This window comes from Mesoplodon densirostris, chromosome 3, assembly GCF_025265405.1.
Source record: "Mesoplodon densirostris isolate mMesDen1 chromosome 3, mMesDen1 primary haplotype, whole genome shotgun sequence".
NCBI lineage: Eukaryota > Metazoa > Chordata > Mammalia > Artiodactyla > Ziphiidae > Mesoplodon > Mesoplodon densirostris.
The window spans coordinates 120,742,338-121,028,265 of NC_082663.1; the positions used below are offsets into that span (position 1 = coordinate 120,742,338).

At 43.4% G+C, this 285,928-nt stretch overlaps 11 protein-coding genes and 1 pseudogene across 30 annotated transcripts; 9 read left to right on the plus strand and 3 right to left on the minus strand.

Annotated features, from left to right (window-relative positions):
- Positions 1–15,444: 15,444 nt before the first annotated feature.
- Positions 15,445–16,307, minus strand: LOC132485488 (mitochondrial ornithine transporter 2-like; annotated as a pseudogene).
- Positions 16,308–21,261: 4,954 nt separating this feature from the next.
- Positions 21,262–23,528, minus strand: LOC132486399 (transcription initiation factor TFIID subunit 7-like). The gene has a single exon (XM_060093492.1). It carries the CDS (start codon positions 22,826–22,828, stop codon positions 21,779–21,781), a length of 1,050 nt encoding a protein of 349 aa, XP_059949475.1. The 5' UTR covers positions 22,829–23,528; the 3' UTR covers positions 21,262–21,778.
- Positions 23,529–37,527: 13,999 nt separating this feature from the next.
- Positions 37,528–39,963, plus strand: LOC132486854 (protocadherin gamma-A1-like). Its single transcript, XM_060094428.1, is given in 1 exon segment — positions 37,528–39,963. A coding segment is annotated over 1 exon segment (2,436 nt).
- A 9,878-nt stretch (positions 39,964–49,841) lies between these two features.
- On the plus strand, positions 49,842–235,448 carry LOC132486400 (protocadherin gamma-C3). Of its 20 annotated transcripts, XM_060093502.1 has the most exons (5): positions 62,439–62,525; positions 67,999–70,447; positions 222,253–222,311; positions 229,915–230,003; positions 234,960–235,448. In XM_060093502.1, exons 2-5 carry the CDS (start codon positions 68,027–68,029, stop codon positions 235,184–235,186), a joined length of 2,796 nt encoding a protein of 931 aa, XP_059949485.1. In that variant the 5' UTR covers positions 62,439–62,525; positions 67,999–68,026; the 3' UTR covers positions 235,187–235,448. The 20 variants fall into 20 exon arrangements, with proteins under 20 accessions (XP_059949483.1, XP_059949492.1, XP_059949479.1 ...); XM_060093500.1 differs by lacking the exons at positions 62,439–62,525; positions 67,999–70,447 and adding an exon at positions 49,842–52,479; XM_060093496.1 differs by lacking the exon at positions 67,999–70,447 and having other exon boundaries at positions 59,914–62,525.
- Positions 55,348–57,792, plus strand: LOC132485489 (protocadherin gamma-B1-like). Its single transcript, XM_060092025.1, is given in 3 exon segments — positions 55,348–56,727; positions 56,729–57,622; positions 57,625–57,792. Coding segments are annotated over 3 exon segments (2,421 nt in total). The 5' UTR covers positions 55,348–55,368.
- LOC132485490 (protocadherin gamma-B3-like) lies at positions 78,407–81,223 on the plus strand. Its single transcript, XM_060092027.1, is given in 3 exon segments — positions 78,407–80,371; positions 80,373–80,730; positions 80,977–81,223. Coding segments are annotated over 3 exon segments (2,463 nt in total). The 3' UTR covers positions 81,117–81,223.
- LOC132486404 (protocadherin gamma-A6-like) lies at positions 81,973–89,338 on the plus strand. Its single transcript, XM_060093514.1, has 2 exons — positions 81,973–84,613; positions 89,302–89,338. The coding sequence occupies exons 1-2, from the start codon at positions 82,199–82,201 to the stop codon at positions 89,302–89,304; spliced, it is 2,418 nt and encodes an 805-aa protein (XP_059949497.1). The 5' UTR covers positions 81,973–82,198; the 3' UTR covers positions 89,305–89,338.
- Positions 89,440–92,061, plus strand: LOC132485835 (protocadherin gamma-A7-like). The gene has a single exon (XM_060092437.1). The coding sequence runs from the start codon at positions 89,563–89,565 to the stop codon at positions 92,059–92,061; it is 2,499 nt and encodes an 832-aa protein (XP_059948420.1). The 5' UTR covers positions 89,440–89,562.
- LOC132486402 (protocadherin gamma-A11-like) lies at positions 126,767–129,364 on the plus strand. The gene has a single exon (XM_060093513.1). It carries the CDS (start codon positions 126,767–126,769, stop codon positions 129,311–129,313), a length of 2,547 nt encoding a protein of 848 aa, XP_059949496.1. The 3' UTR covers positions 129,314–129,364.
- On the plus strand, positions 132,486–134,822 carry LOC132485841 (protocadherin gamma-B5-like). Its single transcript, XM_060092442.1, is given in 4 exon segments — positions 132,486–132,810; positions 132,813–133,142; positions 133,145–133,441; positions 133,444–134,822. Coding segments are annotated over 4 exon segments (2,331 nt in total).
- Positions 212,745–215,451, plus strand: PCDHGC4 (protocadherin gamma subfamily C, 4). Its single transcript, XM_060092443.1, is given in 2 exon segments — positions 212,745–215,410; positions 215,412–215,451. Coding segments are annotated over 2 exon segments (2,613 nt in total). The 5' UTR covers positions 212,745–212,837.
- A 3,475-nt stretch (positions 235,449–238,923) lies between the features above and the next one.
- Positions 238,924–256,523, minus strand: LOC132486405 (protein diaphanous homolog 1-like). Its single transcript, XM_060093515.1, has 10 exons — positions 256,429–256,523; positions 252,200–252,294; positions 251,773–251,874; positions 251,313–251,552; positions 251,051–251,180; positions 250,194–250,319; positions 249,374–249,537; positions 249,105–249,240; positions 247,103–247,189; positions 238,924–240,846 (listed from the first exon to the last, which is right to left on the minus strand). The coding sequence occupies exons 2-10, from the start codon at positions 252,269–252,271 to the stop codon at positions 240,689–240,691; spliced, it is 1,215 nt and encodes a 404-aa protein (XP_059949498.1). The 5' UTR covers positions 252,272–252,294; positions 256,429–256,523; the 3' UTR covers positions 238,924–240,688.
- Positions 256,524–285,928: the final 29,405 nt, after the last annotated feature.

Consider the following 285,928-nt stretch of genomic DNA (forward strand, 5'->3'; position numbering starts at 1 on the left):
AGTATACTCTCCATTCTGGGGGAGATAACTTTCACAGAAAGAGTTGCAAAGCCTGACCAATACATACCAGCAGGATACGGGGAAAATGTGAGAGTGGATTTTGAGGGTATTGGACCAGGGTACAGAATAGAAGCCTAGATTTGGTAGAATTAAATAACATGGAGAACTTTCCCATGACTTGGGATTTAAGCTTCTGGCAAGGATACCTGGACCAGATCCTAATACTTTGGCCAGAAAGGTCAAAGGCTTTTTGAAGATTAGACACAATTAATGGCTAATAAATGTAGTAGAGATATGAACTATCCTTGGACCTAGTATGGAGGAGAATATCAGAAGGCTCGGAGAGGTGGGAATGTTAGAATGGGTTTACTGTATAACCCCTGAGAACCCAACAATTATGTTCCCTAAGATGGCCCAGAAGTGAGGCTTCTAGTGAGGAAAATACTGACATTTTTGTAAAGCTCAGTGGGTAGCTATCCCCTATAGACCAGGGTTTGTGGTATTGATGCTGGCAAGGAACTGAGCTCTCTGGCATGAATGAGGATAATGAGATTTCAGAACAACAGAGACCAAATGGCTTCACATAATTAGTGGCAAAGTAGATTTAACTACTGCAGCAGCAGCGAGACCATCATGGCAACCAAGGTGTTTTTACACATAGGGATTGTGGCTATGCCTAATAAACCATGGTGTTCCTGGGAGTGAGAAAGATAGACAGCCAAATAAAATGTTGCTTGACTTGTTTAATAAAGATATTTGAGAGCTGGTATACAGCTACTGCAATGGACAATTGCAGTCCCTCACCCTGTTTTTAGATGTGTCAGATCACATACCAGAGCCTGTTAGAAGGGGAGGATGACCCTCTTTAAGGAAGGGCAATGCCACTGCAGCTAAAGACTCTAAGTGTTCCTTCTATCCTTTCCTAAAGAGATCTGCAGCTGTTTGCCTGGGTAACTGCACTTGGGAAAGTGGATTATCCAGACTTCTCAAGGAAGGTGAAATATAGTTCCTGAGCAGACTCTGATAAGAGGTGACCTAAAACACCATAATGGTCCTTCAGTTATAATACAGGCTTATAGAGATGAAGAGATGAATGGAATTTAGGCCCAGATCCATCTCAAAGTGGGTCCAAAGTATCCACAGACCTACCATGTGATTATTTCCTAGGTCCCTCAGTGTATAATTGGGATAGATATACTCATCAGCTGGAAGAAGCCTGTGCAGAAAAGAATTAATGTAGCAGGCTTAATACTCTACCCTTACAAGGCCCTGCTTGCAAGGTTGGCCCTTGGCTGTTATCTGGGAACTTGGATTTGGGGAGCATTTCCACTGTCCCTTACCACTGGCTTTCTTGGCATTCTGAACTCACAGATCCTAATCGCCTATATCTGACTCTAAGGGAAAATCTGATACTGTCTTCTAAGCACCATTTCAGTTATAGCATGAGCTGTGCTAAACTGAAAGCAGCCACAGGCTCAATAAAGGGAACACAGATGCTGTGCCTGTTGCAGATTTAGGAAACCCCCTTGTGGGGCCCTAAAAAGAGAAAACATGGATGCTGGCTGGACCATCTGGACCACTTACAGATGCCCACAAGAAAGGCTTATTTTCTGATGGGGCCATCTGTAATTGAGGTGCTGACTGGCTCTATATTTTTCTTTCTTTTTTTTTTTTTTTTGCGGTATGCGGGCCTCTCACTGTTGTGGCCTCTCCCACTGCGGAGCACAGGCTCCGGACGCGCAGGCTCCTGGGCCCAGCCGCTCTGCGGCATGTGGGATCTTCCCAGACCGGGGCACGAACCTGTGTCCCCTGCATCGGCAGGCGGACTCTCAACCACTGCGCCACCAGGGAAGCCCTGGCTCTATATTTCTGGTAGAGATATACAGAGACTGGTTGCATTTCTAACTTGTGAGTACTGTGGAAAGCTGCAAGTTGGGGGAAGGCACATCACAGCAACTACGACCCCCTCCACCCATTCCTGACAGATCAGGCTCTGGACCCCCAATGGGGTATGTTCCACTGCTATTGACTTGTGTTCAGATTTCTAGATTGGTTGCAATTTGCATCAATGAACTGATAGTGTGACTCTATTTCCCTCACCTTTTACCTAGTACACACATCTTATTAAGGCAATTTGACTGTTAAATGCAACTATCCCCAGAAAGAGACTGATCTGTGTAAATCCATTTCGAAAACCTTTGAAAATTCAGCATATCATTATGATAAATTCCTTAACATGATATGACTTTATGGTAAAAATTATATAAAAAATTGTTTCTGTGAAAATGCTTTTGTCTTGCATACGACCCTTTCAGACAAAAGATCTGGGTAAGAGTAGAGGATGACTAAAAAAATATAAAGTTATAATTGCTGAATGGGACACATTGATTTTTTAACAATGAAGAAAACAGCCCGGGGAGGCACAGAGAGTGGGGAGGACATTAACGATGTTTGTTTTTCAGAACTCTTCCTGGAAGCTTCCCTCTCTTCTTGAAGGAAAACTCCCCGTGCTGCTTTTCCAAGCTGCTATGAGCATTCTGGATTCAAATGGACTGCTGAGCCCACAATCACACCTGACAGTGCTGACTATGAGGCAGCAGAGAATGGCTCCAGCTCTTGCACTTTCCATGCAGAACACTTCCAGATGCTGTCCACACCTGAGAGGTGGATAAAGTGATGTCATGCACAAGCAAAACTGTTTGGAACCGACTGCCTCGGGAAGCCCCTTTGAAACCAAAAACTGAACTGAATTATTTGGACTGAACTGAGAATCCTGGAGTAGGAGGCCCCATGGTTAGAGGCCATCTTGAAGTCTCTGTTAACCAGTACTGCCTAACTAATGTATGTCCTGCTTGGGGTGCCCTAACAATGTAAACTCTCTGTTTCTAGAGGTACTACATGTGCCCTCTGGGACTGTATTTCTTCCATGTGTACCCTGCTATCATGACACTGCCTCAGCCCTACAAGGCATTTGTGTCAGCTTCAACTTCCTAGCCAGAGTTGTGCTGTGCCTGACTTGATGCCTTGGGTCAGGTGAAAAGGTTACAACAAAAACTTAAGCAGGAAGATACCTGGCTTTCTAAAGTAGGCCTTTACGGTTAGTGGGATTTGTTTAACTGGCCAAATCTAGGACCCATGGAGGGCATAACTGAGGCCAATATTGTATGTTGGTCTCACCCTGCTACATGGGGTCCTACTGATGATAATCTTGTTGTAAAGACACCTTGGCCAAGGGCCAAGGGGATGGGCTGTGCAGGAAAGAGTTACCATAGCAGGCCTGAGACTCCTATCCTTAGAAAGGCCTGCTTGCAAGGTTGGCCCTTTGTTGGCATCTGGGACTTGGATTTGGAGACTGTCCCCAACATTTCATAACTGATAAAGGTCATTTACTGTGCCTAAACTGTATACACAAACAATGTAGTTTATGCTAGGCAGGGAATGCCCATGTGTCCAGCACCCAATAAAACCGCTGGATTTCAGGTAAGCTTCGCTGGTAGACAACACTTCATACGTGTTGTTTCAATCTGATGCTAGAAGAATGAAGCACATTCTGTGTGAATCCAAGGGAAGAGGACTCTTAGAAATTTCTATCTACTTTCCTCCAGATTTTGTCCAATGCACCTTTTCCCTTTGCTGATTTTTCTTTGTATCCTTTTACTGTATCATTTTACATACTCACAGTCATGAGTCTGACTATATGCTGAGTCTCATGAGTCTTTCTAGCAAATCACCAAACCTGGGGATGGTCTTAGAAACTTTCAATGTCAAACCCTTTCATTTGTTCCCTGACTGGTAGGGTAAGAAACATTATAGTGGAAAACCTGAAATTTCCCTTTCCCTAGCCAAGATAGTAAATAAGTAACACTGCATCCTAATTTCAGAGATTAGCACTACATTCTAAAAGTTAAAGTATGCAGAGGTGATAGTCTCCTCATATCCTCATTTAATTCACCTGTTCACCCCCTGCAAAAACTGGATGGATCATAGTGATGACAATGGACTGCAATTTGCTTAATCAACTGGCAGCTCCAATTACAGCTGCCATACCAGTGGTTATCTTTACTGGAGTAGATTAGTATAACCTTTAGCACTTGGTAGGTGGCTATTTTTCTGGTGAATGCGTTCATCTTAAACTCCACCAGTGAATAAAATCAAAAGCAGTTCATCTTCTCATAACAGGGCAGCAAAATATATTCACTGTCTTGCCCCAGAGCTATGTTAACTCTTTCCCTTACTTTTGTAACATACTCCACAAAGACCTCAACATTGAACATTCTACAGAACATAATGTTAGACTACCATATTGATGACATCATGCTAATTGGGCCTAATGAGCAGTAACTGAAAAGGACCCTAGATGGCCTAGCAGGACACATGCATGTCAAAGAGTAAAAGATTAGCCCCATGAAGATTCAGGGGCCTGCCCCATCAGTGATGATTCTAGGGGTCTGGGGCATGCCAGGAAATCCCCCCCCCAAGGTAAAACACAAGTTATCTCTTGCATCTCTTACCACTAAAAGAGAGGCACTGTCTTTGGGGACCTCTCTGGATTTTAGAGGCAGCATATACCATATTTGGAACTCAAAATGCTGCCAGGTTTGAGCAGGGCCTGGAGTAAGAAAAAGATACGTGGCAGGTTGAAACTATAATACTAGCCAATCTGATGTGATCTAGTCAATCTGATGTTGCTAAAAATGCCAGTAGTGGCTAAGGATGCTGTGTGGAGTTTCCAGCAAGCCACAGTAGGATGATTATAGTGCAAATCTTATAGTGCAGATCCATGCCTTCTATAGCAGATAATTTCTGTGTCCTTGTAAGTAGACACTGTCAGGCTCCTGAGCCCTAGTAGAGACTGAGTGGCTGACTATGGGACATCAAATGATCATCATGTCATAAGAGCTGCTTAACGTGGGCTTGGTATCATCGGAGCCACTAAACCATAAAGATTTTTTCTTTTTGTTTTTTTTTAAGAACTGATTTTATTTGGGTAACTGACTAAAGGAGTCTCATTTGTAACCAAGATGGAATTCACAGTATGTTGTTACATTCACACTTAAAAAATGTATCTCTATGTACAGGAATTTGCAAATTGATATAAACATACATTGCTTCCAAGTACATTTCTCCCCTTCTTCCTGGAGGAAAAAGAATAGAGCCATCCAGCAAGTCAACTCCTTCAAAATAACTTTAACACAAAGGACGTAAGTATCTCTAAATCAAAAAAGTGGTTCATCTGACCTGCAGATGTCACGGGAGAAAACATCATGGAATGACAGCAATGACAACAGCTTGACTTCAGATGGAACCGGACTATTGAAAATGGAGTTTCCAGGAAAAATAGGCACTGATTTCTAGAAGGAAATTCACTCCTTACTGAAGCTATTTATTGAGCCAATATGGCTGGTTAACATTCTCACTAGTGTAAAGTATCCCAGTGCAGAACTCGCGGACGACGCCGGTTGAAACCAAACGCACAGTCGGGTCACAACTGGCGCTGCCTGGGTTCCACTGAGAGCCGCTGTCCCCACTCGCCAGATGTGGAGGACCACCCCAATTTCATCTCAGGGGCCCGGTCCATTTCTTCCCATACTGCAACTGTCTAGCATTATACAAGGTACCCTGCTGCTTACCCACTTAAACTACTTTTCAAGTTAATTAGAAAAACCTTTAAAAAACAAAGGAAGAAAGAAAGGCGCTGTGAGTAGTACCAAAAATTCAAGGAAGAAATAATTCCAATCTTATACAAACACTACCATAGAATAGAAAAAAAGGGAGAACACGCCCTTAAAATATTTTGCATAACCCTGATATCAAGAAAGGAAAATTAAAAGCCAATATCACTCACTGACATAAAGTAAAAGAGAAAAAATCATACAATAATTTTTAGAGACACAGAAAAAGGATTGGATAAAATTCTGTTTATAATGGGGGGAAAAACTCCTTAAATTAGAAATAAAACTTCCTTAATCTTTAAATGATATGAAAACATGTACAGCAAAACACATTAATTGTGAAATGTTCACAGCTTTCCTCTGAGATCAGAAACAAGACACAAATGCCCACTATTACATTTATTTGATATTGTACTGGAACTTTTGGCCAGCATGATAAGGCAAAGAAATACAAGTTATGTAGACTGCAGAGTAAAAAGCAAAGTTGTTATTATTTGTAGATGATATTAAGGAGTACAAAGAAAATCCAAAAGTACCTACAGATAAAATATTATAATTAATGAGTTTAGTAAAGTTGCCGAATTTGAAAAATCAATATAAAATCAATTTATTTTATAAACCAGTAAACAGAAATTGACATTTTAAATAAAGATAGAATTTATAATAATAATAAAAATCAAGTAGCTAGGAATAAGTCTAACTAATAAAGTATAAGGCCTCTACGGAGAAACCATATGCCTTTGTGAAGAGACACTAAGATGACTCATATAAATGGAGAAATATATATATGATGTTCCTGAATTGGAAGATTCAATGTTTTAAAGTTATCAATTCTCTTCTCCCCCAGGACAACATTACTTTAAACATTACAACATTACTTTAAAATTCATATGAAAGAATAAAATAAGAGCTAGGAAACTTCTTAAGAAAAAAAGTAGGATTAAAAATTTGCCTGATTTATTATTGACTTGTTATAAAGCTATATTAATCAAGATAGTCTGCTATTGGTGCACAGGCAGAAAATTTGGCAAATGTAATAGATTAGGGAGCTCAAAAATAGACTTATATATATATGGAATGTTTGAACATTACAGAGATGGCAATTCAGAATGTCTTAGTCTGCTCAGGCTCCTCTAACAAAATACCATAGACTGGTGGCTTAAACAACAGATATTTATTTCGCATAGTTCTGGAGGCTAGGAAGTCAAAGACCAAGGTGCCAGCAGTTGGTTTCTGTTTGGTTTTTTTTTAACATCTTTATTGGAGTATAATTGCTTTACAATGGTGTGTTAGTTTCTGCTTTATAACAAAGTGAATCAGCTATACATATACATATATCCCCATATCTCTTCCCTCTTGCGTCTCCCTCCCTCCCACCCTCCTTATCTCACCCCTCTAGGTGGACACAAAGCACTGAGCTGATCTCCCTGTGCTATGTGGCTGCTTCCCACTAGCTATCTATTTTACATTTGGTAGTGTATATATGTGTATCCCACTCTCTCACTTCGTCCCAGCTTACCCTTCCCCCTCCCTGTGTCCTCAAATCCATTCTCTATGTAGCAGTTGGTTTCTTAATGATGGCCTTCTTCCTGGCTTATAGGCTGCAGCCTCCTCACCATGTATGTATATATACACCATGTATGTATACATACACCATGTATGTATACATGGCGGAAAGAAGCTCTGATATTTCTGATATTTCTTCCTCTTCTTATAAAGACACTAATCCCATCATGGGCTCCACCCTCATGACTTTATCTAAACCTAATTAGTGCCCAAAGGCCCCTCCTCCTAACACCATCACAGTGGGGGCTAGGGCTTCAATATATGAACTAGGGTAGGGGGTAGGGCACAAACATTCAGTCCATAATACAGATCAATGAGAAAAGATGAAATGTTCAATTAAAAATGGTTATCCATACAGAAAAGGATTAAATTGGGTCTTAATTTAAAAATCAACTTCAAATGGTTCTAAGACTCATATGTCAAAAACAAAAACAAAACCCAAAACAGCGTTCAAGCTCTTAGTGGAAAATACAGGTAAATGGATTTTAGACCTTGGGGTAGAAATAATTTCTTTAAAAAGACACTGACCAGCGCTTCCCTGGTGGTGCAGCGGTTGAGAATCTGTCTGCTAATGCAGGGGACACGGGTTTGAGCCCTGGTCTGGGAGGATCCCACATGCCGCAGAGCAACTAGGCCCGTGAGCCACAACTACTGAGCCTGCGCGTCTGGAGCCTGTGCTCCACAACAAGAGAGGCCGCGATAGTGAGAGGCCCGTGCACCTCGATGAAGAGTGGCCCCCACTTGCCACAACTAGAGAAAGCCCTCGCACAGAAACGAAGACCCAACACAGCAAAAATAAATTAATTAATTAATAAACTTCTACCCCCAACATCTTACCAAAAAAAAAAAAGACACTGACCATAGAATAAAAGAGTAATACATTTGTAATAAAATCAAGACACTTCATTCATCAAGAGACATCTTAAAGATGGGAAAAGGTACAAACCAGGAGAGGATACTCACATATATACTCTGACAAAGAATTAATATCAAGGATATATAAAGAACTCCTACAAACCAATATAAATAAAAATAACAATAGAAAAATGGTAAAAGACATGAACAAACATTTCACAGAAGAAACATATAACCAATAGATGCACAAAGAGATGTTCTTTTGCTGTAATTAGAAAAATATAGATCAAAACCAAGATAAGGTAGATTTTTTTGTTTGACAAAAATTTAAAAGCCTGACAATGCCAAGTGTTGGAAAGCATGTGGATACAGGAGATTCTGGCCTATATATTGCAAGTGCGTGTAAAAATCAGTACAACTACTTTGCAAAATAGTTGAATATTAACTATTAAATATAACGATTACTCCTAGATAAATACTTGCGAGTTCCAAAATTTCTATTCCTAGTTATATACCCAAAAGAAATTCTTGCACATTTGCATCAGGAGGTATATGTAAGAATGTTTATATTGACAGTGGGCAACAGGAGCAAAAATCAGGAAACAATCCATATGCCTATCAACTGAATGAATAAGCTACGGCATACTCACAAAATGGAATGTTTTACAGTAGTCTAAATAAATGAATTACAGGAACACAAGATTATTGGATTTTAAAAATAAATATTAGAGAAAAAAAGTACCAAAGTATCACATACAGCATTTTACCCTTACTATAAAATTTAAAACAAGTAGAAAAATATATATGTAGGAGTAACATATAATACAAAAAAAAAATTCAAAGGAGCAAAGAATGATGCACATAGAATTCAGGATGATAATTACCTTCATTTGCTGGGGGCCAGGGACTGGTAGGAGGAACCACTTGTACGATTAGATGTATATTACTACCAAGGTCCTGGCATTTGTGGGGAGGTACTGTGTTCACAAATTCTTATTACTATTTCGATAGATAACTACATATATAGATATACAGCTAAATGATATTGGATAGGTAAGTAAATACACAATGCAGGTCAGGTATGGACTAATGATGACAGTTTATCATAATCCAATTCTGTGAACTTGAGGTCCAACAGTATAAAAATAAAACAAAACAGCACATGTGAGAGAATATAAAGCACACAGAATCACCAATGAAGTATTCTTGCCAAAAATGTTTAAGCTCAACCAAGCCTTTAGACCTTCTCTCAAGGAGTGAAAGTCCTGAAACCCAGGAGACTTCCTGCCTAGTTCTTCGGAGTAACAGACCAGAATCAACCTGGAGGAAAAACTCCTGGATATAGTGCAAAGCTCTTATCGACGTGGTTCAGCTTTGACTCCAGACGGCAAAGAGAAGTGGAGAGGCAAGCATAAAAATAGAAGCAGAGAATTAAAAATAAAAAGCAGTGTGTCCTAAAATCCTTAATGCATTACAAAAGACAGTAATGGCGCCGCGGCAGCCTCCGGACTCAGAACCGAAGACTTACCCTGCTGCACGGCCTCTTCATGAGCAAGTGGGCACCTGAGTCCAAGTAGATTCCCACGTCTGGTGCTAAGGAGACAGAGAAGGCTTTTTGTGGACAAAACCTCCAACAACCTAGATCGGGAACTCAGAGCACGGGTTGAAGGTTCTGCCATTCATCTAAAGGCAGAAAGGAGTCTTTGCTCCGAATGGACAAAAGAACCATTTGTAAATCAATGAGCAAAGAAATTAAGTGGAGGGATGCCCCGATGAAAGTCTGCTGGTTATTGAGGAGGACCCAGTGAAACTACTTTAGGCTGGAGTAGAAATTCTCACTATACAGACAATTATCTGGCTTCCCTGTAACAGAAATAATACTCCTTCTGAGTACAATTGTTCCCCCCACAGAATGTGTAGAATTGTTAACAGACATCAATTTTCTACAAAAGTACTTACCCACCTGTGAAATTTTTTGTCTCAAGGTGCAGACTAAAGCCAGTAATACCAAATTTTCTGAAGTGGTTTTGAAAAAGCCATTATATCTGTGGCAATGAACAGAGCATCAGAACAGATGATACTCCACCAACCTTCAAGAGATAGGGACACAGGAAGATCCTAGTCCTCCTTTTAAACATCGTTTACACCATTCAAAAGGAGCCTGTATTTAAAAGTGCTGGCATTAGGAGGGCGCTGAAAACATGGTGGACCATGGAGCTCAAAGGGTGGACCACAGACTTAGATGATAGTTCCAACACTGAAATAATTTACTTTCTAAAAAGGCTCTCAGAGATTCCTGGGCCATTCCACGTGAATTTGGAGAGATCAGAGAGACCAGAAAGTCATAGACTTTGAAAACAGGAATTTCAAAGCTCAAAGGGTGCTTACGTTGGAAACGCAGGCTCCAAACAGAGGGTACTTTATGGCTTGAGCAAAAAATCTCCTGTGACTGTTTTATGCACGCAACAACTTCCTGATAATAATTATCACCCCTTCTTAGAGATATGGGCCAGAAGAAAAGAACCTACTTTTCTTCCAAGTTCAACAACTTGGGGACATTTTCTTGTTTAATTCAAGAAAATGATCAGGTTTGATACTCCACTGCCAGATATGGTCCTTCTGAGATATTACATATACTTAACTGCTGTAGCTTGGTATTGGTATCCCATGAAAGCTGGAACAGAGAATGAATTTCTAGCTACAGTATCACTATAGCATTGCAAGATGCATACCATCTGGGCCTGACAGTAGACCAAAGGGTATTATAAGATTTTTGAAAGTTGAGGGATACCAGGGAGTTCCCTGGCAGTCCAGTGGTTAGGACTTGGTGCTTTCACTGCCATGGCCTGGGTTCAATCTCTGGTCGGGAACTAAGATCCTGCAAGTTTTGCACCATGTCCAAAAAAATAAATAAAAATAAAAATAAAAAAATTGAGGGATAGCGGAGAAAACTCTAATTTTAAAAGATACATGCAAGTTCATAGTAGCACTATTTATAATAGCCAAGACATGGAAGCAACCTAAATGTCCATCAACAGATGAATGGATAAGAAGATGTAGCGCACACACACACACACACACACACACACACACACACACACTGGAATATTATGCAGCCATAAAAAAGAATGAAATAATGCCTTTTGCAGCAACATGGATGGACTCAGAGTTTATCATATTAAGTGAAGTAAGTCAGACAGAAAAAGACAAATATATGATATCACTTATTTGTGGAATGTAAAAAGATGATACAAATGAACTTATTTACAAAACAGAAATAGACTCAAAGACTTATGGCTACCAAAGGGGAATGGGGGAGGGAGGGATAACTTAAGAGTTTGGGATTAACATATACACACTACTATATATAAAATTGGTAAACAACAAGGACCTACTGTTTAGCACAGGTAACTATACTCAATATCTTGTAATTACCTATAATGGAAAAGAACCTGAAAAAGTATATATACATACACACACACACACACACACACACATATGTATAACTGAATCACTTTGCTGTACACTGGAAACTAACACAATATTGTAAATTAACTATAGTTCAATAAAAAATAATTTTTAAAAAGTTGAGGGATAAATTATACTATGTGGAAGTAAAGTTTAAAATAAGGCTAGGGGCTTCCCTGCTGGCGCAGTGGTTGAGAGTCCGCCTGCCAATGCAGGGGACGCGGGTTCGTGCCCCGGTCTGGGAAGATCCCACATGCCGCGGAGCGGCTGGGCCCGTGAGCCATGGCCGCTGAGCCTGAGCGTCCAGAGCCTGTGCTCCGCAGAGGGAGATGCCAAAATGGTGACAGGCCCGCATACCACTGAAAATAAATAAATAAATAAATAAAAATAAAAGAAGGCTAGGCATCAAAAATATGGATTTGACCAACATAAATTTTAGAAATAAATACCATCTCACCACAAATTAAATAAATAAATAAATAGTAACCTGTGAGGTGATGGACATTAACTAACCTTATTGTAATAATCATTTCATAATAAACACATATATAAAATCATAACATTGTACACCTTAAACATGCACAATATTATTTGTCAGTTATATCTCAATAAAGCTGGGGAAGAAAAAAGAAAGAAACACCATGAAACTAATTTAAAGACTACAAAGAAACCACGATATAAAAACAAAAACACAGTTAAGGAAAAGATTTTACACACACACATCACTGATTTTACATACACACACACACATATACACACATAATTTGGATTCTATTTTTTTGTTCTAAATTGTATTCTAGAATATTGCTCTTGTGACTGAAAACAAACATCTAGACCATCAGATCCCTGAGAACAGAAACCAGACCATTAATATCTGAATACCCAGAGCTCAATATAGTATACTGTAAATGGTGTGAATTCAATAAATATTTTTATTTAGGTAAATAATTTTAATGATAGACCACTCAAATTTCTTTAAACACAATATTTCAAGTTACTATATTTTTGTCTGAGTACAGATCTGAAGTGGTACAAATTGTATCTAAATATTGAACCATGAATTAAGCAAAAAGAGTGGAAAACAATTCTTCTGACTTAGGTTTCAATTCCTTACTCCCACTCTTGCTTGCCTCAAATGATTCCTATTGAAGATATTTAGGTAAACCTTTAATGGACAACATGTGAAAAGGTCCGTTGACTATAGGGCTAATTGAGATGAGCTCATGGGTACTGAGCAGGGGGCCTTCAGACTTTGAAAGGTTCACTTCCTGCAGAAGCCATTCCTGTTCTCTTTTCTGCTTTAATCCAGACCTGCTTGAATGAAGCCCCACTAAGTAGCTACTGACCACTTAACGTACGTAATATATAACTTAAATGTATAAATAACTTAGAAGTAAAGTAGAAAAAATGGTTTTCTTTTAAAGAAAAAGCAAATGGAAGACCAGCCATCGCTCTGGAGCACACCAGGGATGACACTGAGCATCCCCTCCCCAAATGTCTGCCCCAACCCCCATTTGTCAACATCCATCACCCTGACCCTCTTGCCTCTGGCAATATGGCTAGACTTACCTCAGAGGTTTCACATATAGAAAAAAGCTGAAGGAAACTGGTGACTCCATACCAGGTGTACATCCCGCCAGCAGTGATCGACACACATGCTATGGACGATCATTAACACTGGGAGCCTGCCTGTTTTCAGCTTTTCAGGCTGCTTAAGAACACTTACTGAGAGAGACTCTGCTGGTCTTGGATCATCATGGAATGATGAGGCTTACTTTAGTAAGAATGACCCTCTTACATTATAGGGCCAAAGAACAGATGCACAAGTGTGTAGGGATCAGATGAACTGTTTTTTTGGTTTTGGTTTTTGTCAGTGCCTATATACATACATATGGTATAGTTTAATAAAGTTGCTTTTCTTATGTTTCATTGCTTTGTAAAGTCACATCATATATACAGTCATCAATAAAACTCACAGATGGCCAGTACAAAATTTACAAGTTTCCAACACTGTAAAAAAATGACAAGGAGTTATCAGCCCTCAGGTAAACTTCAGGATGGGTCAGCCCTAACATTAATCACTGTGGACTGCAAGCACTAAGTTCTGTCTAGTTCTGTTTGAGAGGAGAGGACTTCATCCACTGGTAACGTCACCTGATCACCATCAGGGAACAAAAAGTTCTCATGGCTTTGGCACTCTCTGTTCCCTGGAAGGGTTTCTGACTGGTGGAGGCAGAGAGGACAGTGAACGATCCAGAGGGGATCAACAACCCCTAAATGGGCCAATAGTACATCCTGGAATCCTACCCAGGCCAGGACCCTGAGACTGGAAGCTAAGAACTGTTGTCAACTACATGGGTCTTCATCCAAGCACAGAAGCACAGCCCCATCCCTCACCCCTTCCTCAGTCTAAAGTAGAGCAGAGGGGAAGCTCTTTGGGAGAGGAGAGGAAGGAAATTTGGTACAAAGGCCAGGCTACTTCCCAGAGGCCTAATGCTCTAGGCCACACCTAACTAAGAGTGTGGAATATGATCCCACTTTGAAGATGAATAGCACTATTTTAAGAGTAGAACATCTTGGGAAAATCCAGGATGCCTACTCTGAAACTTTAACTCGAGACTGTGGAAGACACATCAGTATGCAGGTATATTCTCCTCTTAAAAATCTAGATGAGAGAGACCACCCTGGTGGTCCAGTGACTAAGGCTCCACGCTCCCAGTGCAGGGAGCCCAGGTTGGATCCCTGGCCAGGGAACTAGATCCCGCATGCCACGACTATAAAACAGATTCTGCATGCTGCAACTAAAGATCCTGCATGCCGCAACTAAGACCCGGTGCAGCCAAATAAATAAATAAATATTTTTTTTAAATCTAGATGAGAAAAAATATGAAATCTTGCCATTTGCGACAACATGGAGGGACCTTGAGGGTATTATGCTAAGTGAAATAAGTCAGACAGAGAAAGATAAATACTATAGGATTTCACTCATATCTGGAATATGAAAAACTATAATAAACAAACAAAACCCCTAATAAATGAACAAACCAAAACCAAATAAAACAAACATGTCATTACAGAGAACAGAGTAGTGGTTATCAGAGGGGGTAGGTAAAGGAGGGAGACAAAGTGGATAAAGGGGATCAACTGTATGGTGACAGATGAAAAATAAATTTTTGGTGGTGAGCACATTGTAGGGTATACAGACATAGAAATATAATGCCATAAATCAAGATTACCTCAATAAAAAATAAAATAAATCATTGTAGATGAAAAAAATGTAGATGGATATTTTCGTTTTCAAGCACCAAGAACTTTTAAAAAACTTTAATTGGCTAATATAGTGCACATGTTAAGCAGACTTTTAAGGAGACCTTACATCTTGAGTGGGTTAAGTAATCATTTATAACCATCTTGAAACATGTTTAACTCTGTTTCTCTGGTGACATGAGGTTAAACATGGAAACCAAACTGTGTTTCACTCACAACATATAAGCAAACAAACTGCATGTACATGGGTAGATTTATGCAAAAGCCCGCTGATACAACTATATTTAGCTTTTCAGATTAGGTACGTATATGGCCACCCACTCGCCCTGTATTATCTCACCAAACACAAGAGCAGCAACTTTTCCATTTCAATACAAGTATGGGCAGAAATTATATGATGTAAAATAGAGGTTCTTCCATAAAGCTTAAGATTTAGCATATAAGCAGGGAAGACAAAAGCAAAGTTCCCATGAAGTCAAAGATAATACCACACTGGTCCAGTGCTCCATGAAACTCTGAGTTAAATTATAGTCCTCAAAGGCATGTACTTGGATCCAGATTCACCAAGACACTTCAGCATGCTTCAAACTGGCTCATCATCATCTTCCTGCTGTATTCATAAGTCAAAAATAGTGCTGCATTGGCAGGGAACGCTCGAATCAAAGTAGCTTGCAGACCAGAATATAAAGCCGCTGCTCCTTCGTTTTTCACAACACTTAAAAGAGTTCTGATAAATCCTGCCTGTTTTCCAGACATGGAAAGAACCTGAATTCTGGATTTGATACAATCCACTGGGTATATGACAAGCCAAAGGCAAATTCCAGAAATGCCACCGCTTAACATCAAGGGGACAGGGCCTAGTTCATCTTTTGATCCATCCGAGGCAAAAAACGATCGGCTCAGTTCATAGCCACCGAAGAAGAAGAAATAGCCTGGTACTACTTGAAATAGAGTGCTCGTGAGTCCGTGGTAGAAGCCCAAGGGGCCATCCTTTCTAAGGATACTCTTCACGACGGACCAAACTGTATTTTGGCTTTTTGCTATCCTCCCTGACATCTCCAGTTCGTGCATGGTCTGCAGCCGGCACTTCACGAGCTCAGTGGGGCACAGGGCCAGCGCGGCAAACGCAGAGGCGGCGGAACCAGCGGCCGCAGTCTGCAGATCATTCAGCTTCGCCTGCTTGTCCAATCCAACCACTTTCCTCACGAACTGTTGGCAGAAGCCGTAGCACATGAAGAGGACTGAGTTCTCGGCGACGTAGGCCATCAGCGCGGGGCCGGTCCCTTTGTAGAAGCCCCGCAAGCCCACCTGGGAGTACGTCTTCAGGCCACAGTCGGCGAGGCCCTTGTACAGGCCAGGGAACGTCTGCATCTTCACTTTCATTGTGTCGAAGGGCTGCCCGGTCAGGACGCATGCTGTGCCCCCAAGGGCCCCCGCGGTGAGGTCGATGGCTGCTTGGATGGCAGGACTGGATTTCATGTTCGCCCACTCTTCTGCAGGTCTCCGAGGAAGGGAACTCTCTGGAGCTTAGGAGGGGGTCCCGTGTCCAGCCGCCTGCTCTTGGCGCTCTCTCCGGGGCGGGAGAAGCCGCTTAACGCCAGACTAGGCCGCGGGCCGCCCTCCCCACGGACTGAAATAACCCCCGGCCCGCGGGCCCGCGCGCGCCTCTCCTGGCGCCCTGCGGCCGCCGCGTCTGGGCCCTAAACCCGCCAGCCGCCCGCCCGCTCGATCCGCGCCGCCCGGCAGTCCCAGCGCCCGCGGGCCCCGGGGCAGACTAGAGAAACACTTCTAATGAATCTCAATACAGCAGTAGAAAGCTGTCCGATAAATTCCTGCGATTACGGCCAGAAACTCTAGGCGCTGCTGCGGCGGAGTCAGACCTGCCTTCCTGTTCGGCCAGAGACCCCCACCTCCCGGCAAAACAAAATGGGAGGTGCTTGATCGCGCCTGGGGTCAAAGGGTCAAAGGGACAATCTACAGAGACCAAGGTTTAAAATAGGGAAAACGAACAAACACTTTGGGGGGTTTACCTGACAATCGGTGGCTCCTTCGGATCAGAAAACCCTTAATCGTCTCCGGAGAAGAATGGCGGCTCCACAAAGGTGCCGGCCGCCGCGCCTCTCCAGGTGTAGCTCTTTGCTCGCCAGGGGAGGCCTGAGGCGGGCACATCCCCTATTTCGTGGTAACATCGCCGAGGATCCTGGCCTGAAGCCCTGCGAGCTGGTGGGACGCAGGGCCCTCGTTATTTCTAGAGGTAAGTCAAGGCCTTGTACAATCGCATTGGAGAACATTTATATACAGCTAAAAAACTTGACATAAAAGACCTGTGTGGTTCCAGCGCTCTGTGCGTGCTAAGCCTCGGGGTTCTTGCTGAGGAGCCATGCAGCTTTATGCAGCAGAAGTTCTGGATATAACTGACTACAGGCCTAGTAGGCAAGATGCAGTTTGAGGCATCAGTGAGGGTACCGCTGTCAGGACACACTTATCCTCCCATATGTTTATAATCCCAGCGTTGGAACGAATTCTCTTAAAGTTTACATTTTAAGCCCTAGGCGGTATTTTACTTTGGGGGTAAAAACAAAATGGTGGAGGGGGCAGAAAGTATGCTAAAATGATTCTTTGATTTAGAAAGCTTTCCTTGTCTGATTCTTTGGATATCAGTTAATATTTAAAAGTGAGGCACCTAAAAGCAGATTGTGCATGGATACTGTTTGTCAACGGGTAGACTTCATTGTAGTAAACAGTGACTTGGCCTTTTCTTTGGAGAGTGCCCAAATGTATCTGGATTTCCTTTCTCTGGTACCGTATGGTTTCTTCAGAGAATAATCTTCCAGTCTTGAGTGTGTGTGTGTCTGTGTGTGTTTGCGGGGGAGGGGGGCCGCGGGTGGTGTTTACCTTGGGTACTGATTTAATGACACCAAGTGGGGGAAGAGGGTTGACAGCCTGCAGTCAGAAAACAGACTTTCACACAATTCCCTTGTTCAATGCTATGGACCCCCAGCCTCCATCTGTGCCTTCTTTGGTTCAATTTACCCAGAAAATAAACTTTCTGTCTGTGGGATGGGTAAGGAAAAGTCATCTGGCTTGAGTGAGATAGGGCTCCTGGACATCCAACAGCTCTGAGCACAGATTTTATCTTTTTTTTTTTTTTGTCTGTGCCACATGGCATGCAGGATCTTAGTGCCCAGACCAGGGGTGGAATCTGTGCCCCCTGCAGTGGAAGCCCAGAGTCCTAACCACTGGACTGCCAGGGAAGTCCCTGAACACAGACATTAACGAATCCTGTTTCTAGCCTCACACCTTCCCTCTTCCTTGGAAACTGCCTGCAAAAACTGAGCCTCAGTGTCTACTTCAAGTGTGTGTGTTTCTCCTTGGTATACCTCCTTGCAGACATTTAGCATGTAACTTTCTGTGATCTCTGAATTAATTTATCGTTTCTTCATCTGCTTTGGCCTTCTGAAAACACTGACATCTCTCACCCACTGTTATCTCATCTCCTATTTTCCTTGTCCTTGGGGATTACTATGTTATATTAGCAGGCTATTTGACAGAGAAGATTCATGAGAACAATGTGCCATTTTAAACTAGAAAAAAAATTTTTTTTAATTTAAAATTTTAAAATTTCGTATCACATTTGATGTTTTTTCAAAATAAATTTTATTTATATATTTATTTTTGGCTGCATGGGGTCTTTGTTGCTGCGCTCGGGCTTTCTCTAGTTGCGGCAAGCGGGGGCTACTCTTCGTTGCAGTGCACGGGCTTCTCATTGCGCTGGCTTCTGTTGTTGCAGAGCATGGGCTCTAGATGCACGGGCTTCAGTAGTTGTGGCACGCAGGCTCAGTAGTTGTGGCTCACAGGCTCTAGAGAACAGGCTCAGTAGTTGTGGCACATGGGCTTAGTTGCTCCACAGCATGTGGGATCTTCCCGGACCAGGGCTCAAACCTGTGTCCCCTGCACTGGCAAGTGCATTAACCACTGCACCACCAGGGAAGTCCCTCACATTTGAGGGTTTTTAAAAAATGTTTTGGTTTTTTAAAACTGTCAATTAATTACCTATGGTTCATTGTTTATTTTTTAAAAGCACATACCGAGTTTTTACAAACACAAGAGATGCAGGATACTACAATAAATCATCAACTGCTTTTGCATTAAATTCATATATGTGTATGTTTTGGAGAAACCAAGTTAGTAATCAGTGCCAGGGATCATGAGGGCATTAATAGGGAAATGGTCTGTCATTTCATTGAATTATCAGACATAGTTGTGCAATAATACACAGATCTCAAGTTCCATGAAATATATTTAAACAGCTGGACTTGGAGCACATGTACTCCCACGCATACATGAAAAATAATGGCAAAGGAACTTCCAAATTTTCAGTGAAGACCACCACCCTTAGCAAGATGCACACCCACATCACATGTTCCCTAGCACTCAGATTGAGTAGCCAGATAGGATTACCAGAGAAAGTAAGGTTTGAGCTGAGGGCTGAGTAACAAAAAGCTAGCCATGAGAATATCTGGAGACTGTTCCAGGAAAAGGGAAATGTAAGTGTAATGTAAGTAAAGCTCTGTAGTGTGAAAGAGCTGGGCATTTGAAATACAGAAAGGCGGCCAATATACCTGCTGTGTGGTGAGCAGTCTTCCTAGTCTGTGTTTTCACACAATTCTTACCAGGTAATAAAAGTTTAAGCAGAGGTTCAAGACAGTCCTTCAGAGACATGATTGGTCACAATTTGTCCAAATTTTTTGTCTCAAACATTTGATCTACAAATTCAAAATGTCAGGCTTTATGACATTTAGATGTGAACATAAAGATCCCATTTACCTAATCTATAGAAATAATGCAAAACAGAGACCCCACTGACATGCTTATTGCAGCATTCTGTGTAACAGCAAATTTAAAATGGAACAACCTAAGTGACCGGCAATAGGGGAGTGAATAAAATTAAGAACTTGTAAAATTTCTGCATTGCTTAAAGTTTTCAGTGAGTTTTTGCTTATAATTTTTTTTTTTTTTTTTTTTTTTGCGGTACGCGGGCCTCTCACTGTTGTGGCCTCTCCCATTGCGGAGCACAGGCTCCGGACGCGCAGGCTCAGCGGCCATGGCTCACGGGCCCAGCCGCTCCGTGGCATGTGGGATCCTCCCAGACCGGGGCACGAACCCGCGTCCCCTGCATCGGCAGGTGGACTGTCAACCACCGCGCCACCAGGGAAGCCCTCTTATAATATTTTAAAATACTAATTTAAAAAATTCAACTTGCATTCATGAACTCAGAAATATTGAAAACCGTAGCCCACTATATATCACACTCATCAAGCAAGGGAGCTGTGAGAAAAGTGAGTCTTTTTTGGTAACTCTGGATTTACATGAAGGGAAATGGATCCCAATCTTCTTAAGTTTTTCTCTTTTGAAGTTTACATAACAGATAATTACTCTTCATTATGAAGATTTTAATATTTATGCAAAACTAAGCTGTGAATGAATCAAAAAAAGCTACAGTAGTAAACTGACTCAGTCTGCTTATGCTGCAGATGTATTTGAAGCAAACTTTGTTTCTGCTGTAATTTATAAACTTAGAATGATTCTTTAATTTGAAATCAGTCAACCCCATTTAAAGCAGCTGTTTCTTTATACACTTTTCTACCATTTCAATCAGTCTTTAATTCAAATTTTTAATCCCTGTATGTTCAGACCCTAGTAAATAGGCAATAATAGTTTGCTTTTATTCTAGGAATTGTTCTAAGTCTTTATATGTATCAACTCAATAGCCAACAACTCAAGGGCCCTGAGGTAGGTAATATTATCACCTCCATTTTAGAGATGAGGAAACTGAAGCCAACAGATTAATTTACTTGCCCAAGATCAATCTCAACTAGGTCACTGAACTAGGATACAAACCCAGGCACCACATCTCCTGACCTTGTGATTTTAATCTCTTTACTCTTCGTTTACAGTGACTAACAAGGCAAAGTACCTAATCTCAGTGAATTTACAGCTTAGGGGGGACATGAGCAACAGGTAACTTAGACTTTGGTATGATAGATGCATAAGAGTATTTATCCCAATAGACTATTATAGAGAAAGAGTAGTAATTAAACTCCTTGAAAAAAATGTAAATAAGCTCAGGATTAAAAATAGTGAGAGAATGTGGTGAGATCAGGCTGAAAAAAAAAGAATTTAGGATAGTTTAGGAAGGTTCTGTATCTCCTGACCTCCAAATGGAGCAGGTGGATTGGAAACATAATGCAAAGATGACATTTCCCCACTTCTTTGCCTCTGCTGTTCCTCTTTTTCTTAAATTCTAACATAGCTGCTTCTTTTCCTACAAAGCAGAATCCAATTGGTCAGTCATTAAACCCCATAAAGAAACCACTTCAGAAGAGGATCTGATACCCACTACCCCTAAAAGAGCAAGACACATCATAAGGTGAAAATTACTTGCTTTTATTTATTGCTAAAACAACTTTATGAAATGATTTGCAATGCAAAATGTGGAAAACTGCTTTGAATAACTGGGAAAATAGCTACAGCATGGGAAAACATATGTAAACAAACTTCACTGCCACCAAACTAGAATCTACTAATTTATCTCAGATGGCATCACAGAGTAGCAATGGCAGCTTCTGGTAAACGGAGAAACAGCAGCAAAGTCCTGCAGTGAAGCTGTGATTAATTACCAAACTCAACTGTTCACTCCACTAATCCTACAACTTCCCTACATTTATCTGTCTATACATTCCTACTTACTACAGGACAAACACCCACCAAAGTGGTTCCAAAAAACAAATGAGACAGAAATTCACAATTATAAAACAAATCCAAGAGAAGGCAGTGGAGGAAACTGGGAACTACTGCAAAGTTTTACTATCTAGTCCAGGTGATGAAAACAAAGTTTTTCTTTCAAGGCTGACCACTGTCAGGAATGAAATTAAGTATCAAAACTCTCCTCACTTCTCTAGGAGTGATTCTAGCTCTTCTTGCAAAGAGCTGAGCTGCTCCTTTTCTCGGTCTTCCTTTTGTTTCAGTTCATCCAGCACAGCCTGAAATCTGCTCTTGAGAGCCAGGTTTTCCACTTTCATGATGAGATCCTCCTGTCGCTTTGCCCTGTCCTGGGTCTCTTGGAGCTTGCCTTTCATGTTATCAATCTGTTTCTGAATTCCCATAACCAGCTGATTAGTTTCCTCGTTTTCTTGGTGGTGTTCATCTGACTCATTTAGCTTGTGCTGTAGCTGCCTTTCCAGATCTTCCTCAGTGTCAATGATGTTTATATCTTCTTCATCTTGATGCTGTGTCTCATCTTCATCTTCACTGCTGCTGCTGAGGTCATTGAATATCTCCCGAAGCTCATCATGTTCTAATGGGTCATGGCCCTGCCTGTGGCCAGACATTCCTGGGGAAGAGATATCAAGGCCTTGACTTTCTGCTTCTTTTGTTTCATCTTCAGCAATTATTTCCCAACGGGTACTGACAGCTTCAGCATCTGTGCTCAGCAACCGCTTTACTTCTTTTTCCACATCTGGAGACTCAATATATTTCTTCTTTGCTGTCTTACGGAACCTTCTCTTTCTGACATTTTTTAGAGGCAGAGTAATTCCATGGTTCCATATAAACTTTTTCTCTTTGTCCTTATCCTTTTTCTTGCTTGCTTTGGGATCAGCAGTGGCAACTGGTTCCTCAACAGGAGGATAGAGATCACCATCAGCTGTACAGACAAGCATCTGAGAGATATCAGCTGTCTTGTAAAAGGTTTTTTTATCAATGGTTTTCAAACTTTCCATAACACATGGCAGATCTACCAATTTTGACGCCAATGGAACCTGGTCCACTCTGACAATTCCATGACGCCCATCAGGGTGTAACTCAATTGTCAGTCTGTCCTTCAGGTTGACATGACCAGACTGTATCGCCCGCCTCACAGTAGAGGCATACTCCGGAGGTAGGCGTAAGATAAACTGGCTCTCTAGTTCGTGAGGAGCATCATCTTTGCTCTTACTCATCTTTATTTCTTTGTGACTCTTATAAATTGACGTCTTTAATTACAAAGAGTTCTAGGTAGAACAGCAACTAAGCGTCTATTCGGAATTAAGTCCCAAGTCTTTCTAAATATGCTGTGACAATACCAGTCGTTAATGACGCATTGCCTTACTCAGGTCCATTTAAATCTGTTAGCTGCAATGCCAAGTTCCAACCTCTAGATAGAGGTTGTCCTGCCGCTGCAGGACAACGCAGGGAAAGCAAATGGCGGCTCCTACGGAATGATTTTCGGCACAGGAAGTAAGGCTCAGCAGATACTCCCAATCCACGAACTCTCCCGGAACAAAGATACGCAAAAAGCGGGGCGTAGTGAGCTCTCTTCGCCTCGGGTACTTACAATCCAGTGACGGTTATAAGTCCAGTCTCTCCGGACAGGCGCGAGCGAGAAACGAAGCCACTCAGAGAAAGGCGGCCGGGAGCCGAGAGTCTCCTTCCGAATTCCTTTGTTCTTCCCGGCACTTGGCAAAGCGATCCGCTGATTATCGGTGAAACGGCTGAGGACGGGCAACGCGAAATCTCGCCAAGAACCGCAGCTCCGAACGCCGGATTCTGCAACTCCGCAGCTCAGGCGGCCTCCGTCCGTTACAGCAGACCTAGCCGAGAAAAAACAGCTGCGTCACCACGCGAGACCGGCAGCTGCTGTGAGTCACAACACGCCTCGGGCGGAAGTGCGAGCTGCCCCAGCGCGCGCAGGCACAACGTGCGATTACGCTATCCGGCGTCTTGTCGTCTCGCGAGAACTTGGCCTTAAAGGGATGAAGACTGTTTCGCAAAGAGCTGTTGGTTTAAAAGTATTTAGAGGAAACGGTTCTAAGAAAGACATGGATTCTCCCGCGCGCCTCCGCTACCCCCTCCGCTAAGCCAGGGCTTTTACCGGATCTCTGTGGGGCCGGATACCTCGTAGGCTTCCGGGTGATTGCCGGAGATAGGGAGTCCGTGCGGAAATGGTGTTTGTTTCTGGAAACATCTCGGCATCTCCACAGGCTATATTCAATCTGGAGCCGATAAAGAATGTATAAGTAACCATTACCGTGGATTTTAAAGTACCCAAATCAGTGGAGTGAGGAAGTGCAGACCACTATAATGCTAAGTCTGTGTTTGTTGATTATGAAGATGGCCGTAGGGGGCCCATGACTCGGTCTGTTTCTGTTTTGAAGACCCCCTGAGGAAACAAGGGTGATTCCTCTTTTTAAATTTAATTTAATTTTATTTATTTTTTATACAGCAGGTTCTTATTAGTCATCCATTTTATACATATTAGTGTATACATGTCAATCCCAATTTCCCAGTTCATCCCCGCCCACCCACCCCCCGCCCCTTCCCCCCCTTGGTGTCCATACGTTTGTTCTCTGCATCTGTGTCTCAATTTCTGCCCTGCAAACGGGTTCATCTGTACCATTTTTCTAGGTTCCACATATATGCGTTAATGTACGATATTTGTTTTACTCTTTCTGACTTCATTCTGTGTGAGTCTCTAGATCCATCCACGTCTTACAGATGACCCAGTTTCGTTCCTTTTTATGGCTGAGTAGTGATTCCTCTTTTTAATGTGTTTGACGTAGATATAAATGTAAACAGAAGGGAGTGTTCTTCTGGAGGCCCATGTTCATTTAGGACAGTTGGCTGAAAGACAAGTAGTCTGATTAAAGTAGAATATAATTGAAGTATTACTTCTTTCTACTCATTTGCCAGTAATTTTTAAATTAGTTTGGAATTTTAAAAAATCCACCACTACTGTTTGGATAACTTTTCTGCTTGCCTCTTCTTTAGGTGGTCAAGTATTCTTCAACATGTACTTATAGTACTTCAGTCTAACTGAGTAACAGTTCCCACTTATTCCTATTCATTTCCATTTATTAACAGGATCAATTTGGTAGACTATCAAGGTCATTAAAATTTCAATTTCTATTCTCTAAAATATCAACACCTGCATCTAAGTTTTAGAGAATTCACTTAAAATGTGATTAACATTTAAAAAATTCACTTTATATCTTTATTTACTTATTGTCTCCCTCACCTAAGATTGGAAGCTCCATGATAACCAGGAGTCTAATATCATTTTCATCCGGTCCCAGTGCCTAGTATCAAAACGTGGGAGATAAAAAATATTTGCTAATTGAATGAAACAATTGATCCACCCAGGAAGAAAATAAATACAATCTAAATCCTATAGTGCTTTGTCAGAGAAAATACATTCTATGTCGCCTTAAAATGAGATAGAGCCATTTTATATATACATTTCCTCTCCAGTCACGGACCGTGCCAATTGTTATGAGGCCAGAAGTTTGCAAATAGAGTGTGTGAATGTGACCTCTTTGATTTCGTAGACTGTGCTACTGTGTGTCATGGAGTGGAACTTAAATGGTGTGGCACCCGTTTGGTTTTTTATGTTAAGTTTGAAGGAAAATTATGCTCTTCTACATAACTGTACTTTAGTTCTTTGTTCTGTAATGTGTTCAAGAACGTTAGCTGATGTATATATAATTTCCAGGATGATCTATTTCCTCTTTTTGAAGAAATTTTTCCAATGTGCTTGTCCCTTAATTGTACCTGATTTTACTTACTTAATAGATATGAGTGTAGCATGCTAGCCTTTGCATAATGCTTTATTTAACCCTATAAATTGTGAGGCCATGCTTATACATGAAAATAATCCAAATATTGCTTTGCATTTTAATTTCCTATGAGTTTTATGATGCTCAAATATCTTTGTCACAGAAAATAACTTGAGATAAATTCTAGGCAATTCAGATTTGCCAAAATTATGGTGTATTTTGGTTATTAAACCTTGAAATGGATGGTTGTCAGGGATAATTAAAAGGATCAACTGAAGTTTCCCCTAAAGTATCTACCTCCTTCAATCCTGAAACATATTTTCTGTTTTTGAGTTTAATACATTTTCTGAATGCTATTTTTTGAGGGGTAGTTACATTGATCTTAAACCTAAGGGCACTGCCACATCACCATTACCTTAATGTCTATTGATAAATCCAGTTGTTGTTGTTGTTGTTGTTGTTGTTTTGACTGGGGAACTGAATTTTATTTATTTATTTATTTTTGGCTGCATTGGATCTCTGTTGCTGCGCACGGGCCTTCTCTAGTTGGAGAGAGCAGGGGCTTCTCTTCGTTGCATTGCGTGGGCTTCTCATTGTGGTGGCTTCTCTTGTTGCAGAGCACGGGCTCTAGGTGCGCGGGCTTCAGTAAATGCAGCACGCAGGCTCAGTAGTTGTGGCTCACGGGCTTAGATCCGTCACGGCATGAGGGATCTTCCCAGACCAGGGCTCAAACCAGTGTCCCCTGCATTGGCAGGCAGATTCTTAACCACTACACTGCCAGACAAGTCCCGGGGAACTGAATTTTTAATTCTGTTTAATTTTTTTAACACCTTTATTGGAGTATAATTACTTTACAATGGTGTGTTAGTTTCTGCTTTATAACAAAGTGAATCAGCTATACATATACATATATCCCCATATCTCCTCCCTCTTGCTTCTCCCTCCCACACTCCCTATCCCACCCCTCTAGGTGGTCACAAAACACTGAGCTGATCTCCCTGTGCTATGCGTCTGCTTCCCACTAGCTATCTGTTTTACATTTGGTAGTGTATATATGTCCATGCCACTCTCTTACTTCATCCCAGCTTACCCTTGCCCCTCCCTGTGTCCTCAAGTCCATTCTCTACTTTATTCCTGTCCTGCCCCCAGGTTCTTCAGAACCTTCTTTTTTTTTTTTTTTTTTTAGATTCCATATATATGTGTTAGCATACAGTGTTTATTTTTCTCTTTCTGACTTACTTCACTCTGTATGACAGACTCTAGGTCCATCCAACTCACTACAAATAACTCAATTTCGTTTCTTTTTATGGTTGAGTAATATTCCATTGTATATATGTGCCACATCTTCTTTATCTGTTCATCTGTCGATGGACACTTAGGTTGCTTCCATGTCCTGGCTATTATGAATAGAGCTGCAATGAACATTGTGGTACATGACTCTTTGAATTATGGTTTTCTCAGGGTATATGCCCAGTAGTGAGATTGCTGGGTTGTATGGTATTTCTATTTTTACCTTTTTAAGGAACCTCCACACTGTTCTCCATAGTGGCTGTATCAATTTACATTCCCACCAGCAGTGCAAGAGGGTTCCCTTTTCTCCACACCCTCTCCAGCATTTATTGTTTGTAGATTTTTTGATGATGGCCATTCTGACTGGTGTGAGGTGACACCTCATTGTAGTTTTGATTTGCATTTCTCTAATGATTAGTGATGTTGAGCATCCTTTCATGTGTTTGTTGGCAATCTGTATATCTTCTTTGGAGAAATGTCTGTTTAGGTCTTCTGCCCATTTTTGGATTGGGTTGTTTGTTTTTTTGATATTGAGCTGTATGAGCTGCTTGTAAATTTTGGAGATTAATCCTTTGTCAGTTGCTTCATTTGCAAATATTTTCTCCCATTCTGAGGGTTGTCTTTTCATCTTGTTTATGGTTTCCTTTGTTGTGCAAAAGCTTTTAAGTTTCATTAGGTCCCATTTGTTTATTTTTGTTTTTATTTCCATTTCTCTAGGAGGTGGGTCAAAAAGGATCTTGCTGTGATTTATGTCATAGAGTGTTCTGCCTATGTTTTCCTCTAAGAGTTTGATAGTGTCTGGCCTTACATTTAGGTCTTTAACCCATTTTGAGTTTATTTTTGTGTATGGTGTTAGGGAGTGTTCTAATTTCATTCTTTTACATGCGGCTGTTCAGTTTTCCCGGCACCACTTATTGAAGAGGCTGTCTTTTCTCCATTGTATATTCTTGCCTCCTTTATAAAAAATAAGGTGACCATATGTGCGTGGGTTTATCTCTGGGCTTTCTATGCTGTTCCATTGATCTATATTTCTGTTTTTGTGCCAGTACCATACTGTCTTGATAACTGTAGCTTTGTAGTATAGTCTGGAGTCTGGGAGCCTGATTCCTCCAGCTCCATTTTTCTTTCTCAAGATTGCTTTGGCTATTCGGGGTCTTTTGTGTTTCCATACAAATTGTGAAATGTTTTGTTCTAGTTCTGTGAAATCTACCATTGGTAGCTTGATAGGGATTGCACTGAATCTGTAGATTGCTTTGGGTAGTATAGTCATTTTCACAATGTTGATTCTTCCTATCCAAGAACCTGGTATCTCTCTCCATCTGTTTGTATCATCTTTAATTTCTTTCATCAGTGTCTTATAGTTTTCTGCATATAGGTCTTTTGTCTCCTTAGGTAGGTTTATTCCTAGGTATTTTATTCTTTTTGTTGCAGTGGTAAATGGGAGTGTTTCCTTAATTTCTCTTTCAGATTTTTCATCTCTAGTTTATAGGAATGCAAGAGATTTCTGTGCATTAATTTTGTATCCTGCTACTTTACCAAGTTCATTGATTAGCTCTAGTAGTTTTCTAGTAGCATCTTTAGGATTCTCTATGCATAGTATCATGCAGTCTGCAAACAGTGACAGCTCTACTTCTTCTTTTCCGATTTGGATTCCTTTTATTTCTTCTTTTTCTCTGATTGCTGTGGCTAAAGCTTCCAAAACTATGTTGAATGATAGTGGTGAGGGTGGACAACCTTGTCTTGTTCCTGATCGTAGTGGAAATTGTTTCAGTTTTTCACCATTGGGAATAATTTTGGCTGTGGGTTTGTCATATATGGCCTTTATCATGTTGAGGTAAGTTCCCTCTATACCCACTTTCTGGAGGGTTTTTATCATAAATGTGTGTTGAATTTTGTCAAATGTTGTTTTTTTAATGAAATCCACTTGACATGTAGAAACACTCTGACTTGATAAAAGAATTACACTCCTGTGGTTTTTCCATAGAATATCTGTGATACTGGTGAACCAAAGATTTGAGGGGGAGCAATAAATTCCCCAGTGTGGTAATAAGCCTCAAAGGGCTTCCTACTTATGATAAAGGAGTATCACAAGTGGGCTAATGCTGTATGATTGAAATTTCCCTTTAATAAACTTTCAAGTTTCTTATACTGTGGAGGTTAAAAAAAATGTTAGTGATGGGAGAAGGCTTGTTTATATTTTGGAGATTGAAAATTATAAGAGTGAGGAAATAGCAGATAGCCCCCAAAATACACTTATATACTGTTCCAGCAGTATATAATCAGTAAAAAGCAGGTTAACTAAATTGTAGCAGTCTCTTGTATCAAATAGGATGCTTTCGATAGAAAAAAAGACCAACCTAATTTACAGTGGTTTAGACAATAAGAAAATGTGTTATCTCGAAAACCAGGTAGTCTAGAGCAGCTCTGTCCAATAGAAATATAATGTGAGCCACGGGTGAAAGTCACATATGTATATTAAATTATCTAGTAGCCACATTAAAATGCCAAAAGGAAACACGTGAAATTAATTTCAATGACATTTTATTAAACCTAATTACCAAAATATTGCTCAACATATAATCATAGTATAAAATATTAACAATATTTTACATTCTCATTTTGTACTGAATCTTCAAAATCAAGTGTTTATTTTACACTTACAGCACATCTCAGTTTGGACTAGCCACATTTCAAGTGCCCAGTGGCCACATGTGGCAGGTGATTACTCTATCGGACAGTGCAGTTCTAGAAGTATGGCTGCCTCTAGGCAGGATCGAATTATGGTCTGGCACAAATTGTTTAACTCTTGCTAATTTTGGATAATGAACATTTATTTATACTTTATTATTCTTTCAGCTTTACCCTCACCTCCTTGTAAATTTCCAAAGTCTGTCGTCATAAGAAACCTGCCAGCAGTAACTGGGGAACTTCCTTCCTTGTCCATGGTAAGTTCAGAGAGTGGCTCTTCCCAACCAAAATCTGTCTTTCAATTTGATTGGACCAACTTAGACTATATACCTATCCCGGGCTCAGTAATAGTCACCAGCGGAATACCCTAAGCCTGTGATTTTCAAAATGGTGGAGAGAAGGAGACATTTGGTGATGTCTGGAGACATTTTGATTGTTGCACCTGTGGGATCTCCTGGCCTCTCATGGGTGCTGCTAAATATCCTATAATGCACAGAACATCTCCCTCCAAGAAAGTTATCTGACTCAAAATAGTACCAGGGTTGAAAAACCTTGCCCTAAGCTTATTTTTTAATTATTAATTGTTTTAAGCCACAGTTCTAACTAAACACTGGCAAGCGGAATGAGATCACCAATATTGGTTTAGACCTATCAGTACCTACTACAGCTATGAATAGGTTCATCTGTCCCTTAGGTACACAGAGGGTGGGCCTCTAAACTAAAAATGAAGTGTTAGAAAAGAGGAAAGAGCATGGGCAACTGTCATAATTTATTTGGGCTGCTGTGTCAAAATATCATAAACTGAGTGCCTTATAAGCACCTGAAATTTATTTCCCAGATCTGAAAGCTGAGAAGTCTGAGATAAAAACACTGGCAGCTTTGGTGTCTGGTGAGGGCAGGCTTCCTGGTTCATAGGTGGCAGTCTTTTTTGCTGTAACCTCACTTGGTGGAAGGGGTGGAGGAGTTCTCTGCAGCCTATTTTACAGGGGCACTAATGCCATTCATGTGCACTCCAACCTCATGACCTAATCACCTCTTTAAAGCCCTGCCTCTAAATACCATCACATTGATTAGGTTTCAGCATGTGAAATTTGGGGCGGGGTGGGACACAAATATTCAGTCTATAGAGGTAACCAGTGGTATCTATGAAAGAGCTGATTATTGGGAAGATTATAGTAGTATATATGTAATTCAAAAAAAGATACAAATGCCTGATAAGCACATGAGAAGATGCTTAACATTACTAATCATTAGGGAAATTCAAATAAAAACAACAGTGCGGGGCTTCCCTGGTGGCGCAGTGGTTGAGAGTCCGCCTGCCGATGCAGGGGACGCGGGTTCGTGCCCCGGTCCAGGAGGATCCCACATGCCGTGGAGCGGCTGGGCCCGCGTTGGCTGGGCCCACGTTGTTGAGCCTGCGTATATGGAGCCTGTGCTCAGCAACGGGAGAGGCCACAACAGTGAGAGGCCCGCGTATCACAAAAAAAAAACAACAGTGAGATACCACGTCACGCCCATTAGGATGACTGCTATTAAAAAAACAGGAGGGGCTTCCCTGGTGGCGCAGTGGTTGGGAGTCCACCTGCTGATGCAGGGGACACAGGTTCGTGCCCCGGTCTGGGAGGATCCCAAGTGCCACGGAGTGGATGGGCCCGTGAGCTATGGCCACTGAGCCTGCGCGTCTGGAGCCTGTGCTCCGCAACGGGAGAGGCCACAACAGTGAGAGGCCCGCGTACCCCCCCCCAAAAAAAAACAGGAAATAATAAATATTGGCAAAGATGTGGAATAATGAAATCCTGTGCACTGTTGGTGGGAATATAAAATGGTATAGCCACTGTGGAAAACAGTCAGTGGTTCCTCAAAAAATTAAAATTTGAATTACTATATGATCCATCAATTCCAATTCTTTGTGTATACCCTAAAGAATTGAAAGCAGGATCTCTAAGAGAAGTTTATACACCCTTGTTCATACCAGCATTATTCATAATAGCTAAAAGTTAGATTCACCCCAGGTGTCCATCAACCAATGAATGCATAAGCAAACTATGGTATGTGTACATACAATGGAATATTATTCAGCTTTGAAAAGGAAGGAAATTCTTTTTTTTAATTGAAGTATAATTGACTTACAACACTATATTAGTTCCAGGTGCATGGCACAGTCATTCGATATTTCTGTACATTACAAAATAATCACCCCCACTGTAAGTCTAGTTGCCATTTGTCACCATACAAAGTTACTACAATTTTATTGACTATATTGTATTCCCCATGCTGTACATTTCATCCCTGTGACTCATTTATTTTGTAACTGGAAGTTTGTATCTCTTAATATTCCTCACCTATTTTACTCATCCCCTCACCCCTCTCCCTTCTGACAGCCACCTGTTTGTTCTTTGTATCTGTGAATCTGTTTCTGTTTTGTTATGTTTATTTGTTTTGCTTTTTCAGATTCCACATGTAAGTGAAATCATATGGTATTTGTCTTTTTCTGTTTGATTTACTTCACTTAACGTTATACCCTCTAGGTCCATCCATGTTGTAGCAAATGGCAAGATTTTGTTCTTTTTTATGGCTTTGTATATGTACCACATCTTATTTATCCATTCATTTATTGATGGACACTTAGGTTGCTTCCATATCTTGGCTATTGTAAATGGTGCTGCAGTGAACATAGGGGTGATTACATCTTTCTGAATTAGTGTTTTCGTTTTTCCAGAAACATACCCAGAAGTGGAATTGCTGGATCATGTGGTAGTTCTATTTTTAATTTTTTGAGGAACTTCCATACTCTTTTAAAAAGGAAGGAAAATCTGACATATGCTGCAACATGGATGAACCTTGAGGATATTATGCTATGTAAAACAAGCCAGTCACACACACACACAAAAGACAAATAGCATATGATTCCACTTATATGAAGTATTTAGAGTAGTCAAAATCATAGAGAGAGCAAGTAGAATGGTGTTTGCCAGGGGCTGGAGAGAAGGGAGAATGAGGAGTTACCATTTAATGGATATAGGTTTCAGTTTTATAAGATAAAAAGAGTTCTGGAGATGGATGATTGTGATGGTTGCATGACATTATGAATGTATTTAATACTACTGAACTGTACACTTAAAATGGTTAAGTTGGTAAATTTTTGTGTAAAATTGTAGTTAAGTAATGCTATTATTGATACTTGAAAATTTTTGTCAGTATTTTCTACCTTTTATAGTGCAAGTTTCTTTTTTTTGTTTGTTTTGTTTTGCGGTACGTGGGCCTCTCACTGCTGTGGCCTCTCCCATTGCAGAGCACAGGCTCTGGATGCGCAGGCTCTGGATGCGCAGGCTCAGCGGCCATGGCTCACTGGCCCAGCCGCTCCATGGCATGTGGGATCTTCCCGGACCGGGGCACGAACCCGTGTCCCCTGCATCGGCAGGCGGACTCTCAACCACTGCGCCACCAGGGAAGCCCCACAAGTTTCTTTTATATTGTAGAGTATACAGTGAGAATTTCCTTTTCTAATGTAAAATTCTTTTTACAGTGGGTAATTTCTTGGGTAAAAAAATGTTTAAGAAAAAGAAGCTTCAAGTGTTCTTCAAAAGGAAATGTCAAGAGGGAAATTGTGTAAGAATTTTTATTTTAAGCTGATGTGGATTTTAATAAATTAAAACGTTTGATTTAAATTCTGTGAAAAGACCATTTTATTAGTATTTTGTCAAAAAGAAATAGTGACTTGTAGCCTTTATACTGAACCAACTGGTATTGTAAAAACAAGTCCCGGAAATAAAGCAAATACAGTCTCCTGTGAGGACTTTCAGAAATAACATGTGGTAGCTATCCTACTGGACCTCTGGGTGCCGCTGTTGGCCAATCCGTGGCTTAGAGTGAAACAAAGGAACCCAATGGCGGTTCTGACGCAGCGATGTATGCACACTTTTGAGAAACACACCAGGAGCGGACTCTTAACGCCATCTCTCCCGCAATCTGCTCCAAATATCTGGGTTAGGAAGGTCTGAGAGAGCTGCTGCCTCTTCTTTCCAGCTTACCTTGGTAATCCGAGGAGCAACTGTAGCGAGGTGCATTCGGTCCTACGAAGCAGCATCGTGAAGAGAGAGAAGTCTCCCCACAGGGAAGACGCGGGAGTGCGGGAAGCGCTCTTTCCTTTTCTGATGTCTTTGTTCAGCCTAGTGAACTGCACAGCAGTTATGCTGAGAGATTCCGGAAGAGGTAGCCAAGGATTTAAAAGTGGGGAATCTCGCCAAAGATCTACATGTTGGTGACAAGAACCATTGGGTGAGTGCTGAGAAGCCTCTCTTTACCGCCAGCAAAGAGAGCAGGAAGGAACAAATGACAGGATAGATCTAGCCAATAGGCCAAAGGAAGTCCCTAGGCCCCTTGAATCTGAAACCTTCACTGGAAATCCTATAAATGTTTTTTATATAAAGTATTTATCCTGGATATAAATAACATATGGCTTTGAGCACAGCCATTTTGTTTTGAAAATTCTGGAAAACATCTTAATAGGAGCAAAGTTTACTCCTAAACTGCAGTAGATATGAATGCTGCAAGTAATTCTGTACAAGTTTATCAAATTAATTTCAGTTAACCATCTCCCTTACTGCCAAAAGTAAAAGAGAACACTAGGGCAGTAAATGCTCTGGTTATTTATTGGAGAAATCTGGACCAGAGTAGCAGAGCTGCCACCACTTAGTGGTGGGGAGGAGGCTCAGGGCAAGATGCAGGTCTTGGATGCCAAAGCCAGTCCTCCCATACTGAGCTACAAAGTATACAGCAGGGTCTGCCTGCCAGAGAACCTCCTTGTCTGCATTCTTCAGGTGATCCCTACTGACCTAGATGACACCCTTAAGGTAGAGTTCTACACGGTCTCACAGGGCATACACAGTATATTCAATAACTACAGCACCATCTTTGACTTTGAAGAGTGACTGTTGTATCACAGCTTAGAAGAGAAGACTGGAGACAGTTAAGGGCACTTTTCACAATCCTGGTTGAAATGCAGGTTGAGAACTATGATGCAGTGCAGGTGACTTTCAGCTGAGTGTTTAGTCCTATTAGAGATAAGAACTGTGGTTGCTCTAATCAAAACAACAGGACTCAGAGATTTCTTGAAGAGAAAAGTGAAAGATATTGTAGAGAGTAATAAACACATAGCTAAACAATTCACAACAAAGAATTACTCTGTAATTCTTTGTAAGCTACTGACAGAAAGGATTATAGACTGGGAGCAGATTCGGAATCATGAGGTAACAAAGACAAGCTGTCCCTTTCCTCCAGTGTAAGCATTAGCCTGCATATAACCCACATCAACAAAAATGCTCTAATTTTCCAACAGGTCTACTGTATGGTCCCGGAGATTGGGAACACTCACCCAGAGCCTCCATTGCACACTTTAGTGCTTCCAACTGAAACTTGGTGCCCTAAGTGCCTCCGATTTTTCCTGACCAGTGACCTGGGTGCTGTTGTCTGACGTGTCAGTGAGTGCAGAGCACAGTGGTGTTCACTGCAGCCTACCTTTGAGCTGACTCTGTAGCCTGTGACCAGTGCTCTGTGTCAGCCTGAGCCTGCCTGTAATGGTGTACCACCACTGCAAAAACTCACAGAAGATGTGCTATGCTGGGAGTTGCACCTGGAAGTCACATGCCTCTTCAATGGGGCATCACACACTGCAGCTCAACTACCTGGTCGCCAAGGTGGACGCTGACTGGGGCACAACACCTGACTGTCCTCTCAGGTGTCCTAATCTGACTCTTCAACCTGAGGATGCACAAGAACAAGATGCTCACTGGGGCACTGCAGATGACAGAGACATTGTTCTCTGGGGCTTGCTGGTCACCATGCTCAATGACGACATTCGTCGTGCTGCAGCTAGTCTTTGCAAGAGTTGTAGACCTCAGCGACCACTCAGCACCTACTGCCAGAGCTACAGCTTTACCTGGTCATGGCCTTTTTGCCTTGATCTCCATGTTCTTCTTCCTAGCAGTGACTCTGGCCATAGCCTGGTGCCTGCAGTGCTCCTCCAGCCCTGCTTTCAGCCTGGTCCAAGCCTGGACTTGGAGTTGCTCCCACTTCAGCAAGAGAGATTTGCCCTATTCCTACAGTCAATATGTGACTTCAGATATTGCAAAGTCTTAATTTCTTCAAGTTAACTCAGAAACATCTTCAACTAGATAGTTTCTGTAGTACCAGCAGTGAAGCCTTAACTATTACATTGGATTCAAATGTATTCGTGTGAGTTTTAACACTTTTATTTCATACATATCATCCTGCTGTAAGCAATCCTGCTTATTTTTTGTTGTCTTTAGGGGTGTGGGAGAGCTCTACAAGTTTGCTTGCTAGTTTCTATGTATATTTTGATTTGTTTCATTAGCCCAGAAAATTCCTTTGGGCAAAACTTTGTGCCTAGTAATGTATGTTCTGAAAAATTATGTTTCTGGCTAAAGAGTTCTTTCCTTGAAATATTGAAGGAGGCTCACTGCATCTTTAAGTTTCTGCTCTTGGGCTCCATTATATTTGTCTTTGAGAAGATGGGAAACTGTAGATTTGGTTGTGTAAGAACATAGAGTCTCTCTCCAAGAACTATTCTGGCCTTTGTTTCCTTTCATCATTTTCCAGAGCCTTCTCAGTCGTGCTATCCATGGGTTGGCTGCCAATATCTGGCCCAATTTGTTCCTAAAAATGTCAGCCTCTGGAATGCAGAGATCATTCTTCCCTAACTTCTGTGTAAGGATAAATAAATCACACTACGCCCAAGACACTTTAGTTAGTAACCTTTTACTAATTTGCAATGAGCAAAAGAAGGAAGACAATATAGTTTTAAAATTTTGCTGATTTAGAAAACCAACTTCTTTTGGAGAAAATATTAAGTGTGGATGTAGGAGAATACATACTATCCTAATATAGACTATCTAAAAATAAAGATGTGGCCTTTTTATTTTCAATTTTGAAAAATTTCACTACCTCTTGTGTCTCTTAACTTTAGTCTAAATTAGATATTCATGTGACATTTTTCCAATGCAATTCCAAGAGCCCAGTGGTTTTTTTGTTTGTTTGTTTGTTCATTTTGGCCACGTGGCGTGGCACGCGGGATCTTAGTTCCCCTATCAAGGATCAAACCCCTGCCCCCTGCAGTGGGAGCATGGAGTCTTAACCACTGGACGGCCAGGGAAGTCCAAGCCCAGTGTTATTTTAATATATCAAAATATATTACTTTCAGCTGAGTTGAAGGTCTTTTAAAAGCCCATATTAAAGGTCTTTTTAAGTCCACATAATACATAGATGCTTCAGTAAAAGAGGAAAAATAAGGCTGGAATAAAATATGTCCTTCAAAATTCCAAGGTTTCTGCTAAATATTCAGAGTGTAATGGATAGGAAATGAGATAGTCCAATTTTTTAAAGTCTTGCTTACACTCTAAAAGTTTATTTTTCCTTTTAGTTTTTTTCATCCTCCAGTCAAAGGGCATTTGCTCTTCTATATGGCCTGTGAAATTATCAAGTGGTCAAGATGTACTACAGAAGAACTGGAGGGATGATTTGTCCCCTTTGTGATACTTCCTAACTAGCAAACGGAAAGCAGATAGCTTGGGAATACTACTGGAATATCCAGGATAGCTTGGATTCTACTGTATGTTACAATTAAGCAATATGTAGATGTAATTAATTAAATGAACATAGCAATTTCTCCTTTTCATAGTTATAATGTATAATGCTTAACTATTTCCTTGACAATAACTAAGACTTGAGGAAAAGTTGATCAGGTTAATGAGAAGAGAAAGTTCAAGTATTATCTAGGAGTGCAGTAACTGGTTAGGACTCTGGGTGCCGCTGTTCACCAGTCTGGGAGATAAAGGCAGCGCGCGCGCGCGCGCACACACACACACACACACACACACACACACCACACACACACACACACACACAACACAACACACCGAGGGGAAAAAAAACTTCTTAGAACCTCCATCACTGCCAGATTGAAAACAGACTCGCTGAGGCTGCCCAGATCCTACTTCAGGACCCCTTTCTGCTCTGAATTCTCCTGAAAATTCGGTTAATTTAGACTCAGAAGAGCAGAGAAACAATACTGTTGGTGCCAGACTGGGAGAAAACTACGAAGCAAGAGAGCAATGACGATTCGAGTGAAGGTGCTCGGCTGCCGCAGGCTGGTCTAGCTGTTCCTTTTTCTGGGGATGTTGTTGGAAGCCCAGGCTGGGAAGATCCTCTACTCGGTGCCAGAAGAGACAGACAAAGGTTTCTTTGTGGGCAACATTGCCAAAGACCTGGGACTACAACCCCAGGAGCTGGCGGAGCGGGGAGTCCGCATCATCTCCAGAGGTAGGACTCAGCTCTTTGCTCTGAACCCGCGAAGCGGCAGCTTGGTCACCGCAGGCAGGATAGACCGGGAGGAGCTCTGCGCTCAGAGCATGCAGTGTCTGGTGAGTTTTAACGTCTTGGTAGAGGATAAAATGAAGCTTTTCCCTGTTGAAGTGGAAATAATTGATATTAATGACAACACTCCCCAATTCCAGTTAGAGGAAGTAGAATTCAAAATGAATGAAATAACCACTCCAGGTACCAGGATCCCTCTACCTTCTGGGCAAGACCTTGATGTGGGTATGAATTCCCTCCAGATGTACCAGCTCAGCTCCAACCCTCATTTCTTCCTGGATGTGCAACAGGGATCTGATGGGTCCCAACAGCCAGAGATGGTGCTGCAGAGTCCCCTAGATAGGGAAGAAGACACTGTCCACTGCCTCCTCCTCACCGCTTTTGATGGGGGCAACCCAGTCCGTTCAGGAACCCTCCGAATTCGAGTTCAGGTGGTGGATGCAAATGACAACCCTCCAGCGTTTACTCAAGCACGGTACCACACGAGTGTCCCTGAGAACGTGCCGCTGGGCACTCGGCTGCTCACGGTAAAAGCCACGGACCCAGATGAGGGAGCCAATGGGGAAGTAACATATTTGTTTCATACTATAGACCACAAAGTGGCACAAGTATTTCACTTGGATTCTTACACAGGAGAAATATCAAATAAAGAACCTCTGGATTTCGAAGAATACACAGTTTATCCAATGGAAGTTCAAGCTCAGGATGGTTCAAGCCTCGTGGCCAGAGCTAAGGTGCTGGTCAAAGTTCTGGACATAAATGATAATGCCCCAGAGGTGACCATCACCTCTGTCACCACTGCAGTCCCAGAAGACTTTCCTCCTGGGGCCATAATTGCTCTTATCAGTGTGCACGACCAGGACTCCGGAGACAATGGTCACACTACGTGTTCCATTTCTGGAAATCTACCCTTTAAATTAGAAAAGTTAGATGATAATTATTACCGTTTAGTGACAGAAAGAACAATGGATAGAGAACTTACCTCCCAGTACAACATCACAGTAACAGCAGCAGATCACGGAACTCTGACTCTATCTACCGAAACACACATTTCACTGCAAGTGACAGATATCAATGACAACTCCCCTGTCTTCCTCCAGGACTCCTACTCCACCTACATTCCAGAAAACAACCCCAGAGGTGCCTCCATTTTCTCCGTGACTGCCCACGATGCTGACAGCAATGAGAATGCACGAGTCACTTATTCCCTGATGGAGGACACCATCCAGGGGGTACCTCTATCCTCCTTTGTCTCTATCAACTCAGACACTGGAGTCCTGTATGCATTGCGATCCTTCGACTATGAGCAGCTCCGTGACCTGCAATTGAGAGTGATGGCTCGTGACAGCAGGGACCCGCCACTCAGCAGCAACGTGTCACTGAGCATATTCGTGCTGGACCAGAATGACAACACACCTGAGATTCTGTACCCCGCCCTCCCCACTGAAGGTTCCACCGGTTTGGAGCTGGCACCCCGCTCCGCAGAGTCCGGCTACCTGGTGACCAAGGTGGTGGCTGTGGACAGAGACTCAGGCCAGAACGCCTGGCTGTCCTACCACCTGCTCAAGGCCAGCGAGCCGGGACTCTTCGCGGTGGGGCTGCACACGGGCGAGGTGCGCACAGCGCGGGCCCTGCTGGACAGAGACGCGTTCAAGCAGAGCCTGGTGGTGGCGGTCCAGGACCACGGCCAGCCCCCTCTCTCTGCCACAGTTACTCTCACAGTGGCGATGGCTGACAGCATCCCAGACGTCCTGGCCGACTTGGGCAGCATGGAACCCTCCATCAACCTGGACAACTCCAGCCTCACGCTGTACCTGGTGGTGGCGGTGGCCGCGGTGTCCTGCGTCTTCCTCGCCTTTGTCATTGCGCTGCTGGCGCTCAAACTGTGGCGCTGGCATAGGACGCGTGTGCTCCAGCCTTCAGGAGGAGGATTGGCAGGCGTGCCCGTCTCTCACTTTGTGGGCGTGGACGGGGTGCGGGCTTTCCTGCAGACCTATTCCCACGAGGTCTCGCTCACCGCAGATTCGCAGATGAGTCACGTGACCTTCCCGCAGCCCACCTACGCTGACACACTCATCAGCCAGGAGAGCCGTGAGAAAAAGGATTTTCTATCAGCACCCCAGTCTTTACTTGAAGACAGAAAGCAAACATTTTCTCAGGTAAACTTTGTGTAGTAAATTTATCTAGGTAAAAATAATTCCTGAGTTTACTTACTGGCTTTCATTCTTTACTACTAATAGTTCTCTATTTCCCATATATCATTGTAGCTTTCTATTTACAAATCCTAGGAAATCATTAAATGTTTATATCCAAGTATTTTTATCATTGTTCTTTCATTGAAAAGGAGATTGTAATTAATCATAATGTAGGTGGTTGGGATAAAGAGTTGTGGAAAGAGCACTGCATTAGAAACAAGGAGATTTGGCTTCTAAAGTTTTCTTGCTTGCTTCTGGCCAAATAATTGTATTTTTCTGGCTTTACCATTCTCTTATCTAGCAAGGATTGGGTTTGACTAGAAAAGGTCCACCAATATTAATGTGACTAATACTGTTTTAAAATATCCTTAAGTTATAAATATCTCCTAATTTATCCTTAAATTTAATGTAGATGTCATCTATCGGGGTGCTGTTTTATTTGGGGACATTAGAAAAGGTAAAGATTGTCTAAAGTAGTATTTTTAAGTTGTGTTAATATAAAATTATGGAAATCTAGGTAAGCTGCAAATTTAAACTTTCTTAGCCCTTTGTTTAGTCATTTATTCTGATGTGTTTTATGCAAGCTCAAGAATACATCAACTGTTTAAGTAACTTATGAATTAAGTAATAAGATGAATGACAGAAAATTTTCTGTGCAACTTGAGAAATAGTTTGAAGCCTCGTGATTTGTATATTATGCCTGTAATGTAAACAACTAACAGAAATCAAGTATATATTACATTTTAATGTGTGTAAGCTCTTCACAAGAAATGCATCGTAGGGGAGTAAATCGATGCTTTGATATGCTTACTCTGCTCCAATAAATTAAAGATACACGTATAAAATAAAAAAGAAGAAAGCAGAAGCATAATCAGGCACAAATAAAAGATACATAGCTAAATGGACTGAAGATGGGACAGAAAGTGGTGAGCCAGGTTCAAAACTAAAGTGGGAATTCTAGTCTTGTACTTAGATGAGATTGTTCAAGCAGTGTAATAGAGACAAAAGGGCTTCGGGCTAAACAAGGGACCTGAGCCAGGCTTACTGCTTGAATCCAAAATAAGCAGTTAGGCCCCTTGGCTAGTTAAAAAGGGGGAAAATCACATAAAAACATTACCTAACAGTTCCCATGGTCGTAACTTGTTGCAAGCTAAAGACCAAGGGAGTGAGGTGGACACACATGCTGGCTTCAGAAAATGAACACTAAGTCTCTCAGACCTGAGCTGTGATATTCAGAATACCACTGCTGCATACCATTAAAGTGCCATTAAAATACCTAGTTATGGCCTGGGACCTGGAGAATTCTGGAACTTACTTTTGCTAATGAGAATTTCCTGCCAACAAACTATTATTTTTTAGGTAATCTTTATTTTCTCTGATGGCTTTAAAAAAATTCTCTCATTCTTGCTGTATGTCTAAATATGGATTTTTATTTTTATTTTCGGTTTGGTACCAAGAGTATACTCTCAATACCATAAGTTGTTACAATTTAAAGTTTTCTCAACTCTTATAATTTAAAACTTTGCTTCTGTGTATATATAAATGACCTTTTAACCTATTGAAACACCAAGATTGCCAAGTTGGTTGATTTTTTAAATCCATCTATTCTGCTGACAAGATACATGCTTAAAATAAAAATATACTGAAATACTGAAGATAAAGATGTCGATAAATATGCACACACACCCTACACACAAGAAAGCAATCATGTCAATTTAATATAACACCAAAGTAGTGTTTAAGGCAACAACATTAGTGGTGATTTTTTTAATGAACTGATCATACTTATAAAAGGAACAGACAACCAAAAGGATATAAAAATCATGAGCTCCTATCACCAAACAATATAGCTTTGAAAATAATACAGATTATTTTCAAATATGAAATTTGAAAGAGATTTTAACACAGTTCCATAAAAAATAATACATCACACAGGCAAAATATTACTAAGCACACAGCATATTTGAATAACAATCTATAAGCTTGATCTGACAGATTTGTTGGGTATTTGTGTACACAACAAATATAGAATAGCCATTTTTTACATGAACATATGGAAAATCTACAACAATTTACTACATAGTCATCACAAAAAAGGTAGTACAAATAATATACATGCCTTATGTAGTTAAATCACAAAGTGGCTGGTGAGGAAAATAGGGAGGGATTAGTAAAAGGGTACAAACCTTCAGCTGTAAGAGGAATAAGGCCTTAGGACCTAATGTATAGCATGAGACTACAGTTGACAACACTGTGTTGTATAACAGAAATTTGCTAAGAGTAGAACCTCATGCTCTCACACACACACAAAAAGGTAAATATGTGAGGCAACGGATGTGTTAATTAGCTCAGTAGAGGAATCCTTTCACAATATATACATATATCAAATCATCGTGTTGTACACTTTAAATATCTTACAATTTTATTTGTCAATTATACCTCAATAAACCTGGAAAAATCACAAAGCAAATATTTTAAAATAGTAAAAGGAAACAGAAAAGTTTGGACATTTAAATCTACAACCCTGAATTACTCTTGGATTTAAAAAATCACAATGAAATAAAAACTACAAAAATTAAAATATTACTTATTAAAAATTGTGGAATGCAGAGAAAAGAATATTTAGGGGTAAATCTGTAGACAACTATAAGAATTTCAAAAAGCAAATGATTTAAAACAAGTGAATTTAGCTTGCCACTCAAGAAACAAAACAAGAAAGATATATTAGCATAAATTTAAATAAAATAATAGGAAAAGTAACAAAAAGTATAAATTATTGAAATGCAAACAAGGAAGAATTATGATGATGAAGCAATAGAAGCCGACACCAGTGGAGAGAAAATGAAACTTCTGTCAAGTCCAGTGCTGGGACTAGTATCGGCTAGTCAGATGGCATGACTAAAATTCGTTTTAGAGATCTTAAAAGAAAACCCCAAATTCTGATTATAGACAAAGACCTGGAAAAGAGAAAGGGAAGGAAAAGCAAGTAAGACTAGGAAAAAATAAAACAGCTTAATACGAAGCAAGAAGCATGAGTAGGAAATAATATACAGAGTAAAACCAGATGTTGTCAAAGACAAAGAAACAGAAATCTTTAGAGAACTACAACAAGGGACGTCGAGCAGTTATTTAATGAGACTCAAAAGTATCAAAACAATGTTGAAGAAAAAGTTTTAAAAAACAAACTAGAGGCTCTACTAGAAAACATGGTGAGTTAATATCAATTGTTTCCAATAAATATTTCATCAGGGTTCTCAGAGGAATGGGTTAAAAATGAAAAAAGTTCAATGGGGAAGAAGCCAAAAGGCAAAAAGACTGAAATGAGACCATAACTGTGCAATCTCACTCAAGAATGTTGATTCAAAATCCTATCTACTATATATGTAATATTTATAGCTTATGACTAAATGGGGTTTATTACTTAGGGATGCAAGAATATTTCAATATAAGAAAATCTAATAACATAAAACTTCATATTAGGGGATTGAAGATAAAAAGCCATATGTTCATTTCAATAGAGGCATAATAAAGGTCTTGAGAACATTCAACACATGATTAAAATCTTTTAGCAAACTGGAAATTTAAGGAAACATCCTTAACCTGATAAAGAGTATCTATCAAAAACTTATAGAACTACCCAAAGCAATCTACAGATTCAGTGCGATCCCTATCAAAACCCAATGCCTTTTTTTTACAAATAGAAAAAAATCCATCCTAAAATTCATATGGAGTGTCAGGGGACCTCAAGTAGCCCTAACAATCTTGAAAAGAACAAGGAACAAACCACCTTCAGTTTCCTTAATGTTCATTCTGCCTCTCACCTCCAAGAATTTGTACTAAGGTTCTAGAACACTACTCCAGCCTCTTTCTTGATCCAGTCATACCCTTTAGGATCCAGCTTCAATCTTGTCCTGGAAAAGTCTTTCCTGACCCCCAAATCTAGGCTGGATACCCTTCCTATGTATTCTTCCATTGCTCAGGGTTTCCAACCATCATAGCAGTTACCATACTCTATTAAAATATTGTTTACTTTACTATGTCCTCCCTTATCCTGTAAGCTTCCTGAGAACAGGGACTGTGTTCATCAGGTGCACCATTTCTGTCTCCAGCATCAATCAGGCAAAGTGTCAGGCCTTAATTGGGTAGTCACCCAATTAAATGTCTGAAAATTCAATAATTTAAATACAGTTTTGGGGGAAAAAAATACAGGTTTTGAAGTTCAATACTAAGCCATTAAGCACAGAAATTTTAAATATATAACATTAGAATATAATGTAGCTAATGTTTTTAGATTAATCTTATTGTCTCTGAATATAAAATAAGAGGTTGAAGATGTTTGGCCTAAGGGCAGAGGCTGCCTTGATTAATGCCTCCAGCGTTCAATGATACTTTCCTTGCAACTACTATCAAGGTCACATTCATTCACACCATTCTTATTCATTGTGAAAAAAAAGACTCCTGACTTGAAAGAGCTACTTCTAAGGTATCTTAGAACTGTAAGATTCTTCACAACAACTTGAAAGTCACAGGGGCAACAAATAATAACTTGGTTTACCTGAAAGAGTGCAGAAATTACTTAGGCCTCTGGGCGTCGCTGTTGACCACCTAAGAAGTAAGCCTGTGAGACATCCACTCCAACATTACGGCTCTCATTAACAGAAAGGGCTGGGCGTTTGGCCCGCAAGCTTCGGGACGGCAAAAAAATTAAGTCCAGTAGCCCACTACTTCTCTCCACAGTTACTTGGGTCCCGTGAATGCTGGTCACCTCAGACCCCGAGGAATAAAGATTGGAATCCCGCCCTGGATGCTGGAAGTTGCCTGGGAGAAAAGACTGCAGCTCAAGAAATGGCGGCTCTGCTAAAGTTGCCAAACCGCGGAAGGCTTGTCCTGCTGTGCCTTCTTTTGGCGACCCTGTGGGAGGCTGGAGCTGGGCAGATGCGCTATTCTGTGCCAGAAGAGATCGAAAAGGGCTCATTCGTGGGCAACATCGCTAAGGACTTGGGGCTGGAGCCTCAGGAGTTGGCGGAGCGCGGAGTCCGCATCGTCTCCAGAGGTAGGACGCAGCTCTTTGCTCTGAACCCGCGAAGCGGCAGCTTGGTCACCGCAGGCAGAATAGACCGGGAGGAGCTCTGCGCTCAGAGCGCGCGGTGTCTGCTGAGTTTCAACATACTCCGGGAAGATAAATTGAGTATTTATTCAGTAGAGGTGGAAATAACAGATATTAACGATAATGCCCCTCGCTTTGTAGTAGAGGAACTGGAGCTAAAAATCAGTGAAACGACTACGCCTGGATTCCGGATCCCTCTGAAGAGCTCGCATGATGCAGACGTCGGAGAGAACACCCTCCAAAGGTACGAACTTAATTCAAATGACCACTTCTCCCTGGACGTGCGAAGCGGAAAAGATGGGAATAAGTATCCGGAGCTGGTGCTGGAACGCGCCCTTGACCGTGAGGAAGAGGCCGTTCACCATCTCGTTCTTGTGGCTTTGGACGGGGGCGACCCTGTCAGATCTGGCACCTCCCGCATCCGCGTGATGGTCCTGGATGGGAACGACAACGCGCCTGTTTTTACACAGCGCGAGTACCATGTAAAAGTTCCAGAGAATACGCCCATAGGCACCCGGATACTCACAGTGACCGCCACTGATGCAGATGAGGGATACAACGCTCAAGTGGCATATTTTCTGGAGAAAAATCCTGAAGAAACCTCAGAGGTATTTGAGCTTAAGTCATCATCTGGAGAAATAACGATCATAAAAAGCCTAGATTATGAGGATGCCAAATTCCATGAAATTGATATTGAAGCTCAGGATGGTCCAGGCCTTCTGACCAGAACGAAGGTCATTGTCACTGTTCTCGACGTGAATGACAATCCCCCAGAATTTTACATGACGTCTGCTACCAGTTCGGTTCCTGAAGACTCTCCTCCAGGAACCATAATTGCACTTTTCAATGTACATGACAGAGACTCTGGGCAGAATGCATTTATCACATGTTCACTCCCAGAGAACCTTCCTTTCAAATTAGAAAGGTCAGTGGACAATTACCACCGACTGGTTACAACCAGAGTCCTTGACAGGGAACAGTTTTCCTTATACAACATCACTGTGATCGCTAAAGATGGAGGGAACCCATCTCTGTCCACAGATGCTCACATTTTGCTGCAGGTGGCAGACATCAATGACAACCCTCCCACCTTTCCCCACGCATCCTACTCTGCCTACATTCCAGAAAACAACCCCAGAGGTGCCTCCATCTTTTCCATGACGGCCCATGACCCCGACAGTGATGACAACGCCCATGTAACCTATAACTTGGCTGAGGACATCATTCAGGGGGCACCTCTGTCCTCCTACATCTCCATCAACTCTGACACTGGCATCCTCTACGCGCTGCGTTCCTTTGACTATGAGCAATTCCATGAACTGCAGTTGTGGGTGACAGCGCATGACAGTGGGAACCCACCGCTCAGCAGCAACGTGTCACTGAGCATATTTGTGCTGGACCAGAACGACAACGTGCCGGAAATTCTGTACCCCACCCTCCCTACCGACGCTTCCACGGGTGTAGAGCTGGCACCCCGCTCTGCAGAGCCCGGCTACCTGGTGACCAAGGTGGTGGCCGTGGACAGAGACTCGGGCCAGAACGCCTGGCTGTCCTACCACCTGCTCAAGGCCAGCGAGCCGGGACTCTTCGCGGTGGGGCTGCACACGGGCGAGGTGTGCACAGCGCGGGCCCTGCTGGACAGAGACGCGCTCAAGCAGAGCCTGGTGGTGGCGGTCCAGGACCACGGCCAGCCCCCTCTTTCGGCCACGGTCACGCTCACCGTGGCAGTGGCGGACAGCATCCCCGAGGCCCTGGCTGACTTGGGCAGCATCAGGACCTCTGCCAACCCTGACGACTCAGGTCTCACACTCTACCTGGTGGTGGCGGTGGCCGCGGTGTCCTGCATCTTCCTTGCCTTTGTCATTGTGCTGCTGGCACTCAGGCTGAGGCGGTGGCACATGTCACGCCTGCTTCAGGCTTCAGGAGGCAGGTTAGCGGGTGTGCCCGTCTCTCACTTTGTGGGCGTGGATGGGGTGCGGGCTTTCCTGCAGGCCTATTCCCACGAGGCCTGGCTCACCGCGGACTCGCGGGGGAGTCACGTGATCTTCCCTCAGCCCAACTACGCGGACACGCTCATCAGCCAGGAGAGCTGTGAGAAAAAGGATTTTCTTTCAGAACCTCAACTTATACCTGAAGACAAAGAAGAAACTTTTTCTCAGGTAAATTCTCTTCACAATATACCTGTGAGCTACTTTGCTAAAAGAAATAAATTTACCTAATTACTTAGCTGTCTCCACAGTTTACCATACCTTTTCTATTTCCCATATTTCTTTGCGGATATATTCAATTTTTAGGAAATTAGTCCTGGTGAATTATTTCTTTCTAGTTCTAAGTGTTCACACAATGTAAACAGGAAGAGGAGCTAGAATCATTGGGTCATGAGTATAAATCAGGAGTTAGGAAGTGAAGGTGATATTTAGGTTATCAAAAGAGCACTGCCTGAGGAACTGGCATGTCTGGCTTCTCATACTTCTTTCTCATCCCTGAGGAAACCATCTCATGCACCTGGATTAACAATTCTTTCTTTCTTAGAAATATAAATGTTGACTTTTATGTTTTCCCAGATGACTCCCTCCTTTAAATTTTAAGGCTTTTATGTTTATTTATACTTGTTTATGAATAATGAAATACTTTAGTTAGTTGTTTTCTTCTCACTCAGTCTTAATATTTTTCCTTCAGTTTGGCAGTGAGATGCTTCATTTTTCTTGATTTGCATGATCTTCCTTATTAAAAGATGCAAATTTAGAAATATATATGCTTCACCGTGTTTCAGGAGGGTATGTCATGGAATCTCTGTTTAGTTAAAAATCTCATTAGCCTCTAAAGTAGCTCTGTGTTCCTTTAAGAAGTGATTGAGTTATCATTTGCTCTATAATACATGGTTTGTATAACAGTGAAGATGTTTCTGTTCCGTGTTACTTTTTTAAAAAAATAAATTTATTTATTTATTTTTGGCTACGTTGGGTCTTCGTTGCTGCACGTGGGCTTTCTCTAGTTGCAGCAAGCAGGGGCTACTCTTCATTGTGGTGCGTGGGCTTCTCATTGTGGTGGCTTTACTTGTTGCAGAGCATGGGCTCTAGGTGCACGGGCTTCAGTAGTTGTGGCTCGTGGGCTCTAGAGCTCAGGCTCAGTAGTTGTGGCACACGGGCTTAGTTGCTCTGTGGCATGTGGAATCTTTCCAGACCAGGGCTCAAACCGTGTCCCCTGCATTGGCAGGCGTATTCTTAACCACTGTGCCGGCGGGGATGTCCCCCCACCGTTACTTTTATTTTTTCTCATATGTGCAAACCACATTGCCTTTTTATCTTTAAAAATAATATATATCCTCAAGGGATTCAGAGACCATATCAAATTATTGCCCCTAAAGGTTCTCCTTTTACATTTCTCTTCTCAAAATTTCCTACTCACAGCAGCTGTTAAAAATGTTTCCAATTCCTCAACCAACATAAGTCCCCCTTACAACCAAGTTTTCCTTCCCCATTCCTCTTCCCATGTTGGCTTTTAGTATGTTAGTTATATATTTAATAACAGAGAATGAAAAATATACTAATATTATATATAAATGGGATCATCTTTTATTTGGAAATAATCATGTACTAACTAAGTCATGTATATAATGGTATTGTCATTCTTTAAGGTGCTGTGATTCTTTATTGTTTAAGGGCATTGGAGGGAGAATTGATCTGAAACAATGCATTCCATTGTCTTACTACTGTTACATAATATTCTTTGAGATAAAGTTGGAACTCACTGTGGAATAACATGTCATAACATTTTGCACGTAAATAAAGTATGAACTGAGGAAAATTGAATACAAAGTTCCTTTTAGTGCTTATAGTAACTCTTCCTGAAAATAAATGCCTTATACATAGGTATATAATGCATCATGATTGAAGTGACAAATGAATTCCTATTTCTGTGCTTGGAGAGGAAAACAAATACAGGAAAATGGTTTCTGGCATATAAAACAATACTTTATCTCTACTAGCTTCAGTTTTTCTGTCCTTAAAAACATCTTCATACTCTAGATTTAGGCAAAGTGGACTACTTTCAGTACCCTGAAGTTCTGTGGTTTCTCTCTCACATCTAGGCATTCCCATGCTCTCCTCTCTCACATCCAGGCCTTATCCCTGATCCACTCCTCTCATGTTTCTTGAGGAAGCCTTTGCTAACCTCCAAGGCCAGGTTGGAGGCCCTCCCATTGCCCTTGGCTTCTCCCATTATGGTAATTATCTCAATGCACTGTAATTCCTTGTTTGCTTTTATATCCTTATAACTCTGTGAAGGAAGTGGCTGTGTTCATATTGTTCACCTTAAATCCCCAGGTTTTGTCGTACACTTAATTATATGTGTGTTTAATGAATGGGTTAAATGGAAAATATTGAAACCAAGATGTCAGGCTATCAAGGACAAATTTCAAGAGGCATGCCCTATAAATATGGCTGATATTTCTGTGAGGTTCTTAAACTTTGTCTGAACATTTCAAAACAGTAACTTCAGCATGTTTGAAGCAATATTAGTGATCTTAAGATTAGCTCATGGTTTCCCAAGGAAGATAACTTGAAGTCACATCCTTTAACATATAGCGATTCCGTTATGTGAAATAAAAACTGATCCCATTACCTCTGATAAAAAGAATTTCAGGTGCTGAGAAACAGAAACTCTGGCTTGGGTTTGTCTAAGAGGGTGCAGTAAACGGTTATGCCTCTGAGCGTCGCTGTTCACCACTCAAGGAGGAAAACGCCACTGAAGAGCTAATCCATTTCCTTGTTTCCGAAGAGCAAAGAACCAGCAAATCACACTTACAAGATCCGAGGCTGCTCCAAAGCTCACCCTTTCAGTCAGCCAGCTCCGTAACCTATTAATTAGGCCCACGAAAGGGTTAGTTCCTTGAGAAAATAAGACTGAAGTCCGTCGTGAGAAATTGGTACCCAATTCAGAGAAAATAATTCACCAAAAAGGAAATGACCAATTACCTGAGATTCAGAAATGGCGGAGGACTGGCCCTGCTGTACGCGCTTCTGGGGACGCTGTGCAAGACCGGATGCGGGCAGATCCGCTATTCGGTGCCAGAGGAGCTGGAGAAAGGCTCCTTCGTGGGCAACATCGCCAAGGACCTGGGGCTGGAGCCCCAGGAGCTGGCGGAGCGCGGAGTCCGCATCGTCTCCAGAGGTAGGACGCAGCTCTTTGCTCTGAACCCGCGAAGCGGCAGCTTGGTCACTGCGGGCAGGATAGACCGGGAGGAGCTCTGCGCTCAGAGCGCGCGGTGTCTGGTGAGTTTTAACATCCTGGTTGAAGACAAACTGAAAATTTTTGAAGTAGAAATAGAAATTAAAGACCTTAATGACAATGCTCCTGATTTTCTAACAGAGGAATTGGAAATAAAAATTAGTGAACTAACGGTTCCTGGAACTCGATTTCCACTTAAGACTGCATTTGACCCAGATGTGGGCATGAACTCTCTGCTGAACTATCAGCTCAGCCCCAATGACTACTTCTCCCTGTCTGTGAAGAATGTCTCTGATGGGGCCAAGTACCCAGAGCTGGTGCTGCAGCAGGCTCTTGACCGTGAGGAAAAGAAAGTTCACCAGCTTGTCCTAATTGCTTCTGATGGTGGCGACCCTGTTCATTCTAGCAACTTGTGCATCCAAGTGATAGTGCTGGATGCAAATGACAATCCACCAGTATTTACTCAGCCTGAGTATCGAGTAAGTGTTCAGGAGAACTTGCCGGTAGGCACCTGGCTGCTCACGGTGAATGCCACTGACCCTGATGAGGGATTTAATGCTCAAGTATCCTATGTACTAGATAAAGTGCCTGGGAGAATCGCTCAGATTTTTTATCTCAACTCAGTGACTGGGGATTTATCAATATCACAAAGCCTAGATTATGAGGATGCTACTTTCTATGAAATTAAAATTGAAGCACAAGATGGACTAGGTCTCCTTTCAAGAGCTAAGATTCTGGTCACAGTTCTGGATGTGAATGACAATGCCCCGGAAATTACGATTACTTCTCTCACAGGATCAGTCCCAGAAGAGGCTACTGCTGGAAGGGAAATTGCCCTTATCAACGTGCATGATCGGGATTCTGGGCAAAATGGGCAAGTCACAGTTTTTGTTCTGGGAAATATGCCATTTAATTTAGAAAAATCAATAAACCGATATTACCGCTTAGTGACAGCCAGATGCCTGGACCGTGAACAGGTGTCCGAATATAACATCACTCTGAGAGCTACAGATTGGGGAAGTCCGCCGCTGTCCACAGACACACACATCACCCTGCATGTGGCGGACATCAATGACAACCCACCTGCTTTCACTCATGCTTCCTATTCTGCCTACATTCCTGAAAACAACCCCAGGGGAGCCTCCATCTTCTCTGTGACCGCCCAGGACCCTGACAGCATGGAGAACGCCCACATCACCTATGCACTGACTGAGGATGCCTTCCAGGGGGCACCTCTCTCCACCTACATCTCCATAAACTCAGACACTGGAGTCCTGTATGCCTTGCGCTCCTTCGACTATGAGCAGGTTAGACACCTGGAACTATTGGTGACAGCCAGTGACAGCGGGGACCCTCCACTCAGCAGCAACGTGTCTCTAAGCATACTCGTGCTGGACCAGAATGACAATGCACCTGAAATCCTATACCCCACCCTCCCCACCGATGGTTCCACAGGTGTAGAGCTGGCACCCTGCTCTGCAGAGCCCGGCTACCTGGTGACCAAGGTGGTGGCCGTGGACAGAGACTCGGGCCAGAACGCCTGGCTGTCCTACCGCCTCCTCAAGGCCAGTGAGCCAGGACTCTTCGCGGTGGGGCTGCACACGGGTGAGGTGCGCACAGCGCGGGCCCTGCTGGATAGAGATGCGCTCAAGCAGAGCCTGGTGGTGGCGGTCCAGGACCACGGCCATCCCCCTCTCTCCGCCACAGTCACTCTCACAGTGGCCGTGGCTGACAGCATCCCAGACGTCCTGGCCGAATTGGGAAGCCTCAAGCCCTCAGCAGACCCTGATGACTCAGGCCTCACACTGTACCTGGTGGTGGCACTGGCCGCGGTGTCCTGCATCTTCCTGGCCTTTATCGTCGTGCTGCTGGCACTCAGACTGCAGTGCTGGCACAGATCACATGTGCTGCAAGCTTCGGGAGGTGTACCAGCGGGCGTACCCGCCTCTCACTTTGTGGGCGTGGACGGGGTGCGGGCTTTCCTGCAGACCTATTCCCACGAGGTCTCGCTCACCGCGGACTCCCGGAGGAGTCACTTGATCTTCCCACAGCCCAACTACGCAGACACGCTCATCAGCCAGGAGAGCTGTGAGAAAAGTGAACCTCTCCTGATAGCTCAAGATTTACTTGAAATGAAAGGAGATCCCAAGCAACTTCAGGTGAGCTTATTTCTTTTTGAACATTATAAAGAACAGTTAATGCCAGTGTGGTTATTATAAAGCTTTAACACACATTTATTTGAAAATAAAGCAATGTGGTCGTCATCGATCCTTTTGTTTAAATATATGTTCCTCTCTTCTTCTGGGATTGTGATGGGGATGCACTTCCTGATCTGGTATGGCTGAGTGGGCCTAGTAAATAGTTCTGACCAATACATTGTAAATGGACGTATGTGAATCTCTTCCCAAACGAAGTTCTAGTTGCCATTGTAAGAATTACCAGATTTCTAACTTACTCTTTGAAATTGTGACTGTGCCATCTATCTGGGTCCTTGAATAACTACAGTGACAGAAGAGCCCTATGGTTGACTCAACATTGATCTGTATACCTGTGATAAGTAGACTTTTTTCATTTTAAATCACTGTGATGAAGTTTGTCACTCCAACCTACCTAATCTATCCTGGTAAACAGGCATATATATATATATATAATATATATAATCACATATATATATGGTACTTTAGGCTATAATAATATGATGCTTAACTCCTTCCAAGACAGACCAAACTCATTTCATCCTGATGACATAAAACTGATCGGGTAAAAAACATAGACATAGGTAAAATTCTTTTACCTGGCATGTAGTCCCTACTTTGTATACTTAAAGTGTGTGTGTGTGTGTGTGTGTGTGTGTGTGTGTGTGTATCCATATGGATTTCAGCCTTTTCTCTGAAGGTGGGAAGCTCAATTGCCTAAACTGTTATGAGCCTTAGAGTGGCAGGTCTTGTCCTTTGGGAAGGATTTTAAAATGTAAGGGGATATGTCTTAACCTCTATGAGAGGTTTCCAGACTATCCACTTCAACAATGGAATAGGAGTCCAACAACTTTCTTGGGCTAGAAATTGTTGGCCCATTTTGAACTTTATGAAATTATTTTCACCCATAAAATCACACCAGAGAGTCATCCAAAATTAGGCCAAAATAGATTTCATTAGGTCTCAAAGAAAGGAATACAGCTCTCCTTCAGTGTGTTAGGAAAAGGTACAGTCAAAAGTGTGAGACAAAAGGGCCTGAACAAAATAACTGAAAGCAGAAAAGTGTATATTCTCACTCAAGCCTGCAAATGCATCACAGAAAAAAGGCACATTACCTTTGGAATATTTTTTAGGAAAAATGTTTACAATATTAATATACCTTTCCTTGTAGTGAGAAAAAAAATTAAATGGCTAGGGTCAGGGGAACTTTATATGTTCAAAGAGAATTTTCTAAGAATTTCATATAAAACATAGCCTAGGTGGCTCAGTCATTAAGAATCCACCTGCCAATGCACGGGACACGGGTTCGAGCCCTGGTCTGGGAAGATTCCACATGCCGCGGAGCAACTAAGCCTGGTGCCACAACTACTGAGCCTGCACTCTAGAGCCCGTGCTCCACAATGAGAAGCCGACGCACCGCGGCGAAGAGTAGCCACACTCTCGGCAACTAGAGAAAGCCCGCGCACAGCAATGAAGACCCAATGCATCCAAAAATAAATAAATAAAATAAATAAAATTTTTAAAAAAGCATAGCCTACATATACCCTGGGAAAATGCACAGAGTACAAAGGCATCTACTTGTATGGATTATAAGAAGTCTCAGACATCCCATTTTAACTAAAAAGGATTTTTAAAGGATAGGCAAGATTTCATTACAATAAAAAGGGAGGAGGGTTTATAATAAAAGGAACAGAAAGTATAAAGGCATGAAGTAGGGAAAACAAGGGAAACGATGTCTTCAGAAAACAGATAATAATCTGTCTTGACTGGAATGTAAGAGGGGTATGGATTAGCACTGCAAAATAACAGAATAAATTGTTGAGTTTGTATTTAATTTGGTAGTGCATTTGAAATAAAGGTGTTTGTTTTAGTTACCCAAGACTGGTTCAACGATTACAGGTAAGTTTCAAAATGGAGTGTCTAAGGACTCTCAATTCCTCTCCAAGATTTACCAGTGGTCAAATCAAACTCATTACACTTATTAATGGTATAAACTTACTGGAGCTGAGAATTGGCATTAAGGGGTATTTGTGTATACAGTCATATAGTAAAGAATCACTGATTTCAAAGAAATAAATAAGCTTACACAGGATTCAGTTTTATAAAAACGTGTGTGCTCAAATACTAGATTGGTCTCTTTAACAAAATATCAGGCTCCTCTGTACTTAATGGGAAGATTATCTATGTTTTAAAATGATGAGCAATATATTAAAATAAGTCTAGGGCTTTGACTCACTCCTTTTTTTGCAAAGATTAGACCTTTTTATCCACTACCAGTAACCTAATTGGTTACATCCGTACTAGTCATGCCAATGTTTATAAATACAGTGGAATCACTGAAGATATTTCTGCCCCCAAAACTGAAAAAAAAGCTGTATATGCCTTATGAAAGATATTTAATGAAGAAAGAAGAATAAAATGATGGCAACACTTAAAAATTATGAAAAGCTAGAAAATATCAGATTTAAAGGGAAAATTTGAATAGTTTGTTCTTTCCAACAAATAAAAAGACAAGATATATAGGTTCAAGAGCTTACAGTTTGAGGAATAAATAGTTGGGCAATATACAGTTTTTTCAGACAACCTCCGGGTGCTACTGTTGACCAAAGGGAACATAAGGGTTCTCAGTTCTGCAGGAGTGAAGGGCAGAGTGTTTTCCTGTTTGTCCTGTGCACATCGGAACACAGACGCACCTCCTGTGCAACCTCAAGCGCCTAACAAATAAGTCCTACCCTCAAATCACAAAAGTCCAGGGAGCTGTCATTGATTTTTTTAAACATCCCAGAGACATCTTGAAGAGCATCTTCCCAGAGAGTTCAAGAAATGCTTAGGAGCTCCAGAAAAGCTGAAACAATGAGAGGTCAGGTACTGCTTCTCTTCCTGCTGTCTTTGTTGTGGAGGGCAATCTCCCAGGAGATCCAGTACTCAATTTCAGAGGAGCTGGCCAAGGGCTCGAGGGTGCGGAACCTGGCCAAGGATCTGAGGCTCAGTGTCCAGGAGCTGCCAGCTCGAAAACTGCGGATTAGTGCAGAGGAGTTTTTCAGTGTGAGTGCAGAGAATGGGGATTTGCTAGTGAGCGGTAGGATATATCGAAAGAAGATTTGCGGGAGGAAATCTGAGTGTGCACTAGAATTTGAAATGGTCGCTGAAAACCCAATGACTATTTTCCATGTGAGTGTTGCAATTCAAGATATTAACGACAATGCACCAAGTGTCATTGCAAACAGCATTGACTTGGAAATCTGCGAGTCAGCCTTACCAGGGGTAAAATTCCCTCTGGATTCTGCACAAGATGCAGATGTAGAAAGTAACTCACTGAAGATATATTCCATCAGCCACAATGAGCACTTCTCTCTGTCAACAAAGGAAAGTCCCGATGGAAGTAAATACCCAGAATTACTGATGGAAAAATCTCTGGACAGAGAACAGCAGAGCTCCCACCACTTAATCCTGACTGCCATGGATGGTGGGGACCCTCCTCTAAGCGGCACTACCCAGATCTGGATACAGGTCACCGATGCCAACGATAATGCTCCTGTGTTCAGCCAGGACACTTACAGGGTTAGCCTCCAAGAAAATGTGCCCCGGGGAACCTCCGTGCTGTGAGTGATGGCTACTGACCAGGACGAGGGCATTAATGCAGAAATCACCCATGTCTTCCTCAGTGCCCCAACAAGTACCAGCCTCCTCTTCCTTCTCTATCCAAATTCTGGTGACATCACAACCAATGGTACATTAGACTTTGAAGAGACAAGTAGGTATTTGTTGGGTGTAGAAGCTAAGGATGGAGGGGTACACAAAGCCCACTGTAATGTTCAGATTGGAATTGTTGATGAGAATGACAATGCTCCAGAGGTGACATTAATGTCCTTCTCTAGCCAGATTCCCGAGGGCTCAGACCTTGGAACCGTAATAGCCCTCATTAAAGTGCGAGACCAGGATTCTGGGCAAAATGGTATGGTGACATGCTATATTCAGGAAGGAGTTTCCTTCAAATTAGAATCCACCTCCAAGAATTATTACAAGCTAGTGATTGACAGTGCCCTAGACCGAGAGCAGAGGGCAGAGTACAATGTCACCATCACAGCCACCGACAAGGGCAAGACTCCCCTCTCCTCCAGTACAAGCATCACCCTACACATCCGCGATGTCAACGACAACGCTCCACTTTTCCACCAGGCCTCCTACGTGGTCCACGTGCCAGAAAACAACCCCCCCCCCCGGCGACTTCATCGCCCAAGTTAGCGCTTCGGATCCAGACTTGCAGCCCAACGGCCATGTCTCCTACTCCATCCTGGCCAGCGACCTGGAGCCGCGCGCACTGTCGTCCTACGTGTCCGTGAGCACGCAGAGCGGCGTGGTGTTCGCGCAGCGCGCCTTCGACCACGAGCAGCTGCGCGCCTTCGAGCTGATGCTGCAGGCCCGCGACCACGGCTCGCCCGCGCTCAGCGCCAACGTGAGCCTGCGCGTGCTGGTGGGCGACCGCAACGACAACGTGCCCAGGGTGCTGTACCCGGCGCTGGGGCCCGACGGCTCGGCGCTCTTCGACACGGTGCCGCGCGCCGCGCAGCCCGGCTACCTGGTCACCAAGGTGGTGGCGGTGGACGCCGACTCTGGACACAACGCCTGGCTGTCCTACCACGTGCTGCAGGCCAGCGAGCCCGGACTTTTCAGCGTGGGGCTGCGCACGGGCGAGGTGCGCACGGCGCGGGCCCTGGGCGACAGGGACGCGGCCCGCCAGCGCCTGCTGGTTGTTGTGCGCGATGGGGGACAGCCGCCCCTCTCGGCCACCGCCACGCTGCTCCTGGTTTTCGCGGACAGCCTGCAGGAGGCGCTGCCGGACCTCAGTGACCACTCTGAGCCCACTGACCCCCAAGCTGAGCTGCAGTTTTACTTGGTGGTGGCCTTGGCCTTGATCTTGGTGCTCTTCCTCCTGGCAGTGATTCTGGCGGTCGCCCTACACCTTCGACGCTCCTCCAGCCCCGCTGCCTGGAGCTGCTTTAAGCCTAGTCTGAGTTCCAAGTCTGGACGGAGGGTTCCCCCCAACTACAGTGAGGGAATATTGCTCTAGTCCTACAAACTGTGTGTTGCCTCGCATTCAATTGTGCGATTTAAATTGTGAAATTTAATTTTCACAAAGTGACTCCGGAAACAGCTACCCCTCCAGATCTCCTAGGTGAAGATCCTTCTATAGGTATATGTGCCAGTAATGAAGACCCCCAAATCTCTTATGATTCCTCTTTTTCTCATCACGTGAGTTTTTGCAGACTTACTTAAATTTTATTATTGTATTTTATTCTCGATAGTGCATCATTATTTTTGGTCCTTGTTCATTGTTCTAGTGGTGGTAGTGGGAGAGGAAGTATATTGAATGGGTGGAGATTAGTCCCTTGATTGCTCAGTAGTCTTGGCAGTTACCTAATTACTACTCAATTTGCACTCTTGGCATTTCTATATGGTCAACAAATCCTGCTAAAGATAGCTTTTTCTTGGATGTCACCACCCTTAGTAATAGCACTGCCCTTAATTAGCTGATGTGTAATACTCCTTTTTTTCAAGATTGTAAATGTATTGACAGTTCTTTCTGCCTAAGTTAATGTTCATCTTCATCAAATACATTCTAGTTGTTTATCTTTTTTTCTGTGATGTGTATTTTAATATAGCCTTCCAATAATTCTCTTAGCACTTTTGTGCCTTATCACATGCAGCAAAGACTGCCAGGTTTTACATTTGAATCACTAACTTTGGGTCTTTTTTCCTACTTCAACATCTGTCAAGAATAATTTTCTTGACTATTCTTAAATAATTTATTTTTATACCCTTTCTACTTTGTCACTAGTATAGTAAGGAATGTATCAAAAATTTTTTGTATGCAGAGCCTTTTCTGTATTACTTTTTTTAGTATAGGTTTCTGAGAAGTGAGTCAATTTTTTCCAAAATATTTTATTTTACCTCCCAATCCCCAGCAATTTGTGAGTCTTTTGAGGATTGTGAAAAATACCTTTAATTTATTCTCCAAAGTCTGAGAATTTTAAAACTCTGAATAGTTAATGGACTTCTGTGTCTGGTCAAAATTTATGAGTAATTTCTAGAAACTAATTATTATGTGAGTAATAATCTAAAGAACTGAGTACTTGCTGCTTTATTTCAAGTTTTCTCAGATTAGTAAATTACTCTAAGTATTCATGAATAAGAAAACTATGAAACATGCAATGATTATATACAATTACTAAAATATTTCCTTTTACTAGTTATTTCTAAAATCAAAACTAAACTTATAAATAAAAGTAAGATAATACCTTCTGGATGTGTCCTAATGTGGAAAAGATCACTGAAACACCATTTCCTCTTCACAGTGCTTTAGTTTAACTTTTCTGTCTTCTTACCTTTGTTATTTCTTTTTTTTTTTTTTTTTTTTTTTTTTTGCGGTACGCGGGCCTCTCACTTTTGTGGCCTCTCCCATTGTGGAGCACAGGGTCTGGACGCACAGGCTCAGCAGCCATGGCTCACGGGCCCAGCCGCTCCGCGGCATGTGGGATCTTCCAGGACCGGGGCACGAACCCGTGTCCCCTACATCGGCAGGCGGACTCTCAACCCCTGCGCCACCAGGGGAGCCCTATTATTTCCTTTTAAGATCAGTTATTTACCCATTTTAGGTTTTGCAGCTGCATTAATGACTCATTCGTTAAGCATTGAAAAACTATTTCAGTGTATACTCTAGGAAACGTGCTGTTCTAGAGTGAGGACTCACTGTGAACATGATCGTCACAGATATAACCTGTGGCCTAGAATCTTTTTATATAAAATTAATGAGCAAATGTCCTTCCCAAACCTATTATCATATTTTCCAAGCCCACTTGCACAGGGGTAAGACTAACTCTTCGAACAGTAGATATTTTCTTACAAGGTAATTGAAAATTTGCCCCAGATTCTAAAGGGTCAACCCATGTGAGAATACTTGTTTCTGCATAGGTTGGGACTGGAGCCCAGACCTGTCTTTTCATCCATTTATTCTTTCAGTCTTCAAGTATAACCTTGTTCCTGGGAGGGATAAATATGTCCCTTATGCAATACACAGTAGTGAAATTGGGCTATGAGAATAAATAATGTAAAAACTTAAAAAGAGGTAGAAAAATTCTTACCAAAAAAAAATTGTCTCTGAAAAAATAAATTATTTTGTAAGTCTTATTGTACAGGAATCTTTGGATCACTTCTGGATTGTCATTGCAAATTGAACAGCAGGTGTTTGACTTTTATCATTTTGGGGGAAATAGAATAGGGAAAAGAAATGGTGTACACAAGTGATACTTTATTTACCAAGAATAGACTGCAGTAACAGGTTAGGACTCTGAGTGTCGCTGTTCACCAATCGGGAGAAGAAAAGAACCAGGAAATTAATACAAACCACAAGATTTCTGCATTACAAAGCACTAGCTATGGGGCTTTAGAAAGCTTCGAACTGGATCCCTGAGAGCGCCAACATCCAACGGTGAAAGCACATTATCTTGGACCCTGAAGATCCTTGGGATCCTCAGGCCTCCACCAAGGGAACACCCAAGAGCAAGCTATTCCGCCGCGGGGCTGTAATGGCGGCTTCGCCTTATTGCCCAGACTGCAGCCGGTTGATCGGGATCTGCGTTCTCTTGGGGGCCCTGTGGGAAATCCGGGCCGAACATATCCTCTACTCGGTGCCTGAGGAGCTGGAGAACGGCTCCTTCGTGGGCAACGTCGCCAAGGACCTGGGGCTGGAGCCCCGGGAGCTGGCGGAGCGAGGAGTCCGCATCGTCTCCAGAGGTAGGACGCAGCTTTTTGCTTTGAACCCGCGAAGCGGCAGCTTGGTCACTGCGGGCAGGATAGACCGGGAGGAGCTCTGTGACAGATCTCCAAAGTGTGTAGTAAACCTGGAGATTCTCCTAGAGGACAAAGTGAAGATTTTTGGAGTAGAAGTGGAAATAATCGATGTTAATGATAACGCACCCAACTTTGGGGCAGAGCAAAGGGAAATAAAAGTAGCTGAAAATGAAAATCCTGGGACAAGATTTCCTCTTCCTGAAGCTTTTGATCCGGATATAGGGATAAACTCTCTGCAGGGTTACCAGCTCAGTTCGAATGGTCACTTCTCCCTGGATGTGCAAAGCGGAGCTGATGGGATTAAGTACCCTGAACTCGTGCTGGAGCGCGCCCTGGACCGCGAGGAGGAGGCGGTTCACCATCTCGTTCTCACCGCCTTCGACGGAGGCGACCGGGTTCACTCTGGCACTGCCAGGATTCATGTAACACTTGTGGATACCAACGACAATGCCCCAGTATTCACTCAGCCCGAGTATCATGTGAATGTGCAGGAGAATGTGCCGGTGGGCTCCAGGCTACTCACAGTAAAAGCCACTGATACAGATGAAGGAGCCAATGGAGAAGTCACATATTCTTTCCGGAAAGTAAGAGATAAAATATCCCAGCTATTCCAGTTGAATTCTCTGACTGGGGACATAACAACATTGGGGGATCTGGATTATGAGGACTCTGGGTTCTATGATATAGATGTAGAAGCCCATGATGGGCCTGGTCTCCGAGGCAGAAGTAAGATACTGGTGACAATTCTGGATGTAAATGACAATGCTCCAGAAGTCACAGTTACATCTCTCACCAGCTCTATTCAAGAAACTTCTTCCCCAGGCACAGTAATTGCACTTTTCAATGTGCATGACAGTGATTCAGGAGAGAATGGCCTTGTCACATGTTCTATTCCAGATAATCTGCCATTCACACTTGAAAAGACCATTGGAAATTATTATCGGTTGTTGACACACAGGACTCTGGATAGGGAAGAAGTCTCAGAATATAACATCACCGTAACGGCCACTGACCACGGAACTCCACCATTGTCTACAGAAACACACATCTCACTGAACGTGGCAGACGTCAATGACAACCCACCTGCCTTCCCTCAAGCTTCCTACTTGGCCTACATTCCAGAAAACAATCCTAGGGGAGCTTCTATCATCTCTGTGACCGCCCAGGACCCTGACAGTAATGAGAACTCAATGGTCACTTACTCTCTGGCTGAGGACAAGCTGCAGGGGGCGCCTCTCTCCTCCTACGTCTCTATCAACTCTGACACAGGTGTATTGTATGCTCTGCGCTCCTTTGACTATGAACAGGTTAGAGACCTGCAGCTACTTGTGACAGCCAGCGACAGCGGGGACCCTCCACTCAGCAGTAACGTGTCTCTGAGCATATTCGTGCTGGACCAGAACGACAACACACCTGAGATTCTGTACCCCGCCCTCCCCACCGACGGTTCCACCGGTGTGGAGCTGGCACCCCGCTCTGCAGAGCCCGGCTACCTGGTGACCAAGGTGGTGGCTGTGGACAGAGACTCGGGCCAGAATGCCTGGCTGTCCTACCGCCTCCTCAAGGCCAGTGAGCCAGGTCTCTTCGCGGTGGGCCTGCACACGGGCGAGGTGCGCACAGCGCGGGCCCTGCTGGACAGAGACTCGCTCAAGCAGAGCCTGGTGGTGGCAGTCCAGGACCACGGCCAGCCCCCTCTCTCTGCCACCGTCACACTCACGGTGGCCGTGGCTGACAGCATCCCAGACGTCCTGACTGACCTAGGCAGCCTGAAGCCCTCAGCGGACCCTAATGACTCGGGTCTCACGCTGTACCTAGTGGTGGCGGTGGCCGTGGTCTCCTGTGTCTTCCTCGCCTTTGTCATTGTGCTGCTGGCGCTCAGGCTGAGGCGCTGGCATATGTCGCGCCTGCTCCAGGCTTCAGGCAGCAGGTTGGCCAGCGTGCCCGCCTCCCACTTTGTGGGCGTGGACGGGGTGCGGGCTTTCCTGCAGACGTATTCGCACGAGGTCTCGCTCACCGCGGACTCGCGGGGGAGTCACGTGATCTTCCCGCAGCCCAACTACGCGGACACGCTCATCAGCCAGGAGACCTGTGAGAAAAGCGAGTCTCTCCTGATATCTCAAGATTTACTTGAAAGAAAAGGAGAACCCAGTCTTCAACAGGTGAGTCAGATCTTGCCACACTGAAACGTAGGCAGAGAGCTGCATAAATGTCTCCAATTACATATAAAAGACACTTCTTTTTTAGTATTCTTTAAAGTGCTTTAAAGTGGAAGGGCAGATGATCCTTCAATAATGATCAATACAGTTACTACAGCTAGTAGTTATTGATTACTTATCCTTTGTAATCTTCATTCAGTTATAGTTTCAGCAGCAATTTCTTAATTTTATACTTCTAACCCTCTCACGTCTTTATTTTTTATTATTTTTTAACATATTTATTGTAGTATAATTGCTTTATAATGGTGTGTTAGTTTCTGCTTTATAACAAAGTGGATCAGCTATACATATACATATATCCCCATATCTCCTCCCCCTTGCGTCTCCCTCCTGCCCTCCCTATCCCACCTCTTGGTGGTCACTAAGCACTGAGCTGATCCCCCTGTGCTATTTGGCTGCTTCCCACTAGCTATCTATTTTATATTTGGTAGTGTATATAAGTCCATGCCACTCTCTCACTTCGTCCCAGCTTACCCTTCCTCCTCCCCATGTCCTCAAGTCCATTCTCTACGTCTGCATCTTTATTCCTGTCCTGCCCCTAGGTTCTTCATAACCTTTTTTTATTTTTTGAGTCCATATATATGTGGTAGGATACAGTATTTATTTTTCTCTTTCTGACTTACTTCACTGTGTATGACAGACTCTAGGTCCATCCACCTCACTACAAATAACTCAATTTCGTTTCTTTTTATGGCTGAGTAATATTCCATTGTATATATGTGCCACATCTTCTTTATCCATTCATCTGTCAATGGACACTTAGGTTGCTTCCATGTCCTGGCTATTGTAAATAGTGCTGCAATGAACATTGTCGTACATGACTCTTTTTGAATTATGGTTTTCTCAGGGTATATGCCCAGTAGTGGGATTGCTGGGTCATATGGTAGTTCTATTTGTAGTTTTTTAAGGAACCTCCATATTGCTCTCCATAGTGGCTGTATCAATTTACATTCCCACCAGCAGTGCAAGAGGGTTCCCTTTTCTCCACACCCTCTCCAGCATTTATTGTTTGTAGATTTTTTGATGATGGCCATTCTGACTGATGTGAGGTGATACCTCATTGTAGTTTTGATTTGCATTTCTCTAATGATATGTGATGTTGAGCATCCTTTCATGTGTTTGTCGGCAATCTGTATATCTTCTTTGGAGAAATGTCTGTTTAGGTTTTCTGCCCATTTTTGGATTGGGTTGTTTGATTTTTTGATACTGAGCTGCATGAGCTGCTTGTATATTTTGGAGATTAATCCTTTGTCAGTTGCTTTGTTTGCAAACATTTTCTCCCATTCTGAGCGTTGTCTTTTCGTCTTGTTTATGGTTTCCTTTGCTGTGCAAAAGCTTTTAAGATTCATTAGGTCCTATTTGTTTATTTTTGTGTTTATTTCCATTTCTCTAGGAGGTGGGTCAAAAAGGATCTTGCTGTGATTTATGTCAGCGTTTTCTGCCTATGTATCTCAGCTGTTTATTTTTGTGTTTATTTCCATTTCTCTAGGAGGTGGGTCAAAAAGAATCTTGCTGTGCTTGATGTCATAGAGTTTTCTGCCTATGTTTTCCTCTAGAGTTTTATAGTGTCTGGCCTTACATTTAGGTCTTTAATCCATTTTGAGCTTATTTTTGTGTATGGTGTTAGGGAGTGTTCTAATTTCATTCTTTTACATGTGGCTATCCAGTTTTCCCAGCACCACTTATTGAAGAGGCTCTTTTCTCCATTGTATATTCTTGCCTCCTTTATCAAAACTAAGGTGACCAGGGCTTCCCTGGTGGCACAGTGGTTAAGAATCTGCCTGCCAATGCAGAAGACATGGGTTTGAGCCCTGGTCCGGGAAGATCCCACATGTCGCGGAGCAACTAAGCCTGTGCGCCACATCTACTGAGCCTGCGCTCTAGATCCCATGAGCCACAATTACTGAGCCCGTGTGCCACAACTACTGAATCCCACGCACCTAGAGCCCATGCTCCGCAACAAGAGAAGCCACCGCAGTAAGAAGCCCATGCACCACAACGAAGAGTAGCCCCCGTTCATCACAACTAGAGGAAGCCCGCACGTAGCAACGAAGACCCAACGCAGCCAAAAATAAAAAATAAATAAATTAAAAAAAAATAAGGTGACCATATGTGCGTGGGTTTATCTCTGGGCTTTCTGTCCTGTTCCATTGATCTATATTTCTGTTTTTGTGCCAGTACTGTACTGTCTTGATTACTGTAGCTTTGTAGTGTAGTCCAGGAGCCTGATTCCTCCAGCTCTGTTTTTCTTTCTCAAGATTGCTTTGGCTATTCAGGGTCTTTTGTGTTTCCATACAAATTGTGAAGTTTTTTGTTCTAGTTCTCTGAAAAATGCCATTGGTAGTTTGATAGGGGTTGCACTGAATCTGTAGATTGTTTGGGTAGTAAAGTCATTTTCACAATGTTGATTCTTCCAATCCAAAAACGTGGTATATCTCTCCATCTATTTGTATCATCTTTAATTTCTTTCATCAGTGTCTTATACTTTTCTGCATACAGTCTTTGGTCTCCTTAGGTAGGTTTATTCCTAGGTATTTTATTCTTTTTGTTGCAGTGGTAAATGGGAGTGTTTCCTTAATTTCTCTTTCAGATTTTTCATCATTAGTGTATAGGAATGCGAGAGATTTCTGTGCATTAATTTTGTATCCTGCTACTTTACCAAATTCATTGATTAGCTCTAATAGTTTTCTGGTAGCATCTTTTAGTATTCTCTATGCATAATATCATGTCATGTGCAAACAGTGACAGCTTTACTTCTTCTTTTCCGATTTGGATTCCTTTTATTTCTTTTTCTTCTCTGATTGCTGCCTCTCACATCTTTAAAACCATTTTCCTTTAGGCATTACTGAAAGGATAGATTAGAACTGTGAAATAATTCACAATTATTAAGGAGGCAATTGTGTATATTTATTTTAAAGCATTCTCCCTTATGAAGCTGTTGTTGTATCTGGATTGAGTATTTTAAAATTTCCTCTTTTTATACCCTAATGTACTTTGCTTGAAATTTACTTTTGTTTCCTTTGGGATAGGTATTTTCCATTATGATTAAACAATGGCAATTTATAAATATTGGGGAATATACTTAACATTTAGATATAACTTTAACAGGGATAGTTTCTCAACTGGATTGGTACATTTCATATACTGTGTTGTTTCAGTTTGTGAGATGCACCAACTGACTATGTGTGATTCCTTTGGTGCACTTCTGTGATTACCAAAAATATTGCCCATTTAATTTCACTCATATTTAATAGCTTGCAGGAGTGATTTTAATAATTTCTAAATTACCTATTATGGTATCACTATGAGACCCTTTTTGATTTCTGAGGAAAACATAACTTTAAAAAATCTTTCCTTTTTCATCTTGGGAGCCTCTTATACAGGTTGGGTGACTTAGATTCTAAACTGATATGATTTATGTTATTTAGTAAGAAGGTCTCAGCCCTGGTCCCAAAAGTTGCTCATAGGTATCTCTTTCACCGTTGGGCTCTGGGATGATCTGACTTGGGGAAAATATTCATGAATGTCTAGGACTGCAAAAATTAGTGAACTTTGGATACCTGGAAATTGTAGCAATAGTTTGTGGACTATGCCTCAATTCAGCTTAAGAAGGAGAGTTTGAGTTTCTAAATACCTTTGTCTTCATGGGAAATTGTGGTGCAATACATAGAGTAAAACAGGAATGTGGTATGATACAACTAGCTGGCATGAGGAGAGGAAAGAGAAAATAATAAATGAATATTGAGAAATCGTATCTGAGGATAGATCATTTAAAATGCTGAAGCTTTAAAATATAATTTGGAAATATCAATTGTCTTGAAACTGTGACAGACATATTTGCATGCTGGCATTAAGAATACCCAGAATCAGGGCTTCCCTGGTGGCGCAGTGGTTGAGAGTCCGCCTGCCAATGCAGGGGACACGGGTTCGTGCCCCGGTCTGGGAAGATCCCACATGCCACGGAGCGGCTGGGCCCGTGAGCCATGGCCGCTGAGCCTGCACGTCCGGAGCCTGTGCTGCACAATGGGAGAGGCCACAACAGTGAGAGGCCCGTGTACCACACCAAAAAAAAAGAGGCACTACCCTGTTTGCTAGGTCAACTTTCCTGAAAAAGTGACACAAAAGATGAATGAACATCAACCAGCTTATAGCGGGAGGTCAACATAGAAGGGACATTACAGGCAGGGGAAAGAGCATATGTGAAGCGCTCGGGGGGTCTTAAAAAAAAAAAGAATACCCAGAATCAGAGTGATATATATTTTTTAAATTCCTAGGAGGGCAGTAGATAATTTATAACTAATATCACATGGAAAATACATTTTTGTTTGAGGGGACGCTGGGTTTCTTTTAGAAAGTAATATTTTTGGTTAAATAAATTGTTGCTCAATTATATGATGGGCTACTACATAGCTATAAGAAATAAAAAATGGGAAACCTTTTTATGTACTGTTAGAATATGTTATCTTCAAGATATAATGAGTGATATATACACTACTATGTATAAAATAGGTAACTAATGAGAACCTACTGTACAGCACAGGGAACTCTACTCAATGCTTGGTGGTGACCTAAATGAGAAGAAAATCCAAAAAAGAGGGGATATATGTATATGTATAGCTGATTCACTTTGCTGTACAGCAGAAACTAACACAACATTGTAAAGCAACTATACTCCAATAAAAATTAATTTAATAAAATAAAATGCACCAAAGTCTTATAGCTCAGATTTCAAGGAAACTCAATAGAAGTTTCCACAAATTTGATAACAATCAAAAAAATTACATTTTATTACTAACAAATGGTTGAGAATTTGAAAGAAACCTCTGCGAACTGTCAAAAAATAAAAAGCAAATTTCCATCAATTAAAAAAAGATATAATGAGTGAAAAAAGCAAGATGCAGAACACTGTATATTGTATACTTCCTTTTGTGTCTGAAACCGGGGGAGAATATTTTTAGAAATCTGCTGAACTATACAAAACATACTAATGGAATGATACGCAAAAAACATAGCACTCATTTCTCCTGGGAGAAATATGTTGTTGAAAGCAGAGAGGGAGAGCCTATAAAATATGCCATATGTACCTTTTGAATTTCGAACTGTATGAATGTATACCTATTTAAAAACAAATAAATACTCCTTGTAAATCACCCCCCAAAAAAAGAGAAAAAAAAAATAGTTCCTTGCAAAACATTTACAAGACATTAGTGCAGTTTCTAGGGAAAACCTCTGGGCGTCGCTGTAGGTCAAAAGAAGGAAGAGAAGATAATCAGAGACGCATTTGGGAACCTCTGAAAGGGTAACTTCCTGCTCAAACAAACCACACAGGGGAGGCCAGTACAGGTTTGGATAGAGGAAACGAAAGCACGAAAAGTGACCCTATCCCGGATTTTGCTTATTCCTCCTCCCGACCAAGGAGCAGAGCAGCAGTGGAGGGAGACAGGATGAGGCCGAGCGCAGAGAGGAGCGGCCGAGCGCGGTGGCGGCAGGTACTGTTGCCCTTCCTGCTGTCTTTGTTCCGCGGGGCTCTCCCAGACCAAATTCGCTACTCAATTCCCGAGGAGCTGGCCAAGAACTCGGTGGTAGGAAACCTCGCCAAGAATCTGGGGCTCAGTGTCCGGGACTTGCCGGCCCGGAAGTTGCGGGTTACCGCGGAGAAGGAATATTTTATTGTAAACCCTGAGAGCGGGGACTTACTTGTGAGTGATAGAATAGACCGAGAGCAGATTTGTGGGAAGAAGCCTCTGTGCATTCTGGATTTCGATACTGTCGCTGAAAACCCACTAAATATTTTCCATGTATCAGTAATAGTACAGGATATAAATGACAACACTCCGCTATTCAAACAGAGTAAGATTGACTTAAAAATTGGAGAATCCACTAAGCCAGGTAAAGCATTTCCACTAGACCCGGCGCTGGATTTGGATGCTGGTCCTAATTCACTGCAAAGATACAACCTTAATGAAAATGAGCACTTTGATCTCACAGAGAAACAGACTCCAGATGGACGTAAATATCCTGAGTTGATTCTGAAACATCCTCTGGACAGAGAAGAGCAGAATTTTCATCATCTGGTCCTGACAGCTGTAGACGGTGGGGACCCACCCCAAAGTGGCACCACCCAGATCCAAATCCAAGTCACAGATGCCAACGATAATCCCCCAGTGTTCAGCCAGGACGTGTACAGGGTCAGCCTGCAAGAGGGCGTGCCCCCTGGCTTCTTAGTGCTTCAACTGACAGCCACCGACCAGGACGAGGGCGTCAACGCAGAGATCATCTACTCCTTCCATAATGTGGATGAACAAGTGGAACAATTTTTTAACTTAGACAGAAGAACAGGAGAAATCACGACAAAGGATGATTTTGATTTTGAAATCGCTAGTAGTTACACTCTCACTATAGAAGCGAAAGATCCTGGAGATCTAGCAGCCCATTGCAGTGTCCAAGTCGAAATTCTCGATGAGAATGATTGTGCACCGGAAGTGATTGTGACTTCAATATTTACTCCCCTACCAGAGGATTCACCACCAGGAACAGTGATCGCCTTGATAAAAACAAGAGATAGAGACTCGGGAGAAAATGGAGAAGTTTACTGCCAAATCTTGGGAAAGGCCGAGTTTATATTGAAATCTTACTCGAAGAACTATTACAAGCTAGTGACAGACAGGACCCTGGACCGGGAGGAGATCCCAGAATACAACGTCACTATAATGGCCACCGACAGAGGCAAGCAGCCCCTCTCCTCTAGTATAAGCATCACTCTGCGCCTCACAGATGTCAACGACAACGCTCCAGTTTTCCACCAGGCCTCCTACGTGGTCCACGTGCCAGAAAACAACCCCCCCGGCGCCTCCATCGCCCAAGTTAGCGCTTCAGATCCAGACTTGGGGCCCAACAGCCACGTCTCCTACTCCATCCTGGCCAGCGACCTGGAGCCGCGCGCACTGTCGTCCTACGTGTCCGTGAGCGCGCAGAGCGGCGTGGTGTTCGCGCAGCGCGCCTTCGACCACGAGCAGCTGCGCGCCTTCGAGCTGACGCTGCAGGCCCGCGACCACGGCTCGCCCGCGCTCAGCGCCAACGTGAGCCTGCGCGTGCTGGTGGGCGACCGCAACGACAACGCGCCCAGGGTGCTGTACCCGGCGCTGGGGCCCGACGGCTCGGCGCTCTTCGACACGGTGCCGCGCGGCGCGCAGCCCGGCCACCTAGTCACCAAGGTGGTGGCGGTGGACGCCGACTCTGGACACAACGCCTGGCTGTCCTACCACGTGCTGCAGGCCAGCGAGCCCGGACTTTTCAGCGTGGGGCTGCGCACGGGCGAGGTGCGCACGGCGCGGGCCCTGGGCGACAGGGACGCGGCCCGCCAGCGCCTGCTGGTTGTTGTGCGCGATGGGGGACAGCCGCCCCTCTCGGCCACCGCCACGCTGCTCCTGGTTTTCGCGGACAGCCTGCAGGAGGCGCTGCCGGACCTCAGTGACCACTCTGAGCCCACTGACCCCCAAGCTGAGCTGCAGTTTTACTTGGTGGTGGCCTTGGCCTTGATCTCGGTGCTCTTCCTCCTGGCAGTGATTCTGGCGGTCGCCCTACACCTTCGACGCTCCTCCAGCCCCGCTGCCTGGGGCTGCTTTCAGCCTGGTGTCTGTGTCAAGTCTGGACCCGTGGTTCCCCCCAACTACAGTGAGGGAACATTGCCCTATTCCTACAATCTGTGTGTTGCCTCACAATCAGCTAAGGCAGAATTTAATTTTCTCAGCGTCACTCCAGAAATGGCTCCCCCTCAGGATCTCCTCTGCGAAGATGCCTCTTGGGTGCCAAGTAGTAATCATGGAGATGCTGGGGTCCCATTTGCCTCAGGTACTATTTTAAAGGTGAGCTTTAATTTAATTCACTTTTTTACCTTGCGGTTTCAATGTTTATTAACAAATCACCTAACCGGAGTAGAAGTCTTCAATTCATATTTTATTGTTTTGTGGGTAGAATTTAGGTGGTTTTCTGCCTTAAATATCATAATCATATTTAAACAAATCTTTGACATAGGTTTTCTATCGACAGGTGAGATTTATTTATCATAGTTACAAGCTTTTACTTCATAAGATACTTCTTTTTCTTCCTCATCTTTACATTCCTTCTCTCTGAAAGTTTATTACTGTTGAGACCTTAAGCTATTCCTTTTTCCTTCAGGGTCTTTATATTAGTTTTATTCATTTTAGTTGTACTTCCTCTTAGAATTATAGTACTTAAGAGTAAAGAGAGCTCCCCATCTCACTAGCTTGGGAAACTGGGAACCAAAGAAAGGAAGAATTTTACTCAATGTCATGGCCTGTCAACAGCAGAGCATGGGTAGGACTGACATGAACACCAGCACTCTTCGTATCTTTACAAGCTAAGTGTCTTGGGATCCCAGATCTATTTTAAAAGGTTGTGAAAAGTTTGAGGTATGCAGTGTCTACTATTAAGAGTGTGTTTAATAAATGGGAGAAATCTTTCTCTCTCAGGCACAATAACAAATTGCTCTTGTGAAAAATTGTACATTGAGAAAAATTTTGCAACCTATTCTCACATTGTTTCCTTAAAACTTTATTTTTTGAATTTTCTAGGTATAGATGTAAAACATCTTTATTTTCTTTGTTTTCCTATAAAGGTGTCATTAAGTAAAAATTGCTTCTCTCAATGGACTCTCTGAAATGTCCACTTTTTTTTTTTAGTCTTGAGGCATTTCTTTTTCTGCTATCATATAAAGGTGATAACATTAAATATCTGTCTTAACATAGAAAGGCCACTCACTGCCTGCTCAATGATAAGTATCTGGACTTGTTTTTCTGTAAGAGTGATGAACTAAAGCCCTTTCTGCCATAGTCACTCTACTGATTTTCCCCAGGTGTCTGTAACTGTAAAACATCTAACTCCAATTTAGACATGGTAATAGGAAAATATAAATAATGCATAGTTAATCCGACTCAAACTCTCGGTCTGATATAGTGTAGCTGCCATGTTCTTAGTGTGAAAATCTTTTTGTTGTTGTTGTTGTTATCTTGTGAGGTCTTCAAGAAAGTTTCAAGAAAATCTTGAAACTTTCTTGAAGACCTCACAAGTAACAAAAAGCAAAAAAAAAAAGTCCCTTTATTTCTTCTGCATATGACAGCTAATGCAATTTGCATAATTCAGTAGGCCTTTTTTCAAAGGTCTACTGAGAGCTAGAATTGTTTTCTTGGCATTCTTATATACAAATGGGCATGTTTTCATAAATATATTCTAATTAAAAAGTACAATCTTAAAACCTGCAAAAGAATACTGATGTCCTAATTAAATGGACTCAATATAGGTAAGAGGTAAATAAAAGGCATAGGCTCAATGGCACAGTAAGTAAAACTTCTAAAGAAGTAAAAAATAATCTAATAATTATATTAATCTCAGAATTAATCTTGTGGAAGTCTTTTGCTATTTTAGAATTAAATCTTATTTAAATATAAGGAGTGTCACGTGGTAATATATTAAGGATACAGAAAATTATTAGAAATAAAATATAATTAAACATATTTGAAATCAAAACAGAATTGGTGTAGTAACTGGTTAGGACTCTGAGCGTCGCTGTTCACTAAAGTGGGAAAGAAGCTGCCGCTGATGCGATCAGACTCTGTTCCTTCCTCACTAAGCACGCGCAGACCAGACAAGCTCCTGGGAAAAGCCCCCCACCCGCGCCCCTCTCCCATTTCCGCAAGGGAATGTGTTCCCCTTGGCTTTAGAGAAGTAAGGAAACAGCAGATTGGAACCAGGACTAAGAGAAAACTGGTCGGAGACAGGCAATGGCGGGTCCACTGAGGGGTTGGGGCTTCAGAGAGCTGTTCCTGCTCTCCATGCTGCTGGGGACGCTGTGCGGAGCCGGGGCCGGGCAGATCCGCTACTCGGTGCCAGAGGAGCTGGATAAAGGCTCCTTCGTGGGCAACATCGCCAAGGACCTGGGGCTGGAGCCCCGGGAGCTGACGGAGCGGGGCGTCCGCATCGTCTCCAGAGGTAGGACGCAGCTCTTTGCTCTGAATCCGCGAAGCGGCAGCTTGGTCACCGCAGTCAGGATAGACCGGGAGGAGCTCTGCGCTCAGAGCGCGCGGTGTCTGGTGAGTTTTAACTTGGTTGAGAGTAAAATGAAAATGTATGGGGTAGAAGTAGAAATAATCGATATTAATGATAACTTCCCGCGTTTCCGGGATGAGGAAGTAAAAGTAAAAGTTAATGAAAATGCGGCTGTGGGAACGCGGTTAGTACTTCCCTTTGCTCGAGATGCCGATGTGGGTGTGAACTCCCTCCAGAGTTACCAGCTCAGCTCCAATATGCACTTCTCTTTGGCCGAGAAAAGCGACACAGATGGACAGAAATATCCAGAACTGGTACTGGAACTGCCGTTGGACCGAGAGAAAGTAGCTGTTCACGACCTCCTACTCACAGCTTTAGATGGCGGAGACCCCGTACTCTCTGGTACCACGCACATCCGCGTGATGGTTCTCGATGCAAACGATAACGTGCCCCTGTTCACTCAATCCGAGTACAGAGTGAGTGTTCCAGAGAACATAGCTCTCGGCACTCGGCTGCTCACACTAACCGCCACGGATCCAGATGAGGGAATAAATGGGAAATTGACCTACTCTTTTCGCAATGAAGAAGACAAAATTTCAGAGACTTTCCAACTTGATTCCAACTTGGGTGAAATCTCAACTCTGCAATCACTGGATTACGAAGAATCCAGATTCTATCACATGGAAGTGGTAGCTCAGGATGGAGGTGCTCTTCTTGCCAGCGCTAAGGTACTAATCACAGTTCAGGACGTGAATGACAATGTGCCTGAAGTGATCCTCACCTCTCTCGCCAGTTCCATCTCTGAAGACTGTCTTCCCGGAACGATAATTGCTCTGTTTAGCGTACATGATAGTGATTCTGGAGAGAATGGTGAGATTGCATGTTCTATTCCCAGGAACTTGCCTTTTAAATTGGAAAAGTCAGTTGATAATTACTATCACTTACTGACAACAAGAACCCTGGACAGAGAAGAGATCTCAGATTACAACATCACAGTAACTATCACTGACTGTGGAAATCCACCACTGTCTACAGAAAACCACATCTCCCTGAGAGTGACAGACATCAATGACAACCCTCCCGTTTTCCCTCACACCTCATACTACACCTACATCCCAGAAAACAACCCCAGAGGCATCTCGATCTTCTCTGTGAACGCCATTGACCCTGACAGCGGCAACAATGCCCAGGTCACTTACTCTCTGGCTGAGAATAAATTTCAGGGAACGCCTCTATCATCCTGCGTCTCCATCAACTCTGACACTGGAGTCCTGTATGCACTGTGCTCTTTCGACTATGAGCAGGTTAGAGAACTGCAGCTGTGGGTGACAGCCAGTGACAGTGGGGACCCTCCACTCAGCAGCAACGTGTCACTGAGCCTGTTCATCCTGGACCAGAACGACAACACACCTGAGATTCTGTACCCCGCCCTCCCCACCGACGGTTCCACCGGTGTGGAGCTGGCACCCCGCTCTGCAGAGCCTGGCTACCTGGTGACCAAGGTGGTGGCTGTGGACAGAGACTCGGGCCAGAACGCCTGGCTGTCCTACCGCCTGCTCAAGGCCAGCGATCCAGGACTCTTCACGGTGGGGCTGCACACGGGCGAGGTGTGCACAGCGCGGGCCCTGCTGGACAGAGACGCGCTCAAGCAGAGCCTGGTGGTGGCAGTCCAGGACCACGGGCGGCCCCCTCTCTCGGCCACCGTCACGCTCACGGTGGCTGTGGCTGATAGCATCCCAGATGTGCTGGCGGACTTGGGCAGCCTCAAACCCTCCGCCGATCCGGAGGACTCGAGCCTCACGCTGTACCTAGTGGTGGCGGTGGCCGTGGTCTCCTGCGTCTTCCTCGCATTTGTCATCGCGCTGCTGGCGCTCAGACTGCGGCGCTGGCACAGGTCGCGCGTGCTGCAGGCTTCCGTCAGCGGGTTGGCTGGCGCGCCCGCCTCTCACTTTGTGGGCGTGGACGGGGTGCGGGCTTTCCTGCAGGCCTATTCCCACGAGGCCTGGCTCACCGCAGACTCGCGGGGGAGTCACGTGATCTTCCCGCAGCCCAACTACGCGGACACGCTCATCAGCCAGGAGAGCTGTGAGAAAAGCGAGCCTCTCCTGATATCTGAGAAGATAAACGCAAAGGAAACAGAGCTAGGAGTTGTTCAGGTGAGTTTTCTTTTTTCTGTAGCTATGCTTGGAGCATTTTCTTCATTTGTTTCCATGATTTTTCTGCCTCATTCAAAATCGGTTAAGTACGTAAATAGTGAATCATTATTTGCTTTATTTACAGATTAACTTGATTTGATAATTGATGCTTTCTCCGTTTGTTTTCAAATTATATTTTGATTTTAATGTCTTTTTTCTATAATGTGTGGATATTTTAGAAACTATAGCTGATATCCATAGGCTTAAGTGAAACAAGTATTTTAAAAGAAAGTGGTTATACATAATCACTTTATCCAAAGGCTTTCTTATACCAGAACTGTTTGTTAATAGAAGAGTTGTTTGATTAGAACATCCAAATTGTTAGATGTAATGTTCTCTTTTGAATATTTGCCTAAACACCAATAGCACATATGTTTTGGAAAAAGTATTGTGCAGTATTGGTATTTTAGTACCTGCTGTTTTTGTAAGGGTACTAATTTGCATAAATCAGTGGAAGAATATAGAAAACTTCTGCGTGATCAATATGAGAAAGCAGATTAAATTTATAGTGATGATATTGTCTGTGGCATTCTGAAATCTGGAAAGTTTAGGTTAACCCACGTAATAATTGGACATGTGTAATTGTTTAGAGAAGAAATCAAAGGATCCTTTGAATTATGCTTTAGAATAAATTCTGTGATGCAGTTTAAAATCTCCAAATAATTAGATACCAGTTCATTAAATACATACATACCATACACCTGGCATCTTCTGGTTACACATAACCCCTCCACTTTTCAGAATCAATATCGACCTGAATGTTTGCATTTCTGCAAGTGCAGCTACAATTCTGCTTTATTAGAAGAGTTTAAGATTTGTATTTGGAAAATCAATTCAACTGATAAAATAAAGTAAGGCAGGACAAGAAAAATTAAGGATAAAATTCTCTGTGTTTGTTTGGGCCTCCTCCCTCCCTAATGTGCAGTGTACATTTGTATTACACATTAACCAGAGCTCCTCAGAGATGAGAATGCCTGCTTGACTGTATTTTTTCTTTCAATATTTTTTCTTTCTCCTGATGCTAGCACTGTAACTTCTTAAAAGAATAGTGTTCTTTCCCAGCTCTGTAGAGGGTCACGACGACTTTCTGCTCACTTTGTACGTACTTACCTGGACTATGTATTCTTGGTGAACTTTACACAGAATATCAGTATATCATTTTGATAAACGATCCTTTGTCTCAAAAATGTATATGACTGTGCCTTCAACTTCTAACAGGCAGAGCAGTTCTCAGAGCTTTCTGAGAAGCTGCTTCCTGGGTTATAATCCTCAGTTCAGCTCGAATAAAATTCCCTTTTTTTCTTCTTGATAGTTAATTAAATTTTCACTGACACAACTTTAAAATGGTTTGGAAATTTAAAAAACTATTTCTCAGGGATGTGCTCATCTTAAACTATGAGATTTTTCTTATGAAATACTGGTCTGTGTGTCTCAAATTTCACGAATATGTCTTGTGTAATGAACTATGTATGCTATTCATTTTGCATATGATTTGCTGAAGATGATTTTCAGGTCCTTCTTTTAAAAAGATTTTTCAATCTTTAAAATTTTGTATTTTCAACAACTTGAACATCAGCTGCAAAGTATGAATAAATGGGGAAAATGGCAATAAAATATTATTAATGGAATAGTAGGTTACATTACTCAACCACATGAAAGGGTTACCATACATTTGGGAACCTAGGACCACTTGATTTTTATTTTTTAAACATTTATTTGAAGAGAATCTAATTATATTTATATATGGGCAATTCTGATCTCAGGGTACAATGTGCGGACTCACTGAATAGTGAAATCATCCAAAGAGTGACAAGAGAATCTGTATGATAAATACTGAATACTGACATCATTCACTCCTACATGAAAACTCACTTTTCCATTATTTTTTAAAGAAAAGATTCCTGTATAGATTTGGGTATGTGTCCTGGGTTAACTTTTTCATGCAATGGGAAAAAATACCTTTTATATCTCTATAAACTTCAATAGACTTTACATAATAAAATGCTTGATCTACACACCATGAGTGTATATACTATATATAGTATACTCTTAAATATTTGAATCTTTAGCTTCATATGTGTTCTGAAAAGATAACTTTCCTGTACTAATTGAAGTGTTCACACAGTGTTAAAAAAAAAGGCACTTGCTCAGTCATATTTTGGAGCAGTCTTGAGTCAGTAGTGTTTTTTATGTTTGTATAGAGAAGCCAATGAGTTTCTGTCTAGAATCCTGGATAAATGTGCTTTCCCACTATAAAATGAGTTCTACATTGTTATACACCTTTCAAGTTTTAGACTGACAATATATTATGTAGTTTTAAAAATACAATTTCTGAATGAAGATTTCTAGTTTGGAAATGGAATTAAAACTCTAAGACACCTATCAGAAACATGGAAACAAGTGCTTATTGCTAAGGGAAGAGTGTCAATAAAAAAGAGTTGAGATGATCAGATAGTAACCCAGAGACCAAGGAAAAGTGGACAACATAGATTACTTTCTTTGGAATATATCATTATAAGGACTCATACTTCACCCGCAAAATCCAAGTAACTCACCATTGCTAAGCTACTTGAGAAGAAACAGTACAATTAAAGACAATGGTAATGTAGTGTGGACAAATAAAATCAGTGGAATAGTTTTAAATCATAGTCATTTAATTAAAAAGACACGGGAAAGTGTCTATTTTTAATTAAATGACTACGATTTAAGGAAAAGAGTGTTTCTTGCTTCTTTACCATACTTCTATTTCATAAGGACAACCAATCTCCTTGCTATCTATCAGTTATTTTGGGGAGAAGATTATAAAGACAGAAGAAAGCAATGCATAGGATAAAACTAAAAGCTGTGAGATTTATAACTTTTATAAGTTGGAAGAAAAGGAAATAGAGTGAAATAACAATACATATCAAGCTGATATTTCAAGAATTTTCATATTACACTTTCTGCCACAACCAACACTTTCATTTGTATCACTTCTACATATTACTTTATTTGGTCTTCAATTTTACTAAGGTATGCAGGGAAGATATTATTATGGCCACTGTATGAAAATGGAAACTAAAAGCATGACGATGCCATTAAACATCTTCAGCAAGATAACTCCGGCTTTGAGGAATAAAAATCACCTGATTTGTATGGCTAAAGTTCAAGAGCAAAGAAATGACAGCGAGAACGAAGATACAGTACATTTTAAAAATGTTAAAATCCTTATAACATGGGACGAATGAGTATCTGTATGAGGACACAGTAGACTTGTCTTCTAGCCGGCTCTATATTTGGAACTGATTTAGTAATCACTAGTGCAGTTCTGCAGCCGAGGCGCGGGGTGCAGCTGTTGGCTAGTACTGAACAAAGTATCCAGCTCCTCCTGATGCAAAGGAATCGCCTGCGGACCGCGGAATCGCGCGAACTGTGCACTCTCTGAGGTTTTCTGCAGCAGAAATATCTATCCGAGAATCTGCTTGCCAAGACGTGTCCAAGGAATAACTCCTGCTCAGAAATTTTGGGGATCATTTAGCGATCGCAGCTCTTTGGGATCAGAAAGGCAAAGGCGCAGAGAGCGGGATGGGAAACCGCTTGGGGTCGAAGCGCCAGGCTGGGTGGAGTCGAATTTTGTTTCTCTTCCTGCTGTCTTTGTTCCGCCGGGCGCTTTCGGAGCAAGTCCGCTACACTATTCCAGAGGAGCTGGCCAGGGGCTCGCAGGTGGGGAACCTCGCCAAGGATCTGGGGCTTGGCGTGCGAGATTTGCGTACACGGAACCTGCGGGTTAGTGCAGAGAAGAAATTCTTCACAGTGAGCACCGAGAACGGAGACTTACTTGTGAGCGACCGTATAGACCGAGAGCAGATTTGTGGCAAGAAGTCGATGTGTGTTCTGGAATTCGAAATGGTCGCTGAAAAGCCTTTGAACTTTTTTCATATAACCGTGGAGATTCAAGATGTCAACGACAACCCACCGACCTTTAGCCGAAGTGTCACTGAGCTGGAAATCAGTGAACTGGCCCTAACTGGAGCCACCTTTGCCCTGGAATCTGCACAAAATTCACATGTAGGTGTCAATTCCCTGCAGCAATACTACCTCAACCCTGACCCTCACTTCTCTTTGATCCAGAAGGAGAACCCAGACGGCAGTAGGTACCCAGAACTGGTAGTGCAGGCTCCCCTGGACAGAGAACAGCAGTCCTTCCACCACCTGGTCCTCACGGCTGTGGATGGGGGTGAGCCAGCCAGAAGCTGCACTACGCAGATCAGGGTAGTTGTGGCAGATGCAAATGATAAGCCCCCAGTGTTCACCCAGGACATGTACAGGGTCAGTGTTCAAGAGAACCTACCCCTGGGTTCCTCTGTGCTAAGAGTGATGGCCACTGACTTGGATGAGGGCATCAATGCTGAGATCACCTACGCTTTTATCAATATTGGTAAGGCAGTGAGACAACTGTTCAAGCTGGACAGTAAAACAGGGGAACTCACCACTGGTGGAGGACTGGACTTTGAAGACAGAGGGAGCTACACAATTGGGGTGGAAGCAAAGGATGGTGGATGTCACACTGTGCATTGCAAACTACAAATAGATATTTTGGATGAAAATGACAATGCTCCCGAGATAACCCTGGATGCTGAATCTAAATATATACAAGAAGATGCTGAGCTGGGGGCTGTGGTTGCCTTGATCAAAACACATGATCTAGATTCTGGATTTAATGGGGAAATCTTATGCCAACTAAAAGGAAATTTCCCATTTAAAATAGTTCAAGATACAAAAAACACATACAAGCTGGTGACAGATAGAGCCTTAGACCGAGAGAAGACTCTGGAATACAATGTCACTATCACAGCTACTGACAAGGGCAAGCCGCCCCTGTCCTCTAAAAGGAGTGTCACCTTAAAAGTCGCTGATGTCAACGACAACGCTCCAGTTTTCCACCAGGCCTCTTACGTGGTCCACGTGGCAGAAAACAACCCGCCCGGCGCCTCCATCACCCAAGTTAGCGCTTCAGATCCAGACTTGGGGCCCAACAGCCACGTCTCCTATTCCATCCTGGCCAGCGACCTGGAGCCGCACGCGCTGTCGTCCTACGTGTCAGTGAGCGCGCAGAGCGGCGTGGTGTTCGCGCAGCGCGCCTTCGACTACGAGCAGCTGCGCGCCTTCGAGCTGACGCTGCAGGCCCGCGACCACGGCTCGCCCGGACTCAGCGCCAGTGTGAGCGTGCGCGTGCTGGTGGGCGACCGCAACGACAACGCGCCCAGGGTGCTGTACCCGGCGCTGGGGCCCGACGGCTCGGCGCTCTTCGACACGGTGCCCCGCGCCACGCAGCCCGGCTACCTGGTCACCAAGGTGGTGGCGGTAGACGCTGACTCTGGACACAACGCCTGGCTGTCCTACCACGTGCTGCAGGCCAGCGAGCCCGGACTTTTCAGCGTGGGGCTGCGCACGGGCGAGGTGCGCATGGCGCGGGCCCTGGGCGACAGGGACGCGGCCCGCCAGCGCCTGCTGGTTGCTGTGCGCGATGGGGGACAGCCGCCCCTCTCCGGCCACCGCCACGCTGCTTCTGGTTTTCGCGGACAGCCTTCAGGAGGCGCTGCTGGACCTCAGTGACCACTCTGAGCCCACTGACCCCCAAGCTGAGCCGCAGTTTTACCTGGTGGTGGCCTTGGCCTTGATCTCGGTGCTCTTCCTCCTGGCAGTGATTCTGGCGGTTGCCCTGAGTTTGCGACGCTCCTCCAGCCCCGCCACCTGGAGTTGCTTTCAGACTAGTTTTTGCTCCAGAACTGGACCCGAAGTTCTCCCCAACTATGGGGAAGGGACTTTACCATATTCCTACAAACTGTGTGCTGCCACACATTCCTCAAAGACTGAGTTTAAATTTCTCAATATAGGGGCCTCCCTGGTGGCGCAAGTGGTTGAGAGTCCGCCTGCCGATGCAGGGGATACGGGTTCGTGCCCCGGTCTGGGAGGATCCCATATGCCGCGGAGCGGCTGGGCCCGTGAGCCATGGCCGCTGAGCCTGCGCGTCCGGAGCCTGCGCGTCCGGAGCCTGTGCTCCGCAACGGGGGAGGCCACAACAGTGAGAGGCCCGCATACCGCAAAAAAAAAAAAAAAAAAAAAAAAAAATTCTCAATATAAAGCCTGAAATACTCCACCACGAGATCTTCTGTATAATGAAGCCTCTTGGCTTGAAAGTACCAGTAATGACAATCCCCAAATTGCTTGTAATTCAGTCAATTTGCAACAGGTGAATTACTTCAAAACCTTTTCCTCCCATAAGTATAATTAGGTTTCGATTCACTATTTTAGAGGTCAAAAAGTATACAGGCTAAGTATGCCCTGTTTTTTGTGGTGTTTGGGTTTTTTTTTGTGTTTTATTGATTTTTCTGGACAGAGAATGGGGATGTGGAGGCTGTTAGAAATTCTTTGTTCACTAATCTGTGTTGCAGTTGTTATTTCATGGAATGTGGCTTAGTGATGATCTTGAAATTTCTGTTAATTCTAAAACAATATGCCCTGAAACATTTTTAATATGCTAGTACCACACATTCTCATTGTAGGACATGTTATTTATATATAATCTAGACAATTAAGTGGTTTACATGGTTTCAGTGTAGTCAATCCTAAACTATGTTTTATATATAATATAAATATAAGAATACTTTTTCACTGTAGCCTATATATTTTCACTTCCTTTGCATGTTCTTGAGGGTATACACAAATATTGGCTAAATTAGGGCAGTTCTTAATCTATATGTTGATAAAAATAGTTAATGACGTCTAAAAATGGCAACTCTTGTGACCTAGTGGTGGATTGGTCCCAAACATGTTTGTGGTTGTTGGTACCCTTACTGAAAATGAGAGAAATATAAATGATGGTGGAGTGTGGATTTCAAGATTTATAGAAAAGTGTAAACGTATTTGTGTTCTCCAATGCCATAAGAAATGTCACAGAAATAAGTGTCATTCCAGGGAACATATAAAACATTTCAAAAATACGCTATTTTATTCTTCCAAATGCTTTTCATTCTTGGGGAGAGAAATATTGAGTGTCATCTATGCAGATTTAGCAGAAATAAGATCCTGTGTATAATGGTTTCCACAGAACCGTGCAGTATTAAGTTAGGACTCTAAGCGTCGCTGTTCACCAACCCGGGTAAGGAAAGCCCTGAGAACTCGAGTTATATCCTCAAAGCACAAAGCACATCTTACACCAAAGCTTTGCAGCTGCGCAGACATTCTGTCCTAAAACGCTTCGCATCTGATCGCGGCTTGTTTATGGACCTTGACCTCCAATTCTGAGAAGCCCAAAATTGATGCGAACCTGTTCACCCTACTCGTAATCCCAGGGAAGTCCAGAACGAGCCAGTAATGGCGGCTCTGCAAAAGCGGCGGCACTACAGCGTGTTGGTCCTGCTTTTCATGCTCCTGGGGACGCTGTGGGAGGCCGGGGCCGGGCAGATCCATTACTCCATTCCTGAGGAGCTGGACAAAGTCTCCTTCGTGGGCAACATTGCTAAGGATCTCGGGCTGGAGCCCCGGGAGCTGGCGGAGCGCGGAGTGCGCATCGTCCCCAAAGGTAGGACGCAGCTTTTCGCTCTGAACCCGCGAAGCGGCAGTTTGGTCACCGCGGGCAGGATAGACCGGGAGGAGCTCTGCGCTCAGAGCGAACCGTGTCTGGTGAGTTTTAACATCCTTGTTGAGGATAAATTGAATCTTTATCCCGTGGAAGTGGAAATAGTGGACATTAATGACAATGCACCCCGATTCTTAAGGGAAGAATTGGAAGTGAAAATTATCGAAAACGCAGCCTTATCCTCTCGGTTTCCGCTAATGGAGGTCTATGACCCGGATGTGGGAGTGAACTCTCTCCAGGGCTTCAAGCTCAGCGGGAATAGTCACTTCTCAGTGGACGTGCCAAGCGAAGCCAATGGGCCCAAATACCCGGAGCTTGTGCTGGAGCGCGCCCTGGACCGGGAGAGAGAGGCCATTCACCGCCTGGTCCTTACTGCCATGGATGGCGGTGACCCTGTCCGCTCAGGTGTGGCTCGAATTCTGGTTACTGTCCTAGATGCAAATGACAACGCTCCAGTGTTTACTCAGTCTGTGTACCGTGTGAGTGTTCCCGAAAATCTTCCAGTAGGTACGCCAGTGGTGTCGGTAAATGCCAGGGACCAGGATGAAGGAGCCCACGCGGAAGTAACGTATTCTTTCGTGAGGATAACAGAAAAGATCTCAAAGACTTTCTGCTTGAATGTTTTGACTGGAGAAATATCAACTTCTGCAAATCTAGACTATGAAGACTCCAGCTTTTATGAGCTGGATGTTGAAGCCCGGGATCGGCCAGGTCTACAAGACAGAGCCAAAGTCTTAATATCTATCTTGGATGTGAATGACAATGTACCAGAAGTGGTAGTTACATCTGGAAGCACGTCAGTTGCTGAAAGTACACCGCCAGGCACAGTGATTGTTCTTTTTCAAGTATATGATCGAGACTCTGGCCTGAATGGCCTAGTAACATGTTCTATCTCAAGAAGTCTGCCCTTTGAACTGGAAAAATCAGTAGACAATTATTATCGATTAGTGACCAATACGGTTCTAGATCGAGAACAGGTGTCTTTGTACAACATCACTGTGACAGCGACAGACAAAGGAATGCCATCTCTGTCTACAGAAATGCTCATCTCCCTAAATGTGGCAGACATCAATGACAACCCGCCTGCTTTTCCCCACACCTCCTACTCTGTCTACCTTCCTGAGAACAACCCCAGAGGTGCCTCCATCTTCTCAGTGACTGCACACGACCCTGACAGCCATGAGAATGCCCAGGTCACCTACTCCCTAGCTGAAGACACCATCCAGGGGGGACCTCTATCCTCCTATATCTCCATCAGCTCTGACACTGGAGTACTATATGCATTGCGCTCTTTCGACTGTGAACAGTTCCATGACCTGCAACTGAGAGTGATTGCAAGTGACAGTGGGGACCCACCGCTCAGCAGCAACGTGTCTCTGAGCATATTCGTGCTGGACCAGAATGACAACACACCTGAGATTCTGTACCCTGCCTTCCCCACCGACGGTTCTACTGGTGTGGAGCTGGCACCCCGCTCCGCAGAGCCCGGATACCTGGTGACCAAGGTGGTGGCTGTGGACAGAGACTCGGGCCAGAACGCCTGGCTATCCTACCGCCTGCTCAAGGCCAGTGAGTCAGGGCTCTTCGCGGTGGGGCTGCACACGGGGGAGGTGCGCACAGCGCGGGCCCTGCTGGACAGAGACGCGCTCAAGCAGACCCTGGTGGTGGCAGTCCAGGATCATGGCCAGCCCCCTCTCTCCGCCACAGTCACTCTCACAGTGGCTGTGGCTGACAGCCTCCCAGACGTCCTGGCCGACTTGGGCAGCCTGGAGGTCCCGCACGACTCTGACGCTTCAGGCCTGACATTGTACCTGGTGGTGGCGGTGGCTGCGGTCTCCTGCGTCTTTCTTGCCTTTGTCATTGTGCTGCTGGCGCTCAGACTGCGGCGCTGGCAGAGATCGCATGTGCTGCAAGCTTCGGGAGGTGTACCAGCGGGCTTACCCGCCTCTCACTTTGTGGGCGTGGACGGGGTGCAGGCTTTCCTGCAGACCTATTCCCACGAGATCTCGCTCACAGCGGACTCGCGGAGTCACGTGATCTTCCCGCAGCCCAACTACGCGGACACGCTCATCAGCCAGGAGAGCTGTGAGAAAAGCGAGCCTCTTTTGATTCAGGAAGATTTTTGTAAAGAGCAAGACTCCCTTGTTCAGGTGAGGTTATTGCTTTTATTGTTCTTATTCGAACAGGAAAAATTAAAATTCTCTTTGATCAGTGCTTAGTTTTCTTAGTCTTTTGCAGTGAATCATATAGTTTTGAGAAGGTTTTTCTTTTATATCAGTAGAGGTCTATTAAATCTTAGTTTTCTCGAATTTCACCAAAATAAATCGTAATAATGTATGCCCTGAATTTCCTTTACTCCTCTCCTCTTGGCAAGCTCTTTGTGCCTTGGGTTGCTTACATCTCACTTCTTAGTTGTTTTCTTTCTTTTTTTTTTTTCCTATTATGTGGCATATCTGAGATTCTTTACTTTTATACTGTGGAAAAAACTGAATCACAGCCTCTATTTAAAATGATCAAGATCTGGGCTTCCCTGGTGGAGCAGTGGTTGAGAGTCCGCCTGCTGATGCAGGGGACATGGGTTCGTGCCCCGGTCCGGGAAGATCCCCCATGCCGCGGAGTGGCTGGGCCCATGAGCCATGGCCACTGAGCCTGCACGTCCGGAGCCTGTGCTCCGCAATGGGAGAGGCCACAACAGTGAGAGGCCCGCGTACCGCTAAAAAAAAAAAAAAAAAAAAAATCAAGATCTTTTTTCTCCCAGTGTTAACTAATAGCAAGTGCTTTCTAAAGTGATGGAATTTATGAAATATTTTCCCTCTTTACTACTTAGGAATCAAAAATTATTTTTATAAAAGATAAGAGTAATTGATGTATGTACCAGGAAGCATGAATAATATTAGAAGATGTTAGAAGACATGAATAATATTCCTGGAACTATCTGTTATTCTTTTCAGGACAGTCACAATATCTATAGTCTTCAAGTTAAAGTTTAAGTTAAAAAGACTTGTCTTATCTACCTCACACAAACTCTGGGAAAATAAAATGATTTTATTAAAAATTTTTTCGAAGTATAAAGTAGCATAGTGAGCAAGTATTTGTTTATATCATCATTATTATAATTTTGGATTGTTAACAAATAAATATAAGCACCTGATGCTGTATGCCTACTACAGTGTTTTTTTCCATCTGTGTGTTTGATAGTATTTAAAAATGAAAGTGAATTTTTAAATGTGGTAATTAGTGTCCACTTACAAGATACAGCTCTAAAAATAGAGGACTAGTGAATGGCAGAATGAAGGATTAATAGTATTCAAATAAGAATTTAAATAATTTAGCATATTTAACCCAGATAAAATAAAGCTTTTGTTATGTAGGAACCCTATTCAAATATTTAAGGAAAGAAGGGTTGTCTTTTTTTTTTTTTTTTTGCGGTACATGGGCCTCTCACTGTTGTGCCCTCTCCCGTTGCGGAGCACAGGCTCCGGACGCGCAGGCTCAGCGGCCATGGCTCACGGGCCCAGCCACTCCGCGGCATGTGGGATCCTCCCGGACCGGGCACGAACCTGTGTTCCCTGCATCGGCAGGCGGACTCCCAACTACTGCGCCACCAGGGAAGCCCAAGGGTTGTCATTTAAAAGAATGATTAATCTAAATCATCATGGCCCAAAGGTGTGAATGAAACTATGGCTTGGTGAGTAGAAAACAGCAAAGTTTTCAGTTAAGTTGTTCTAACAAAATGGATTTCCTAGGAGGTAGGAGATTCTATTATTGGTGCCTTTCCAAAGGACGTTGATTGTCCTGGGAATAATGGCATACAGGAGATAATATTGATATAATTTGGTGAGTTGTTGAACTTCATGATAGCCAAGATATTTTCCAATCCTGAGCTTAGGATTCTAATATTTGATAACACAATGGATTTGCCACTTGTGCATCTAAATTTGGTATGCACATGTAAAGTAGACAATTCAGAATATATCTTGAAAATGAGTGAGAACTTCCTTTGTAATCTGAAATTGGCAGTGTTTGTAAAGAAAGATAATACTGAGTTGATATCTTTAAGTTAGCTGCTAAAGGATAATTAATGCATGTTTTTCTAAATTGATATTTACTTTCAGCAATTATTGTAGAATTATTTATTTCAAGATTCCAAGTGTATATGACTAACCAAGAGATTCCAGTCATACACATTTCAAACATAATTTGTTTGGACATTTGTGATATAATTCTTTAATGGTTTAATCAGAATTTAATAGAATCCAGGTTTTAAAGGACTTGAATCTTGGATATTGGTCGTGGGAGTCAGATGGTCTTTTATACAAATATTAAGATTTGTTTCATACACTGTGAGAGTGTAAATGTTATTTTAGTATATTACCAATTCTGGATGTTTTAAACTAATCTTGTACCTCCATTGTTAAAAACAAAACTCACTAACCGTTTCATGGTTGGTAGACTGGTTTATTTTATTTCCTTATCTGCTGAGTAACTGGGATACTAGGTAGTTTACTTTATTCTCTTATCTGAATTACCCGTGAACATTTCATTTAAACAAATACAATATTTCACTGACAGAAAAACTGTTAGATTTTACTCTCACAATAGTCATTCATTCATGTGGACTGAACAAGTGTTAAATCCTGGCAATCATGGACTTTGCTAAGTTGTGACTGAGGCTCTTTGACTTACATACTATAGATCATTACTAAAAAGATAGGCAATCTGAGATTTTGAGCATATAGTGATTTGGAAGCACCAGGAAAAAAATCTACCAAATTATTGGGCTATTTTATCACTTGTGAAAACCACCCATTCTGATCAAGTGTTTGGAATGGACGTCAAAGAGGAAGAAGTAGAATCTCAGAGAGAATCATTGGAAGAATCCTACATCTTTGCCTGGGAATGAAAACCTAAACAGAACTCCAAACAGGGTTCTTTAGGAAGAAAAAAAGTCCCATAAAGAAATGAGAGAAGGTAAATAACTCACTGTCTGGGAAGATGAATAGACTTTTCGTAGAATGTTTTTATGTAAGTAAACAAATGAAGGTCAAGATTCTTCCCAATAACCCAATCAATAGTAACATACTCCCTTTAAAAATACAGTATTATTTCAATTTTATACAGTAGTTTTATGTTATATTTAAACACATCTTGGTGGTTGAGTAGAAATTTTTAATATTTAATTTTATGTTGTAGTGTAACTTTAAAAACTTGATTGTGTCCTTATCTAGATCTTATTTATTTAGCTCCCAAGAAGGTACCCAGAGTATTGTTAATCGAGACTTTTTAAAAACAGAATAAGAGACAAATGTGAGATGACGCTCTGAATTTTGAAGTATCAAGAAGAAAAAAAATTAGGACATTGGGAGCCATAATATATGGACATGAAAGTTTTGTTTGAAAATATCTGCAAGTACTCATGATCTTTAATGACCATATACTTCGCTTACATCAACAAGAAATTCAAGATTGCTACTAAACTAATAGTTTTAAACTCCTGGTTATGTAATTAATCTACAATACTAATATTGGTTCCTTTGAACAACAAAAAAGTTCTTTTATCTACTTGGTGAAAGCAAATATGATATGAATTATTTTGATAGATTGAAATGGCATTTCATTCAAAGTATTTCCTGTATTTTGACATAAGGCCATCAGAGAGCAGAAATAGATTACTTAGTTAGGAACTTCTCACCAACTGAGCTAAGCTTTTACAGTATCACTTCTAGTTCTCCCTTCTGGTGCTACTAGCTACTCCCCAGGGCTTAAAATAATTTAAAAAGCAAGGTGATTTCTTGCCAGGTCTTCATTTCAGAACGGGTCACTCTCTTCTGCAACTATGTGGAAGGAATTTGTTTTATTTCTGCCAGCTGAGAGTAACCTCAGATCCATCAACAATTGAGTTTTACTTCATTAACATCAGTGGAGCAGTGAGTACCTCTAAGGATCCTCTCAGGACAGTCCTGCATGTATCCTCAAAGGCTGTTTAGAGACCCATCTTTTCTCAAGTATAGGGTAGGGTGATTATTTAAATTGCATAATGAAAAGAAACAGTGAAGCCAACACTCATTTCCTTATGAATCCACAGCCAGTAGAATCTGCAAATTTCTGCCTTCTGTCAAAATGAGTTGTTTCTATAGCTGATTGTAGCTGCTTGGCTTCTCACCTCATCTCTAATGGCACTTTTTGAGCATAAAGCATCGGCCAAGGCCAACAATGATTCCCTTTCTTCTTCTTAGGAGACTGGGAATGAGGATATTTGTATTCCTACATTGGTTCTACCATTATATAGTCAAGGATAAAGCAATTCCCTCTCATTTTTAAAATCATTAAAGTGAAGGTATTGGACTAAACAATCTCTAAGATTCCATTCAATGAAAAATGTTATTAAATTATCTCTCTATATGTTAAAGAAAAAATGGACTCTCTGCCTTCCATGGTGGTGTCTAGATCATAGTATATGTTCAATATTATTGAATTAACTTAAATGTATATGCTGATATAAACATTTTCTACATAACATCTTCCTTATGTATACACACCTTTAAAAAATAAATCATACTTGTTTTATCTGCAATGACTGATTTTTATCTATGTGCAATAAGGTGTGAGGCAATGTCTAAGAATCATTTCAAAATTGCAATGCAGAGCAGAGAATTAAAAAAATATCTGGGATTAATAAACATTCATCCATGAACATTGTTGCATTAATTCACAGTTTCTTAAAATTTAATTTTAAATGATATCAGAGTTGTATGAATTGAAGAAATATAAATGGGAGAATTTTGAAGGATAAAACAACTTTCTCAAAAATCAATTATTTTGCTTCAATATGGTGCAGTAACTTAGTAAGGACTCTGAGCGCCGCTGTTCACCAGCCAGGGGAAAAATGGTTCAAAAGATCCGCCAGAACCACTGAGCTTTTACAGCACAAAGAAACGCCAGACTGAGACAAATTCTCTTCCAAGCTGCACTAAACTCAGGCCTCTATACCACTGGATTCTGGGCTCCTTTTCCGAATACACAGGGCTCCACGCAGACATACTGGCATCCAGAAACACAACAGGAGATAGGCCAGTGTCTAAAGATCAGCAGGAGAAGAATGGCGGCTCGGGAGAAGGGCGGGGACTACAGAGGATTCATCCTGCTCTCCATCCTCCTGGGGACCCAGAGGGAAGTTTCGGCAGGACATATTCTCTACTCCATTCCGGAGGAGACAGACACAGGGTCTTTTGTGGGTAATATCTCCAAGGACCTGGGGTTGGAGCCCTGGGAGCTGGCGGAGCGGGGAGTCCGCATCGTCTCCAGAGGTAGGACGCAGCTCTTTGCTCTGAATCCGCGAAGCGGCAGCTTGGTCACCGCAGGCAGGATAGACCGGGAGGAGCTCTGCGCGCAGAGCGTGCGGTGTCTGGTGAACTTTAACATCTTGATGGAAGATAAAATGAATCTTTACCCTATAGAAGTGGAAATAATGGATGTTAATGACAACACTCCTAAATTCCTGACGGAAGAAATGAATGTGAAAATAATGGAGAATACAGCTCCTGGGGTGCGATTTCCGTTAAATGAGGCTAGGGATCCGGATGTGGGCACGAACTCTCTCCAGAGCTACCATCTCAACCCCAATCGCCACTTCTCCCTGGTTGTGCAAACTGGAGAGGATGGAACTAAATATCCGGAATTAGTGCTGGAGAGGGTGCTGGACCGGGAGGAAGTGACAGCTCACCACCTCCTCCTCACAGCCTCTGACGGCGGTGATCCACCCCAATCCGGAACCGCCCGCGTCCAAGTAACAGTGGTGGATGTGAATGATCATGCGCCAGTCTTCTCTTTGCCCCAGTACCAAGTAACTGTCCCTGAGAACGTGCCAGTGGGCACAAGACTACTCACGGTAAATGCTATCGACCTGGATGAGGGAGTCAATGGGGAAGTGACATACTCTTTTAGGAAAATAACTCCAAAAATTCTACAGATATTCCACCTGAACTCCCACACAGGAGAATTATCAACTTTAGATGGCCTAGATTATGAAGAATCTGGCTACTATGAAATGGAAGTTCAAGCTCAGGATGGTCCTGGTAGCATGACAAGGGCTAAAGTACTGATCACAATTTTAGATGTGAATGACAATGCCCCGGAAATGACTGTAACATCTGTAAGCAGCTCAGTCCCTGAAAACACTCCTCCTGGAACAGTAATTGCTCTTTTCTACCTTCAAGACAGAGATTCTGGGAAAAATGGCCAGGTGACCTGCACTGTTTCAGAAAATCTGCCTTTTAAATTAGAAAGATCAATAGATAATTATTATAGATTGGTGACAGCAAAAAACCTAGACCGGGAAACATTCTCTGTATATAACATCACACTGAAAGCCACAGATGGTGGAAGCCCGCCCTTGTCCACAGAAACTCACATCTCCATGAATGTGGCAGACACCAACGACAACCCACCTGCCTTCCCCCACTCCTCCTACTCCGTCTTTGTGCCTGAGAACAACCCCAGAGGCACCTCCATCTTCTCTGTGACTGCACGTGACCCTGACAGCCACGAGAACGCCCGTGTCACATACTCCGTATCTGAAGATACTCTCCAGGGGCCATCTGTATCCTCCTATGTTTCCATCAACTCCAATACTGGTGTCCTGTATACATTGCGCTCCTTCGACTATGAGCAGTTTCATGACCTGCAATTGAGAGTGACTGCAAGTGACAGCGGGGACCCGCCGCTCAGCAGCAACGTGTCTCTGAGCATATTCGTGCTGGACCAGAACGACAACACACCTGAGATTCTGTACCCTGCCCTTCCCACTGACGGTTCCACGGGTGTGGAGCTGGCACCCCGCTCCGCAGAGCTCGGCTACCTGGTGACCAAGGTGGTGGCTGTGGACAGAGACTCGGGCCAGAATGCCTGGCTGTCCTACCGCCTGCTCAAGGCCAGCGATCCAGGACTCTTCGCGGTGGGGCTGCACACGGGCGAGGTGCGCACAGCACGGGCCCTGCTGGACAGAGACGCGCTCAAGCAGAGCCTGGTGGTGGCGGTCCAGGACCACGGCCAGCCCCCTCTCTCTGCCACTGTCACACTCACGGTGGCTGTGGCTGACAGCATCCCAGATGTGCTGGCCGACCTGGGGAGTCTCGAGCGCTCCGCCGACGCTGGCGACTCCGTCCTCACGCTGTATCTGGTGATGGCCGTGGCCGCGGTGTCCTGCGTCTTTCTTGCCTTTGTCGTCGTTCTACTGGCGCTCAGACTGCGGCGCTGGCACACGTCGCGCCTGCTCCAGGCTTCAGGAGGCGGGTTGGAGGGCGTGCCCGCCTCTCACTTTGTGGGCGTGGACGGGGTGCGGGCTTTCCTGCAGGCCTATTCCCACGAGGTCTCGCTCACCGCGGACTCGCGGAGGAGTCACGTGATCTTCCCGCAGCCCAACTACGCGGACACGCTCGTCAGCCAGGAGAGCTGTGAGAATAAGGATCCCCTGTTAACATCCATAGATTTTCATGAATGTAAGGATAAAGCCCAAAGTATTCAGGTGAGTTCAGTCATTCATTTATATTCTTCGAAGAACTATATTTTGTGTAAATTTCTTTATTGTTTTGCGAAATAAGTGATTTGAAGATGGGTAAAAAAAACCCTTTCAAGTGGTAAAGCAAGATTAATCGTTTCTTTCAGAGGTGATTCTTTAACATGGAACGCTTATTGACATAGGTTTTGGTATCATATTTATAGTAAAAGCATATGGACAAGATTGTGAATAATCACATTTTTATACCTTCTACTTATGTTCCACATGGTGTTCTTAATTCATGTATTTTATAAATGAGAATGAATTGTTAAGTCTTTCTCATTGCATGAGGTTCGTAAGAAAGTACACTTCCGTTTTCTCAGGACTCTCTTTAGATCAGATCTATAAAAGGCTCTTGAAAAAATTTTCAGTCTGAAGACTTTTTCTGTGCCTTGCTTCTGCTTCCATGTAACTCCCCTTGGTGACCTTGAAAACCTCCATGGCTTTTGACCTATTTAAACCATAATTGTCTGTTAAAGTTAGGTCCTGGTAGAAGGTTAGATTGATGCCTAAAGAATGAAATGTGTGTGTGTCAGGCTTCACTGAGATCTTTATCAATGACAGACATGGAGTCTAATACCACACTAAAGGTCATTGTCCAAAACCAATAAAATGTGACATCAAATAAAATGCCATTCCAGTGTTATAAGTGACATTTGTGAAATAGGCCATTGCATGTTTTTACCCCAAATTCTGATGTGCTGAGTTAGTGATGCAGTCATTCAAAGTGTGTATGTGGGCTCTATAAGTGGGAGATTTGGGACGCTGGCTTTATGAAACAACCATCTCATACACTCAAGTCCTAGACCAGTAGTGAAGTTTATTTACTTATTGGGTCTGCTGAAAAATTCAGTTAGAAGTAATCTAGTCTGCAATTAACTACTTCTCTACTTGTTATATAACACTTTAGTATAACTCAATACATCAGTTGATTAGTATCAGGAAGTAGTTGATGACAAGGTAATCTTGTTCTTGTTTACTGGGACCTTTTGAGTATTAGGTGAGAGCACATTTTTTCTAGCATAATGTTGTGTTAGGTGGTGTTTTGCATATAAAGGTCTGTGCAGTCCTGTGGGAGTATATTTCATACATTCTGCAGTGTTCAGATGTACAGTCACTTGGGGGAGAGGATAATGTTACTGACACTCTATGAGGCAGAAATGTGGCTATCAGGTATTTTGAAAAAGAACCCCCCCAACCAAATTTATTACATGATTAAAATATTTTTAAACAAAGGGGAGAAATCATCACTAAATTCAGTGAGCTATTGCAAATAAACTTTCTAGGGACTATTTCCTTCAACTGTCATTACGGGATGTGATAAGTACAGAAGTGGGAACAAGTGCCTCAGTACATAGACCATGCTTAGTGAGTTTGTGTTGCAAAGCAAAATATATTATTCGCCTGGTAGTTTTGGATATTTATGTTGCATTTTGTAACGAGGAAAATAATCGTGCTATGGGAAGGAGAGGGATAGGCTCTTTTCTAAAAGGCTGCATCATTTCTTTAAGTAAGATATTGGAAGTTAAAATCAAGTAATGTTACTATAAAGAAATCACTGAAACTATTTTGGAAGAAGAGAGGTAAGTATAAATTGTGCCCTTTTAAAAGACAATTTCAGCATTACTGTTGCTCTCTGGAAAAATTGAAATGAATTAGTTACCAAAAAGGTAAGGAAAAATAAGGGAAAAGGCAACGAGGAAAAAAAAGATAAAACCTTATCCAATATATTGCTAATTAATAAGTATTCACAATTACTATGCTCTGAGATCGTTTAGGCCAAGTCTGTGTTATAGTTATCATTCTATTACTAGTGCGGATTTGAAAGTCGGGGAATAATTATGTCAGTATATAGATGTTTATATATCAAACCTACCTGATTTACCTAAAAACCTGGCAAGTTGGGATAATGACGTTTCTAATAGTACAAATTAAACGTTATTAAATATACAGACATCTAAAAAAGGTTTTTCAGCTGGGCACAATTAATTATTTTAGCTGTTTAAACTTAAGCAGCGGGGGCTGCAGTTTCCTAGTGCGGACTCCGGGCGCCGCTGTTGGCCAAAGTGGAGAGCTTGGTGCTGGCGACCTCCTCGCGCAGACGCAGCGCACTTTCCCATCTCAGACTCGCTAGCCTTTCCACCGCTTCCTCCTCTGGAGAAGAAGAAACCCTGCCTGACCCCCCACGCCGGAATAAAGCTGTTCGGAGCTCCGGACAACTGCAGCACAGAGATTGTTTGTAATCTGGCGTCTCCAAGCCGGTGAGCAAGCTGAGGGGAGCAAGAGGGATGGGGAGCGGAGCTGGGGAGAGGGGCTGGGCTGAGAGGCGGCCAGTGCTCTTTCCGTTCCTGCTGTCTTTGTTCTGCCTGGCGCTCTCTGAGCAGATCCGCTACAGGATTCCCGAGGAGATGCCAGAGGGCTCGGTGGTGGGGAACCTCGCCAAGGACCTCAGACTCAGTGTCCACGAGTTACCGACTCGAAAACTGCGGGTCAGTTCGGAGAAGCCTTACTTCACTGTGAACTCAGAGAGCGGGGAGTTACTTGTTAGCAGCAGGCTAGACCGGGAGCAGATATGCGGGAAGAAGCCAGCTTGTACTCTAGAATTTGAGGCTGTTGCTGAAAATCCATTGAACTTTTATCACGTGAATGTGGAGATCGAGGATGTTAATGACCACACACCAAAATTCACGCAAAATTCCTTTGAGCTACAAATAAGTGAGTCCACAAAGCCTGGGGCACGATTTATTTTAGGATCTGCCCATGATGCAGATATTGGTACCAACTCACTACAGAATTACCAGCTCAGTCCTGATGATCATTTCTCACTTGTGATTAAAGAGAAATTAGATGGCATTAAATACCCTGAGCTGGTACTGAAGACACCTTTAGACAGGGAAGAGCAGACATCCTACCACTTGACCTTGATGGCCTTGGATTTCGGGGATCCACCCCTAAGCAGTACTGCACAGATACAAGTCCTAGTGACTGATTCCAACGATAACCCTCCAGTATTCAGCCAAGAACTATACAGGGTGGAGCTTCCAGAAAACGTGCTCCCAGGCACTACTGTGCTGCGAGTGATGGCCACCGACCAAGATGAGGGTGTCAATGCCAAGATCACCTTCTCTTTCACTGAAGCAGGCCAGATTACCCAGTTTGACCTGAATTCTAATACTGGGGAAATTACTATTCTAAATGCGTTAGATTTTGAGGAAGTCAAAGAATATTCCATAGTTTTGGAAGCAAAGGATGGTGGAGGAATGATTGCCCACTGTACCGTGGAGATAGAAGTCCTAGACATAAATGACAATGTCCCAGAAGTGATATTCCAGTCTCTACCAGATCTTATTATGGAGGACACCAAGCTGGGAACACACATTGCTTTGCTCAAAATCCGTGATAAGGATTCCGGACACAATGGAGAAGTTATTTGTAAATTAGAAGGCGATGTTCCATTTAAAATACTCAATACTTCAAGAAACACGTATAAATTAGTGACAGATGGAATTCTAGACCGCGAGCAGACCCCTGAGTATAACATCACCATCACAGCCACTGACAGAGGCAAGCCGCCCCTCTCCTCCAGCTCAAGCATCACCCTGCACATCGGTGATGTAAACGACAACATGCCAGTTTTCGAACGGGCTTCCTACGTGGTCCACGTAGCAGAGAACAACCCTCCTGGCACCTCCATCACTCAAGTCCGCGCGCTGGATCCTGACCTGGGACTCAACGGCCACGTCTCCTACTCCATCCTGGCCAGCGACCTGGAGCCGCGCGCGCTGTCGTCCTACGTGTCCGTGAGCACGCAGAGCGGCGTGGTGTTCGCGCAGCGCGCCTTCGACCACGAGCAGCTGCGCGCCTTCGAGCTGACGCTGCAGGCCCGCGACCACGGCTCGCCCGCGCTCAGCGCCAACGTGAGCCTGCGCGTGCTGGTGGGCGACCGCAACGACAACGCGCCCAGGGTGCTGTACCCGGCGCTGGGGCCCGACGGCTCGGCGCTCTTCGACACGGTGCCGCGCGCCGCGCAGCCCGGCTACCTGGTCACCAAGGTGGTGGCGGTGGACGCCGACTCTGGACACAACGCCTGGCTGTCCTACCACGTGCTGCAGGCCAGCGAGCCCGGACTTTTCAGCGTGGGGCTGCGCACGGGCGAGGTGCGCACGGCGCGGGCCCTGGGCGACAGGGACGCGGCCCGCCAGCGCCTGCTGGTTGCTGTGCGCGATGGGGGACAGCCGCCCTTCTCGGCCACCGCCACGCTGCTCCTGGTTTTCGCGGACAGCCTGCAGGAGGCGCTGCCGGACCTCAGTGACCACTCTGAGCCCCCTGACCCCCAAGCTGAGCTGCAGTTTTACCTGGTGGTAGCCTTGGCCTTGATCTCGGTACTCTTCCTCCTGGCAGTGATTCTGGCGGTCGCCCTACACCTTCGACGCTCCTCCAGCCCCGCTGCCTGGGGCTGCTTTCAGCCTGGTGTCTGTGTCAAGTCTGGACCCGTGGTTCCCCCCAACTACAGTGAAGGAACTTTACCTTATTCCTACAATCTGTGCGTTGCCCATACTGGAAAGACAGAGTTTAATTTTCTAAAATGTAATGAGCAGTTGAGTTCAGGACAAGACATACTTTGTGGTGATTCATCTGGGACCTTATTTCCACTTTTTAATTCCAGTGAGTCAACCTCCCATCAGGTGAGTTTTCTGTAAGTATAGCCTGCTTCTTATGGTCTTGACAGTTTTCCATATTCACAAGAAAATACAGGCGTATCTCTGTTTTATTTCATTTTGCTTTATTCGCTTAGCAGTTACTGAGTCTTTGTTTTTTGGTTGCTGTTGTTGTTTTGCACGTTGAAGGTTTGTGGCAAGCCTGGGTCAAGCAACTCTATTGACACCATTTGTCCAACAGCATTTGCTTACTTCATGTCTTTGTGTCACAATTTGTGTCACAATATTTTAAATCTTAAAATATTTCAAACTTTGTCATTATAGTTGTCATGGCGATCTATAATCAGCGATCTTTGATATTACTATTGCAAAAAGATTATGTTTGACTCACTGAAGGCTCCAATGATGGTTAACATTTTTTAGCAACAAAGTATTTTAAATTAAGGCATGTACATTTTTTAAGGTATAATGCTATTGCACACTTAAAACATAAATTTTATATGCACTGGGAAACCAAAAAATTTCTGTGACCCGCTTTATTGTGCTATTCCCTTTATTGTAGTGGTCTGGAACCAAACTCAAAATATTACCAATGTGTGCCTATATACAATTTTTCGATCCAAACATTGTCTTAAGAGTGTAGTAGCCAGTCAAAAAGCTGTCATACCATTCTTCAAGGGAGGTTGAATTCGGAGCAATTATGTGTCTTTTAGTGGTGTCTTACCAGGCTCAGATTTACAAAGCAGTGAAGTTGTGATTTTATCTACAAGGGAAACATTAGGCAATGTTATAGGGTCTCCTGTAAAACTGAGATTTTTCCCTAAATTTTTCTTCCACAGCTTAATATATTGTGATTTTTTTCAGCTTGGACATACTGTAAATGTAAATGTAGGCAGTCATATAAATAAACCTTTAAAGAAAAAATATAAGCTAAAATTAGGTATTTTTCTTAATTGATTTAACTATTATGGTTTCCATACTAATCTGATATTTTGTTTCCTATATTTACTTCTCTTTTGTTTCAAAAACTCCTTGAATAACGTCTCTTAACCTGTATTTTTATGTAGATGGACCTACTGTAATTGTATTCATTGTACTGTGTGTGTGTGTGTGTGTGTGTGTGTGTGTAAAACCATTTTATTTATCAGTAGATTCACTATGTTCACCAGAAGATAAAAGCATGTTCTCCTTACTTGCATCATAGGTTTTTCAGGATTAATCTGTACTGATGCTCATTCTATAGGCTTCCTCTATCAAAGAAAACACAATGTTTTGGCCTCTGTTATTTCTCTCTCACACACTTCTCCTATGTAATTTTTGAAATGTCTGTTTTTTTGCAGACCTAAACTAATATAGCTAGAGGTCTTCTAGTCATTCTACTATCTCTAGGAGAAAAATAGCATTTTGAATTCTTCAAATTTTAGACAAGACTGACAGTCTTATGTGCATACAAGTACATACACAAGATGATAATACATTGTATCGGGCCTTTGCTAGATTTCCCTTAGCAACTGCTTCAGTTAATGGCCACTGTACAAACTGCTGAAGAAAAGAGACATTTATTCTTGCACTGGCACTTTTTGACTCCTTAGTGATAATTTTGTGGTTCTTTTGATCAAAGTGCTAGTTAAGGTAAAATTACCTTTAGATTATATGCATACCTTTAAAAGTTAACTAAGTCGGCTTTAAAATGTAATCATCTCTCATTGGCAGAAGAATAGGATGGAAATTTGCTTTTCATTGTATATTCATTTGTATCTTTCAAGTATTTTCTATTCAAATAGAAAAAATATAAAATTTAAATGTTTAAAACACATATCCCAGTAAAACATCACAATATTAATTTGGAAACATTATTAATGTGTAATTAAAATGCCATTTTAAAAAGAATATTAAAAGGCAACAACTCTACAGGAAGCTTACTATAAATATTAATTGTTTTAAACCAAATAAAACAACTTCTGGGTCAATCATCTCCAATAGGTGTATTTTAGTCTAAAAATGAATTAATTTCCAGTGATAACTGTAGTTCTTATTTGATAATAGATATTGAAGATATTAACAATAAAGCTTAGAGCATAATAAGAAATAAAATTTTATTTTTAAAAGAGTAAATAAAAAGAAGAGTAAATATATTCCAGAAATTTGAGTAATTTAATATGACACTAACCCCAAAGTCTGATCAATAATACTTTGTAAGACTTTAACCCTACTTCATCCCACACTTCTTGGCAATTACTTTTAAAATATGAATTCAGAGATAAGTTATTCCAAACTACAAAAAGCAAGTAGTAATTTTTTCCTAAGTAATCTAGCATGCAATATAACAAATCTAAGTGAGTGCAGTAACTGCCTAGGACTCTAAGCGCCGCTGTTCACCTACTTGGAGATAAATGTAACCAAAAACCATCCGGATACTCTGGGCTCCCACCTCACAAAGACCCGCAGATCTCACAAACCAACTGCAGGACTGCAGCAAAATTCCGCCCCTAACTTTGGGAAACTCCAGCTTTCCATAAGATGATCTGCAAAGCAGCATCAAGGTAAAGAAGACATATATGCCCAGTGAAGATTCTGAGTGGATTCCTTAGTGAAAGAACAATGGCCACTCCAAAGAATTACCGAGGACGCGGCGATCTGGTACTGCTGTGCGCGTTCCTGGGCACGCTGGGGGAGATCGGGAGAGGACAGATCCACTACTCCGTGCCTGAAGAGAGCGACAAAGGATACTTCGTGGGGAACATCTCCAAGGACTTGGGGCTGGAGTCACAAGAGCTGGCGCAGCACGGAGTCCACATCGTCTCCAGAGGTAGGATGCAGCTCTTTGCTTTGAACCCGGGAAGCGGCAGCTTAGTCACCGCGGGCAGGATAGACCGGGAGGAGCTCTGCGCTCAGAGCGCGCGGTGTCTTGTAAATATTAACATCCTGGTTGAGGATGAAGGGAAACTTTGGGGAATAGAAATAGAAATCACTGATATCAACGATAATAATCCGAAATTCCAGGTCGACAATCTGGAAGTAAAAATTAACGAAATTGCTTTGCCCGGAACACGTTATCCACTCCCAGAGGCTGTTGACCACGATGTGGGCTTGAATTCCCTGCAGAGCTATCAGCTCAGCCCCAATCACCACTTCTCCCTGGACGTGCAAACTGGAGACGACGGAACTATAAGCCCAGAGCTGGTGCTGGAGCGCGCCCTGGACCGCGAGGAGGAGGCTGCTCACCATCTGGTCCTCGTCGCCTCCGATGGAGGCGAACCGCGTCGCTCCAGCACAGTGCACATCCGAGTGACAGTGTTGGATACAAACGACAATGCCCCGGTTTTTACTCAACCGATTTACCGAGTGAAAGTCCCAGAGAACGTGCCCCCGGGCACCCGGCTGCTTACTGTAAGCGCTAGCGACCCAGATGAGGGAACCAACGGAGAAGTGGCTTATAAATTCTGGAAAATTAGTGAAAAACAATCTCCGTTATTCCAGCTTAATGAAAATACTGGCGAAATATCAACAGCAAAGAGTTTAGATTATGAAGAATGTGCATTTTATGACATGGAAATACAGGCTGAAGATGTGGGGGCACTTCTGGGACGGACCAAAGTACTCATTTCAGTGGAAGATGTCAATGATAATAGACCCGAAGTGACCATTACATCTTTGTTTAGCCCAGTCTTGGAAAATACTCTTCCTGGGACAGTAATTGCCTTCTTGAATGTGCATGACCGAGACTCTGGGAAGAATGGTCAAGTTGTCTGTTACACACGTGATAACTTACCTTTTCAATTAGAAAAATCAATAGATAATTATTATAGATTGGTGATATGGGAATATTTAGACCGAGAAAAGATCTCTATGTATAATATAACAGTGATGGCCTCAGATCTAGGAACCCCACCTCTATCTACTGAAATTCATATTGCCCTGCACGTGGCAGACACCAACGACAATCCACCCATTTTCCCTCATGCCTCCTACTCAGCCTATATCCCGGAGAACAACCCCAGAGGTGCCTCCATCTTCTCTGTGACGGCCCATGACCCTGACAGTGGCAACAATGCCCAGGTCACTTACTCTCTGACCAAAGACACCATCATGGCGACGCCTCTCTCGTCTTATGTCTCCATCAACTCTGACACTGGCGTCCTATATGCGCTGCGCTCCTTTGACTATGAGCAAATCCAAGACTTGCAGCTAGTGGTGACAGCCAGTGACAGTGGGGACCCTCCACTCAGCAGCAACGTGTCACTGAGCTTGTTCATCCTGGACCAGAACGACAATGTGCCAGAGATCCTGTACCCCATGCTTCCCACCGATGGCTCCACGGGTGTGGAGCTGGCACCCCGCTCTGCAGAGCCTGGCTACCTGGTGACCAAGGTGGTGGCTGTGGACAGAGACTCAGGCCAGAATGCCTGGCTGTCCTACCGCCTGCTCAAGGCCAGCGAGCCGGGACTCTTCTTGGTGGGGCTGCACACGGGCGAGGTGCGCACAGCGAGGGCCCTGCTGGACAGAGATGCGCTCAAGCAGAGCCTGGTGGTGGCGGTCCAGGACCATGGCCAGCCCCCTCTCTCTGCCACCGTCACACTCACTGTGGCAGTGGCCAGCAGCATCCCAGAAGTCCTTGCCGACCTGGGTAGCATCAGGACCCCCACCAACTCTGATGATTCAGACCTCACACTATACTTGGTGGTGGCAGTGGCCGTTGTCTCCTGCACCTTCCTCGCCTTTGTCATTGTGCTGCTGGCTCTCAGACTGTGGCGGTGGCACAAGTCGAGTCTTCTCCAGGCTTCGGGCGTCAGGTTGGCAGGCCTGCCAGCCTCAGGCTTTGTGGGCATGGAGGGAGTACAGGCTTTCCTGAAGACCTATTCCCATGAGGTCTCCCTTACCTCTGATTCACGGGGGAGTCACGTGATCTTTCCCCAGCCCAACTATGCGGACACACTCATCAGCCAGGAGAGCTGTGAGAAAAATGATACCTTGTTAACATCCAGAGATTTTCATGAATGTAGGGATGAAGCTGCTTCTGTTCAGGTGAGTTCAGTTCTTTGTTTACGTTTATTTCTTAGAGGAATTATATCTTTTATACATTTAAGTTGTGTTTTGAAACATGCATTGTGAAGAAAGTTTTAAAATAATTTTTAAGGTGTACCACAAAGTTTTGGGTTTGTGTTAGTGATACCATAAAATTGAGTTCTAATCAACATAATTGTTTTATCTGCTTTCCAAAGGCTTAGACAAGATTGTTTAAATATGAACTCTTGACCTCTTAAAGCCTTCCATATTTTACCACAATTATCACTTATTCACTTAAGAAATAGTTACCCAATCACATATGGTCAGTTCGTTTTATATACAGGAATATGTGTGTGTGTGTGTGTGTGTATACACACATATATATGTATACATATAAGTTAGAACTTACAAAACATTATTGAGGCTTCTAAACCCTTGTATTAGCTTAGTAAAAGTAAAATACATCTCAGAATTTTTAGGATTCTTAGGATTGCAAAGAATCCTAAGAATTCTTTGCTAAAACTAAAACTAAGCGCTTGAAATTTTCTTCACTTTAAACCTCTTTTCTGAGCCCTGCATCTGGATCACTACCGTTCAAAGCTTTAATACTTCTTATATTTCAAAACAAACATATTTTAAAGGGTGGTGGTAGATGAGACTGGTCCCTAACGCACACACCACTGTTTTTGTGTGTCAGTGGTCACCCAGGACTCATACCAATGGAGACATAGAATCTAAAGCCTAAAATGGCCATTGCCCCCTGCCCCCATCAAATTTGCAATAACATGTCATTTTAAATTGTTGAAAATGACTTTTGTAAAATACAGAAGAACACGTTTCATTAGAATTCCAATTAGCTGTTTTGATTGTACAGCCATGTGAAATGTGCTGTGTTCTCATGGTTAGAGTTCCAGAGTGTTGGTTTTAAGAACAGAAGTTACATTTACACAAATTCTAAACAAGCCAATCAAAAATGATTCAATTAAAAATGATTAAAATTCAATTTAAAATGATTCCGTCTGGACTATATGACTTCCGTATCCCTTGTTATAGCATTTAAATAAAATTAACCTCTGATTTGTCATCAGATGAGAGTGGAAATCACAATGAATTATTTGTTAGTAATTAGAAGGACACTTCCCAGGGATTGTGCTATGTTCCCTCCAATTTTGCATATACAATGGGTAGAAGTTAACTTCATATTTTCTGTAGTGTTTGGGTGTACAGTCACTTGAGGAGACAACTATTTTGTTGACACTTTGCAAATTTAAAAAGCGTGTGGAAAGTTGCCCCAATACTCTTGCTCAAAGCATTCACTAATTGCAAATAATTTTTTAAACAAATGGAGTAAAATTATTAGAACAGGTGTCACTACATTCAGTGAATTTATGTAAATACATTTACCATGAGCTCAATTCCTCCAATTCTGAAGCCATTACTTTAGTATAACATAAGTACATAGATAAGGAGCTAATGCATTCTATTAGAATATCCATTTGTGACTTTGTATTGAAGGATAGACTAACATTTCAATACATTTTAAGGATGAATTTATATGTGATACTGGGTATGACATAAGCCAGTTAATTTTGAGATATGAAGTAGGAGGTACAGTAAATAATATCCTGGCTACATCATAGGGACAGTTTTTTTGAATGAATACTTCTTGAGATAGAAGAGTAAAAAGAAATTATTTTGTAAAGAGAGTGTTGAGATTATCAGAAGGAGATGTTTCAGGATTGGTACAAAATTACACAATTTTACAAAATAGTTTTAAACAATATTGATTTCTCTAATATATGTGATATGAAATAGCATTGAGTATGTAGAAATGTTGGAGGTAAACACAGGAATCAGTGAAAGAAGCTTTAAAAATTGTTATATATCATAGCTAATAAACAGAAATGATTCGTGAAATTAGCAGACAAGAAACTCTCTGAGGGCAAGACCTGTGTCTTATTCTTTGTTATATGGCCACTGACAAGGACAGTACTTAGCACAAAGCAAAAGTTCAATGTATGTTTGTAAAATGGTGAAATAAATGGACCAATATATGTAAGTTTGTATACAGGCCCAACATGATATTTCTAATAATTTGGAAACAAGAGAAAAGATACCTTAAGGAAGTCTTGATAATTTAAGGTATTAAATATATTAACCTAAACATATGGCTTATTAAATTAAGCACACGGTTATAATTATTTTAGCTGTTTAAACTTAAGCAGCGGGGGCTGCAGTTTCCTAGTGCGGACTCCGGGCGCCGCTGTTGGCCAAAGTGGAGAGCTTGGTGCTGGCGACCTCCTCGCGCAGACGCAGCGCACTTTCCCATCTCAGACTCGCTAGCCTTTCCACCGCTTCCTCCTCTGGAGAAGAAGAAACCCTGCCTGACCCCCCACGCCGGAATAAAGCTGTTCGGAGCTCCGGACAACTGCAGCACAGAGATTGTTTGTAATCTGGCGTCTCCAAGCCGGTGAGCAAGCTGAGGGGAGCAAGAGGGATGGGGAGCGGAGCTGGGGAGAGGGGCTGGGCTGAGAGGCGGCCAGTGCTCTTTCCGTTCCTGCTGTCTTTGTTCTGCCTGGCGCTCTCTGAGCAGATCCGCTACAGGATTCCCGAGGAGATGCCAGAGGGCTCGGTGGTGGGGAACCTCGCCAAGGACCTCAGACTCGGTGTCCACGAGTTACCGACTCGAAAACTGCGGGTCAGTTCGGAGAAGCCTTACTTCACTGTGAACTCAGAGAGCGGGGAGTTACTTGTTAGCAGCAGGCTAGACCGGGAGCAGATATGCGGGAAGAAGCCAGCTTGTACTCTAGAATTTGAGGCTGTTGCTGAAAATCCATTGAACTTTTATCACGTGAATGTGGAGATCGAGGATATTAATGATCACACACCAAAATTCACGCAAAATTCCTCTGAGCTGCAAATAAGTGAGTCTACACTGCCAGGCACGCGATTTATATTAGAAGTCGCGGAAGATGCAGATATTGGCTTGAACTCTCTGCAGACTTATAAACTCTCTCTTAGCCCTAGTTTCTCGTTGATAAATAAGGAGAAACAAGATGGTAGTAAATACCCGGAACTGGTATTGGAGAAACCCTTAGATCGGGAACAACAGGGCTATCATCGTTTAGTCTTGACAGCCTCAGACCGTGGAGATCCACCCCTAAACGGCACTACTGAGCTCCGGATCCAGGTCACTGATGCCAATGATAACCCCCCGGTATTTAGCCAGGACGTATATCGAGTCAGCCTTGGAGAAAACGTGCCCCCAGGCACCACTGTGTTGCAGGTGTCAGCCACCGACCAGGACGAGGGCGTCAACTCAGAAATCACTTATTCCTTCTATAGGACCGGGCAAGTCTTCGGTCTGAATTCAAAGAATGGGGAAATTACAACTCTAAACACACTGGATTTTGAAGAAATCAAGGAATATTCTATCGTGGTGGAAGGGAGGGATGGCGGAGGACTGGTTGCACAATGTACAGTTGAAATTAACATTCAAGATGAAAATGACAACAGGCCAGATGTTACGTTCCATTCCTTAGTCGAAATGATTCTGGAAAACGCAGTGCCGGGAACGCTAATTGCTTTGATCAAAATACATGACAGAGATTCCGGGGAGAATGGGGAGGTTAATTGCCGATTAGAGGGTGAAGTACCTTTTCAGATAATCGCTTCGTCCAAAAATTCATACAAGCTGGTAACAGACGGGACCCTGGACCGAGAACAGACACCGGAGTACAATGTCACCATCACAGCCACTGACAAGGGCAAGCCGCCCCTCTCCACCAGCACAAGTGTCACCTTGCATATTACTGACGTCAACGACAACGCTCCTGTTTTCCACCAGGCCTCCTACGTGGTCCACGTGGCCGAGAACAACTCGCCTGGAGCCTCCATCGCCCAAGTTAGCGCTTCAGATCCAGACTTGGGGCCCAACGGCCACGTCTCCTACTCCATCCTGGCCAGCGACCTGGAGCCGCGCGCGCTGTCGTCCTACGTGTCCGTGAGCACGCAGAGCGGCGTGGTGTTCGCGCAGCGCGCCTTCGACCACGAGCAGCTGCGCGCCTTCGAGCTGACGCTGCAGGCCCGCGACCACGGCTCGCCCGCGCTCAGCGCCAACGTGAGCCTGCGCGTGCTGGTGGGCGACCGCAACGACAACGCGCCCAGGGTGCTGTACCCGGCGCTGGGACCCGACGGCTCGGCGCTCTTCGACACGGTGCCGCGCGGCGCGCAGCCCGGCCACCTAGTCACCAAGGTGGTGGCGGTGGACGCCGACTCTGGACACAACGCCTGGCTGTCCTACCACGTGCTGCAGGCCAGCGAGCCCGGACTTTTCAGCGTGGGGCTGCGCACGGGCGAGGTGCGCACGGCGCGGGCCCTGGGCGACAGGGACGCGGCCCGCCAGCGCCTGCTGGTTGCTGTGCGCGATGGGGGACAGCCGCCCCTCTCGGCCACCGCCACGCTGCTCCTGGTTTTCGCGGACAGCCTGCAGGAGGCGCTGCCGGACCTCAGTGACCACTCTGAGCCCCCTGACCCCCAAGCTGAGCTGCAGTTTTACCTGGTGGTGGCCTTGGCCTTGATCTCGGTGCTCTTCCTCCTGGCAGTGATTCTGGCGGTCGCCCTACACCTTCGACGCTCCTCCAGCCCCGCTGCCTGGGGCTGCTTTCAGCCTGGTGTCTGTGTCAAGTCTGGACCCGTGGTTCCCCCCAACTACAGTGAAGGAACTTTACCTTATTCCTACAATCTGTGCGTTGCCCATACTGGAAAGACAGAGTTTAATTTTCTAAAATGTAATGAGCAGTTGAGTTCAGGACAAGACATACTTTGTGGTGATTCGTCTGGGACCTTATTTCCACTTTGTAATTCCAGTAAGTCAGCTTCCCATCCTGACACTCTAACGGCGGTGAGTTCCATTTAAGTGTCTACTCCTTTTCATCATCTTCACAATTTTGTTTATTCATATGAAAATATATTATATTTTTAATCTAGTGAGTTGTCTTAGGAATATTATAGCTCCTCAGAAACCTGTATATCCAATCATCATGGGGAATGGTGATTTGGGTAAGCATGTGACGTTAAATAGAGTTATGTTACTCAGTTCGGATTTACAAAGAAGAGAGAGTATGCTCTTTGCTTTGCCGCAAAAGTCTTTTGCCGATTTCTTATCTTTTTTCTAAGCTAATGAAATTTACCCATTGATTTTTCTCATTCTTTATTTAACATATTTTAATGTTTATTATATATAAGTAAACATCAAATTTAAAGTAGGCAATCAATTCATTCTTTAAAGCAAAAAGTGTACTACTAGGTATCTTCTTTCACTGATTTCATTGGTACAGTTTCCATCCCTTTCTTATATTTATTCCTCATGTCTAGTTCCTTAAATCTACCTATTTATGAGTCTTTGAAATCCTTAAAATTTTTAAGAAAAAATACTGTGTGATGTGTGTGTGTGTAGAGAACGACTCAGTGAATTCATCAGAAAGTCGAAGTCATTATCTAAGTTCCTTCAAGTTTTCTTGAATACAAAATTCTCTTCTTTATAGTTAACAGGAGGAGATACTTGGTAAAAGGAAAGGAAATGTTGTTGCCTCCATAACGTGATCTCATTCCCAACCTATATTTTTTGAAGAAGAAAGGGGGGAAGGCCACTGGATTTGTTTTATTACTTGGAGCCCTAAACATTAGTGACTGGAGGTTTTCTCATCCTTCTTCTAACTGTAGGAGCGAAGGAGAATTCTGAATTTTCCATTTTAAAGGCAAAACCTACTAATTTCAAGCACATACAAAGATGCGGTTACATAAGTATCAGTCTTTTTGCTAAGAACTGCTTCAGTAAATAGTTTCTTTACAAATTGCTGAAAGGAATTTCTTATTGTGGTACTTACTTTTTACTTTTTGTGGTAATAATTCATTCTACATCTTGTGTTCTTTCCCCCAAATTATTACATAAGTTTAGATGACCCTTATAATAGGAGGCTTATAATTAGGTTAAAATTGCATAATTTGTTGATGGAAGAATTGAAATGGAAACTTACTTTTCAATGTATGTTCATCTGAATCTTCCAGATGCCATAGGCTGTGCATGCACTGTGAATGCACACGGAAAACTAAATACTAAAAACATTGTGATAGCATAAAAGTTTAACAATCATAGCTATGTAAAATTAAAAAACCCAATCCATTTAAAGTTTAGCAATATTAGGTGATAAAATCTAGTACCATTGCCTAATTAAATTTTTGTAAAGATAATCTCAAGGAGACCTTACTCCAGGAATTTCACTATGAAAATGAATTAGCCTTATAAAATAGCTTCAAGATGAATAATCCATATATTCATTCAATATGATTATGTACTATACATATATAAGCATACATATAAAATTAAGAAAAATATGAATGTATTTCCAAAGAGGATTGCACATTCTAATTACTTCAGAAATTAAATAATGACCTATAGAAAGTATTTGAAACATTATAAAAAAGGAAATTTGAATAATTTACATATCTAGAGAGAGAGAACAAAATCCTAGCAAAAATAAGAGTTAAGTTTGTTTGATACCAAAGTGACATTTAATAGAATTTCATTCCACTTCATTTCCAACTAAAATATCCACAAATGGTAATTGCATTTGAAATATGAGTGAACTACACAATTAGAGAAATCTAAAATCATTATCGTTAGAGAGTAGTGTTTTCTTTTTCAGTCATTTATAACAAATATTGCATATCTCAATACTTGAGTAGGTGGGTGTAGTAACGGCTTAGGACTCTGAGCGCCGCTGTTCACCAACTCTAAGAAAAGCTCAATCAGCGCTCCGTCTGGATATTAGGATCTGCAACTACACAAAGCCGCTCGGATCCCACAAACCGACTCCGGGGCTGCAACATAACTCAGCCTCTTAGCCTGGGGCACTACAGGTTTCTCCTGAGGAAAAAGATCACCATAATCTGCAGGAGGAAAACAGAACCTAAGGAATCAGCGTTCACAGAAATTATTCTGAAAAAAATCTTTAGTGAAGCAACAATGGCCGCTCCAATGAATCGCCTGCACCACAGAAGACTGGTCCTGTTGTGCCTTTTCCTGGGGAGGCTGTGGGAGACCGGGGCTAGCCAGATCCGCTACTCGGTACCTGAAGAGACAGAAGAAGGCTATATCGTGGGGAATATCTCCAAGGACCTGGGGTTGGAGCTCCGGGAGCTGGCGGAGCGGGGAGTCCGCATCGTCTCCAGAGGTAGGACGCAGCTCTTTGCTCTGAACCCGCGAAGCGGCAGCTTGGTCACCGCGGGCAGGATAGACCGGGAGGAGCTTTGCGCTCAGAGCGCGCGGTGTCTGGTGAACTTTAAAGTCTTAGTTGAAGACAGGGTGCAGCTTCACGGAATAGAAATAGAAGTAACTGATATCAACGATAATAATCCGAAATTCCAGGTCGAAAATCTAGAAGTAAAAATTAACGAAATTGCTTTGCCCGGAACGCATTATCCACTCCCAGACGCTGTTGACCCCGATGTGGGCTTGAATTCCCTGCAGAGCTATCAGCTCAGCCCCAATCACCACTTCTCCCTGGACGTGCAAACTGGAGACGACGGGACTATAAGCCCAGAGCTGGTGCTGGAGCGCGCCCTGGACCGCGAGGAGGAGGCTGCTCACCATCTGGTCCTTGTCGCCTCCGATGGAGGCGAACCGCGTCGCTCCAGCACAGTGCGCATCCGAGTGACAGTGTTGGATACAAACGACAATGCCCCGGTTTTTACTCAACCGATTTACCGAGTGAAAGTCCCAGAGAACGTGCCCCCGGGCACCCGGCTGCTTACTGTAAGCGCTAGCGACCCAGATGAGGGAACCAACGGAGAAGTGGCTTATAAATTCTGGAAAATTAATGAAAAACAATCTCCGTTATTCCAGCTTAATGAAAATACTGGCGAAATATCAACAGCAAAGAGTTTAGATTATGAAGAATGTGCATTTTATGACATGGAAATACAGGCTGAAGATGGTGGGGCATTGAAGGATCGGACCAAAGTACTCATTTCAGTGGAAGATGTCAATGACAATAGACCCGAAGTGACCATTACATCTTTATTTAGTCCAGTGAGGGAAGATGCTCCCCAAGGAACAGTAATCGTTCTTTTCAATGCACATGACCGAGACTCTGGGAAGAATGGCCAAGTTGTTTGTTCCATCAAGGAGATTCTACCTTTTCAATTAGAAAATTCAGTAGAAGATTATTATAGATTGTTGACAGTCCGAAATCTTGACCGAGAAAAAACCTCTGAATATAACATCACAGTGACCGCAACAGACAGAGGAACACCATCCCTGTCCACGGAAATTCACATCACCCTACATGTGGTCGACGTCAACGACAATCCACCCTCCTTCTCTCAAACCTCCTATTCAGTCTATCTCCCTGAGAACAACCTTAGAGGCACCTCCATCTTCTCGGTGACAGCCCACGACCCCGACAGCAATGAGAACGCTCGGGTTGTTTACTCCTTAGCCGAAGACACCATCCAAGGGGCACCTCTCTCCTCCTATGTCTCCATCAACTCCAACACTGGTGTCCTATACGCACTGCGCTCCTTCGACTACGAGCAATTTCGCGATCTTCAAATGCAGGTGAGGGCAAGCGACAGCGGGGACCCACCTCTCAGCAGCAACGTGTCACTGAGCTTGTTCGTGCTGGACCAGAATGACAATGTGCCAGAAATCCTGTACCCCATGCTTCCCACCGATGGCTCCACGGGTGTGGAGCTGGCACCCCGCTCTGCAGAGCCCGGCTACCTGGTGACCAAGGTGGTGGCTGTGGACAGAGACTCAGGCCAGAACGCCTGGCTGTCCTACCGCCTGCTCAAGGCCAGCGAGCCAGGTCTCTTCGCGGTGGGGCTGCACACGGGCGAGGTGCGCACAGCGAGGGCCCTGCTGGACAGAGACGCGCTTAAGCAGAGCCTGGTGGTGGCGGTCCAGGACCACGGCCAGCCCCCTCTCTCTGCCACCGTCACACTCACCGTGGCCGTGGCTGACAGCATCCCCGACGTCCTCGCTGAACTAGGCAGCCTTGAGTCTCCCACCAGCCCTGATGACTCAGGCCTCACTCTCTACCTGGTGGTGGCGGTGGCTGCGGTCTCCTGCATCTTCCTCGCCTTTGTCATTGTGCTGCTGGCGCTCAGGCTGAGGCGCTGGCACACGTCGCATCTGCTCCAGGCTTCAGGAGGCGGGTTAGTGGGTGTGCCCACGTCTCACTTTGTGGGCGTGGACGGGGTGCGGGCTTTCCTGCAGGCCTATTCCCACGAGGTCTCGCTCACAGCGGACTCGCGGGGGAGTCACGTGATCTTCCCGCAGCCCAACTACGTGGACACGCTCATCAGCCAGGAGAGCTGTGAGAAAAGCGAGCCTTTATGCGCTTCAGATGATTCCAGGTTTCCTATAGAAGACACCCCTTTGGTTCCAGTGAGTTCAATTTTTCCTTTACTTTAAAAAAAAATTGGTTTCTATTTAAGTGTTTGCACTTTAGGATAAGTTGATATTAACATATTTCTCACCATATGTTTAAATTTTCACTGGGCCTAATTTTTGCTCTAACATCTATAGGACGCATTTATTGGTTACATCGTTGATATAATTTTTGCTTTCTCATAATGATTAACCTAAGGTCAGTGGAAACCTTCCTCTTGGGACTGCTCTCATTATCAGGCATTGGGCATGGCTCTTTGGGTGAGGTTGCTTCAGTGGTTACCACGGTTCACTACTAATTCTTAGGACTGGTTTCCATTCCTGAAATTTGTTACTATTGTTATCTCCAATGGCCCCATTGTGAAATTCTTACTCTAAAAACATTTCTGCAGCCGATGTTATTTTTGTAAGGGTAAATTAATAAGAAATGCATTCTTCTTGTAAAAACAACTGAAAGCCCAGACTCAGTACTTCTTTTCTGTTTCTGTGACAGGACAACACCCCTTAGAGGTGACGTGTTTCCGTTCACATGTTTGTAGAGGTTGTTTGCATTTAAAGATCATTTCGGAGGATAATTCAAACTTCAAATATCATCCATTTCCAAATCCTAGAAAAGGATGCTTTATTCTTTTAATAGTGAAAATTTTTAACATCATTTATTCTCATCCTCAGAGCTGTTGATTTCCTAACACTATAATATCAAATTATTAATAATTTGAAACCTATAGTTTATGCTTGCTGAAGAGGGGTTTCTTAGACTGGACCCTGTGAGAAGACAAAATATAGGAAATAAAAATTATTCTTCAACTGTTTTTTATGGCTCAATCCTCCAACTTTTTTTTTTTTTTTTTTTTTTTTTTTGCGGTACGCGGGCCTCTCACTGTTGTGGCCTCTCCTGTTGCGGAGCACAGGCTCCCGACGCGCAGGCTCAGCAGCCATGGCTCACGGGCCCAGCTGCTCCGCAGCATGTGGGATCTTCCCGGACCGGGGCACGAACCCGCGTCCCCTGCATCGGCAGGCGGACTCTCAACCACTGTGCCACCAGGGAAGCCCCAATCCTCCAACTTTTGAGGCTAGAAATAAATCTGGTTATGGGAGATGATTTAGGAAAATATTCTCAGGAACTGCTATGGAGATTCTAAGAATATCTTACTGGCTTTTAGACATAAGGAAAAGAATAATGTATTATGTAATGTGATTTTAAACACAATGTTATTTCAAGTAATAAATGACACTGTAGGAGACTTTGAAAATCAGCTTTGAAATTGACTCAAAGTTCTATACTGAACATGCTGAATATGAGGGCTAACATGTCTGGAAATCCATTATGACATACAGACATTAAAATTATTTCAAATACTCTATTCCTAAGCTAGTAGGAAAAAAGTAAAACATCCTTCAGGGTCATATTTTTAATCATGCAGTAGGAAAACTGTCACTTAAAGTTTCTGTCTTGGGGAGTAACCTTTAGTACTTAGTATACATAAATATTAAAATATGGTTAATTTGGAAAAAATGTAATAACAGATATTGATGAAGGCTTGTGTGTCATGGTAGGTAACTACTAGTCTCTGCCATAAAAATGTCACTTGCCTTTAAAAACAGAACACAAGGCTCTTTGGATCAATGACTGGGCAGACTGGAAAATGCTGAGTTCCAGTTTTCTTAAATGAGGCAGGACTTTTGCATCGGTAACAGATTATATAATACAATAGGCTTAAGGATAAAATTCTTCCTCATCTTCGTGTCTTGTCTTTAAAGAAGACTTATTAAAATATCTTGGATTTGCTTCAATATAATGAGGGAATGAAATAAAGAGTAAACAAAGATGACCTTGTGTTGATCATCGTTGTAGTTGGGTGATGGGTATATGAAGGTTCAATAATAATACTCCCTACTCTTGTATAAGTTTGAAATTTTACACAATAACTTTTTTGAAAAACGAAGTATGCAGACATCCGCCGTATACTGTTAAAACTGAAATTTGGGGCAACTACATAACTATACATATATATAATTACATATATATAATTACATAACTATATATATGTGTGTGTGTATATATACATACATACATACATACATACATACATACATACATACACACATTCTGGAGAGAAATTGTATTCAAGACGAAAATGTCAGACTGCGGTTCCACATGAGGCCTCTGGGAGCCGCTGTCGGCCAGTGCAGGGCAAGCGCTGACGCTCGGGATTCCTCAGCCTCCAGTCTGGGATTTCCTGCGTAGCCACCAACACAGAGAGAGGGAAACCTGCTCACGCACTCAGGCTCCTGGCCGGGCAGGCTCTGCCCAGCACAAACGGATTCCCAGCTCCGCCTGTCCTGGGCCGAAAGCTCTTCCAGTGACGCCGTGGATTGCATTTTCTTTGGCTTTCCGGAAAGACTGGAACCCAGCGAGAACTAGAACGCGCAATGGGAGGGAGCTGCACGCAGAGACGTCCGGCCGGCCGGCGGCAGGTACTGTTTCCCTTTCTGCTGCCTTTGTTCTACCCCGCGCTCTGCGAGCAGATCCGCTACTCCATTCCCGAGGAGCTGGCCAAGGGCTCTGTGGTAGGGAATCTCGCCAAGGATCTAGGGCTCAGTGTCCTGGATGTGTCGGCTCGAAAGCTGAGAGTTAGCGCGGAGAAGCTGCTTTTCAACGTAGACGCGGAGAGTGGGGACTTACTTGTGAAGGACCGGATAGACCGTGAGCAGATATGTAAAGAGAGAAGAAGATGTGAATTGCAGTTGGAGGCCGTGGTGGAAAATCCTTTAAATATTTTTCATATCATTGTGGTTGTTGAGGATATTAATGACCATGCTCCTCAATTCGATAAAAAGGAAATACATTTAGAAATTTTTGAATCTGTATCTTCAGGTGCACGAATATCCCTTGACCCTGCCACTGACCCTGATATAAACACGAACTCAGTTAAAGATTATCAGATAAGTCCTAACCCTTATTTCTCATTAATGGTTCGAGTTAATTCCGATGGCAGCAAATACCCAGAGTTATCTTTGGAGAAACCCCTAGACCGGGAAGAGCAGCGGTCCCATAGCTTGATATTGACTGCCTTGGATGGAGGGAGCCCGCCACGAAGTGCCACCGCTCAGATAGAAATCTCTGTCAAGGACACCAATGATAACCCCCCGGTGTTCAGCAAAGACGAATATAGAATCAGCATTAGTGAAAATCTACCCCCTGGGTCCTCCGTGTTGCTGGTGACAGCCACTGACCAGGATGAGGGGGCCAATGCTGAAATACACTACTATTTCAGGAGCACTGCTCAGAGTACAAGGCACATGTTCTCACTGGATGAGAAAACAGGCATGATTAAGAATAACCAGTCATTGGATTTTGAGGATATAGAAAGATACACCATGGAAGTGGAAGCAAAGGACGGAGGTGGTCTCTCTACCCAATGTAAAGTAATCATAGATATCCTAGATGAAAACGACAACAGTCCAGAAATAATCATCACTTCTCTCTCTGATGAGATTTTGGAGGGTTCTCTTCCAGGAATGGTTGTTGCCCTCTTCAAAACACGGGACCGGGATTCCGGAGGAAATGGAGAAGTCACCTGTCATATAGGAAGAGATGTTCCTTTCAAGATTTATTCTTCTTCTAATAATTACTACAAGCTGGTGACAGATGGGGCCCTAGACCGAGAGCAGACTCTGGAATACAGCGTCACCATCACAGCCACTGACAGGGGCAAGCCCCCCCTCTCCAGCAGCACTACCATCACTCTGCACATCACGGACATCAACGACAACGCTCCGGTTTTCCACCAAGCCTTCTACGTGGTCCACGTGGCAGAAAACAACCCGCCCGGCGCCTCCATCGCCCAAGTTGGCGCTTCAGATCCAGACTTGGGGCCCAACGGCCACGTCTCCTACTCCATCCTGGCCAGCGACCTGGAGCCGCGCGCGCTGTCGTCCTACGTGTCCGTGAGCGCGCAGAGCGGCGTGGTGTTCGCGCAGCGCGCCTTCGACCACGAGCAGCTGCGCGCCTTCGAGCTGACGCTGCAGGCCCGCGACCACGGCTCGCCCGCGCTCAGCGCCAACGTGAGCCTGCGCGTGCTGGTGGGCGACCGCAACGACAACGCGCCCAGGGTGCTGTACCCGGCGCTGGGGCCCGACGGCTCGGCGCTCTTTGACACGGTGCCGCGCGCCGCGCAGCCCGGCTACCTGGTCACCAAGGTGGTGGCGGTGGACGCCGACTCTGGACACAACGCCTGGCTGTCCTACCACGTGCTGCAGGCCAGCGAGCCCGGACTTTTCAGCGTGGGGCTGCGCACGGGCGAGGTGCGCACGGCGCGGGCCCTGGGCGACAGGGACGCGGCCCGCCAGCGCCTGCTGGTTGCTGTGCGCGATGGGGGACAGCCGCCCCTCTCGGCCACCGCCACGCTGCTCCTGGTTTTCGCGGACAGCCTGCAGGAGGCGCTGCCGGACCTCAGTGACCACTCTGAGCCCCCTGACCCCCAAGCTGAGCTGCAGTTTTACCTGGTGGTGGCCTTGGCCTTGATCTCGGTGCTCTTCCTCCTGGCAGTGATTCTGGCGGTCGCCCTACACCTTCGACGCTCCTCCAGCCCCGCTGCCTGGGGCTGCTTTCAGCCTGGTGTCTGTGTCAAGTCTGGACCCGTGGTTCCCCCCAACTACAGTGAAGGAACTTTACCTTATTCCTACAATCTGTGCGTTGCCCATACTGGAAAGACAGAGTTTAATTTTCTAAGATGTAGTGATCCTTTGCATTCCACTCAAGACATAGTTTGTGGTGATTCTCCTGGGGCCTTAATTCCACTTCAGAGTGGGAATGATTTGACTTCACATCCTGAGACCCTAACACCGGTGAGTTTCATTTTTTTTCTTCTGTAACATTCTACTAGTTTTCATACTTTGGGCATACTATTCACTCTTACATCTAGAATCATATTTAGAAAATACATAGCTAATCACTGTCTTCTCAATGTTCAGTTTTTGCTGAGTACATTTTCAAGACTTTCGTGGTTCATAAATTGCTCTATAATTCAGAAAGAATGTCACTAAACTGGAGATATCTCGTCAAGCTTAGATTAGCAAAATAGAGGCTGTGGTTTTGGCTTCTTACCAAATAAATAAATAAATAAATTTAAATGAATAAATAATAACCTATTCAAATCTGCTGAGATTTAAGTTGAAATTTCCATACCCTATTTATGTCTTTTTAAAAGTTAAATAATATTAGCTACTCATTAAATATCCAAGGAGGTGCTCATTTCAAAGAAACATGTAGTGCAAATGATCTTGTATGTGCATTTGGGTATCTTCAATTATTTTAACAATTTTTAAAACTGTAAGCATTTGAGGGGGCATGGTGAGCGGATCCATGGATTCCTGAAATTGCATGTAAAGTTACAGATGTATGCATTTTTCTTGGTAGAGGGGTCAACACTTTGATTCCATTGCCAGATTTTCTATGGGCCCAAAGTCTTAATACTAACTACCCTAGAGGAATTTTTCTCTTCAAGTTTTGGTCCTTCTGGCTTTCCTTTTACTTTTCTTGGTGCTCTATTTGTACTCTTTCCCAATCCTTTTTTCTCTACATTACAAGATAAGGAATTTTCAAGAAAGCAAATGAAATGCTATTGTGTTCTGTGCTCAATCTCAATCTCTGTCTCTGATTGTCTGATATACAATCTTTGAAGACAAAAGGTAAAATCTTTGAAGAGTTCTATACTTGGGGGCAAAGAGACATAAAGGTTTCTGAAAAACCTGTTCTCTCTGCATGAAAGAAGTCAACCTCCAAACTCCTCATCTTTGAGGAAAGAACTACTACTGGGTTGGTGGGGATATACAACTGAAGATGTGTATGCCACTTTATTTTGGGCTTCCATACAACATGCAAAGAAGAGATTATTTATATAGGCATCAACGCCCTGGTGAAAACAGGTCATTTGACATAAATACATATTTTTCAAAAACCTACATCACGGGCCTCCCTGGTGGCGCAGTGGTTAAGAGTCCGCCTGCCGATGCAGGGGATACGGGTTCGTGCCCCGGTCTGGGAGGATCCCATATGCCGCGGAGCGGCTGGGCCCGTGAGCCATGGCCGCTGGGCCTGCGCATCCGGAGCCTGTGCTCCGCAACGGGAGAGGCCACAACAGTGAGAGGCCCGCATACCGCAAAAAGAAGAAAAAAAAAAAAAAAACCTACATCACTATTTCTAACTCCGTTTTTTTAAATTGTAGCACTTGTATGTATTTCTCTTCCCACTGCAATACAGACACGTTCCTTTTAGTTTGTGATTACCAGCTCAACTCATTTAAATAGATCAAGTTAACTTCTAATAATATAGGCCTGTAATAAAAATATTTTTTTTCAAAAAATTCATTGAAACTCAGTAAAACTATTTTAGAAAAAATTGAAAACTTTTTACACAATCTTAATGCTAAACAAATATAATTAGTTGATCAATCTAAAATTTAAAAATTCTAAGTGAAATTTTAAGGGGTATATCTCATAGTCTCTGTATAAGTGTCTACTAAACACAGTTGGACCATTTAAATCAGAATTTCAAAAAAATTGTAAGAATTTTCTGAATATAGCTAGAAGCTCATAGGAAAGAAAGTAAGCATTACTTACCTTTTAAAGTGGATATATTTCTATTGGGAAAATGAGTGTTGCAAATATATATTTAATCAACTATTATCACTTAATACTTTGAGGTACTTTCATTCCACTTTATTCCACCGAGTAAGAAAACTACAAATAGTAGTTGATTTAAGGATGTCAGTTGAGAAACCAAAGAAGTAATGTAAAATAAAATAAAATATACAACAAAAAATAGAGTAGCGTTTGTTTTCTATTGCATACACAGTGGGTGCAGTAACTCCTGAGGACTCTGAGCGCCGCTGTTCACCCACTAGGAGAGAACCGCAGCTAGCGCTCAATCCGGATTCTCAGGACTCCAACTACACAAAGCTCCACAGTTCCTGCAAACAGGCTCCAGGGATGCAGCGAAACTCACTCCAGAATTTAAGGTGCGCAGGCTGCAGGGACTCTGCAGCCAGAGAAAGAAAAAGGACCCAGCCAAAACACACAGCGTGCCCAGTGAGGACTTAGCGAGAATTCCGTCACCAGACAACAATGGCCGCTCAAAGGAATAGCTCCGACCGCAGCGCGCTGGTCCATCTCTGCCTTTTCCTCTGTATGCCGTGGCAGGCCGAAGCTTGGCAGATCCGCTACTCCGTTCCCGAGGAGTTAGAGAAAGGCTCTTTTGTGGGCAGCATCTCCAAAGACCTGGGGCTGGAGCCCCGGGAGGTGGCGGAGCGCGGAGTCCGCATCGTCTCCAGAGGTAAGACGCAGCTCTTTGCTCTGAACCCGCGAAGCGGCAGCTTGGTCACAGCGGGCAGGATAGACCGGGAGGAGCTCTGCGCTCAGAGCGCGCGGTGTCTGGTGAGTTTTAACATTCTTGTGGAAGATAGGGTGAAACTTTTCGGAGTAGAAATAGAAGTAACTGATATCAACGATAATGCACCAAAATTCCAAGCAGAAAATCTAGATGTAAAAATTAATGAAAACCTCGCTCCAGGAACGCGTTTTCCTCTCCCGGAAGCTGTTGATCCGGATGTGGGCGTGAACTCCCTACAGAGCTACCAGCTCAGCTCCAATAAGCACTTCTCCCTAGCAGTTCAAAGCCGTGTCAATGGCGTTAAGTACCCAGAGCTGGTGCTGGAGCATGCCCTGGATCGCGAGGAAGAGGCAATGCACCATCTGGTCCTAACTGCCGTCGACGGGGGTAACCCTATCCGAACTGGCACTGTCCTCATCAGTGTGACTGTTTTCGATACAAATGACAATGCTCCGGTCTTCAGTTTGTCCGAATACCGAGTGAGTGTTCCCGAGAACTTGCCTGTGGGCACACAGCTGTTGACAGTCACCGCCACTGACAGGGATGAAGGTGCCAATGGAGAAGTGACATATTCATTCCGAAAATTACCTGACACACAACTGTTGAAAATCCAACTAAACAAAAATACGGGGGAAATAAAACTATCAGAAAATCTAGATTATGAAGAAACAGGTTTCTATGAAATAGAAATACAAGCTGAAGATGGAGGGGCATATCTTGCAACTGCTAAAGTGTTGATTACAGTAGAAGATGTAAATGACAACAGTCCAGAGGTGACGATCACATCTCTGTTTAGTCCCCTGATGGAAGATTCACCTCTGGGGACTGTTATAGCTCTTTTAAATGTGCATGATCTGGACTCCGGGCAGAATGGGCAGGTCACCTGTTCTATACTGGGGAATCTACCATTTAAGTTAGAAAAATCCATTGACAGTTATTATAGATTGGTGACACACGATGTCCTTGACAGGGAACAGGTATCTTCTTACAATATCACAGTAAGAGCCACAGATGGAGGAAGTCCACCCCTATCCACGGAAACTCACTTCACCCTGCAAGTGGCAGATATCAATGACAACCCACCCATCTTCTCTCACATCTCCTACTTTACCTATATCCCAGAGAACAACCCCAGAGGTGCCTCTATCTTCTCAATGACTGCACTGGACCCAGACAGTGAAGAAAATGCTCGGGTTATTTACTCCCTGGCTGAAGACACTATCCAAGGGGCACCTCTATCCTCCTACATCTCCATCAATTCTGACACAGGAGTACTGTATGCACTGCGATCCTTCGACTTTGAGCAGTTTCATGACCTGCAGATGCAGGTGACAGCCACTGACAGTGGGGACCCACCGCTCAGCAGCAACGTGTCACTGAACATATTCGTGCTGGACCAGAATGACAATGCGCCCGAAATCCTGTACCCCACTCTCCCCACCGACGGTTCCACTGGCGTGGAGCTGGCACCCCGCTCTGCAGAGCCTGGCTACCTGGTGACCAAGGTGGTGGCTGTGGACAGAGACTCAGGTCAGAATGCCTGGCTGTCCTACCGCCTGCTCAAGGCTAGCGAGCCAGGACTCTTCTCGGTGGGGCTGCACACGGGCGAGGTGTGCACAGCGAGGGCCCTGCTGGACAGAGACGCACTCAAGCAGAGCCTGGTGGTGGCAGTCCAGGACCACGGGCAGCCCCCTCTCTCTGCCACCGTCACGCTCACCATAGCTGTGGCTGATAGCATCCCAGATGTCCTGGCTGATCTGGGCAGCTTGGAGGTCCCGCACGCCTCTGATGCTTCAGGCCTCACGTTGTATCTGGTGGTGGCGGTGGCTGCGGTTTCCTGTGTCTTCCTCGCCTTTGTCATTGTGCTGCTGGCGCTCAAGCTGAGGCGCTGGCACACGTCGCGTGTGCTCCGGGCTTCTGGAGGCGGATTGGCAGGCGTACCAGCCTCTCACTTTGTGGGCGTGGACGGGGTGCGGACTTTCCTGCAGACCTATTCCCACGAGGTCTCGCTCACCTCGGACTCGCGGAAGAGTCACGTGATCTTCCCGCAGCCCAGTTACGCAGACGCGTTCATCAGCCAGGAGAGCTGTGAGAAAAAGGATCCTCAGTCTTTGTTAGATGATTCGAAGTTTCCTATAGAAGATACCCTTTTGGTGCCAGTGAGTTCTATTTTTGTTCCTTTTCTCTCCTTTAAAAATTATGGTTGATTTTACTTTTAGGTTTGCAGCATGTTGGTGGAAACTTAATTTTTTCACTTTTCCCTCCATTTCAATGACATTTGCTTCTTGCTGAAACATTGAAGAGTAGAACTTGATGTTTATTAAGGCTGATTTGTTTTTACTTTCTGGTAACTATTCACCTAATCCCATGAAGGTTTATTGTGATAGGCTGTTATGAGTAGCTTCACGGAGTCTTGTATTTTATAGTTTTGTTGAGCATAATACTGACGGTTCCTAAGAGAGGACTTTCATACAGAAGTGTCTTGTCAATTTGTGTGCTCTCCCAGTGGCTACATGTTGAAATTCTAGCCCCTTAGACAACCCTGCCTCTTGTTTTGAAGGCAGGTCTGGTAAGAATAGGTAAATGTCAGAAACAAGTGCATTAGCCTCACTGGAAATCCTACCCATTTTCAAAAATATTCTATTAACAATTCATAACAATGTGTGCTTAAATTTTTTCAAGTGTAATCATACCTGGTAACACTGCAGCATCCATTTTGCCTGTGAATCCAATTTCATACTGTCATGTGGGAGACATCATTTTTTAAATTATTTAGTTTTGGCTGCGTTGGGTCTTCGTTGCTGCGCGTGGGCTTTCTCTAGTTGTGCTGAGCGGGGGCTACTCTTCGTTGTGGTGTGCGGGCTTTTCATTGCGGTGGCTTCTCTTGTTGCAGAGCATGGGCTCTAGGCGCCCAGGCTTCAGTAATTGTGGCGCTTGGGCTCAGTAGTGTGGCTCACCGGCTCTAGAGCGCAGGCTCAGTAGTTGTGGTGCACTGGGCTTAGTTGCTCCGTGGCATGTGGGATCTTCCCGGACCAGGGATCGAACCATGTTCTCTGCATTGGCAGGCTGTTTCTTAACCACTGCACCACCAAGGAAGTCCCAGAAGACATACCATTTTAATTTTACTTTCCTTGCTCAATAGGGATTCCAGAGAGCCTGTAGAAACAAATATGGGGTTCTGTTCTCTCTGTACTTTTTGTTAAATTTTCCAGTTCTAAGGATGAATATATATATATATATATATGTATATATATATATATTTATATATAATTTGGGGAGATAGAGTGGTACATGTTCCCAAGTACAGGGGCAAACATGGGTGTCAAAGGCATTTCAGTGACTCTTTATATAGAGAAAGAAAGGTCCACCTGAAACTCTGCAAACTCTGAAATTTAAAGTCAAAATAAACTTAAAGTCAAGAAAGAGATGAAATTTCTGTATGAGATCAGAATACAAGCAGATAAGTACATAGAATTATAAACAGATGGTCAGTGGAGTTACTGATGAGCCCATTTAGTTAAGTGAAGATAGTGATGTATTTGGTTTAATCTCTTATAATTTATTACTAATATTCTTCTAAACTAATATGGTAGCATAAAGTCAAATCATGTCCTAATGTGTTTCAAAATATTTATGAGACCATGACTTTTTTCATGTCATTCAACTTTTGTTCAAGGATATGTCTGTGGAAGGAGAGCATAGTTATTATTCTTTAGAGTCATAGTTATTAACTTTTATTTTTTAACTTTTAAATCATTTAAACTGTCATTTAAAATTTCCAACCAAGGGCTTCCCTGGTGGCGCAGTGGTTGAGAGTCCGCCTGCCGATGCAGGGGACACGGGTTCGTGCCCCAGGTCTGGGAAGATCCCACAAACCACGGAGCGGCTAAGCCCGTGAGCCATGGCCGCTGAGCCTGCGCGTCCGGAGCCTGGGCTCCGCAACGGGAGAGGCCACAACAGTGAGAGGCCCGCGTACCGCAAAAACAAAACAAAACAAAAACCACAGGATAAAATTTCCGACCATGAGAGTCAAAATTAGTATGCATCTATTTCAAATAATTCTATTATTTTGAAAAATACAGTTTAAAAAAAACTACTCTTTTAGCATGGTAACTATTGTAAGCAAATATGTTAAAATATAATTATTTGAAAGCAATATAGGACAACTTAGATGATTGTAATGAATATGACAGTGTTTGTATTCTGTTTCCTAAATATGGGGGGATGGATTAATACTTTTCTAGCCAAATATAAGCCTGGATTGAAGACCAAAAAAAAAAAAAGTTTTTTGCTTATCTTTAGTACTTTCTTTTTTGGATAATTACTCTTAAAAGCAGCAACAGTGATTGCCTCTGGATGGAAGAACTGGATAGCCGTAGGCAATGGGATAGGAGACCTACTTTCCACTCTACATTCTTTTGTGCCTTTCAGATTTTGAAAGAAATATTTCTACCTATTCAAAATATATGTAAAATTTTAACATATAAAATATATAATAGTTTTGACCATGTGAAAAAAATGTTTCACGATGAAAACGGAGTCACCGAGGAATAAGATTCAAATATTTTAGCGGCGGTCTTCCTGCGTTTAAAGAAAAAGACTTCCTTAAATAGAGCAGAGAAAAACTAAGCTGCGGTTCCACACGGAGCCTCTGGGCGCCGCTGTCGGCCAGTGCAGGGCAAGCGTAGACGCCCGGGATTCCTCAGCCTCTAGCCAGGGATTTCCAGCGCAGCCACCAACGCAGAGAAGGAAACCCGCTTACGCGCTGGGGCTCCTGGCCGCGCAGACTCTCCCCAGCACACGCGGATTCCCAGCCCCAAACCTGGGGACTCCGCCTGTCCTGGGCCAAATGCTTTACCAGTGCGCCAGTGTACACTTTCTCCAACTATAAATACTGGGACCCAGCGAGAACTAGAGCGCGCAATGGGAGGGAGCTGCACGCAGAGACGTCCGGCCGGCCGGCGGCAGGTACTGTTTCCCTTTCTGCTGCCTTTGTTCTACCCCGCGCTCTGCGAGCAGATCCGCTACTCCATTCCCGAGGAGCTGGCCAAGGGCTCTGTGGTAGGGAATCTCGCCAAGGATCTAGGGCTCAGTGTCCTGGATGTGTCGGCTCGAAAGCTGAGAGTTAGCGCGGAGAAGCTGCTTTTCAACGTAGACGCGGAGAGTGGGGACTTACTTGTGAAGGACCGGATAGACCGTGAGCAGATATGTAAAGAGAGAAGAAGATGTGAATTGCAGTTGGAGGCCGTGGTGGAAAATCCTTTAAATATTTTTCATATCATTGTGGTTGTTGAGGATATTAATGACCATGCTCCTCAGTTCCATAAGGATGAAATAAACTTAGAAATCAGTGAATCTGTCAGTCTAGGGACGGGAACAATTCTTGAGTCTGCAAAAGATCCCGATATTAGTATGAATTCACTGAGCAAATACCAACTAAGTCCTAATGAGTATTTCTCGTTAGTGGTGAAAAACAATCCTGAGGGTGGGAAATATCCAGAATTGGTATTGAAGAAGACCCTGGACCGAGAAACACAGAGCGCTCACCACTTGGTGCTGACAGCCTTAGACGGCGGGGATCCGCCGCGAAGCGGCACCGTTCAGATCCGAATCCTGGTGGTGGATGCCAACGATAATCCCCCTGTGTTCAGCCAAGATGTGTACAAGGTCAGCCTTCGGGAAGATGTGCCCCCAGGTACCTTCGTGCTGAGGGTGAGCGCTACTGATCAAGATGAAGGCGTCAATGCAGAGATCACCTACTCATTCATTGGTGTGGCTGATACAGCCCGGCACGTGTTCTCTCTGGATTCAGCTACAGGAAACATTATAACTCATCAACCCCTGGATTATGAAGATGTGGAAAGATATGCCATGGATGTAGAAGCAAAGGACCGAGGATCCCTCTCTACACAGTGTAAAGTAATTATAGAAGTTTTAGATGAAAATGACAACAGTCCAGAAATAATTATCACTTCTCTCTCTGATCAGATTTTGGAGGATTCCCGGCCAGGAATGGTTGTAGGTCTCTTCAAAACACGGGACCAGGATTCCAAGGAAAATGGAGAAGTCACATGTAATTTAAGTAGAGACGTTCCGTTTAAAATTCATTCTTCTTCTAATAATTACTACAAGTTAGTAACAGATGGGGCCCTGGACAGGGAACAGACTCCGGAATACAACGTCACTATCACAGCCACTGACAGGGGCAAGCCCCCCCTCTCCTCCAGCGCTACCATTACCCTGCGCATCACCGACGTCAATGACAACGCTCCTGTTTTCCACCAGGCCTCCTACGTGGTCCATTTGGCCGAGAACAACCCGCCTGGAGCCTCCATCGCGCAAGTCAGCGCCTCCGACCCCGACCTGGGACTCAACGGCCACGTCTCCTATTCCATCGTGGCCAGCGACCTGGAGCCCCGCGCGCTGTCGTCCTATGTGTCCGTGAGCGCGCAGAGCGGCGTGGTGTTCGCGCAGCGCGCCTTCGACCACGAGCAGCTGCGCGCCTTCGAGCTGACGCTGCAGGCCCGCGACCACGGCTCGCCCGCGCTCAGCGCCAACGTGAGCCTGCGCGTGCTGGTGGGCGACCGCAACGACAACGCGCCCAGGGTGCTGTACCCGGCGCTGGGGCCCGACGGCTCGGCGCTCTTCGAAACGGTGCCGCGCGCTGCGCAGCCCGGCTACCTGGTCACCAAGGTGGTGGCGGTGGACGCCGACTCTGGACACAACGCCTGGCTGTCCTACCACGTGCTGCAGGCCAGCGAGCCCGGACTGTTCAGCGTGGGGCTGCGCACGGGCGAGGTGCGCACGGCGCGGGCCCTGGGCGACAGGGACGCGGCCCGCCAGCGCCTGCTGGTTGCTGTGCGCGATGGGGGACAGCCGCCCCTCTCGGCCACCGCCACGCTGCTCCTGGTTTTCGCGGACAGCCTGCAGGAGGCGCTGCCGGACCTCAGTGACCACTCTGAGCCCCCTGACCCCCAAGCTGAGCTGCAGTTTTACTTGGTGGTGGCCTTGGCCTTGATCTCGGTGCTCTTCCTCCTGGCAGTGATTCTGGCCATTGCCCTGCGCCTTCGATGCTCTTCCAGCCCCAGCGCTGCTGGGGACTGCTTTGGGTCTGTTGTCTGCTCCAAGTCTGGTCCTGAGATTCCTCCCAACTACAGTGAGGGAACATTGCCCTATGCCGATAATTTATGTGTGCCCAGGAATCAGACTAATCCGGAATTTAATTTTCTCACATCTGTTGAACATTGTCCTGCCACACAAGATATTCTCAACAAAGATAGCTCTTCAGTGCTATTGGCTAGTGTTTTAACTCTTAGTGTTGAAGCAGATAAGAACACTTTTAAACAGGTAAGTATTTAAAATAATGCTTTTTATATTCCAATATGCCAACATATTCTAATATAGCACTGTTATTTCGAGATTCTAGATTCCCTCTCTTGATGAAGTTCCTAAAATTTAATTCAAACCTATGGGTATTACTATTAAGACTAAAGTTTACAATGCTGCATTCCTACTATTCAAGTGCATTTTAAGGTAAAATATATAGAGCACTGTCAGGTCAGTTTTTCATGAAATAGAACACCTTTTAATTAAGGATATGGAATACAGTTATATATTTATATTGTGGTATTTTAAATGACAACCCTAATGCCGTCAAATTTTCTCAAACATTTTATCTTTATTTTACTCAATAAACATTGGTAAGAATTATAGTCATAATCCTAACTGTTGATTTTGTTGGAACCGTGCTAGTTACACAACCACAAATGCTGTTCCCTTCAGTCAGTAAAAATCAGGAGGAGCCAAATCTAACCTGCAAGTTTTCAGTTCCAGTAGTATTTGAAATTTTTTTTAATTAGCAAGCCTTTTAAATAATTACTCTTTTCATAAGTGCTCTTGGTATACCTTTAACATCACATTACATAATACTTTATTGTCTGCAATTTTAAGCTTTACAAATATTTGTGATTCTCAATGAGGTAAGTGTGATAACTTCAGGAACAGCAACATTAGTTGAGTTTTTCTTTCTCGTTGCAATAATAAGATTGGGCTCTAGGCGCCGCTGTTCACCAATTAGGGAAACGGGAAGCTGCGAGCTAGAGTCCCTCCCTCCGCTACCTCTACAACACAAAGCAGAGTGAAGTGGATACTCACAGATCGTGATGCTGGAAACTTAAAAGTACTTCTCTTCGCTCTCTAATATATTTTGGATGCACTTGGCCAGTGACTTTGTAGATGCATAAGCTGATTCAGAACAAACAGCTCAAGAAACCGCGGAATATAGGCTCAGCCACTGCCATGGCGAATCGGCAACTGCTCCTGGACCGCAGCGGGCTGGTCCTACTGTATATTTTCCTGGGGACGCTGCGGGAGTCTGAGGCTGGGCAGATCCGATACTCGGTGCTGGAAGAGACAGACAAAGGCTTCTTCGTGGGCAATATTTCCAAGGACCTGGGGCTGGAGCCCAGGGAGCTGGCGGAGCGCGGAGTCCGCATCGTCTCCAGAGGAAAGACTCAGCTTTTCGCTCTGAATCCGCGAAGTGGCAGCTTGATCACTGCTGATAGGATAGACCGGGAGGAGCTCTGTGAGGCGGTTTCCTCCTGTTTTTTAAACCTGGAGATACTTGTGGAAGATACCCTTAAGATTTATGGAGTGGAGGTGGAAATAATGGATATTAATGATAACGCCCCCAGCTTCCGGGAGGAGGAAGTAGAGATAAAAGTCAGTGAGCATGCAACTCCGGGATCGCGATTTCCTCTTCCTAATGCTAGGGATCCAGATGTGGGAATGAACTCCCTCCAGCGCTACCAGCTCAACCCTAATAATTACTTTTCTTTGCAAGTGCGAGGCAGAACGGATGGGGCCAAGAATCCTGAGCTAGTGCTGGAGGGGAGCCTGGACCGGGAAAAAGAGGCTGCTTACCACCTCCTCCTCACAGCCTTAGATGGAGGAGATCCCATCCGCCAGGGCACTGTTTCCATCCTTGTGGCGGTTCTCGATGTAAATGACCATATCCCAAAGTTTACACAGTCTGTATATGGAGTGAGTGTTCCTGAGAACCTCAGCTCTGGAACTCGGGTGCTTATGGTAAACGCAACTGATCCAGATGAGGGAATCAATGGGGAAGTGGTATATTCATTCCTGAATATGGAAAGCAAAGCTTCTGAGATATTCCAGTTGGATTCTCAATCTGGAGAAGTCTTAATACAAGGTTCTCTGGATTTTGAAAAATACAGATTCTATGAGATGGAAATTCAAGGCCAAGATGGTGGAGGTCTTTCCACCACTGCTAAGATGTTGGTCACAGTTGTGGATGTGAATGATAATGCTCCAGAAATAACTATCACATCTTCTACTAATTCAGTGCTGGAAAACTCTCCTCCAGGTACTGTGATTGCTCTTCTAAATGTGCAAGATCAAGACTCCGGAGAAAATGGTCAAGTCTCCTGTTTCATTCCTAACAATATGCCTTTTAAATTAGAAAAGACTTACGGAAATTATTACAAGTTGATAACAAACAGAGCACTGGACAGGGAGCAGGTACAGAGCTATAATATAACGTTGACAGCCACAGATCGGGGAAGTCCACCCTTGTCTACAGAAACTCATATTTCACTGAATGTAGCAGATGACAACGATAACCCGCCCACTTTTGCTCACTCCTCTTACTCTGCCTACATTCCTGAAAACAATCCTAGAGGGGCCTCCTTCTTCTCGGTGACTGCACTCGACAGGGACAGCAAAGAGAATGCCCAGGTCACTTATTCTCTGGCAGAGGATACCCTCCAGGGAGCACCTCTATCCTCCTACATCTCCATAAACTCAGACACCGGCATCCTCTACGCGCTGCGCTCTTTCGACTATGAGCAATTCCATGAACTGCAGCTGTGGGTGACAGCGCATGACAGTGGGAACCCACCGCTCAGCAGCAACGTGTCACTGAGCATATTTGTGCTGGACCAGAATGACAATGCACCAGAGATCCTGTACCCTGCTGTCCCCACAGATGGCTCCATGGGCGTGGAGCTGGCACCCCGCTCTGCAGAGCCCGGCTACCTGGTGACCAAGGTGGTGGCCGTGGACAGAGACTCAGGCCAGAACGCCTGGCTGTCCTACTGCCTGCTCAAGGCCAGCGATCCAGGACTCTTCACGGTGGGGCTGCACACGGGCGAGGTGCGCACAGCGCGGGCCCTGCTGGACAGAGACGCACTCAAGCAGAGCCTGGTGGTGGCGGTCCAGGACCACGGCCAGCCCCCTCTCTCTGCCACCGTCACACTCACTGTGGCCGTGGCCGAGAGCATCCCTGACGTCCTGGCTGATCTAGGCAGCCCCGAGTCTCCCGCCAGCCCCGACGACTCAGGCCTCATGCTGTGCCTGGTGGTGGCGGTGGCTGCGGTCTCCTGTGTCTTCCTCGCCTTTGTCATTGTGCTGCTGGCGCTCAGGCTGAGGCGCTGGCACACGTCGCGCCTGCTCCAGGCTTCAGAAGGCGGGTTAGCGGGTGTGCCCGCCTCTCACTTTGTGGGCGTGGACGGGGTGCGGGCTTTCCTGCAGACCTATTCCCACGAGGCCTGGCTCACCGCGGACTCGCGGGGGAGTCACGTGATCTTCCCGCAGCCCAACTACGCGGACACGCTCATCAGCCAGCAGAGCTGTGAGAAAAGCGAGCCTCTTTTGATAGCTGAAGATTCAGCTACCGGTTTAGGCAAATGTGTTCCTACCAGTAATCAGGTGAGATTTATTTCCTGCTTCCCAATTGTTGATATCTCTGCACAGGTCTTTTAAGTTACTTTTTTCTGAGCCTGTTATAAAAACTGTTTGGGGTGGGGCATATGTTCTTATATATTTAAAACAAAACGTGAGTTTCTGTAATTTACCTTTCATCAATTTTCAGAAAGGTTTTGTGAAAGGCTTTTTTTTTTTGGTCCTGTCAGCTTCTTTTGTTTGTTTCTTTGTTTTAATTCAAAGGTCCAGTTCAGTTATCATGGCTTGCTTTGTTGTAAGTTGAATTTTAGTCATATTTTTCTATCACCAGTGTCTATCAATGTAAACGGGTTATGATTCAAATTAATGATTCATAAACATCAATTCGACTTCATATTGCCTCCACTGATTTATAATTATATTCTACCATTATTTGTTTTACTTCTGATGTTCATATTTGAGCCTGTTGATTCAATAGCATACTTACTGTAGCTCTTTATAATACATATACACACACATTCACACATATACACTTTTACACACGTACACTTCTCTCTGAGCACAAAACAATTCTGTTTTGACTTTTGGTGGCTGGTAATACATTTAGATCCTGTTGATTATTTCAATTTTGTCTCATTTATTTACCCAACCAAAACAAGACCTACTGACTGCCTTTTAGATATTAGGGTCTCTTGGGAGAGGAAATGTAGAGCACACTTTTTCATCTTAAGTTCTAGTCATCTTTTCTACTTCTACAGTGAAGTCATTAGATTGTTCTGAAGAAATCGTTGAATTGTAGAACTGGTGTTCTTTTCTTTTATTCCTTTACTTGTACTTTAGTGTCTGTGTATTGTTGAAGGTTTTTTTTTTAATGTAGTAAATTCTTCTGCAGAAATAGCTTTTAATTTTGATCCAGTCCTTCTCAAAAACTTATTTTCAAATCTGCTAAACATGCTTACATTTTTCAGATTTATTTGTATGGAACAGTTGGTGAATATAAGAGATGGAGTGGATATTTAGAATTCATGAGACTGATTTAGCTGGTATTCCTCTGGATATTTTTCTTTGTTTTCACTATGCTTAGGAGTCTTGGATTCCTTTTTTCATTTCCTTTGTAAACTCATTTTTAAAAATTTTATTGTCGTTGATTTACAATGTTGTATTAATTTCTGCTGCACAGAAAAGTGATTCTGTTATACATATATATATTCTTTTTCATATTTTTTCCTGTTATGGTTTATCACAGGATATTGAATATAGTTCCCTGTGCTATACAGTAGGGCCTTGTTGTTTATCTATCCATCCATATAATAGTTTGCATCTGCTAATCCCAAAGTACCAATCCTTCCCTCCTCCACCCCTTCTTCCCCTTTGCAACCACAAGTCTATTCTCTAAATCTGTGTGTAAACTCATTTTAAAAATTGAAGTATAGTTGATTTACAATGTTGTGTTAGTTTCATGTAAACTCATTTTTTAGATATAAGTATACTCAATTCTTATATTCAGAACCAACTTGTTATTGAAGCCCTGATAGTTACCTAATAATGTGTTATCTGAAGCAATGTTTAGGAAAGTCAAGGGGGAAAAGGAAACTTATCTGGGGTATTGATCTCAGGAATCATCTCCACAGTCAATTCAGCTCAGCACTCTCACACCACTTCTAGATATTTGGTGCAAATTACTTGCATGTTCATGTTCCCTTTCAAGATATCCCTTCTCATTTCAGAGTTGACCTTACTATAGTTAACTAAAAATTGAGTATCTAATGGTTGGACAAAAAGAATTTCAACTGTAGGAAAGGGAAGTCCTGCAACAGATGCCTAAATTTGTCTTGAAATCAATAAAAATATTAGTGTTTTGGGCCTCCCTGGTGGCGCAAGTGGTTGAGAGTCCGCCTGCCGATGCGGGGGATGCGGGTTCGTGGCCTGGTCTGGGAGGATCCCATGTGCCGCGGGGTGGCTGGGCCCGTGGGCCATGGCCGCTGAGCCTGCGCGTCCGGAGCCTGTGCTCCGCAACGGGGGAGGCCACAACAGTGAGAGGCCCGCATACCGCAAAAAAAAAAAAAAAAAAAAAAAAATTAGTGTTTTGAGCATCTAGGGATAGAATTTATGTGTATGGGATTCCAAACTGAGAAAAAAGATTTAAGGCCTTTTACCTGAACTGAAATTAGATGAATAAAAAGAATATGAGGTGTTTGCTGGAAGAAGGAGGTTGTTTCTTTTTTTTTTTTTTACATAGTCTGAACTTGTTAGGAGTTGGCAACCAAGATCTTAGAGAATAAAAAGGAAATGTTGGTTTTGACACTTGAGATTAAGAAGGTTATTTTGATTAGAGGTAGTGATAAAGTTCTGTTGAGAGGCAACATATGGTACAGTTAAATAAAAGGATAAAAATAAAACCCTCACATTTCATGTCATTAAATTCCTATAGTAACCTACTAGGGTATGCTTTTATATTCTCTTTATGATGAAAGTGTAAAACACTTCATAATCCTTTTCATAAATCTCTTTTATAAGTAACAAGAAGACTTTATGGTATTGGCTATCCTTATCCTGAGTAAAACCTATACAGCTCTGATCTCTCCTCCAGTTTCCTCTGATGAAAGGAGGAGGAAAATCATACACATATCAGATTGAAGATAATACTGGGCGTCATTTCATAGCTGTCAAAATTTCCCCATACCACATGGTGGGGCTCTTTTTCCACGTGGTCTTTGTTCTAAATCTGGAGAGGAGACTTTGCCTTGTTCTTCCAATATGTGCCTTGCCTCTAATGAGAAAATGACAAACTTTTCTCATTACTAGGTTAATGGCTCTTCTATAGGATCCCGTCTCTAAGGAACCCTCTTTGGTAGTAAACACTGGAAAACAGACCTATCCAAAACTCCTAAACTGCCTCATTCCCTATACATCAGAGTTCAACATATCTGTTGGAATACCAAATCCCATTATTTACAAGGCTTCTGACTGCAGTTTTCTAAATAGACTCCAAGGGCCGCTGTTGGCCAATGCGCTGCAAGAGCTAGCGTCCAGTATCTACCCCAGTGATTTCTTGTGTAGTCACAGAAGCAAGTCGGAAAGGAGAGTAGCCCGGACTTAGGCTCTCTACTTGGCAAATCTGATTCCAGAATACAGATTGGGATGTGTTCAAACTGGGAGCACTGAGTTTTCTATGTAGTCGATGCAGGTATTTTAAACGAAATTTATAAATCATGTTTTCTTAACGTTGGAGCCTGCAGCAATGCACAGAAGGATGGGAAATAAGGGGAAGCAGAGGAGCGGTACCCAGCGGCGGCAAGTAATCTTCCCTTTCTTGCTGCCTTTGTTATGCGGGGCACTCTCCGAACAGATCCGCTATTCTATCCCAGAAGAAATGGACAGAGGCTCCGTGGTGTGGAATCTCGCTGAGGAGCTGGGGCTGCATGTATGGGATTTATTGACCGGCAACCTCAGAGTTAGTGCAGAGAAACAATACTTTACTGTAAACATGGAGAATGGGAAAGTACTTGTGAGTGACAGAATAGATAGGGAGTCACCCTGCCCCCAAAACCCTCTGTGCGTCGTGCCTTTAGAAATTGTACAGAGAATCCTCTAAATGTTTCTCACGTAAACGTGATGATAGAAGATATAAATGACAATCCACCTCATTTTCCCCAAAATAGCATTGTTTTACAAATCAATGAACTTGCAATTCCAGGAACTCGGTTTGGCCTGGAATCAACTATAGATGCAGATATAGGGCTTAACTCTCTGCAGAGTTACCAACTCAGCTATAGTGAGCATTTCTCTGTGATGGTTGAGGGTAAGACTGAAGGCAAGAATTCCCCAGAATCAGTGTTGGAGAAGCCTCTGGACCAGGAACAACAGAGCTCTCACCTCCTGGTCCTGACAGCAGTGGACGGGGGTGATCCGGTCTAAACCGGCAAACTCAAATCAGGATCAAGGTCACTGATGCCAACGATAACCCCCCAGTGTTCAGTCAGGATGTGTACAAAATTAGCCTGCGTGAGAACTCGCCCCCAGGAACCTTTGTGCTAAAGGTGAAGGCCACTGACCAGGATGAAGGCATCCTTGCTGAGATCACGTACTCCTTCAAAACACTATGAGATATTGGAAATATGTTTGTGCTAGATCATCAAAGAGGAGAAATTAAATCCAAAGACCCTATAGACTTTGAAATCAGTAGCAGTTATACTATAAGCATAGAGGCCAGGACGGTGGAAGCATAGTCACTGAGTGTAAAATTATACTGAAAATTTTAGATGAGAACGACAGTGGCCCAGAGGTGGTTTTCACATCGGTGTCTAGTTCCATAACCAAGGTTGCAGAACCGGGAACTGTGATCGCTTTGTTCGAAACACATGATAAAGATTCGGGAGAAAACGGGGAGGTCACATGTCTCATAAAAGAGAGAGCTCCTTTTAGAATTGAATCTTCCGCCAATAATTACTACAAGCTTGTGGCAGATGGGGCCCTGGACCGGGAGCAGACCCCAGAGTACACTGTCACCATCGCAGACACCGACAGGGGCAAGCAGCTACTCTCCTCCAGCACAAGTGTCACTCTACACATCAGCGACGTTAATGACAACACTCCGGTTTTCCACCAGGCCTCCTACGTGATCCACGTGGCTGAGAACAACCTGCCTGGAGCCTCCATCGCGCAAGTCAGCACCTCCGACCCCGACCTGGGACTCAACGGCCACGTCTCCTACTCCATCCTGGCCAGCGACCTGGAGCCGCGCGCGCTGTCGTCCTACGTGTCCGTGAGCGCGCAGTGCGGCGTGGTGTTCGCGCAGCGCGCCTTCGACCACGAGCAGCTGCGCGCCTTCGAGCTGACGCTGCAGGCCCGCGACCACGGCTCGCCCGCGCTCAGGGCCAATGTGAGCGTGCGCGTGCTGGTGGGCGACCGCAACGACAACGCGCCCAGGGTGCTGTACCCGGCGCTGGGACCCGACGGCTCGGCGCTCTTCGACACGGTGCCGCGCGCCGCGCAGCCCGGCTACCTGGTCACCAAGGTGGTGGCGGTGGACGCCGACCCTGGACACAACGCCTGGCTGTCCCACCACGTGCTGCAGGCCAGCGAGCCCGGACTGTTCAGCGTGGGGCTGCGCACGGGCGAGGTGCGCACGGCGCGGGCCCTGGGCGACAGGGACGCGGCCCGCCAGCACCTGCTGGTTGTTGTGCGCGATGGGGGACAGCCGCCCCTCTCGGCCACCGCCACGCTGCTCCTAGTTTTCGCGGACAGCCTGCAGGAGGCGCTGCCGGACCTCAGTGACCACTCTGAGCCCCCTGACCCCCAAGCTGAGCTGCAGTTTTACTTGGTGGTGGCCTTGGCCTTGATCTCGGTGCTCTTCCTCCTGGCAGTGATTCTGGCCATTGCTCTGCGCCTGCCACGCTCCTCTAACCTGGCCACCTGGTGCTGCTTTCAGCCTGATCTCTGTTCTAAGACTGGTCCAGGGGTTTCTCCCAACTACAACAAGGGAACCTTGCCTTATTCCTACAATCTGTTAGGTTGCCGATTCTCAGAAAACAAGGTTCAGTTTTCTCACCATGACCCCAGAAATGGTGCCCCCGCAAGATCTTTCTAATGAAGCTCTTTTGGTAGTAAGTGTCACTGAGGAGAATAACAAGTTAAGCTCTAACTCTGTTGCTTCTATTCACGTGAGTTTCAATGAATGCCTTTCATGTGCATATGGGTTTGGTTTATTTTTTAAACCAATATTTAGGAAAGATAATCTTAAACAGATTATATCTACTATCACTTCAGTTTTGTTTGCCCTCTCTCAGACTTTTCTGTCCCTTTCTGAGTGGGTCAGCAACTCCATTATTAACCCTCAAGTATTTTAAATATTTTGACAATTTCATGAGTTATTCTTCATCCACAAACAAAATCTCTCTTACTGTGAGAACTGGGTATTATGATGCCGCTGCCATTCAAATATTTTAATGGAAGCATAATATTTTTTTCCTGTGGGCGTTTCTCTTATTCAGAACATCAATATCTTGGCATATAAGGCTTTTCTTAAGGCTTTTCTTTACTCTAGGTACAATTTGCTAGGGATTCTTTGAGTGCCATTGAATAGATCAGTTTTGTGCCCTACCTTTTCTCAGAGCTACCTATAGATTTCATCCCAGTGCTAAAGATATTATTTTATGGTATACCTGCCAAACATGTTTATCCTCAGAATCTAAATATTTACACACATGAAAGCACAATAGTGAAGATTTTTTTCCTGTGTTCTGATGGGCTTCCAATATATTACCAGTAAATCTCAGTAACTGGAATTAGGTTTGTTTCCCAGAAAAAGGTACGTTTATAATATTCTTTGGGTTCTAATTTTCCTAAACATTCTCTCTCTCTTTTTTTTTTTAATTGAAGTATAGCTGAGTTACAATGTTGTGTTAGTTTCTGGTGTATAGCAAAGTCATTCATATACCATATATATATATATATATATATATATATATATATATATATATATATATATTCTTCCACATATTCTTTTCCATCATGGCTTATTACAGGGTATTGATCCTAAATATTCTTTTGAAATATATTAGTAGAGTACTACCCTTATTTCAAGCAAATGCTAGTTGGAATGCTTCCATTTTGTTCTAAAAATGTTACTGTGTCTTCTTCACTTGATTTCCTGCCAGGTGTGATTCTGGTAATGTGTACAATCAAGTTTCTTATTTTTAGTTTTCCATATTATTGTGAAAATTTGATTTTTAAATGTTAAATGTCAACAACATGTTAAAGTAGTTCTTCCATTTAGGCAAATTTAAGAATCTACCAAAAAATTTTGCCACAGATTTTAGCTGGGTGAGAATTTTTAAATTATTCTATTATATAATTTCTCAAAACATGAAACTCCTAAGGAGATTCCCATAATAGGTGTGTATGTTTGGTGGGGGTGATATCAAAGCAGGTGCACTAAAATATACAGTTAAATTTACTGTGTATAGAAACTTCAAATTCATGTAAAACCTCATTGGAAAAATCAGAATACGCTTACAGGTACAGAAAATAATCTCAAGAAAGTGACTGTATGAAAAATCTAGGGAAATAAAAAGAAGCTCACTGAAATTCCAAGTAAAATGAATACTGTAGTTTTGGTTGGCTCCACTTCCATCCCTATTTGAAGAACAGTAGGTGGAGCTATTTAAGGTCTAAAAACCAAAATCCTTTCCCGGAGTTCAAGATTGTGCAGTAGTTGGTTAGGACTCTGAGCGCCGCTGTTCACCAATCAGGGAGAGAAAAAGCAGGGAGAGATCCTGCTAGCCGGGCACTCGCGTTGAAGCACAAAGCACAGATAAAAACTAACCATCTCCGGGACTGTGAGAAAACTGATTGGAAGAGCTCGGGTCCCCCAACTGTCGGATTTTAAGGACGGATGAGCTGATCCGGACTTCGGTGATCACGGGAAGAATTGGAAATAATCCTCAAGGAAAGTGACAATGATTCCTGCGCGACTGCACAAGGACTGCAAAAAGCTGTTCCTGCTGGGAGTTCTCCTGGGGGTTCAGTGGGAAACTGGATGCACCCAAATCCACTATTCGGTTCCCGAGGAGCTGGAGAAAGGCTCTAGGGTGGGGAACATCGCCAAGGATCTGGGGTTGGAGCCCTGGGAACTGGAGGAGCGCGGAGTCCGCATCGTCTCCAGAGGTAGGGCACAACTTTTCGCTCTGAATCCGCGAAGCGGCAGCTTGGTCACTGCCGGCAGGATAGACCGGGAGGAGCTCTGTATGGGGGCCATCAAGTGTCAACTAAATCTGGAGATTCTGATGGAGGATAAAGTGAAAATATACGGGGTAGCGGTAGAAGTGATAGACATTAATGATAATGCCCCGTATTTCCAGGAAGGTGAATTAGAAATAAAAATGAGTGAAAATGCAGCCACTGGGATGCGGTTCCCCCTTCCCCACGCTTGGGATCCGGATATAGGGAAGAATTCACTCCAGAGCTACGAGCTCAGTAGTAATATTCACTTCTCCCTGGACGTGCAAAGCGGAGCGGATGGTAATAAATATCCGGAATTGGTGCTGGAGCGCGCCCTGGACCGCGAGGAAAAGGCCGTTCACCACCTGGTTCTCACGGCTTCCGACGCGGGTTATCCAGCCCTCACTGGCACCGCGCGCATCCGTGTGATGGTCGTTGATGTGAACGACAACGCACCAGCGTTTGCTCAGTCCGAGTACCGTGTGAGCGTTCCGGAGAATGTGGCCGTGGGCACTGAGCTGCTTCTGGTAAACGCCACGGACCCTGACGAAGGAGCCAATGCGGAAGTGATGTATTCCTTCCGGTATGTGGACAACAAAGCGGCCCAAGTTTTCAAGCTAGATTGTAATTTAGGAACAATTTCAACAATAGGGGAGTTGAACCACGAGGAATCAGGATTCTACGAGATGGAAGTGCAAGCAATGGATAACGCAGGATATTCTGCACGAGCCAAAGTCCTCATCACAGTTTTGGACGTGAATGACAACGCCCCTGAAGTAGTAGTCACCTCTCTCTCCAGCTCCATTCTGGAAAACTCTCCCAGAGGGACATTAATTGCCCTTCTAAATGTAAACGATCAAGACTCTGGGAAAAATGGACAAGTGATTTGTTTCATCCAAGGGAATCTGCCCTTTAAATTAGAAAAGGCTTATGGAAATTATTATAGTTTAGTAACAGACACACTCCTAGACCGAGAACTGGTTCCTACCTACAACATCACGGTGACTGCCACTGACCGAGGAAGTCCGCCGCTGTCCACGGAAACTCACATCACCCTGAACGTGGCAGACACCAACGACAATCCGCCCGCCTTCTCTCATGCCTCCTACTCTGCATATATCCTAGAAAACAACCCCAGAGGAGCGTCCATCGTCTCTGTGACCGCCCATGACCCCGACTATGGAGAGAATGCCCGGGTCACTTACTCCCTGGCGGAGGACAACCTCCAGGGAGCTCCCCTGTCCTCCTACGTCTCCATAAACTCAGACACTGGCGTCCTGTATGCGTTGCGCTCCTTCGACTACGAGCAATTCCGAGACTTGCAGCTACAAGTGATGGCACATGACAGCGGGGACCCTCCACTCAGCAGCAACGTGTCGCTGAGCCTGTTCGTGCTGGACCAGAATGACAACTCGCCAGAGATCCTCTTTCCCGCCGTACCCACCGATGGCTCCACGGGCGTGGAGCTGGCACCCCGCTCCGCAGAGCCCGGCTACCTGGTGACCAAGGTGGTGGCTGTGGACCAAGACTCAGGCCAGAACGCCTGGCTGTCCTACCGCCTCCTCAAGGCCAGCGAGCCAGGGCTCTTCGCGGTGGGGCTGCACACGGGCGAGGTGCGCACAGCGAGGGCCCTGCTGTACAGTGACACACTCAAGCAGAGCCTGGTGGTGGCGGTCCAGGACCACGGGCGGCCCCCTCTCTCAGCCACTGTCACGCTCACAGTGGCAGTAGCGGACAGCATCCCCGACGTCCTGGCTGATCTAGGCAGCCTTGAGTCTCCCGTCAGCCCCGACAATTCGGGCCTCACGCTGTACCTCGTGGTCGCGGTGGCCGCAGTCTCCTGCGTCTTCCTCGCCTTCGTCATTGTGCTGCTGGTGCTCAGGCTGAGGCGCTGGCACACATCGCGCCTGCTCCAGGCTTCAGAAGGCGGGTTAGCGGGTGTACCCACGTCTCACTTTGTGGGCGTGGACGGGGTGCGGGCTTTCCTGCAGACCTATTCCCACGAGGTCTCGCTCACAGCGGACTCGCGGGGGAGTCACGTGATCTTCCCGCAGCCCAACTACGCGGACAAGCTCCTCAGCCAGGAGAGCTGTGAGAAAAGCGAGCCTGTCTTGCTCTCGGGCGATTCCGTGTTTTCTAAAGATAATCATGCATTAATTCAGGTGAGTGCATATCAAACATTCTCCTCTGAGCTTTGAGCAATATATCTCTTATTACAGGTAATTAGTATCTATTCGGAATTTATAAAACAGCAAGAAATTTATATAAACATTGCAGACACCATTGACAACCAGGCCGACTTCCTTCAGGCTTTCCCTCACGTCTTATTTATAATAATTTTAAAAATATATTTGTGTATGTTATATATAAAATTTTATATCCATTTTATACAGTACTTTTTAATACTCTATATAATTTTTCTAATTTAATTTACCAACTCTACAGCTCTTCCTGCTTTTGATTGCTGTTTTTATTTCCCATTGGCCGTGCAGCAGGTTTATGTTGAACGTCTGATGCCAATTTATCTGTTAAGAACACAGATTCTTCTAGAGGAGATAAATCTAATTCAATCAAAAGTATATAAATGATATTTTAAATAAACTTTTATAAATAGAGTGGCTTCTGACTACACATGAAATTGCCTAACAAATTCATAAATTGCATTTAGTTTCTTTTCAAGTGCAATAATTCTGGTCATTAGGGATGCATACATTATACTTTCTCAGTGTCCCAAGTTATTTCATGGTTTCACATCATTCATGAAATTCCAAATATCGTGAGTTTATTTCTTATGCATTTAAAACGTTCTCACTGAAATATGCACGATGTAAGTGTTGTCATGAGGAAAAACTGAAGAGATTGTTCATTTTTCATCCCCATTATAGAGTTCAGGAATACAAGTCTATATGTGTTTCCAGTTTAGATATTTCTTTTGCCCATTATCCACACTGACGATATTATGATGACTCTGTGGAATATTCAGAGTTAACAGATTGTGTTTTGAGCACATTTTTGATATCGTGGTAAATTTGTAGTAATTCTCTCTTCTTATTTAAAATTTCCCATAATTCTCACACACAGACAATTTTCTTGAAAATGCACAGATTCTGTTTCCTGAGAACCTTACGCTTATTGTAGAATGTTGAACAGAAATCAAATGCTAAAATATATTATTCTTGGGAAATCATTGCTGGAACCTGTGAGAAGCCTGGTTTCTTTTGGTGAATTCTTTTTTTTTTAAAGGAATTTTTAAAAATTAATTAATTAATTTATTATTATTATTATTTTGGCTGTGTTGGGTCTTCGTTTCTGTGCGAGGGCTTTCTCTAGTTGCGGCAAGCGGGGGCCACTCTTCATTGTGGTGCATGGGCCTTTCACTCTCACGGCCTCTCTTGTTGCGGAGCACAGGCTCCAGACGCACAGGCTCAGTAGTTGTGGCTCACGGGCTTTAGAGCACAGGCTCAGTAGTTGTGGTGCACGGGCCTAGTTGCTCCGCGGCATGTGGAATCTTCCTAGACTAGGGCTCGAACCCGTGTCCCCTGCATTGGCAGGCAGATTCTCAACCACTGCGCCACCTGGGAAGCCCTCTTTTGGTGAATTCTATAAAGGGGAAGGAAATCATAACATCCTAATTATTTTCTCCTGACTTGTTGCCTATCTGTTTTCAAAAATACAATAGTTAATTAAAACCAAGACTTATAAAAGAGATTGAAAACGATTTGGAGAATGAAAGATAATCAAGTTGCCCTAAAATGAGGCAGTTACTGCTACTGAAATTCACATGTACTTTATGCTTCTTGACAGCCAAGACAAAAAAAGGAAATATAAAAATTAAAAAAAAAAGGAAATATAGAGTGGATCTATTTGTCTTATTTTTTTAAGGAATTTTTTTTAAACATCTTTATTGGAGTATAATCACTTTACAATGATCTGTTAGTTTCTGCTTTATAACAAAGTGAATCAGCTATACATATACATATATCCCCATATCTCCTCCCTCTTGCGTCTCCCTCCCTCCCTCCCTATCCCACCCCTCTAGGTTGTCACAGAGCACCTAGCTGATCTCCCTGTGCTATGCAGCTGCTTCCCACTAGCTATCTAGTTTTCATTTGGTAGTATATATACGTCCATGCCACTCTCACTTCATCCCAGCTTACCTTTCCCCCTTGAAGGAAGTTTTTGAGCATATCTAAAATGGCAAATTTCATATTGACATTAAGTTCCAAATGGAATTTAATAAGTAGAGCTTTCTAAATAATATGAAGGAAAGTAGAGAGAAATGTAACTTCTGTTGTTTTATAAAAACTATCAAAATGTTTATCACGTGGCCAGTTTTCTTGTGGTGGTTGATTCAAAATGAAAGACGTAACACACAACAGAAATTATTTGGGAAGCTAAACTAGTATAGTCCAATTCTGCTGACTCTGTTCATGTAACTTGATTTAGGGATAAATCATTAAGAGCTAGGGCAATGAACAGTGATGACCCTTAGGCTGTATCTCAGGTATCAGTGATCTCAGTTATGCTTCCAGTATGAGCTAAATTGGCTTCATTAAATAGTTGCTGAGTGAATGAATGAACAAATGTATGTGCTCTGGGGATTACCTAATATCAGTATTCCAAGATGTAGTGTGACAGAGAAACAGCAGCTATGTAACGAGGTAACTCCTAACTGTGTGACCTTTGACCTTATTTAATTGCTTTCAACTTCAGCAAAATTGGGATTGTAATATGTAATTTGAAAGATTGTGGTGAAGCCTAGTGATAACATATAAACCGTCTGGTTCATAATATGTACTTAATTAACAGTAGCCCTTTTTTTTTTAACATTGTTGATAGAAAAAGGAGTCCTGCTTTCAATATCAGTACACTTGACATTCTGTTGGGAAAAGTAATAATGATTTGTGTGCTCCTCCAGACAATACAATGGGATGACCTGTGAGTGGAAGTAAAACTGTTCTAACAATTTTATGAAAGTTACTGTAAAAATCTTAAGTGCTTAGGCACATTCTTGATTGAGAAGGCCCTGTTTGGGGTCATGAAAGATAGGGGGAAGATTGTTTTTGATGAGACTATTTTATGAATGTTAATTTTTCTCTCTCTGAATGACAGTTTAACTTAAACAAGGGTCCTGTGTAACTTATTATTTAAGGACCAATTTACTCCAATAGAATTGCTAGGATGATTTAAATGGAAAATGGATCACCAGAATCTGAAAGCTGGAGTTATTTGGTTTTGGCCACATGAGAATTTAAGTTAATGGCTGCACAAAATATCAATCTTAGCTTTAGGATATTTGTTGATAATTTAGGATTGATAATTAGGTTATTTGTTGATTTTTTTTAGAGTAATTGGACAATGGGTTTGGATTTTATATTTCCTCTGGTTTCAGTAATGAAATTATGTCAAGGACTTTTCTTATCTTCCTTTGTGTTATATGGAAGGTGGGTATGCATTCACTTAATCTAATTAATCAAAGTATTCAGCTATAACTTCAAAGTTGTAGTTCCTCTATTTTGTAGCACCTAAAATTGGAATGTAATCTATCAGCATTCTTCCCCCACTTCCATTCTATAAGAGATTCCCTCCTTGAAGCAGCAATGGCCTAGGATCCTTGCTGAGTCTGTACAACTTGTTGAGACTACTCAACCCATAGATTATTTTAAGCTGCATTAGAAGACTAATGATAAACAAGTGGATTGTATTACAGTTTTCTCAGTTATATGTAACAGAGTATAGCTGTGATCATGAATTGATTAGTTCTGGTGAAAAATCTGCTTTTTCCTTATGCAAGATATCAAGTTCAAGAAAGTAAATGCCTTCACATTAAATATGTGCCACTCTTTGTATATCTATTATACCTCAATAAAGCTATTTTTAAAAATTTTAAGCAAACACATAGTTGTGACGGTTGTTGATCAAACTAATGACTGTATATATTAGGCAAGAGACAGATTTATTCTCTATTGTTACACTTGGAGTTCCTCTTTAGGAAACCATACCTAATGAAAAGTCATCAATAACAGAGCACACTCTTTAGGACACATTTTTAAAACACTGATAGGAAAGGATAGCCAATGGCAAAGATAATTGAAAAAACTCTTTGATAGAGGATAAGTTTTCTGGATACAAAATTGGAAGAGCTCTAGTTCAGGAAAATGTGATGAAATTGCCATCAGATGGACCATAGAGGAGATAAAATAATTTATCTATATGTAAAAAGAAATCAGTACCTCCACAATTTCTCTGAGAGAAGCCATAAAAAGATCTACTATGTTTAATAATCATTGAGGACAAGCATAATTTCTTAGTTCATCTTTAAGTCTCTGAAGAATTGCACACAGTGGTTTGTATACCTTCTAAATACTTTTTAAAAGACTTGAATTCAATGATTAGAAAGTAATCTCTTGGGGAAAAATCATAGTACAAATCCATTTTACTTGTGCTTTCCCTCTACATCAAACTCCTAATAAGAGCCAACTCTCTGATCTATCTATATAAAGATAAGGAACTGAAGATTTATCAAATTTTAAAAATAGGTGCCACAATCCATAAGATTTCTATGTTGTGAAACTTGCTAGAAGCTTTCTATATATTTATAGCTGAAGATTCAACCAATAGTTCATCCTGAGACTGTGTATATGAAAAAAGTAAAGCCTTTTCCCCCACCAAAAAATAAAAATAAAAAGAGAGACTCAATCTAAAAATACTCTTAAATGTCTAGAAGAAATAAAAAGAAGTCATTGCTTTGATTTCATATGCTGGAGTCATTGAGAATATAAACTTCCAAGAATATTTAATTGCCTTAATAAAACTGTACTACTGCTTCTCAACTTGCAAATTCCAGTGAGAAACATCTTCTTCTTTGCTCTCAACTCTTCAGATCCTTGACCTCTAATTTCTTCAGGTTGCAGTTCTAGAGTAGGGACTCAGAGCACTGCTATCAACCCATGTAGAAACAGAGGTAAACAAGGAGATCCCATAATATTTCCACTGGGTGACTTTCCTAATCGCACCTTGCCAGAGATCTGGGGCTAGGTGTCCAGGACTTAATGGGCTCAGAAGTTGCAAGTTAATGTGGAAAAAGAATACCTCACTCCAAGTGAAGAAAGTGGGGATTTACTTGTGAGTAACAGGATGGACCTGGAGCAGATATGCCAACATACTATACTTCGTATCATATGTTTATAAATGGTAGTTGAGAATCCTTTAAATGTTTTTCACATTAATATAGATATTCAAGATGTAAACGATAATACTCCCCAGTTCAGCAGGAGTGCTATTGAGTTAAATATGTGAGTTGATCCAGCCTGGAGCAAGATTTACAATAGTACCTGCAAAAGATCCTGATGATGGAAGCAATTCCTTTACAAAGTTATCACCCTAACAGCAACTGTATATTTGTCTTCGAAGTAAAATAGACCAACAGTGGAAACAAGTAGATTGAACTTGTGTTAGAGAAGCCACTAGACTGGGAAAAGCAGAGGTCGCATCACTTAGTCCTGACAGCATTAGATGGAGAGGAGCACCAGAAACAGAACCACTCGGATCCCGACCCTGGTGGTCGACGCCAACTACAACCCCTCAACCTCCGATTTCAGCCAGAATGTATACAGGGTCAGCCTTCAAGAAGACATGCCCCAAGGCACCTCCATGGTGAGGCTGAGGGCCACTGACCTGGACAAGGGCATCAAAGTGGAGATCAAGAATGTCTTTGCAGCCCAGAGTACCCATATCCAGTTTGGCCTTGATCATGGTAGAGGAGAAATGAAAACCTTAAGTACATCGGAATATGAAGAGATTAAAAAGTATTCCAGGGCCTCTCTGGTGGCGCAAGTGGTTGAGAGTCCGCCTGCCGATGCAGGGGATACGGGTTCGTGCCCCGGTCTGGGAGGATCCCATATGCCGCGGAGCGGCTGGGCCCGTGAGCCATGGCCGCTGAGCCTGCGCGTCCGGAGCCTGCGCGTCCGGAGCCTGTGCTCCGCAACGGGGGAGGCCACCACAGTGAGAGGCCCGCATACCGCAAAAAAAAAAAAAAAAAAAAAAAGTATTCCATAGGGCTTCCCTGGTGGCGCAGTTGTTGGGAGTCTGCCTGCCGATGCAGGGGACACGGGTTCGTGCCCCGGTCTGGGAGGATCCCACATGCCGTGGAGTGGCTGGGCCCGTGAGCCATGGCCACTGAGCCTGTGCGTCCGGAGCCTGTGCTCCACAACGGGAGAGGCCACAACAGTGAGAGGCCCACATACAGGAAAAAAAAAAAAAAAAAAAAAGTATTCCATAGTTTTGGAAGGAAGGAATGGGGGTGTGGGGGGGGATTGGTTTCCCAGTGTAGTTGAGATCAAAATTCTAGATGATGACGACAAAGTACTGGAGTATTTTTTTTTTTTTGGCCGCGACTGGCACATTGCAGGATCTTAGTTCCCCGACCAGGGATTGAACCCTCGACCTTGGCAGTAAAAGCGCGGGATCCTAACCACTACACTGCCAGAGAATTCCCCCCAGAGATTATTTTTACTTCTATTTTCATAATAATTCCTGCAGATTCTGTACCTCAGATAGTAATTGCTCTGTTTAAAACACAGGATCCAGATTCAGGAGAAAACAGGGAGGTCAAATGTCTGGTACAAGAAAATACACTTTTTAGAATTGAATGTTTCACCAATAATTACTACAAGCTTGTAACAGATGAGGCACTAGAGTGGGAGCAAACCCTGGAGTACAACGTTACCATCACAGCTGCTGACAGAAGTAAGGCACCACTCTCCTCCAGCAGAAGCATCACACAGCACAGTGGCGATGTCAACAACAATGCTCCAGTTTTCCATCAGGCCTCCTAAGTGGTCCACGTGGATGAGAGCAACCCTCCTGGCACCTCAATTGCCCGAGTCTGCACCTCAGATCCCAATCTAGGACCCAATAGCTGTATCTCCTACTCCACCGTGGCCAATTCAAATACTTTGAGTGAATTGAGCTAGCACAGAATGCCAAATCGAGACATTCCTTGTAATCAGGTAATTGTACAAATGGATCCCAATGATGGTAGTGTGGCATTTCACCAAACTTGCAGTTTATAAACACTTCAAAAATTATGTACTAACATTTGCATATAAAATTCCCCATTATATATTTTACTGTCAGTCTTTTTGGAAGCTTGCCATCTAAATATAGCAACAACGACCACACACAAAAGGAAAAACAGTTACCTTTGGAAAGTGAAAATATGTAAAACGGATAATATGGAAGCACTGAAAAGAGTGAAAGGAGAATTATTGGTAAGCCAAAAGAAAGAGAATATTAGGAGGAAGATGCATTAGAGTGTGTCTAATTGGTTAGTCACGGTAGTGTTCCTTGCTGGTGTGGGTTTTGTTGTCCAAGATATGTTAATTTTATTATAAATTCCACCTGGCTGTTGGTCTCCAAAAGGAATTCAACAAATCAGATAATTTGGCATCTTCAACCTGGATTCTGATGCTCACCTGAAAAGTTTGCTAAAGCTTGGAAACCAAGAAAAGGCAAGCATCTCAACAAATAAGTGTCACTTTCATTTACTGGATTTACCTTATTTAACATTGTTCTAGCAGTACGTTAGAGGAGGCAGTGAATATTCCTGGTGAACAAGGGGCACTTGTTTTATACCTACTGACTCTTCTATTTACGTTTTTTAAAGTAGTTTTTGCATATGTGGTATGAGGCAGCGATTCAGTGAGGTAGGGGTTAAGGTTATTTTTTCCCATATGGATGCCCAGTTTTTCCAGCATCACTTGTCAAAAAAATTTCCTTTTCCTATTGAATTGCTTTTGTACCCCTGTTGAAAATCATTTGATTTATATATATGGGTCTATTTCTAGACTCTACATCATGTACCATTGATCTGTCCATCCCTTTGCCAATACCACTCTGTCTTGATTATTGTAGCTTTATAAGTCTTGAGGTCAGGTCGTAAGTCTCCCAAGTTTTTTCTTCTTTTTCAACACTTTTGACTATTCTTAGTTCTTTGCCTGACCAAATAAATTAAAATTGTCCTGTCACTTTCTAGAGGGGAAAAGCCTGAAGGGATTTTGAATGGGATTGATTGCCTTGAAACTATAAATCTCCTGGTGGAGGGGTCATCTTAACAATATTGAGACTTCCAATCCAGGAGAATAGTATATATTTCATATTTCCATTTATTTAGGTCTTCTTTAACTTCTCTCAGCAATGTTTTAGGTCTTGTATATATTTTTTAAAATTATTCCTGCACATTTGATGCTTTTGGATGTTATTGTAAAATGTATTTCTTATTTCATTTTCTGATTGCTAGTTTACAGAAAAACTTGATTTTTGTATATTGCATATGCTTTTGAAAAACAAGAGGTGTAGGGTGCTCTATTCTCATACTGTATGAGAATATAATGTAAGAGAATATAGTATAAGCTTAAATCACCTCTATGTAAGTTCAGGCTTACATTCTGTACAGGAGTAGGTTGGAAGAGTCCACCCCCAAACAGAGCAAACACTAGTGTCTGCCCCAAGTCTAGTAGAGTGGATCATTCATTCATTTCTATAACAAATATTTATTAACTGCCTATTATATACAAGGCATTGTCCTAGGTGCCAAGGGTGCCTCAATGAACAGGCAGATATGATTTCTGCATTAATGGGCCCCCATTCTATGATATGATCTTTTACAAGCATGATAAATGCCACCAAGGAGAAAAACCGGGTGCTAAGAGAGCTTGTAATAGAGAGGCCTACTCTAGTCTGAAGGGTCAGGTAAGTCTTCTTTCAGGAAGTGATTCTTAGTGTGCTACCTGAAGGATGAATATAAGTTAGCTAGATAACAAGGAGATTAAAGAAGAAATTGTCAGGCAGAGTGAATAGCATGTATAAAGGACATTAAAAAAAGAAAAGAAAAGGTGAGCAAATTAAAAAGGGCTAGGGAGGTTAGAAATGGAAAATAAGTAAGTGAGGTACATTTTAAGTAACCTTGTACTTAGGAGCTATTGAAAGGTTTTAAATAAGGCAGAGACAAGATATGGTTTAAATTTTTAAAACATTACTCTGGCTGCTGTGTGGTGAATTGATTTATGAGGGTTATAAATGGAAGTAGGGAGAACAGAGGGGAGACTACATTCCTGGTAAGAACGGGTGCTGCACTGGATTCAAGGGAAGGAGGTGGATATAGAAATAAATGGATAGGGACTTCTCTGGTGACACAGTGGTTAAGAATATGCCTGCCAACGCAGGGGACAGACCACCCAAATGAGACGAGTGGTCCTTCAAAACAGGATGGCTCTGGACATGCTAATGGCAGCACAAGGCGGGGCCTGTGCTCTCATTCAAACTCAATGTTGAGTATATATACACAATGACTCCCACAGTATTTCCTCTGCTACGGAAGCTTTAGACCAGGACAACCCTGCCATAGATTGCCTCTCCATCAACTCGGTAAGCGCTTGGCTCCACAATTTGCCCACATGGCGAATGAGTATTTTTCACATACCAGCTGTGTTACTCTTGATACTCTTTAGCTGCTGGTGTCTGTGCGGCATTTGTGGTGTGTGGTTGCGGTGCACCTCTACATACCTGAAATCAGGGATATCGTGGAAGAGGGGATGAACCAAGATTGTAAGGGTCATGCAGAGCATGTAGGGGTGGAGTGTATGGTCAGGCCACTCAAGATGGCTGTTCTCTTGCTGTCTGTACATCCCCTGCTTGACCAGTCCCTGCATCACTTACACCCTACTCACATGATTATCCAATCCTCTTAATCATAGGGTTTAATCAGTAACTACATGCTTGCCCCCTGTCCCAGCTGCTGGTTTCCCTGGTAACTGATGAGCCAACCTGACGTCACTTCCCCCTATAAATGGTAACCTCCATTTCCCGTGAGTGGTGAAGGTTGTTGTCAAGTCCTGCTTGCTGTCTGCTGTTCATGGTGGAGTGTTGCTTCACGACCTTTTGCTTCTGACTGGTAGGATTCCCTATCCAACAAATCATTGATGTCTCTGTCACGGTCTCCGGGCTTTTTCTTCAGTCTTGGAGTTGGGCAGGTACAGAGCTTGTAGGCTTGCGGGCTGCAGCCTAACACCTGTAGAGGTAAACTTAATTAGTTTCTTAAGTATCCTTTCAGCATTTCTTTATGCAAATGTGGGTGAATTAAGGATATATGTTTTTATTTCCCCACTTTTCTTACAAAAGAGATAACATGCTATACATTGTTCTATATCTTGCTTTCTTCACTCCTCAATGTATCCTTTAAAACTATTCTCATATTAATACATAAGAAAGCTTTTTTTAAACAGCTGCTTAGTATTGTGCTATTAATCAGTCTTCTGGTTAATCAGTTGATACTTGGGTTGTTCCAATCTTTGAGTCTTACAAACAACTGCATTGAATAGCCTTGTACCTGCATTATTTTGTACATATGCAATATATTTGTGGGTTAAGTTTTCAGAAGTGGAATTGCTGGGTCAAGAAAAAAATGGGCTTGTAATTTTGATAGGTTTTTATGAACTATTTGAGAGTAAGTTGTAGATATCATGTCTCCTTATTCCTGAGCACTTCATTGTGTATTTTCTAAGAACAAGGACATTCTTTCTATAACTGAATTTCAATAATGAAAATAAGAAAGTTTAACATTGATACAATATGATTATTTATAGTCTGTACTCAAACTTTACCCATACTTTACAGTAATTTTTCAAGTCCAGGCTGACACAATGCATTGAGTTGTCATGTCTCTTTAGTTTACTTTAATCTGAAACAGCTCCTCAGCCTTGTTTTGCCTTACACTGACATTCTGTTTTTTTTAAGATGTTGGGGGTAGGAGTTTACTAATTAATTAATTTATCTTTGCTGTGTTGGGTCTTCATTTCTGTGTGACGCTTTCTCTAGTTATGGCGAGCGGGGGCCGCTCTTAATCGTGGCGCGCGGGCCTCTCACTGTCGCGGCCTCTCTTGTTGCAGAGCACAGGCTCCAGACGCGCAGGCTCAGTACTTGTGGCTCACGGGCCTAGTTGCTCCGTGGCATGTGGGGTCCTTCCAGACCAGGGCTCGAACCCGTGTCCCCTGCATTAGCAGGCAGATTCTCAACCACTGCACCACCAGGGAAGCCCTACACTGACATTTTTAAAAGACTATAAGCCATTTATATCATAGAATGCCCTTAATGTTGGTTTGTTTTATGCTTCCTCGTGATTATATCTAAACTAGGCATCTTTTGTTAGTCTATTCGTTATCCATTCCTGTGTAACAAATTAGCGCAAAACATAATCGTTTAAAATGACAAACATTTGTTATCTTAAACGTTTTGTGGATCAGGAATGTGGCTATGGTTCAGTTCCTCATGGGTTGTTGGAACGAGGACCTCAGTTTCTTGCTGGCTGTTAGCTAGAGTCCTACCTCAGTTTCTTGCCATGTGGACCTCTCCCATAGGGCAACTCAAAATATAGTATCTGGCTTCTATCAGTCAAAGTACAGTGTTCAAAGTTACTTGCAGTATGGTTATGTTATTCATTTGAATTGAAGTTTATTCATTTCTATTGCATGCAATTTTAGAGTTTTTCCACACTCTAAAATTGCTGAGAGTGTTGATTAGTATCTTTTTGAATATGTAAAACATTTACACAATTAAAGTCAAAAGTGTGTGTGTTAAGGTGTACTCAGGAAATTGTTGCTCCTCCTCTCTCTCTTCTGCCTTGTTCATATCCACTCACTGTGTCTTTTTGCAAAACATAATCCCATATATTTATATTGTCTTCTTTCTTACACAAAAAGTAACATGCTATGCAGTCTTTCCCGGCTTTGAACAGTTGCAGTATACACACATTTCACTTACCACAGTTGAAATAATACCAGTCTCCTAAAAACAATTCAAACTTCGGTTACCATGGTATATTAAGTGAGTAATTGCATAAAGTACAAATTTTGCTGTTGGCCCTTCAGTCCACAAATTACTTTGCAAATAATAGATTGGTCACTGATCGTGGTGCATATCACATGGCTTCTTCCAGTCTGTTAGTGATTCGTTACTGTGCATCTGTTATTTAGTTCATGCACAAACAGCAGAGCGTGTAGTTGTTCTGGCTTCTTGTGTTCAAGTGGTGAACCCACATGACATTGTACAAAATTGTATGGAGGGGGGCTTCCTTGGTGGTGCAGTGCTTGAGAGTCCGCCTGCCGATGCAGGGGACACGGGTTTGAGCCCTGGTCTGGGAAGATCTCGCACGCCGCAGAGCAACTAAGCCCGTGCACCACAACTACTGAGCCTGCTCTCTAGAGCCCGTGAGCCACAACTACCGAGCCCACGGGCCACAACTACTGAAGCCCGTGTGCCTAGAACCTATGCTGCACAACAAGAGAAGCCACCACAATGAGAAGCCGGCGCACCGCAACAAAGAGTAGCCCCGGCTCGCCAAAACTAGAGAAAGCCCATGTGGAGCAACGAAGACCCAATGCAGCCAAAAATAAATAAAATAAAATAAAATAATTTGTACAAAAAAAGAATGGGTAGATTGGAGATGTATTTAGGAAATATATCCAGCACGACAATAATGGAGTGGGTGGAATGTAAATTCCGTAAGGGCAGGGACTGTTTTCTTTATTATTATATTCTTCATATCATTGCCTGGCACGTGATAGATTCTTAATAAAAGATTGTTCACTGAATAAAGGATGAAAAGTGGGGCATAAGAGTTATTTCCAGGTTTCTGAATTAAGGAACTGGATGGACAAATGTACCATTTAGTGAGATGTGGAAGACTAGAGAAGGGTAGATTTCAAAGAAATCAAGAGTTGAGTTATAAGCATGTTCAGTTTAAGAGTCTGAGAAACATCCAAGTGCAGATATTAAGAGTGTGGTTGGGCATATGGTCACCATTCTTTTACTCTGGTTTCTTCCATTGTGATAATCCCTTCAGATGGGTAGATCTTTACCAGGTTGAGCATGATAAACTTCCTGATAGCTCTACACAGGTATGTTTTTGGGCTCATGGCAGAGCTACTCCTGTGTTTTATTTTTCTTATTGATCTTTTTTTCACTATTAGAAACATCCAGCACCCAGAGAACCTCACTGTCTCTAATTCATACTCACTCCACTCTTGAGACTAGTCCTGGTACCCAGTTCTTTTCTGCCTCTGGAATTCTCTTTGGATTATAACTTACCAGGCTTTTAAAATTTGTTGTTTAATTTTCTTTCACTTGATTGTATGTTTTCCATGGACATTTTTAAGCTCAGTTTTTCTTCACCATCAGTTTTTGGCTTACAAACAGTAAAATTTCAGATAAGGAATGTTTAGGATAAAAAGTGCATAGCAATAATAATAAAATTTTTGGATTTTAATATTGTGAATACACTTGAAAGATTGTATACCCACACCTACCTTTAACATCCTATAGAGTCCCCACTAACGTTGTAAAAAAGATACTGCTTCTTGTTCTATGACTTTCATCTGGTACATACTTGCTTCCTCATCAGTGTGTTACCTCTCTCTCACCAGCAAGTATATAGCTCCTAGATGACAAGGATTTATTTTTTTTTCTTGCTATGTTTTTAAGGCCTGTAACAGTGTTTGACACTATTAAGCTCTAAATAAATATTCCTTAAGTGAATTAACAGTGACTAAGCATTTGAAGCTGAAACCAACAGTATTAATGATCATAGAACTTCTTTTGCCCTTGAGGGTATAGAAATTTTCCATATTTTGATGGGGGTAGATTATATGGGTGTATACATTTGCCAAAACTCATTGAACTTAAGATCCTTGCATTTCACTATATATATATGTAAACAATATTTCAATTTAAAAGGAGATTTAAGAAAATAAAACATCAGATTCTCCTCACCACCCTCACCTTGCCTCCAGACTCACCCCCAAGAGGTCGCTACTGTTAATACCTGATTATGTATACGTCCAAGCATTTTTCTGTCTGTGTAAATGTGTGTGCTGCTTGTTTGCACAACAGGGATTGTCTTACAGTATATATACTGTTCTGCAACCTGCTTTTCCCAGTTAATAATATCTCAGGGACACCTTTTTTGAATCCTTATAGGTTTGCTATCTACCTCAATCTTACTAATTTTCTTTTATTTATTTTACTTTGGGGTAGGAAGCACATTTACATGGTTCAAAAATCAAAACAATATAATAGGCATGTATTTTCTCATTCCCATTCCTGTCCTTTTTTGATTCCACTTGTTTCCTCCTACTCCCTTGTATGGTCAGGCCACTCAAGATGGCTGTTCTCTTGCCATCTAAACATCCCCTGCTCGACCAGTCCCTATACCCTACTCACATGACTATCCAATCCTCTTAATCATAGGGCTTAATCACCTCTGTGTTTTCCCCCTGCCCCAGCTGCTGGTTTCCCTGATAACTGATGAACCAACCTGACATCAACTGCACTATAAATGGTAGCCTCCTTCTCCCCCTTCTCCTATAACTGAACATCCCAGGAGCAATTGTCTCAGTGTCGATGGCTTGTCCACCCAGAGGCAACTAGTCAAACCATCTTAGTTCAACTGTCGATCTCTGAAAGGCTATTGCCAACTATCGGTCAGGACAATAACTCACATTCGCACTTGCCACCAGATCTCCCCACCAGAGGAAAACATTACAAAATGGCCCTGGGACTGGCAGTTAAGTCCCCAGTGGTTGGGGTTTGCATACTCCACAGTGTATGTGGGGAATAGGATTAGAAAGGGACTTATAGATTTCACCTGTCTTCTACCCAGCCTCACTTAAACTACTAAGGTAATTAATCAGAGACCCTTACTAGAGAAAATCAGCATTATATTAACCTCGTGGTCTTGTTATACCGCCTCTTCGGTATTCAGCACCAGCTGAGGGTACTGAGTGTGGATAGGGGGTATGGTACTGCAGGCCAAGACAAAAAACCACAGGCAGGGGTGGTATTATCTCAGAGTGCTGTTACTGCTTGTATTTTGCTCAAAGGTCATGATATTTTCAGTATTGTACCTGTTAAAAATCTTACATTTCATCCCTAGCCTGTGCAGAGGGAGTCTGTTCAGGGACTGGGCAACGGCGGTGGCCTCACTGTGAAATGTGTCTGATTGCTGGGTCTGCAGTGAGATGCCTCTATGGATGTAGTATGGCAAATAGATGTAGTATGGCAAATAGAAGCCGCTGGCTAAACATACAGCGGCTGCCTTAAATAATACTAGACATGCAATTACCCTCCTGTCTGAGGAGACCACCCAAATGAGACGAGTGGTCCTTCAAAACAGGATGGCTCTGGACATGCTAATGGCAGCACAAGGTGGGGCCTGTGCTCTCATTCAGACTCAATGTTGAGTATATATACCCAATAACTGCCACAGTATTTCCTCTGCTACGGAAGCTTTAGACCAGGACAACCCTGCCATAGATTGCCTCTCCATCAACTCGGTAAGCGCTTGGCTCCACAATTTGCCCACATGGTGAATGAGTATTTTTCACATACCAGCTGTGTTACTCTTGATACTCTTTAGCTGCTGGTGTCTGTGCGGCATTTGTGGTGTGTGGTTGCGGTGCACCTCTACATACCTGACATCAGGGATATCATGGAAGAGGGGATGAACCAAGATTGTAAGGGTCATGCAGAGCATGTAGGGGTGGAGTGTATGGTCAGGCCACTCAAGGTGGCTGTTCTCTCGCTGTCTGTCCGTCCCCTGCTTGACCAGTCCCTGCATCACTTACACCCTACTCACATGATTATCCAATCCTCTTAAGCATAAGGTTTAATCAGTAACTACATGCTTGCCCCCTGCCCCAGCTGCTGGTTTCCCTGGTAACTGATGAGCCAACGTGATGTCACTTCCCCTATAAATGGTAACCTCCATTTCCCGTGAGTAGTGAAGGTTGTTGTCAAGTCCTGCTTGCTGTCTGCTGTTCATGGTGGAGTGTTGCTTCACGACCTTTTGCTTCTGACTGGTAGGATTCCCTATCCAACAAATCATTGATGTCTCTGTCACGGTCTCCGGGCTTTTTCTTCAGTCTTGGAGTTGGGCAGGTACAGAGCTTGTAGGCCTGCGGGCTGCAGCCTAACACCTGTAGAGGTAAACTTAATTAGTTTCTTAAGTATCTTTTCAGCATTTCTTTATGCAAATGTGGGTGAATTAAGGATATATGTTTTTCTCCACTTTTCTTACAAAAGAGATAACATGCTATACATTGTTCTATATCTTGCTTTCTTCACTCCTCAATGTATCCTTTAAAACTATTCTCATATTAATACATAAGAAAGCTTTTTTTAAACAGCTGCTTAGTATTGTGCTATTAATCAGTCTTCTGGTTAATCAGTTGATACTTGGGTTGTTCCAATCTTTGAGTCTTACAAACAACTGCATTGAATAGCCTTGTACCTGCATTATTTTGTACATATGCAATATATTTGTGGGTTAAGTTTTCAGAAGTGGAATTGCTGGGTCAAGAAAAAAATGGGCTTGTAATTTTGATAGGTTTTTATGAACTATTTGAGAGTAAGTTGTAGATATCATGTCTCCTTATTCCTGAGCACTTCATTGTGTATTTTCTAAGAACAAGGACATTCTTTCTATAACTGAATTTCAATAATGAAAATAAGAAAGTTTAACATTGATACAATATGATTATTTATAGTCTGTACTCAAACTTTACCCATACTTTACAGTAATTTTTCAAGTCCAGGCTGACACAATGCATTGAGTTGTCATGTCTCTTTAGTTTACTTTAATCTGAAACAGCTCCTCAGCCTTGTTTTGCCTTACACTGACATTCTGTTTTTTTTAAGATGTTGGGGGTAGGAGTTTACTAATTAATTAATTTATTTTTGCTGTGTTGTGTCTTCGTTTCTGTGCGAGGGCTTTCTCTAGTTGTGGCGAGCGGGATCCACTCTTAATCGTGGTGCGTGGGCCTCTCACTGTCACGGCCTCTCTTGTTGTGGAGCACAGGCTCCAGCCGCGCAGGCTCAGTAGTTGTGGCTCACGGGCCTAGTTGCTCCGTGGCATGTGGGGTCCTTCCAGACCAGGGCTTGAACCCGTGTCCCCTGCATTAGCAGGCAGATTCTCAACCACTGCACCACCAGGAAAGCCCTACACTGACATTTTTAAAAGACTATAAGCCATTTATATCATAGAATGCCCTTAATGTTGGTTTGTTTTATGCTTCCTCGTGATTATATCTAACTAGGCATCTTTTGTTAGTCTATTCGTTATCCATTCCTATGTAACAAATGAGCCCAAAACCTAATCGTTTAAAATAACAATCATTTGTTATCTTAAGCGTTTTGTGGATCAGGAATGTGGCTATGGTTCAGTTCCTCATGGGTTGTTGGAATGAGGACCTCAGTTTCTTGCTGGCTGTTAGCTAGAGTCCTACCTCAGTTTCTTGCCATGTGGACCTCTCCCATAGGGCAACTCAAAATATAGTATCTGGCTTCTATCAGTCAAAGTACAGTGTTCAAAGTTACTTGCAGTATGGTTATGTTATTCATTTGAATTGAAGTTTATTCATTTCTATTGCATGCAATTTTAGAGTTTTTCCACACTCTAAAATTGCTGAGAGTGTTGATTAGTATCTTTTTGAATATGTAAAACATTTACACAATTAAAGTCAAAAGTGTGTGTGTTAAGGTGTACTCAGGAAATTGTTGCTCCTCCTCTCTCTCTTCTGCCTTGTTCATATCCACTCACTGTGTGTCTTTTTGCAAAACATAATCCCATATATTTATATTGTCTTCTTTCTTACACAAAAAGTAACATGCTATGCAGTCTTTCCCGGCTTTGAACAGTTGCAGTATACACACATTTCACTTACCACAGTTGAAATAATACCAGTCTCCTAAAAACAATTCAAACTTCGGTTACCATGGTATATTAAGTGAGTAATTGCATAAAGTACAAATTTTGCTGTTGGCCCTTCAGTCCACAAATTACTTTGCAAATAATAGATTGGTCACTGATCGTGGTGCATATCACATGGCTTCTTCCAGTCTGTTAGTGATTCGTTACTGTGCATCTGTTATTTAGTTCATGCACAAACAGCAGAGCGTGTAGTTGTTCTGGCTTCTTGTGTTCAAGTGGTGAACCCACATGACATTGTACAAAATTGTATGGAGGGGGGCTTCCTTGGTGGTGCAGTGCTTGAGAGTCCGCCTGCCGATGCAGGGGACACGGGTTTGAGCCCTGGTCTGGGAAGATCTCGCACGCCGCAGAGCAACTAAGCCCGTGCACCACAACTACTGAGCCTGCTCTCTAGAGCCCGTGAGCCACAACTACCGAGCCCACGGGCCACAACTACTGAAGCCCGTGTGCCTAGAACCTATGCTGCACAACAAGAGAAGCCACCACAATGAGAAGCCGGCGCACCGCAACAAAGAGTAGCCCCGGCTCGCCAAAACTAGAGAAAGCCCATGTGGAGCAACGAAGACCCAATGCAGCCAAAAATAAATAAAATAAAATAAAATAATTTGTACAAAAAAAGAATGGGTAGATTGGAGATGTATTTAGGAAATATATCCAGCACGACAATAATGGAGTGGGTGGAATGTAAATTCCGTAAGGGCAGGGACTGTTTTCTTTATTATTATATTCTTCATATCATTGCCTGGCACGTGATAGATTCTTAATAAAAGATTGTTCACTGAATAAAGGATGAAAAGGGGGGCATAAGAGTTATTTCCAGGTTTCTGAATTAAGGAACTGGATGGACAAATGTACCATTTAGTGAGATGTGGAAGACTAGAGAAGGGTAGATTTCAAAGAAATCAAGAGTTGAGTTATAAGCATGTTCAGTTTAAGAGTCTGAGAAACATCCAAGTGCAGATATTAAGAGTGTGGTTGGGCATATGGTCACCATTCTTTTACTCTGGTTTCTTCCATTGTGATAATCCCTTCAGATGGGTAGATCTTTACCAGGTTGAGCATGATAAACTTCCTGATAGCTCTACACAGGTATGTTTTTGGGCTCATGGCAGAGCTACTCCTGTGTTTTATTTTTCTTATTGATCTTTTTTTCACTATTAGAAACATCCAGCACCCAGAGAACCTCACTGTCTCTAATTCATACTCACTCCACTCTTGAGACTAGTCCTGGTACCCAGTTCTTTTCTGCCTCTGGAATTCTCTTTGGATTATAACTTACCAGGCTTTTAAAATTTGTTGTTGTTTAATTTTCTTTCATTTGATTGTATGTTTTCCATGGACATTTTTAAGCTCAGTTTTTCTTCACCATCAGTTTTTGGCTTACAAACAGTAAAATTTCAGATAAGGAATGTTTAGGATAAAAAGTGCATAGCAATAATAATAAAATTTTTGGATTTTAATATTGTGAATACACTTGAAAGATTGTATACCCACACCTACCTTTAACATCCTATAGAGTCCCCAGTGACGTTGTAAAAAAGATACTGCTTCTTGTTCTACGACTTTCATCTGGTACATACTTGCTTCCTCATCAGTGTGTTACCTCTCTCTCACCAGCAAGTATATAGCTCCTAGATGACAAGGATTTATTTTTTTTTCTTGCTATGTTTTTAAGGCCTGTAACAGTGTTTGACACTATTAAGCTCTAAATAAATATTCCTTAAGTGAATTAACAGTGACTAAGCATTTGAAGCTGAAACCAACAGTATTAATGATCATAGAACTTCTTTTGCCCTTGAGGGTATAGAAATTTTCCATATTTTGATGGGGGTAGATTATATGGGTGTATACATTTGCCAAAACTCATTGAACTTAAGATCCTTGCATTTCACTATATGTAAACAATATTTCAATTTAAAAGGAGATTTAAGAAAATAAAACATCAGATTCTCCTCACCACCCTCACCTTGCCTCCAGACTCACCCCCAAGAGGTCGCTACTGTTAATACCTGATTATGTATACGTCCAAGCATTTTTCTGTCTATGTAAATGTGTGTGCCGCTTGTTTGCACAACAGGGATCGTCTTACAGTACATGTACTGTTCTGCAACCTGCTTTTCCCAGTTAATAATATCTCAGGGACACCTTTTTTGAATCCTTATAGGTCTGCTATCTACCTCAATCTTACTAATTTTCTTTTATTTATTTTACTTTGGGGTAGGAAGCACATTTACATGGTTCAAAAATCAAAACAATATAATAGGCATGTATTTTCTCTTTCCCATTCCTGTCCTTTTTTGATTCCACTTGTTTCCTCCTACTCCCTTGTATGGTCAGGCCACTGAAGATGGCTGCTCTCTTGCCGTCTAAACATCCCCTGCTCGACCAGTCCCTATACCCTACTCACATGACTATCCAATCCTCTTAATCATAGGGCTTAATCACCTCTGTGTTTTCCCCCTGCCCCAGCTGCTGGTTTCCCTGATAACTGATGAACCAACCTGACATCAACTGCACTATAAATGGTAGCCTCCTTCTCCCCCTTCTCCTATAACTGAACATCCCAGGAGCAATTGTCTCAGTGTCGATGGCTTGTCCACCCAGAGGCAACTAGTCAAACCATCTTAGTTCAACTGTCGATCACTGAAAGGCCATTGCCAACTATCGGTCAGGACAATAACTCACTTTTGCACTTGCCACCAGATCTCCCCACCAGAGGAAAACATTACAAAATGGCCCTGGGACTGGCAGTTAAGTCCCCAGTGGTTGGGGTTTTCATACTCCACAGTGTATGTGGGGAACAGGATTAGAAAGGGACTTATAGATTTCACCTGTCTTCTACCCAGCCCCACTGAAACTACTAAGGTAATTAATCAGAGACCCTTACTAGAGAAAATCAGCATTATATTAACCTCGTGGTCTTCTTCTACCACCTCTTCAGTATTCAGCACCAGCTGAGGGTACTGAGTGTGGATAGGGGGTATGGTACTGCAGGCCAAGACAAAAAACCACAGGCAGGGGTGGTATTATCTCAGAGTGCTGTTACTGCTTGTATTTTGCTCAAAGGTCATGATATTTTCAGTATTGTACCTGTTAAAAATCTTACATTTCATCCCTAGCCTGTGCAGAGGGAGTCTGTTCAGGCACTGGGAAACGGCGGTGGCCTCACTGTGAAATGTGTCTGATTGCTGGGTCTGCAGTGAGATGCCTCTATGGATGTAGTATGGCAAATAGAAGCCCTGGCTAAACATACAGCGGCTGCCTTAAATAATACTAGACATGCAATTACCCTCCTGTCTGAGGAGACCACCCAAATGAGATGAGTGGTCCTTCAAAACAGGATGGCTCTGGACATGCTAATGGCAGCACAAGGTGGGGCCTGTGCTCTCATTCAAACTCAATGTTGTGTATATATACCCAATAACTCCCACAGTATTTCCTCTGCTACGAAAGCTTTAGACCAGGACAACCCTGCCATAGATTGCCTCTCCATCAACTCGGTAAGCGCTTGGCTCCACAATTTGCCCACATGGCGAATGAGTATTTTTCACATACCAGCTGTGTTACTCTAGATACTCTTTAGCTGCTGGTGTCTGTGCGGCATTTGTGGTGTGTGGTTGCGGTGCACCTCTACATACCTGACATGAGGGATATCGTGGAAGAGGGGGTGAACCAAGATTGTAAGGGTCATGCAGAGTAGGTAGGGGTGGAGTGTATGGTCAGGCCACTCAAGGTGGCTGTTCTCTCGCTGTCTGTACATCCCCTGCTTGACCAGTCCCTGCATCACTTACACCCTACTCACATGATTATCCAATCCTCTTAATCATAGGGTTTAATCAGTAACTACGTGCTTGCCCCCTGCCCCAGCCGCTGGTTTCCCTGGTAACTGATGAGCCAACCTGACGTCACTTCCCCCTATAAATGGTAACCTCCATTTCCCGTGAGTAGTGAAGGTTGTTGCCAAGTCCTGCTTGCTGTCTGCTGTTCATGGTGGAGTGTTGCTTCATGGCCTTTTGCTTCTGACTGGTAGGATTCCTTATCCAACAAATTATTGATGTCTCTGTCACGGTCTCCGGGCTTTTTCTTCAGTCTCGGAGTTGGGCAAGTACAGAGCTTGTAGGCCTGCGGGCTGCAGCCTAACACCTGTAGAGGTAAACTTAATTAGTTTCTTAAGTATCCTTTCAGCATTTCTTTATGCAAATGTGGGTGAATTAAGGATATATGTTTTTATTTCCCCACTTTTCTTACAAAAGAGATAATATGCTATACATTGTTGTATATCTTGCTTCACTCCTCGATGTATCCTTTAAAACTATTCTCATATTAATACATAAGAAAGCTTTTTTTTAAACAGCTGCTTAGTATTCCATTGTGCTATTAATCAGTCTCCTGGTTAATCAGTTGATACTTGGGTTGTTCCAATCTTTGAGTCTTACAAACAACTGCATTGAATAGCCTTGTACCTGCATTATTTTGTACATATGCAATATATTTGTGGGATAAATTTTCAGAAGTGGAATTGCTGGGTCAAGAAAAAAATGGGCTTGTAATTTTGATAGGTTTTTATGAACTATTTGAGAGTAAGTTGTAGATATCATGTCTCCTTATTCCTGAGCACTTCATTGTGTATTTTCTAAGAACAAGGACATTCTTTCTATAACTGAATTTCAATAATGAAAATAAGAAAGTTTAACATTGATACAATATGATTATTTATAGTCTGTACTCAAACTTTACCCATACTTTACAGTAATTTTTCAAGTCCAGGCTGACACAATGCATTGAGTTGTCATGTCTCTTTAGTTTACTTTAATCTGAAACAGCTCCTCAGCCTTGTTTTGCCTTACACTGACATTCTGTTTTTTTTAAGATGTTGGGGGTAGGAGTTTATTAATTAATTTATTTATTTTTGCTGTGTTGGGTCTTCATTTCTGTGTGAGGCTTTTTCTAGTTGTGGCGAGCGGGGGCCGCTCTTAATCGTGGTGCGCGGGCCTCTCACTGTCGCGGCCTCTCTTGTTGCAGAGCACAGGCTCCAGACGCGCAGGCTCAGTACTTGTGGCTCACGGGCCTAGTTGCTCCGTGGCATGTGGGGTCCTTCCAGACCAGGGCTCGAACCCGTGTCCCCTGCATTAGCAGGCAGATTCTCAACCACTGCACCACCAGGGAAGCCCTACACTGACATTTTTAAAAGACTATAAGCCATTTATATCATAGAATGCCCTTAATGTTGGTTTGTTTTATGCTTCCTCGTGATTATATCTAAACTAGGCATCTTTTGTTAGTCTATTCGTTATCCATTCCTGTGTAACAAATTAGTGCAAAACATAATCGTTTAAAATGACAAACATTTGTTATCTTAAACGTTTTGTGGATCAGGAATGTGGCTATGGTTCAGTTCCTCATGGGTTGTTGGAATGAGGACCTCAGTTTCTTGCTGGCTGTTAGCTAGAGTCCTACCTCAGTTTCTTGCCATGTGGACCTCTCCCATAGGGCAACTCAAAATATAGTATCTGGCTTCTGTCAGTCAAAGTACAGTGTTCAAAGTTACTTGCAGTATGGTTATGTTATTCATTTGAATTGAAGTTTATTCATTTCTATTGCATGCAATTTTAGAGTTTTTCCACACTTTAAAATTGCTGAGAGTGTTGATTAGTATCTTTTTGAATATGTAAAACATTTACACAATTAAAGTCAAAAGTGTGTGTGTTAAGGTGTACTCAGGAAATTGTTGCTCCTCCTCTCTCTCTTCTGCCTTGTTCATATCCACTCACTGTGTGTCTTTTTGCAAAACATAATCCCATATATTTATATTGTCTTCTTTCTTACACAAAAAGTAACATGCTATGCAGTCTTTCCCGGCTTTGAACAGTTGCAGTATACACACATTTCACTTACCACAGTTGAAATAATACCAGTCTCCTAAAAACAATTCAAACTTCGGTTACCATGGTATATTAAGTGAGTAATTGCATAAAGTACAAATTTTGCTGTTGGCCCTTCAGTCCACAAATTACTTTGCAAATAATAGATTGGTCACTGATCGTGGTGCATATCACATGGCTTCTTCCAGTCTGTTAGTGATTCGTTACTGTGCATCTGTTATTTAGTTCATGCACAAACAGCAGAGCGTGTAGTTGTTCTGGCTTCTTGTGTTCAAGTGGTGAACCCACATGACATTGTACAAAATTGTATGGAGGGGGGCTTCCTTGGTGGTGCAGTGCTTGAGAGTCCGCCTGCCGATGCAGGGGACACGGGTTTGAGCCCTGGTCTGGGAAGATCTCGCACGCCGCAGAGCAACTAAGCCCGTGCACCACAACTACTGAGCCTGCTCTCTAGAGCCCGTGAGCCACAACTACCGAGCCCACGGGCCACAACTACTGAAGCCCGTGTGCCTAGAACCTATGCTGCACAACAAGAGAAGCCACCACAATGAGAAGCCGGCGCACCGCAACAAAGAGTAGCCCCGGCTCGCCAAAACTAGAGAAAGCCCATGTGGAGCAACGAAGACCCAATGCAGCCAAAAATAAATAAAATAAAATAAAATAATTTGTACAAAAAAAGAATGGGTAGATTGGAGATGTATTTAGGAAATATATCCAGCACGACAATAATGGAGTGGGTGGAATGTAAATTCCGTAAGGGCAGGGACTGTTTTCTTTATTATTATATTCTTCATATCATTGCCTGGCACGTGATAGATTCTTAATAAAAGATTGTTCATTGAATAAAGGATGAAAAGGGGGGCATAAGAGTTATTTCCAGGTTTCTGAATTAAGGAACTGGATGGACAAATGTACCATTTAGTGAGATGTGGAAGACTAGAGAAGGGTAGATTTCAAAGAAATCAAGAGTTGAGTTATAAGCATGTTCAGTTTAAGAGTCTGAGAAACATCCAAGTGCAGATATTAAGAGTGTGGTTGGGCATATGGTCACCATTCTTTTACTCTGGTTTCTTCCATTGTGATAATCCCTTCAGATGGGTAGATCTTTACCAGGTTGAGCATGATAAACTTCCTGATAGCTCTACACAGGTATGTTTTTGGGCTCATGGCAGAGCTACTCCTGTGTTTTATTTTTCTTATTGATCTTTTTTTCACTATTAGAAACATCCAGCACCCAGAGAACCTCACTGTCTCTAATTCATACTCACCCCACTCTTGAGACTAGTCCTGGTACCCAGTTCTTTTCTGCCTCTGGAATTCTGTTTGGATTATAACTTACCAGGCTTTTAAAATTTGTTGTTTAATTTTCTTTCACTTGATTGTATGTTTTCCATGGACATTTTTAAGCTCAGTTTTTCTTCACCATGAGTTTTTGGCTTACAAACAGTAAAATTTCAGATAAGGAATGTTTAGGATAAAAAGTGCATAGCAATAATAATAAAATTTTTGGATTTTAATATTGTGAATACACTTGAAAGATTGTATACCCACACCTACCTTTAACATCCTATAGAGTCCCCAGTGACGTTGTAAAAAAGATACTGCTTCTTGTTCTACGACTTTCATCTGGTACATACTTGCTTCCTCATCAGTGCGTTAGCTCTCTCTCACCAGCAAGTATATAGCTCCTAGATGACAAGGATTTATTTTTTTTTTCTTGCTATGTTTTTAAGGCCTGTAACAGTGTTTGACACTATTAAGCTCTAAATAAATATTCCTTAAGTGAATTAACAGTAACTAAGCATTTGAAGCTGAAACCAACAGTATTAATGATCATAGAACTTCTTTTGCCCTTGAGGGTATAGAAATTTTCCATATTTTGATGGGGGTAGATTATATGGGTGTATACATTTGCCAAAACTCATTGAACTTAAGATCCTTGCATTTCACTGTATGTAAACAATATTTCAATTTAAAAGGAGATTTAAGAAAATAAAACATCAGATTCTCCTCACCACCCTCACCTTGCCTCCAGACTCACCCCCAAGAGGTCGCTACTGTTCATACCTGATTATGTATACGTCCAAGCATTTTTCTGTCTATGTAAATGTGTGTGCCGCTTGTTTGCACAACAGGGATCGTCTTACAGTACATGTACTGTTCTGCAACCTGCTTTTCCCAGTTAATAATATCTCAGGGACACCTTTTTTGAATCCTTATAGGTCTGCTATCTACCTCAATCTTACTAATTTTCTTTTATTTATTTTACTTTGGGGTAGGAAGCACATTTACATGGTTCAAAAATCAAAACAATATAATAGGCATGTATTTTCTCTTTCCCATTCCTGTCCTTTTTTGATTCCACTTGTTTCCTCCTACTCCCTTGTATGGTCAGGCCACTGAAGATGGCTGCTCTCTTGCCGTCTAAACATCCCCTGCTCGACCAGTCCCTATACCCTACTCACATGACTATCCAATCCTCTTAATCATAGGGCTTAATCACCTCTGTGTTTTCCCCCTGCCCCAGCTGCTGGTTTCCCTGATAACTGATGAACCAACCTGACATCAACTGCACTATAAATGGTAGCCTCCTTCTCCCCCTTCTCCTATAACTGAACATCCCAGGAGCAATTGTCTCAGTGTCGATGGCTTGTCCACCCAGAGGCAACTAGTCAAACCATCTTAGTTCAACTGTCGATCACTGAAAGGCCATTGCCAACTATCGGTCAGGACAATAACTCACTTTTGCACTTGCCACCAGATCTCCCCACCAGAGGAAAACATTACAAAATGGCCCTGGGACTGGCAGTTAAGTCCCCAGTGGTTGGGGTTTTCATACTCCACAGTGTATGTGGGGAACAGGATTAGAAAGGGACTTATAGATTTCACCTGTCTTCTACCCAGCCCCACTGAAACTACTAAGGTAATTAATCAGAGACCCTTACTAGAGAAAATCAGCATTATATTAACCTCGTGGTCTTCTTCTAACACCTCTTCAGTATTCAGCACCAGCTGAGGGTACTGAGTGTGGATAGGGGGTATGGTACTGCAGGCCAAGACAAAAAACCACAGGCAGGGGTGGTATTATCTCAGAGTGCTGTTACTGCTTGTATTTTGCTCAAAGGTCATGATATTTTCAGTATTGTACCTGTTAAAAATCTTACATTTCATCCCTAGCCTGTGCAGAGGGAGTCTGTTCAGGCACTGGGAAACGGCGGTGGCCTCACTGTGAAATGTGTCTGATTGCTGGGTCTGCAGTGAGATGCCTCTATGGATGTAGTATGGCAAATAGAAGCCCTGGCTAAACATACAGCGGCTGCCTTAAATAATACTAGACATGCAATTACCCTCCTGTCTGAGGAGACCACCCAAATGAGATGAGTGGTCCTTCAAAACAGGATGGCTCTGGACATGCTAATGGCAGCACAAGGTGGGGCCTGTGCTCTCATTCAAACTCAATGTTGTGTATATATACCCAATAACTCCCACAGTATTTCCTCTGCTACGAAAGCTTTAGACCAGGACAACCCTGCCATAGATTGCCTCTCCATCAACTCGGTAAGCGCTTGGCTCCACAATTTGCCCACATGGCGAATGAGTATTTTTCACATACCAGCTGTGTTACTCTAGATACTCTTTAGCTGCTGGTGTCTGTGCGGCATTTGTGGTGTGTGGTTGCGTTGCACCTCTACATACCTGACATGAGGGATATCGTGGAAGAGGGGGTGAACCAAGATTGTAAGGGTCATGCAGAGTAGGTAGGGGTGGAGTGTATGGTCAGGCCACTCAAGGTGGCTGTTCTCTCGCTGTCTGTACATCCCCTGCTTGACCAGTCCCTGCATCACTTACACCCTACTCACATGATTATCCAATCCTCTTAATCATAGGGTTTAATCAGTAACTACGTGCTTGCCCCCTGCCCCAGCCGCTGGTTTCCCTGGTAACTGATGAGCCAACCTGACGTCACTTCCCCCTATAAATGGTAACCTCCATTTCCCGTGAGTAGTGAAGGTTGTTGCCAAGTCCTGCTTGCTGTCTGCTGTTCATGGTGGAGTGTTGCTTCACGACCTTTTGCTTCTGACTGGTAGGATTCCTTATCCAACAAATTATTGATGTCTCTGTCACGGTCTCCGGGCTTTTTCTTCAGTCTCGGAGTTGGGCAAGTACAGAGCTTGTAGGCCTGCGGGCTGCAGCCTAACACCTGTAGAGGTAAACTTAATTAGTTTCTTAAGTATCCTTTCAGCATTTCTTTATGCAAATGTGGGTGAATTAAGGATATATGTTTTTATTTCCCCACTTTTCTTACAAAAGAGATAACATGCTATACATTGTTGTATATCTTGCTTCACTCCTCGATGTATCCTTTAAAACTATTCTCATATTAATACATAAGAAAGCTTTTTTTTAAACAGCTGCTTAGTATTCCATTGTGCTATTAATCAGTCTCCTGGTTAATCAGTTGATACTTGGGTTGTTCCAATCTTTGAGTCTTACAAACAACTGCATTGAATAGCCTTGTACCTGCATTATTTTGTACATATGCAATATATTTGTGGGATAAATTTTCAGAAGTGGAATTGCTGGGTCAAGAAAAAAATGGGCTTGTAATTTTGATAGGTTTTTATGAACTATTTGAGAGTAAGTTGTAGATATCATGTCTCCTTATTCCTGAGCACTTCATTGTGTATTTTCTAAGAACAAGGACATTCTTTCTATAACTGAATTTCAATAATGAAAATAAGAAAGTTTAACATTGATACAATATGATTATTTATAGTCTGTACTCAAACTTTACCCATACTTTACAGTAATTTTTCAAGTCCAGGCTGACACAATGCATTGAGTTGTCATGTCTCTTTAGTTTACTTTAATCTGAAACAGCTCCTCAGCCTTGTTTTGCCTTACACTGACATTCTGTTTTTTTTAAGATGTTGGGGGTAGGAGTTTACTAATTAATTAATTTATTTTTGCTGTGTTGTGTCTTCGTTTCTGTGCGAGGGCTTTCTCTAGTTGTGGCGAGCGGGATCCACTCTTAATCGTGGTGCGTGGGCCTCTCACTGTCGCGGCCTCTCTTGTTGTGGAGCACAGGCTCCAGCCGCGCAGGCTCAGTAGTTGTGGCTCACGGGCCTAGTTGCTCCGTGGCATGTGGGGTCCTTCCAGACCAGGGCTTGAACCCGTGTCCCCTGCATTAGCAGGCAGATTCTCAACCACTGCACCACCAGGAAAGCCCTACACTGACATTTTTAAAAGACTATAAGCCATTTATATCATAGAATGCCCTTAATGTTGGTTTGTTTTATGCTTCCTCGTGATTATATCTAACTAGGCATCTTTTGTTAGTCTGTTCGTTATCCATTCCTATGTAACAAATGAGCCCAAAACCTAATCGTTTAAAATAACAATCATTTGTTATCTTAAGCGTTTTGTGGATCAGGAATGTGGCTATGGTTCAGTTCCTCATGGGTTGTTGGAATGAGGACCTCAGTTTCTTGCTGGCTGTTAGCTAGAGTCCTACCTCAGTTTCTTGCCATGTGGACCTCTCCCATAGGGCAACTCAAAATATAGTATCTGGCTTCTATCAGTCAAAGTACAGTGTTCAAAGTTACTTGCAGTATGGTTATGTTATTCATTTGAATTGAAGTTTATTCATTTCTATTGCATGCAATTTTAGAGTTTTTCCACACTCTAAAATTGCTGAGAGTGTTGATTAGTATCTTTTTGAATATGTAAAACATTTACACAATTAAAGTCAAAAGTGTGTGTGTTAAGGTGTACTCAGGAAATTGTTGCTCCTCCTCTCTCTCTTCTGCCTTGTTCATATCCACTCACTGTGTGTCTTTTTGCAAAACATAATCCCATATATTTATATTGTCTTCTTTCTTACACAAAAAGTAACATGCTATGCAGTCTTTCCCGGCTTTGAACAGTTGCAGTATACACACATTTCACTTACCACAGTTGAAATAATACCAGTCTCCTAAAAACAATTCAAACTTCGGTTACCATGGTATATTAAGTGAGTAATTGCATAAAGTACAAATTTTGCTGTTGGCCCTTCAGTCCACAAATTACTTTGCAAATAATAGATTGGTCACTGATCGTGGTGCATATCACATGGCTTCTTCCAGTCTGTTAGTGATTCGTTACTGTGCATCTGTTATTTAGTTCATGCACAAACAGCAGAGCGTGTAGTTGTTCTGGCTTCTTGTGTTCAAGTGGTGAACCCACATGACATTGTACAAAATTGTATGGAGGGGGGCTTCCTTGGTGGTGCAGTGCTTGAGAGTCCGCCTGCCGATGCAGGGGACACGGGTTTGAGCCCTGGTCTGGGAAGATCTCGCACGCCGCAGAGCAACTAAGCCCGTGCACCACAACTACTGAGCCTGCTCTCTAGAGCCCGTGAGCCACAACTACCGAGCCCACGGGCCACAACTACTGAAGCCCATGTGCCTAGAACCTATGCTGCACAACAAGAGAAGCCACCACAATGAGAAGCCGGCGCACCGCAACAAAGAGTAGCCCCGGCTCGCCAAAACTAGAGAAAGCCCATGTGGAGCAACGAAGACCCAATGCAGCCAAAAATAAATAAAATAAAATAAAATAATTTGTACAAAAAAAGAATGGGTAGATTGGAGATGTATTTAGGAAATATATCCAGCACGACAATAATGGAGTGGGTGGAATGTAAATTCCGTAAGGGCAGGGACTGTTTTCTTTATTATTATATTCTTCATATCATTGCCTGGCACGTGATAGATTCTTAATAAAAGATTGTTCACTGAATAAAGGATGAAAAGGGGGGCATAAGAGTTATTTCCAGGTTTCTGAATTAAGGAACTGGATGGACAAATGTACCATTTAGTGAGATGTGGAAGACTAGAGAAGGGTAGATTTCAAAGAAATCAAGAGTTGAGTTATAAGCATGTTCAGTTTAAGAGTCTGAGAAACATCCAAGTGCAGATATTAAGAGTGTGGTTGGGCATATGGTCACCATTCTTTTACTCTGGTTTCTTCCATTGTGATAATCCCTTCAGATGGGTAGATCTTTACCAGGTTGAGCATGATAAACTTCCTGATAGCTCTACACAGGTATGTTTTTGGGCTCATGGCAGAGCTACTCCTGTGTTTTATTTTTCTTATTGATCTTTTTTTCACTATTAGAAACATCCAGCACCCAGAGAACCTCACTGTCTCTAATTCATACTCACTCCACTCTTGAGACTAGTCCTGGTACCCAGTTCTTTTCTGCCTCTGGAATTCTCTTTGGATTATAACTTACCAGGCTTTTAAAATTTGTTGTTTAATTTTCTTTCATTTGATTGTATGTTTTCCATGGACATTTTTAAGCTCAGTTTTTCTTCACCATCAGTTTTTGGCTTACAAACAGTAAAATTTCAGATAAGGAATGTTTAGGATAAAAAGTGCATAGCAATAATAATAAAATTTTTGGATTTTAATATTGTGAATACACTTGAAAGATTGTATACCCACACCTACCTTTAACATCCTATAGAGTCCCCAGTGACGTTGTAAAAAAGATACTGCTTCTTGTTCTACGACTTTCATCTGGTACATACTTGCTTCCTCATCAGTGTGTTACCTCTCTCTCACCAGCAAGTATATAGCTCCTAGATGACAAGGATTTATTTTTTTTTCTTGCTATGTTTTTAAGGCCTGTAACAGTGTTTGACACTATTAAGCTCTAAATAAATATTCCTTAAGTGAATTAACAGTGACTAAGCATTTGAAGCTGAAACCAACAGTATTAATGATCATAGAACTTCTTTTGCCCTTGAGGGTATAGAAATTTTCCATATTTTGATGGGGGTAGATTATATGGGTGTATACATTTGCCAAAACTCATTGAACTTAAGATCCTTGCATTTCACTATATGTAAACAATATTTCAATTTAAAAGGAGATTTAAGAAAATAAAACATCAGATTCTCCTCACCACCCTCACCTTGCCTCCAGACTCACCCCCAAGAGGTCGCTACTGTTAATACCTGATTATGTATACGTCCAAGCATTTTTCTGTCTATGTAAATGTGTGTGCCGCTTGTTTGCACAACAGGGATCGTCTTACAGTACATGTACTGTTCTGCAACCTGCTTTTCCCAGTTAATAATATCTCAGGGACACCTTTTTTGAATCCTTATAGGTCTGCTATCTACCTCAATCTTACTAATTTTCTTTTATTTATTTTACTTTGGGGTAGGAAGCACATTTACATGGTTCAAAAATCAAAACAATATAATAGGCATGTATTTTCTCTTTCCCATTCCTGTCCTTTTTTGATTCCACTTGTTTCCTCCTACTCCCTTGTATGGTCAGGCCACTGAAGATGGCTGCTCTCTTGCCGTCTAAACATCCCCTGCTCGACCAGTCCCTATACCCTACTCACATGACTATCCAATCCTCTTAATCATAGGGCTTAATCACCTCTGTGTTTTCCCCCTGCCCCAGCTGCTGGTTTCCCTGATAACTGATGAACCAACCTGACATCAACTGCACTATAAATGGTAGCCTCCTTCTCCCCCTTCTCCTATAACTGAACATCCCAGGAGCAATTGTCTCAGTGTCGATGGCTTGTCCACCCAGAGGCAACTAGTCAAACCATCTTAGTTCAACTGTCGATCACTGAAAGGCCATTGCCAACTATCGGTCAGGACAATAACTCACTTTTGCACTTGCCACCAGATCTCCCCACCAGAGGAAAACATTACAAAATGGCCCTGGGACTGGCAGTTAAGTCCCCAGTGGTTGGGGTTTTCATACTCCACAGTGTATGTGGGGAACAGGATTAGAAAGGGACTTATAGATTTCACCTGTCTTCTACCCAGCCCCACTGAAACTACTAAGGTAATTAATCAGAGACCCTTACTAGAGAAAATCAGCATTATATTAACCTTGTGGGCTTGTTATACCACCTCGTCAGTATTCAGCACCAGCTGAGGGTACTGAGTGTGGATAGGGGGTATGGTACTGCAGGCCAAGACAAAAAACCACAGGCAGGGGTGGTATTATCTCAGAGTGTGTTACTGCTTGTATTTTGCTCAAAGGTCGTGATATTTTCAATATTGTACCTGTTGAAATTCTTACATTTCATCCCTAGCCTGTGCAGAGAGAGTCTGTTCAGGGACTGGGCAACGGCGGTGGCCTCACTGTGAAATGTGTCTGATTGCTGGGTCTACAGCAAGATGTCTCTGTTGATGTAGTATAGCAAGTAGAAGCCCTGGCTAAACATACAGCGGCTGCCTTAAATAATACTAGACATGCAATTACCCTCCTGTCTGAGGAGACCACCCAAATGAGACGAGTGGTCCTTCAAAACAGGATGGCTCTGGACATGCTAATGGCAGCACAAGGCGGGGCCTGTGCTCTCATTCAAACTCAATGTTGTGTATATATACACAATGACTCCCACAGTATTTCCTCTGCTACGGAAGCTTTAGACCAGGACAACCCTGCCATAGATTGCCTCTCCATCAACTTGGTAAGCACTTGGCTCCACAATTTGCCCACATGGTGAATGAGTATTTTTCACATACCAGCTGTGTTACTCTAGATACTCTTTAGCTGCTGGTGTCTGTGCGGCATTTGTGGTGTGTGGTTGCGGTGCACCTCTACATACCTGACATGAGGGATATCGTGGAAGAGGGGGTGAACCAAGATTGTAAGGGTCATGCAGAGTAGGTAGGGGTGGAGTGTATGGTCAGGCCACTCAAGGTGGCTGTTCTCTCGCTGTCTGTACATCCCCTGCTTGACCAGTCCCTGCATCACTTACACCCTACTCACATGATTATCCAATCCTCTTAATCATAGGGTTTAATCAGTAACTACGTGCTTGCCCCCTGCCCCAGCCGCTGGTTTCCCTGGTAACTGATGAGCCAACCTGACGTCACTTCCCCCTATAAATGGTAACCTCCATTTCCCGTGAGTAGTGAAGGTTGTTGCCAAGTCCTGCTTGCTGTCTGCTGTTCATGGTGGAGTGTTGCTTCATGGCCTTTTGCTTCTGACTGGTAGGATTCCTTATCCAACAAATTATTGATGTCTCTGTCACGGTCTCCGGGCTTTTTCTTCAGTCTCGGAGTTGGGCAAGTACAGAGCTTGTAGGCCTGCGGGCTGCAGCCTAACACCTGTAGAGGTAAACTTAATTAGTTTCTTAAGTATCCTTTCAGCATTTCTTTATGCAAATGTGGGTGAATTAAGGATATATGTTTTTATTTCCCCTCTTTTCTTACAAAAGAGATAACATGCTATACATTGTTGTATATCTTGCTTCACTCCTCGATGTATCCTTTAAAACTATTCTCATATTAATACATAAGAAAGCTGTTTTTTTAAACAACTGCTTAGTATTCCATTGTGCTATTAATCAGTCTCCTGGTTAATCAGTTGATACTTGGGTTGTTCCAATCTTTGAGTCTTACAAACAACTGCATTGAATAGCCTTGTACCTGCATTATTTTGTACATATGCAATATATTTGTGGGTTAAGTTTTCAGAAGTGGAATTGCTGGGTCAAGAAAAAAATGGGCTTGTAATTTTGATAGGTTTTTATGAACTATTTGAGAGTAAGTTGTAGATATCATGTCTCCTTATTCCTGAGCACTTCATTGTGTATTTTCTAAGAACAAGGACATTCTTTCTATAACTGAATTTCAATAATGAAAATAAGAAAGTTTAACATTGATACAATATGATTATTTATAGTCTGTACTCAAACTTTACCCATACTTTACAGTAATTTTTCAAGTCCAGGCTAACACAATGCATTGAGTTGTCATGTCTCTTTAGTTTACTTTAATCTGAAACAGCTCCTCAGCCTTGTTTTGCCTTACACTGACATTCTGTTTTTTTTAAGATGTTGGGGGTAGGAGTTTATTAATTAATTTATTTATTTTTGCTGTGTTGGGTCTTCATTTCTGTGTGAGGCTTTTTCTAGTTGTGGCGAGCGGGGGCCGCTCTTAATCGTGGTGCGCGGGCCTCTCACTGTCGCGGCCTCTCTTGTTGCAGAGCACAGGCTCCAGACGCGCAGGCTCAGTACTTGTGGCTCACGGGCCTAGTTACTCCGTGGCATGTGGGGTCCTTCCAGACCAGGGCTCGAACCCGTGTCCCCTTCATTAGCAGGCAGATTCTCAACCACTGCACCACCAGGGAAGCCCTACACTGACATTTTTAAGAGACTATAAGCCATTTATATCATAGAATGCCCTTAATGTTGGTTTGTTTTATGCTTCCTCGTGATTATATCTAAACTAGGCATCTTTTGTTAGTCTATTCGTTATCCATTCCTGTGTAACAAATTAGCCCAAACTTAATCGTTTAAAATGACAAACATTTGTTATCTTAAACGTTTTGTGGATCAGGAATGTGGCTATGGTTCAGTTCCTCATGGGTTGTTGGAATGAGGACCTCAGTTTCTTGCTGGCTGTTAGCTAGAGTCCTACCTCAGTTTCTTGCCATGTGGACCTCTCCCATAGGGCAACTCAAAATATAGTATCTGGCTTCTGTCAGTCAAAGTACAGTGTTCAAAGTTACTTGCAGTATGGTTATGTTATTCATTTGAAATGAAGTTTATTCATTTCTATTGTATGCAATTTTAGAGTTTTTCCACACTCTAAAATTGCTGAGAGTGTTGATTAGTATCTTTTTGAATATGTAAAACATTTACACAATTAAAGTCAAAAGTGTGTGTGTTAAGGTGTACTCAGGAAATTGTTGCTCCTCCTCTCTCTCTTCTGCCTTGTTCATATCCACTCACTGTGTGTCTTTTTGCAAAAAATAATCCCAGGGCCTCCCTGGTGGTGCAGTGGTTGAGAGTCCGCCTGCCGATGCAGGGGATACGGGTTCGTGCCCCGGTCTGGGAGGATCCCATATGCCGCGGAGCGGCTGGGCCCGTGAGCCATGGCCGCTGGGCCTGCGCGTCCGGATCCTGTGCTCCGCAGCGGGAGAGGCCACAACAGTGAGAGGCCCACATACCGCAAAAAGAAAAAAAAAAAACAATAATCCCATATATTTATATTGTCTTCTTTCTTACAGAAAAAGTAACACGCTATGCAGTCTTTCCTGGCTTTGAACAGTTGCAGTATACACACATTTTACTTACCACAGTTGAAATAATACCAGTCTCCTAAAAACAATTCAAACTTCGGTTACCATGGTATATTAAGTGAGTAATTGCATAAAGTACAAATTTTGCTGTTGGCCCTTCAGTCCACAAATTACTTTGCAAATAATAGATTGGTCACTGATCGTGGTGCATATCACATGGCTTCTTCCAGTCTGTTAGTGATTCGTTACTGTGCATCTGCTATTTAGTTCATGCACAAACAGCAGAGCGTGTAGTTGTTCTGGCTTCTTGTGTTCAAGTGGTAAACCCACATGACATTGTACAAAAATGTATGGAGGGAACTGACCAACAAAGATGAAAGTGCAGCCCAGAAACAAAAGTGATAAGGCTCTAAGTGAAATGTGAGCTGAACATAAATGGAGTCACAGAATAAATAGGTGACCATGGGAATGTTGACCCTGCTGCCTTCAAGAGTCTCTAGACATGCAGCCAAAGGAACTTAGTTAAGATGAGCTTAGTGACATGAGTGAGGTAAGTGGTTTTGATGAGAAAAATGAACATGTCCCAGAAAAAAAATGACACCAGCAAAACGTTCGCATTACAGGAACTCTCAGAGATACTTCATGACATTGAAAGCTCAAAGGATACATAAAATGTTGGAAATTGATCCAAACATAAAAAGGTGTATGACAATTCGCCAAGGCGTAGAAAAGATGCTTGCTCTGTTTTGTAAGTTATAGGGCTAGAAGAAGCCAAACCCTTTTCAAGCTCTTCTTTTTATTAAGAAATAAAACCCTTTAATTCTCAGTGATTCTAATGTTTTATTTTTTATTTTATTCTGTTTTTTTGGCTGCGTTGGGTCTTTTCTGCACACAGGTTTTCTCTAGTTGCAGCAAGGGTGGCTACTCTTCCTTGCGGAGCATGGGCTCTAGGCGCACAGGCTTCAGTAGTTGTGGCACGTGGGCTCAGCAGTTGTGGCTCACGGGCTGTAGAGCACAGGCTCAGTAGTTGTGGTGCATGGGCTTAGTTGCTCCGTGGCATGTGGGATCTTCCTGGACCAGGGCTCGAAGCCGTGACCCCTGCACTGGCAGGCGGATTCTTAACCACTGCGCCACCAGGGAATCCCTGGTTCTACTGTTTTAGATTACAATGTACTAAATAAATATTAGTTTTACTGTTTTACTTCCCTACAAGAGATTCTTTAATGTTTTCATTAAAACATTTTTAAAGATCATGGAAGAGTCTTAATTTCCCCCATTGTTTATTAAGATCACTTTACACAGTTTCAGTTTGCATGGTCATTTTTACATCCTGCGCTACCATGCAAAGTGAGAACTGACTGAATATACTCTTTTGCACTTTGCTTTAAAATTTTTAAAAATCAATTTCGTTGCAATATAATTTATATATAATAAAATGTAACTTAAAATTATACATCTAAATGAATTTTGGCAAGTATTCACACCTGTGTAACCACAGCTCTAATCAACATACAGAACACTTCTATAACCTTCAAAAGTTCCTTCATGCCCCTTCAAAATCAATTCCTCACATGCCCAGCTCCAGGCAATCACTGATCTGCTTCCTGTCACTGTAAATTTGTTGTGCTTCTTCCAGAATTTCATCTAAATGGAATCCTGCAACATATACTCTTTTCTGTCTGCCTTATTTTGCTCAACTTATTTTTGGAATTCATTCACATTGTTTCATGTACCAGTAGCTTGTTCCTCTTTATTGCTGAGCAGTATTATATTATATAGATAGCACAATTTGTGTATTCACCCACCTGTTGATGGACATTTGGGTTGTTCCAGTTTGGTTTTACTCTGGATTAAGGTGATATGAACATTTATGTACAAGTCTTTTTGTAGGCATATGTTTTTTATTTCTTGGATAAATACCTAAAAGCACAATTGCTGGGTCATATAATATGGAAGGTCTATATTTAGCTTTATAAGAAGCTGAAAAACTATTTTTCAAAGTTGTACTATCACTTTCCATTCACATCAGCAGTGTATGAGACTTCCACATGCTCTGCATCCTCATCGATGCTTCCTATTGCCAAACTTTTATTTTTTTATTTTTTATTTTTTTTATTAGTTTCTGCTTTATAACAAAGTGAATCAGTCATACTTATACATCTGTTCCCACATCCCTTCCCTCATGCATCTCCCTCCATCCCACCCCTCCAGGCGGTCACAAAGCACCGAGCTGATCTTCCTGTGCTCTGCGGCTGCTTCCCACTATCTATCTATTTTACGTTTAGTAGTGTATATATGTCCATGCCTCTCTTTCGCTTTGTCACAGCTTACCCTTCCCCCTCCCCATATCCTCAAGTCCATTCTCAAGTAGGTCTGTGTCTTTATTCCCGTTTTACCCCTAGGTTCTTCATGACATTTTTTTAAATTCCATATATATGTGTTAGCATATGGTATTTGTCTTTCTCTTTCTGACTTACTTCACTCTGTATGACAGACTCTCGGTCTATCCACCTCATTACAAATAGCTCAGTTTTGTTTCTTTTTATGGCTGAGTAATATTCCACTGTATATATGTGCCGCATCTTCTTTATCCATTCATCCGATGATGGACACTTAGGTTGTTTCCATCTCTGGGCTATTGTGAATAGAGCTGCAATGAACATTTTGGTACATGTCTCTTTTTGAATTATGGTTTTCTCAGGGTATATGCCTAGTAGTGGGATTTCTGGGTCATATGGTAGTTCTATTTGTAGTTTTTTAAGGAACCTCCATACCGTTCTCCATAGTGGCTGTACCAATTCACATTCCCACCAGCAGTGCAAGAGTGTTCCCTTTTCTCCACACCCTCTCCAGCATTTATTGTTTCTAGATTTCTTGATGATGGCCATTCTGACTGGTGTGAGATGACATCTCATTGTAGTTTTGATTTGCATTTCTCTAATGATTAATGATGTTGAGCATTCTTTTTTTTTTTTTTTAATTTTTTCCATTTTTTTTATTAGTTTCTGCTTTATAACAAAGTGAATCAGTCATACATATACATCTGTTCCCACATCCCCTCCCTCATGCATCTCCCTCCCTCCCACCCTCCCTATCCCTCCCCTCCAGGCAGTCACAAAGCACCGAGCTGATCTCCCTGTGCTCTGCGGCTGCTTCCCACTGTCTATCTAGCCTACGTTTGGTAGTGTATATATGTCCATGCCTCTCTTTCGCTTTGTCACAGCTTACCCTTCCCCCTCCCCATATCCTCAAGTCCATTCTCAAGTAGGTCTGTGTCTTTATTCCCGTTTTACCCCTAGGTTCTTCATGACATTTTTTTTTCTTATATTCCATATATATGTGTTAGCATACGGTATTTGTCTTTCTCTTTCTGACTTACTTCACTCTGTATGACAGACTCTAGGTCTATCCACCTCATTACAAATAGCTCAGTTTCGTTTCTTTTTATGGCTGAGTAATATTCCATTGTATATATGTGCCACATCTTCTTTATCCATTCATCCGATGATGGACACTTAGGTTGTTTCCAGCTCCGGGCTATTGTGAATAGAGCTGCAATGAACATTTTGGTACATGTCTCTTTTTGAATTATGGTTTTCTCAGGGTATATGCCTAGTAGTGGGATTGCTGGATCATATGGTAGTTCTATTTTTAGTTTTTTAAGGAACCTCCATACTGTTCTCCATAGTGGCTGTACCAATTCACATTCCCACCAGCAGTGCAAGAGTGTTCCCTTTTCTCCACACCCTCTCCAGCATTTATTGTTTCTAGATTTCTTGATGATGGCCATTCTGACTGGTGTGAGATGATATCTCATTGTAGTTTTGATTTGCATTTCTCTAATGATTAATGATGTTGAGCATTCTTTCATGTGTTTGTTGGCAGTCTGTATATCTTCTTTGGAGAAATGCCTATTTAAGTCTTCTGCCCATTTTTGGATTGGGTTGTTTGTTTTTTTGCTATTGAGCTGCATGAGCTGTTTATAAATTTTGGAGATTAATCCTTTGTCAGTTGCTTCATTTGCAAATATTTTCTCCCATTCTGAGGGTTGTCTTTTGGTCTTGTTTATGGTTTCCTTTGCTGTGCAAAAGCTTTGAAGTTTCATTAGGTCCCATTTGTTTATCTTTGTTTTTATTTCCATTTCTCTAGGAGGTGGGTCAAAAAGGATCTTGCTGTGATTTATGTCATAGAGTGTTCTGCCTATGTTTTCCTCTAAGAGTTTGATAGTGTCTGGCCTTACATTTAGGTCTTTAATCCATTTTGAGTTTATTTTTGTGTATGGTGTTAGGGAATGATCTAATCTCATACTTTTACATGTCCCTGTCCAGTTTTCCCAGCACCACTTATTGAAGAGGCTGTCCTTTCTCCACTGTACATTCCTGCCTCCTTTATCAAAGATAAGTTGACCATATGTGCATGGGTTTATCTCTGGGCTTTCTATCCTGTTCCATTGATCTATATTTCTGTTTTTGGGCCAGTACCATATTGTCTTGATTACTGTAGCTTTGTAGTATAGTCTGAAGTCAGAGAGTCTGATTCCTCCAGCTCTGCTTTTCTCCCTCAAGACTGCTTTGGCTATTCGGGGTCTATTGTGTCTCCATACAAGTTTTAAGATTTTTTGTTCTAGTTCTGTAAAAAAAAAAAATGTCATTGGTAATTTGATAGGGATTGCATTGAATCTGTAGATTGCTTTGGGTAGTAGAGTCATTTTCACAATATTGATTCTTCCAATCCCAAAACATGGTATAGCTCTCCATCTGTGTCATCTTTGATCTCTTTCATCAGTGTCTTATAGTTTTCTGAGCACAGGTGTTTCACCTCCTTAGGTAGGTTTATTTCTAGGTATTTTATTCTTTTTGTTGCAATGGTGAATGGGATTGTTTCCTTAATTTCTCTTTCTGATCTTTCGTTGTTAGTGTATAGGAATGCAAGAGATTTCTGTGCATTAATTTTGTATCCTGCAACTCTACTGAAATCATTGATTACCTCTAGTAGTTTTCTGGTGGCATCTTTAGGATTCTCTATGTATAGTATCATGTCATCTGCAAACAGTGACAATTTTACTTCTTCTTTTCCAATTTGGATTCCTTTTATTTCTTTTTATTCTCTGATTGCCATGGCTCGTGCTTCCAAAACTATGTTGAATAAGAGTGGTGAGAGTGGACGTCCATGTCTTCTTCCTGATCTTAGAGGAAATGCTTTCAGTTTTTCATGATTTTGAGAATGATGTTTGCTGTGGGTTTGTCGTATATGGCCTTTATTATGTTGAGGTAGGTTTCTTCTCTGCTCACTTTCTGGAGAGATTTTATCATAAATGGGTGTTGAATTTTGTCAGAAGATTTTTCTGCATCTATTGACGTGATCATATGGTTTTTATTCTCCAGTTTGTTAATATGGTGTGTCACGTTGATTGATTTGCATATATTGAAGAATCCTTCATCCCTGAGGTAAATCCCACTTGATTATGGTGTTTGACCCTTTTAATGTATTGATGGATTCTGTTTTCTAGTATTCTGTTGAGAATTTTTGCGTCTATGTTCATCAGTGATATTGGCCTGTAATTTTCTTTTTTTGTAATATCTTTCTCTGGTTTTGGTATCAGGGTGATGGTGGCCTCATAGAATGAGTATGAGACTGTTCCTTCCTCTGCAGTTTTTTGAAGGGTTTGAGAAGGATGGGTGTTAGCTCTTCTTTAAATGTTTGATAGAATTCGCCTGTGAAGCCATCTGGTCCTGGACTTCTGTCTGTTGGAAGATTTTTAATCAGTTTCAATTTCATTACTTGTGATTGGTCTGTTCGTATTTTCTGTTTCTTCCTGGTTCAGTCCTGGAAGTTTATACGTTTCTAAGAATTTGTCCATTTCTTCCATGTTGTCCATTCTATTGGCATAGAGTTAGTTGCTTGTAGTAGTCTCTTATGATGCTTTGTATTTCTGTGGTATCTGTTGTAACCTCTCCTTTTTCATTTCTAGTTTTGTTGATTTAAGTCCTCTCCCTCTTTTTCTTGATGAGTCTGGCTAAACGTTTATCAATTTTGTTTATTGATCTTTGCTATTGTTTTCTTTGTTTCTATTTCATTTATTTCTGCTCTGATCCTTATGATTTCTTTCCTTCTACTAACTTTGGGTTTTCTTTGTTCTTCTTTCTCTGGTTCCTTTAGGTGTAAGATTAGATTGTTTGAGATTTCTTGTTTCTTGAGGTAGGATTGTATTGCTATAAACTTCCCTCTTAGAACTGCTTTTGCTGCATCCCATAGATTTTGGATCATCGTGTGTTCGTTGCCATCTGTCTCTAGGTATTTTTTAATTTCCTCTTTGATTTCTTCAGTGATCTCTTGGTTATTTAGTAACGTATTGTTTAGACTCCATGTGTTTGTGTCTTTTATGGGGTTTTTTTCTGTAATTTATTTCTAATCTCATAGCTTTGTGGTCAGAAAAGATGCTTGATATGATTTCAGTTTTCTTAAATTTGCCAAGGCTTGATTTGTGACCCAAGATGTGATCTATCCTGGAGAATGTTCCGTGTGCACTTGAGAAGAAAGCGTAATCTGTTGTTTTTGGATGGAATGTCCTATAAATATCAATTAAATCTATCTGGTCTATTGTGTTATTGAAAGCTTGTGTTTCCTTATTAATTTTCTGCCTGGTTGATCTGTCCATTGGTGTAAGTGAGGTGTTAAAGTCCCCCACTATTATTGTGTTACTGTCGATTTTCTCTTTTATAGCTGTTAGCATTTGCCTTATGTATTGAGGTGCTCCCATGTTGGGTGCATATATATTTATAATTGTTATATCTTCTTCTTGGATTGATCCCTTGATCATAATGTAGTGTCCTTCCTTGACTTGTAACATTCTTTATTTTAAAGTCTATTTTATCTGATATGAGTATTGCTATGACAGCTTTCTTTTGATTTTCATTTGCCTGGAATATCGTTTTCCATCCCCTCACTTTCAGTATGTATGTGTCCCTAGGTCTGAAGTGGGTCTCTTGTAGACAGCATATATATGGGTCTTGTTTTTGTATCCACTCAGCGAGCCTGTGTCTTTTGGTTGGAGCGTTTAATCCATTCACATTTAAGGTAATTATCAATATGTATATTCCTATTACCGTTTTATTAATTGTTTTGGGTTTGTTTTTGTAGGTCCTTTTTTTTCTCTTGTGTTTCCCACTTAGAGCAGTTCCTTTAGCATTTGTTGTAGAGCTGTTTCTTTGTTTTTGTTTTTAATTTATTTATTTTTGGCTGCATTGCATCTTCATTGCTGTGCACAGGCTTTCTCTAGTTGCAGCGAGCAGGGGCTACTCTTCGTTGCAGAGCTTGGGCTTCTCAGTGCGGTGGCTTCTCTTTTTATGGAGCATGGGCCCTAGGCCCAAGGGCTTCAGTAGTTGTGGCACACGGGCTCAGTAGTTGTGGTGCCTGGGCCCTAGAGTGCAGGCTCAGTAGTTGTGGCTCACGGGCTTAGTTGCTCAGCAGCATGTGGGATCTTCCTGGACCAGGGCTTGAATCCATGTCCCCTGCATTGGCAGGCGGATTCTTAACCACTGCGCCACCAGGGAAGTCCCTAGAACTGGTTTGGTGGTGCTGAATTCTCTTTTAGCTTTTGTTTGTCTGTAAAGCTTTTGATTTCTCCATTGAATCTGAATGAGATCATTGCTGGGTAGAGTAATCTTGGTTGTAGGTTCTTCCCTATCATCAGTTTAAGTATATCATGACACTTCCTTCAGGCTTGTAGAGTTTCTGCTGAGAAGTCAGCTCTTAACCTTATGGGAGTTCCCTTGTATGTTATTTGTCATTTTTCCCTTTGTCTTTAATTTTTGTCAGTTTGATTACTATGTGTCTTGGCATGTTTCTCCTTGGGTTTATCCTGCCTGGGACTCTCTGCACTTCCTGGACTTGGACGGCTATTTCCTTTCCGGTGTTAGGGAAGTTTTCTGCTATAATCTCTTCAAATATTTTCTTGGGTCCTTTCTCTCTCTCTCCTCCTTCTGGGACCCCTATAATGCGAATGTTGGTGCATTTAATGTTGTCCCAGAGGTCTCTTAGGCTGTCTTCATTTCTTTTCATTCTTTTTTCTTTATTCTGTTCCACAGCAGTGAATTCCATTTTGTCTTCCAGGTCACTTATCTGTTCTTCTGCCTCAGTTATTCTGCTGTTGATTCCTTCTAGTGTATTTTTCATTTCACTTATTGTATTGTTCATCTCTCATTGTTTGTTCTTGAATTCTTCTAGGTGTTTGTCCTTTAATTCTTCTAGATCTTTGTTAAACATTTTTTGCATCTTCTCAATCTTTGCCTCCATTCTTTTTCTGAGGTCCTGGATCATCTTCACTATCATTATTCTGAATTCTTTTTCTGGAAGATTGCCTATCTCCACTTCATTTAGCTGTTTTTCCTGGGTTTTTATCTTGTTACTTCCTCTGGTACATAGTCCTCTGCCTTTTCATTTTATTTATCTTTCTGTGACTGTGGTTTTTGTTCCACAGGCTGCAGGATTGTAGTTCTTCTTGCTTCTGCTGTCTGCCCTCTGGTGGATGAGGCTATCTAAGAGGCTTGTGCAAACTTCCTGATGGGAGGGACTGGTGGTGGGTAGAGCTGGGTGTTGCTCTGGTGGGCAGAGCTCAGTAAAACTTTAATCCACTTGTCTGCTGAGTTCCCTCCCTGTTGGTTGTTTGACCTGAGGTGACCCAGCACTGGAGCCTACAGGCTCTTTGGTGGGGCTAATGGCGGACTCCCGAAGGGTGCACACTAAGGAGTGCTTCCCAGAACTTCTTCTGCCAGTGTCCTTGTCCCTGTGGTGAGGCACAGCTGTCCCCCTGCCTCTGCAGGAGACCCTCCAACACTAGCAGGTAGGTCTGGTTCAGTCTCCTATGAGGTCACTGCTCCTTCCCCCTGGGTCCTGATATGCACACTGTTTTGTGTGTGCCCTCCAAGAGTGGAGCCTCTGTTTCCCCCAGTCCTGTCAAATTCCTGCAATCAAATCCCACTAGTCTTCAAAGTCTGATTCTCTGGGAATTCCTCTTCCCATTGCCAGACGCACAGGTTGGGAAGCCTAACGTGGGGCTCAGAACCTTCACTCCAGTGGGTGGACTTCTCTGGTATAACTGTTCTCCAGTTTGTGAGTCACCCACCCAGCGGTTATGAGATTTGATTTTATTGTGATTGCTCCCCTCCTACCATCTCATTGCAGCTTCTCCTTTGTCTTTGGATGTGGGGTATCTTTTTTGGTGAGTTCCAGTGAGTTCCAGTGATGATTGTTCAGCAGTTAGTTGTGATTCCAGTGCTCTCGCAAGAGGGAGTGAGTGCACGTCCTTCTACTTTGCTACCTTGAACCAATGTCCTGTCACTGTTTTCTACTTTAGCAGTTCTAATAAGTGTATGATATCTCTTGGTGGTTTTAATTTACATTTCTATAATGGCTAATGATATTGAATCTTTTCATATTCTTATTTGTCACCGCTTCTTCAGTGAGATGTCTGTTTTTGTGTTTTACCCATTTTCTGTTTGGATTTTTTATTACTGTTGAATTTTGAGAGTTATTTATATATTCTACATATGAGTCTTTTGTCAGATACGTTGTTTGGAGATATTGTCTTCCAGTCTATAGCTTGTCTTTTCATCCCCTTAACAGGATCTTCCTAAAGCAAAAGTTTTAACTTTCAGTGAATTGCAATTTATTTTTTGGATCATGCTTTTGGTGTCAGGTCTAAAAACTGTTCACATACCCTAAGCCCTGAAGATTTTTCTCCTATGTTATCTTCTAACATAGAGGGTATTTAGGTATTTATCCAAGAAATAAAAAGCATATTCTGTCTTTAGGTTGAGAGTCACTTTTTAATCTATGGATGACCAATTGTTTCAGTACCATTTGTTGAAAAGACTACACTTCTTACATTGAATCACTTTTGCAATTTTGTCAAAAGTCACTTGGCCATGGGAGTTCCTGGTGGTCCGGTGGTTAAGACTCAGTGCTTTCCTCTTCCAAAATATAGCAGAGAGAGGAACACTCCCAAACTCATTCTACGAGGCCACCATCACCCTGATACCAAAACCAAAGATGTCACAAAGAAAGAAAACTACAAGCCAATATCACTGATGAACATAGATGCAAACATCCTCAACAAAATACTAGCAAACAGAATCCAACAGCACATTAAAAGGATCATACACCATGATCAAGTGGGGTTTATTCCAGGAATGCAAGGATTCTTCAATATACACAAATCAATCAACGTGATACACCATATTAACACATTGAAGGAAAAAAACTATATGATCATCTCAATAGATGCATAGAAAGCTTTCGACAAAATTCAACACCCATTTATGATAAAAACCCTGCAGAAAGTAGGCATAGAGGGAACTTTCCTCAACATAATAAAGGCCATATATGACAAACCCACAGTCAACATTGTCCTCAATGGTGAAAAACTGAAACCATTCCCACTAAGATCAGGAACAAGACAAGGTTGCCCACTCTCACCACTCTTATTCAACATAGTTTTGGAAGTTTTAGCCACAGCAGTCGTAGAAGACTCAGTGCTTTCACTGTCATGGCCTTGGTTCCATCCCTGTTCGGGGAACTAAGATCCAGCAAGCCATGTGGCCAAAAAAAAAAAAAAAACAAACCAAACAGAAGAAAACCACTTGGCCAGGGGCTTCCCTGGTGGCTCAGTGGTTGAGGATCTGCCTGCTAATTCAGGGCACACGGGTTCGAGCCCTGGGCTGGGAGGATCCCACATGCCGCGGAGCAACTAGGCCCGTGAGCCACAACTACTGAGCCTGCACGTCTGGAGCCTGTGCTCCGCAACAAGAGAGGCCGTGATAGTGAGAGGCCCGCGCACTGCGATGAAGAGTGGCCCCCACTTGCCACAACTAGAGAAAGCCCTCGCACAGAAACGAGACCCAACACAGCAAAAATAAATAAATTAATTAATAAACTCCTACCCCCAACATCTTCTAAAAAAAAAAAAAAAACCACTTGGCCAAACTAAGTTTAAGGGAGGGGTATGCTGGGATTTAAAGAAGATGTTTTTTATTCCTCAGGAAATGGAAGCATGCAGGAGTTAGTAACAACCATGTTAAGACCACAGAGGAGGCAGGCAGCGTTAGTGTGGAGCTATACCAGGAAGAATACCATTGTATGTTAAATAGAGGAAGGAAAGAAATCAGGTCCTTTGTGACATATTTATGCTACTGGAGCAAACTAATCATGACACATACTCTGGACTTGAGTTGTGTGAACCAGTAAATTTTTATAGCTTAAAAAAAAAAACTAGTTGGCCTTACTTGTGTGGGTCTGTTTCCCTGTTCTCTGTTTTGTTTCATTGCACTATGTGTGTGTCTCTCTTCCAACACCATACTGTCTTGATTACTATAATATTTTGTAAGTCTTAAAATTGGTTAGAGTAATACCTCCCACTTTTTCTTCTTTTTTAAGATTGTTTTAGCTATTCTATAGGGCCTGTGCCTTTATGTATACATTTTGGAATAAGCTTGTCTATATTACAAAACATTTGCTCATATTTTGATAGGAGTCACAACCTAGAGATCAAAGTGGGGAGAATTGACATCTTTACTATATTGAGTCTTCCAATCCATGAACATTGTATGTCACTCGCTCCATTTATTTACTCTTTAATTTCTTTCATCAGCATTTTTTAAGTTTCAGCCTACAAGTTCTGTGCATATTTTGTTAGAGTTATGTCTAAGAATTTCACTTTTTGAACAATTGTAAATGGTGCTGGGTTTTTCATTTCAATTCCACGTGTTCATTGACAGTATATAGAAATAGAATAGATTTTAATATGTTGATCTTGTATCCTATGACCTTGCTTAAGTCACTTTCTGGTTCTAGGAGTTTTCTTATAGATTCCTTGGGATTTTTTATGTAGACAATCATGTCATCTGCAGATAGCACAGTACTACTACTTTGTTTCAATCTGTATGTCCTTTCTTTTCCTAGCCTACTGCACTGTCTAGAACTTCTAGTATTATGCTGAAAAAGAATAGTGACAGTGGACATCCGTGGCTTGTTCCTAACCTTAGGTGGGGGGAATTTAGTCTTCTACTGTTAAGTATAATGTTTGCTTTAGGTTTGTGTGGATGCTCTTTATTAAGTTGAGGAAGATCTCCCCTATTCCTTGTTTTCTGAGAGTGTCTTTTTCTTTTTCATAAATGGGTGTTAAATTTTGTCACATTCTTTTTCTGCATCCATGTATATGATCATGTGGTTTTTCTTATTTAGCCTGTTGATATAGTGAATTACATTAACTAATTTTCAAATATTGAACCAGGCTTGCATCCCTGGAATAAACTCCACTTGGTCATGAAGTGTAGTTCTTTTTGCATATTGCCGAATTCTATTTGCTAATGATTTGTAAAGGGTTTTTGTACCTACATTCATGAGGAATATTGGTTTGTAGTTTTCTTTTTTTGTGTGTTCTTTCTTTGTTTGCCTTCTGATATCAGGGTAATAGTTGCTTCATAAAATGAAATGGAAAGTGTTTTCTGCTCTTCTATTTTCTCAGAGAGATTGTAGAATTGGTGTTAATTCTTCTTTAAAAATTTGGTAGAATTCTCCAGTACAACCATCTGGGCTTAGAGATTTCTTTTGGGGAATTTTTAATCTCTGAATTCAATTTCTTTACTAGCTATAGGACTATTTAGATTATCCATTTTATATTGGGTAAGTTGTGGCAGCTTTTATTTTTGAGCAAGTGGTCCATTTCATCTAAACTGTCAAGTTTAGATGCAAACAGTTGTTCATAATATTCCCTTATAGTCCTTTTAATGTTTGTTGGGTCTGTAGTGATATCCCCTGTTTCACTGTGGATATTGGTTTGTCAGTCTTGCTAGAGTTTGTCATTTTGTTTACCAGTTTTACTGCTTTTCAGAGAACCAGCTTTTTGTGCCATTGATTTTCTCTATTTTTCTGTTTTCAGTTTTATTGATTTCTATTTTTCTTTAAAAATAGTTTTATTGAGGTATAATTCACATATCATAAACTTCACCCATTTTAAGGGTGACAAGTTAGACCAGTTTGGGTACTTTGTACTGCTATGCAACCATCCTCACTATCCAGTTTTAGAACATTTCCTTTACCCCAGAGATTTCCTTTGTGTCTGTTTGCAGTTAATTCCCACTGCACGCTGAGCCCCAGGCAACCACTGACTTGATTTCAGTCTATAGTTTTTCCTTTTGTAGAAATTTCAGGTAAAATATATAGTTTTTTGTGTTGGCTTTTTTCACTCAGCATAATGTTTTTGAGGTTCTTCCATATTGTATAGTATGTATCAGCACTTCATTCCTTTTATTGTTGAATAGTATTTCATTGTAAGGTTATACCACATTCTGTTTATCCATTTAACCATTGATGGACATTTGGGTTGATTCCAGTTTGGGGCTATTGTGAAAAATGTTGCTATGAACATTTGCTACAAGTCTTTTTATGAACATATGCTTTAATTTATCTTGGATATATACCTAGGAACTCAATTTGATTGATTTCTTTTTAAAAATAAATTTATTTATTTATTTATTTTTGGCTGCATTGGGTCTTCGTTGCTGCACATGGGCTTTCTCTAGTTGCGGCGAGAGTGAGCTACTCTTTGGTCTGGTGTGCAGGCTTCTTATTGTGGTGACTTCTCTTGTTGTGGAGCATGGGCTCTAGGCACGCGGGTTCTAGAGTGCAGGCTCAGTAGTTGTGGCGCACAGGCTTAGTTGCTCCACGGTATGTGGGATCTTCCTGGACCAGGGCTCGAACCCATGTCCCCTGCATTGGCAGGTGGATTCTTAACCACTGCGCCACCAGGGAAGTCCCAATTTGATTGATTTCTGCTATTGAATTTATTATTTTTTGCTCTGCTTGCTTTGTGTTTATTTAGCTCTTTTTCTAGTTTCTTGAGGTGAGATCACAGTTTATTGATTTGAGAATTTTTATTTTTATTTAGTGCTATATATTTCCCTCTAGGAATGCTTTAGTTGCATCCCATAAATTTTGATACATTGTATCTTCATTTCCATTCAGTAAGTGTATTTTTAAATTTTCTTTAAGACTTACTCTTTAACCCATGGATTATTTAGAATTGTGTTTATTTCCAAATGTTTGGTGGTTTTCCTGTTGACTTTCTGTTACTGAATTTTAGTTTAATTTCAGGATGTTCAGAGCATATATTTTGTGTGAATTCCATTCTTTTAAAATTGTTCAGCTTTGTTTTCTGACCCTGGATACAATCAGAATGTTCCATGGGCACTTGAATAGAATATGTATTCTGTTTTAGGGGGGGATGTTCTGTAAGTGTCAATTAGGCCCTATAAGCTAATGGTGTTCCTCACTTTTTCGATATTCTAGTTAGTAATTCTATCAATTATTGAAAAAGTTTTATCAAATGTTCACTTCTTATACATTTTTGTTCTGTCAATTGTTGTCAAATTGAAGTCTCCACCTATATTTTGGTGGATTCGTCTATTTTACCTTTCAGTTGTATGTTTTTGCTTAATGTATTTTAAAGTTCTGTTGTTAAGTACATACACATTTAAGATGGCTATGTCTTCCTGGTGGACTGACGCTCTTATCATTATATAATGTCCCTCTTTGTCCGTTTTAATTTTCTTTGGGTAAATAGACATATGAGATTGTTAAATATTCTTGATACTTGATACATTGACCTTTTCATCATTTTGTAATATCTCTCTTTATCTCTGCTAATATATCTTGTCTTAAGGCCTAATTTTTTCTGATATTAATGTGGTCACTCCAGCTTTCTTATAGTTAATGCTGCATAGTATATCTTTTTCAATTCTTTATATATAAAGTATTTTTTCTGTAAAAGGACATAGTTGAGGCTTTTTTATCCACCACTGATCTTTAATTGGCATGTTCAGATCACTTACATTTAATGTAATATTGATATGATTATGTCCACCATTGTGCTCTTTGTTTTCTCCTTGTCCATGCATTGTTTTTTTTCCTTATGGAACTTTTTATTAATTTAATTTTTATTTTATATTGGAATATAGTTGATTTACAGTTTTGTGTTAGTTTCAGGTGTACAGCTAAGTGATTCAGTTATACATATACATATATCCATTCTTTTTCAGATTCTTCTCCCATATAGGTTATTACAGAATATTGGGTACATTTCCCTGTGCTATACAGTAGGACCATGTTGATTACCTATTTTATATATAGTAGTATGTAAATGTTAATCCTAAACTCCTAATTTATCCCTCCCTGCCACGTTTCCACTTTAGTAACCATAAGTTTGTTTTTGAAGTCTCTGAGTCTGTTTCTGTTTTGTATATAAGTTCTTTGTATCACTTTTAAAAAATTCCACAGATAAGTGATATCATATTATGTTTATCTTTCTCTCTCTGACGTACTTCACCTAGTATAATATTCTCTAGGTGCATCTATGTTGCTGCAAATGGCATTATTTCATTCTTTTTTATGGCTGAGTAATATTCCTCTGTGTGTGTGTGTGTGTGTGTGTAAGTGTAATTGCACATCTTCCTTATCCATTCCTTCATCAGTGGAGATTTAGGTTGGTTCCATGTCCTGGCTATTGTAAATAGTGCTGCAATGAACTTTGGGGTACATGTATCCATGAGGTTGATGTATATATATATATATATATATATATATACACACACACACACACACACACATACACGCACACATACAGGATTGTTTTAAGTTGCTTGTCTTTTAATTTCAAATGCACTTTCAATATCCTGCATTTGTACTCTTCTTTTCTCACGATTGCTGGTTTTGATAGCATATTTGTGTGCGGATGATTTCCTTCATTTACTGTATGCTTGCATTTACCAGTGAGCTTTCCCATTTGTAATTTTCTTGTTTCTATTTGTGGCCTTTTCTTTTCCACCTAGAGAAGTTCCTTTAGCATTTGTTCTAAAGCTGGTTTGTTGTTGCTGAATTCTCTTAGCTTTTGCTTGTCTGTAAAGATTTTGATTTTTCTGTCAAATCTGAATAAGAGCCTTGCTGGGTAGAGTAACCTTGGTTGTAGGTTTTCCCCTTTCCTCACTTTAAATGTATCATGCCACTCCCTTCTGGCCTGCAGAGTTTCTGCTGAAAAATCAGCTGATAAGGTTATGGGGGTTCCCTTGCAAGTTATTTGTTGCTTTATGCTCGTTGGTTTTATTATTTTCTCTTTGTCTTTTATTTTTGTGAGTTTGATTAATATGTGTCTCTGCGTGTTCCTCCTTGGGTTTATGCTGTATAGGACTCTCTGCACTTCCTGGACTTGAGTGAATGTTTCCTTTCCCTTGTTAGGGAAGTTTTCAGCTATAATCTCTTCAAATATTTTCTCGGTCCCTTTCTCTCTCTCTTCTCCTTCTGGGACCCCTATAATGCGAATGTTTGTGCATTTAATGCTATCCCAGAGGTCTCTGAGACTGTTTTCATTTCACTGTTTTTTCTTTATTCTGTTTCACGGCAGTGATTTCCACCCATCTGTCTTGCAGGTCACTTGTTCGCTCTTCTGCCTCATTTATTCTGCTATTCCTTCTAGTGTATTTTTCATTTCAGTTATTGTATTGTTCATCTCTGTTTGCTTGTTCTTTAGATCTTCTAGCTCTCTGTTAAACATTTCTTGTATCTTCTTGGTCTGTGCCTCCATTCTTTTTCTGAGATCTTGGATCATCTTTACTATCATCTCTGAATTCTTTTTCAGGTAGGTTGCCTATCTCCACTTCACTTAGTTGTTCTTCTGGCCTTTTATCTTGTTCCTTCGTCTGGAATGTATTTCTCTGCCGTCTCATTTTGTCTAACTTTCTGTGGTAGTGGTCTCCTTTCCACAGGCTGCAGGATCATAGTTCTTCTTGCTTCTGGTGTCTGCCTCCTGGTGGGTGAGGTTGGTCCAGGTGCTTGTGCAGGCTTCCTTGTGGGAGGGACTGGTGCCTGCCTGCTGGTGGGTGGAGTTGGGTCTTGTCCCTCTGATGGGGGAGGGCCATGTCAAGGGGTGTGTTTAGCGGTGACTGTGAGCTCAGTACAACTTTAGGCAGCCTGACTGCTGATGGATGGAGCTGTGTTCCCCATCACTGTTTTTTTGGCCTGAGGGGTCCCAGCACTGGAGCCTGCAGGCTTTTGGCCAGGTCTCAGTGCCAAAATGACGAACTCCAGGAAAGCTCATGCCAATGAATATTCCCTGGGGCCTCCACCACCAGTGTACTTACCCCCACAGTGAGCCACAGCCAACCCCACCTCCCCAGGAGACATTCCAAGACCTGCAGGTAGGTCTAGCTCAGGCTTCTATGGAGTCATTGCTTTGTGCTGGGTCCCAGTGCACGGGAAATCTGTGTGCATCTTGCAAGAGTGGAGTCTTCATCTCCCCTAGTCTTTTTTTTTTTTTAACATCTTTATTGGAGTATAATTGCTTTACAATGGTGTATTAGTTTCTGCTTTATAACAAAGTGAATCAGTTATACATATACATATGTTCCCATATCTCTTCCCTCTTGCGTCTCCCTCCCTCCCACCCTCCCTATTCCACCCTTCTAGGTGGTCACAAAGCACCAAGCTGATCTCCCTGTGCTCTGAGGCTGCTTCCCACTAGCTATCTATTTTATGTTTGGTAGTGTATATATGTCCATGCCACTCTCGCTTTGTCACAGCTTACCCTTCCCCCTCCCCATATCTTCAAGTCCATTCTGTAGTAGGTCTGTGTCTTTATTCCTGTCTTACCCCTAGGTTCTTCATGACATTTTTTTCCTTAAGTTCCATATATATGTGTTAGCATATGGTATTTGTCTTTCTCTTTCTGACTTACTTCACTCTGTATGACAGACTATAGGTCCATCCACCTCATTACAAATAGCTCAATTTCGTTTCTTTTTATGGCTGAGTAATATTCCATTGTATATATGTGCCACATCTTCTTTATCCATTCATCTGATGATGGACACTTAGGTTGTTTCCATGTCCTGGCTATTGTAAATAGAGCTGCAGTGAACATTTTGGTACATGGTTTTCTCAGGGTATATGCCCAGTAGTGGGATTGCTGGGTCATATGATAGTTCTATTTGCAGTTTTTTAAGGAACCTCCATACTGTTCTCCGTAGCGGCTGTACCAATTCACATTCCCACCAGCAGTGCAAGAGTGTTCCCTTTTCTCCACACCCTCTCCAGCATTTATTGTTTGTAGATTTTTTGATGATGGCCATTCTGACTGGTGAGAGATGATATCTCATTGTAGTTTTGATTTGCGTTTCTCTAATGATTAATGATGTTGAGCATTCTTTCATGTGTTTGTTGGCAATTGTATATCTTCTTTGGAGAAATGTCTATTTAGGTCTTCTGCCCATTTTTGGATTGGGTTGTTTGTTTTTTTGTTATTGAGCTGCACAAGCTGCTTATAAATTTTGGAGATTAATCCTTTGTCAGTTGCTTCATTTGCAAATAATTTCTCCCATTCTGAGGGTTGTCTTTTGGTCTTGTTTATGGTTTCCTTTGCTGTGCAAAAGCTTTGAAGTTTCATTAGGTCCCATTTGTTTATTTTTGTTTTTATTTCCATTTCTCTAGGAGGTGGGTCAAAAAGGATCTTGCTGTGATTTATGTCATAGAGTGTTCTGCCTATGTTTTCCTCTAAGAGTTTGATAGTTTCTGGCCTTACATTTAGGTCTTTAATCCATTTTGAGCTTATTTTTGTGTATGGTGTTAGGGAATGATCTAATCTCATACTTTTACATGTCCCTGTCCAGTTTTCCCAGCACCACTTATTAAAGAGGCTGTCTGCTCTCCACTGTACATTCCTGCCTCCTTTATCAAAGATAAGTTGACCATATGTGCATGGGTTTATCTCTGGGCTTTCTATCCTGTTCCATTGATCTATATTTCTGTTTTTGGGCCAGTACCATATTGTCTTGATTACTGTAGCTTTGTAGTATAGTCTGAAGTCAGGGAGCCTGATTCCTCCAGCTCTGTTTTTCATTCTCAAGATTGCTTTGGCTATTCAGGGTCTTTTGTGTTTCCATACAAATTGTGAAATTTTTTGTTCCAGTTCTGTGAAAACTGCCAGTGGTAGTTTGATAGGGATTGCATTGAATCTGTAGATTGCTTTGGGTAGTAGAGTCATTTTCACAATGTTGATTCTTCCAATCCAAGAACATGGTATATCTCTCCATCTATTTGTATCATCTTTAATTTCTTTCATCAGTGTCTTATACTTTTCTGCATACAGGTCTTTTGTCTCCTTAGGTAGGTTTATTCCTAGATATTTTATTCTTTTTGTTGCAATGGTAAATGGGAGTGTTTTCTTGATGTCACTTTCAGATTTTTCATCATTAGTGTATAGGAATGCCAGAGATTTCTGTGCATTAATTTTGTATCCTTCTACTTTACCAAATTCATTGACTAGCTCTAGTAGTTTTCTGGTAGCATCTTTAGGATTCTCTATGTATAGTATCATGTCATCTGCAAACAGTGACAGCTTTACTTCTTCTTTTCCAATTTGGATTCCTTTTATTTCCTTTTCTTTTTGATTGCTGTGGCTAAAACTTCCAAAACTATGTTGAATAAGAGTGGTGAGAGTGGGCAACCTTGTCTTGTTCCTGATCTTAGTGAAAATGGTTTCAGTTTTCACCATTGAGGACAATGTTGGCTGTGGGTTTGTCATATATAGCCTTTATTATGTTGAGAAAAGTTCCCTCTATGCCTGATTTCTGGAGGGTTTTTATCATAAATGGGTGTTGAATTTTGTCAAAAGCTTTCTCTGCATCTATTGAGATGATCATATGGTTTTTCTCCTTCAATTTGTTAATATGGTGTATCACGTTGATTGATTTGCATATATTGAAGAGCCTTGCATTCCTGGAATAAACCCCACTTGATCATGGTGTATGATCCTTTTAATGTGCTGTTGGATTCTGTTTGCTAGTACTTTGTTGAGGATTTTTGCATCTATGTTCATTTCCCCTAGTCTTGTGGAGCTCCTGCACTCAAGCCCCACTGTCTTTAAAAGCCAAATTCTCTGGGGTCTTCTCCTCCCAATGCAAGACCCTCAGATTGGGGAGCCTGATGTGGGGCTCAGAACTGTCACTCCTCTGGGTGATCCTCTGTGATATAATTTTTTTTCCAGTTTGTGAGTTGCCTACCCAGTGCGCATGGGATTTCTTCTTCCTTTTTTTTTTTTTTTTTTTTTTGCCACGCCATGCAGCTTGCAGGATATCAGTTCCCTGACCAGGGATTGAACCCAGGCCATTGCAGTGAAAGCACCAAATCCTAACCACTAGGCCACCAAGGAACTCCCTATGGAATTTCTTTATATCATGAAAGTGCCACTCCTAACATCTTGTTGTGGCTTCTTCTTTGTCTTTGGATGTAAAATATCTTTTTTGGTTTGTTCCAGTCTTTTTTGTCGATGGTTGTTCAGCAGTTGGGATTTTGGTGTTTTCGTGAGAGGAAGTGGGCTCAAGTTTTTCTACTCCACCAATTTGTCCAGAATCAAGGGGTTGCTCTTAGTTTGGGTGTTTGCTGCCTCTTTCCTCAGTGTGTGCTGGCTGTTATCCCCTTGATATGGTGTGTGTAGGTGCAGCAGCCCCGCGCATGCTTCTGGTTCGGTGGGGGCAGCACTTGGTGTCCAGCGCCCATGTGTGCTCTCCATCCACTGTTAATTTCTTCTTTTATCGTTTCTTGCCTTCTTCTAGGTTATTGTTTAGTATTCTGTTTTGTCTCTGATATTAGTTTATTAACTATCCTCTTTGATTTTTTTTTTTTTTTTTTTTTTGCTGTACGCGGGCCTCTCACTGTTGTGGCCTCTCCCGTTGCAGAGCGCAGGCTCCAGATGCGCAGGCTCAGTGGCCATGGCTCACGGGCCCAGCTGCTCCGTGGCATGTGGGATCTTCCCGGACCGGGGCACGAACCCGTGTCCCCTGCATCGGCAGGCAGACTCTTAACCACTGCACCACCAGGGAAGCCCTCCTCTTTGATTTTTAAGTGTGTGTTCTGGGGTTTGCACTATGTTTACACTATGCATCTTTAACTTATGATCATAAGTGTAATAGAATTTGAGTAATATGACTCCACTTTAACAGTAATACTTCCATTTCCCCTCCTTTGTTTTTTAGTGCCATTGTTGCCACACATTTTACTACTGTAGTATTTTAAGCCCCACAATATGTTGTTATTATTTTTGCTTTAGGTAATCATTCATCTTTTAAAGAAATTTAAACATGAAAAGTCTTTAATATGCAACCTACATTTTTATCATTTCTGTTACTGATTCCTTACACAGACCAAAGTCTTCATCGGTGTCACTTTTCCTTTTGACTAAAGAGCTTTCTTTAATGTTTCTTATAGTATAGATCTTCTGGTTATATATTTTCTAGGTTTTTGTTTGTCTGAACAAAAATCTTTATTTTACTTTCATTTTTGAAAGGTACTTTTGCTGGATATAGAATTCTAGGTTTCCAATTCTTTTCTTTGAGCACTTTAAAGATATTCTTCCTCTTTCTTCTGCCTTGCATTATTTTTGATGCGAAGTCTGCAATCTTTCTTATGTTTGTCCTCCTGTATTTCCTCTGACTGCTTCTAAATTTTTGTCTTGATCAATGGTTTTCAGAAATTTGATTATGATGGACCTTGGTGTACTTTTCTTTATTGTGTGTTTTCTTTATGGTGCATTTTCTTTGTGGTGTGTTTAATCCTACTTGGGGTAGCATACTTGAACTTCATGATTCTGTGGGTCTATAATTTTCTTTAGATTTAGGAAGTTTGAGGCTATATTTATTCAAATACTGTTTATCACATGCACACACACACACATACAAAATTAGAGAACTCCAATTTCACTTATATTAGACTACTTGATATTTTCCCACAGGTTGCTGAAACACTGTTCATTTTTTTTAAATCTTTTTTTCTCTGAAAATTGCCTCCAGGTAAAATAACAGATCCTGGGGCTCATCTCATTGCTTCCCTTCTCTCAGTCTTGCACTCCTTTTGAGCCAATGGCTAAAAGCATTTTTCTACATATTTTCATCAATTTTCTATTTGTTTATAGTGGTATGGCTAGTTCCACATTGTCAGAAGAAAAGGTTTTCACTTTGGCTTTTTTTTTTTTTTTTTTTTTTTTTGCGGTACACGGGCCTCTCACTACTGTGGCCTCTCCCGCTGCGGAGCACAGGCTCCGGATGCACAGGCTCAGCGGCCATGGCTCACGGGCCCAGCTGCTCCACAGCATGTGGAATCCTTCCAGATCGGGTCACGAACCTGCGTCCCCCGCATCGGCAGGCAGACTCTCAACCACTGTGCCACCAGGGAAGCCCTTCACTTTTTTTTGCACTAAAAATATATTTTGGGGCCTCCCTGGTGGCGCAGTGGTTGAGAGTCCGCCTGCCGATGCAGGGGATACGGGTTCGTGCCCCAGTCTGGGAGGATCCCATATGCCGCGGAGCGGCTGGGCCCGTGAGCCATGGCCGCTGGGCCTGCGCGTCCGGAGCCTGTGCTCCGCAACGGGAGAGGCCACAACAGTGAGAGGCCCGCATACCGCAAAAAAAAAAAAAAATATATATATATATATATATATATATTCTGAAAATCATTCTATATCATTTTACAAAGATCTTTCTTTGTAGCTTAATAAAACTCCATTGTATGTGTACGTGTCATAGTATATTCAACCAACTATAGTTTTCCATTTAGGTAGCTTTCAGTCTGTTTGCAATTACAAATAATGCTGTAATGAATAACCTGGTTCATATATGTATTTTCATAATTTTTGAGGTGTATATTTAGGGTAAATTTCTAAAAGTGTGATTGCTAAGTCATAGGGCAAGTGCATATGTAGTTCTGTTAGATATAACTATTTCCCTATATACAGATTGTACCATTTTGCATTCCAGTAGACGAGAATGTTTATTTTCCCATAGCCTCATCTATAGAATATGTTGTCAAGCTTTTTAATTTTTGCCAACCTGATCAGTTTTTACAATCTCAAAATCATTTTAATTAGAATTTCTCTCATTACTGTTGAAGTTAAATACCTTTTCATATGTTTAAGAGCCAGTTTATCTTTCTAAAAATTGTTCATGTTTTATATTCATTGTTCTATTTTCTATCTTCTAGATTTTTTTTAGTATTTTGTCTTTTAGAAAGTTATTTATATGTTTAGAGATGTTAGCCCTTTGTCCAAGATATAAGTTGCAAATATTTTCTCCTAGCTTGTCATTTGCCTTCAACTTTGTTTATGGTATTTTTGCACTGCAATGTTTTTCCCCCTTTATTTTTATGTAACCAAATGAATCAGTCCTTTTCTATATTGCACTTAGGTTTTGAGTCATAGTCAGAAAGCCTTGTCCCACACTCAGGTTGTAGAAAAATCCATCAGTTTTCTTCGAGTACTTGTATGGGATTTTGGTTTGTACATTTAGATCCCTGATCTATATGGACTTTATTCTTGTGTGTGCTGAGGTATGGAACTAATTTTATCTTTTTTTTCTTTTTTTTTCTAAGTGGCTATCCAGTTGTCCCAGTACTGTTTATTAAAAACTTCATCCTTGTCTCGGTGATTTGAGATTGCATCTATATCATGTACTAAACTTCTATATTGCCAGAAGGTTTTAAAGATCAGAAAGTCACACTTCTTTCTCACTCAAAGTTATCATTATATATTGAAGTCAATTATTTCGTTTAGAAATATAACTCAGCCGTACAAGGCTACCTGTTTCAAAAAATTGATAATAATTTAGGTAACAATATAATAGCATGCTGGGGAAAAATTAAACAAATTTCATCTCTCTAAGGAGACTTAAGGTGTCTTGGGATATTTTCATATGGACAAATTTAGCAATTTTTTGCGGGTAGTTTCCTGGCATATTTAAGCTTTGTGGTATAATAAACAGTAATAGTACTGATGTGATCAAGACTAGAAGAGATTATCACTCAAATGGAAGGGAGAAGTAAACCTCTTTTTTTTTTTTTTTTTTTTGCTTAAACTTTGACCTCTAAATCACTGATTGTAGTTCCAAAATATTTTAATGAAATAATTTCTTATTCTTAAGGTTCATAGATCATCTTTTCAAATCAAAGTATGCAAAATATTTTCTCACATAAATAAACTTCAGATGAACTTCACGGAAATATTAAGGCTAAACCATTCAGCTTCCACCAAATCCTTGAATATCCCACCTGTCTGAATTGTGGTACATGTTGATCTATTGATTATCTGTTTTTATATAATTTCTCCTTAAATTATCCCTTAATTTGACCTTAGGATGTTCCTCAAATTGGCAAATTAGATTGAATTCAAAGATTACTAGATGATATTTAGGCTTTTAAGGGATAATACATATGTTTTTCCTTGAATTCATTAATTTAATAGTATCATGAATAAGATTTTCTGATATTATTAATCCTCTTGGAATAAATGATATTAGGTAATTACCTAATATTTAAAAAATAATATTAGGCAATACTTCTGGAGAGCTTCTCTGTGCCAGGCAAGGCCATTTTCATGGGCATGTGAACTGTGCAGTCATACTGGTTCCCAACCTTAGAAGGGCCCTGCATTTGGTTTAATGCTCTGCTGTCATCATCTTGAAATTGTAGTAATTTTTTAACAGGGAGCCCCCTGTTTTCATTTTGTGCTTGTCCCGCAAATTATGTAGCCAGTCCTGGTACCAAGCACTGTGTTTAGCAAGGAGAGTATATAATTTAATATATATTTTTGAAAGATTCTTCGGGTTTCCACACGTGAAATGGAGTTTAGGGAAAGCAAAAGAGGAAGTAAGAAGACCAGAGAGGAAGCTGACAGTATTTAAGGTGACTTTGTCTCAGGTGGTAGCGGTAGGGGGGAAAGTAATTGATAGATTCAAAGTATATTTTGGAGGTAGTAAGCATTGACATGACTGGTGATGAATTAAATGTTGGAATGTAGAAAAAGATGTTAAGGATGACCTGGGAATTTTTGACTAGACTAGAAGTGCCCATTATTAGATGCGGACATTGGAGACAGAACATTTTTGAGGGTGTGGTTAAGAGTTGGGTGTGACATTATGCTAAGTGAAAGAAGCCAGATACAAAAGGCTATGCATTTAAAAAATTGTTTTTAATTGAAGTATAGTTGATTTACAGTGTGGCAGCACAGTGACTCAGTTACACACATATACATTCTTTTTTTTTTTTTTTTTTTTTGCCGTACGTGGGCCTCTCACCGTTGTGGCCTCTCCCACCACGGAGCACAGACTCCGGACACACAGGCTCAGCGGCCATGGCTCACGGGCCCAGCAGCTCCGCAGCACGTGGGATCTTCCCGGACCGGGACACGAACCGTGTCCCCTGCATCGGCAGGCGGACTCTCAACCACTGCGCCACCAGGGAAGCCCTATGCATTCTTTTTTATATTCTTTTCCACTATGGTTTATCCCAGGAGATTGGGTATAGTTCCCTGTGCTGTACAATAGGACCTTGTTGTTTATCCATTCTATATGTAGTAGTTTGCATCACCCAACCCCAAACTCGCAGTCCATCCCTCTCTCTCTCCCTACCCCTTGGCAACCACAAGTCTGTTCTCTATGTCTATGAGTCTGCTTCTGTTTTGTAGATAAGTTCATTTGTGCCATTTTTTTAGATTCCACATATAAGGGATATCATATGGTATTTGTCTTTCTCTTTCTAACTTAGTTTGATAATCTCTAGTTGCATCCATGTTGCTGCAAATGGCATTATTCTGTTCTTTTTTATACTGTGTAATATTCCATTGTATATATGTACCACATCTTCTTTATCCATTCATCTGTCAATGGACATTTAGGTTGTTTCCATGTCTTGACTATTGTGAATAGTGCTGCTATGAATATAGGAAGGCATGTATCTTTTTTTTTTTTATATAGCAAAGTTGGGGTGTTTACTTAGGGACAAATGACTGTGAAGCTTTTATTTATTTGGTAGTTGGTTTGCTTGGGGTTTTTTTTTGCAGTTTATTAATTAATTAATTTATTTTTGCTGTGTTGGGTCTTCGTTTCTGTGCGAGGGCTTTCTCTAGTTGCGGCAAGCGGGGGCCACTCTTCATCGCGGTGCGCGGGCTTCTCACTATCACGGCCTCTCTTGTTGCGGAGCATAGACTCCAGATGTGCAGGCTCAGTGGTTGTGGCTCACGGGCCTAGTTGCTCCGCGGCATGTGGGATCCTCCCAGACCAGGGCTCGAACCCATGTCCCATGCATTAGCAGGCAGATTCTCAACCACTTCGCAACCAGGGAAGCCCATGTATCTTTTTTGAATTATAGTTTTGTACAGATATACGCCCAGGATTGGGATTGCTGGATCATATGGTAATTCTATTTTTAGTTTTCTGAGGAACCTCCAAACTGTTTTCCATAGTGGCTGCACTAACTTACATTCCCACCGACAGTTTAGGAGGGTTCCCTTTTCTCCACACCCTCTCCAGCATGCGTTATTTGTAGACTTTTAAATGATGGCCATTCTGACCGGTGTGAGGTGGTACCTCATTTGCAGCTTTGATTTGCATTTCTCTAATAATTAGTGATGTTGAGCATCCAAAAGGCTATGCATTTTATAATTCCCTTTTTTGTGAAATTTCTAGAAAAAGGAAAACTATATAGAAAATCGATCAGGGGCTACCTGAAGCTGGGGGTGAGAGCAAGGATTGACTGCAGACAGGCATGAAGGATTTTGGGGGTTGATGGGAGTATTCTAAAATTGGATTGTGGTATTGGTTGTGTAAATGTATAAAATTGCTAAAAATCATTGATTGTCCAAGTGATCTGTATGGTAAGTACAAAGCTGTTCAAAGATTAAAATAAAGGATTGAGATACTGGTGATTATGTCAAGGAGTACTATTATTATTCCCATTTTATAGTTAAAGAAAATAAAAGTTAAAAATAAAAGCTTCATGGTTACATAGCTACTAAGTATAATGTCCAGTATTGGAACTCAAGTCTTTTTGACACTAAGGCCTCACTGTTGAACACTATAATAGATTCACTTTCTATTTTAAAATTGTTTGCTGCATCTTGTTGATCTAAGGCTCTCTTGGAATTATAAAACAGAGAGGAAAGAAGATAAGAGACTGGAAAATTCCATTGATCCTGTACACTGGTACTTCCATTTCCCCTGGATATAGGTGACAGCAAGTTTTATGTCCAGTGTGAGTTATATTACCACACCTTGCTTTGGCAAACTATGTTTTCTCTTTCAAATCTTTAGGTTAAGAAATAGTTTCACTAGCGCCACTGGTAGCTTAAAAGACTGACTGTATCTTCCAAAAATGCTTTCTCCTAGGGAAAATGGATACACACTAATATATATAGTCCTTACTGCATTTAATGATTACTATGCCATTAGCATAAAGATTGCTATATTAATAAGCCTTAAGTATGGGGAGATGTTGGTCAAAGGGTACAAATTTTCAGTTATAAAAATGACTGAGTTCTGGAATCCGATGTACAACGTGGTGACTATAGTTAACAATATTGTAGTGTAACTTGAAATTTGTTAAGAGAGTAGGTCTTAAATGTTCTTACCACACACCTTAAAAAATGGTGACTAGGTGAGGTGATGGATGTGTTAACTATATTGTGTTGATCATCTCACAATATATACATATATTAAATCATCATGTTGTACACCTTAATTTATATAATTTTGTTTGTCAATCAAACTTCCATAAAGCTGGGAAAAATTAAGCATCAAGTGCCTACTGTGCTAGTCACTGAGGAGGCAAGTGATAATCAAAACAGGCATGGTCTCTGCCTTCTTGCAGCTTTATTTTTTTAGTGGGAGAGGCAGGCACTATGCTTAAACAAAATATAATTATAAAATTTTAAATTGTGCTAGGTTCAATAAAGGAAAATATAAGGTTCTCTGTGGGAGCATAACAAAGGATCCTGGTTTTAAGTGGGGCCTAAGGAAGACCTCTGTTAGGAAACAACATTTAAACTGAGAACTGAAAGATTTGTAGAAATAAGCAAAAGCAAAGGGAAGGAAGGGAAAGAAGCTTTCCTAGGAGAAAAAAGCATGAAGAGCTTGGTTGACTGACCACACTGAAAGCAGTGTAATAAAATATTGAGAGAAGGGGAAGGCTTGAGAACTTGGATACTATGCAAAGGATTTGGTATTTTATTTCAAGAATAGTGAGTGAGATGCTGCTGAGAACTTTTGAGCTGGAGAATATTCTGATTCAATTAAAATTTTAAGATCACTCTTGCTACTGTAAACAATGGATCCAAGGAGGGTTCTGCTGGCTTATGAAGAGGTCTTAGGAAAACTATGGGCCTTATTGTTAAAGGGAAAACTACTTCAGCTTTTAAAAGCTAGTTTTTGAAAACCAGAATGTCAATTAAGTGATGGTGAATAGGGAAAAAATGATTGATAAATTGGTATGTCTGAAAAACCTACTAGATCAGTGCTTCTCAAACTTTAATGTACATTTAAATCACCCTGGCTTTTTGTTAAAATGCAAATTCTGATTCAGTAGGTCTGGAGTGGGGCATTTCTGCATTCCTAACAGCTCCCAGGTGATGCCCATGCCATTGGTCCTTGGCTCACACTTTGAGTAGCAAGTGGCTGGGCTACTATATATGTTCTAAATTCTATATTCTAATCTTCTAACACCTATCAGCCTTCTTGGTGGTATGGACAATTGTCAAATTTGAGTATTTAAAACTGGAGGTTTTAAGAGAGAAAGTATTGAGGACATAGGTCAAATATGGCTTTTCATCTCTTCAATAAATATCCTATATATACTTACTTCCTATATACCTATCTAACCTCTCTGCCTACCACCCTTCCTCAAGGTTCAGTTAAAATTCAGAAAGGACTATATGCAACCAAAGTGGTGTCCAAGATAAGCGTACAGAAATAGTATGAGGTTCTTTACATCTAGTATCTAATGGGGTGATGTGCATCATTAATTAAGACTTACTATGTGCCAGTATTTTATCTGCCTTATTCATTTAATAAGACAGGAACTCAGGAACCCTTAGAGGGTAGTTTCTTGTCTAAGGATGTACAACTCAGTTCTAACTTATATCATAGCTGCCTCTCTTATTCATTTTCCTAATCATTACTATTTTGTTTGACTACAATCCTAAATGCAGAAAACTTCAGGCTCTTTATTCTGTGGCTAAAGGCTTTGTATTTCTGACATCCCAATCATTTTATAAAGGTCCCAGGTGGTAAATAAAACCTGGTCTTTTTTCTTTTTCTTTTATGTTTTTTTTTGGGGGGGAGGGGAGTGAAGAGGGGGTATTATCTTTTATTAGCAATGCAACGTCTCTTTGTGGTATGCCATATGATCTTAAGCAAATTGATCAAGTAAAGGGAAACTTTAGAGATGCTCTCTGATTGAGGTTATGCTTTGTTGGGACAAACAGAATAGAAAAATTTCACATTGCTCCCTGGTTGTTAAGAAATAAGAACTAAGCAACAACATCCAATTTAAAAAGAAATCTGAATTGTACTTTTAAATTTCGTAAAACAAAGTTAAACCAAACAGCTGGTAGCTCCTGTAGATTTTCTCTACTGAGGAAGTGACCCGCAGTTCTACAGTTTCATTTGGTAAAGATATAACTGAAATTATCAACACCTCCACAGAAATACTAAATGCCTCGCCACAATATGGTCCAGCTAGGTAAGTTTTACCTAGTCCTCCGACAAACCAGATAACGTTGTGTCGTTTTCGGTTTGGTTTGAACCCCCTTCTTGGGATTAAAGTCAGCGGTTGAAGTGTTTAATAGGCCTTAGTTCGGCTTGAAGACTCGCAGAAAGGCCATCTCCATCACCCTGCAGTTAGCTTTACAGCTAAGGTGGGTTTCCGATGCGCGGATACTGCCAAGGAGCTCTGGCTGTAAACTCTGGAAGGAAGCCAAAGGAAAGAAGTTCCTGGCGCTAGCGCTGGTCCCGCAAAGAGAGCCGGGCGCTGGCGCATTTTTCGTGCAGTTATTGGCTGGAACTCTGCGTGCCGCTGTCGGCCAATGAAGAAGCTGGAGATCTGGCCCCGGCCCGTCCCCTCTTGGCGCCGCGGGATGAGGCAGAGACTGAATAGCCGGCGAGCAAATCACGGCATCCAGAAAGCCATGTCCGACTCGGAGCCCAGCGCCCGAGCGTTAACCCGCTGAAAGTTTCTCAGGGAAGAAGCCGGGCCGATCTGGACCCCGCTAAGAGGAACTGCCTTTGAGTGAGATGGTCCCAGAGGCCTGGAGAAGTGGACTGGTAAGCACTGGGAGAGTGGTGGGAGTTTTGCTTCTTCTTGGTGCCTTGCATAAGGCTTCCGCCGCCGTCATTCGCTATGAGATCCTGGAGGAAAGAGAGAAGGGTTTCGCGGTGGGAAACGTGGTTAGGGACCTTGGCTTGGATCTCGGCAGCCTGTCAGCCCGCAGGCTCCGGGTGGTGTCCGGAGCTAGCCGAAGGTTCTTTGAGGTGAACTGGGAGACGGGAGAGATGTTCGTGAACGACCGCCTGGATCGAGAGGAGCTATGTGGGACGCTGCCCTCCTGCACCATAACTCTGGAGTTGGTAGTGGAGAGGCCGCTAGAGCTGTTCAGCGCGGAAGTGGTGATCCAGGATATCAACGACAACAATCCCTCTTTTCCTACCCGGGAAATGAAATTGGAGATTAGCGAGGCTGTGGCGCCGGGGACGCGCTTTCCGCTCGAGAGCGCGCACGATCCAGATGTGGGAAGCAACTCTTTACAAACCTATGAACTGAGCCGAAATGAGTACTTTGCGCTTCGCGTGCAGACGCGGGAAGACAGCACCAAGTACGCGGAGCTGGTGCTGGAGCGCGCCCTGGATCGGGAGCGAGAACCAGATCTCCAGCTGGTGCTGACAGCGTTGGACGGAGGAACTCCGGCTCGCTCGGCCAGCCTTCCTATTCGAATCGTCGTGCTGGACGCGAATGACAATGCGCCCACCTTCAACCAGTCCTTGTACCGGGCGCGCGTCCTGGAGGATGCACCCCCCGGCACTCGCGTTGTGCAAGTCCATGCAACGGATCTGGATGAAGGCCCCAACGGCGAAATCATTTACTCCTTCGGCAGCCACAACCGCGCTGGCGTGCGGGAACTATTCTCCTTAGACCTTGTAACTGGGGTGCTGACAGTCAAGGGTCGACTGGACTTCGAAGACGCCAAACTCCATGAGATTTACATACAGGCCAAAGACAAGGGCGCCAATCCTGAGGGAGCACACTGTAAAGTTTTGGTAGAGGTTGTGGATGTAAATGACAATGCCCCAGAGATCACAGTCACCTCCGTGTACAGCCCAGTCCCTGAGGATGCACCCCTAGGAACTGTCATTGCTTTGCTCAGTGTTACCGATCTGGATGCTGGGGAGAACGGGCTGGTGACTTGCGAGGTTCCACCAGGTCTCCCTTTTAGCCTTACATCTTCCCTCAAGAATTACTTTACTTTGAAAACCAGCGCAGCCCTGGATCGGGAGACTGTGCCAGAATACAACCTCAGCATCACGGCTCGAGACGCGGGAACCCCTTCCCTCTCAGCCCTCACGACAGTGCAGGTGCAAGTGTCCGACATCAACGACAACCCTCCACAATCTTCCCAGTCTTCCTACGATGTTTACGTTGAGGAAAATAACCTCCCTGGTGTTCCAATACTAAACCTAAGTGTCTGGGACCCTGACGCCCCGCAGAATGCTCGCCTTTCCTTCTTTCTCTTGGAGCAAGGAGCTGAAATAGGGCTAGTGGGTCGCTATTTCACGATAAATCGTGACAGTGGCGTCGTATCATCCGTAGTGCCCCTGGACCATGAGGATCGGCGGGCGTTCGAATTAACAGCTCATATCAGCGATGGGGGCACTCCTGTCCTGTCCACCAACATCAGCGTGAACATATTTGTCACTGATCGCAATGACAATGCCCCCCAGGTCCTATACCCCCGGCCTGGCCAGAGCTCGGTGGAGATGCTGCCTCGAGGTACCTCCGCAGGCCACGTGGTCACGCGTGTGGTAGGCTGGGACCCGGATGCAGGGCACAACGCCTGGCTCTCCTACAGCCTCTTGGGAGCCCCCAACCAGAGCCTTTTTGCTGTGGGACTTCACACGGGTCAAGTCAGCACTGCCCGCCCAGTCCAGGATACAGATTCGCCCAGGCAGACTCTCACGGTCTTGATCAAAGACAATGGGGAGCCATCGCTGTCCACCACCGCGACCCTGACTGTGTCAGTAATCGAGGAATCTCCTGAAGCCCGAGCTGAGTTCCCCTCCGGCTCTGCCCCCAGGGAGCAGAATAAAAATCTCACCTTTTATCTACTTCTCTCTTTAATCCTGGTCTCAGTAGGGTTTGCAGTCACAGTGTTGGGAGTGATCGTATTCAAAGTTTACAAATGGAAGCAGTCCAGGGACCTATACCGAGCGCCCGTGAGCTCCCTGTACCGAACACCAGGGCCTTCTCTGCACGCGGACGCCGTGCGGGGAGGCCTGATGCCTCCACACCTTTACCATCAGGTGTACCTCACCACTGACTCGAGACGCAGCGACCCACTGCTGAAGAAACCAGGTGCCGCCAGCCCACTGGCCAGCCGCCAGAACACTCTGCGGAGCCTCGATCCAGTGTTCTATAGGCAAGTGTTGGGTGCAGAGAGCTCCCCTCCCGGACAGGTAAGGGTTAGCAAGTCATCCTGGAATGATATTAATGCTTTTTGATTCCTGCCTCAGTTTCAGGAAAGTATGTAGCCGCCTTTATTTTCAGTGATCAAGGTGTTTTCCTAATGATGCATCCACATTTTCACTTGGCCTTTCCCAGATCAAACGTCATGCCTTTGGGGGAGGGGATGGCCCGGCTAGAGTGTGGTTTGTGGTCCCACACAGTGTGGAGTTAATTGACTCATCTGTGGACACAATTCACACCCTCAGTACTCACTTGCCATAGCAACTAACCAATCCTGCTAAAGGGCCATTAAGCTATAACTCACCATCTCAGCACTCAAGAGCTTAGCTTGGTGTCATTTGCATTGAGTACAAGCTGATGAATACCTCTAACCAGTGGCAGCTGCTAGGAATATAAAAACTACCTCATCTGTCCATCTTTCAAATGATTGCCACATCTGCATTAAAGCTAATGGTTTGCTGATAATTTTCCTTTGACTACACAGATCCTGTACCTCATTCTCAGATGACTTTCTATGAAAGAAATAAAATTCTAGGGTCCTTTACATTTTATTTCAAGCACAGTGCTGGAAATTAGGTGGACATTACTCACAAAAAATTTTATGTTATGATAGTGATACATGTGCATTATAGAAAATTTGGAAAATATGTAAAAGTATAAGAAAAAAATTAAAACAAATTATATTCTCCAAATCCAAAGGTAACCACCATTCATTATCAAAGTAAAAGTAATCATTTATTTTGAAGATAAATCCAGACAATCCAGAAGAACATAAAGTACAAAATGAAAGTTCTTCTTGCCCAAAGTGTTGTTTCCTATCCTTTCATCATTTGTCTTGGATATACACATAGTGTGAAAGGTAGGTAAATTCATATCCTGAGAAAAAGATAAAGCTTTCATTTATTCAGGATGGTGTGCAGGTCTTTGTTTTGGAGTGAAATTAAACACTTCTGTTTGTGGGAGAACAACTGTTACTTTGTTACTAATAAGTGTATTATTGCTATCAAGCCTTGGGTTTGGCAGTTAGACACTTACCATCTATGAGTCCATGGCCAAGTTAATCTCTTTTCTAGACCCTTTTTCATATGCAAAAAGGGAGTAACAAAGGTTTTATAACATTAGTGCATGATATAATATACGCACAGTGTATCAAAGGTGTTAAAAAATTCTTAGCTATGACTAATATTTTTTATTAGTTCTTAACCCACTCCAAATCTTAATTAAACACACTTTAGAAATGAACAAACCTGGAGACAGTCAAAGATGATAAAGTAGAGGCATAGATGGAAAGGCTAAGGAAGGATGAAAGCCAGAGAGAAGCAGCTGCTGCTTTTCTGGTCAGACTGGAAAACAACTGGCATTTTCCCATGGACAAAGTTCTCAAACTTGGTTGCACACCAGAATTACCTAGGGACCTTTTAAAAATTCTGAAGCCCAGGCCACATCCCAGATGGATTAAAGCATAATCTCTTGAGATGGGACACAGGCATCAGTATTTTTTGAAGGTCCCCAAGTGATCTCAATGTGAAGACGAATTTGCAAAGCATTGCCCTAGGACCTGCCAGTCTATCAGTTAGCATGTTTTTGAAGCAAAGTGTTATTCTGGTGTTCACAGAACCAGCAGCCAGCCTTACTGGGCCAAACCGAACTTTAAAAAATTCTGTGATGTTATTTCCCAACCTTAAAATATTATATAGAATAGCTCTAGGAGAGCATTGTAAGGAAGACATAAGATATTTCAGTCATCTGAAGAAAAAATCTTCCTCAATGACTGGCACCTGGGCAACTATTTCTTTAAAAATCTAGAGCTAGGCAATGGGTATGGGGTTTCTTTTGGGAATGAAAATTTTTTTCTATAACTATACTATGGTGATGGTTGCATCATTTTAGTATATGTGAATATACTAAAAACCATTGAATTGTACATTTTAAAGGGATGAATCAATCATGGTGTAATGGATGAATTATATATAATAATATATAGTTATTTTTATTTTTTTATTTTTTATTTTTTATTTTTTTATTTTTTTATTTTTTTTTGCGGTATGCGGGCCTCTCACTGTTGTGGCCTCTCCCGTTGCGGAGCACAGGCTCCGGACGCGCAGGCCCAGCGGCCATGGCTCACGGGCCCAGCCGCTCCGCGGCATATGGGATCCTCCCAGACCGGGGCACGAACCCGTATCCCCTGCATCGGCAGGCGGACTCAACCACTGCGCCACCAGGGAGGCCCTATAGTTATTTTTATATAAATAATTATATATTATTTATATAGCTCAATAAAGGTGTTTTAAAAATCTAGAGAGGGGAGAATCACATGCCTGGCATAAAAAGGTCAAGTCTAGGATGTGTAGGATTTAGGCTTTATGATCTTCCAGTTCTAGTAATATAGATTGTATGCCTGTTTGTTTTGCTGTGAACTTGCAAATAAAAGGGATTGAGACCTATAAGAGGTCTAGTTCTTTGATATTAAAGGCATCAGTAAAGGACCAGTTTATGGTTACAGGGATGACAAACTGGTAGAAAAATGATTTAAGATGTTATAGGAAGAGGGGCTTCCCTGGTGGCGCAGTGGTTAAGAATCCACCTGCCAGTGCAGGGGACACAAGTTCAAGCACTGGTCCAGGAAGATCCCACATGCCGTGGATCAACTAAGCCCGTGAGCCACAACTACTGAGCCTGCACTCTAGAGCCCACGTGCCACAACTGCCAAAGCCGGTGTGCCTAGAGCCTATGCTCTGCAACAAGAGAAGCCACTGCAATGAGAAGCCTGCACACTACAATGAAGAGTAGCCCCCGCTCGCTGCAACTAGAGAAAGCCCGTGCGCAGCAACGAAGACCCAACACAGCCAAAAATAAAATAAATAAAAAATAAATACATAAAAAAAAGATGTTATAGAAAGAGGCTTTATTTCTTTCTAGAAAGACCAGAGGTGGCAGTGGGGAGATCCTAGTACTGCAGTTACTAGTTGAGCTTTACACAAGTCTCCTAACCTTTCTGATCTTCAGTGTTCTCATCTATAAAATCTTCCAAAATTGTGTAAGAGTGAAAAGTAATGCATATAAAATGTATACTCAATATAAAATACTCATATAAAGTACAAGTATTCAGAAGATATTTGTTGAACTAATAATTAGTGATATTATCATTTCACCATTTATTGAACATCCCTATGTACCAGACACTTTAAAAGAGAAAAAGACACAGTCCCTGCCGCTATGGTATGCAGGGTACTGTAGGAGACAGACACGCACACACATCCACAAAAACGATAATGGAGATCTGTATAATACAAGAAGCAATGGGAGCAAAGGAAAAGAAACACCTAAGCCTGGGGAAATCAGGGAGACTTCATAGAGGTGATGATGCTTGATCTGAGAACAAAAGGTTGAGTAGTAGTTTGTCAAATAATAAAGGGGGAAAGGGGGTAGAGAGGGACTTGCAGGAGATTCCATGCAGAAGGATTATGATTTTTCATTATTGCTGAACCTTAAAGTGTGTTTGTAAAACAATCTTTGCAGGAGATAAAGTGAAGCAATTAGGCAGGAGTTAAATCTTGAGTTACCTTTATGCCATGCCAAGGAGTTTTTATTTTATTCTATATCCATGATGGTCATTGCAGAATTTTGAACTGACATAAATGTGATGTCATCAGGGTTTTTTGTTTGTTTTGGAGAGATTATTCTGGCAGCCATAAATGAAATGGATTGGGGATATTGGGACTGTAGACAAAAAAAAAATGAGAAGGCTCTTATAGTATTTGAGAAGATTGATAAATGCTTGAACCAGCACAGTGACAGTATAGATGGAGGTAACTATAGTGAAATTATCAGCACTCATTCATTGACATGATAAAGGGAATGGGGGAGAGGAATGAGTCAAGGATGACTCTCCTTACTCCTCTCCATTGTGACTGACCCAGCTTGGTTGGCTAATGGTGTCATTCCACTGAGATAGTGAATCCTGGCATAACCACCTGATAGGTCAGATTGATTGACATCTCCGTCATTCCCATGGGAGGAGGGTTAGGCGTTTGGGAGTAAAAGAACCCAGAAAGCAGATACCTCCCTTTGAGACCAGAGTGTTGGTTGCTGGCCTCACCATCAAAAGATTATTCTTGAGGATCAAGGGCTTGGGAAAACACCTGGGGAGGATAACCTCAGGTTTGGCCACTGGTTTTGGTAGCCTAGGTGAGGATTCAGACGAATTACAAAAATCTCATGTCCAAATCAGGCTGGATTTTTCTCTTTGTGCTCTGGTGTGTTTGAGACTTGAACTACAGTTTGCAGGTAACTACAGTGTGAATTGAACGATATTTCTGCCTTTGTGCAAGGTGGTAGCCAGGCTCCAGGGAGGGTCTGGATCAGGGTGGGGGTGGGGTGAGATCGAGTCTCCCTTGCCAGAAGGCCCCCTAGGGCTAAGTGAAAAACTTGGTCTTTTGAAACAGTCACTGTTGATAATTAACAACATATCAAGCATACAGTGGTGTCAAATAAAGGAGATTTGTAGGCACTGTGCTTTTGGTAGCAGATCTCAATCATTCAAGGAAGCTATTAAATCTGTGAACATTAGCATTCTGCCAGGAAGTGAGATGTAGACCTTAGCGTCTCCCAGACAAACTGATTCTTTACTGATTTGGAACCTCTCTCTCTCCTGGCTTCCTCCCCCCTCCTTCACCTCCTTCCATACTGTCCTTGAAATCGATGAATGGCAATTTAGTATACCACCAGTAGGTATCTGAATAAGAGAGGTTTGGTTTCTGCTGCGCCTTCTGTTACAACAAAAATGTGTACTGCATAAATTTAATAGGCTACCTTAATGTGTAAGCCTTTTCTGCAAAGAGGAGGATATATTTCTGAATAATCTGCAGAGGGGCAGAGTTTTTAGTACAAGGCAGTGCTTCTAAGTAGCTGTTGCTCTAATACAATCAGACTGAGGCAGAAGCTACTCATTTAGAATATTGGTGGGTGACAACATTGGCTTGAACAAAGTGACCATTCTCAAATGGCTACTCACTCTCTGGGCTGCAGGTTGCTAGGGCTCAGGCTGTCGCTGTTTTCCCCACCGAAAAGGGGCGGGGTGTTGTGGGCTGGGAATTGGTGTGTGAGGGAAAAAAAAAACAAAAACGTGTATGTTGTCTGCCTCTCCATAGAGGTAATAACCCGTGGGGGAAAAATGCTGTTGAAAAGCAGGAAGGCAAAAAGATAGGTGGGTTGTTTTTTGTTTTTTGTTTTTTCTTTCCTTTTTCCAATGCTGCGACGCATTTACCCTGCTGCTATTGGGACGTTCTCTGCTTAGCCTATTGGCTGAGCCCAGGAGCCTCTGTCTGCCAATCGGGTGGAGGAAGGCAGACAAATCTACCCCGCCACCAGCAAAAAAAACGGCGCGTAACCCTTGCTGCGCCGGCCCAGCCGCGCCAGAGCTGGCGCGGGGAAAGGGAGATAGGTGTCTCCAGCTGCTGTGGCCGTTCGGGGCGGGTCGGCTTCTTCGGCTTCTCAGGACCAGATAGAGAGCTAGTGGGTGGCAGCAATGCTCCGCAAGGTGAGAAACTGGGTAGAAATCTGCCGGGGGACTACCCTTTTGTTCCTTTTTTGCCACCTGGGTTACGTTTGTGGGCAGATCCGATACCCGGTCCCAGAGGAGTCACAGGAAGGGACTTTTGTAGGGAATGTCGCCCAAGATTTCCTGCTGGATACAGAGAGCTTAGCAGCTCGCAGGCTGCAGGTCGCTGGAGAGGTGAACCAAAGACACTTCCGTGTGGATTTGGACAGCGGTGCTCTGCTCATCAAGAATCCAATCGATCGAGAGGCACTGTGTGGGCTCAGTGCCAGCTGCATCGTGCCCCTGGAGTTTGTAACAGAAGGGCCTTTGGAAATGTACCGAGCAGAGGTAGAAATCGTGGATGTGAATGATCACGCCCCCCGATTTCCTCGGCAGCAGCTGGATTTGGAAATTGGGGAAGCAGCTCCTCCAGGACAGCGTTTCCCCTTGGAAAAGGCTCAGGATGCAGATGTGGGAAGCAACTCCATCAGCAGCTATAGACTAAGCTCCAATGAACACTTTGCACTGGATGTCAAGAAGCGCAGCGACGGCAGCCTGGTCCCAGAGCTGCTCCTGGAGAAGCCTTTGGATCGGGAAAAGCAATCAGACTACCGCCTAGTGCTGACTGCTGTGGATGGAGGGAACCCCCCGAGATCTGGCACAGCAGAGCTCCGGGTGTCAGTGCTGGACGTGAATGACAACGCCCCAGCCTTCCAGCAATCCAGCTACAGGATTAGCGTTTTGGAGAGCGCGCCAGCAGGCATGCTGCTCATCCAGCTCAATGCCTCTGACCCAGACCTGGGTCCCAGCGGTAACGTCACCTTTTCTTTCAGTGGTCACACCCCTGATCGTGTGAGAAATCTCTTTAGCCTGCACCCCACTAATGGAAAGCTTACTCTTCAGGGGCCCCTAGACTTTGAGAGTGAGAATTACTATGAATTTGATGTTCGGGCTCGAGATGGGGGTTCTCCAGCCATGGAGCAACATTGCAGCCTTCGGGTGGATCTCCTGGATGTAAATGACAATGCCCCCCACATCACAGTGACCTCAGAGCTTGGGACTCTCCCTGAGAGCGCAGAACCTGGCACTGTGGTGGCGCTCATCAGTGTGCAGGACCCCGACTCAGGTTCAAATGGAGATGTGAGCCTCCGTATTCCAGACCATTTGCCCTTTGCCCTCAAGTCCGCCTTCAGGAACCAGTTCTCCCTGGTGACTGCTGGGCCCTTGGACCGAGAGGCCAAATCCAGCTATGATATCATGGTCACTGCTTCTGATGCTGGGAGCCCTCCTCTGAGTACCCACAGGACCATTTTCCTCAATATTTCAGATGTGAATGATAACCCACCCTCTTTCTTTCAGAGGTCACATGAAGTATTTGTTCCAGAGAACAATCGCCCAGGGGACCTGCTTTGCTCCCTTGCAGCCTCTGATCCAGACTCTGGCTTGAATGCACTTATCTCCTACTCTCTCTTAGAGCCCAGAAATCGAGATGTGTCAGCTTCCTCCTTCATCTCTCTGAACCCCCAGACAGGAGCTGTTCATGCTACTCGATCCTTTGACTATGAGCAAACACAGACACTGCAATTTGAGGTGCAGGCCCGGGATCGGGGCAACCCACCCCTTAGTAGCACCGTGACAGTTCGTCTATTTGTACTGGACCTCAATGACAATGCACCAGCTGTGCTCCGCCCTAGAGCCCGACCTGGTTCCTTATGTCCACAAGCACTGCCTCCAGCAGTTGGTGCTGGACACCTAGTTACAAAGGTGACTGCTGTGGACTTGGATTCAGGTTACAATGCTTGGGTTTCATATCAGCTCTTGGAGGCCCCAGATCCCAGCCTGTTTGCAGTCTCCCGCTATGCTGGGGAGGTGCGGACGGCCGTTCCCATCCCAGCTGATCTCCCGCCGCAGAAGCTGGTCATTGTGGTAAAGGATAGTGGTAGTCCACCACTCTCTACCTCCGTTACTCTCCTGGTGTCCTTGGAAGAAGACACTCATCCAGTTGTCCCTGATCTTCGAGAATCTTCAGCTCCAAGGGAAGGAGAATCCCACTTGACCCTGTACTTGGCTGTATCTCTAGTGGCAATTTGCTTTGTCTCCTTTGGCTCATTCGTGGCACTAATCTCGAAGTGCCTGCGTGGGGCTGCCTGTGGAGTGACCTGCTTTCCTGCTGGCACCTGTGCCTGTCTCACCCGATCTCGAAGGAGAGAGGGGCTTCCTCCTTCCAATGGGATCCTCCGAATCCAGCTAGGGTCAGATGATCCTATCAAGTTTGTTGATGTGGGTGGCCACTCTCATGGCTGTACACCCTTGGCTTCTGCACCCACTCGGAGCGATAGCTTCATGATGGTGAAGTCACCCAGTGCACCTATGGCAGGGGAACCTGTTCGCCCAAGTTGCCCACCCTCTGATCTTCTCTATGGGCTAGAGGTGAGACCTTTGCAGGCTCAGCCAATGCTTGAGGGTTATTCTGAGGCAGGCATGTGGCTGGGCCATGTCCCAGAGAGTACTGGTCTCTCTGTAAGAGCCTGTAGTGATGTCACCACTTCTGTGAGTGGTAACTGTGGTAGATGCTATGCTTTAGAAGTGTTTTGTGACTTAACCAGGGAGTTTTCACGGATTAGTACTTGAGGTGGGTTATGCCCTTATCTGAGAGTAAGAATTGAAAGTAAGTGATCAAGAGCCAGGGTATTGTGGAAACACACTACTGGAATGTGGATCATATGGAAGGCTCTTGTGCACAAGGTGTGCCTAAACCCATGTGGCTGCTTTCTCTACTCTTCCTGAATGAGGGGGCCAGGGTCTGGAACACCTTAACTCTAGGTTAAGGGGAGCTAATGTCTTTGCCCCACAGTATCATCTACTCCCTAATCTGCGGCGAAAGGGACTCTCTGCTTGAAACATAGCAGAGAGCAAAAAGAAGAAAGAGCCAAGGGAGTAGAGAGGCATCAAGGTGGAAGCAGGGATCTTTTTGTCCAGGTCTTCAGGACTCCCAGTCAAGTCCCCACTGGGATTTGAGCTCGATTCAGTAGATTGGGGCAGGGAAACATTACCTCTTTGGGAGGAAAAGGCAATAAGTGAAATCACTAAATATCAAAACCTGTTTTACTGCTGAGGAATTCATAGAGACAGCCACTATGGGAGTCTTTAAGTAGTTTCTTCTGAACTGATGAAACCATAAAGCCTAGAGGCCATGCGTAGACTCTAGTCACCTTCCTTGGGTGACCTGGATCAATCCTAGAAATGTTCCCCCTACCACAAGCTGTGATGCCCATTCCATAGCTAAAGTCTGGGATCTCAGAAAAAATGAATCCTTATAGCCATCAGCTGACACTGAGATTCCTCAAAGTACTGCTGGAGAGTCCGAGCAAGACTCTAAAGGGTCCTAACACATCTTTTCTCTCACCTTGGCAGTGTTTGGTAGGATGGGGTAGGGAGGGGATAACACATGGGCTTTGCCTCCCTGAGAAGGACAAAATTTTGTTGGTTCAAGTAAAGTAGTGGGAGCTTCTGAAGTCATGCAGGAAGTTGCTGGGACAGAACACTGAGAAGTTTTGTACCACTTTGTCTTCCCTGTTGAGCACCATCTGAGGTGCCAAGGGGGCTGAATCAACCTGCAGCATGAAATGAGTGGGGAGGTAGGAGGCTTCTGTGACACAGATTTGCAGCGCCTGTTCCTAAGGTTTCCAGGACTGAGGAGACTTGATAATTGGTTGGGAGCACAGACTTTTGGGCCAATCAGACTCAGAGCCAAGGTGGGGGATCTGCTCTTCCTGCCCGCCTCTCCTCCCCCAGCTCCCCAGCTCCACTCAGATTCGATTCCCCCCCCCCCCCAACCCACCCCCGCCATTTGGTGACTAAGAAGAACTGCTGCAGGCAGGCAAACCTCGGAGCAGTTTTTTAAGAGGCTGGAAGGAGACATAAGAGATTTCAGCTGCTACATTCCAAGCCCTGGGTCTGCATTCGAGACAGGACAGCACAGAGTCTGTGTCCAGGAAGGGACTTCTGGGTCATGGGGCCCAAGACACCCCCGCAGCTCGCTGGGAAATGGCAAGTGCTGTGCATGTTGTCCTTGTGCTCCTGGGGCTGGGTGTCTGGGCAGCTTCGTTACTCAGTGGTGGAGGAGTCTGAGCCAGGGACGCTGGTGGGGAACGTTGCTCAGGATCTAGGCTTAAAGCTGACAGATCTGTTGAGCCGCCGGCTGCGGTTGGGCTCTGAGGAGAGTGGGCATTATTTTTCCCTGAGCTTGATGAGTGGTGCTCTGGCAGTGAATCAGAAAATTGACCGAGAGAGCCTGTGTGGAGCCAGCACCAGCTGCCTGCTGCCACTACAGGTGGTGACCGAACACCCGCTGGAACTAATCCGTGTAGAGGTAGAAATCCTGGATCTCAATGACAACTCTCCTAGCTTTGCCACCCCTGAGCGAGTGATACGCATCTCAGAATCAGCTGCACTTGGGGCACTGTTCCCACTGGATAGTGCCCAGGATCCAGACGTGGGTGCCAATACCGTGAGCTTCTATACTCTGAGCCCCAGTAGCCACTTCTCTCTGAATGTGAAGACCCTAAAAGATGGGAAGCTGTTCCCAGAGCTGGTGCTAGAGCAGCAGCTGGACCGTGAAGCCCAGGCAAGACATCAGCTGGTGCTCACTGCTGTGGATGGGGGTATCCCACCCCGCTCAGGGACCACCCTTATCTCCATCACTGTGCTGGACATCAATGATAATGCTCCAACCTTCCAGTCCTCAGTTCTACGTGTGGGACTCCCAGAGAATGCACCCGTGGGTACAGTGCTGCTCCTCCTCAATGCCACTGATCCAGATGAAGGCACCAATGGCCAACTAGACTATTCTTTTGGAGACCATACATCTGAGGCGGTGCGGAATCTCTTTGGCCTAGACCCTAGCAGTGGGGCAATCCATGTGTTGGGTCCCATAGACTTTGAGGAATCAAGTTTCTATGAAATTCATGCAAGAGCCCGTGACCAAGGACAGCCAGCCATGGAAGGCCACTGTGTGATTCAAGTGGATGTGGGGGATGCAAATGACAACGCCCCAGAGGTACTATTGGCCTCTTTGGTCAACCCTGTCCCGGAGAGCACACCAGTGGGCATAGTAGTGGGATTATTTAATGTGCGGGACCGAGACTCAGGGAGAAATGGTGAAGTGAGCCTTGATATCTCTTCCGGCCTGCCATTTCAGATTAAGCCTTCTGAGAACCACTACTCACTGCTAACCAGCCAGCCTTTGGACCGTGAGGCCACATCCCACTATATCATTGAGCTGCTGGCCCGCGATGCGGGCTCACCTCCCTTGCACGCCCATCTCACCGTCAGGCTCAACATTTCAGATGTAAACGACAATGCACCCTACTTCACCCAGCAGCTCTACACTGCTTACATCCCAGAAAACCGGCCTCCAGGCTCTCTTCTCTGCACCGTGGCTGCCTCTGATCCAGACACTGGGGATAATGCTCGCCTCACCTACTCCATTGTAGGGAATCAGATTCAGGGAGCCCCAGCCTCCTCCTTTGTGTATGTCAACCCTGAAGATGGGCGGGTCTTTGCCCAGCGTACTTTCGACTACGAATTGCTGCAGATGCTGCAGATTGTGGTGGGCGTTCGAGACTCTGGCTCTCCCCCATTGCATGCCAACACAACTCTCCATGTGTTTGTCCTGGACCAGAATGATAATGCCCCAGCCGTGCTGCACCCCAGACCAGGCCGGGATCTCTCAGTCCCCCAGCGTCTCCCTCGCTCTGCCCCTCCTGGCTCCTTCGTCACCAAGGTGACAGCCGTAGATGCTGATGCAGGCCACAATGCCTGGCTCTCCTATTCACTGTTGCCACAGTCCACAGCCCCAGGACTGTTCCTGGTGTCTGCACACACTGGTGAGGTGCGAACAGCCCGGGCCTTACTGGAGGATGACCCTGACACCCAGCAGGTGGTGGTCCTGGTGAGGGACAATGGTGACCCTTCACTCTCCTCTACAGCCACAGTGCTTTTGATTCTGGAGGATAAGGACCCTGAGGAAATGCCCAAATCCAGCGACTTCCTCACACACCCTCCTGAGCATTCAGACCTTACGCTTTATCTCATTGTGGCTCTTGTGGCCGTCAGTCTCTTATCCTTAGTCACCTTCACCTTTCTGTCAGCTAAGTGCCTTCGGGGGCACGCAGACGGGGATAGGGGTGGGGGTGAGTGCTGTGGGCGCCAGGACTCGCCCTCCCGGGAGTTCTATAAGCAGTCCGGCCCCAACCTACAGGTGAGCTCAGACGGCACACTCAAGTACATGGAGGTGACGCTGCGGCCCACAGACTCGCACAGCCATTGCTACAGGACGTGCTTTTCACCAGCCTCGGACGGCAGTGACTTCACTTTTCTAAGGCCCCTCAGCGTCCAGCAGCCCTCAGCTCTGGCACAGGAGCCTGACACCTTCCGGTCCCGCTCTAACACGCTGCGGGAGCGGAGCCAGGTGAGGGGCTCGGCGCGACCCCTGGGGGCGGCAGTGGAGAAGCCGCCCAGCCACGTCAGGGACTTTGAACTTGGCATCCGCTCCTCTGGTGCGGGCTCGGACCGAATGTCGGGACTGTTTGGACGGATTGTGTGAAACCAGAGATGTGGCCGAGGCAGGGATGGGGCTCTGAGCCCGGGGAGGTGATGGTGATTGTGGTTGAGGGGGAGAGAGGAAAGGACCGACCCCACATTCAGAAAAGCCTGGGGTCTGGCGATTTCCGCCAGGTCCGGGGTCCGGGTGGAGGCGGTCACAGATCCACGCCTGCAGCCAGCCTCCGAGGCTCCGGTGCGGGCACGCTCCACTGGGCCTGAGGTTTCTTCTTAGGTTTCTGCCCACTCCCTTGACCTGTGACTTCGCTGTTATTCACAACCCTCTTTATTCCTACATCAAACCAAAGCGTCTGTGGACAGAGCAGAAGCGCGCCCGCAGGGCCCGCACGAGCCACGCACCGCGCACGGGCTCGCCACGCCTCACCCGCGCACGCACACGCCCCCTCGCACTTGGCCTTCCACGTACACCGCCTTTTACTGCCAGCCGCTCGCTGCCAGGTGCACTGGCTGTTCCGGCCCGCTCACAGCTTCCCTCCCACCCTGCTGCTCGCCTCAGAGGTACTGACTGAGCGCGCCTAGGTTGTGGCCGTCCCGGCCCCTGATGACTCTGGAGCCTCCTCCCGCCCCCGCCCCCGCCCGGACCTGGACCGGTCGCCTCCTGGCGAGCCAGAGTCGCCCGCAGTGTAGCCACTCTGGGCGCTCTAGGCGCGGGGCGGGCGGGACTCTATGACCCGCGGGCTGGCGGATCACGCCGGGCCCGGGGCTCAGAGAGGCCGGAGGTACCCCCGGCCCAGAATCCTAGCTCGGGTCGCCCAGGCTGCCCAGTAGCCCAAGGGGCGGCGGGGTCCGGCCTGGGACGAGCGAACAGGCCTATAGGACAGGCAGCCTGGGCCCTCTGTGGCACTACCGACCTGTCTTCTGGCGGGAAGTGGGACCCTGGAACACCTGGGCTCTGGACGCTAAGACATAGGCTTTTGGCTCCGTCGTCACCACATGTGCCCAGCGATCTAGGATCAGGGCTTTGGGAGTGACCAAATTATCTGACACTCTGGCAAGTCTTTCTTTCCCTGGTTGTTGGAAAGCCATGGCCTCTGCCAGAAGCCAGCAGGGTGCTTGCATACATGGGGAAACTATAATGGTAAAAAGCACACATTTCTGTAACGTCAGGACCTTTTATTCAAAATATATCCGTACCCCATCCTGCCCCTCGAATCAGAATTATAGTTTGGAACAACACCCCCATGTGATTCTGATAGCTAATGGAGAGAGCCTTACTACAACTTCCTCTTAGAGAGCCACAACGCCTCCTTTGCTCTTCCCCACACTTGTTGGGTAGGTACTAGAATTCTCCCTCTTATAACTGAGTTTCACAGAGCTCAAGTGACTTGCTCAAGTTCACAGGGTAAGTGGTCGAAAAAGATCTCATTTAGGTCTGTCTTAACTCCAGAATTTGTGCTTTCAATCACTTGGTACTTGTAAAACTGGAGAACAGGAGGGATGGTTTGTGTCTGCTGGGATGAGGCAAAGGGGGGCATTCTTTCCCTTTTAGAGCCTAACACGTGAAGAAAAGTCTACTGGGGCTCCTGATTCCTGAGCAGCCCTAATTGAACAAACTTGGACCCGCTGTCCTTATGTAGGTTGTGAGTTGGCCTAGTTCCTGTCCTCCAGTCTGTCATGGTTCCTGCATCTCCATGTAGATTCTGCTGTGTCTAAGAATATAGTAACTGAGAGCTGGATATCCCTATGCCCTTCCCCATGGCAGCTCCAGAATGGTGCTTGTAACTCCTATGGTACCTGGGATGCTAAGTTTCTGGGTTCTGTGTACATCACTGCCACCTGTGAGACTTAGAGTGAGTCATTTGGCAGCCTTGGGTCTTCCTTCTCCCCAGTGTAATCGGAGGTGCTCACACCTCCCTCTCTGCTCCTGGGAGTGAGTGTGAGAATTAATTACCAGAGCACCCCAGAATGGAGAGGAAATGCCTCTAGGAGTGCTCCATGAGAGTGTGTGATGGGATAATACACCCTCTGGAAAGGCTGGGAGTGTCTTGGAAGTGAAGTGGCTGGCTAGAGTCCCAAACCTTCATCCAGGTGGGAGAGGGCTACAGATCTGCCCCTTGGGAGCCCTGGAGATTGAGTTGGCTCTCCTTGGAGCCTGTGGGAGCTTGATCTCTGCCGGGCTCCATCCCAGCAGTTCTCTCTGTCCCAGACAGAGCTGCCTTGTTCTCTCCTCCTTAGTCAAAGCCATTGTCTGGCACAGAGTTCTGGGGGTGGGAGGTGTCCTGGGGCTTGGATGCCCTGGCATCCAAAGGCCCAGTCTGGCATAACTCCTAAATTAATAATGTATTTAGCTGTGGGAAGGGATCCTTGAGAGCCAAGGGTCTGAAGGAGGTGTCCTTCTGAATGTGTAAAGGCACAACCTGGCATGAAAAGGGTTACCCAGAGCAGCAGCCATCTTGCCGCAGAGGATGCTTTGTTCCCCGCTGAGGAGCTGAATGAAATTCTTTCTAGGGCTGGTGGAATTCTCATGTAAAAACCTCCTTTGCGACTTTTGGGGGCCTTCTCTGCACCCCTCCCCCCGGTTTCACAGAAGATGCTTTCAGCCCTTGAATCTCTGCTCAGAAGTTCTGAGTCTGGGGACAGGGAGGAAGGGGGGCCGGTTCCTTAGGAAAGGAATCTGGGTTTGCTCACTGTGGTCAGATAACTGTGATTTTATCTCTTTGTCTCTGTTACCTCAGACCTCTGAGACCTGAGGTGTATTTTGTCTTTGAAAATGAGCCTACCTCGCCCTCATCTTACCCCATTTGGGTACTCAGCCCCTTTCCCTCTGTTTTCTCCACAGCAAGCCCCGCCCAACACGGACTGGCGTTTCTCCCAGGCCCAGAGACCCGGCACTAGCGGGTAGGTGACTGCCTCTCCAGCCCACCCTCTCCTCTGCGACATTTTTCTCAGTGATGACGTGGGAGGAGATGGGGGGGAGGGCTCAGCATTTGCTACAAATGGCTTCCTCCCTCAGTTCCAGATTTCAGGAAGGTTTTGGTATGTTGGGGGCTGGTACACAAACCCCAGAAGGAAGAGACTCCTACTCTGGCTATTTTGGAAACGCAATTCACACACTCATCCCTTCCCTTCGCCCCACCACACAAACCTTTTCCTGTATCCTGGGGACTCCGTGGGAGCAAAGGATGGTCTCAAGGTGGTCTCTGGGTGGAGAGGAAGGTTTTTATACCTATCCACCGGCTCCATCCCCCTGCTCCAGATTTGGCTGGCCTCCCGTCCTGACTGGGGTTCAGGCAGAGGAATCTGGGCCAGGAGGAGGAGGGGAGGAGCTGTCAGCAGCCAGAGCCTCCTCCAGAGCCGGCAGGAAAGAGCCGAGGCTGAGGGGAGGGAGGTCAGGCAGCTGGAGGTGGGGCTGGGGACAGAGAGCCTGCAGCCTTCTCTGCCTGCAGGCCCTTTGTCTCTGACACTCTCTCACCGTCCTAGGCTCAGTCTCTAGGTTAGTTTGCAGTCTCTGCCTCTCCCTCTCTTTCTCGTCTCGATCTCAGTTTCTGTCTTTACTGCTGTATCTTGGTCCCTACCGTGTGTGTCTCCTTGCACTGATCTGTGCCTCTTGCTGCGCCTGCTATGGCTAGGTGCTCAATAAATGTGGACTCAATGAATAAACGTGACTCTACCTTAGTCTCAGTCTCTGTTTCTCCTTTTCCCTCTGTCTCTGCTTCCCCGTCTCTGTCCTTGACCTCTCTTCTGTCTCTCCTTCTTTCATCATTTCCTAGTGTCCTGATGTTCTTCTGTCTCCAGTCTCTTTCTCTCCCTCTGTTTCTCCTTTCTTCTCTGTTCTCAGCCTCTCTGTGTCTCCTTTGTCTTTGTCTCTGTCTCTCTCTGTATATCTCTCTAAGTCTCTTGTCTGTCTCTTTTTGCCTTAATGGGTCTCTTTCTCTGTTGCTCTTTCTTTATCTCTCGCTCTCTCTCTTTTATCCTGTCTTTTACTCTGTGTCCCTCTCTCTGTCTCTCATTTCCTAAAACATGTGGGCAAGCCAGCACACACATGCCCGCCCCCCAGGCTCTCTCCCTCCCCAGCCCCTCACACACAGAGCCTTTGATCTCTGCTCTCCACCATACACCCTCCCATCCAGGCTGCCCCAGCTGCTCAGATCAATCTGGTATGAATTCCTGCTAAGACAGGAACTCCCTGGGGGCGAGCGGGGGGGGGGGGTGGTGTGGAGGGGAGGAGGACTTAAGCAAAAGACCTGCAGTTGGTCTGAGGGGAGTGGGGTCAGCTCTGGGCCAAGCCTCCCCCTGTTAGAAGTCGGGAGACTGGTGGAGTCCAAGAAGCCCAGGAGACAGAGGGAGGGCAGAGCTTGGGCTGCCTTCCCCACCTTCTCGCTGGTTGGACACTTGCTGCCCACATTTCCCCAGATGCTGAGCCCTCACTGCCACAAGAACCCAGGACACCTTGGTGTACGGTGGAGACTCCAGCTCCTGGGCATGTGAGTCCTGCCTCTGGTATCGAGGTCTCAAGGCAGTTAGTTCCTAGCAGGCCCCTAGAAGGCAGCAAACCAGATGGCTTGGACTGCCCTTGCCCCGCCCTTGACCCCAGCTTTCTCCTTTTCCCTGCAAGTCTTGCAAGCCTTCCCACAGGTTTATCCGTTAGGTCGTTCATGTATTCGTTCATGTATTTATTCATTCAACAAATATTTATTGAGCATATACTATGAGCCAGGCCCTGTGCTAAACATTGGCCTGTAAGAGTGAACAAGCAGACACGATCCTTGTACTCATAGGCTGCCATGCTAGCAGGGAAGACAGAAAATTGACAACAAATCACGCTAAAAAAATTTCTAGTTACAAATCATAGCAAGTTCTGGGAGGAGGGTCATGTGAGTGTAATGGGGGAGGGGGATAGAGAAGACCTCCAGGAGGAAGTGCCATTTGAGCTGAGGTGATGAGAAGTACAGGGCAATTCATGTTCCCTTTACCCAACGCCACCCCAGGCCATATACTGGCCCTGAAGCAGAATTCATTGCTGAACTTGAGAGCCCCACCAATTGACTCTTTTTTTAAAAATAATTTTTATTGGGGTATAGTTGATTTACAATATTGTGTTAGTTTCAGGTGCACAGCAAAGTGAATCAGTTACCCATATTCACATATCCATTCTTTTTTAGATTCTTTTCCCATATAGGTCATTACAGAGTATTGGGTAGAGTTCCCTGTGCTATACAAGTAGGTCCTTATTAGCCGTTTGACTCTTACGTGCCTTCTGGATTGGCCGCCTTACCCCTGCCTCAAGTCCCTTTTCATCAAATGAGAGACTTGGTGGCCTAAAGTACATGAGGGAGCTCTTGGGGAGATGGAGGAGAAGGTGCAGGGCTCTCCCTTCCTTAGTTAACTTGAGGGGGATGGAACAAGCATTTATGATTCAGCTGCACAGGGGCCCAGATGAAGTCAAATGTTAGGGGCCCAGTCCAGCAACTATAACTTCCCCCTTTCATTCATTCAATAAATAGTTAATAAGCACCTACCGTAGGACAGGTAGTATTCTAGGTGTAGGAGATAGACATAACCTCTGCCTTAGGGAGTTTACAGTGTGTTGAGGGAGACAGATATTAACCAAATAATGACTCAAAAAAAAATTGTAGGGCTTCCCTGGTGGTGCAGTGGTTGAGAGTCCGCCTGCCGATGCAGGGGACACGGGTTTGTGCCCCGGTCCGGGAAGATCCCACATGCCACGGAACAGCTGGGCCCATGAGCCATGGCCGCTGAGCCTGCACATCTGGAGCCTGTGCTCTGCAACGGGAGAGGCCACAACAGCGAGAGGCCCGTGTACCGCAAAAAAAAATAATAATAATAATTGTAAGATTACAGCTACCCTAAGTGCTGTGAAGAGCAGTTCCTGGTGGTGAGAGTATAAAATAGGGATTTGACCTGGTTGGGGAGCAGGAGGACATCCAGGAGGAAATGAGGTTGTGGGTTAACCAGCTGAAGGAAACAGGGAAGAGCATTCCAGGTGGAGGGAAGAGCATTTGCAAAGGCCCTGTGGTGAGGCCTCTCAGGCTCAGCAGAATGATGCAGGTTTTCTTTACTGCCATTCTGATGAGTCAATGGGGGTGAGAAGATGAAGAGGGGAGATTTCTCTTATTCAGTCTAACCCTGGTTCTGGCTCCCCACTGCTTCTCTGGCCTATCTTGGCTACTGGGACACCAGGTTCAGAGCAGGGCTAGCGTCGAGTTCTTCAGTAAACCTGGTTCAAGTTCAAGCCAGCGCCCTGTCCCATTGCCTAGACAAAAGGAAGTCCCTGCCTGCCAGGTGCTCCTCCTCCCCACCGCTACCCCTGCTCAGGTCCTCCTTTTGGCTTCTGATCCCAACAGCTGTTGTCTCAAGCCCTGAGCCCAGCAAGCCAGTTCTCCTTTCTCAGGCTGTACCCCAGGCCCCGCCCTGCAGCTGTTCCCAGCCTCTGCCCAGAGGAGGGTCTCCATTTGGCTTTCCCTGGTCCCCACACTGTTCTCCTTGGATGGCTCCACACTGCCATTTCCCCTTCCGTTCCACCTCCCCGAGAGACACTATCCCTGCTCTCCCTCAGTTTGGGCAGTCATTCAAACAAATAGCATCTTATTTTTTTCTGCTTATAAAATAATCCATGCTCATTATAGAAACATGAGAAATAGAGAAAACAGTTTAAAAGAAAAAGCATTCATAATTTTACAACCCAGCCTCTGGGACTGCCCCTTACACACACACACACAGAGCACACTAGAATACAAACTTCTTAGGGCAAGAATCATATCACCTCTTAAATCCTAGGGCCTGTCACAGGCACTGGCACATAGTGGGTACAGGTTGTAGTTCTGCCTGTTGCCAGCTGTGTGATTTTTGGGAAAGTCTCTCGACCTCTCTGAGCCCCAGTTTCATCTGCTGGGAAATAGGGATAATAACACTTATCTGTAGGTGGTTCTGAGGCTGAAATAGACAATATGTATATAATTTAGTCAGCCCACTACCCAGAAATAAGAAGCTCTGAGTAAATGGTTCAAAAAGAAGTCTGTCTCTCTACTCATCTCCTGCCCACATGCTTGGCCTCCAGCCTTCAGTCATTTCCCAAGAATCCTTTCCGCCCAGCCCGGCATGGTTCCAGGCCCACCCTTCCACTCACCTTTATTCCCTCAACACCATTACCCACCACCACAGGGTATCCTAACCTGGTGTCTGACCCTGTTGTCTACCCCACAGCCCCAAAGCTCTTCTCCCTGCTGCTCACCCCCCTACCTGCTCTCCCCACTCTTTCCTCATTAGGCCCTTCACCTCGGCCTGAGGCCACCTGCCTCAGCCCTGCGCCCCCAGGCAGGCCCAGAGAGAGCTCAGTCTGCCTGCAAGTAAGGACTCCTGGATTTTCATGGAGACAGAGGTGGCTGAGGCTCCATCACTGGGCTCCCATCCTCCCAGAGGTACCCCCAACCCTCAGTCTTCTCATAGGAGCAACCATGACCTTTAAATACTTAACTCTGATCATGACAACCCCCCTTTTATATACTTTAGTGGTTTACCAGAGCTCTTAGGATGAGACCAAAATCTTTAGTGTACACTCTGCAGCCCCAGGCCCTGACACCACCGTGCCTTATGGCAGCCACACTGGTTTTCTCTTAGTGGTTTGCACTCACCAAGGTCCTCCCAGCCTCAGAGGCTGGGGGCGTATTGCTCCCTCTGCTTGGAAAACTTTCACAACACTACCCTTCTCCTAGTTAACTTAATTTTTCCCCTCAGTTTTTTACTTTGAAATGCTTCAAACCTCTCAAAGTTGAAAGAATCATATGATGAACATCCAAATACTCTTTTAAACCTAGATTCATCAATCATTAATATTTTGCACATTTACTTTCTCCTCTCTCTCTGTCTCTCAACATGCACACATACACACACACACACACCTCACACATTTTTTTTCTGGACCATTTGAGAGTTGCAGACATCATAACATTTGAAATACTTCAGTATCTCTCTCCTGATAACAATAACATTCTCACACATAACCACAAAAGAATGATCACATTTGAAGAATTTAACATTAATGCAATAATATACAGTCTACTAGCAGATTTTCATAAATGTTCCCCAAATGTCCTTTCAACCTGTATTTTTTTTCTTTTAACTTCAGAATTCAATCAAGGAACACGAATTGCATTTGCTTGCTACCTCTCTTTCATCTCCTTTAATCTAAAACAGCCTCCTTACCTTTTGGAGCATTGTTTTTTTTTAAGACATAGACATGTTTTAAAGAGTCCGGGCCAGTTGTCTTTCAAAATGTCCCACAGTCTGGATTTGCTGATCATTTTCTCATGGTGAGATCAGCTTACAGAGTCTGATAAGAATACGGCGTGGGTGACATTGTACACTTTCTGCTGGGAATCATTTCCTGTCAGTTTGTCCCATTGTCAGTGATGCTCAGTTTGTTCCCTGGGTTAAAGTGGTATCCCCAGATCTCTCTGTTACAAAGATATTTTAAAATATTGGTGATTAATAAGTAATCTGTGGGTGATATTTGAGACTGTGCAGCAACCTTTCGCTGCTTTTAGTATTTTAGTATTCACTGATGATCCTTGCCTGAATCGGTTTTTACATCAGCAGTTATACAGTGTTGATTTTCTATCACTCCTACGTTTGTTTTGCTGGCATTCTCCTGCAGATCACCTGGATAGCCTCTTCAGATTTAAATACCCTATCTTTTCCTTGAGGAAGCCTGGACTGACTGGCTCCCTAACCCCAACTAGGCAGAGCTCTCCTGCACCCCTGCTCTTTGCCTCCATGGCACTTGCTTGTCACAATTACAATTCAATTATTTTGTAATTACTTAATATCAGCCTCTCAATGGAGATCGAGCATCGTGAAGTCAGACTCTTTCAGTCATGTTCACAGCTACAAACCCAGCACCTAGTCCTGTGTCTGGCACACAGTACTTGTTCAATAAATATTGATTGAATAAATGAACCCAGAATCCCAGCTCTTCCCATTCTGTGGAGGGAGAAATGACATTCCTGCTTTCTCCTCCAACCCTAACTCTACATTTGCTGTGACACCGTAGAGGGCACCACACAGCAGCTGGTCTGAGCCTTAGACTGAGTCCACCTGCCCGGGGATGGGAATTCCAGATCAGGGGAAACCATAAGCAGGGACAGACCTTGGAAAAATTGTAAAGCAGCTCTTGACTGTGCTCAGCCACCGTGACAAAATACACAGACACACACACACACTCTCTCTCTTTCATGCCTTCAAGGCCTTCCCTGCAGCCCCTCCCCTGGTGCCAAACCCTTCTTACCTCATAGTGAGCCTACCTTTCTGGGCAGGGCTTTCCCCATTCATTCAGGCAATAAACATTTACTGAGGAACTTTAGTGTTCCAGATGGTGCAAAGGTCGACTAATAGACGTGTGTGTCAGGCTGCTTCTCCTTCCCCTCAAAAATGGAAATTTGATCCCTGAAAATTTGATCCCTGAAAATTCCCCCCCACCCCAAGCATGGAAATAGTTACTATGGGGAAAATCCAAGTTGGGCTAGCATTCCTTAGAGTTCTTTTACGGGTTAACATTTTTAACAATTAGGAATCACGTCGTGTTTTTCTCAGTGTTTAGAGCATCTAAAGCTCTTAACTAGGTGCTTCAGTAGAAAACGGGCACAGTCCTGGTCCCAGAGCTCAAAGAGCTGGGTCTGGGGGTGGAGCAGACAGGTGGGGACAGTGGCAGTCACAGTGGGACTAGAGCCACCACAGGGCAGACAGTGGGGGTGGGAGCACAGCGGAGGCACTGAACCCAGCCTGGGTGGGCTTAGGGGTCCCCTCTGGCAACATATTCATGTTACCAAGGCAGAGGTAGGGAACTTGCATTCTAGGGAATGGTATCTGCCCAAGATGCGCTGCAAAAGAGAGTCTGAGGAATTAGGGAAAGTGCCTCAGAAAAGGTTTCTGATAGAATGTTTGAGAGCGAGGTGGGGGGTGTTCTTGTGAAATAGGAGGGGCTGGTCCTTGTGTGCCTGTGGATTTTATCCTGAGGGCTCAGCGAGCCACTGAAGTGATCAGACTTGAGTTTTAGAAACCTCTCTCCCTGTCTCTTGGGGCCCCCAACCTCTCCCCCTAGGTTCTCTCTAGGTTCTCACACCTTTGTCAAGTTTGGTGCATTCTCTCCCGTTTCCCACCCTCACTGTCCTCGGGAGAGGGTCTGCTCTCCCTCACTGTGAGCCACTGCTCCCTCAAGGCAGGGCAAGCTTCAGTGCATCCTGTCCTCTCCCTCAAAGGGCCATGGTGTCTGAAACAGTAGAAAGCTGGTTTGGGGGACTGGCAAATGGGGGGGGTGGTCTGGCTTCTGAAGGATTGTATAATCCGCCTCCTACCTTGCTGGAAGGGAGCAGGTCTTGGGCATGGGCTGGGGATAGGCACTGGATGTGGGAGCCCGGGGAGAGGACAGGAGGGGCATGAGCTGGTGGCTTGGGAGACCGTGCTAACCATCCCATTCTCTCCGCAGATCCCAAAATGGCGATGAAACCGGCACCTGGCCCAACAACCAGTTTGACACAGAGATGCTGCAAGCCATGATCTTGGCCTCTGCCAGTGGTAAGTTGTGCCAGCATGTGTGGGGTGGGAGACCTGGGGTTCTGGGGTGCATCCCACAGCACCGTGCCCTGAGACTGGCTTTCCACCTATGTGGTTCCTCTGGACCTTTCAGCCGATCTGAGGCAGCCCATAATTCGAGGATATAAAGCCAGGTTAGGGAATAGCTGAGGGATGGGGGGGGGTTGGTCCTGGGATGCCCAGAGGGGAATGAACAGGGAAAGATCCTTGCAGGAGAAGCAGGGAGTAGTGGTTAAAAGTCTAGCCTTGGAAGGGACAACTGTAGGTCAGGTCCTAGCTCTGCCGCTAACTACCTTTGTGACTTTGATCAGTTTGCTTAATCTCTCTAAACCTCAGTTTCCTCAGCCAAGAAAATGGGGACAGCGACCTCAAAGGATTGTTGTAAGGATTCAGTGAGATGATACCGTAAAGCACATAGTACTGGGCCTGGCACATACATGCCGTCAATCCATGGACATGGGTGTGGATACCCCCAGCAGGGAGCACACACTCTGGACAGGAGTGTCCAGAGCACACACTCTCTTTTTTGGTTGCCCCCACTTGCAGAGCAGGATTTTAGTTTTCCCACAAGGCTAACAAAGAACTTCAGCAATAGAGATTCAGGTGATGGTTTTCATCCCTGAAGAGTAAGAAGAGTCCTGAGCCGGTGGGGACAGAAGGGGGCGGAACAATATCATTAGTACTTAAGAACACAGGCTTTGGAGGCAGGCCAGCCTGGCTTCAAATCCTGGTGCTACCACTAAGCTGTGAGTCATCAGGCAAGTGACTAACCCCTCTGGGCCGCAGTTTCACTGACTACAAAATCCTACGATAATAACAGATCTCATTGTGGCGTCGTGAGGGCAGAATGTAAGGCCTCAGCATAGGATTGGCAGAGAGGAAGGGCATGCTATGCAATGGTGAAAATTGATTAACGATTATCTTTTTTGACCCATGGTGGGATAGAAGGTAGAATTAGAATAACGCCTGCTAAGAAGGGCTAGCTTCTGGAGCAGCCAGTCCTGGGCTTATATGGAAGCCGGCAGTGGCCTTACATAGTGAACCGAGAGCCCGGCTGTCCAGTGTGTCTGGAGGCCTGGTGGGTAGAGAACCAGGTAAAGTCAGAATTGTAACCACTATAGTTGTGCCTGTGTGCTGCCCCAGCACATGCTAGGCAAACTTGATGGGCCACATGTCAGTGGATCCTCTCACCAGCTCTGCAAGGCAGGTCTAATTCCTTCCATTTGACAGATGAGGGAACCAAGAAGTCGCTTGCTCCAAGGCCCCCATTTTGAGCTGCAGACTGGCAATTCTAATCCAGCCTGACTCCTAAGTTCATGCCCTTTGTACACCAGTGACCTTGTCTGCCTTTCCATCCAGCCTCAGTTTCCCTTTTAGCTGAATAAGTTTAGAGGCTGAACTTCTCTTAATGCTGCGTTATTCTCCCAGATTAGGGTTCCAGATAAAATACAGGATGACCTGTTAATTGTAACTTCAGATAAACAACAAGTCATATTTTAGCATAAGTAGGTTCCAAATGTTAGGACCGGGACATACTATACTAAAAAAAAAAATTATATGAAATTCAGATTTAACTGGGCACCCTTTATTTTTATTTGTTAAATCTGGCAAGCCTTCCCCGGATGTCTGTGAGGCCCAGTGGGGCGAGGCCGTGGGTGGTGAAGAGGAAGGGAGAAGGGGCAGGGGGCCAGCCTTCTGGGACAGAGCTGACCCTGGGTTTGGCATGGGAGTGGGAGTGGGAGAGCTGCTGTAGCTCTAGAGAGGCCAGATACTGAGTAGGAAAGAGGCAGTTAGCTGGGTCTGAGGAGATGCCAAGTTGGGTTCTTGAGGGAAGTAAACAGACAGTAAGGTATATTTTAGCTGTTGTGGCTTTGAGCCCTAAGGCCAGGAAGCAGACTTTTTAGCCTAAATCCAGATTTTAAAAACAGAAATGGAGTCAGTATTTATAGCCCCAGACCCTCCCAGAAGGTCCCCGGGTCCCCGCAGTCTGGCTCCCCTGTCAGGGCTCCACCCCTCTGGCCCACACAGGGCCCGAGCCGGGTGTTAGCTGGGGGGATGGACCTTGGGGGTGGAAGTGGCAGGGTCAGGCCCTACTCTCACTTTCACACCGGCTTCCTGGCCCTGGAGCCGGAGAGGTTCCTGGAGTCCAGCCCAGCCAGGCCTGTGGGGCTGCTGAGGAGGAGTAAGCAAGCGTGGGAGCAAGTACACTTGGGAGGCTTTTTAAATAAACCTTTGAGAGGAAGGTGTGCTCTCAAGGAGGCTGCAGCCTGTGGCTCAGCTGGCCCTGGCTGAGTCTCACCAGGCCTCCTGGACTGCTTGGAGTTGCTGCCCTCAGCCCTGGGGTCGGGAGGGCAGGGCGGGAGGAGCTGGGAGGATGGGGCTGGGGTGTGCTTCCGTGAGGAGGGAGGCTGGCAGCGCTCTCACCTCCTCCAGGCCAGAGGATGCCCAGGTTCTTTCTTGCTGCTCTTCAAAATCTGTTTCTCCTTGGACTCAGGGAAGATCATGGTTCCTGCCCAGTGTAGGTCTTGCAGGGTTAGAAGGGGGGGGCATTGGAGACTTGATTCCACAGAAGGTCAGAGCCTTCAATCCAACTGAGGTCGGGGTCAGGCAGGGCCTCGATCAGGGTCACACGGCTGGCTCCTTCGTGGCAGAGCTGACCGGACAGAACTCAAGGGCAGCCCGTTTCTGTGACACTCTGGGTTTCCCCATCTTCCTCCCTCCCGGTCCAGCCCAGCTTCACTGCATCCCGTAGGGCCCAGGCTAACATCAGGTCTGGGCTTCTGGGGAGGAGGTGGTGGGGCTCGCTTTGTCATTTCATCTGCTCGGGTGCCCCTTAGGGTGCTCCTTAGAGATCGTGGGTGCATGTAGGATGTGGGTGGGCCTGGCTTCCAGTTACCCAGTCAAGCCTTTTCCTAGCTTTCTCTTTCTGCCTCCCTTCTCCCTGTTTCTCCCCATTTCTTCCCCTTTCTCTCTCCCTCTCGTCTGTCTCTCTCTCTGGCGCCTCTGACAGTCTCCCCTCTAAATCCCCTAAATCACTCTGGAACCCTGGCTCTTGAAGCCGGATCTGGGCCCCGTCCCCCATTGCTTCCATTTGGGGGGGAGAGGGAGGGAGCAGCGCGGTCGAGGACCCGCTCCCGCCTGGAGTTAATTAGAGAAAACGGAGGAAACTGTGCAATGAAAGGGCTGGGGGAGGGGCGCAGCCGGAGGAAGGAGAGGAGGAAGTGGGCGCTGCTCCCTCCCACCCAACCTACTTCCCCGCCCCCTGAAGGCCCTGGGACTGCGGAGATTTGGGGCTTGAAATAGAGGCTGTGGAAACCTGAGCGCTGGAGTGAGGAGGCGGAAAGGCCGGGGCTCATCTCTCCTCGGCTTTCTCTTATGCCCCTCCCCCTCTGGTGCTGTTCTTTGAAAACATTTCCTGTCTGTTTCTCAACCCCTGGTTGGTGTCCCAGGATTACTCAGCCTCTCCGGCTTTAGTCACCCTCTCTACCCACTCCCAGGGTCTGGAGTGAGGGTGGAGGGAGGCCAGGGTGGGGGGAACCTCTTCTGCTGGATGGGGGCTGGGCTGGGCACTCCTGGGGCTTTAACTCTCCAACTGCGGGAGGACTCCGGCAAAAGGCTTCACGAGCTCTGCCCGAGTCATCAAAACTCCTGGTTTGTTACCCCCTGGGGAGGCAGTGCGGGAGCATGTAGGGTAGAAGCAGTGACACGCCTTATGGTGATGGTGGTGACTGTAGCAGCAGCTGACGTTTAGCGAGCTCTTACCAAGTGCTCCACCGCGTGAAGCACCGTCTCCTTGAATCCTCACAAAAACCCAACGAGGTCGGTACTTCTGTGCTTCTCTCCCTTTAATGTGCATACACATCACCTGGAGATCTTGTTAAGATGCAGGTTCTGAGTCTGTGATTCTCACAAGCGCCCAGGTGACACTGAGCCGGGGTCAGAATTCGCACTTCTCTGGACCCCAGTTTCTTCTTCTGCAGGACGGGAAGTTGGGCTACAGGCTCTCTCTGATGTCACCTACTCTAACATTGTGAGCCTGTGCCTACATTGTACCTAAGACATCTGGTCCTGGGATCATCATCTTCCCAGCCTCTGTCCCCCTGCTGTACTCTCAGAGCAGTGATGAGGCGCAGGCCTCTGGTGGTGGTGGTGGTGACCATACCCTACAGCAAACACTTAAGATGCACTTCGGCCTCACCCCTGCTCTCACCTGTCCTGGCTGGTAGGCCTTGGGCTAGTCTTTTACCTTCTCTGACCCTTGCTTCTCTCATCTGTAAAGCGGGGATAAGAGCACCGTGTCCCTGGAGTGTTGAGTTGAGGTAAAAAGCTGTCGTGCATGTGCAACATCTAGCAAGGTGCTTGGCACACAGTAGGCACTGGTTGCTGTTATGAAATGAATCCCTGGAAAAGCACCTACTCCTAACTCATAAGAGAACGACTCAATGCCCGCTCTGTGCTTGGCACTGGGTGGAACAGGATAGGAACCTGCACGAACCATGGTCTTGGCCCCCCAGGAGTGTGTGGTCTAGTGTGGAGACCAGAGAGGCTGCCTGGAGAAGGGCTAGGGCAAGGACTTGAGAGCAGTGTCTCAGCCCTGAGAGAAATGACAGCTAGCATGTTTGAAGTCACTAGTCTGTGTGCTTTACGTATGTAATCTTGGTTAGCCTTCACGAAAACCGGAAGAGATAGGTACTATTATTATCCCCATTTTGCAGTTCAGGAAACTGAGGAGACATAGGGAGGTTAGGTACACTTGACTAGGATCACAGTTAGTAGGTAGAAGAACTAGGAATGAAACCTAGGCAGTCACTCTAGAGCCTCTTAGCCCTACCCCTTGTGGGTGGGATGGTGTGTCCAGTGCTATAACTGCTTGTGCTATAAGAGAGTAACTGTTGGGGACCCTGAAGTTTAGCCCCTGACCTTCCCTTGTCTCTGCAGAAGCCGCTGATGGGAGCTCCACCCTGGGAGGGGGTGCCGGCACCATGGGCTTGAGTGCCCGCTACGGACCCCAGTTCACCCTGCAGCACGTGCCCGACTACCGCCAGAACGTCTACATCCCCGGCAGCAATGCCACTCTGACCAACGCAGCTGGCAAGCGAGAAGGCAAGGCCCCGGCAGGTGGCAACGGCAACAAGAAGAAGTCGGGCAAGAAGGAGAAGAAGTAATGCGGAGGCCAGGCCTTGGAGCCACAGGGCAGCCTCCCTCCCCAACCAGCCCAGCCTCTCCCTAGCTGTGCCCAGGCCTCGGATTTTCAGGGCTCACCCCCAGGATACTGGTAGGGGCCCAGGCCATGCTCCCCTTGGGAAACAGAAACAAGTGCCCAGTCAACACCCCCCCTCTGCCCCCAGGGGATTGAATATGCAAAGGGAGTTCTGCTGGGAACCCCCATCCAATCAATTGCTGTGCCCATGGGGGTAGTGGGTTAGTGTAGACACCATTTATCACACCCCCTTCAGTTACAGCTGAACTCCTCCATCTTCCAGATTCAATCAGGCCCATCCATCCCCTGCCTCCCTCCTACCCGACCCTCCTCCTCAACAGCTCCTCTTTCTTAAGTTGTTTGGGGGTGTTGAGGTACCTGGTGACCTAAAAAGGCTCATAGTTCTGAAGAGTTGGAAGGGCATCATGAGCTCTTGGCCTCTCCTTCAATTCTCAAACTTCCCCCAAAGCATGGTTTGGTGCCAATCCCTTTCACCACCTTCCAGGAACTGAGACCAAGCTCAAGATTTGGGAGATACGGTCACCATTCCCATGGTACTGATGCTTGCTGGATTTAGGGAGGGCATTTTGCTACCATGCCTCTTCCCAGCACCCTGGGGACCAGTCTTTTGTTTTGGTTTTCATTGTTTGATGTTCCCACTGCATGCTGTGACCTCCCCCTCCCCAAACAAGAGACTTCACTGCATGTTCTAAGACAGTATGGGGTGGTAAGATAAAGAAAGGAAGGGCGTGTGTGTGTGTGTGTGTGTGTGTGTGTGTGTGTGTGTGTGTGTACAAAGCTTGATCCATCAGTTAACAGGGTCTTGCAGGAGGCTCTGTATGCCCCCAGGGTACTGACCAGATCCCCAAATTCCAGTCATAAGCCAAGCACCAGGCTGGACCCTCATCTGTCATATACAGGGCAGCCCAGGCAGCCAGTGGTGGGCCGAGCTACGGGCACCAATGGATTTAAACTGGCATTATGGTCCAAGGAAGCTCAGAGCAGGTTTGGGACCAGGTCCCCTGGAGAGGTCAGAGGGGCCTCTGTGGGTGCTGGGTACTCCAGAGGTGCTGCTGGTGGAAGGATCAGTGTGGCCCCAGCAGGAAGGGAGGGCCAGCTAGACCATTTTTGGTCCCTGGGTTGGGAAGGAAAGGAGCTAGAGCAGGGACCAAGTGGAAAGTGTCAGCCCAGCATCAGGGCTTGCTTCTTCACAGGGCCCCTGCATCCAGCAGCCCCAGTCCTTCACCTCGCCAGGTGCCATTTCTTCTCTGTGAAGGCCACTGCCCAGGCCCCCAGTCCGCTCCCTCGTGGCCAGAGCCTGGTTAAAGTCCCCCAGTGCCTCCTTGAGCATAGACCTTCCTCTGCCCATCCCTTCTGCTCCCCGGCGTCCAGTTCACGCAGCGGGGCTTCGCGAGAACCCCACCCCGGCCCTTGCAGTGGTGTAGAGCCCCCCCCTCTTTCGGCTGGTGTAGAATAGCCAATAGTATAGTGCGGTGTGCTTTTCTGTAATGGCGAGTGGGCCGCGGGCGGCGGGCTCCGCGCAGCCGTCTGTCCCCGAATCTGCCTGCGGCGGCCCGTGCTGTGTTTTGTGCTGTGTCCACGCGCTGCGGCGACCCCCTCCCGCGTCCTGACTCCTCTAAGCGCTTCTCTTTGCATAGTCACGTAGCTCCCCACCCCACCCCCTTCCTGTGTCTCACGCAAGTTTTATACTCTAATATTTATATGGCTTTTTTTCTTTGAAAAAAATTAAAAGATTTCTTCTGAAAGGTTCACCGTTTCTATGTAAGAGATGGGGGCTCCTGGCATGTGTGGATGAAATGACTTGCTCAGAGTTGTATGCTGGAAGACGAGTGGGATCGGAGGCGATTATTGTGTTGCGTGTTGGTTTTGGGTCAGTGCCCGAGCGTCTGTGTATAATTGTTAAATGCGGCAACACCGTCGTGCATATATAATGGTGCGCGTTGACCGTAATGGTGCTTGTGGATCTGTACCCCGTGTGTGTAATCGGCTTGCGGGTCCGCTGTGGGGGAGGGGATTTCTGAGCGCGACGTGGCAGCGTGCGGCCGCGGGTTCCGTTGTCTGTTCGCTGCTGTCTCCAGGCAGAAGAGGAGACCCGGGCGAGGGGGCGGCGCGGGCTGGCAAATAGAGCTGGAGAGGGGCCGTGGTCGTTTCCTGAGTTCCGCCCCTTCCCTGCTAAAATGACCACCCCGAGCGCCCTGCCAGGCTTCGCGGGAGGAGGGTGGACTCTCCTCTGCCAGTCCTCCTCCACACCCCTCACCTCCCCCACCCTCCCTCCCAGGGGGCTTGGAATGCATGTGTGTTGGGGGGAGGCGGGCGGTGTCAAGGGGACAGAAAGGGCAAGACGGACATAAGATTGCCCGCACGCGCAGATGCCCTCCCTCCTTGCTCTCTCCCTCTCTCTGTGCTTTCCATTCACTTCTCGCCTAGCCCGTCTCCCGCCTCCTCCAGCCTCCTGGAAGCAAGGAGGGATTCGAGGTTGCTGCCGCCAAAGCAGCTGCAGGCAACAGAGTGGGAGGAAGGGGCGGAAGGACATAAAGACCGACCCATTGGGGTTTTCAGGAGGGTCGGTGAGGGCAAGGGCATGCCCAACCGCAGGGTTGGGGGTGGCTGTCTCTGGGCGTCCTCTGTACTCTCCCAGAGCCAGTCAAGCGGTCTGCCAGCTTCTGAAGTCTGTTGTCATGGAAACCAAGCCTTCCAACTAGGTAGGTGTCTGGGGGCGGCTTTCTTGCGTGGGAGGAGGGGTGGTGTGCGTGGCTGCTGAGATTGAAGCAGGGTTTTGTTTCCGAGAGCCAGGCTGCAGAGGGTGGGGTGCCGGTTGCCTGGGTTCTATTCCAGGCACGGCAGGAGACTGGCAGAGCGCGTGAGCAGCTGTGGTTGGTTGGTCCCCTAATTGGTATGTGTGCCTATACAGCTCTAAGCCAGAAACGCGTGGCCTCGGGGGTAGGGAAGGAGGAGGCAGGGAACCCACCTCCACATGCCCAGCCATACTGGGGAGGCAGCTGCACGGGCGGCAGGGCTACTGAAGAGGCTTTTCTTTCCAGTGCCAGAGGCTGCCCAAATGGGTTTGTGGTTCCTCTCCAAGCCCTTCCCTGTCTGTTCTGGACCTGGTTTGTAAGATTTCTTTGTGCAGGTCACAATGTGCTCCAACAAGTCTGGCCCAGAGCATCAAGTCACCTGGAGCATGACCTCTGTCTTTTGACCTCTGCTGGGCAGGCTCAGGTTTCCACCCCAGGGTAAGCCCTAGCCTGGAATGTGGTCTGTGGACACCAAAAGTGAGTGTGGGAGGGGAATACGGGAGAATGGCAGTCATAGGTTTCCCTTAGGAAAAGAGGCACAGGTACTGCCAGGAAACTGCAAGTGAAGTCTGGGGTCCTGGGGAGGTGGGGGTCCCAGAACTGAATCCAAGAAAAGGGTTCCAAGCCAAGAGGCAGCAATGTGGAAGGGTAGGGGGCTGAACTGGGGCCCTTCTCCTTTACAGAGGGCAAATGAGGGGACAGAAGCCACTATGTATGAATCAGCTCTAGCCCTGCGCCCAACCGTAGTGTCTGGCACATGAAGGTGCCGGCACCCTTTTGATGATTTTGTCAGGTCAATCGGGCTTGAGGCAGGACAAAAGTGGAGAAGCCTGGATGAGAGAGAAGACAAATAGTTCAGAAATTCACAAGGGAAGCTGTAAGGCAGTACTGTTTCGATGCTTTATTAACAGTTGAAAACAAACCCAACAAACCGGAGGTGATGACATCCCAGAAGCCCAAGAGGTGAGGGGAACAGGTTTGCATTTTGTCCCTTTTTTTATTATTATTATTAAATGCATCTTAGCAAAAGTAGATTAAAAAAGAAAGGGTCAAAGCCCCAGATGTCAGCAGGGAGGAGGGACCTAGGGGAGCAGCAGGCCCCTGCACCACGGTCCTCCCAGAAATAGTGCAAAGGACCTGCTGTTGCCCCTCCACACACAGGCTCTAACAACCAGAACCCTCCTTCCAGGCCTCAAGGCTTCCCTGCAGGCGCCCTTAGGTCTCCTAAGCTCCCCCTTGCTCTAATAACTATACTTTTGCGCCAGGCCCTACCAGTGCCATTCTCTCTCCCAGGGGTGGGAAGCTGAAAGGAGCACAGGAGGGCAAAGTGTCACCTTGACCGGAGAATCTGAGCTTCCTGTGGCTGGGACTGCCAAAGAGTCTGGCCTGCCCACTGCAGAGAAGAGAGCAGGGTGGGGCACAGCCTGTGCACACTGCTCCAGAGTGGCCAGTTAGCATTTGCACATTTGGCTTGATAAATATATTAAATTTATAAAAACTCTGTCGTTTCAGAGCTCCCACTACTCTTAGGCCTGGTCCAGCTCAACAAGAGAAGAGCTTCCCCTTGCCCCAGAGTCAGATGCTGGGAGAGAGAGTCTGCACTGGCCTCAAGGGCCCAGAGGCTTGAGGGCTGAGATGGAGGTCCAGGGGCTTGTTCAGAATTGAGGCTTGTGGGGAGAAATCCCAGGGACTCTGGAACCTGCCATAAAAGCCTCTTACGTTATGGAGGGGAAAGGAGGAAGGAAGAGTTATTTTTCCTAAAAAAAAAAATGCATATAAAAATAGATCCTTTTGCAAAACAATTTCTCAGCCAGGAGGCTCCACCTCCCATTTCCCTGGAGACAGAGGAGAAGGTGTTGGGATGAGATGCACCAAAGCTCTAGGGAGGGCGTGAGAAGGGCCTAGGGCTGGTGCAGAGGGTCCAGAGAGGCAAGGGCAGAGAGCTTGGCAGCAGGCTGGGGGCAGGTCCCACCTGTGCCATGCCTGCTTGCCCTAGGCTCTGGCCTAGGCCACAGGAGAACAGATAAAAGTGGTCCAGGTTCTTTTTGTTTGGGGAGGGCTTTCCCAGAGAGTGGGATAAGGGGGATTTGCTCCCCACTTCCTTGGAAGCAGCTCCCAATGCCCCACCCCTAGTAATAACAAGAGCCAGGGGCAGGGAGAGCAGGGGGGCGGGGTGGTGGTGACAGCAATGAAAGGAAGGACAGAGCCCAGAGGATCACCAGCCCATGCTGTTCTCAGGGCCAGAGAAAACACAAAAGAAAGCACAAACCCAGCAAGACTGACCTAGGCAAAAGCCCACGGGAAAGGTAGGGGCTGAGAAAGCAGGTGGGGCCTTGCCTGAGATGAGGCCACGGAGAACGGAGGAGACACTTGGGGTTAAGGCAGCAAACACAGAGCCTGCTTTGGTAATACGAGAGCCAGGGCTGGCCAGGTTGGCTTCAGGCCTCCCCACACTGCCCTTTCCTTCTGGCCTCCAGGCAGCTGAAGCTGTGTGTGATGTACAGAGAGCAGCAGGCTGGAGACAAAGATGGGGTCAAGGTGATGCGAGTGGCCACCGCAGAGGAATATCTCTGTGACCCTTCAGGCACATGCTGCAGAGCAGGGACAGTCTGGAGCTCCACTGAGGAGCTGCCATGGCCCCAGGACCTGGCTTAGCTTGCACGGCCGAGCAACTCCTTGGCCTCCTCAAGGATGGTGGGGACTTCCTCGCTCTTCTTGGACATCTTGGCAGGAACACAGGTCATGGCATCATCCCTGGTCAGCACTGATTCTAGCTGAGACATGGCTGCACACCCGACCTTCCTGTTGCCTGCAAGAGAAGACATGAGAGATCTCGTCCATGGAAGGCCAGTTTCGAATCCCTATCGATCTCTACGGCAGATACTCGGCCAGAAGCCATGCACACATGGCGGCCCTGTCCAGTTCAGAGGCTCTTCTTTTGAAGAAGGAGGGGAAGAAAGCCAGGAACACATGGAAGATACCTTTGCGGTGGGGAGGGGGCAAGCAGGGAATGTGAGAGTACGGTACAGGTAGGAGAGCAAGCTCTTGAGTTCCTGTGTGAAAAGCAGTAAAAAGTTTGAATACAGCTAGACAGACACAACGGAGTTCAAGTATCAGCAGTGTAATGTAAAGAGAGAGAAGTACTCAAAATCTGTTTTCTCATCAGAGGGTTCTTGGAAGTAAACAGACTCAAGCTTAGTAAACAGTATTGTTTTTGTTTTCTTGGCAGTTCTCAGGAGGCTCCTAGGCCAAAATCACTTTCAGTCAGCCCTGGGCAGGGTCGTCCCAAGCAGAGGAAGGCCTTTAGCAGGCGGCCAGAGGGACTCCCGCAAAGAGGAGCAGCAGCCATGCACTGACGTCACATGATGCCACACTCGCCTGGGTTCCACCAACCCTCCCTCTCTCTCGCCGTGCCCACACGCTGAGCTCTTTTCCACCTCTTCAAGGGCAGCAGCGATGATCCAAATGCCAAGGGCTCTACAAGGTGTGCAATGTGTGTGTGTGGGTGTGTGTAGGGGGAGGGGTAGTGAAAGGTATGTCAGGGAAAGCAGACCTGGGGTCAAGGATGGCCAGGACGAACCCTACAAAGAAATCTTAGCCCAATGGGCTAAGGGATAGTGAAGCTTCAGTTGCCACCCTAAATAGGAAGAGAAGAACCAATCAATCCATGAGCTTCTGTCCTAACTGTCCTAACTCCTGGGCGTCATCCCCAAGACTCACATTCATTCATGGAATCCACATTTATGGTCCCAGTATCCTCAACAAGAAAGCCGTTCCTTGGGACAATGCCCATCTCATGTTGTCTGCCTCTTCCCATGCCCTACAAGCAGCACAGAGAGACTGCAGGTCCCAAAGAGCTGCCTGCCAGGGGTGAAAGAAGCCGGACACAAAGGCCATCATTTCTGTAAAATCTCTAGAATGGGCAAATCCAGAGACAGAAAGTAGGTTTGTGGTTGCCAGGGCCTAGGCGTGGGGAGAATGGGTATGGGGTTTCTTTTTGGGGTCATGAAATGTTCTGGAATTAGTGGTGCTGGTTGTACAACCTTGTGAATATGCTAAAAAAACACTAAATTGTATACTTTAGAAGGGTGAATTTTAGGTATGTGATTTGTATCCAATTAAATAACAAAAAACAAAACAGCTTGCTGGGTCATGGGAAAGCTGGGTGGAGAAAGCAGTACCTAAACCTTAAAGAAGCAGAGACAGAGGAGAGAAGGCCAGCACTCCTAAATGCAGGACAGGGCAGTGGCAGGGCACGAGCAGGAAGGAAGAGGTCCAGAAGAGTCAGTGAACAAAGTGTCCACTTTGCCTTCTTGAGACCAGCAAAAAGCTTTAGGTGGGACGGAAGCCAAACAGGGTCAGAGGGCCCAGGTCTTCACCAGGGCTGTCAGCCTCTGCAGAAACATGACCCAGAGCCACTGTGTTCACACGGCAGAGGCTACCCACGGGTCAGCTGGGAGCACACAGCATGCCCACAGGTTACCAATTTACAGGTCTCCTCCTCCTCCTCCTCCCAGGGACGCGCAGGATTGTCTACCAAGAGGAGAAAGAATAGTGAAGACCCTGGGTGGCAGGCACAGGGCTCATCTGGTTACAGGGGACGGTGTGTGACCAAGACTCCAGGGTTTCACACAAACTACTCCTCGGATTATGAACATGTAATGATGCCTCAGCGACGGACGGGGGAGGAAAGGGGCCCGTAGGAGTGCGACTAGGATGGTCTCCTATCTCCAGCAAAATCTTCCTCAGACCTGCTGAGTTTCTGCTCTGTTTTTGGAATACTCCCTTCTCTAGGACCCTACTTGTCATGTCCAGAAAAGGCAGTGGCTTGATTATCACTTTGCTGCTCCTTTGAATTCAGTCAGGAGCAGTTGAGAAAATATTCCAACTATATTTGTGTGTGTGTGACTCAAGGGGTAAGTACATGTTAAAATAACTTCTGACTCTGGACCCAGGGAAAAGGAACACCTATCCTGGACAACATGGGAAAAGTCAAAGTACAAGTGTGAAGTATCTTCAGCTGTTTCTCTCTTTGGTTTCTTCCTCTAAAACTAAGAAGATACCAGTTGTACCTAATCAAGCACATCTCTATATTTTCCTAGATTCAAAAAGCTTCTGAGGCATTGCAGACTGCATAAAAACTGAGTGGATGGTAAGTCAGGAAAGACCAAAATTTCCCTTTTAAGCCTAGAAGGTAGGTATACTAGGCATGGACCTGATGGTCAGAATCAGGACCCTAAGGTCAGAATCAGGAAGGAGAAAAACTCTTGTTGGAACTGGGAACAGAATCGAGGAATCCTGGCTGCCACTCTGGCTTCAGGGCCACAGTTACGCTGAACAGCTTGACTGTCCAGAAGACAACCTCTCCCAGCCTTTCCCTAACTTGGTACTTGTTAAGACGATTGAAAAGTAGCCACAGAAGCAGATACATATTTTGACTCTACGGGACCAGGGAGGATTATTAACTCCTAGTAGTCCCACAGACTGTGGGGAAAAGGGAACAATCTTGAGACATTGGCCAAAGCTCTCTGAGGCCAGATTTCTAGAAGTTAGGGGTGAGCTAGATAAAAACACCAACGAAATCAGACATGTAACACTAGTATAGATGAATCAGAAAAAGGTTAATGATTTGGAAAAAAAGATATTTATAACACACAGGCTAGGAACTACTACTAAGGAGGAAGTACTCTTGTTAATAAGCTTCCTTAGGGAAGAGGAAACTAGGACAGATGGGGCAATCATTACCAGCCTAAAGAACTCATTATTGTCTACAACACTCCTAATTATAATTCCTGTCCTATTTTTACAAAAGTGGAGGGAGAGATAGTGGTGGTAGAGGATATACTCTTAACCTCTCTAGACAGGTGGTCACTGGAAAACTCCCTGAAGCAATTTCACCATGTCCAGGGCTCTCCTTGCTGGAAGGTATGAAAGAGTATTTCTGGCCTACACAGAGGGCTCGCTGTCATCTCCTGCTCCTCACATAGGCTTAGTGGAAATATTCCTGGACTTGGATTCACAACAGTGGGTTACAGTTCTGGCTCTATCATTAGCCAGTTCTGTAGATCTTGGCAAGACCTTATCTGGGTCTCAAGTCCTGTTACCTACGAGAAGGTGAGATGCTAATCACTGGAGGTCTTCAGCACTGGTCCCAACTCTAAGGTTCTATCAGTGTAGGGAGAGCTTAGCTGGAAGCTGGGAAGTGGCAGAGGGAAGGAAAGGGAGAGGGAGATGAATTTCTTTCTTTCCTTGACTTTTATCCCAGTGAGCAGATGGCCTGTATATAAGCAGCCACAATTCAGACATGGAGATAAAGTTGAGTCATTAAAACCACAAGCTGACTCAATCATCAGCCTGAAATAGTAGCTGTAATACAATCACATGGACTCTTCCCCTTGACACTCAAAGCATTGTTCTCCCACACCCTGCAGATCACAGCAGTTTACATGTCCCTTTTAATGAACCAGCCCTGATAGTAATGCTCCTCTTCCAACTCCTCAATGGGTCTTTGTATACTGGTCACTCCCTCAGGTCTCCAGAGACCAGAAGATGTTTTTTAAACATTCCTTTAAATCCCAGGGCAAAGGCTGTGTCTTTCAATATAGACAGCTGCCTTTCTGGGACTGAGGAGGGCTGTGAGGCAGACCTTTGGTTTTTTAGCTCAAATCAGTCAGTCAGCAGGAAGAGTCAGAGATGGCCAAGCACTGGGTGGACCAGCTAAGGCCGGCAGCCAGTGAGAGAAACCTTTATAGTTTTACAATGTGGCCTTCTGGGTCCAGCCTCTTTCTTCTCCTCTTAATCCTACTGTCGCAGTACAAAAAAAAATACTAAAGCTGTAAAGGGCCCTGGAGACCATTCTAGCCCAACTCTCATTTTAGATGTGAAGAAACTGAGTCCCAGAAACTTGTCTCAGGTAATCTAGACAGCATCAGTTGGATTTGACATTGGGTCTTCTGATACCTACCTAGTCTTATGCTCTTTGCACTCTACTGTGATGCCTGGCCTTCTGTTTATGTTTAATGGAAGGCCATGTCACTTTCTCGGAAATGAATGTACCAGTGTCTACAGGGGTTACCGGGTAACTAGAAATGTCTCCCCTGATTCTCCCAGATATGTTCGGTGTGTTTAGTGACCCCAGAAAGATAAGGATACAAGATGGAGCCAATTTTAAAAGTACGTAGTTCTCATTTTCACCACCTTTTTGCTTCAGAATCTCCTAGTCCTTCTTGCACTGGGAAACAGCACTTTGACTGATCCAGGTCCTCTGCTGAAAGGTTAGGTTCTAACAAAATCCCTGCTTCCTCGGCCTGTAAGTCCTGGTTTCTCACTTGGGAAGAAGTGGAGAATGGGGCCTCTCCAGTAGAGGGAAGCCACTAATGTCTGGCTGCCTGTGTCCAGGAAGCATCTGGGATTTTGGTTTAGTTCCAGAGGAAGAAGCTTAAAAGGGAATTCCCCACCAAAAGTCTGGTGAAGGTTGGCACTTAGCTGAGAGGATAGAGGAAAATAGGGAGAGGCAATGTATTTTTGTTTATCTAGAAACGCTTAATGTCAGGCCACATCACCTTATATGGTGGGGAGGAAACAATGTCGCAAGAATCTCTGAAGACTAAACACACCAAAAATACCACTAGCTTCATACTCTGTCCAAACCTAGATCTATACGACTAAACATGCTATCCCAGAAAGACCTAAGTCCATCACACTCACCTGTCTTCCCCTCCAGAAAGCCTGTACTCAGAGGATGCCAGGAAATAGGTAAGAGTTGTAATGAGGGATTCTTCTGTTTAGGGCAGGTTCTGAAGTCCTACAGAAGAGCCCTCAGAGGGAATTTCCCTCTGGGTATTCAGAGTATTGGCAGAAACAGGCAGTCAGCCATTCACGAAGAAACTCATAGTGATCTACAATGTTTGGGCCAGGACACTGACTCGGTGTGGGCTAACATGCTCCGTACCCTTGATCGTAAGGTCACCTTTACAGGCTGTGACGGGTACTATAGGTCCTACAGATGCCACTGTTAATAGCTAAGCAGTGTCCAAAGCAAACCACACAACTCATCTGTACAATAACCTTGAAGTGAAGCTCCTATCACACAGGCCTACAGAATGCACCAGCCAGGGAACATAGCTTAAACCACCTCAGAAGTACAAACTCTTAATGCTGCCTTCTCTGTAATGCCTACCCTTCAACCTAGGAAAGAAGCCATCATGCCTAGCCCCAAAGGGTCTTCACCAGACTCAGTGGTGCAGGTAACGAGGAGTAGCTTTGGCCATACCTTCTTCTGGACCAGGCTCTTGGCCACCATATACTTCCCTCAAAGGCAATTTAACCGTTGATCCTTCCCCATACTAATGCCTGGATCATTTGTCCTCCTATCCCCATAATTCTTCTTAGAGGCTCTGGCTCAACATAATCCACTTAAATCTTCTGAAGGTCGGGAGAGGAGGCTGCGGGGGAGTAAACGGGGAAGGCAAGTACAGTGGAGGCCAATTACACCCAAGAAAAAGGCGGCTTTCAGACATAGCACAGTCCTTCGGTTGAGATGTTCCTCTACGTTCTTACATCTGGGGAGAATGATGCCTAGCCTTCTCTCTATAGGATTCTACACTTTCTATTATTCTATCTTTTCTGCTTGTGAAGCTGAGAGTAAGGACTCTTATTTTATAAGTAAGGACTTATTTTCTTTGTATTCCTACATCTAATGTACAGTTTTGAATTTACATAAATTTTTTTGTTCATATACACAAACGCCTACTCAGATCTCTGTGTCCTGCACAGTGGTTTGCTTATGCTATGTTTCTGCTTCAAGAATGAGGAGAGGTACAAGAATAATCAAACGTAATATCTGTTGTCAGTCCCTCAAGTCCTAGTTCTCCAAGTCAGCACTTTCTAACATGGTTGGAAGAGGACTAGGTAATCCACTCTAGATGCAGGGACTATTGTGGGGAAGTTTCTAAACCCTCAGAACATCATTACCTGCTCATTAGCCCAAGACAAGCAGGACCAGGAGCAGCGAGGCCTCACTGCCTTCCTTCAACACACAGGCTGGGCTCCGTTTGCTGACTTACCCTGACGGGGTCCTCTCTTCCGCCGGAATGCTGCGCCTGACTGCAGGGCTTCCAGAAGACTGTCCATCACACCTGTCTCATCGCCCTCTGTCATGAACAAAGACGGAGATGTAAGCTCTTCAGCCCCAGTAGCATTCATGTGTTGAGCCCCACAGCAAATGCACTGCTACTGAATTGCTTGCCCTCGCCCAGTTTCTCGGGGCTCAGAGCACACGGAGGGCTCAACCTCAAGTCTCACAGCCCATGTTTACTTGTGTCTGTTTGAAAATGGTTAAAACAAAAGGTTTCACTGGTTACCAACCACTGCAAACCTTGGATAATTTTCCTGCAGTGCCCTCCTCCCTTCCCACCCCCATCAGAACTAGCACAGAGAAGTGTAGACCTGCCTGACTGCAAGACTGGGATACGTACAGAGACCGGGATTATGACATTAATAAGGAACTGTATCACTCTCTATTTATCCTGAAGTGTTTCACTCCGATTTACATAAACCTCTCACGGAAAGCCTGCTTCCAGTTTCAGAGCAGGGCTGAGGAAAGATGAGAGACCACTGATCAAGAGTGTATTTCACTTAAGTACTGCCCCCAGTGGCTGCATCTTCCGGAAGTCAGCTCTGCATCTAAGAGGAGCTTCTGGTTGGAATACAAAGAGTTAATGTAGAATCCTTATTCCAGCCCACTCCGTTTCCATGACAACAGCTAAGGGTGGTGAAATCTGAAACTGTGAAATCCCTAGGAGCCGGCAGGCTGCCAGCCACAAGGCTGGGCTCACTGCTCCCAGTGCCGCCTGCTGGCCAAACACCGCCAGTGCAGCTGCCCTACATTCCCACCTCATTTGCTTGCCCTTGGGGACATGGACCAGGGCAGGGTCCCCTGTGCTGCCTGACGACTGTGTGCAGCCTTCGTCCCACAAATCAGCTGGACTCCACCTTTCCCTATTACATCCTCAACAGTAACTGGGGACAAAGCCTAGAGGCCTGGGGAGAATGGGGGAAGGTGAAGGATACTTGGTGTGGGCTTTTTTAATGGCATGACTAGAGCAAAGTTTGTGGCTTACATACAACTGGAGTAAGGGCAGGGGAACTGCTTCCCAAAAAAGTATAAAGAAAAGACAGAAATGCAGGCAGTTCTGCTTCAGGTCCCTGATCGCGCCACAGAGAGAAGAGTCCCCGGGAGCCGGCGTGTCGGAGCAGCCCTCGCCTCTCGTGCTCAGCAAAGCGTGGATTCTTGCCAGACCCAGCAGCCCGGAGAACCTCTTTACTTAGATGGCTCGTAGCCCCTCAGGTTCAAGAAGGGTGGCACCAGCTCGGGGCTGTGTGCAATGGATGCTGGATTTCCGCTGCCCACAGAGAGAGCAGCCAGAGAGGGGCAGGGAGTCGGCAGCAGGAAAGAAGCAGAAACAGGAAACAGAGGGCCAGTAATTGAGGCCATATGTTTCAACAAAGACATGCTTCTGAGAGTGAAATAGAGATTCTGCTGAAGAAAGAAGAGGGTGGCCAGCTCCCCTGCCCCCTTTCCAGAAGTTCAATCCATTTACAGTCTGATAGGCGTGTACAACTGTGCTGAGGTACTGGGGACACAATACTTAGTGAAATAAGCAGAAAGAGAAGGCAAGCCATTAAAAGACAGGAGCAGGGCCAGGAAAACAGTTTGGGAAAAAGAATGAAAGATGTACTAGAGGGTATGAAAACCGGACGGGGGAATTTCTGGACAGGCAGAAGGCAAGAGTACATGTTACAGAAGTACTAAATCACTGGGGAGATGAGACATAATGCAGAACTAGCAAAGGAGGGAAAAAACTGAGAGTCGAACACTGGAACGTGCATGTAACGGAGTCGGGGTTAAAGTCCAGCATCAGGATCCTGGAGGAAGAAGGCTGCCAAAAATCATTTGCCAGGAGTTGAGCTCAGACATGAGCTGTTCTCTGGCCTCTAGACTCTAGACAGAGAAGCCTTCCAAATGTTCCTGTCTCAACCCATCGGCCCTTCGCCTTCGCTTCTTACCAGCATTCATGTCTATGAGCTGCTCTCTCTTCTGCTGCTTCTCCAGCCGCTCCTTCTCTGCCTTCTCCTTGGCCAGTTTTGCTCGCCGCATCTTCTCCTCTGTCTCCCGCCGCTTCTGGTTCTCCTTGACTGCTTGCTGTGGGAGAAAAAATGAACACGTGGGCATGTATGCACTCACACATGTACACACCCACCACCAACCAACATGAACCCAGTGGAAAGTGAGAAAGGTCCATGAAAGCTTCAGTCGGCAGGTATACCCTGCTTACCACAAACATATTCTTAAAGTTGTGCAGATCCATGAAGAATTCTTCCACAGACACCTTCTTGGGGTCAAAGAGGAAGTACTCGCCCAGCTCCTTATAGAGCGTCTCCATGTTAGAGTGCATCATCCGCAGCTTGTTATACTGTTCCTGTGCATCCTTCACAAAGCTGTGCAGCCAAAGAGTAAAGAGCCAACACCAGGAAGCAGGCCCACTTCTCTAGCCCTGAGGACGACTCACAGATGTGTACTGGCATGCACAAGGATGTGCAACACAGCGCTGTTCATATTAGCAAAACCCAGAAGCAATCTAAACATCCAAACGGGAATGGTAAACCATAAACTATGGTATTCCTAAAGAATAGGAATTGGCAGTTTAAAAAGAGACTGTTCTGCATATACTGCTATGGAAACAGGGCCAAACATATTCAGTGCTAAAGCAATACAGTGCAATTTTTACTAAAATGAATTCATTAGGGTGCAAATCAGAGAGAAGGCCAGTGGCAGTGGTTATCTTTGGGAAGGGGAGGGAGAAGGGAATATGTATGTGTGTGTAGTATGGGGTGTGTGTAGTATGGGGTGTGTGTGTCTGGCAGGTGGGGCAGAGGGCAAGGTCTCAAGGGAGACTTTTACTTTATCTGCATGGTTTGATGCAAACCACAACAATGAGAATGTTTTCAAGAACTATGCATTTAATGAAAAAGCATTTTTTAATGAAAAAGCATTTTTTAAGGAAAAATTGTATAGCATCATACCTATCCTGTTGTCCCCCCACGGGAAGTTCCTTTTTTTCTTAGGGGGCAACTCCCTCCTTTCAAGAAAGGATATGGTCATTTTTTCAACGAACTTGTCTTTCTCATCTGTGGCAGCTGGAAAATTCTGAATATCATGTTCTACATCAGAAATTTGTTTCTTCATCTGATCTAGGTTCTTTTGCAAGTTTTCAGCAGAAACTAAAGTAGACACAAAAAGAGACAGCAAGAGCTTACTACCTCCAGTCTCAATACCCTATTCTGTTCCTCAGGGCACTGCTCCAGTCTGTATATCCAGCTGGTACTTAATTATTTTAGTCCTCTTACGTACTCTCTAACTGTTTCACACAGCTTTTCAGTGAAAGTATAAATTACTTGATGATTAAACCTCCAGCCTCCATAAGCTGGACAATACTAAGAAGAGAGGCTTCATTTAATTTAACAAGCATCTATGAAATCCCCCGGGATCTTGGTCTCATTTATTTTAGAGAACAGGGTTTGGGAGGAAGGAGACATTACACAGAAATATAGAGGGTGGGCAGAAATCTGTTCCCGTTTCTACTGAATGCTGCTTTTTCTTTGCCTAGTCCCAGGACGGTGAGGCCTGGTTTTTGCTAATCCAGTCTACGCTTTCTGAATGAGAAAAACTGTTGACTTAAACTAAAAATACCTGCCTTTCTTCTAGTTGTTTTTTGGTGTCTGGTGTTTCCCTAAGAAGGGAAAGAGTCCTTCCCACTTCTGTACGTGGAGACCTCTCTTCTGCCCGATACTCCTCCCTGTGGCTTAGACATCATGCCTATGCGCTCTCCCGTTCCTTAAAATTGTCTGAACTGAAAATGATCTAAAATCTAGACTGAGTCTTCTTTCCCTACCCCGTGCAGAGATTTCTGGGGCTTGGAAGCACCTTCTAGCTTCACCCCAATCTGCCTCACCTCGGCTGGCTTTCTCCACGTGGGCAAGCTCATCTGGAAACTTGAGGACCTCGGGATAGTTACTCTCACACAACTCAGCCAAGAAGTGCAACAACGTCATCTTCTGATCTGTGGACTTGGTGTCTCGAAGCTTGGGGGAAGAGGAGAAATGGTGAGTCCTGACACGCCCACGATCACCTCAGGCCGACAGCAGTTTGCCACACTGGGCTCCTAGAGGCCACAGCCTTCCCTTCCATCGTCCTGCTCTAACCCCCTGGCTCACCTTACAGAGGAAGCTGATACTGAAGCCGAAAGCACCAGCATTCCTGGAACCAGCATTCATATAGTTTCCAACAAGCAAGGTAATCTCTAGGAGGCTAGCGAAGTTCTCGCTCTTTCGCAACTCCTCACATGCGGCAGTGACAGAAACAATCTCTGGCTTGATATTCTCCACTTGCTCACTGAACTGCAGCTTGAAGAGGATGGCATTGAGGCGAGGCCGCAGGCGGGGCACAGCGCCCATCTGGGGAGAGACAAGCAGTTCCATTATAGCCAACAGAGAGAGAGGAAAGGAAGAAGAAGATACAGTCTTAAGCCTCCTATGGCAGAATCTGAGTTCCAAAGTAGGGAGGAGAAAGAGAGAAAGATGGGTTCAGAATAGACAAGAGGCCAGGAGCAAGTGCACCGGATGCTCTCGGGGAGGAGGGCGTCAGAGAAGAGTCTGTGCCACAGGCCTCACTCACCACCACGCCGAACTGCTCTGACTCAGCCAGATCATCATATTCGTCCTTCAGTTCGGAAAGCATTTTTAACTGCTCTGGCTCTGGCATCTGCTTAATGAGATTCTGCAAGACAGAAGGGACTGTCTAAGTTTGAGGGGGATGAGCTGACAACTTGAGCCTCCTGTCAGTCCCTCGCTCTGCCCAAGGACCACTAAGAAGGAGACACGGGCTGGGGTAGGGGGAGGTGGGGGAGGCAGCTAGTGAGATGGCAGGACTTTTGAAAAATATACCAGAAATAACTTGATCACCAGAGAGATGGAAGCTTATATAAAGCCAGCATTCTTTAAGTCAATGATGCTTACAGAGTCCTCATCGTCTAGGCAGAGAGGAGACAGAGCTAGTGTATAGCAATGCAAAGAGCCAGCTCCAGAATGACCTTGCTCCTTACCTGGATCATAGACTCAGTCAGAACAGCCTCATTCACCTCCAGGATGACATTCTTAATCTCTTGATAGGGCATGCGGAAGGAACCCAAAAAGATTGCTGCCAGGAAATGAGATAAAAGACATGTTCTTCTCAGTCTCTTCCCCCTTCCAGCCCACCCTACAAACCTACGCTGGACAACTTTCCCAGGAGTGCTCTCTCAAAGTCATGATCTGAAACCTCCACCAGTTCCCCACTGCCTGTATAGTTAAGATCCAAGCTCCTGAGCCCAGTGTTTAAGGTTCCCACCTCCCAGCTTTCCCTCCCACGAATCCCCACATTTATGTCACACGCCAGCCACACTGTTCCAAGCACCACATTCTACAAACACCTTGTCTTTGCTCACACAGGAAGTCTTTGATCTCTCTCTCTATACATCAGAAATGTTCACCCTGTTCTATTTTAGTTCCTCACTCCCTTGACTCCATCCTCAAAGCTGCCACTGCCTTGAAATGCTCTGATTCTTAAATTGCCACATCCCATTCCCCAACAAACACTTCCCATCCTTTCAGCTCTCTCACTAATCCCTAAATTGACTCTTCAACCTCATCAGAGTGCTCTCTTGCGTGCTCGCTCTCTCCCACGAGAGAGACGACCATTCCATTTTCTCTGAATGTCTCAGTTCTACTTTGCTTTCTCTGTTTAACCTAGACCCTGTAGTCTACCCTTTCACTCCCACTCTATTATTACTACTATTCTTATTTTCTTGTTTCCTTCTCCTTCCAGTCCTTAGTTAACCCAGCCATCTCATATCTCTCCTCTTACACCTGGGCTGATGAACACTGCAGATCAGATTCTACGAATCTGAAGTGGCACCGGTGATGGTGGGGAATCCTTCTGTGTGTCCCTAGTCCACGCTCTCCCGGCTCTCTTGACAGCTTCTCCATATAAAATATCCCCATTCTCCCAAATGTCCTGCCACTTCCCCATTTGTTCCAAAAAGGCCTTGCTGCTTTTTACTGAGAAAAATTGAAGCCATCGGTCAAATTACTTGCTAAGCTTTCTCTCATGCCACTTATAAACTGAGCAATGGGGGCCCTCAGTTGGAACCAGACTAGAAAAGGCTCGAGTAAGGGCTATTTTGGAATCATCCAGAAGGAAACTTGTGCCGACACTTCTTTACGTAAGCTTAGCAGAACTATATCCATATACTTATCCTTTTCTTGTGTTTCAATAGAACAGGTAGCCCTAAGGACCTTTTCCTTCAGCATATACAGTGGGCCTTCCCCATCTGTGGATACAGAGGGCCAACTATACTACACCATTTTATATAAAGGACTTGGATTTCGGTATACGAGGGGGGTTCTGGAACCTATCCCCCACAGATACCGAGGGACAATGATATACACGTTCAAGTTTTTCCTATTAAAAAAAAATCCTCCCTGATTCAACATTCTTAATTACCAACTTCCTTCTTTCCTTCACTTTATAACGTTCTAAAAATATAACAGTCTATTCTTGCTTCCACATTCTCATTAATTCTTCTGTCCCCACAAAGTCAGTGAAAAGATGACAGTCATTTGTCGAGTGTATACTCCATGTAAGACCTAGTATCTTAAACACAATCTACATATATGATCTCATTTAACCCTATTTATTATAATGTATAAGTTTGTATTATTAACCACATTTGATAGAAAAGGAAACATACTTAAAGAAGTTAAGCTACCCGTCCAAGGTCACACTGCTAGTAAGGGTTGGAGCCAGGATTTAAATACAAACGGATTCCACAGCTGCTGTTCTTAACACTTATGCTATACTAAAGTTATTCTTCCCTAGGTCACTGACTTTCCTAATGCCAGATCCAAAAGACACTTGTCCTGTCCCGGTTTTACTTGACTACTACTCCCACTTCTTAGACTATGTCAGACTATTTTTCTTGCTGTTCCTTTCCAGCCTCCTTTGAGGTCTCCCCTTTTTGTTACTTGCCCCCCCAAATATTAATGACCTTCAAAGCAAATTATTGGCTTCAACTATGACTCATATACTATCTCTTAAATTCTTATCTCCAGCCAGACATTCCTCCTGATTTCTATACCCAAATGCCTAATACACCCATCCTGCTGGAGGATTCCCACAGGAACCTTAAATTCTATCCTAAAATTAAGTCAATCATTCCTACCTACCACTCTGCCATCTCTCACTCATGTCCACCATTTCTCCCACAAAAGATAGAATCTGCTCCTGCTGGATTTTCCTATTTCAATAAATGGTACCACTCTCTATAGAGTGATCTTAACCCAAGAAAACATCTCCTTTATCCCCTCTATCAATCACTAAGTTCCATTAATTCTAGCTTCTTAATATCTTCTGCCTTCCTATTCATTCTTACAACTTAGTTTCAGGCCTTGATCACCTCTCGTCTAGTTTAAAGCCATAACATAACACATCTCTCTGCCTAGAGTCTTCCCCTACCCTAGCAATCCGGCCTCATAATCACTGCTGAAGTAGCCCTCCCCCAAACTACATAGGGTTGTATCACTCACTTTCCTGATTAAAATCCCTCCAATAACTTTCACAGTTTTCAGGATAAAATACATACTTCTCAGCCTAAGCCTACCAGACTTCTTTATGATCTAGCCTCTATGTCTATTTCTTGAAAGCTTCTTCAACCACCACTCCCCCACATATGGCCTTTACTCAGCTGTACTCAACTACTTGCAGTTCTTGAACTGCACACATGCCTCTGTGCCTTCATACATGCTGATCCCTCTGCCTGAAACAAGCTAGCCCTCACCCTTCATTTAGTTTGTTGTAAATAGTTTTAAGCAGTACTTCATTTAGAATGACTGAGCTCTCTCCAATACTCCTCCCACTTGATTTAGATGCCCCCTTGCCCAGTGCTCTCATAAGCTTCCTAGCACACCTCCATCATAGCACTTACCAACTTGTGCTATAACCATTATTTCTTTTTCTGTCTCTACCAGACATATGGCTTGTGAGGATAGGGAATACCTTACTTAGTTTTGCATCCTCACCATATAAGAGGCACTTAGTAATCACTGAATCACTAAATAACACCTAGACCCTCCTAATCTCAATTCTCTTCCTAAATTCTGTTTCCCATATTGATATCATTCAACTGGAAATAACAATGTACTACCCCACAGTCTTTTATCATTTTCTAAAATAACAATTGCTCATTTTAATGTTGCTAGAGATAATCTTGAGAAGAGGAACTATCTCACATCACTTTAATTTCCATAAAAGGACTTACCTACAGACACTATTTAGTAATATCTGTTGCCAATGATCTAAGATTATATAGTCAAGCATAATGTAAAGGCTTACTGTTCTCATTATATCACTGACTTTACTTGTGGGTATGTGTCCTCATTACCTGTGTGATCTTGGCCAAGTCATAACATCTGAACTTTAGTTTTCTCACTTGGTAAAATGGGGACAACAGCCATGTCACTGGATCATGAGTGGGCTTTATGGAATACATACCCTTTCATCTCTGGAACACACACCTAGTATGTGCCTAATAGCGCCTGAAACCTGGCAGACCTTCAAATATTTGTTGAACAAATATTTAAATCTTCATTATGCAACATAAAGTAGGGATATCAACAGTTGAACAAAAAAATGAACATTCATCCTGATCATTAAATACTACCTATATCAACTCTGCAGAGGAGTTTCTGATCTGAAATTTGCCACCAATCAGAGTTATGAGTATAAGTAGCAAGTTCAGAACAGAACTCTTTGAAGTTATTGATCCTACTCTGAGAAGTACAGGATTTACATTATTTATTCTAAACCACAAAGTTACTTTAGATTTAATGGAAGTCAAGCCAGTGCCCACCTTTAAAGGAAATACTTAAAAGAAAATGAGAAAGAAGGACATGTGCAGTGGTTAGAACATTTGTGTTAGATTTTCTGTGGATGCAATGGAAATAGTAATGGCTTTGAAATAAAAAATATGAGGTTCAACTCCCAGACCTGCCTCTTACCCGCTACGTGACTAGGCAAATTCCTAAAAGTCCTATTAGCCTTTATTTTCTTGCCTGTAAAACTAGATGCTAACAAGCTTGCAGTGCTATTGAAGGGATTAGATATCAGGTATTTACTATGCAATGCCAAGAACTAACAAATGGAAGTTTCATATCAAGGGACCCTGGATCCACCAGAATTAAGCTCTTAGAAAAACTCCTTCATATTTAAAATTGCTGAGATCACAGAGTTACTCACAGAGATTCTGGGCTGTCTTTGAATCCAACACCTTTAACTCTTTCACTTTTTTCTTTTGCACAGATTTCTTTTCTTCTCCACCTTCCTGATCCTTCTTGGCTAGCAAGGGAAAGATTAGAAAAGTATGATTAAGGACAAACCACATCTGTGTCTAAATGAACTACTAAATGTCCCAGCCTAGAGATACTCTTCACTTCCTCTCTATTAGTAATGGTCTTCCTATTAAATTTCTTCAAGGATAACCTCCTCTTTAGCCACCCACCCTTCTATTACTGACTTCCCCCTCCAGCTATAATAAATATATCATTTTCATTTCTTTAATAGTTAGCAATAATACTTTCCCACTCATAGCCTATCTACTTGTAGGGAACAGCAAACTTTCTTTCTGTAAAGGACCAAATAGTAAATATTTTAGGCTTTGCAGACTATGTGGTCTGTCTCAACTGCTTAACTCTGCCACTACAGCGTGAAAGCTGTCACAGACAATACATAAACCAATGAGCATGACTATGTTCCAATGAAACTTTACTTACAAAAACAGGTGGTCAGCCTAAGGGCTATAGCTTGCCAACCCCTGTACTAGAGTCTTCCACTGTGTTATCCTTTTGTGCTTATTACTACTTATCTTTCAAGCTCTGTCTTGATCAAGAATTCCCTATAAACATTTTCTTGATTTCCCCAAATGGTTATGATCTCTCTCTGAATCCCCACTGAATGTGATACTTTTTTACAGCAAGTCCTCTCACTGACTTTGTCATAATCACATATAATCTCTCCTCTACAAGATAAGGACTTTGTTATTCCTCTTTGAAAAATCTCATGGCATAAAAACATATTCCTAGTATACAAATATCATGTTGGTACACACACAGAAGGTATAATATACTCCTTTCCTTCTACACTCTTCTCAGATTATCCAAAACCAATGTATTCTTCTCTGATAAATGTAGTCACTCTCTGCTTTGATGAACTAATTTTCGTGGTATCTGTTACTTAGACTTCATTCAACAATTAATAATTCAATGTTCATGACATTTCATATATATCATCTTGATCTTTCTAAATCCTATGTTACTTTTTAAGTGTGGATACCTTCCCACCCCATTTGGATTTTGAACTTCAAGAGCATGGGCAAAATAATTCTTCACTATATCATTCCCTCAGCACCTAACATGACAGTAACATTCTCTCAAAAATGATTTACGCTGCCTATTGAGAAGGATTCAGCAGCAGATAGAAAGAGAAACAGGAACTGTTCTGGATAGACTATTGTAAAATATTTTGTCAACTTTTCAGAAAGGCTTATGGGACTATCTCTTTAAGAAGTATCAAGAAAGTGACAAAGCTAGTTGCCTTTGAGGAGAGGAATGGGGTGCTTGACTATGGAAGAGGGAGGAATACTATTCAACACAAACCCTGTTATACTGGTTGAATTTTAAACCATATGAAAAGTATTACCTGGTACAAATAAATAAGAAAGCGAACAAAAAAGCAAGTTATATGGCAAAAGGTACAAAGAACTATTAATAAAAAAAAATCCTTTGGCCTGAGAGTTTTAACTTGAAGGAAAATGCTAAATAGATGAATATTAGTTATTTAAATAAAGACTTATTGAGTACCTGCATGTACCAGGCTCTGTTCTGGGTACCAGGAATAAAACAAAATAGAAAATAGAGAAAAACTCCTGCCTTCATGGAACTTATATTCTAATAAAGAGAAATAGACAATAAGCCAGCTAATAGATAAAATAGTACATTAGATGGTCATAAGTGCTATGAAAAGAAAACCAAGTAAGGAAGAGAACTGGGGGGATTTGATGAGGGGACGGATTATAACTTTAGTGGGATGACCAGGGAAGGTCTTAGTGAGAATGTGACATGACAGTAAAGACCTTTTAGAAGGTGAGAAAGCAAAGCAATTCAGGCAGAGAGAACAACAAATGCAAAGGCCTGAGACAGAAGCAGGCCCTGATGTGCTAAAGGAAAAGCAAAAAGGTCATTATTGGTGGAGTAGATGGAATGAGGGGGAGAGCTGGAGCTGAAGTCAGAGAGGCCCTAAAGACAGATCATATAAAAAAATGAAAACTATGGGTAGTCAGATAAAAATTTAGACTTAAAACATCCAGACTGTATCACAAAACCTTAGAAGCAGAGGGGCAAAGTACAAGTAAATCTCTCATTTTATATAGATAAAGTGAAAAGATACAGAGTCACTGCTGATGTTGAAAAATAGAAAAAACAGATTCAACTTTTTGCCTGGCAATAAGATAAAAATAAATGAAAAGTATAAATACAAGAAAGGAAGGGATGAAAATGTCATTTCTGTGGAAGATATAACTAGATGTAGAATTCAAGACAACTACTAGAAGTAATAAAGAACTACTAATGAATAATTCAGTAAAGATGACAGATAAAAGACAAGCATATGGGCTTCCAGTTTCACCAAAATGGAGTAGTCCCATGTGGAGGAAATACTATTATATTTAGAAATTGGGGAAGGTAAAGGGACCTAAATGGAAATACAGTTTCTACACTTCACGTGGACTGGTAAAACACTGATATCATTAGACTGGGAAAAGTTACGTGTGTATAATGTAATACCTAGAGCAACACCTAAGCAAACTGTATAAAGTGATATACTCAGGCATTATAAATAAATAAAAATGGAATAAAAAATATTCCAAAAAAACACAGAAAAGAAAAAAGGAGGAAGCATACAGAAAACAAATAACAGTGGCAGACTTAAGCCCTAAAATATCAGTAGTTACCTTTAATATAAACAGTCTAAATATACCAATTAACTGAGATTGGCTGTAGTGTAACTACCTGACAGTTTGGTTTTTTTTAAATTGTAATATAAGTACCTGATAATAAGCTTTTGATTGCTGAGGCATCCACTTCAAAGACATCCATCTTGAATAAACATATTGCCAGCTACACAACTAGATAAAGAACCAGGCCACCATCCATGAAGTTCCCCTTTTAGAAAGCTGTGGGTGACCTACATAACTGATCATTAGAGTGACCCTGCTTTTCCTTTTGTGCACTTTAATTCCTGCTCTCATGTTTTAAATTCACCAATAAAGAGTGAACCCATGAAACCCTAGGCACCTCACCCTCAACCCCAATAAAGGAAGAAGCCCAGGGATGACCTAGAGCCCCCTACCCATCTCTCTTCCTATGACCTCAATGTGTGGCCTGAGACATGTCATGTCAGGACCTGTGAACAATAAAACCTTGCTTGTTCTCTGATGCTTGTTGCTGAGGTGCATCTTGCAATCCTAATAAGAACCACAAGGGCTGGTCCAGCCACAACACTGGCCCAGGTGAGTGCCCCCAGGCATTCCCAGGCAACAGCATTAGTAGGCTGAGACCTACACAAAATAGGACAGAGTGGATTAACAAAAGACCCAACAATATGCTGTCTGTAAGAAACTTTCTTCGAACACAAAGGCTGAATGTAAAAGGCTGAAAACAGATATACCGTGCAAACATCAATTAAAAAAAGAAAACAGAGTGGCTATATTCTATCCAGTGAGTAGACTTCAGAGCAAAGAAGGGAGACAAAGAGGGACATTACATGATGATTAAAGGATCAATCCACCAGGAAGACATAACAATTCTAAATGTGTATGCACCAAACAACAGAGCCTTAAATATAAGAAACAAAAACTGATAGAGGGCTTCCCTGGTGGCGCAGTGGTTGAGAGTCCACCTGACGATGCAGGGGACACGGGTTCGTGCCCCGGTCCGGGAGGATCCCACATGCTGCGGAGCAGCTGGGCCCGTGAGCCGTGGCCGCTGAGCCTGCGCGTCCGGAGCCTGTGCTCCGCAATGGGAGAGGCCACAACAGTGAGAGGCCCACGTACCACAAAAAAAAAAAAAAAAAACTGATAGAGATGAAATGAGGAAACCAGCATAGCCAAGCCACAATAATACTTCAAGGCATTAATACCCTATCTCAGTAATGGGTGGAACTCTATACAAAAAATCAACAAGGATACAGAAGTGAACAGTACAATCAACCAACAGGGTCTAATTGATATATACATATATAGAACACTTCACCCAACAACAGCAGAATAAATTTTTTTAAAGTGCTCACTGAATACCCACCAAGAAGAATATCCACCTGGGCCGTAAAATAAACCTCAACAAATTTAAAGGATTAAAATCAATAGAGCGTGTTCTCTGACCATAATGGAATCAAACTATAAATCAATAACAGAAAGATAACAGGAAAACATCCAAACACTTGGAAACTAAAGAACCACTTCTAAATAATTTGTGGGTCAAAGAGGAAATCTCACAATAAATTTAAAAAATACATTAGAAATGAATGAAAATGAAAGTACAACATATCAAAATATATGGGGCATAGCTGAAGCAATGCTGAGAGGGAAACTGACAGTGCTAAGTTTATATTACAAAAGAAGAAAGAGCTCAAATCAGTAATCTAATTTCCTACTTCAACAAAGTAGAAAAAGAAAAAAAAAAAAAACCCAAAGCAAGCAGAAGGAAATATAAAAGAACAGAAATCAGTACCAATGAAAACAACAGAAAAAAAAAAATCAACGACACAAAAAGCTGGTTTAAAAAATAAATTAATAAAATAGATACACCTCTAGAAAGACTGACAAAGATAAAAAGAGAGAAGTCCTATCTCTCCAACATCAGGAATGAAACAATATCACTTTAGGTCCTGCAGCCATCAAAAGGATAACAAGGGAATAATACAAACAACTTAGTACTCATAAACTGGACAATTTACCAAAAAAAATGGACCAATTCCTCAAAACCCACAAATTACTGAAACTCAACCAAGATGAAACAGATAACTTGAGTACTTCTGAAATCATTTAAAAAACTGAATTCATAACTAAAAGTCTCCTGAACAGAAAATCTCCTGGCCAAAAGGTTTCACTAGAGAATTCTACCAAACATTTCAAGAAAAATTAACGCCAATCTCCTCCAAAAAATAAAAAAGGAAGAAATACTTCCTACTCCATTTTATGAATGCCAAATTATCCACTTTAAATGGTTAATTTTATGTTAAGTGAATTTCACTTTAATAAAAAAAATCTGTAATTTTTAAACATCTGTTTAAGGTATTTAAAATCACTAATTAAATCAGAGAAATTTGAATATGGATTGTATATTAGATAACAGTATTATATCAGTGATAAATTTCCTAAATGTGATAATTACACTGTAGTTACGAAAAAGAAAGTCCTTATACTTGGGAAAGGCATGCAGAAGAACTTAGGGGTAAAGGGCCATGAAGGTGGTACTTTATCTCAAACAGTTCAGTTAAAAAAGAAGAAGAGAGGGCTTCCCTGGTGGCGCAGTGCTTGAGAGTCCGCCTGCCGATGCAGGGGAAACGGGTTCGTGCCCCGGTCCGGGAAGATCCCACATGCCGCGGAGCGGCTGGGCCCGTGAGCCATGGCTGCTGAGTCTGCGCGTCCGGAGCCTGTGCTCCGCAACGGGAGAGGCCACAACAGTGAGAGGCCCACATACCGCAAAAAAAAAAAAAAAGAAGAAGAGAGAATATTCACAGCAGCATTATTCATAATAGCCAAAACATAGAAACAACCCAATGTCCACCAAGTGACAAATGGAAAGACAAAATGTGGTATATCTATACAGTAGAGTAGTATTCGGCCATAAAAAGGAATGAAGTGCTAATACATGCTAAAACCCAGGTGAACCTTGCAAACATCAGGATTAGTGAAAAAATCAGACACAAAAGTGTACATATTGTATGAGTACACTGATATAAAACATCTAGGATAGGCAAATTCAGAGACAGAAAGTAGATCAGTGGTTGCCAAGTTGTGGGAAAAAGAAGTGGAGAGTGACTGCTAACGAACTGAGGGTTTCTTTTGTGTATAATGAGAATGTTCTAGAATTAATTCAGTGGCTGCACCACTTTGTGATATACAAAAGACCATGGAATTGTACACATTAAGGGTGAATTTATCTTAATACACAAATAAATACATACATGCATACAATGAACCACAGGTCTAGACAGAAACCCTAGAACTATTAACCTTCTAAAAGAAATCATATGGAATTCCCTGGTGGTCCAGTGGTTAGGACTTGGTGCTTTTCACTGCCATGGCCCAGGCTCAATCCCTAGTCGGGGAACTAAGCTCTCACAAGCTGTGCAGCACAGCCAAAAAGAAAAAAAAAAGACATCAGAAAAATTTTCACCACTTTGGAGTAGGCAAAGATCTCTCAGAAATAAAAAAGTACAAACCATGTGGTAGGAAGAATCCTAAGTTGGCACCCTGGGATTTTCTTGGTGTTCTAGGAAACTAGGAGTTTCCCTCCTAGTGCACATACCTTGTATAATCCTTTCCCTTGAATGTGAGTGGGCTTCACTTATTCTGGTGAGACCTTTTAAACAAGGGTTTAGAGCTCAGGGACAAGAGAAGTCAGAGAGATTTGAAACTGAAGCAGATGCTCTCTTGTTTTTCTTGAAGAAGCAACCACCACGTTGTGAAGGCCATGTGGCAGGAAATGGTGGGCAGCCTCTAGGAGCTGAGAACAGCCACTGGCTGATGACCAGCCAGAAAAGAGGAACCTGTGTCCTACAATTATAAGGAACTGGATTCAGCCAAATACCACATGAGCGTGGCAAAGGACACTGAGCTCCAGAAGGCAATGCAGCCCAGCCATAACCTTGACTTCAGTTTGGTGTGACCATGAGCAGAGGATCTAGCTAACTTGGATTCCAGACCCATGCAAACTGTGAGATAATAAATCTAGGTTGTTTTAAACTGCTAAGTTTGTGATAATTTGTTCACGGCAATAGAAGATAACACAAAACATAAAAGAAAAAATTGATAAAGTGGACTCTATAAAAATTTAAAAGTTTTATTCTTCAGAGACACTGTTAAGAAATAAAAAGACAAGCCACACACTGGGAGAAAATGCCTGCAAAACACATTTCTGATAAAGGACTAGCATTCAAAACATATAAAAAAAGTCTCATGAGTCATAAGAAAACAACCCAATTTTTTAAAACAGGCAAAAGACATTTGGACACTTCACCAAAGAAGATACACAGATGGTACATAAGCACAGAGAAGGATGCTCAACATCATTAAGTCATTAGGAATATGAACTAAGAATTAAATTAATTAGGAATTAAAACTATAATGCCTGGGGCTTCCCTGATGGTGCAGTGGTTGAGAGTCCGCCTGCCGATGCAAGGGACATGTGTTCGTGCCCCGGTCCAGGAGGATCCCACATGCCATGGAGCAGCTAGGCCCGTGAGCCATGGCCGCTGAGCCTGCGCATCCGGAGCCTGTGCTCCACAACGGGAGAGGCCACAACAGTGAGAGGCCCGCGTACCGAGAAAAAAACAAAACAAAACAAAACTATAATGCCCAACCCACTAGAATCACTAAAATGGAAAAACAAAACTGATGATACTAAGTGCTGGTGAGTATGCAAAGCACCTGCAACTCTCATACATTGATGGTGGAAATGAAAAAAATGGTACAGCCACTTTGGAAAGTAAAGTGAAAACAGTTTGGCAGTTTCTTATACAGTTAAACATATATTTATTGTAACATATGACCCAACAATCCCATTCCTAGGTATCTGTCCAAGAAAAAGAAAAACATGTATGTCCAGACAATATCTTGTATGCAAATGTTTCTATTGGCTTTATTCATAAATGCCAAAAACTGGATTCAACCCAAATGTCCATCAACCAGTGAATGGACACAAGGAAATACTACTCAGCAAAAAAAGGAATGACCATGCATGCAAACAACATGGACAGATCTCAAACACATGATGCTTGGGCCTCCCTGGTGGCGCAGTGGTTAAGAGTCCGCCTGCCGATGCAGGGGATAGGGGTTCGTGCCCCGGTCTGGGAGGATCCCATATGCCGCGGAGCGGCTGGGCCCGTGAGCCATGCCCGCTGGGCCTGCGCATGAAGAGCCTGTGCTCCGCAACGGGAGAGGCCACAACAGTGAGAGGCCCGCATACCGCAAAAAAAAAAAAAAAAAAAAAAACACATGATGCTTGGTGAAATAATCCAGACTTCAAAGACTCCTCAGTGTATGATTCCATTTATATGACATTCCGAAAAAGACAAAAACTGTAGGGACAAGAAAACATATCAGCCCCTGCCAAGGCCTAGTGGTGAGGAGAGGGGATGGACAAATGGGGAGGAGGAAACTTTAAGAGTGATGAAAATGTTCTCTATCTTTACATGGCTGTATACATTTGTCAAAATTCACAGAAATGTACACATAAAAAGGGTAAATCTTACTGTATGCAAATTATGCCTCAATAAACCTGACTAAACACACTGTATCTTCAAAGCCAATAAAATATATTAGTATAAAGCTATAGTAACTCTAAGAGTGATAATGAAAGAAGAACAAATGAAGTTCTTAATAATAAATAATAATAAATAGAAGAGATTCTAGAAATAGATATGAAACACATTTATATGCTAAAGTAAAAACTCAGATGAATTTTAAAAAGTATAGTCTAACACAGGAGTTGGTAAACTTTCTTAAATGACCAGAAAGTAAATATCCGACTCTGTGGGCCACACAGTTTCTGTTGGAACTACTCAACTCTGCTGGTGTAATATTAAAGAAGTCATAGCCAATATGTAATCAAATGGGCATGGCCACATTCCAATAAAACTTCATTAACAAAAATGGGTTGGTCATAGTTTTCTGACTCCTGATCTAATCAATAGTGTTGGAACAACTGGCTCTCCATGTTAAAGGAAAATAGTTAGATCCTAACTTTACACTATTCACAAAAATAAATTCCAGATACATTAAACAGCTAAATGTTAAAAACCAAAATACACTATTATTTTGAATAACTGAAAACTTTCCTAAGAATAACACAAAATAAAGATGGTATAAAGGAAAAGACAGACTGATTTGAGTACATAAAATTTTTGTTTTTCAATGTGAAAATCATCATAAAATATATGAAAAGAAATGAAAATTTCCATTTCCAGTATTGGGGGTCAAGTCTCCCATGGAAAAACATCTAAAAATGCTGTTATGGTATTTTAAAAAATCACCTTGAAGCACAAAAGAGCTGAGAAGATGATGAATTGCTCCAGAGAAACAGTGAGCAAAACACTGGAGCATTGTTCCAATATCAGTTTGAGGGCTTTGTGCAGCACGGGTACACAGGGATCAAGATCCAGTTTCTGGGGGCTTCCCTGGTGGCGCAGTGGTTAAGACTCTGCCTGCCAATGCAGGGGAAATGGGTTCGAGCCCTGCACCTGGAAGATCCCACATGCCACGGAGCAGCTTGAGCCCGTGTGCTGCAACTAATGAAGCCCACGTGCCTAGAGCCCGTGCTCTGGAACAAGGAAGCCACTGCAATGAGAAGCCCGAGCACCACAAGGAAGAGTAGCCCCCGCTGCCGCAACTAAAGAAACCCTGCACCCAGCAACAAAGACCCACCGCAGCCAATAATAATAAATAAATAAATAAATATTAAAAAAAAAAAAAAAAAGATCCAGTTTCTGCCTAATGTAGGAAATCTCATACGAGACTCTCTCCTCTTTAGCTGGGAACCCAAAAGGCTACATCCTCAGAGATAAAAGTGATCACAACAGGCTTGCACTTGGGAGCCCTAGAAAGCCTACACTCTAGGAAGAGGGTGAACCAGAGGTAGATCAAGCCTTTCCAAAACCACAACCAAACCTTGGCATAGCTCACTCCCTGACTGCATGAAGGTGATCAGCCCACACACTTATCTGCCTAGAGAGGAAAACACAATAGGAACAGACTTATGCATGATCCAGACATTGGAGCTTTAAAGTAATGATAGCTAACATGTTCAAGAATATTGAGGGAAAAATAAAAATAGATGAAGATGGAGAAGTTTACCAGAGAACTAGAATTTATTTTAAAAAATAAATAAATGGACATTCTAGAACTAAATGAAATTAAGAGATCTACAGATGGGTTTAACTAGAGACACAATAGAAGTTAGTGAATTGCAAGACAGATCAATAAAAAAGATACAAACTACAGCAGAGGGATAAAAGATGGAAAGTAACAAGAAGAGTGCAAGGGACATGTGTGTAACTGGAGGCCCAGAAAGAGAAGAAAAAATTGGACAGAGCAATTAACAATATGGTGCTGTACATGTAAAAACTCGTTAAGAGGATAGATCTCATGTTAAGTGTTCTTCCAACAAAAATGAAAATGAAAACAAGGGGACTTAAGAAATCTTTTGGAGGTGATGGATATGTTTACTACCTTGATTGCAGTGATGGTATCACAGGTATATGCATGTGTCCAAATTCATCAAAATGTATACATTAAGTATGTGCAATTTTTTGTATATTAAATATACCAGAATAAAGCTGAAGGCTGGAGAAGGGGGAGAAATGTGACTTGGAGCATGGCAAAAGTCCCCAGTATCAAACAGAAGCTTTAGACAGGTACTCAGAGAAAGTAAAATATTAAAAACAACAAAACAAAAACAAAAAAGCCCCATGACACACACACGTAAAATGGAATGCTAAAGGTGATATTCACTGGCACTGAATTTGAAAGCAAAATAAAATGCCAATAATTAAAACAAAAAACCAGAAAAACTAGACAGGAGCAATATCTGAAGAGAAAATATTTGTTTTAAAAGTGATGAAGACTTCAACACACAGAATCAAAAGCTCAGAAAACCCCAAGTATGAATACAAAGAAAACCACACCATAGCACATTATCACAGTAAAACTGCTAAAAGCCAGAGTAAAAAAAAATTCTCAGAGTAGCAGGAGGTGGAACATATCTTCAAATGAATAACAATAACTGACAGTGGAGGGTTGGTTTGTTTGTTTGTTTCTTAAGGGAGAAAAAAAATATCCTTCAAAAATGTAAGTGAAATAAAGATATATCCAGACAAAAACAGAGAATTCATTACAAGTAGACCTGAACTAAAATAAATAGTAAAGGGGGTATTTATTTATTCAAGCAGAAAATAAAGTATCCCAAAAGGAAATACAGAAATGAAGGTAGGAAGGAAAAACAATAGAAAGGAGTTTTTAAGTGAATACTGATATTATAAAATAAGAGTAAAAATGTTTGTAGGGTTTAAAAAATATGTAGAATTAAAATGCATGAAATCCATGATTCAAAAGATGTGTGGTACATAGGATTAAAATATTGTAAAGTTCTAACATTACCTGGAAGGTGGTAAAAGTTCTAATATTTATTAGGTTGTAATAAGTCAAGCATGCATGTTGTAATTTCTAAGGTATACACTAAAAGGATAGTAAAAAAAAAAAGTGTAACTAAGAATAGGGAAAATGTGAAATAATAGTTTTAAATGAATCAGTAAGAAGAACAGAAAAAAAGGGTGTAAATTGGAAAAATCAAACAGAAAACAAACAGCAATTTGGTATATATCAATTCAAGTGGATTAAATACTTTGCAATGAAAAGACTAAGATCATCAGACTGGATTTACAAAACACACACACTAAATATGTACTGCTTACAAGGGACACACCTTAAATAAAGACACAGAAGTCTTAGGACAAAATAGTGGAAGAAAATATACTAACCAAAAGAAAGCTGATGTAGCTGTACTAATATCAGATAAAGATTTTATCTGTAATAATGCTACTGCCTTGAATAGACACATTTCATAGTGATAAAGGGTCAATCCGCAAGGAAAATATGATCATTCTAAATCTAAATACATCCAATAATTTAGTTTCAAAATATATAAAGTAAAAATTGACTGAACTAAAAGAAAAGGGTAAATCCATAACTACAGCGGAAGAATTAACACCCTTTGTACAGTAACTAATAAAACAAGCAGACAAAAATTTGGAAGGGATATAGAAAATATGAACACATCTAACAAACTTGACCTAATTGATACATTACAACAATGCATGCAACAGTGACAAATTACACCTTTTTTTTCATACACACACAGCACATTTACCAAAATTTACCATATGCTGGGCAAACCAACAAATTTCAAAGGATAGAAATCATTCAAAGTATTTTCTCTGATCACACTAGCATTGCATTAAGTTGGAATTCAGTAAAAGGATAATGACAAAGTTCCCAATTATTTGGATACTGAATAAATATCCAAATAACTCTGGAGGCAGTGAAGAAATCACAAAAGAAATTAGAAAATATTTTTAACAGAATGAAATCAACATATTACATAGAACAGACAGAACTAATAGAAAACACAAAATAAGATGGTAGATTTAAATCCAAATATTTCAGTAATTATGTTAAGTGCAGACAGACTATATGTTCCACTTAAGACCAACATTGTAGATGATGAAGGTACATTAATATTAGACAGTTTTCCAGGCAACAAAAAGCATTAAAAAGATAAATAGGGACACACTATAACAATAAAAGTTTTAGTTTGTCAGGAAAATATAAGAATTTTGAATTTGTATGCACCTGATAACAATACATATTTATGTATTAAGATATATAAAGCACCAAAAAAGGATAAGCTTAATCTAATCATGAGCCACAACTACATTAGGCAAATCCATACTGAGGGACATTCTACAAACTAACTGGTCTATACTCTTTAAAAAATGTCAAGGTATTAAAAGATAAAGACCAAGGAACTACAATGAGGAGTCTGACTCCATTTTTGGTTTAACAGTTGACAGCTGTTAAGCCTCACCTCTCCCACTTCACCTTGTGCCTCACATCTGGGCAAAGGAACACAGAGGCCTCAGTGCTCCCTCCTTGGTGCCAGTGGAGATTCAGACTATGCAAGGTCCTACCCTAAGCACAATAAAAACTTAGGCCAGTCTCCTTTCCTTGCCCTTTCAAGCCATTTCAAACCTGCTTGAGAGGACTATTCTCCTCTTCCCAGAGACCTCAATCATTTAAGTTAATAAACCTTTTCATACCCTCTTGGTGTGTGTGGGGCATTATCATTCTTGACATCCAAACCAAATTTTGAGTAGGGGTCCATATGCCTTTGCAGGTGACCATAACAGAAATTATTCCCAATTAAAGAATACTAAGGGACAACCGAATGCAATGCATGATCCAGTATTTTTTCTGCAAAGGATGTCACTGGGACAATTGGCAAAATCTAAAGGTCAGATTAAATAACATTATTACATTAATGTTAATTTCCTAATTTTGATATGTGGCTATGGATCTACTATTAGCACATGCACACCAAAGGATAAAGAGGCAACTGATCTGTATGCTTCAGAAAAAAAAAATAACACACACACAGAAGGGTAAGGCAAATGTGGTAAAATGTTAACATCTCAGGAATGGTGGTAAAGTATGTGCAGGAAATTTTTTGCTTTATTCTAGCAACTTTTCTGTAAGTCTGAAATTGATATAAAAAGTTGATATAAAAAATTAAAAGGGGCTTCCCTGGTGGCGCAGTGGTTGAAGGTCTGCCTGCCAGTGCAGGGGACACGGGTTCGAGCCCTGGTCTGGGAGGATCCCACATGCCGCGGAGCGACTGGGCTCGTGAGCCACAACTACTGAGCCTGCACGTCTGGAGCTTGTGCTCCGCAGCGAGAGAGGCCACGACAGTGAGAGGCCTGCGCACCGCGATGAAGAGTGGCCCCTGCTCGCCGCAACTAGAGAAAGCCCACACACAGAAACGAAGACCCGGCACAGCCAAAACTAAATAAATAAATAAATAAATTTTAAAAACCCAAAACAAAACATGTTGATTAATATATTAGACTACTATTCCATTACACTGTCATCCTAAAAGATGCAAGTGAAAAATTAAAGCCTGTCACAAATTCAGGAGAATAAATATTTTGAAAAAAAAATTAAAGGAAGAAATATAAAGCAAAAACTGACAGAATTACAATGCTAAATCCACAAAGTGGGATGTTTCAACCATTTCTCTAAGTAACTGATAAAACAAGCAAACAAAAAGTAAAGATACAGAAAATTTAAGCAACACAATTAACAAACAGGACCTAATGGAGATATATACAACACTTCATGCAACTAAAGAATACATGAATTTCAAGTGCACATAGAACATTTACAATATTTAACAATATTCAGAGTCATAAAGGAAAACTCCACGAATTTCTTAAGACTGAAATCACAAGAGCAGTGACCAGTTAGGCCTCCCCTCCTAAAGTACTGATTGTCAGTGCATATTAGCCAGGTGGTGCACTTTAGCTACCTTGGACAATGCTATCAAGTATGCTGGGAAGGGAGGAAGCCCTCTCTGCATGTGGAAGAGCCCATGTTTGGACTCCCCTTCTTCTGACATTGCAACAATAGCAGTAACAACCAGACAACCATGACATGTGGGTGGAGTCCATCAGGTAATGCTGGGCAAAGTAAACTACCTCAAGGTATGAAATCAGCTCAGCAATTATTTTCCTTTTTGTTTCCCCCACCTCTTCTCTTTTTTTTTTAAATCTTTTTTTTCTTTGTGGCTTGCTGATTTCATATATAAAAGAAAAGCAAAGCAAAAAGCAAAAAAAAAAAAAAAAACCAAGAGCACTGACCAAAACACAACTAGCTAGAAATTAATAAGACATTTTAAAAAAAATCCTGAGGGGCCTCCCTGGTGGCGCAGTGGTTAAGAGTCCGCCTGCCGATGCAGGGGATACGGGTTCGTGCCCCGGTCTGGGAGGATCCCATATGCCGCGGAGCGGCTGGGCCCGTGAGCCATGGCCGCTGGGCCTGCGCATCCGGAGCCTGTGCTCCGCAACGGGAGAGGCCACAACAGTGAGAGGCCCACATACCGCAAAAAGAAAAAAAGAAAAAAAAAAAAAAATCCTGAGAACTCAAAGTGGTAGACAGAATAATGGTTCCCCAAAGATATCCACATCCTAATTCAACCTTACATACAAAAAGTACATTGCAGGTATAGTAAAGTTGATCTTGAGATGGGAGGATTATTCTGGATTACCTGGTTGATCCCATGTAATTACAAGGATCCTTATAAGAAGGAGGTAGGAGGGTCACAGAGAGAGAAGAGACATGATGACAGAAGCAGAGAGAAAGAGAGAGACAGAGATAGAGATATGAAGATGCTATGATGCTAACTTTGAAGATGGAGAAGGGGCCCTAAGCCAAGGAATGCAGGCAGCCTCTAGAAGCTGGAAAAGGCAAGGAAACGGATTCTCCCCTAAAGCTTCCAAAGGAAACACAGCTCTGTCAAAACCTTGATATTAGGACTGTGGACTCCAAATAAATTTATATTCCTGTTAAGTCACTAAGTTTGTGGTAATTTGTTACAGCAGCAATAGGAAATACATTCCATATATTTAGAAATAAAGCACTTCCAAATAACCCATGAAAAGAAATCATAATGAAAATCAAAATTTATTGGACTGAATAATAAAAATGCTTCCTGTTATGGACTGAGTTGTGTTCCTTCCAAATTCATATGTTGAAGCCCTAACACGCCCCACGGCCCCCTGCCTGCACCCCCCACCACCCGGTGCTTCAGAATATAGCTATATTTGGAGACAGGGTCTTTAAAAGGAGGCTCTTAGGGTGGACCCTGCTCAATCTGACTGGCGTCCCTAGAAGAAGAAAAATCTGGACAGACAAGGAGACACCAGGAATGCAGGCACGTAGGAAAAGACCAAGTGAAGACATGGCAAGAAGGCAGCATATGCAACCCAAGGGAAAACACCTCAGAAGAAACCAGACCTGCTGACACCTAAATCAATGACTTCTACCCTCCAGACCTGTGAGAAATAAATATCTGTTTTTTAAGCCACCATGTCCGTGGTACACTATGGCAGCCTTAATAAGCTAATACACTTCCTATTAAAACTTAAGGGCTGGGGCCTCCCTGGTGGCGCAGTGGTTAAGAGTCCGCCTGCCAATGCAGGGGATACGGGTTCGTGCCCCGGTCTGGGAGGATCCCATATGCCGCGGAGCGGCTGGGCCCGTGAGCCATGGCCGCTGGGCCTGCGCATCCGGAGCCTGTGCTCCGCAACGGGAGAGGCCACAACAGTGAGAGGCCCACATACCGCAAAAAGAAAAAAAAAAAAAAAAAAAAAACTTAAGGGCTACACCTAAAACAGAAACTTAGTGTCAAACACATATATGGAAAAAAAAAAAAAGACCCAAAACTAATGAGTTAACTACTCATTTCAAGAAATGAGGAAAAAAAATTAGAACAGTAAAATAAACCCTAAAGAAAAAATTTAAAAGAAAATACAGGTAAAAGCAGAAATTAATGATCTATAACAGAGATTAACAAAGCCAATAGTTTTTTTTTTTTTTTTAAGACTCGTAAATTCAGAAAACCTCTGGTGAGACTGATCAGTATTTAAAAATGAGAGAGAGCAATTAGGCATCCAACGTCGGGAACAAGCACCACAAAAAACAAAAACAAAAATGGAAATGAATAAATATGCTTCAGGCATTAAAGTAAATAATTTCATACAAAATATATGTGAGAATTTAGATGAAATGGACAAATTTCTAGAAAAATGTAACTTACCAAAACTGACTCAATAAGAGAAAACCTGATCAGTCCCTATAACTATGAAAGCTATTAAATTGGTAGTCAGTATTTCCTAGGAGACCCAGATGACTTTGCCAGCCAATTATTTCAAACAGTCAAGGAACAAATAATTCCCCTAATCTTATGTAAAAATTCTTCCACAGTATAGAAAATGGAAATATTCCTCAAGTCACACTATGAGGCTAGTATAATCTTAATAGCAAAATGTAAAAGAACAAAAAATCATAGGTTACTTTTACTCATAAACATAAGCATAAAATTCTTGAAATACCAACAAACTGAATTAAACAATATAAAATAAAAAGGATAATAAATAATGCCCAAATTGGATTTATTTTAGGAATGTAAGATTAGTGTAACAGAAGCCAATTATTATGCTTCACCACAATTGCAGATTGAAGGAGAAAAATTAGGTGATAATCCTAACAGTACAAAAAAGCATTTGATCAAATTCAGTACCCATTCATGAAAAATATGCTCAGCAAACTAGGAATACAAGAGAACTTCCTTAATTTGACAGAGTAGTTATCAAAAGTTGAAGGCAAAAACCATGCTTAAAGGTAAAATGTTGAAAACTTTGTCTTTGAGATTAGGAGCAAGAGAAGAATATTCATCATTACCACTTTATTCAACAACACTGGCTGGAGGTCTGAGCCAGTGCAGTAAGGCAAGAAAAAAATCTTAGCATTAGAAAAGAAGAAATAACACTCTCATCTGAAGATAGTGATTATCAATATAAAAAAATCCCAAAGAATCTATAGATAAAGAAATTTTAAATATCATATAAAAATATGAAGTACCTAGGAATAAATTTCATAAAAGTTGTGTAAGACCTCTAGGAGAAACAATATAGCTTTTCTGAAAAACATTAAAAATGATAAATAAGTGAATGTAGATTTTAAGATCCATAGATTAAAAGACTTGATAACAAGATACCAATTCTTCCCAGATTGATTTATAGAGTCAGTAGAATAAAAATCCCAACAGGGTTCTTTTTTCAAGTTGACAAGCTGATTCTAAAATTTATATGGAAATACAAAGAAGAAGAGCTAAGACATTCTTGGAAAAGCAGCAAAAGATAGAGATTAATACACTTTATAACCGTAATAAATCAAGATCGTATGGTACCGGCACTGGGACAGACAAAATGATCAACAAGAAGGAGAGCACAGTCCAGAAAACAGACCCAGGCATAAAAGAGCACTTGATATAACAGACTGAGCATGTCAGACTTCCCAATAAATGGGACTGGAACTAAGTGTCCATATGAAAAAAAGAAATTGTACCCATACTCAAATAAATCAACTACAAGTCAATTAAAAACCTTAATGTGAATGGAAAAGCTATAGGATTAATTATCTTGATGACTAAAGGATTTCTTAAATAAGCCACAAGACGCATTACTCATAAAGGAAAACACTGGTAAATCTAAGCACTTTATATAAAGAACTTCTGTTCATTGAGACACTGTTAAAAAAAAAAAAAGTAGGTTTCCCTTGTGGCTCAGTGGTTAAGAATCCACCTGCCAATGTAGGGGACACGGGTTCAAGCCCTGGTCCGGGAAGATCCCATATGCCATGGAGCAACTAAGCCCGTGAGCCACAACTACTGAGCCCACATGCCACAACTACTTAAGCCCACACGCCTAGAGCCCATGCTCTGCAACGAGAAGCCATCGCCATGAGAAGCCTGCACACCGCAATGAAGAGTAGCCCCTGCTTGCCGCAACTAGAGAAAGCCCGTGCGCAGCAATGAAGACCAAATGCAGCCAAAAATAAATAAATAAATTTATTTAAAAAAAAAACAAAAGTGAAAAGCCACAAAGTCAGAGAAGATGTTTGTGACAAAGGGCTTATATCTAGGATATAGAAGGAATTCCTTTTGTTTGGCATAGCACCATTTTGCAATCGTAATGAACGAACAGATCTATGTACTGAGAATCAACAGCTGCTAACATCACAGAGGGGACAGCCACATATTATGTGCCTTCTGAAGAGGAAACTAACACCTATTACGAAGAAGTCTTGGTGAAAGACAAACAAATGGAGCCTGGTTCTGATTAAGCCTCTAGATCCAATTACCAACTTACACCAAATACACAGGACAGAAATTACACACTACACTATGCGAATACAATCGCAAAGTTGATATTATGGGACACTCTACAGACAAATGATACAGTTTTTTACAACAAATTAACTGCAAGGGGGAAAAAAGAGAAAGAGGAAAAAAACAATAGATTTCAGACATAAAGAAGACATTAAGGGGCTTCCCTGGTGGCGCAGTGGTTAAGAATCCACCTGCCAATGCAGGGGACATGGGTTCGAGCCCTGGTCCAGGAAGATCCCACATGCCGCGGAGCAACTAAGCCCGTGTGCCAACCACTGAGCCTGTGCTCTAGAGCCTGTGAGCCACAACTACTGAGCCCGCATGCCACAACTAATGAAACCCATGCACCTAGAGCCCGTGCTCCACAACAAGAGAAGCCATCACAATGAGAAGCCTGTGCACCGCAACGAAGAGTAGCCCCCACTCGCCACAACTAGAGAAACCCCACGCGCAGCAACAAAGACCCAATGCAGCCGAAGATCATAAATAAATAAATAAAATTTAAAGAAAAAAAGAGAAGACATTAAAAAACATGGGTAGAACTAAACTATAGTGTTCAGGAATATAAATTTGGGTGATCATAAAGCTTTTTCAAAAAATGGAGACCATACCTTAAGTCGGGATTTTGGTTTCTTTTAGAGGAGAAGAGGCACATGGATGTTCCTAGGAGTCTCCTGGAAAGTTTCTATCTCCTGACATGTGACATTTCAAGGGTATTCACCTTGTAATAATTCACTAAGTTGCACATCTGTTTTACGTACTTTCTATATTTTTATTATATTTAACCATAAAAAGTTTAAACATGAAGAGACAACCTAAAAATTAGCACTTTGGTTAATGGGAACTACAGCTTCCAAACTAGGCACTTGGCCAACCTAGTCTCCAAGGACCAGACTTTACCACTGCCCTGCCACCCTTGCCAAGAAGTCAGCTACTGCAACTTCCCTTCTGTAACCTGTGCTCTCCCACAAAGCAAGGGAATAGACCGCCTGCTGCAGCTGCTGAAAGTCAGAGTCACTGACCCATTTCCAAAAGGGGAGAAAGAACATCAAGAGCTTTCATCTCATCATCTGCATCTAGGTCCGTCCCTGGGGTTATCTCCAACAAGGTCACGGGGATGTTATAATCCTGAAGCCATGAAAGAATTTCCACATGTGCCCATTCCCCACACAACATGATATTTTTTCTTTCTGTAGAACAGTCTATGAAGTATTACTAACTAATTAAGTCTGATCAGGGAGAAAGGCTGCCAATTAAGTAAAAAGAAAGGTTTGGGAGATAAAGCTGAGGACCTGGAATCACTCTAGAGATGCAGCTATTAAAGAACAGGTAAATTTGGTGTCCCAAAGCTTAAAACCTCTCCTTTAATTCCCAGGAAACAGCATGGTCCACTTTGACCACGCTCTCTGTTGAGAGCAGTCTGCAAACTTTTCTAAAGACTTTGGGTAGGTAACAGGCTATCATGTCAGGAGAAACAAGCCACTCTCCTAGTAAAAGACTCCAGTCACTTCTCCCTCTGAAGGCTGCAGAGCACTGTGCCTTCACCTCCTCCCCCATCACCTCTGGGGAAATCCTGAAGATGGGAGGCTCCGCTGTGTGAAGAAGAGAAGTTTGGCTCTGAATCTTCTCAATCCTAACCTGAGAGATCCTCCCTCTCTCCTTAAGAAATTAAGTCTATACACAAACTGCAAGATAAAAAAATAAGAGACAAGGCAAGCTAGAGAGGGAACCTATAGAGACATCAACCAATTGTAATGTACAGACTGTGTGTGGCTCTGATTCAGATGAACAAACTTTAAAAAATACTACTTTAAGAACGCTGAGTGGATATATGATATTAAAGAATTTTTCAGATGTGATAATACAATTCTCTCTTTTTTTAAAAAGTCCTTATTTTTTCATACATTCTCAACCACTTAAGGATATTAAATGATATATGCTTTACAATAACTGGGGTGGTGAAGAGAAGGCTGATGCAGGTAATGAAACAAGACTGGCCATGAGTTAAGTTTTGAAACTGGGTGATGGGGACAGGTATTCATACTATTCTCTTCGTGTGTGTGTGTGTGTATATGTGTGTGTGTGTGTGTGTGTGTGTGTGTGTGTGTGTGTGTGTGTGTGTGTGTGTGTGTGTGTGTGTGTGTGTGTGTGTGTATTATATATGTGTGTGGGGAGAGGTTACATTTTCAAAAATTAAAGTTTTTTTTTTTTAACTTGGATTGTTTCCCTGAAGTCATTAGGGCATCTGATTCTTCTCAGACAACTCAGAGAAAAGGGTATCTTTTGTTCTTAGCCAATTCTTTAATTGAGGATACCAGCCTAAATATCTCTGTGGTAAAAACCACCGAAGCCAGGCTTAGATTCTTCATAAGGCAAAGGGGATGCCCTGCATGCTGTCTCAAAACCAGCACCCTGCCATGGTTAGTAGGTGTCCAGTAGCCAGGCATCACTCTGTTCTTTGCTCAGCTGGCAGGGACTTGCTGCATCTATTGCTCAGGATGCAGGCAGCCTGCAGCAAGGTAAGTCCCTGATGAACAAGTGCTGAGTAAAGATCTGGAGCCCTGCCTCAGCCTGTCTCACTCCCTCCCCCAGCCAGGCTCCTCCCTTGCAGAATTTTTTTTTTCCTGCGTCACAAACACAAAATGGAGTTAGCTGGGAGTAAAAACAATCTATCTAAAATGGCTGAATGCAGCAGGGAGTGCCAGGCAATAAAGCGAAGGGAAAGGGCACCCCCTGCTGTCCAACACACGGACCCTATTTTTCTTTTTTTTTGCTATTTTTGCATATGTCAAAAGAATCAATCCTACAGAGTCCAAGCAACTCTGTCATGAATCTTGAAAATTATGTTTTAATTCTAAATTTCAGAGAGTAGAAATTGAGGCTAAGAAAGGAAAATAATTCTCCGTTTCTAAAGACAGAGCAGAGTCAAGGCACAACAGCAGCCAGAGTCCCAGTCATACTTGGTTATGATTATTAACAGTTTCTAAGAGCCTGCAGAACGGAAGGGAGGTCCATCTCAGCACAGTATTCCCCAACTTAAGAAAGAGCTAATGACCTCCGGAGTCCCACAGCTATAGCCATCACTTCCCCAGGAATTCCTGTCCCAGGCTTCTCTCAATGAAGACCACAAACAGGAAATGGAGGAGTGGGGAGTTGCTTGACATCCTGGCAACTAAGTTGCTAAGAATCACAGGTGGGAGTGACTAAGTGGGATAGGAAAAAGGACTTTGGTGAAATACTGCTGAGAACACAGACTGGCTCTAAAGCCAGTTACACCTGAAGGGATGAAAGATTCAGGCCAATCTATAAAACAGCTCCACTATCCTTAATTCTCACTTATTGTCTCAGGACCACACACTACTTGCTCTGCCCAGGATGAAGCCTGCGGCATTTGTCCCTATTCTACAGGGAACACCCTCCATAGTCTTATGCTACAGCTCCCCTGAGTAAACCAAATACTTTAGGACTAAAAGAGAACACACAAGAAAGATGGAAAAAGCAGAAATATGTTGAAAAATCTGTGGAGCTAAGGCACCAACGGTTTCCACTACTTAAATGAGGCAGCACAAACATGTGAGTTTATCCGATGCCCATACAGTGAGATAATGGCAATACATACACCACACGTGAGCACAGAATCATAATAGGAAGTTAAAAAAAAAGTGCATTCTGGTACCACTGCAGTTCTAAAAAAACAGGGTCTTTGTGGAAGAGGCCTAGGTCTCCCTAGCATTATCTGAAAGATTAGAATACTTAGTTAGACCTCTAGGAAATAACAACAAACTTTCTGTGAGGATAACATAGCTACAGAATCACCAAGTCCACCCAGCATACAATAAACCATGTCTATTAAGCTCCACACTAACTCTTTGATTCTGGGAAGCGGACAGAGCAAGAGGGCCCTATCATGTGCTAATGTAAGCAGCAGCCCATGTGGGGGATTTCTACTTTATACTCCCCATAGCTGTAATATGCACGGGGTGGGGGGGAATTCAGTACCTCAAAGCCACTCGTAGGTATACACCTCGGTGGGAGGTGGGGGGGGGGACAGATAAACAGCATGCCAGTTGAACAGCTGTTATTCCTGCCCAAAGGTAACCAGATTTCTATCACTGACCTCTTGGCCAAAATAAATACCTATCTGCTAAATCCAACAGAACTGGGCCATCATGGATGTGCAAGCTGTAAGGAAGGATGGAGCAAAGTGGCAGAGAGGGATAAATCTGAAGGTCAAGAACAAAGCCAGAAAGAATTCCAAATCTACAAGAAGCAAATGCTGAGTTAGCAAGAAGGGGGCAAAGTGTGAAAGGGTGGCAGAAAAGCAGCATTCAGAATCTGGGCACTTCACAAGCATTTGCTCATTCAGACAATACAGTCATTGAGCTTCTCACAGATACTTTCCCAGCACACCCAGGATGGTGACTCAATAAGGGAGTGCTAACACCGAGATCAGCTTCAGAGATGTGGGTGGGTAGGGGCTAGAAGGACAGGCACTGCCCCAAGCAAGTCAGCAAAAGGGTAGGACAGGTTTATGTAAGGGAACAGCCACATGAGAGGGCAGGAGAAAAGGCATCAAAATAAGGTGCTGGGAATAAAGACTTTTCCTTCCTTAAAAAAATGAATCAGGATCTGAATAAGGGTTGACGTATTTTTAGATTCTCTTTTAACCTATATGTTCCCTTCCATCTCCTTTTATCCCTTGAGATTTACTTGTGGAAGAAATCAGGACACTCGTCACTGGTGAAAAGCAAAGAACACTGCCACAGTGCCAGGACAGTCCCCAGCAGCTAGCATCTCAGGTTTTTCTGACATTCCTGCCTTCTTGCCACTCCCTTCAATAATGCTGGATTCTGAGCCCAACAGACCTGGGGTCAAATCCTGGCTTGGTATTTACTTGCTATAAGCTCTCAGTAAGCAAAGGACATGTTAACTATTCTATACTTCATATCTGTCGGTTATAAAATGAAGATAATACCTATTAGGCAGCATTGTTTTAATAATTATAAAGAATGGGTGATAAGCCTCTGTCACTGTATCTGACATTAAATAGGAATTCTGGGACAAAATGGAATGAGAAGACAAAATACGTTCATCTTTTCCTAGGTGCTGGGAACAGTTTTAATCTCTGCTCAGCCTACCTCCCTCACCCCCAACCTAAACACGGAGTAAACTGCAGAATTCTAAGCCATTCTCTGTAAAAAGGATCCTAGAAATACCCTCCATTTTATTCTGGGTTTTGAGAGGGGAAGTGACAGGGTAAAAGCATAACAAAGAGAACAGATGGAATAAACACCCAGCCCCCAGCCTGAGTCTGCAGATGCAGCTGCTGGTTTTCGTCACACTGCTGTTTTTTTCCTTTCTTTGTTCCTAAGGTGGAAGCCAGGAAAGGGTGGGCGGAGGGGGGGGAGAAGGGGTGGGGATGAGGGCTGGACCATCATCACTGTTACAGAAAGTCACCTGATAGTCTCCTCCAATCCCTGGTCTCTGACCTCACAATCTGGAACCTGAGCCAAAATGGCTCAACTGCGCACGCCCCGTGGCTGAAAAGAAAAATGCAAGCAGAACACGAATGCAAGGAGAATAGGAAAAGGGGGACATTCTTCTTGGAAGAATTTTAGCAGTTTTTCTTGCAAAGAGGAAATTTAAACACACACAGACAGACAGGAGAGTGCCTTATCTTTTCATCTAACAGATCCAAGAGAAAAAACCACTGACTTTAAGAACAGAGTTGGGATTGCTGAAGGATCAGGAGGGATGAATGATTCCATCCCATCTTGCAGACATGGGGCTACCAATGCCCTTTTGTTGTATAACTGGGGCTCCCTTACCCGGGGTAGCGGAAAAAAGAACAGATAGCTTTTTAAGTTGTAATCTGACTTTTCAAAGAGAAGCAGGCTAGGATCATTAGGGAGAATGAAGTAAAAAATGCTGTTACCTGCTCTACAGAACTGGGTATTAGCACTCTGCCTTGCAGAAATCAAGTTATTAGGTCCAAATACTCTAGAAACCCCCTTTTCAAGCATTCTGGGCACTAGCAAATTTCCTTCTTAACCCTTTTGTCTTTCCCATTATAAAAATAAGAGACCACGGTATAGAAAAGTTGAAGGAAAAAAAAATCTAGCACCCTAACAAAATCTGTTATAATATTCTGGTATATTCCCTTTCAGACTTTTACTTCTGCATTTTTTTTCTGTAAAACACAATTGCAATAAGGGTTGAATATAATTGTTTCCTGCATTTTCCCACCTAACACTGTATCATGAGCATTCTTCCATGTTGCTCCAAAGGCAAGGGACCAGAGTCATAAAATGGGATAGTTACAGGGTATTAAGTTCTACAGCAATTATCTCCAGAACAAAAAGTAAGGAGGAAGGCCATACCCTTTTATGGGTAGTGTCCCTCTGCTAGTGACACAAAGCTCTGCTCCTACTCCAGGGAAGTAGCTGGAGGTCTGGAAGGCCCCTTAGCAGAAATTCTCAAGTCTCTCTTCCCCATACCACAGTGGCTGTAAGGCTCTAGTATGAATTGCTGTACGTTTAGAGTTGGTGTTGGTAACTAACTGTTTAGTCATTACATGAAAGAGTTTGCAAGGAAAGCAGGGAGAACACAAGGACACGTGCACACTAAGATGTAATCAGATCAAATGGGTTACTGCAGGGACTGTTTCCAAAAAAAGGACAGATTACTTCATTACTATATGTATTTCTGTTTTATCGTAGTGTTCATTATAAAAGTGATAATTAAAAAAATTTTTTAATTTAGAATTTTTTTTTAAATGAGAAAGATCTCTATGTACTAATAAGAAAAATCTCCAGGATATAGAAGCAAGGTATAGAACAGTACAGACAGTACTTTTGGTAAGGGGAGGGAGGATAAGAATCTATATTAGTATTTGCTACAATTGCATTTTTCAAAAACTCTAAAAGAAATTAATAAAAATGGTTACTTCTAGGGAGTTCCCTGGCAGTCCAGTGGTTAGGACTCAGTGCTTTCACTGCTGTGGCCCGGGTTCAATCCCTGGTCGGGGAACTAAGATCCCGCAAGCTACATGGCACAGCCAGGGAGGGAGAAGGTTGGGATGCATGAATACTAGGAAGGGAATTAAGACTTTTTAAAAATATCATCTTTACTTCTGAACTACCTATGTTACCTACATAAAAAAATAGGTAATAGAGATGCAAAAAAAAAAGCCCCAGAGGAAACATTCTATAGTGGAGACACCCTCTGTACTCCCTGAAAACTAGTCTGCCCAACCTCATGTTAGGAGGCAGATCTGTCCCATACCAACAGAAAAGCAAGTTCAGACCGAATGATTCCCAAAGAGTAAAAGGGATCCTCAGAACAGTGCTTTTTCTTTGAGGCGGCACTGTTGGGCTCCAGTAGGAGCCCAAGAGCACTGGATCACTCTTCTGCAAAACCCATCCAAAGCCCAGCTCTGCTCTCACATTTCCCTGAGATCCCATTCCTCTTCCTACACATGTCTCTAATCCCTACCAACTCCAGGTCTCCATGGTGAGAGAACAACCAAACTTAAATAAGAGTTATAGCTGCACAGCTGCAACATCTTTCACCATGATCTGGACTTCCTCCAGTTCCTCACAGCTCCATCCTTGCTGTGTGGGCCTGAGAGACCTCTCATCATCTGCCCTCCAACCACCCTCTCCAGGCTAGTCAGTCTCGAAGTGTTTCCCAGCTACTTCACTGACTCCAGAGAACTTCTTCAGAACCATCCTTCTAAGATGCCTATCGAGACCTGGCTGGGAGGATGACAAGAAAAGAATTTTGTAAAAGCAAGTGTGGTACCAGTTAACAGAAAATGTCAGATTGTTTCCTAATTGATCATGCATGACCTCCATAAAAACAAGAATAATTGTACAACACTCACTCTGATAGACACATCTAAATGTTATTACAAGAAAAAGTAGAAATCAGCTTCTAGACTATGGCAGATAGTGGGAAGACAGCGAGCAGAAAATGGAAAAAGAAATAAATACTGAAGCAATGGACCAAGCCATATTAGTGTATTACATGAGGAGCTTGTTAAAAACATACCCTTCTAGGGGCTTCCCTGGTGGCGCAGTGGTTGAGAGTCCACCTGCCGATGCAGGGGACACGGGTTCGTGCCCCGGTCCGGGAAGATCCCACATGCCGCGGAGCAGCTGGGTCTGTGAGCCATGGCCGCTGGGCCTGCGCGTCCGGAGCCTGTGCTCCGCAACGGGAGAGGCCACAACAGTGAGAGGCCCGCGTACAGCAAACAAAAAACAAAAAACAAACAAACAAACAAACAAAATACCCTTCTACAGTCCTTGTAACTTAGAATCTCTGGAGGTGGAGCCCAGGAATTTATACCTTTAACAAACTCCTTATGTAATCCTTATGCACACTCAAATTTGGGAATTTCTGGTAGAAATAGATATTTAAGGTTAAGGACTAACTGCACTCAGATGATAGAAATTTAGGCAATACTCATCCCATACTAGATGGCCTGAGTCTCAGCCAATGCCATATAAAAGAACATTTTGTCTGAAATAAAATCTGGAATCTGTAGGTAATGGGAGATAGGACCTTGGGTTTAAAAGATACAGTTTCAGTCTGTGTATGTCTAGAATAGTAACAGAGGCACAAACTAAAGTCTGAATAGCTAGAAAGAGGCTCTAAAACTGGGGTTATTTTAAGATAATCAGGAGTTAACAAATGACAGAAGGGTTGACTGTAAAAGCCTTTCTGCAGCAGCAAATTCTACCCAAGATAGGCTAGGGGAATTCCCTGAAGGAAATTAATTCAGTATAGTATCCCTGGGAAATTATGAGTATATAATCAGTGGGTAGTTCTATTGTGTGCCTAAAGTAGCTATTCAGTAGAAATTGAGACAAAGATGGTGTTAGGAATGTGTATATAATGGGATTACAAAATGAACTACCAAGCTGGTAAAATTTAAGCCCCTCTTTAAGCCCTCTGAAATGAAGGCTATGCTTTCATGAAAATATCAGACTAAAACAAAGACAGCCTCAAAAGCATTCTCCAGCCTCTGGGCCCCCAAAAGAGCACTAATATTGCTCCTATAAAAATACAAGCTGCAACAGGACAAGATCCTTTCGTTAAAGGGCAAGCTATAGCTTTCCGTCTCCGTTTTACTTATCAGTCCTCCAAGTGAATTTCCTGACAGGTAGAGGGCAGCATACCAGGCAGTGTGTATTTGAAAACAACAGAGGTTGCCTCTCTCTAACGTGACTGCGTCACTACCAGACGTAACAATGACACATCTAAAATAGAAGAGCTCCATGTGCCATCTGGTGGTGAAAAAGGAGAAGAGCACACTGCAGATAAAATATATCAAATTCCTCTAGTTTAGAAGGAATTAAAGTTTAATTATCTTTATCTGATGACACCCTCTCTTAAATCTCCACCAGTAAGTCTTCCGTGGAATCTATACCAGCAGCCTTCATGCAAAAGTTTTAAAGTTTTACACCAGTTTAGCTCTCTATCCCCAAATACTGGTTGTAAGCAAGGAGGAAGTCCCTAATGCCTGGCCCCAGTGCATGGGATAAGATGCATGAAACTCAGACCAAAACAAGCAAACCAACACAAGAACTTAGAAAGCTGTCAAAACAAGAGTGAGATGTAGTCAGGTAACACCGAAGACAGCTTATTCAAGGAAAAAAGAAAAATACAGTAAGAGAACCATAAGTTTAGAACTGAAAGTTATCTTTAGGTTTCTCTATCTCATTTTACAGATGAGGAAAGAGTCAAGGAATGAAGGATAACCTTTGGTTCAGTCTCATTAGTGGTCAGATTGAAACAAGGTAACACTTTTGCCCTATCAGAAATTATGAGTTTCTTATTCCTGGCGGAAGTGTAAAGTGGTACAATCCTACACCTAGTAATTTGGGCCCAGAAATTTTACTTTTAAGAATTTACCGTGCAGAAATACAAGTATGCAGGGATAAATATAAAATATTCCTGGCAGCATTGTTGTTGTTATATAAAAAATCAGTAATTTAAATTCTCAATAAGGGATCGTGTTGTACTATTTATCTGACAGAATTCAACTATCCATTAAAAATGAGGCAGAATATGGAAAAGAATATATATATGTATAATTGAATCATTGTGCTGTACACCAGAAACACAGCATTGTAAATCAACTATACTTCAATTTAAGAAAAAGAAGAAAAAAGAAATGAGGTAATCTATATCTAATGATATCAAGAGATGCTAAAACATGTCAAGCAAAAGGCAGAGCAGTGGATACCAAATGGGATCACACACATTACATTAAAAATATGTATATACCCTCACATTTCTATAATTTTATTTTTTAATTCACCTGCTCCTTAATTTTCCAGTAAGGTTCTATTTGAAAATTTCCCACATTTTCTTCCCTGAACTAAAGGAGAAAAGGATTTTACCTATTCCTTTATTAGAATAACATATGCATATGAAAGGTATGGTTAACCATGGTCGAGAGGGGAGAAGGAGATTTTATACTTTCAGTGTATTCTATACATTTGTTGAAATGAGGATATCATGTTGGCCCAGAAACTGGCTTTAGACAGGAACATGGTCACAGAGGAAGACACAGAAAGTAGGTAAAAGTAATGGTGGGAGTCTGTAGAAGCTCCTCTCCTGATTCAATTTTCTCAGTGAAGTAGAAAGAAAACATCCTCAACTGAGAATGAGGATGAGGGAGGTGTTGGGCCTTTAAGGAGAAAAAAGGTGCGAAATAATCATTTAGGAAAGTAGGAAACTGAATGGACTAGAAATATTTAATATCTGTTGCCTGGCAAGGCCAAGCAACATTGCCAACTGAGCAGAGGAGAGACAGGAGAAAAAACAACCAGTGAGGCAGGAGAAAGAGACCCTGCTGTCCTGGAAGCCAAGAGAAGAAAGTGTATCAAGGA

What these genes read in the sequence shown, in the direction of transcription:
- LOC132486400 (XM_060093493.1), top strand. Translation starts at nt 216,862, where the DNA reads ATGGGGCCCAAGACACCCCCGCAGCTCGCTGGGAAATGGCAAGTGCTG. An exon ending in CAGAGACCCGGCACTAGCGG is followed by an intron (nt 222,312 to 229,914) that starts GTAGGTGACTGC and finishes TTCTCTCCGCAG; the next exon opens with ATCCCAAAATGGCGATGAAA. An exon ending in GATCTTGGCCTCTGCCAGTG is followed by an intron (nt 230,004 to 234,959) that starts GTAAGTTGTGCC and finishes TTGTCTCTGCAG; the next exon opens with AAGCCGCTGATGGGAGCTCC.
- LOC132485835 (XM_060092437.1), top strand. Translation starts at nt 89,563, where the DNA reads ATGGCGGCTCGGGAGAAGGGCGGGGACTACAGAGGATTCATCCTGCTC.
- LOC132486404 (XM_060093514.1), top strand. Translation starts at nt 82,199, where the DNA reads ATGGCGGCTCTGCAAAAGCGGCGGCACTACAGCGTGTTGGTCCTGCTT.
- LOC132486405 (XM_060093515.1), bottom strand. Translation starts at nt 252,271, where the DNA reads ATGCCCTATCAAGAGATTAAGAATGTCATCCTGGAGGTGAATGAGGCT. An exon ending in GTTCGTTGAAAAAATGACCA is followed by an intron (nt 249,538 to 250,193) that starts TATCCTTTCTTG and finishes TTTGGCTGCACA; the next exon opens with GCTTTGTGAAGGATGCACAG. An exon ending in GCTCATAGACATGAATGCTG is followed by an intron (nt 247,190 to 249,104) that starts GTAAGAAGCGAA and finishes TGTTCATGACAG; the next exon opens with AGGGCGATGAGACAGGTGTG.
- LOC132486402 (XM_060093513.1), top strand. Translation starts at nt 126,767, where the DNA reads ATGCATAAGCTGATTCAGAACAAACAGCTCAAGAAACCGCGGAATATA.
- LOC132486399 (XM_060093492.1), bottom strand. Translation starts at nt 22,828, where the DNA reads ATGAGTAAGAGCAAAGATGATGCTCCTCACGAACTAGAGAGCCAGTTT.